Source organism: Oncorhynchus mykiss, chromosome 19, assembly GCF_057628025.1.
Source record: "Oncorhynchus mykiss isolate SJ-2025 chromosome 19, ASM5762802v1, whole genome shotgun sequence".
NCBI classification, from domain to species: domain Eukaryota; kingdom Metazoa; phylum Chordata; class Actinopteri; order Salmoniformes; family Salmonidae; genus Oncorhynchus; species Oncorhynchus mykiss.
In genome coordinates this window covers 66,963,439-67,251,796 of record NC_143040.1, presented here as the reverse complement: position 1 = coordinate 67,251,796, position 288,358 = coordinate 66,963,439, and the positions used below count along the sequence as shown (strand labels likewise).

At 42.5% G+C, this 288,358-nt stretch overlaps 11 protein-coding genes and 4 non-coding genes across 38 annotated transcripts; 6 read left to right on the top strand and 9 right to left on the bottom strand.

Moving 5' to 3' along the window:
• The first annotated feature begins 41,397 nt into the window (after positions 1-41,397).
• On the top strand, positions 41,398-47,442 carry lrr1 (leucine rich repeat protein 1). Of its 6 annotated transcripts, none has more exons than XM_021574810.3 (5): positions 41,398-41,730; positions 42,063-42,383; positions 43,313-43,411; positions 45,094-45,821; positions 45,930-47,442. In XM_021574810.3, exons 2-5 carry the CDS (start codon positions 42,201-42,203, stop codon positions 46,183-46,185), a joined length of 1,266 nt encoding a protein of 421 aa, XP_021430485.3. In that variant the 5' UTR covers positions 41,398-41,730; positions 42,063-42,200; the 3' UTR covers positions 46,186-47,442. The 6 variants fall into 6 exon arrangements, with proteins under 6 accessions (XP_021430485.3, XP_090067686.1, XP_090067687.1 ...); XM_090211560.1 differs by having other exon boundaries at positions 41,643-41,730; positions 42,161-42,383; XM_090211561.1 differs by having other exon boundaries at positions 41,643-41,730; positions 43,345-43,411.
• On the bottom strand, positions 47,360-52,076 carry dnaaf2 (dynein axonemal assembly factor 2). Its single transcript, XM_090211559.1, has 2 exons — positions 48,808-52,076; positions 47,360-48,642 (listed from the first exon to the last, which is right to left on the bottom strand). Exons 1-2 carry the CDS (start codon positions 50,707-50,709, stop codon positions 48,265-48,267), a joined length of 2,280 nt encoding a protein of 759 aa, XP_090067685.1. The 5' UTR covers positions 50,710-52,076; the 3' UTR covers positions 47,360-48,264.
• Positions 52,077-57,059: 4,983 nt separating this feature from the next.
• LOC110498189 (kelch domain-containing protein 1) lies at positions 57,060-62,802 on the bottom strand. 6 transcript variants are annotated; one of them, XR_016489064.1, is made up of 5 exons: positions 62,622-62,754; positions 59,577-59,694; positions 59,176-59,481; positions 58,864-58,948; positions 57,060-57,555 (listed from the first exon to the last, which is right to left on the bottom strand). XR_016489064.1 is itself a non-coding variant. In XM_090211565.1 (5 exons), exons 1-5 carry the CDS (start codon positions 62,762-62,764, stop codon positions 57,430-57,432), a joined length of 585 nt encoding a protein of 194 aa, XP_090067691.1. In that variant the 5' UTR covers positions 62,765-62,802; the 3' UTR covers positions 57,060-57,429. The 6 variants fall into 6 exon arrangements, 3 of the variants coding, with proteins under 3 accessions (XP_090067691.1, XP_090067692.1, XP_021430483.3); XM_090211565.1 differs by having other exon boundaries at positions 59,176-59,288; positions 62,622-62,802; XM_090211566.1 differs by lacking the exon at positions 58,864-58,948 and adding an exon at positions 57,763-57,822 and having other exon boundaries at positions 59,176-59,288; positions 62,622-62,802.
• On the top strand, positions 62,769-72,388 carry pole2 (polymerase (DNA directed), epsilon 2). Its single transcript, XM_021574807.3, has 19 exons — positions 62,769-62,887; positions 63,426-63,526; positions 63,865-63,940; positions 64,048-64,125; positions 64,398-64,491; positions 65,125-65,199; positions 65,311-65,394; positions 65,727-65,783; positions 65,928-65,976; positions 66,081-66,153; positions 66,486-66,658; positions 66,948-67,037; positions 67,168-67,222; positions 67,418-67,477; positions 67,584-67,661; positions 69,291-69,399; positions 71,624-71,800; positions 71,963-72,030; positions 72,204-72,388. The coding sequence occupies exons 1-19, from the start codon at positions 62,793-62,795 to the stop codon at positions 72,220-72,222; spliced, it is 1,611 nt and encodes a 536-aa protein (XP_021430482.2). The 5' UTR covers positions 62,769-62,792; the 3' UTR covers positions 72,223-72,388.
• A 105-nt stretch (positions 72,389-72,493) lies between these two features.
• On the top strand, positions 72,494-79,151 carry klhdc2 (kelch domain containing 2). Of its 6 annotated transcripts, none has more exons than XM_090211556.1 (14): positions 72,494-72,651; positions 73,334-73,582; positions 73,860-73,939; positions 74,058-74,175; positions 74,654-74,766; positions 75,756-75,837; positions 76,115-76,198; positions 76,320-76,400; positions 76,641-76,699; positions 77,448-77,557; positions 77,640-77,712; positions 77,876-77,963; positions 78,107-78,159; positions 78,381-79,151. In XM_090211556.1, the coding sequence occupies exons 2-14, from the start codon at positions 73,340-73,342 to the stop codon at positions 78,502-78,504; spliced, it is 1,308 nt and encodes a 435-aa protein (XP_090067682.1). In that variant the 5' UTR covers positions 72,494-72,651; positions 73,334-73,339; the 3' UTR covers positions 78,505-79,151. The 6 variants fall into 6 exon arrangements, 4 of the variants coding, with proteins under 4 accessions (XP_090067682.1, XP_090067680.1, XP_090067683.1 ...); XR_016489061.1 differs by having other exon boundaries at positions 72,516-72,651; positions 76,621-76,699; XR_016489062.1 differs by having other exon boundaries at positions 72,516-72,651; positions 76,621-76,699; positions 77,876-77,972.
• Positions 79,152-82,674: 3,523 nt separating this feature from the next.
• mok (MOK protein kinase) lies at positions 82,675-90,931 on the top strand. 3 transcript variants are annotated; one of them, XM_036955177.2, is made up of 12 exons: positions 82,675-82,870; positions 83,807-83,921; positions 84,334-84,423; positions 84,524-84,594; positions 84,721-84,799; positions 84,957-85,005; positions 85,142-85,320; positions 85,487-85,588; positions 85,697-85,870; positions 86,009-86,132; positions 86,334-86,525; positions 90,603-90,931. In XM_036955177.2, exons 1-12 carry the CDS (start codon positions 82,825-82,827, stop codon positions 90,678-90,680), a joined length of 1,299 nt encoding a protein of 432 aa, XP_036811072.1. In that variant the 5' UTR covers positions 82,675-82,824; the 3' UTR covers positions 90,681-90,931. The 3 variants fall into 3 exon arrangements, with proteins under 3 accessions (XP_036811072.1, XP_036811073.1, XP_036811074.1); XM_036955178.2 differs by having other exon boundaries at positions 82,842-83,604; XM_036955179.2 differs by having other exon boundaries at positions 82,853-83,175.
• Positions 90,932-92,540: 1,609 nt separating this feature from the next.
• wdr20a (WD repeat domain 20a) lies at positions 92,541-103,974 on the bottom strand. Of its 2 annotated transcripts, XR_016489060.1 has the most exons (5): positions 103,662-103,974; positions 99,384-99,566; positions 98,275-99,105; positions 97,813-98,191; positions 96,338-97,195 (listed from the first exon to the last, which is right to left on the bottom strand). XR_016489060.1 is itself a non-coding variant. In XM_021574798.3 (4 exons), exons 1-4 carry the CDS (start codon positions 103,929-103,931, stop codon positions 97,145-97,147), a joined length of 1,797 nt encoding a protein of 598 aa, XP_021430473.3. In that variant the 5' UTR covers positions 103,932-103,971; the 3' UTR covers positions 92,541-97,144. The 2 variants fall into 2 exon arrangements, 1 of the variants encoding a protein (XP_021430473.3); XM_021574798.3 differs by having other exon boundaries at positions 92,541-97,195; positions 97,813-99,105; positions 103,662-103,971.
• Positions 103,949-106,578, top strand: LOC110498184 (uncharacterized). Of its 2 annotated transcripts, XM_021574801.3 has the most exons (6): positions 103,949-104,011; positions 104,193-104,306; positions 104,603-104,670; positions 104,820-104,894; positions 105,445-105,540; positions 105,631-106,578. In XM_021574801.3, exons 2-6 carry the CDS (start codon positions 104,267-104,269, stop codon positions 106,195-106,197), a joined length of 846 nt encoding a protein of 281 aa, XP_021430476.3. In that variant the 5' UTR covers positions 103,949-104,011; positions 104,193-104,266; the 3' UTR covers positions 106,198-106,578. The 2 variants fall into 2 exon arrangements, with proteins under 2 accessions (XP_021430476.3, XP_021430478.3); XM_021574803.3 differs by lacking the exons at positions 103,949-104,011; positions 104,193-104,306 and adding an exon at positions 104,421-104,504 and having other exon boundaries at positions 105,631-106,286.
• Positions 106,579-106,895: 317 nt separating this feature from the next.
• On the bottom strand, positions 106,896-163,017 carry dync1h1 (dynein, cytoplasmic 1, heavy chain 1). The gene is made up of 75 exons (XM_036955170.2): positions 162,618-163,017; positions 152,445-152,532; positions 151,781-151,954; positions 151,404-151,659; positions 150,947-151,133; positions 150,427-150,698; positions 149,651-149,878; positions 148,336-149,412; positions 148,005-148,184; positions 147,622-147,771; positions 147,356-147,502; positions 146,981-147,121; positions 146,533-146,709; positions 146,291-146,401; positions 145,968-146,087; positions 145,341-145,580; positions 145,030-145,185; positions 144,656-144,769; positions 144,431-144,541; positions 143,980-144,189; positions 143,634-143,780; positions 143,187-143,353; positions 142,582-142,755; positions 141,076-141,430; positions 140,597-140,791; positions 140,110-140,392; positions 139,664-139,764; positions 139,376-139,535; positions 138,902-139,142; positions 138,542-138,725; positions 137,992-138,204; positions 137,280-137,518; positions 136,886-137,042; positions 136,226-136,453; positions 135,829-136,059; positions 135,243-135,383; positions 134,047-134,280; positions 133,211-133,417; positions 132,690-132,811; positions 132,227-132,392; positions 131,313-131,476; positions 130,910-131,039; positions 130,434-130,567; positions 130,192-130,306; positions 129,600-129,761; positions 128,589-128,803; positions 127,364-127,568; positions 126,780-126,953; positions 126,468-126,587; positions 126,155-126,275; positions 121,986-122,181; positions 120,238-120,355; positions 119,705-119,920; positions 119,179-119,391; positions 118,407-118,534; positions 117,918-118,071; positions 117,289-117,586; positions 116,838-117,091; positions 116,484-116,618; positions 116,215-116,309; positions 115,859-116,033; positions 115,572-115,647; positions 115,185-115,345; positions 114,875-114,986; positions 114,575-114,759; positions 114,125-114,238; positions 112,447-112,617; positions 111,920-112,137; positions 111,333-111,436; positions 109,271-109,485; positions 108,802-108,955; positions 108,435-108,577; positions 107,802-107,970; positions 107,499-107,623; positions 106,896-107,273 (listed from the first exon to the last, which is right to left on the bottom strand). Exons 1-75 carry the CDS (start codon positions 162,868-162,870, stop codon positions 107,145-107,147), a joined length of 13,935 nt encoding a protein of 4,644 aa, XP_036811065.2. The 5' UTR covers positions 162,871-163,017; the 3' UTR covers positions 106,896-107,144.
• On the bottom strand, positions 109,063-109,132 carry LOC118941556 (small nucleolar RNA SNORD50). The gene has a single exon (XR_005037853.1). It is a non-coding gene; the product is annotated as a small nucleolar RNA SNORD50 (small nucleolar RNA).
• On the bottom strand, positions 112,315-112,386 carry LOC118941559 (small nucleolar RNA SNORD50). The gene has a single exon (XR_005037856.1). It is a non-coding gene; the product is annotated as a small nucleolar RNA SNORD50 (small nucleolar RNA).
• Positions 116,711-116,782, bottom strand: LOC118941558 (small nucleolar RNA SNORD50). The gene has a single exon (XR_005037855.1). It is a non-coding gene; the product is annotated as a small nucleolar RNA SNORD50 (small nucleolar RNA).
• Positions 117,165-117,236, bottom strand: LOC118941557 (small nucleolar RNA SNORD50). The gene has a single exon (XR_005037854.1). It is a non-coding gene; the product is annotated as a small nucleolar RNA SNORD50 (small nucleolar RNA).
• Positions 163,010-214,456, top strand: ppp2r5ca (protein phosphatase 2, regulatory subunit B', gamma a). Of its 5 annotated transcripts, XM_036955173.2 has the most exons (16): positions 163,010-163,824; positions 166,911-166,979; positions 168,465-168,618; positions 191,818-192,017; positions 196,283-196,393; positions 196,899-196,991; positions 198,795-198,925; positions 199,092-199,151; positions 199,361-199,469; positions 200,580-200,633; positions 204,359-204,529; positions 206,440-206,567; positions 207,593-207,694; positions 208,080-208,152; positions 208,536-208,575; positions 211,502-214,456. In XM_036955173.2, the coding sequence occupies exons 1-15, from the start codon at positions 163,660-163,662 to the stop codon at positions 208,545-208,547; spliced, it is 1,632 nt and encodes a 543-aa protein (XP_036811068.1). In that variant the 5' UTR covers positions 163,010-163,659; the 3' UTR covers positions 208,548-208,575; positions 211,502-214,456. The 5 variants fall into 5 exon arrangements, with proteins under 5 accessions (XP_036811068.1, XP_036811067.1, XP_090067677.1 ...); XM_036955172.2 differs by lacking the exon at positions 208,536-208,575; XM_090211551.1 differs by lacking the exons at positions 163,010-163,824; positions 166,911-166,979; positions 168,465-168,618; positions 208,536-208,575 and adding exons at positions 180,000-180,267; positions 208,810-208,933 and having other exon boundaries at positions 211,515-214,456.
• Positions 214,457-248,740: 34,284 nt separating this feature from the next.
• On the bottom strand, positions 248,741-250,525 carry dio3a (iodothyronine deiodinase 3a). Its single transcript, XM_021574797.3, has one exon. The coding sequence runs from the start codon at positions 250,312-250,314 to the stop codon at positions 249,529-249,531; it is 786 nt and encodes a 261-aa protein (XP_021430472.3). The 5' UTR covers positions 250,315-250,525; the 3' UTR covers positions 248,741-249,528.
• Positions 250,526-288,358: the final 37,833 nt, after the last annotated feature.

The following is a 288,358-nucleotide window of genomic DNA, read 5'->3' as shown; positions in this document are numbered from 1 at the left end:
TGGGGGTACTGGAGGAGGGAGACACTGTTGGGGGTACTGGAGGAGGGAGACACTGTTGGGGGTACTGGAGTTGGGAGACACTGTTGGGGGTACTGGAGGAGGGAGACACTGTTGGGGGTACTGGAGGAGGGAGACACTGTTGGGGGTACTGAAGGAGGGAGACACTGTTGTGGGTACTGGAGGAGGGAGACACTGTTGGGGGTACTGGAGGAGGGAGACACTGTTGGGGGTACTGGAGGAGGGAGACACTGTTGGGGGTACTGTAGGAGGGAGACACTGTTGGGGGTACTGGAGGAGGGAAACACTGTTGTGGGTACTGGAGGAGGGAGACACTGTTGGGGGTACTGGAGGAGGGAGACACTGTTGGGGGTACTGAAGGAGGGAGACACTGTTGGGGGTACTGGAGGAGGGAGACACTGTTGGTGGAACTGGAGGACCAGAGTTGGGAAACACTGTTGGGGGTACTGGAGGAGGGAGACACTGTTGGGGGTACTGGAGGAGGGAGACACTGTTGGGGGTACTGGAGGAAGGAAACACTGTTGGGGGTACTGGAGGAGGGAGACACTGTTGGTGGAACTGGAGGACCAGAGTTGGGAAACACTGTTGGGGGTACTGGAGGAGGGAGACACTGTTGGTGGAACTGGAGGACCAGAGTTGGGAAACACTGTTGGGGGTACTGGAGGAGGGAGACACTGTTGGGGGTACTGGAGGAGGGAGACACTGTTGGGGGTACTGGAGGAGGGAAACACTGTTGGGGGTACTGAAGGAGGGAAACACTGTTGGGGGTACTGGAGGAAGGAAACACTGTTGGGGGTACTGGAGGAGGGAGACACTGTTGGGGGTACTGGAGGAGGGAGACACTGTTGGGGGTACTGGAGGAGGGAAACACTGTTGGGGGTACTGAAGGAGGGAAACACTGTTGGGGGTACTGGAGGAAGGAAACACTGTTGGGGGTACTGGAGGAGGGAGACACTGTTGGGGGTACTGGAGGAGGGAAACACTGTTGGGGGTACTGGAGGAGGGAAACACTGTTGGGGGTACTGGAGGAGAGAAACACTGTTGGGGGTACTGGAGGAGGGAAACACTGTTGGGGGTACTGGAGGAGGGAGACACTGTTGGGGGTACTGAAGGAGGGAGACACTGTTGGGGGTACTGGAGGAAGGAAACACTGTTGGGGGTACTGGAGGAGGGAGACACTGTTGGGGGAAATGGAGGACCAGAGTTGGGAAACACTGTTGGGGGTACTGGAGGAGGGAAACACTGTTGGGGGTACTGAAGGAGGGAAACACTGTTGGGGGTACTGGAGGAGGGAAACACTGTTGGGGGTACTGGAGGAGGGAGACACTGTTGGGGGTACTGGAGGAGGGAAACACTGTTGGGGGTACTGGAGGAGGGAAACACTGTTGGGGGTACTGGAGGAGGGAGACACTGTTGGGGGTACTGGAGGAGGGAGACACTGTTGAGGGTACTGGAGGAGGGAAACACTGTTGGGGGTACTGGAGGAGGGAAACACTGTTGAGGGTACTGGAGGAGAGAAACACTGTTGGGGGTACTGGAGGAGGGAGACACTGTTGGTGGAACTGGAGGAGGGAAACACTGTTGAGGGTACTGGAGGAGGGAGACACTGTTGGTGGAACTGGAGGAGGGAGACACTGTTGGTGGAACTGGAGGAGGGAAACACTGCACTAGAGAGGGATGCTGAGAAACATCAGAGGTGATGTTGAAGAAGTATTATGGCAAAGTCTTCCTCAAAATCTGATAAAATGAATCCCATCAGAGGAAAGTTTTTTTTCTCTCCTTGAGCAGGGTTGGAATGGATTAAAAGATATTTCCATCTTTGATAGCTGCTGCTGTATCTTCACAGACCAGAGGACTTTGCACCCCAACCAGCCCAGATTCAGCTGTACATTTACATCTATTATGTAACGCAAAAGTGATTTGCATATCTTCTCTTGCCCTCAACTTTGTAACATGGAGAAACACATAGATATATATTATTCAGAACTGAAATGTTTGCAATCGATAGATGACAGTGCAGAACAAAATATTAGATATAGTTACAAAGATTGTGGCTAAGCAGTTTTCCGTTCATCTACCAACCTACCTGTGAAGTCATGGTGTACACTCTACACTCTGCAGCCTACCTACACCTGTGAAGTCATGGTGTACACTCTGCAGCCTACCTACACCTGTGAAGTCATGGTGTACACTCTACAGCCTACCTACACATGTGAAGTCAATGTGTACACTCTACACTCTGCAGCCTACCTACACCTGTGAAGTCATGGTGTACACACTACACTCTGCAGCCTACCTACACCTGTGAAGTCAAGGTGTACACTCTACACTCTGCAGCCTACCTACACCTGTGAAGTCATGGTGTACACTCTACACTCTGCAGCCTACCTACACCTGTGAAGTCATGGTGTACACTCTACACTCTGCAGCCTACCTACACCTGTGAAGTCATGGTGTACACTCTCCACTCTACAGCCTACCTACACCTGTGAAGTCATGGTGTACACTCTGCAGCCTACCTACACCTGTGAAGTCATGGTGTACACTCTACAGCCTACCTACACATGTGAAGTCAAGGTGTACACTCTACACTCTGCAGCCTACCTACACCTGTGAAGTCATGGTGTACACTCTACACTCTGCAGCCTACCTACACCTGTGAAGTGAAGGTGTACACTCTACACTCTGCAGCCTACCTACACCTGTGAAGTCATGGTGTACACTCTACACTCTGCAGCCTACCTACACATATGAAGTCATGGTGTACACTCTACACTCTGCAGCCTACCTACACCTGTGAAGTCATGGTGTACACTCTACACTCTGCAACCTACCTACACCTGTGAAGTCATGGTGTACACTCTACACTCTGCAGCCTACCTACACCCGTGAAGTCAAGGTGTACACTCTACACTCTGCAGCCTACCTACACCTGTGAAGTCATGGTGTACACTCTACACTCTGCAACCTACCTACACCTGTGAAGTCATGGTGTACACTCTACACTCTGCAGCCTGACCCAGTGAAGTATCGAGAGGAGCAGTCCAACCTCCTATAGCTTGAAGAAGAAATTAGTCTGGGTTTTTTTCTACAGGGACAAGAGTTTTACAATGGAACCTTTTTTAATCCGAGAAGGTTCAAGAGTTCTTTAGGGGTTCTTTGTTGGCTGAAAACGTTCTACCTGTACCCAAGGGTTCTTCTCTAAAGGGACAAGAATAATTTATGGTGGTAGGTAGAACCTTTTTTTTTTTAAAGAGTGTACTCTTCGAAGGTGTCTTCGTAAATGTCAAACACGAGCAGCCTGTCCAACCCCATCATCATACAGTATGATAAACCATGTAACAATCCATTGGTCAGTGCAAGTATTGTGTCTGGCTACACTGTCAAGTCTGTGTGAGGAGAATAATAATTTAAGGAAATAACTAAGACATAACCATGAGGTAACTGGCCAGTCACATTAGACAAAACAGCAGCTTGTGATTACTAAAGTCTATCTCCAACTTGTCAGATAGACAGAGAGCAGGGAATTGTTTAGAGTCAGAGTGCACCAGACATTTCAGTTAGTTATTAATGGGGTCTGACTCTGAAATGTTTGGAAGATATAGTCTCGTTAGCAACATTGTGTTTATCTTGATGCCTTATTTTTGCTTCTGTTTCCTTTGATGTGTCACACATCTCAAAGAAACACTTCACTGACATCTGAGAGATTGTTGCTGGATAAACATTTATAGTTATTTGTGATCCAGAGAGGAATTTGATCAATTGTGCTACTTCTGCAAAAGGAAGACAGAGATGGCTGCCACCAGCTTCCATTCAGTAAAGCATTATGTTGTTGGGCACTTTTGGATCTTATTGCCCTCTGTCTACACCAGTGAACTACATCTCTAGAGCCAAATTGAATTCTATTAGGATGTAATGACCTTTGTCATGTTGTTGTGGAACAGTTGAGAACCTGGGCGGAGATGCCGAGTGTAGGAAATGGAGTGAAGAGTTCCAAGACTCAATCAGAATCACCTTTATGCACTAAGTATATTTACTTACACATAGAGTTCCAAGACCCAATCAGAATCACCTTTATGCACTAAGTATATTTACATACACATAGAGTTCCAAGACCCAATCAGAATCACCTTTATGCACTAAGTATATTTACATACACATAGAGTTCCAAGACCCAATCAGAATCACCTTTATGCACTAAGTATATTTACATACACATAGAGTTCCAAGACCCAATCAGAATCAGAATCATCTTTATGCACTAAGTATATTTACGGCATATGCAGTTATTATGTGCAGTTCAATGATGGTTGATGCAGCGGAGAGTGCATAGTCCTTTAGTCTCCATGGGCCAGATGGGTGGTTGGTGAGAGCCACAGCACGGGGGCGAACACTGAGGTCAACAATGAGACTCAGAAAGTCGTTACAGAGTAGCTGCTGCAGCTACACTGAAGACATTATAAAGCTGTGACGACACTAGTATCGCAATATTTTTTCCATGGCAAAAAAGAAAACACTAAGCAGACCAAGCTCTATGGTCCTTTAAAAACCTTCTGTATGTAAAATATTGTATGCTATAGCTTGACAAAAATACATGTATTTTACTCTGGATGTTTGTTTCCAACATTAGGGCTGTTTTCATAAAGAAGTTAAATCCGCTTTGTTTCCATGCCATACTAACGAGCATCGTGATACTGGTATCGTCCAGGCCTTATCATGGAGGAGATTAATGGATAAATGATTGAATGAATTTAGTTTTACAGCATCATGAAAGACATTTACTTTGATAAGGTAGGTGCTGGTAAACTGGGATTGAACCCCAGCTGGCTGTGACTGGGATTACCATAGGGCGGTGCACAATTGGCCCAGCGTTGTTTGGTTTATGGGGAGGGTTTGGCCTGTGGGGCTTTACTTGGCTCATCACACTCTAGTGACTCCTTGTGGTGGGCAGGGCACATTCAGACTGACTTCAATTGTCAGTTGAACAGTGTTTCCTTTGACATAATGGTGCAGATGGCTTCCGGGTTAGGCGAGTGGGTGTTAAAAATCACGGCTTGGTGGGTCATGTTTCAGAAGACGCATTACTTGACCTTTGCCTCTCCCTAGCCCAGTGCTGAGTTGCGGTGATGAGACAAAGGGGGTGAAAATTACAGACCAGTACCAGTCAAAGGTTTGGACACATCTACTCATTCCCAGGGTTTTTCTTTATATTTATTATTTTCTACATTATAGAATAATAGTGAAGACATCAAAACTATTAAATAACACATATTGAATCATGTAGTAACCAAAAAAGTGTTAAACAAATCCAAATATATTTTAGATTTTAGATTCTTCAAAGTAGCCACCCTTTGCACACTCTTCACATTCTCTCAACCAGCTTCACCTGGAATGCTTTTCCAACAGTCTTAAAGGAGTTCCCACATATGCTGAGCACTTGTTGGCTGCTTTTCCTTCACTCTGCAGTCCAACTCATCCCAAACCATCTCAATTGGGTTGAGGTTGGGTTATTGTGGAGGCCAGGTCATCTGATGCAGCACTCCATCACTCTCCTTCTTGGTCAAATAGCCCTTACACAGCCTGGAGGTGTGTTGGGTCATTGTCCTGTTGAAAAACAAATGATAGTCCCACTAAGCACAACCCAGATGAGATGACGTATCGCTGCATAATGCTGTGGTAGCCATGCTGGTTAAGTGTGCCTTGAATTCTAAATAAATCACTGACAATGTCACCAGCAAAGCACACCCACACCTTCACACCTCCTCCTCCTTGCTTCACAGTGGGAACCACACATGCACAGATCATCAGTTCACCTACTCTGTGTCTCACAAAGACACGCCGGTTGGAAAAAAAAATCTCAAATTTGGATAGATTTCCACTGGTCTAATGTCCAATGCTTGTGTTTCTTGTTATTGGTGTCCTTTAGTGGTGGTTTCTTTGCAGCAATTCGACCATGAAGGCCTGCTTCACACAGTCTCCTCTTGTTGATGTTGATGTGTGTGTTACTTGAACTCTGTGAAGCATTTATTTAGGCTGCAATTTCTGAGGCTGGAAACAAATGAACTTATCCTCTGCAGCCGAGGTAACTGTGGGTCTTCCTTTGCTGTCGCGGTCCTCATGAGAGCCAGTTTCATCATAGCGTTTGATGGTTTTTGCGACTGCACTTGAAGAAACTTTCAAAGTTCTTGAAATTCTTGAAATTTTCCGTATTGAATGACCTTCATGTTTTGAAGTAATGATGGACTGTGGTTCTTTTTGCTCATTCAAGCTGTTCTTGCCATAATACGGACTTGGTATTTTACCAAATAGGGCTATCTTCTGTATAGCACCCCTACCACGTCACAACACAACTGATTGGGACACTACTGCACTGTTGGAGCTAGGAGCACAAGCATTTCGCTACACCCGCAATATCATCTGCTAAATATGTGTATGTGACCAATGAAAGTTGATTTGATATGATTTGAACAACACAACTGATTGGCTCAAATGCATTAAGAAGGAAAGAAATTCCACAAATTAACTTTTAACAAGGCACACCTGTTAATTGAAATGCATTCCAGGTGACTACCTCACGAAGCTGGTTGAGAGAATGCAAAACTGTCATCAAGGCAAAGGGTGGTTACTTTGAAGAATCTCAAATTGAAAATATGATTCCATGTGTGTTATTATAGAGTTCCAAGATGGCGTAGCAGTCTTTTTGTCTTGTCTTGTCCCGTCCCGTGTAAATATTGTTTTCCTCTTTTTTTTCCTTTTTTTTCGTATATATTTCATCTCACTTTCTGTCTACAGACTGAATACACTCTCCTGCAACCCGCCTCACCCAATGTGGTACGGATCTGCTATTTTTATACTTAAGAACCGGAACCCCCATTAGCAGCTAGCCAGCTTTCTAGCTACTAGCTAGTAGTCAGTTGGCCACTGCTAGCGGTCTTCACCGTTAACTCAAACACCAGTCAGCCTCAGCTCAGTCTGCAACATATTATCAAATGCTGCAACCTCTATTACTAGCCTGTTCCTCCTCTCTTTCGCATCGTCTGAGATCCCTAAAGATTGGAAAACTGCCGCGGTCATCTCCCTCTTGAAAGGGGGAGACACTCTAGACCCAAACTGTTATAGACCTATATCCATGCTGCCCTGCCTTTCTAATATCTTCGAAAGCCAAGTTAAACAGATCAACGGCCATTTCGAATCCCACCTTACCTTCTCCGCTATGCAATCTAGTTTCCGAGCTGGTCATGGGTGCACCTCAGCCATGCTCAAGATCCTAAACAATGTCATAAACTCCATCGATAAATGACGGTACTGTGCAGCCGTCTTCATCGACATGGCCAAGGCTTTCGACTCTGTCAATCACCGCATTCTTATCGGCAGACTTAATAACCTTGGTTTCTCAAATGGCTGCCTCGCCTGGTTCACTAACTACTTCTCAGATAGAGTTCAGTGTGTCGAATCAGAGGGCCTGTTGTCCGGACCTCTGGCAGTCCGCATGGGGGTGCCACAGGGTTCAATTCTCGGGCCGACTCTTTCTCTATATATATCAATGATGTCGCTCTTGCTGCTGGTGATTCTCTGATCCACCTCTGCACAGACGAGACCATTCTGTATTCATCTGGCCCTTCTTTGGACAATGTGTTAACAAACCTCCAAACGAGCTTCAATGCCATACAACACGCCTTCCGTGGCCTCCAACTGCTTTTAAATGCTAGTAAAACTAAATGCATGCCCTTAACCGATTGCTGCCCGCACCCTTCCGCCCCACTAGCATCACTACTCTGGACTGTTCTGACTTAAAATATGTGGACAACTACAAATACCTGGGTGTCTGGTTAGACTGTAAACTCTCCTTCCAGACTCACATTAAGCTTCTCCAATCCAAAACTAAATCTAGAATGGGCTTATTATTTCGCAACAAAGCCTCCTTCACTCATGCTGCCAAACATACCCTCGTAAAACTGACTATCCTACAGATCCTTGACTTCGGCGATGTCATTTCCAAATAGCCTCCAACACTCTACTCCGCAAACTGGATGTAGTCTATCACAGTGCCATCCGTTTTGTCACAAAAGCCCCATATACTAACCTCCACTGCGACCTGTATGCTCTCGTTGGCTGGCCCTCGCTTCATATTCGTCGACAAACCCACTGGCTCCAGGTCATGTATAAGTCTTTGCTAGGTAAAGCCCTGCCTTATCTCAGCTCGCTGGTCATCATAGCAACACCCATCCGTAGCATGCGCTCCAGCAGGTATATTTCACTGGTCATCCTCAAAGCCAGCACTTCCTTTGGCCGCCCTTCCTTACAGTTCTCTGCTGCCAATGACTGGAACGAATTGCAAAAATCACTGAAGCTGGAGACTTATATCTCCCTCTCTAACTTTAAGCATCAGCTGTCAGAGCAGCTTAGTGATCGCTGTACCTGTACACAGCCAATCTGTAAATAGCCCAGCCAACTACCTCATCCCCATATTGTTATTTATCTTCTTGCTCTTTTGCACCCCAGCATCTCTACTTGCACATCATCATCTGCCCATCTATCACTCCAGTGTTATTGCTAAATTGTAATTATTTCGCCTCTATGGCCTATTTATTGCCTTACCTCCTTAATCTTCTACATCTGCACTCACTGTACATAGATGTTTCTATTGTGTTATTGACTGTACGTTTGTTTATGTGTAACTATGTGTTGTTGTTTTTGTTGCACTTCTTTGCTTTATCTTGGCCAGGTCGCAGTTGTAAATGAGAACTTGTTCTCAACTGGCCCACCTGGTTAAATAAAGGTGAAATAAATAAAACATGAAACATTTCATAGTTTTGATGTCTTCACTATTATTCTACAATGTAGAAAATAGTAAAAATAATGAAAAACCCTTGCATGAGCAGGTGTGTCCAAACTTTTGGCTGTTACAGTATATATAGCAATATTCGCATAAATCCATCTATTGTGCTTGACGTCATGTATAATGGCACTCTCTAGGAAGGCTTTGTCTTCTTAATGAAATTACCACGACAGGATTTTCACTGCAGCAGACTGATTCTTCGGGGCAGATAATAGCTCCTGTTTTATGGGAACAATGTGGCATTCACTGGCATAATCAATTGTAGCCCAACTCTTTGTATAGATCAGACACACGTCTGTTTTGTTTGGTAGGGAAATGGATTAAACCTCTGTCGCATTCCTTCTTGGAACCAAGTTCTCCTCTTTCCCTGAGCTTTGCCTCTAATTCCGTCTGAGAGCTAAACCAATCAGAAACTTATTGTTGTTGTTCCAACAGTCACATAGAGGACACTAGGCTGTTTTTGCATGTACTATGTTTATAAGTCATTTGTTTAAAGCATTGGGGGCTTTGAACAACAAAATAATGGCTTTGTTCCACCGATGAAATGTACGGCTTGGAACTTCAAACAGTGGACTTTTAATGTCGGAAGTCGTGGAACCGAAGGGAGGAACTAACAATTTATATGGAGAAACAAAGCTCTGTCTTTCAACTCGGTCTGAAATGTCTCTCTGAAACATCAGTAAGCGATTTTCTTCAGCCCTGCTAAAACGTGTTCGGATTTCCACTTCAAGCAGATGTGATACCTCACTTGAATTTTCCCTTTAAGATGGGAGCAACTAGGTAATGGTGTAAACAGAAGCTGTCCTGTTAGGGCATAGCTACTGCATGGCACTCACCACCTTCAGTTCTGCCTTCACTTCTCTGTCGTCTGCTGTAGGGAGGAGAGGCAGGAGAGGCCCGGGCAACAGCAGGGTAGCAGTGTGAATTCAATTTAAAGCAGTGCTCCCAGAGGCACCATGGAGACATTGTGATGGCTGGGGCAGCATCTCATTGAATTGGTAACTCAAGAAGACTGTCAATGAAGGGTACACTTTAACTTCAGTGAGTCACCCAGTGTTGCTGACTGTGCTTCCGTGGTCATGTTGAATTAAGTATTCTACAAACTGTTACACAGCAAAAAAGCTAACCGTCTGTAATAACTAAGAAGGGTTTTTCTACAATGGAGATCATGCTGAAATATTGCATTGTGCTGGTTCCTGATGTTTTCTGGAGAAATGATTTTATCTCTCAAACACTTACAGACAGTTCACAGACATGGATATAAGGCAATGGGTAATGTTTTGTGGATATTAGAGTACATTTCACAAATTTCCGCCAGGAAATGGTGTCTATAATATTGCTAATAAACTCACGTAGTTGTCGTCACAAACTCCACACAGTTCTTATTGACTAGTTGGATATCCGTTTCCAGCTGAGTAAACCATTTCTGTATTTACAGTATTCTTATGAATATTCTGTTTGATCATGTTATATTGATTTGCTGACCATTAGTCAATAATACTCATGAATGTAACTTTTTATGTCAAATCGTTTTTAAAATCAAATCAAATAGTTTTTCATTCTACTTGTCTTGAAAAGAAAATGGTACACACTTAATTGTATGAGGGCTGGACATTAAGATAAATGAAAGTAGTGAAAAAACACAGATTTTTGCTGGGATTCCGTGGGACTGTCCTCCACACGTCTCCATTAATTAGAAGTTACAGCATGTTCAAAATTCCTCAACTTTTAAAAACTGAACTATGTCATCAAATAAATGAAATACACACAAACTGCGAACAGTTGATACAATCCCTATGCATTGTAATGTTGTGCATCTGCAGGCAGTTTTGAAACACAACAAGTCTTTAGAGGAGACAGAGGAGAACAAAACAGACCTCTGAGCAAACTACAAAAGCTCCTGACCAACATACTGTAGCGGTAGGTAACTAAAACTAATATGATCATTCAATATTCTGAGTAAAAGGGGAATAACAGAACTTTTGCTTATCAAAATATATGCCTATACTTAGAAAAAAAAGGTTTCAAAAGGTATTTTTTGCTGTCCCCATAGGAGAACCCTTTTGGTTCCAGCTAGATCCATTTTGGGGTCCATGTAGAACTCTCGGTGTAAAGAATTCAACATGGAACACAAAAGGGTTCTATTTGGAACCAAAAGGGTTGTACCTGGAACCAACAAGAGTTATTCAAAGGGTTCTCCTACGGGGACAGCCAAAGAACCCTTTAGGTTCTAGATCCCTACTCAAAGGTTAGAAAAATATTTGATAAAAAACATTTTTTCCTTTCACTTTAGTTTGATCAATGAAGTGCCCACCCAGAGAGAAAAATGTGATATAAAAACAGGTTCCTATGTTATTTACTATTTTTGTCACGCTGAGTAATTATCCCATTATTATTAACATTCCATTGATCTATGTTCAATGAAGCAGGAAAATAAATGAACAAAAGAAAACACATTTTGTGGACTGCAAGCCCCCTTATGACCCACATATTACATTGTGAGAAAGATGGTATGATATTGCATCTGATGTTGTTATTATGAAGTTATACTTTTGGATCTTCGAAGCGTAAATAAATTAAACAATGTCCTCTAGATGAACCAATCAGGGTGAACGGCACAACTGTACCTTATCTTACAAACAATCCCTAACCTGTATAAATAAAATATATGGATCTAATATCAAAGGTCTACCAGAGGCAGAGACAAAGAACGTTGTTTATGCGTAATGAGATGGTTTTTGGGGTTGAGGATGTCTAATCAAGTGCCATTAGTTCTCATTAACTGTGACAACACTCCCCATTTAGTTAACGACAGCGTCAGTTCCCCTGAAATGGATACTATGTCCAGGTTAATAATATTGGACCCACACTAATTACATTGCTGTGAACAAATGGATTGTTTGAATTCCATAACTCTATTACCGTAAACCTCCAGAGAGTCAAAGTCAAGCACGCTATAATCAACCTACATGAGGGCAATTAAACCTGTGTGACAGCTACCAGACGTGAACTGAAATATTCAGTTAGCCCAACGGCGGTGAATTCCCTGGGGTTTGGAGAAAGGTTTCAGGCTATTCCATTGTGATGGGTTGAGGTCGTATAGTACGTTCGCATTGCAAGAAATATGACGGATAAAATATTGAAGTGTACAGTGGCTGAAATCTTTATTTCGATTCAAAATGTGTGTACTAATTAAGGTGATTACTGTATATATGTAAACTCATGTCTGATTTACATAGTTCTTAACCCAGTCTTTAGATCTAATTGGCTTCATTGTAGATGTATCCCCTCCTGTGCTTCCTTGACTTGCTGTCAGAAACATTTTGACGCGTCTTATTTGTCTTTTGTACTCACTCACGGAATGAAAACACATAATAAACACGACAGTGCCAGGGATTGACAGTCATGTTTGCTCTTTACGCCTGATTGGCTCCCGTAGATCTTGACTCAGCCTTGTGATGGTGATAAGGAACATTATGACACAGATAGGCCATGCAGGAACCACACAGATAGCTTGCTATTTTGACAGTGTGTTGCAGTAGTCAGACCTGGGTTCAAATAGTATTTGAAATCCTTCACGTACTGTAGGCCTATTTTAGCCGCTCTGATTGGTCTTGCCTGCCTGAATCGATGCAAACCCCACCCATCTGGCAGGCAGGTTCAATTAACCACTCAACGTATTCGACAGATTCCAAATACTATTTGAACGCAGGTCTGTATTCTTAAAGCGTCTCAGAGTGGAACTGCTGATCTCAGTTGGCCTCTTTAACCTCTTTGATCAGCTCCACCACTCTGAGACGCTTGATGGCTGTGGGCCCTGTTTGTTGTCTCTTCACTTGCAGTGGAAGTCCAGCATCATCACCCTGCAGGCAGCTACAGTGGCTACAACTGCATGCTATGGACGGTAGGGGCGGCAGGGTAGCCTAGTGGTTAGAGCGTTGGACTAGTAACCGGAAGGTTGTGAGTTCAAACCCCCGAGCTGACAAGGTACAAATCTGTCGTTCTGCCCCTGAACAGGCAGTTAACCCACTGTTCCCAGGCCGTCATTGAAAATAAGAATTTGTTCTTAACTGACTTGCCTGGTTAAATAAAGGTAAAATAAATAAAAAATAAAAATAATTGATAGAGGTAAGGGGCCGCTAGCTGGCAGCTGAGTGAAGGATGTTGACTTTATCAGAAACGGACTAAGCATTGGGCAATTCTGGCAAATGCCAGATGAGCTGGTCCATCTTTATCCCAGTGGGCCAGTATAAATGTGTGTTTTAGCTCATAATAATCATTATTTGGCTAATAGTGGGGGCTTTGAGGACAAACATGGGCCAGTGTGTTAAGTGCTTGCTAAGTGGCATGTATATAGTATTATATCATACTATACAGTATGGTAGACATAGAGACATGGCGATGAGCTAATGTTACGAGGTGAGTTCAGTTCGAACGGTTGATATTTTCCATTGAAAACAGGATAAAATGAGAACACAAAGAGTAATCAAAGAGATTTCAGTCTTTTTTGAGGTAAGTGCATGTACTGTACATACAGTGCCTTGCGAAAGTTTTCGGCCCCCTTGAACTTTGCGACCTTTTGCCACATTTCAGGCTTCAAACATAAAGATATAAAACTGTATTTTTTTGTGAAGAATCAACAACAAGTGGGACACAATCATGAAGTGGAACGACATTTATTGGATATTTCAAACTTTTTTAACAAATCAAAAACTGAAAAATTGGGCGTGCAAAATTATTCAGCCCCCTTAAGTTAATACTTTGTAGCGCCACCTTTTTCTGCGATTACAGCTGTAAGTCGCTTGGGGTATGTCTCTATCAGTTTTGCACATCGAGAGACTGAAATTTTTCCCATTCCTCCTTGCAAAACAGCTCGAACTCAGTGAGGTTGGATGGAGAGCATTTGTGAACAGCAGTTTTCAGTTCTTTCCACAGATTCTCGATTGGATTCAGGTCTGGACTTTGACTTGGCCATTCTAACACCTAGATATGTTTATTTTTGAACCATTCCATTGTAGATTTTGCTTTATGTTTTGGATCATTGTCATGTTGGAAGACAAATCTCCGTCCCAGTCTCAGGTCTTTTGCAGACTCCATCAGGTTTTCTTCCAGAATGGTCCTGTATTTGGCTCCATCCATCTTCCCATCAATTTTAACCATCTTCCCTGTCCCTGCTGAAGAAATGCAGGCCCAAACCATGATGCTGCCACCACCATGTTTGACAGTGGGGATGGTGTGTTCAGCTGTGTTGCTTTTACGCCAAACATAACGTTTTGCATTGTTGCCAAAAAGTTCAATTTTGGTTTAATCTGACCAGAGCACCTTCTTCCACATGTTTGGTGTGTCTCCCAGGTGGCTTGTGGCAAACTTTAAACGACACTTTTTATGGATATCTTTAAGAAATGGCTTTCTTCTTGCCACTCTTCCATAAAGGCCAGATTTGTGCAATATACGACTGATTGTTGTCCTATGGACAGTCTCCCACCTCAGCTGTAGATCTCTGCAGTTCATCCAGAGTGATCATGGGCCTCTTGGCTGCATCTCTGATCAGTCTTCTCCTTGTATGAGCTGAAAGTTTAGAGGGACGGCCAGGTCTTGGTAGATTTGCAGTGGTCTGATACTCCTTCCATTTCAATATTATCGCTTGCACAGTGCTCCTTGGGATGTTTAAAGCTTGGGAATTTTTTTTGTATCCAAATCCGGCTATAAACTTCTTCACAACAGTATCTCGGACCTGCCTGGTGTGTTCCTTGTTCTTCATGATGCTCTCTGTGCTTTTAACAGACGTCTGAGACTATCACAGTGCAGGTGCATTTATACGGAGACTTGATTACACACAGGTGGATTGTATTTATCATCATTAATCATTTAGGTCAACATTGGATCATTCAGAGATCCTCACTGAACTTCTGGAGAGAGTTTGCTGCACTGAAAGTAAAGGGGCTGAATAATTTTGCACGCCCAATTTTTCATTTTTTTGATTTGTTAAAAAAGTTTGAAATATCGAATAAATGTCGTTCCACTTCATGATTGTGTCCCACTTGTTTTTGATTCTTCACAAAAAAATACAGTTTTATATCTTTATGTTTGAAGCCTGAAATGTGGTAAAAGGTCGCAAAGTTCAAGGGGGCCGAATACTTTCGCAAGGCACTGTAGGTGGCTTCTTATTACCAGACAATTTAATGCAAAGCAACATAAATAGATTTGTTAAGTGTTTGAAACCTCTGCATGAGTCCTCATTAGGCCTTTTAGGGATTGGACCATATTATGATATTAGCAGAAAAAGTATACCTGTCCATACTTTAAAATCTTCAACCCAGCCGAGTGTGCCAAAGGATTACTAAGGTGTATTTGAAGAGCCCAAAACACTGGATAGTTCATAATTATACTTGGCTTTAAAGTAAATGTCCAGTGTTTCTAGATGTCTATGAAATATGTCCTATAATTAATTACAAGATGAGTGAAATAGTTTTCCTTCCAATTGTTTTAAAAATTAAGTATGTTAAAAAGCAGCGTTTCTGTGTTGGAATGGTGTGGGCGTATCTTAACAACAGAATGGTGTGGGCGTATCTTAACAACAGAATGGTGTGGGCATATCTTAACAACAGAATGGTGTGGGCATATCTTAACAACAGAATGGTGTGGGCATATCTTAACAACAGAATGGTGTGGGCGTATCTTAACAACAGAATGGTGTGGGTGTATCTTAACAACAGAATGTTGTGGGCGTATCTTAACAACAGAATGGTGTGGGCGTATCTTAACAACAGAATGGTGTGGGCGTATCTTAACAACAGAATGGTGTGGGCGTATCTTAACAACAGAATGGTGTGAGCGTATCTTAACAACAGAATGGTGTGGGCATATCTTAACAACAGAATGGTGTGGGCGTATCTTAACAACAGAATGGTGTGAGCGTATCTTAACAACAGAATGGTGTGGGCGTATCTTAACAACAGAATGGTGTGGGCGTATCTTAACAACAGAATGGTGTGGGCGTATCTTAACAACAGAATGGTGTGGGCGTATCTTAACAACAGAATGGTGTGAGCGTATCTTAACAACAGAATGGTGTGGACATATACTGGTCATAAAAAGTATTCATGAGAGGAGACCGCTGATTGGCCAGCTCATCGTCCTCAGGAGGATGCCATCATCCTCTATGAGGAAATAACAAGCATTTTTTATGAGGTGGGGTTTTTGTAGTGTTTTCTCTCATTTATGCTTTGGCCACAAATCCAAGCATAGGATGAGTCAACAACATTATTTGGATAGAGTTAACAGAATATTAACTTTTTAAAAGTGTGATTTTTCTACAAAGATGCAGTAAGTCATTGTTGGCCTTGGGGCCAATGTAATAAAACCGTTTTGATTGGCTTCCTGAAAGCGCCTTACAAAGCTAAGTATTGAGAGAAGCAATCTCTCTATTGTGCATTATTTGTTTGTTCTGTTTTCTCTTGGGATGGAGCTCATAATTGTACAGGTGGTGGTGAATGTATTTACATGTATCCTGGCAACTTCATGAATAAACACGGGAGTTGCCTGCTGTTAAATATTTTTAGGCAAATAAAATTTAAAAAGCATTTAAACACTGGCACCAAAACAAATGGGCAACTTCTTCCATGGTTAATTAGCATGCAGGTCATACAAATCGCTTCTCCAGATGGATTTAGTTGAAGTTTAATTTAAAAAAAGAGAGGGTTGTATACGTTGTTTATGTTCATTTCCATTAAGGTCAACAAAGTAATCTGCTGAAGGTGCTTATGCCAAGGTTGTTCTGTGCTCTATCCTATTCACAGTGCAGGTTTTCTATACCGGTGGTTGGATTTTTCATTTGAACACATTCAATGTACAGTAGCTAACACTTCTCCTAGATGATCCTGTAGATCTAAAACAGAAAGTTATCAATGTACATTTTTATGTAAAATTTTAAATTGTACTAAATTAAACCAGAATTGGAATTTTAGTTCAAAGTGGTGTGACTCACCACAATTAGGAGTGTCGAGAGTCAGGAGTTCAAAGAAGAATCAATTAGGAGTGTTGAGAGTCAGGAGTTCAAAGAAGAATCAATTAGGAGTGTCGAGAGTCAGGAGTTCAAAGAAGAATCAATTAGGAGTGTCGAGAGTCAGGAGTTCAAAGAAGAATCAATTAGGAGTGTCGAGAGTCAGGAGTTCAAAGAAGAATCAATTAGGAGTGTCGAGAGTCAGGAGTTCAAAGAAGAATCAATTAGGAGTGTCGAGAGTCAGGAGTTCAAAGAAGAATCAATTAGGAGTGTTGAGAGTCAGGAGTTCAAAGAAGAATCAATACTGATGAATCTGTATGAATGCGGGGGGAGGGGGGTCTAGTTTACACACAATAACAGTTGCACTGATTGGACGTCACTGTCACCATGTGTATATTATCGTCCGGTCGTTTTGCAACTCAGCAGGATGTTTCTGTTTTCTCACACACCACAGGTTACACACAGTGTTATTGCCTGCCTCTGGTACACTGGTGTAGGTGGACTTGATGCCAAATGTGAGGAGTTATAAATGTTTATTGGTCTTCGCCGCCGATCGCATTGAAGACTCATTGCCAAGAGAGACAGAGAGAGAGAGACTCACAGAGATTGCCTGCTCCGAGATAGAATATTGGATTTTCCAAATGTCAATGGAGGGGCCTGATCATTAAACTGAATATATTTTCTCTCCTTGAAGCAATTTTGGGTCGTGCTGGCTTCCCACTCACTTTGCCAGCAGCTTTTTTTCCTGCAATTATTCCCAGAGCTTCGTCTTTTGCTTTAAATAACATAGAGGGTTGTAAATAAGATGGGTTGGCAGTAGTACAAGTGGATTTTCAGTAGAAAATGGGCCAATAATTGCCCCCCCTGATCGAGATGGTGTTTGTTGATGTGTGTGTTTGTTCATTGTGAATAAATGCTGGGGATACTTGGAGTTATGGATCAATAAGGTTTATTTTTTTAAAGTCACTTTTGACATCTGCACACATATCTATAAAAATGTGCGAAGGTGACACCACTTTTATGGCTCTCATGGCACTGATAAAGAAGCTCTAAAGTGAACTAAGGTGTGTCTCAGACAGGTGACAGATGTTCCTTCAGTTAAAGATGGGTGATGTCATTGAGTGTAGGTGTCATCCCAGAAGTGATTGAAGTAGAGAAGTCAATGTAATCATTACAAAGGCATTGCTTGCCTAAGAGAGCCGCTTATCTATCAAACTAAAGAGTAATACAGTAACAACGTGGGTTTGGTAAATTAACGGTGTATTTTTCTGTTCAACACGCACTGTTATGTCTTTCAAAATAACGTCTGTAATATCACATAATAAATACCAGTATCCCATTTATCTCAATCAAATGGATCAAAATTCTGAACTCATTTTTAAAACTAGCATTATTTTTATGGGTGCATTTTTTTTATTCTTTTACCAGTGCCCGTGCCCTCGTCAATGAAACATGTTGGTCCCTAAAACACTACTTAATTCAAATCCAAAGCCAGCTCTCAGGGGAAATCAGGTAATATCAGAGCCATCCTGATACCAACTCATGTTTGACAGAGCCAATGGGCAAACTAGGGAAAGGTTAGTTTGATACAAGTGGATTTTTGCCAGGTACAAACAATATGAAAACTTCCCTCGCAGCTATTTCCAAATGTTAGAAACTAAATATTGTTTCTACAGTCAATAAATACTGAAGCACACTGAAAAACAGGCACAGTTTGGGCAAAACACTATTTTATTTACTGTTCTATCAAACATTTTTATGCAAGTAAAGTACATGTCGGATAACAAAATGTAATGACAGGCCTGATGGAAAAAACACATTTCTGTGTAAACTTTCCAAATGTGGACAAAAAAACAAAATACAGTAGACAAGGTGGGATCACTTTGTGTTGGTAAAATTCATTATGCGAGAAATGGCGCCTTTATGTGCAAATATTGATATAATACCCATATCTGCGGGAAGTGGGGGTGCTGAGGGTGCTGCATGTATATATATGTATATATGTTTTAGTTTTTCTAGAGAGATTATTTCACAACAGTAGTAGACTGGGTCTTTACTAGTCCTGTATTGGCGGACCGATACAGACATCTATAGCGCAGGCACAATAAAAATCACCATCTCCACTTCGGAAAAAAAGGTAGTTGTATAATAGGGGCCGTAGCTGCCGTTTAAAATGAGGGAGTATGATAACATATTTTTTAGGATCTTGGCCTTATTTCTATTACAGCATATTGGATGACTGTCATTCATATTCCATTCACCCAGCTCAATGTAACATCGATAGGTTTAGCCTACTACATGATACTTGAATTTTCCCTATATCGAGCATGAGGTTGCCACAACCTAGCCTATGAAATAGAGTTTACAACGTAGGTGCACAGGTCAAGAGAAATCTGAGTAATCAAAGTGACAGAAATTGACACATTCGAAACAAGAGTTTCTATTGGACAGTATGTACAGGTACAGTATGTTTATCTAATTTCGTTCAGTTTTATTCCATTTAAGAAACGTTTTTTTAACAGAATCGGCGGAATAAATACATCCCCGATCACACACAAACACAGTTCACTTTCATAGCAACCACATACAAACAGGATGATCCCTTTGATCGCTGGATAATTCCTTCTCGCATCTGCGTGCTCTCCTCCTCTCACCAGCTGTATGTGACCAGGCAAAAAAAAAACAAGCCAAACCTTCATATCATAACCGCTAACCTCTACACACAGCCTACATCGTTGTCACCATATTACCCAACATCAAGTCAACATAGCTACTAGGACTAACGCTTTAGTAAACCCACTACAATCATGCAGTACAGTGTACAGTCAGCAAGCAGTTTAGAAGTTCCACCAACGAGCCACGGTGGCAATAAATTAATAAAACCAAATGCTTACCTTGACTTGGAAGAGTTCCAGTGTTGGATAGCCATAGCCAGCTAGGTAACATAGTATCCCTCTCTGTTTGAATTGGGTGTTTGAGTAGGCTAAACTAGCTAGCTGCATTCGCTAGCTAAGTAAGTGAACGTGAACATTTTTGAAGATGTGTATTTTTTCTAGCTGGAAACAAGCTTTCCTCCGGCTACCCCATCCCATGATGCTACCCTACAGAGTGCTGTTGAGAATACCGTAGAACTTCATTGCAAACAGTGTGTTTTATACAATTATTCTGTGACGTGAATATATTTAGTATAGCTTTATCTAAAAAAGGATAACTTGTTTAAATGTTTCACTGTTTTATTTTTATGTAATTCAATGAGGAGGACAATCCTCCTCTTCCTCCTCTGAGGAGCCTCCACTGTTGTATAATTAAGAACAGTATCTTGCAGGATTCAATAGTTGGAATTGTAAGAGTTGTTGCTCTGTCCCTTTCTCTGTGATGTCATTCTAATGGATTCTAGAAAGAACAAAACCCTGTCCATTTCTCTGTGATGTCATTCTAATGGAATCCAGATAGAACAAAACCCTGTCCCTTTCTCTGTGATGTCATTCTAATGGAATCCAGATAGAACAAAACCCTGTCCATTTCTCTGTGATGTCATTCTAATGGAATCCAGATAGAACAAAACCCTGTCCCTTTCTCTGTGATGTCATTCTAATGGAATCCAGATAGAACAAAACCCTGTCCCTTTCTCTGTGATGTCATTCTAATGGAATCCAGATAGAACAAAACCCTGTCCCTTTCTCTGTGATGTCATTCTAATGGAATCCAGATAGAACAAAACCCTGTCCCTTTCTCTGTGATGTCATTCTAATGGAATCCAGATAGAACAAATCCCTGTCCCTTTCTCTGTGATGTCATTCTAATGGAATCCAGATAGAACAAAACCCTGTCCATTTCTCTGTGATGTCATCTCTAATGGAATCCAGAAAGAACAAAACCCTGTCCCTTTCTCTGTGATGTCATCTCTAATGGAATCCAGAAAGAACAAAACCCTGTCCATTTCTCTGTAATGTCATCTCTAATGGAATCCAGAAATAACAAAACCCTGTCCATTTCTCTGTGATGTCATCTCTAATGGAATCCAGAAAGAACAAAACCCTGTCCATTTCTCTGTGATGTCATTCTAATGGAATCCAAATAGAACAAAACCCTGTCCCTTTCTCTGTGATGTCATCTCTAATGGAATCCAGAAAGAACAAAACCCTGTCCCTTTCTCTGTGATGTCATCTCTAATGGAATCCAGAAAGAACAAAACCCTGTCCATTTCTCTGTAATGTCATCTCTAATGGAATCCAGAAATAACAAAACCCTGTCCATTTCTCTGTGATGTCATCTCTAATGGAATCCAGAAAGAACAAAACCCTGTCCATTTCTCTGTGATGTCATTCTAATGGAATCCAAATAGAACAAAACCCTGTCCCTTTCTCTGTGATGTCATTCTAATGGAATCCAGAAAAAACAAAACCCTGTCCCTTTCTCTGTGATGTCATTCTAATGGAATCCAGAAAGAACAAAACCCTGTCCCTTTCTCTGTGATGTCATTCTAATGGAATCCAGATAGAACACAACCCTGTCTCTTTCTCTGTGATGTCATCTCTAATGGAATCCAGATAGAACAAATCCCTGTCCCTTTCTCTGTGATGTCATTCTAATGGAATCCAAATAGAACAAAACCCTGTTCCTTTCTCTGTGATGTCATTCTAATGGAATCCAGAAAGAACAAAACCCTGTCCATTTCTCTGTTATGTCATTCTAATGGAATCCAGAAAGAACAAAACCCTGTCCATTTCTCTGTGATGTCATTCTAATGGAATCCAGAAAGAACAAAACCCTGGTCCTTTCTCTGTCATGTCATTCTAATGGAATCCAGAAAGAACAAAACCCTGGTTCTTTCTCTGTGATGTCATTCTAATGGAATCCAGAAAGAACAAAACCCTGTCCCTTTCTCTGTGATGTCATTCTAATGGAATCCAAATAGAACAAAACCCTGTCCCTTTCTCTGTGATGTCATTCTAATATAATCCAAATAGAACACAACCCTGTCTCTTTCTCTGTGATGTCATTCTAATAGAATCCAAATAGAACACAACCCTGTCTCTTTCTCTGTGATGTCACTCGAATGGAATCCAGACAGAACAAAACCCTGTCCATTTCTCTGTGATGTCATTCTAATGGAATCCAGATAGAACAAATCCCTGTCCCTTTCTCTGTGATGTCATTCTAATGGAATCCAGAAAGAACAAAACCCTGTCCCTTTCTCTGTGATGTCATTCTAATGGAATCCAGAAAGAACAAAACCCTGTCCCTTTCTCTGTGATGTCATTCTAATGGAATCCAGATAGAACAAAACCCTGTCTCTTTCTCTGTGATGTCATTCTAATGGAATCCAGATAGAACAAAACCCTGTCTCTTTCTCTGTGATGTCATTCTAATGGAATCCAGAAAGAACAAAACCCTGTCTCTTTCTCTGTGATGTCATTCTAATGGAATCCAGATAGAACAAAACCCTGTCTCTTTCTCTGTGATGTCATTCTAATGGAATCCAGATAGAACAAAACCCCGTCTCTTTCTCTGTGATGTCATTCTAATGGAATCCAGATAGAACAAAACCCCGTCCTCAAACATTTACATCAGAAGGTGCAAAGCTATGGGCAAGACACAGAACACCCACAATCACATTAAACGTTTTTTTATTGATCAGATATCACAGAAAACAACCACTTTTTGTGCAGTATTAATTTACCATCCTTACAAACCACTTAATGTAAATGTAGATTACTAAATTGTACATAGGGCTGATAATCTAGGCTTGTACCTGTAGACGTTCTATCACCATGAAGAACAACAATGACCAATACAGTAATAGAGTACATTGAGATATCAAGTGGTTGGTGATGCTATGATGTGATGATGTGGCTCAGTTGGTAGAGCATTGCTCTTGCAATGTTAGATTTGTGGGTTAAATTCCCATGGGGGACCAATATGAAAATGTATGCATTCCTGTCATTTCCTCTGGATACGTGTGTCTACTAAGTCTACTAAAGTGGAAAAGGAATGAATAGAACATTTTCAATTTTTACATATTAACAAGTTGCATTTGCAAGTATTTCAAGAAACTGGAAAACATATCAAGCAAGAATTGTTATATTCCACTAGTATTATCAAATTAACTGTTTTTTACAGATAATTATCAGACTCAAGTTACAAATGTAAAGACTTAAATAGAAATACATTTAGGTAAACAATAAAAATAAATAAAAAGAATAACAAATAAAAATCGCAGTACCCCCACCCCCAAACTACTTCCCGATCATATCGAAGTAAATTTGGGAGTCACACTATGACTTGTTGTGTAGTCTTACCACTACAACTCTGGAAAGCATGCAGTTTATTAGACTACAGATGCAATAAATTATGATGAACTTCACAGGATTGTGAAAGTGCAGGGTGATGAGCAGGGCCGGCCCTCCCATTAGGCATTTTGACACTTGGCTGCTGCTCTTCAGCGCCCCTGATCGGCTACAACACCACCTGCAGCACCCCAGCCACCAGCTCACAGCATTGCTGCAGTTCCCCACCCCATTCCCTCTTCTCCCGAAGTTCACTCACACTATCCTTGGTAGCTAAGGTGATGCGTGTGTTTATATGGGATTATCCAATTATGAAACATTAATCCAAATGAATCTGCCAAATAAATTATTGCATTTAGTTTTTTAGTTTGTGTGTGAGGAAGACAATAAGTGATTAACCTAGCCTGTTAACGTTAGCTAGCTAGTACTAGTGCATATAATTTTAGCTAAAGGTAATCTATAGAGATTTGCATAATGTACAAAAACTATCAGGAAGATAATATTTTAAAACAACAATAAGAAAAGAGGCCTAATTTCTAAACCAAAGAAATTCGCTGGTGAAATGTATCAGTGTGCAGCAATGTCCATCAGCCGGTGTGACAAGCCCACGAGGACAGGCCATTCATTAATCGACAACGACGAGCCCCTGTTCACTGATTCTAGCAGCAAAGAGTCCGAGCCATGCACTTCCACCGATGATGACATCTCTCTGGTTGGACAAGAACAGGTGGTCGCACCAGGCCTAGCCACACCTCCAAACAATGCCGGGGAAGACCCTACTATCCTGGACCCAGACTCAGATTTGTCGCTCCCCATCCCGGATGACAGTGGTGGTGCTGCTGCTAAATACGACTCCCAGACAAAAAAACATAAAAGATCCTGGTGAGTGACCAAAATATATGAATGGATCTTAACGGGATCTGTTAGTGCAGGCTGGGCCACATCAGGACAAGGAGGGACATTTCTCAAGAGATGAGGGGCAACGAAAGTTTTCGGTGGCCCACTACAATAGGAGGATGGCGAACCGGGAGAGACCAAGGCAACGATGCTACCTTCTGTTTTTGCTGCAAACTTTTTTCACAAGAGTGCAAATTTGCGCTGGCCAGGGATGGAAACAGGGACTGGAAGAATCAGTGCCACCTCCTCAGCTCACATGATAAGTCACATGACCACCTATATAGTTTCCAGAGGTGGAAGGAGCTGGAGATGAGGCTGGTGTCCAAGCAAACTCGGCTGATTTGATTTCAGGGGGTATGTTATTAATAAGAAACTAGTTTTCCTACTATAGGTAGTATGTTGCATAGTGATATCAACAATGTAACTCTCTGATGCAGGGGTTAAATAAAAATTCCCTTTTGCCTTGTAAGGGACCTCCTATATGTACACGAGTCCACCAAAAATGTTACCGGCATAAACACATAATTACATAGATAATTAGAGTTTATTTCTTCATTTTCCAAAAAACAAGTAGTAAGCATACCTGTTTGACATACACAATTATCCTATCCATAGATGTCGGTATAGCCAAATACTCCAATACTGTTGCATGCACTGATATAATACCTCCGTGTCTGGGAAGGGCTTGGTGTGTTTGACTAAAACCAGGGCTCCAATTGAGAGAGGGTGTCACATACCCTTTGTTAAAGAAAATGGCAAAAATGATATCTATTGTTTGCTTTATATTTTGGAATAAATACATTAAACGTATCAAGATTATATCAAGCGTTATATAACAATGCTTAACTCGGTGATGCCTTATGGTAGAAACAATTGAAGTTTACAGTTTTCTGCGTCAAGTAGAGCCTCTGTCTGGGTGGAAAGGTAACTTTTGAAAGTGCCATGTTAAGATTCATAAGGATGTCTAAAATGCCATTATTTTTTGTCTCGCCTAGGGCGTCAGAACGTCCAGGACATTGGTGATTTTATCAATGTACTCAGATCAATGTAATCCGCATCGAATAGCCCGCGCAATATGCACCTTTTCAGGGAAGTCAGGAACCAATATACACAGTCAGTTAGGAAAGCAAACAGAAATTTGCATCCTGTAGCATTAATTCCCCAAAAATTTCGGTCACTGTAAAGTCCATGGAGAATATCCAAGATGGCGTAGCATCGTGTGTTTGTCTTTTCAAATAGTGCTATTTGTATACCTTATAACTGGAACCTCCATCAGCAGCTAACTAGCTACTAGCTATGAGTCATGTTAGCTACTGCTAGCAGTCTTCACCTTTAGCTCGGACACCAGCCAACTCGGACAATACCTGCCAGTCTGCACAGCGCGATATCAACCCAGAGCATATCGGACTGCTTTTCTCTACCACATCACTGGATTCCTGCCGCAAGCTCTGGACCATTACAGCGGATCATCGCAGCTAGCTAGATGCAACCGAGTGGCTATTGTTGGCTAACGCCTCTATCCCGAAGAAAGCACCAGTTAGCCTTGAGCTAGCCTCGAGCTAGGCCTATCTCCTGGCTAGCCGATGAAGTATACCAGCTAATTCTTGGGCTACAATACCTCTTTTGCCAATTGGCCTGGACCCTTTATTGTTGACACCTAGCCCCGCCGATCCATCACGACTGGTCTGCCGATGTAATCGTCCGATGTGGTTTCAACAGGCTTTTCCGTTGCAATGTCGCCGAAGACCCCTCTGCTAGCCCATCCCACTTGCTTTCTGAACGCCATGTCTCCTGCTCACCTAGCCAAGTAGCGACTACTGAACGGCTCCTTGACTCACCTATTGCTGCTCATTGGACCCTATGATGTATCGGCTACACAGCTGATGCCTGCTGGACTGTTCACTAACACGGTACCTCATTTTGTTTATTTGTCGGCCCCAGCCTCGAACTCAGGTCCTGTGTGTACCTAACTGACCCTCTCTGCCCATTCATCGCCATTAACTCGTTGTTGTCTTAGCTCTCCCGATCCATACCTGTGATCGCTTTATGCCGCTCTCTAATGTCAATATTCCTTGTCTACTGCTGTTTCGGTTAGTTCTTATTCTTTTATTTCACTGAATTGCACCTAGTCCCGCTCAGCATGCCTTAAATAGCTCTTTTGCCCCACCCCCCACACATGCGGAGACCTCACCTGGCTTAACTCCGCCAACCCTGATGTCCTAGCCGTGTCTGAACCCTGGCTTAGGAAGGCCACCAAATGACATTTCCATCCCCAAATACAACATTTTCCGTCAAGAGGGAACTGCCAAAGGGGGCGAGTTGCAATCTACTGCAGAGATAGCCTGCAGAGTTCTGTCATACTATCCAGGTCTGTTCCCAAACAGTTCAAGCTTCTACTTTTACAAATCCACCTTTCCAGAAATAAGTCTCTCACTGTTGTTGCTTGTTATAGACCCCCCTCAGCCCCCAGCTGCGGCAACTTGCCCGAACCCCACCCCCGCTTCTCCTTCACCCAAATCCAGACAGCTGATGTTCTGAAAGAGCTGCAAAATCTGGACCCCTACAAATCAGCTGGACTAGACAATCTGGACCCTGTCTTTCTAAAATTATCTGCCGCAATTGTTGCAACCCCTATTACTAGTCTGTTCAACCTCTCTTTCTTATCATCTGAGATCCCTAAAGATTGGAAAGATGTCGCGGTCATCCCCCTCTTCAAAGGGGTGACACTCTAGACCCAAACTGTTACAGACCTATATCCATCCTGCCCTGCCTTTCTAAAGTCTTCGAAAGCCAAGTTAACAAACAGATCACCGGCCATTTCGAATCCCACCTTACCTTCTCCGCTATGCATTCTGGTTTCCGAGCTGGTCATGGGTGTACCTCAGCCACGCTCAAGGTCCAAAACGATATCATATCCGCCATCGATAAAAGACAGTACTGTGCAGCCATCTTCATCGACTTGGCCGAGGCTTTCGATTGTCAATCACGCATTCTTATCGGCAGACTCAATAACCTTGATTTCTCAAATGACTGCCTCGCCTGGTTCACCAACTACTTCTCAGATGGAGTTCAGTGTGTCAAATCGGAGGGCCTGTTGTCTGGACCTCTGGCAGTCTGTATGGGGGTGCCACAGGGTTCAATTCTCGGGCTGACTATATTCTCTGTATATATCAATGATGTCGCTCTTGCTACTGGTGATTCTCTGATCTACCTCTACGCAGACGACACCCTTCTGTATACATCTGGCCCTTCTTTGGACACTAGAGTTAAAAAACCTCCAAACGAGCTTCAATGCCATACAACACGTCTTCCGTGGCCCCCAACTGCTCGTAAATGCAAGTAAATGTAAATGCATGCTCTTCAACCGATTGCTGCCCGCACCTGCCCGCCGGACTAGCATCACTACTCTGGACAGTTTTGACTTAGAATATGTGGACAACTACAAATACCTTGGTGTCTGATTAGACTGTAAACTCTCCTTCGAGACTCACATTAAGCATCGCCAATCCAAAATTAAATCTAGAATGGGCTTCCTATTTCGCAAACAAGGCCTCCTTCACTCATGCTGCCAAACATACCCTCGTAAAACTGACTATCCTACCGATCCTTGACTTCGGCGATGTCATCTCCAAATAGCCTCCAACACTCTACTCAGCAAATTGGATGTAGTCTATCACAGTGCCATCCGTTTTGTCACCAAAGCCCCATATACTACCCACCACTGCGACCTGCATGCTCTCGTTGGCTGGCCCTCGCTACATATTCATTCGTCGCCAAACCCACTGGCACCAGGTCATGTATAAGTCTTTGCTAGGTAAAGCCCCGCCTTATCTCAGCTCACTGGTCACCATAGCAACACCCACCAGTAGCATGCGCTCCAGCAGGTATATTTCACTGGTCATCCCCAAAGCCAACACTTACTTTGGCAGCCTTTCCTTCCAGTTCTCTACTGCCAATGACTGGAACGAATTGCAAAAATCACTGAACCTGGAGACTTATATCTCCCTCACTAGCTTTAAGCATCAGCTGTCAGAGCAGCTTACCGGTCACTGCAACTGTACACAGCCCATCTGTAAATAGCCCATCTGTAAATAGCCCACCCAACTACCTCAGCCCCATATTGTTTGTTTTTTGTTGTTGCTCTATTACACCCCAGTATCTCTACTTGCACATCATCATCTGCACATCTATCACTCCAGTGTTAATGCTAAATTATAATTATGTCGCCACTATGGCCTAGTTATTGCCTTACCTTCCTAATCTTACTACATTTGCACACACTGTATAGTTTTCTATTGTGTTATTGACTGAACCTCTGTTTACCTTTTGTTTATTCCATGTGTAACTCTGTGTTGTTGTTTTTGTCGCACTGCTTTGCTTTATCTTGGCCAAGTCGCAGTTGTAAATGAGAACTTGTTCTCAACTAGCCTACCTGGTTAAATAAAGGTGAAATATATATATATATTTTTAATTAAAAGATTTAAAATATTATGCCATGTTATTGACATTGAACTGATTATATAGCCTACTAACCAGATGTGTTAATAATGGTGTATTGTTTGTAGCATAAGCCTGTTAATTGGGCTGATATTATGTTCTGTTCCTCCAAATTTTAGCTGAGAAAAAAATTGTCCCAAGGCCAAACATATTGGGGGGGCATGATGGTGATGAGCTTGATGCTCCTTTCCAATAAATATTGAGGGTCATAATATGGTGACATGATGATCAGGCTTGACCCATGTTGTAAAGTACTTTACTCCATACATATTCCCTGACACCCAAAAGTACTCATTACATTTCGAATGCTTAGTAGGAAAGGAAAATTGTCCAATTCATGCACTTATCAATAGAACATCACCTGGTCATCCCTACTGCCTCTGATCCGGCAGACTCACTTAACATAAGGATTGTGAAATTATTTATACTTTTACTTTTGATACTTAAGTATATTTTTGAAATTACATTTACTTTTGATACCTAAGTATTTTGAAAACCAAATACTTTAAGACTTTTAGTCAAATACTATTTTACTGGGTGACTTTCACTTTTACTTGAGTCATTTTCTTTTAAGGTATCTTTTACCCATGTATAACTATTGGGTGCTTTTTCCACCACTGCTTGACTGCCGTTGGGACAAATAGAGGTGTAGAGGTTTTAACAACAATAGTTTTTATGAAAAAAACTATCGGTAGAGTTGAAAATGTGACGGAAACACATTGAACTTGAGATTTTTATTCAGTACAAGAAAGTTAAGCAAAGAAGTACATTTTGTGTGAACTACATCATCACGCACTGATTTTTATCTGCAACAAGTCAATTTGGAGGAAACACACCACTAGTGGGGAAATTACCTTTGTGCAGATTTTAGAATATTCGCATGAAATCTGTCGCCAATTGGATGAAAACCTAGCTATTGAGATTCATTTAGCATTTGACAATTTGCTTTTAGTCTTTTGTGCATTATGAATGAGCTGACGAGCTTTCCAATTCGATTTTGTTTTACTTTGTGCCATCATAGAGTCCCTGATATTATATTAAGAAGCGTTCTTCTTAATTATCCTGGTAATAGAATTACCATGTAGCCTAAATGGAAATTGAAAATGTTATTCGTTTTGAGTGGTCATGAGGGATAAGGAGTGAAAGGAGTCATCCTAACAGAATAATTGGAAAAAAAAACAAGTAATTTCCTTTTGATGCTTGGAAATGTATTGAATGAGATAATTCCAGGATGTCTATACCCTTCCAGACCTATTTAGTCAAGTTCTCTTTTTGCTTACACCTTTTGGTCTCAACATTGATTGGCACATTGGGAATATGTCACATATCATTACAGCTCAATTAAGCACATATTTCAGATTAAACAAGGTTTTATCATGACCTCTCTGTTTGAGTGTTCTGCCCTTAAATTATTATATATATTTTTTTTAATGTCCCTGGTATCCTTAAATGAACCATGATGAATACCAATAACGGTCCAGTATTTTCTTCTCGAACAAATCAATGTGTAGAAATACAGTATAGTTCTCTGGAAAGATTTCCAGTATTCCTCATTATGTTCATCATTCCAAATCCCTGACTGCTGTCCCACGTTGAGTATTTACACACCACATTCAGTCTATTATCTGGCACTCAGACATGGCAAGGGCCCCTTATTTCTGAATTCAATGAAGCCAGAAATAGAGCGGTGGTTTCTATGTCTCTCACTGAGTGTCAGAGAGTTATTAAGATGAATTTGCTGGTATCAGTACAGCCACAGATGACGGTAGCCACCTGCCATCCACTTCCATAGGTCGATCGTTTTCTAGTTCTATAATGATGAAGGAAAAAAACCCAAAGGTTTCACATGCTCAAAATGGGCCCACAGGGTGCAGTCAATATAAAATGCTGAAGCAAGGACTAAACTAATGGCCAATCTCTTTTATTTTATTTTTGTATTATTGTTTTATTTTTTTATTTTCAGTCCAGGTAATAAACTTATACATACGAACAACAACTTACAGACGCACACAAACAATGACTACATCTCATCTGCCCAGACCTGCATGCTCACACCCACATCCCTAGTGCCTGCATGATTGTTTGTCACTTGGCCTTAAATAGTACCAATTAGTTTTTCTCGGTCGCCCAAGCTATAGCAATATTTCAAAAATAAATAATTAGATTTTTCCCATTGTGTTAATGATGGCGGATTTCCAATCAAAGACACATCTTTCATACTAGGCCTACACATAAGACTAAACTACCCATCTCTCCTGTAATTGATTATTCATTCCTATAGCCCAGTGAATGCCATACTCTTAGGCAGACAGACAGAGAGACGGACACTATCTGGCATGTGTCTGTCATAATAGTCAGGCAGGAATGTCACCCTTATGACCACTAAGTATCTGTCACCAACCAGCAGTGCTATTCAACCTACCTCTGACACCTAGCCAAGTTAGGGAATACAGGAAGCTGATTCCAGAACATCTCACACACACCAACTCAATAGAACACTGTTCTAAAAAGTCTAGAATCTTGCAGTAGCCTAAGTGTGGCTCCTTCTAAAGGCATTTTTGCATTTCAACCTGTCTCATCTATGGTAATAATTACACCCTGACAGAAACCAAAGCCACAGATCTTTTCTACCACCAAGTGGCCATTTTCTGAAATGTATTTCAGCCATTGCATAATGCACACTACCGTTCAAAAGTTTAGGGTCACTTAGAAATGTCCTTGTTTTTGAAAGAAAAGCAAATTTTTTGTCTATTAAAATAACATCAAATTGATCAGAAATACAGTGTAGACATTGTTAATGTTGTAAATGACTATTGTAGCTGGAAATGCTGTTTTTTAAAAATGGAATATAGGTGTACAGAGGCCCATTATCAGCAACCATCACTCCTGTGTTCCAATGGCACGTTGTGTTAGCTAATCCATGTTTATCATTTTAAAAAGATAATTGATCATCAGAAAACCCTTTTGCAATTATGTTAGCACAGCTGAAAACTGTTGTTCTGATTAAAGAAGCAATTAAACTGGCCTTCTTTAGACTAGTTGAGTATCTGGAGCATCAGCATTTGTGGGTTCAATTACAGGCTCAAATGGCCAGAAACAAACGACTTACTTCTGAAACTCGTCAGTCTATTTTTGTTCTGAGAAATGAAGGCTATTCCATGCAATAAATTGCCAAGAAACTGATGATCTTGTACAACGCTGCGTACTACTCCCTTCACAGAACTCTGGCTCTAACTAGAATAGAAAGAGGAGTGGGAGGCCCCAGTGCACAACTAAGCAAGAGGATAAGTACATTAGAGTCTAGTTTGAGAAACAGACGCCTCACAAGTCCATAGTACCCACAAAACACCAGTCTCAATGTCAACAGTGAAGAGGCGACTCCGGGATGTTGGCCTTCTAGGCAGAGTTCCTCTGTCCAGTGTCCGTATTCTTTTGCCCATCTTAATCTTTTCTTTTTATTGGCCAGTCTGAGATATGGCTTTTTCGTTGCAACTCTTGCCTAGAAGGCCAGCATCCTGGAGTAGCCTCTTTACTGTTGATGTTGAGATTGGTGTTTTGTGGGTACCAGTTAATGAAGCTGCCAGTTGAGGACTTGTGAGGCGTCTGTTTCTCAAACTAGACTCTAATGGGCCGGGCGCAGTGCACTCAGACACGGTAGCCAAGTGTACGGTGTTTCCTCCGACACATTGGTGCGGCTGGCTTCCGGGTTAAGTGGGCATTGTGTCAAGAAGCAGTGCGGCTTGGTTGGGTTGTGTTTCGGAGGACGCACGGCACTCAACCTTACTTCGCCTCTCCCGACCAGCGATGAGACAAGACTGTAACTACCAATTGGTTACCAGGAAATTGGGGAGAAAATTTAAATAAAACAAGGAAACGTCTAGGAGCAACAAGGGCTCAGCCTTGAAGTGGTAGGTCACACGAGCTCACAGATCGGGACCGCCGAGTGCCGAAGTGCATAGCGCGTAAAAATCCTTTGTCCTCGGTTGCAACACTCACTACCGAATTCCAAACTGCCTCTGGAAGCAATGTCAGCACAATAACTGTTCGTAGGGAACTTCATGAAATGGGTTTAGATTGCCAAGCAACCACACACAATCCTAAGATCACCATGCGCAGTGCCAAGCATCGGCTGGAGTGGTTTTAAGCTCGCCACCATTGGACGCTGGAGCAGTGGAAACCATCTGGCAGTCCGATAGACAAATCTGGGTTTGGCAGATACCAGAGAATGCTACCTGCTGTAAAGTCTGGTGGAGGAGGAATAATGGTCTGGGGCTGTTTTTCAGGGGTTAGGCCCCATAGTTCCAGTGAAGGGAAATCTTAACGCTACAGCATACAAGGACATTCTAGATGATTCTGTGCTTCTAACTTCGTGGCAACAGTTTGGGGAAGGCCCTTTATTGTTTCAGCATGACATTGCCCCCGTGCACAAAGCAAGGTCAATACAGAAATGATATGTTGAGATCAGTGTGGAAGAACTTGACTGGCCTGCACAGAGCCCTGACCTCAACTCCATCGAAAACCCTTGGGATGATTTGGAATGCAGACCGCAAGCCAGGCCTAATCGCCCAACATCAGTTCCCAACCTCACTAATGCTCTTGTGGCTGAATCGAAGCAAGTCCCCGCAGCAATGTTCCAACTTCATATTAATGCCCATGATTTTGGAACGAGATGTTCGACGAGCCGGTGTCCACATACTTTTGGTCATGTAGTGTAGCACTGCCCATCTTTTGCTATTCGCTTGGCTGCCTCTTGTACGGTGCGTGGTGACTTCCCATGGCCCGAAGATATCCAGGCCCACATAAGGGAACGTGGGTCTGTTTTGCAGGAGTTCATCAGGTAAGTCTGCTATTTGAAACTGTTCTATTCGTCCTCGTCGTTTTCGACAGGTCAGATCTGTGGGAGGGATCCTGAGTGGCGCAGTGATAGAGGCATCACTACAGACCCAGGTTCGATCCCGGGTTGTATCACAACCGGCCGTGATCGGGAGTCCTATAGGGCAGCGCACAATAGACCTAGTGTTGTCTGGGTAGGGGAGAGTTTGGCCGGGGTAGACCATCATTGTAAATAAGAATTTGTTCTAAATTGACTTGCCTAGTTAAATAAAGTGTCAGAGTTCAGTGACCAGCCAGAGGAAGATGACACGACAGCACCCTCCTCAGGGGATAGGTACCTGGGCCCACTAATTGCTTTGTGTCTTCCTCTATATAGGTGTGCCAGGAAAGGAGCTGGGGGAGAATTGGGAGTAGAGATTTTAGACCTGTGAGGATGTCAGATTGTCCTACCTCAGAGAATGCGTAGGAGTAGCCATTTGTTGTTTTGTTTTCCCTTTTTGGCCTTTAGGTCTGTTGTTTCTGTGTTTCTGCTGTTTCTGTGTTGGACATTACCCTGTACTCAAGTTATTTTGTCTGGTTAAAGAAGACCTGTTTTCTAAACAATCACAAGAAAAGGAATCACAACCACTGCCTCTGGTCTGTTCATTTTGTGCCTCCCGCCTGTGTCAGGGTGTTTCAGACAAGCTGATCTGTTCACAATAAGGTTAAATAAAAAATGAACACTGCTTCTGCACCTTTTTGTCCTCCAAACATCCATAAACCACTTGCCCGGATGGCACCCGCACTGAGGTGTCTTCCTTGGTGTTTTACCTTGTTGATTGTGGTGGACAAGCAGGATTGCCACATGGTGACGGCTTGGGATATTGAAAGGGTTGGTTTCACTCTTCTGAAACTTTTTGATTGGTTAATGCCTCCACCTACTTTTAGTAAGCCTTCACTGTCGATGACGGGGTGGTGATTACGGAGCGGATTGTTCGTAGGAAGGTCACGTTTTGAATTAATCGGACTAGACCTTGTGTTGAACACTTCTGATCACGATGTGCTTGGCATTGGAAAACTCCACCTCAGAGAAGCCTTTCTTGCATATGTGCCAGCCGACACAGTCACTGCTGTCTGAAGGGTGAGTGAAGCATTGGGAAGAAGGTGGGCCGTAGCCTTTGAGACATCTCCAGTCTGAGAAAGGCTCAAAGTACTTTGAGGCCACAGCTGGCTCTCTGAGACTTGGGTAGTGAAGGCCGCCGCTGTAGAATAGATCTCGGGATCAGACTCCGGATTGACATGGTCGAATGATTCTCGGTCTTCAGAGACTGAACTTTCTGGGTTGCTTAAGAAGGCTGGTCCAGACAGCCATGTTGTCCTTGTCACGTGAGCTGCTGGGACAGATGGAGAACCATGGTCTGCCGGGTTGAGTTCTGTAGGAACGTAAAGCCCACTGATATAGTTGAGTTGACTGCTTGATTTGCTGCACACGGTTATTCACGTGTATGTATTGTTACACAACTTTACTGTCAGTGTAGAATCTGATTGCGTCTAATTTCATGTCTACTTCTTCCACAGTGAGTTTGGCGATCTCCACGGCCAACACAGCCACACACACAGCTCCAGTCTTGGAATGGTGAGCTCTGGCTGGGGTGTTAGTCTGGCCTTACTAAGGACAAAGCCTACATCGCTGTGACAATCTTTGTCTGACTTTCAGGTAATCAACCGCTGCTATTTAAGTAATGATGGACTGTCGTTTCTCTTTGCTTATTTGAGCTGTTCTTGCCCTAATATGGACTTGGTCTTTTACCAAATAGGGTGTCATGACGTTGCCCTCTTTGGGTACAGCGAGCACCATCCCCCTCTCTCTGCACCATCCCCTTCTCTCTGCACCATCCCCTTCTCTCTATACTCTCTACACCAGGCTCTGTTAGGCAGGTCACAAATTCCTTGAGGAGTTCTCTCCTCATGGCCATAGTATAAGAGAGAGTGAGTTTTCATAGAGAGAACAAAGGAATTTCTTCCACCTCACAGAGCTTGAGAACCGAACAATATTAATGTTCTGGAGAATGTATAAATGGTCGGTGAAATAGCCAGCTACGAACTGGTCCGTTGGGTACAATTCTGTGAAACTCACGAGTCAATACAGCAACATTACCATAACCCTGTTAATACAAGAGTCTCAGTTATGAGGTCTGCATCTAATTGTTGTATAAAATGACTGAGTAAAGATGAAACTATTTGTGAAATGATGTGATGCTATATAATGATAATGTGAGGAATTGTATTTCTGTTTAAAGTTTCACTAAGTCATTGGCCCGCCCCCAGGGGCACAGACAGGACCCGGCGTCATGGGAACCAGCCCTTTTCTATGTTCCAAATAAAACCCCCACCTGGGTTTTCCCACTTCAGACCGAGCTTACCTCAATTACGAGAGGGCTAAGGGTTGAGACGAGACCAGTACCTCATCACAGAGGGCTAAGGGTTGAGACGAGACCAGTACCTCATCACAGAGGGCTAAGGTTTGAGACGAGACCAGTACCTCATCACAGAGGGCTAAGGGTTGAGACGAGACCAGTACCTCATCACAGAGGGCTAAGGGTTGAGACGAGACCAGTACCTCATCACAGAGGGCTAAGGTTTGAGCAGAGACCATATATTTCTCTTGCTGAATTCTTAACCATACCACGTGGTTAAACTCTTAGACTATCTAACCGATAGAATAAGAACAAATCTTTGATAGTAAATACTAGTCTGCAGCTAGGAATTCGGTATCATTGAACGCGAAGACCGACAACCGCCGAAACATCTATTCTATAACGACATTGCTGAATGTTACTCTGAACTATCCATTCTAACCACTGCAGAGAGAGAGAGAGAGAGAGAGAGAGAGGGCGGACAAACTCCAACAGAAACAAACTTTCCAACAGAGATCAGGACGACACACTGAGCGTAAATATATATATTGATTGCAATTATTCCCAAATGAGTGAGCGTTCATGTGCAAAGGATTATCATTTCAATTGTTATAATTATCAACTTTGTAGTGTCTTACCACAGTCGACCCCCACTTCCCTTTTGTCCACCAAGCCGCGATAACGGTTTAGCCCACTAGGGCACATCCGCTATCATTTCCTTGTAACTATATCTACTGTTTGTTTATGCATTTCAGTGATTTATTTAGTAAATAAATTATTTAAGACAATTGATGTATGGATCACTCATAGTGAAGACTGGGTTCGTGCAGATAACCAACAATTTACAACGTTTGGAATGTTAGGAAAATATTAGGAAAATTATTACTTTGTAATCTGAATATTTTCCTTGGTGCCCCCACTTCCTAGTTAATTACAGCTACCTTATTTAATTAATCACAATTACAGAGAATTGATTTGATAAACTAAAAATAAGTAACCAGTTTAATGATGCCAAAGACACGACAAGAGCTCTTCTGTTTACCACTCATACCTTGTTTACATTTTTGGGGGTTATTACATGATTCTATATGTGTTATTTCATAGTTTTGATGTCTTCACTATTCTACAATGTAGAAAAGAGTAAAAATAAAGAAATCTTAGGCTTGTGTGCGGATGCTCGGCCATGTAAACCGGTTTCATGAAGCTCCCGACAAACAGTTCTTGGAACTCTGTAGTGAGTGTTGCAACCGTTTTTTACGAGCTACGTGCTTCAGCACTCGGCGGACCTGTTCTGTGAGCTTGTGTGGCCTACCACTTTACGGCCGAGCCGTTGTGGCCCCTAGACGTTTCCACTTCACAATAACAGCACTAACAGTTGACTGGAACACCTGACATTTGACTGCCACGTTGAAAGTCACTGAGCTCTTCAGTATGGGCCATTCTACTGTCAATATTTGTCTATGGAGATTTCATGACCGTGTAGTCGATTTTATACACCTGTCAGCAACGGTTGTGACTGAAATAGCCGAATCCACTAATGGTGTCCACATGTTCGGCCATGTAGTGTGTGTGTGTGATATATCACACACACTGTGCTTGCTCTATGTGCACATCAGGTGACAGACGGTATGATATGTTCTGTTTACACAATGGGGAAGGGAAATATGCAGTCAGGAAGCACCACCACACAACCAATGGAAACACGAAGAACGTTTTGTGTATGTAAGTTTTTCAGGACTAAGAAGACTGTGCTTGCTTTATGTGCACCTCAGGTGACCGTAGTATGATGTTTTCTGTTCACACAATGCAATCACGACTTGTTTCTAAAAGCGTTTGCAGGTATGATATACCTATTAACAAACCATGCTTTTTTAAATATATATATATATATATATGAATCGGTTTATGCCAGCGTGAGTTTATTACGTTGAAAACAGTCTCCAAGATGGCCGACCACTGTCTCTAGTTCTTATTATAGCTCAGTGGTTAGGTCACGTGATAGCATCTTGACGCTGAGCGAGATTTATGCTGTTTGATTCTGCTCACTTAATAAATCATAATATTTTGATCAACTGTGAATGAAATAACTTCCTTTTATGTGTGTTTGTAATTGTCGATGTCTGATAAACAGTTTGTGAGCATGTCTCTCTGAGGGAGAGTGAGGTGTTCTCCATGGCTACGGTAGAGATGCTTTCTCTCACTGCGTTCTGTCTCGCTCTCTCGATTTGATGAAGATAAAATAAACTTGGATATGTTTAAACCTCAAGTTCTTAGTAACAATTTGATATGCAGCCATTGAGACTGCATTTAAACTTGCAGATGCGACTGATGTGCCTAGATGTCTTTATCAAGTCTGTGGGTGAGGGGAGAGAAACATTGCTTGGTGACTGTCTCTCTCGCTTACACACGAGAGAGAGGAAAGGAGAGAGGACTAATGGCTGACACATTCACTCAGCTTTTACTACCAGTGTACACACACACACACACACACACACACACACACACACACACACACACACACACACACACACACACACACACACACACGCACACTGTTGGAAGGGTAAAGGTTTGGTGAGTTCAGTATATGGGCATTGGAATGCATTGAATAGTATATTGCTATGGTTTTTAAAAAGTAGAAATAGTATCAAAAAGATCATGTAGTCTGAAGCCACCTGTAAGGTCATTTGGAGTCTCTAGCTCAAAGGGTTTAGAGCAGGGGTGGGCAGAAGAAAAATATGAAGACTATTTTCAGTCGAATTACATAAGTGTTTAACTGTTACAAGCACACTAAAACCCTGAAAGTATTACCGCTGGTTAGTTCAGTAGCATGTGTGCGACTAATTGAATTAGTAGTTCAAAAATAAATAACTTAGGTGGTTAAAGACTCATTTGTCAACCATTTACTGTGTACAACATGACATTTTTTTATACACAAAATATATGCAAATTCACTGATCATTACATATTTCATGTTGATAGGAACATCCTATCTTGATAATTGAGTTTCTGTTTGTTAATCTTAGTCTGCCTGTCGGGCTCGTGCAGTGGAGGCGATCTTCTTGGGCTATACTGAGCCTTGTCTCAGGGTAGTAAGTTGGTGGTCTGTTGTTATCCCTCTTGGTGTGAGTTTATACTCTGCCTGTTTGGCCCTGTCCTGGTTATCGTCAGACGGGGCCACAGTGTCCCCTAACCCCCCCCCCCCCCCCCCCCAGTATCTATGCAGCAAAAGTCTATGTGCCGGGGGCTTGGTTCAATCTGTTATCTGGTGTAATTATCCTGCCTTATCTGGTGTCCCGTTTGAATTTAAGTATGATCCTTCTAATTCTCTCTCTCCCCCTCTCCCTCCTCTCCCAGGGGACCTGAGTCCTGTCCTGAGGCATGGTCCTATCTGGGCTGATGACTCCTGGCTGTCCCCAGTCCACCTAGTCGTGCTGTTGCTCCAGTTCCAACTGTTCTGCCTGTGGCTATGGAACCCTGACCTGTTCTGGTCCTGCTGTTTTCAACTCTCTCTCTCTCTCTATCGCACCTGCTGTCTTGACCTCTGAATGCCCGGCTATGAAAAGCAAACTGACATTTACTCCTGACTATTATTTGACCCTGCTAGTCATCTATGAACATCTTGAAGAGCAATCTAGCCTTAATGGCCATGTAGACTCGCATCAAACATCTCCAATCCAAAGTTAAATCTAGAATTGGCTTCCTATTTCGCAACAAAGCATCCTTCACTCATGCTGCCAAACATACCCTTGTAAAACTGACCATCCTACCGATCCTCGACTTCGGCGATGTCATTTACAAAATAGCCTCCAAAACCCTACTCAATAAATTGGATGTAGTCTATCACAGTGCCATCCATTTTGTCACCAAAGCCCCATATACTACCCACCACTGCAACCTGTATGTTCTCGTTGGCTGGCCCTCACTTCATACTCGTCGCCAAACCCACTGGCTCCAGGTCATCTACAAGACCCTGCTAGGTAAAGTCCCCCCTTATCTCAGCTCGCTGGTCACCATAGCAACACCCACCTGTAGCACGTGCTCCAGCTCTCTGCTCACCCCCAAAGCCAATTCCTCCTTTGGCCACCACTCCTTCCAGTTCTCTGCTGCCAATGACTGGAACGAACTACAAAAATCTCAAACTGGAAACACTTATCTCCCTCACTAGCTTTAAGCACCAGCTGTCAGAGCAGCTCACAGATTACTGCACCTGTACATAGCCCATCTATAATTTATCCCAAACAACTACCTCTCCCCCTACTGTATTTATTTATTTTGCTCCTTTGCACTACATTATTTCTATCTCTACTTTGCACATTCTTCCACTGCAAATCTACCATTCCAGCGTTTTACTTGCTATATTGTATTTACTTCACCACCATGGCCTTTTTTTTGCCTTTACCTCCCTTATCTCACCTTATTTGCTCACATTGTATATAGACGTATTTTTCTACTGTATTATTGACTGTATGTTTGTTTTACTCCATGTATAACTGTTGTTGTATGTGTCGAACTACTTTGCTTTATCTTGGCCAGGTCGCAATTGTAAATGAGAACTTGTTCTCAACTTGCCTACCTGGTTAAATAAAGGTGTTCTCAACTAGCCTACCTGGTTAAATAAAGGTGTTCTCAACTTGCCTACCTGCTAAAATAAAGGTGAAATAAATAAATAAAAAAACCTGTCGCAAGATCCACTAGTTTATGCTTATTTACAAAACCATCTTAGGCCTCACTCCCCCCTATCTGAGATATCTACTGCAGCCCTCATCCTCCACATACAACACCTGTTCTGTCAGTCACATTCTGTTAAATGTCTCCAAAGCGCACACATCCCAGGGTCGCTCCTCTTTTCAGTTCGCTGTAGCTAGCGACTGGAACGGGCTGCAAAAAGCACTCACTGTCCAGTCTTATCTCCATCTCTTCGTTCAAAGATCCAATCATGGACACTCTTACTGACAGTTGTGGCGGCTTCACATGGTGTATTGTCTACCTTCTTGCCCTTTATGCTGTTGTCTGTTCCCGGTAATGTTTACCATGTTTTGTGCTGCTACCATGCTGTGTTATGAGTTGCTGCCATACTATGTTGTCTTAAGTGCCTCTTTATCTAGTGATGTGTGTTTTTGTCCTATATTTTTAATCCCAGACTCCGTCCCTGCAGGAGGCCTTTTGCCTTCTGGTAGACCGTCATTGTAAATAAGAATTTGTTATTAACTGACTTGCCTAGTGATATTTATTTAAACCTTAATTTTTTATTTTTTAAGTTAATGGTCAAGCCTACAGACATGAAACAGTGCACTGTGCTTCTGTTAGTCTGTATAATTTGGTATGCTCCGTTTATCTCTAAAAGCAATGTTTATTTACACACTAACACCCTAGTCAGTTTGAGAGAAACCCCTCTGGTGGGAAAATGCGGATTTGAGAATATTCACATAAAATCTGCCGAGAATTGGATGGAAATCTAGCTATTGAAAGCAATTGTGGTGTTATTTTCTACACAGAAGATCATACACAATTATTGTCTGGCCTGGTTGCATTTGAGACTTCAGTGTTAATCATCCGAAAGAAGCGCCATTCAACCAATTTAATGGCATCATCGGAGCTCATTACTTTTTATTTAGAAATTTCACAGAATGGTGAGAACCGGAGGTAGGTGCTAAGAAAAAATTGTCATGGCTAAAATGGTTCTAGGTTTTGTCAGATTTGACTTTGTAGCAGGTAAGGAGAATTAGATTACGGTTAAGAAAGGGGTTGGGTTAAAATCAAATTCACAACAACAACAAAAAATCGACTTTTTGACGTTAATAATTTGACAAAAGCTGCACCCTTCTTGCCACAACCAAAGAAAAGATTCTCAAACAAAATCACGTCTGCGCATGTGTACATTTATCAGTTCTCTTCGCGCGTTCGATCCTCTGGCTAGCTACGTTTCCTTGTTGTTCTTTGGGTCCATGTTGACAGGTTAGTTTGCATGCTAGAGAGAACTTGCATGCTTTTTTGTTCAACTCTTGTATTACATAACGGTCCGGTAAAGCGTTTGAACCATTTCGTTAGTTCTGTTGTCATAACTTTCAGTTTGCCAACGTAAGTGTATATTATGCTGTGCTACATTTTTTAGCAACTAACCTAGTCAGCTATCTAACTATGTTCGTTGTCTGTCTGAGTGTGTTAACAGATGTCCTTGTATTTGACTTAGCTACAAACTAGCTATAAAAACTCCTAAGGTTGAGACATCTTGCTAGCAAAGTAACTTAGTGGCGTGACATGGGCTAACGTTACCTTTTTTATGCCAGCAGGTTGTGTTAAACGAAAATCATACATGGGGTCAAACTGCCCGTTTGGTTTGGAAAAACTTTTTTGAACACATTCATTTATTGGGATATATTTACAGAACTAACACAGGTCACGCATTTATTTATACACCTCGAGCAATGAAGCTTCAGTGCGACGTCGAAGTCGTGAACCGGATGCTTCCCACGTATGGGATGAAAAACAGAGGAAAGGGCGCAAGGGCTGTGCTGTCTATTGGAAGACATGTGGACAAGACCACACAACGCCACAACATTTATCTAATGATCTGTACAGCAAAGGATAGGACAGGAACAAAATACAAGGTTAGTATCTAGCTATTTGTTTATTTAACTACTTGGCTAGTTGTCTAGCTATGTATTCTATGTTTTACAGGTATACCCCAAGTACACAGGATGAATCATCCAACTTCTTGACATTGTTAATTGGTATAGCTACCTTTTCAAATGTATGATGACTTCGTTGTGGAATGAATGAGTTGCATTTGATTGAAATCCATTATCTCAGATAACTTGGAGGAAAACTAACAAGGGTTGTGCTAAACTATTTGGGGTATTTTTTTTTCCCTTCGTCCACTGTTGATATTAGATCAGGAAATTGCCAGGGACCTCAAGATACGATATTATCACGATACTTTGGTGCCGAAATCACATGTATTGCCATTCGATATTGCTCACCATATGTCTGCTGCAGAGGGACAAGAGAGCCATGAGAATGAGTAATGATCAGTCATGGAAATAAAAGTGCTGAAAACGAATTAACTCCCTATTTAAAAAAAAAAAAAAAAAGAACAAGCTGGAGAACAAGCTATGAATGACAAATACTGGAGTTTTGGTACAGATACAACCAACTAGTGCAAAAGTAATATTGTGAAACAATATATTTTGACAAAAATAATATTGCGATATGTAATTGTATTTTTGTTTCACCCCCCCCATCACTAGTTGATACAGTCCTAAAATGTTTTCCATGTCAGCAGACACGTTTTTAGTATATTAGGCTTACAAGAACCAAAGTGTCACCGGCCACACCATCATGATGATGCAAAATCTGTAACGCGAACTAAAGATAAAAGGGCCTAAATATAGTTTGTGGATTTTCCCTTTTAATGTGGACATTAATAGTGTGTGGTCTTGCATGAACGAATCACCAGAAATGCTAGGTAACGAATCCACCATCACTTTGTTTTTTGTTCCACGTCTTACTCTAATGTGTGTACCTACTTCCTCTACAGCTAAAAGAAAACATTGAAACATTCTTCACCAGGTTTGTTGAGGAGGGCAAAGCCACTGTGAGACTGAAGGAGCCCGCTGTTGACATCTGCTTGAGCAAGGTATGGCTCTAGACATTTTTGTATGGCGGAATCTGATCTCCAATGAAAAAGGAGAATTAAAATAAAAAATAAAAATATATATATATATAATTTGGCCTTCAGGTTCACATGCTACTTACATTTCTGCTGGAAAAGTAGAGCGCTTACACTGAAATAAATCATTTTAGGGCATGCATATTAAATAGTTAACATGACCCAACATATAGAATGTTGCATTGCTGTATCCTCCCAGCCCTAATTACGATTTTCAATCATCTCCGATGCTTAAAAGAATCATTGCATAATACACTGAGTGTACAAAACATTAGGAACATCTTCCTAATATTGAGTTGCACCCCCTTTTGCCCCATAGAACGGCCTCAATTCGCCGGCCCATGGACTCCTCAAGGTGTCGAAAGCGTTCCACAGGGATGCTGGCCCATGTTGACTCCCAATGCTTTCCACACTTGTCAAGTTGGCTGGATGTCCTTTGCGTGGTGGCCTATTCTTGATACACACGAGAAACTGTTGAGTGTGAAAAACCCAACATCATTGCAGTTCTTGACACTCAAACTGGTGCGCCTGGCACTTACCCATCTCAAAGGCACTTAAATATTTTGTCTTGCCCACCCTCTGAATTGCACACATACACAATCTTGTCTCAAGGCTTTAAAAATAATTATTTAAAATGTCTCCTCCCCTTCATCTACATTGATTTAAGTGGATTTAACAAGTGACATCAATTCACAACTTTCGCCGTGTGTATCTTAGTCTGATATTTATGCATTAGCCAGACTTGTCTGAATGTGGGGAGCATGCTCTGTAAATGAGCAGCTGTTTCTTCCAAAGGGTGACAATGGCTCTAGGCTGTATTAGGGCAGTGTTGACCTTTCCCCTAGATCTTGAAACAAATTTTCAACCCATCACACACACAGACAGGCTGTGGTGCGTACAGCTATGGTGATACACAAATGGAACCAGGCTAGCATTGTGAGGACTCACTAGGCAATCCTTTGTGTGACTTATGTTAATAACATCTCATGTGTATTGTAATCTTTTTGTAATTAAATGTTTAATCTTGTGCTAGCACAACTAAGACCAAAGATATGTGTCATGGGAACAAATGTAGGCCTAATACAATATGATGAAATCCGTGGGTTGTTGGTTACATTATAAACTGGATGGTTCGAGCCCTGAATGCTGATTGGCTGACAGCCATGGTATATCAGACTGTATACCACGTGTATGACAAAAGCTATTTTTACTGCTCTAATTACATTGGTAACCAGTTTATAATAGCAATAAGGCTTGGCCTATAATAAGACAAGTAAAAATGCACGAGGGGTGTGGTATATGGCCAATATACCATGGCTAAGAGCTGTGTCCAGGCACTCCGTGATGTGTCATGCATAAGAACGGCCCTTAGCCGTGGTATATTGGCCATATACCACACCCCCTCATGCCTTATTGCTTAATTATGCATTTTACGTGTCTTATTATAGGCCAAGCACTTTTCCCACCATCGTGAATGTTTCTCACTCTGAAGGATAGATAGGAAATGTGTCAACTTGTTTGATATGGAGGGATTTATAAATAATGCAATCCCTCTCCTGTAACGCTCAAATTGTTTGATAGCAGGTACGATAAGGGCTGTTGTATTGACTGTTAACCACTAGTGACATCGGTCTTCTTTTGAGTTTCAGGCTGATGCTAACAGCTTGAAGAACTTCCTCTCGGCTGCTCGGTTGGCTCACAGAGGAAATGACATGGACAGCCTGCCTCTCTCTACACTGACGCCCGTCCGAGCCAGGGATGTGGAGAAGCCCAAGAAGAAGCTGACTATTGTATCCAAGAAGGACTATCCATTGACCTCCAATTTTCCCTACTCATTAGAGCAGCTCCAGGTGTCCTACTGCAAGCTCTCACGGGTGGACATGCGAATGCTCTCCCTCAAGGCACTGCGCAGACTGGACCTCAGTAATAACAACATAAAAAAACTTCCTGACACTATCGGTGACCTGGGCTGCCTGGCTGAGCTTATTCTCCACAACAACCACTTAGAGACCTTTAGTGAAGCCCTCTGCCTGTCCAGCCTCCAGCGTACACTTCAACACCTCGACCTGAGTCAGAACCGCCTGCAGGCCCTGCCGCCTCACTTCTGCCAGCTGCGAGAGCTGATCAACCTCAAGATGGACAACAACGGACTGGTGTGGCTGCCCTTTCGCATCAGCCATCTCTCCAAGCTGCGCTTTTTGTCAGCTGCACACAACCAGCTGGCCCTGCTGCCAGGGGACTTCCGAAAGTTAAATCTGGAGAACCTGGACCTGTTTGGTAATCCGTTCGCCCATCCCAACCCCCTGGACCACACCATCCAGCTCACCTTCCCCCTGACACTGCAGGAGATGGCCGCCAGGGCTGTGGCCAACCTCAGGTTAGTCCAATTATTCCTTTCAACATTTCACCCATTTACGTGCTTTTACCTTGTTTGTAAGTTTGCAATATTTGAGCCTAAGTTATGTTTTGTGTTCACGCCACATAGAATCCCGTACGGGCCTCATCTCATCCCTGCCCACCTTTGTCAAGACCTGGAGGTTGCCAAGACCTGTGACTGTGGCTGTACCTGTGTGAACTACTACATCAAAACAGCAGTCAGCATGAATCTGCATCTGGTGTCTCACACCGTGGTTTTGGTAGATGACATGGGAGGAACAGATGCACCGGTGCAGCATCACTTTTGCTCCCTATCATGTTACTCGGAGTTCCTAGACCAATGCCTTCAGCGAGGCCTGAGATGATTTAAGTCCCTCAACTGTTCCACGGCGATCAGTACCGTAGCTAGGTTTCCATCCAATTTGCGACAGATTTTCATTTAGAATATTCTTAAATCTGCATTTAAAACAAAAAAATGCTTATTTTCCCACCAGAGATGTTTCCATCAGACTTTTTTTTGCGGATAAATGCTGTGTGATGACGTAGTGCACGTAAACATAACTTTTAATTGTCAAATCCCATGTACAGAATGTGAAAACACAAGTTAAATGGGTTTCCATCGTATTGTCAAGTCTACTGATGGGTTTTGTCACAACTGTTGCGTTATACAGCAAATGTACCCACTCTGGTCTTGGCACGTGCTCTCTAGCCAACAGCTCACAGACACAGTGCAGGTAGGCTACCTACATGATGAGATTTTATTATGGAGCAGAGTGATATTATTTGTCAAATGGCAGCCAAGCATCGATCATCATGTCACCAGAATAAGACCGTCAATACTTCCAAGCTCAACACCGTGCTCTTTCACCACCCTGTGAAGTTCATAAGTTAGTTCATCTGTAGCTTAATAAATGCATGGTTTCCCGAGTTGTAGTGGGAGGAACACACAAAATATCATCACGTGACTCCCAAGTTTACTTCGATGTGATGGTTATTGTATCAATATTTGCACATAAAGGCGTTTCCACTGTCATTTCTCACATAATTAATTTTAGACACAAAAAGATCCCACCATGTCAAACAAATAATTGGTATTGGTATTTATAGAATTGTAACGGCATTTCCTGTTTCCATCAGCCCAGTTGTAACTTTTTTCCATGCATTAGGTAATTAATCCGCATGAAATGGTCGGATGGAAACGTGGTTAATGCTTTTGGTATTATTCTGAAGGCAATAGTGACCAGCCAGTGTAGGGCAATGGTGACCAGCCAGTGTAGGGCAATGGTGACCAGCCAGTGTAGGGCAATGGTGACCAGCCAGTGTAGACTGTAATGCAGAGGGCAGTATGAACTCTTTGGTCATTGGACCCAACACGCATCTCAGAACTTCTTATGTAACCACTGATTGGACATGTGCTGATGTTCAGACATTTTGTATTCAAGTGTGTTTCACCATCAGTGGTACAGATTGAGAAACCTAAAATGACAATTAGTAGTTTATATCTGTTTAAACAATGTGTGTTTGTGTATATAAACATTGTTTGTGGAATTAAAAAAATGTTGATTTATTTTTTACTGTATTGGTACAAGTTTGAAAGGAAATTAAAGAAACTATCCATATCTATCATTGTCTCAATTAGTTTCTGAAGGTTTAAAATGATATTTGTCATCTGTTTCCATTTTTTATTTTTTAAACCTTTATTTAACTAGGCAAGTCAGTTAAGAACAAATTATTATTTTCAATGATGGCCTAGGGGGGGTTAACTTCCTTGTTCAGGGGCAGAATGCCATTTTTTTTACCTTGTCAGCTCAGGGATTCTGGCTTACTAGTCCAACGCTCTAACCACTAGGCTACCTGCCTCCCCAGGTAGCTCCATCTTGTAGTAGTACACAATGTACCAAAACAATTGTTTAAAATGTTAGTATTTGTGGTGTGACTAATGCATCCTTTGATATGTCAAGCAGACTTGAACCTCGTGGCATGGTCTGAGTACAGCATTTTACAATTGTTGAAGTGTCGCTCAAATGGTGAGCTTCTCCACACCCTCAACATGTAGGCCTAATAGCAAAATGGTAAGTATAAAACTAATTATAAATTGTGGGTACAGTGGAGTGGGTACTCCACTGAATGCTGATTGGCATATACACCGGTATATGGGCTTTATTGCTTAAACATACTAAATGTAAACTTTCCCCCCTTTTGTAGAAAGAAGTATATGGGAAATAACTTATTCAAATTGTTTCAAAAGGAGATCTCTGAAATTGATACTGAAGACATGGGAGTCTTACTCATTCACTTATTCTGATAAACTTTTTAAATACTTTTTTCCCTATTGCCCTCAATTGGATAAAAGGATTTTAGGTTTTCACGCAAGACCTCAACGAATTGAATTAGCAACAAATTTCATGTATCTTTGTGACGGAGCAAGTTCCTTGACAGGAGACTCAGTCCAGGTCATAGATAAAGGAGTTTTGAAAAACGAAACCAGCAGATGTAGTATGATCACAAATGACCAACTCTTGTCCATCATGGTTGATTTCTGTCAGCAGTACTTGCTGTGGTCTCATATTACAGTCCTGAAAGGTCTGCTCAGCAGGCAGGTCATCTTCCTCCTGAGACTGAGCCACCTGCACATGCTCACTGAATTGCACAGTCTTCTGTTTATCCTTAGTTGGAGCTTGACTTTCAACTATCTCTTCGATCTTGGGGGATGAGCAGTCTTTGGCCTGGTCATTGTTGTCAAGATTGGATGGGATGACCATTGCTGCAGTGTTAGATGGGTCATCTATTCTCTCGCTCAGGGATGATGGGTCTGTTTCCACCTAAAAGAAAAGTAATTGTCACAGTGGATGTTGGGGTTAGTAACAGCACTGATGAACAGAAGCCTAACGGTTCAACAACAACAGGGTCAGCTTTTGCTAGACATACACTATAATAGTACATTTTTCTTCTACTGAATGAATGTTAACCTAAAGATGGTGGCTCACCTCATCATGTAAATTATTGTCATCTGACTGTCCCTCATTCTGGTCAGTGAACCCAGTCTTACCATCAAACTCAGTGGGCTTTGAAGCTTTAGCTTGGTGTGATTCACCACTTTTCAGTTTGTGTTGCTTGTCCTCCTCAATGTCACCAGACTGTTCAGAAAACTCTATCTTGTCTTCCAGGACTGAGATTAGTTGATTTTCAGACCGGAGTGATGTAGCATTTCCAGAGTGAACGTCTTCTGAGCTGTCCCCTTCATTGCAACCGCTGTGGTCGGGGGTATCTTCTTTGCCACGTCCGTTGTGGTCGGGGGTATCTTCTTTGCCACGTCCGTTGTGGTCGGGGGTATCTTCTTTGCCACGTCCGTTGTGGTCGGGGGTATCTTCTTTGCCACGTCCACTGTAGTAGGGGGTATCTTCTTTGACGTTGTGGTCGGGGGTATCTTCTTTGCCACGTCCGGTGTGGTCGGGGGTATCTTCTTTGCCACGTCCGTTGTGGTCGGGGGTATCTTCTTTGCCACGTCCGTTGTGGTCGGGGGTATCTTCTTTGCCACGTCCACTGTGGTAGGGGGTATCTTCTTTGCCGTTGTGGTCGGGGGTATCTTCTTTGCCACGTCCGGTGTGGTCGGGGGTATCTTCTTTGCCACGTCCGTTGTGGTCGGGGGTATCTACTTTGCCAAGTCCGTTGTGGTCAGGGGTATCTTCTTTGCCACGTGTTGCGTCTTCCGACTGCGCTGCGCTTACACAACTATTCTCAAAATCCTCTTCACCATCATCATTGACAAGCTGCCGGCCAGACACTTCAGCGACTGTTGGCTCCTTCAGAGGTAGAACAGGTAAAGTAACAACCAGTTGTTTCTTTTGCTTGTTGAACTTTGCCTCTCCCTTGTTTTCATCCACTGGATATGCCATTGGCACCTCTAGTCTGTAAGCTGGTTTCTTGGATTCCAAACTAACAAGTCTTTCAGTCACGTCTAGATCAGCATCCGCAACAGATCTAAGCAAAGGCAAATCAATAGTGATGACAATCTCTTTAGGGCGTGGGCTCTGAGCTGAATCTCTTGAACACCTGAAATCTTGCAAATCAATGAATGATCTGTATTTTAGAGTGTAATGTGGTTTCGTTGGCTTCTTGGGTGAATTTACATTTTGTTGTCTCTGGCTGATCTGGGTGTCGGACTGTATCTCGGCCTTCGGTATAGGGCTCTCCTTTTGATTTGTTGCCGTATCTGGTTGCTTTTCGTCGGGGTAGGGGAACGAGAGATGATTGTCAAGTGGTGAAGGTTTTTCCTTGGCAGGTTGACCAGGTAAGGGCTTGCGCATGACGGCAGCGTGTGGTGTCCCTTTGTATTTGATTTTCAAAACTCTTACATTGTTTTTGTCTAGCTTCACTTTGCCCCCATTCTCGACAGCCTCAACAGCAGTGTTGTCAACCATTTCCATAAATCTTGGGTTGTTTCCAGCCATGTGAATAGTGTCTGGATGAAACACAACATCATAGATTGTGTACTTATTCCCCTTTGCATCCCTGTCTGGCGTTCCAGGTGTCAAGCTGTGGGGTAGTGACCAATGCTGCCCTACTCTGCCAGCCTCGTCTACCCTCCTAAACTCAGGTTTACGAATCATGTCATTGCTGCAGATATTGATGAAGCACTTCTGCCTACCGTCCATACTCGTCTTCAGGGCTCGGTAAGGTTTGGGGTGGACAAATTGAATGTCCACGCCCCTCTCTTGTTCTAACAACTTGATTTCTTCCTCATATTTTTTCTTGTTCTCTGGCTTTGATATTTCCTCTGCGTATTCGTGCAGCATCTTTCTGAATTCCTCATTTTGAAAAGCCTTGGTAAAGCGGCCCATTTCATCCGGTGTCATATTCAGGTCCTTGAGTTTGGAACCGAACTCCATATTGATGCGAGAAGCTAACTTGGCTACTGTAGCCACAAAGTCTTTTCACTCTTGTAGCTAGCTTTGCTATCCCAGCACAAAACAACAACTTTACTACAATTATTTTAAGGTGTTACACGAAATATGAACAGATATTATACAGCAAATCATTCGCAACCTGACAAAAGTAAAGTTTCTCAGTACTTTTGAGTTGTTTGTAGACTAGGTTACCACGGAGTTGTGGCGTAAACGCAGGAGCAAGCTGCCGAGTGTCTTGTGTGTTGACGAAACCATGGCAACAAGGCAGCGCAGCAGCCAGGTACTGGAGAGGGCTCGTCCAATCGCGTGGCGTTTGTGTAATAGCCATAATACAACTTTAACGAATTCACATTTTTATGACTGTCTTCAAAAGTTTTTTATATAATATTGTTATTATAAAGTGGTGGCCAAAGCAAAGTTGTAGTTGTAAAAATTATGATATCAAACATTACAACAGTCTTGTTTGCAGGCAGAAAACACACCCATTCACAGTCATAATATAAAATAAACTGTAAAACATAAAAAATATATATGGATACATAATGATAATTAACTACAATCTTCTGGAGGATAAATCTTCCCACATACCCTGCAGGCCTTATCAACAGTAATACGTGGAACATAGAGTATGAACTCTGTATTATCAATTTACTGTAGTCTACTATTGATAATTTCCCACTAATATTTACATATGAAAATGCTATATTTTCCTAGATGTCCGAAAAAAGGACATTATCCTCTGTACAGCTGGCAGTAGTTTTGGGGGCATACGTGGAAGCTGTTTTTGAAGCAGCTTGCAGTTCTTCACATTCTTGGCTATGTAATCCTCACATATCCTGTGGGGGAAAAAATATGTTTTAAAGAACAGTGAAAGTGTCGGCTAAGAGGGCAGGGCACTGCATGCATTTGGAAGATGTAGCTTAGTATACTAATCTTTCACTACGTTATAGCATCCATGTAATGGCAAACAGTCAACATGATTTCCAAAATATCAAAGTGTGTTCTAGCTAAGACAGATTCTCCCTCATTGAACGAATGATCATAATTGATTAGTTACCGAAGGAGGTGGTAGGGCTGGATCTGGAAAACAAGTACATCATTGCAGTGACCCTGAAGAAAGGTGATTGTAAAAAAAAAACGTGAATTGTGTCTTAAATAATTATTGATTTACCTCACCACAACAGCTCATTGTAAAGGTGTTCCATAATTCATCATCCATATGTTCCATAATCCATATGTTCCAGAACTCATAATCTATATATTCCATAATTCATACTCCATATGTTCCATAATTCATAATCTATATGTTCCATAATTCATACTCCATATGTTCCATAATTCATGTTCCATAACTCATAATTCATATGTTCCATAATTCATAATCCATATGTTCCATAATTCATAATCTATATGTTCCATAATTCATGTTCCATAATTCATACTCCCCATATGTTCCATAATTCATAATCTATATGTTCCATAATTCATACTCCATATGTTCCATAATTCATGTTCCATAACTCATAATCCACATATTCCATAATTCATAATCCATATGTTCCATAACTCATAATCCATATGTTCCATAATTCATGTTCCATAATTCATCATCCATATGTTCCAGAACTCATAATCTATATGTTTCATAATTCATACTCCATATGTTCCATAATTCATGTTCCATAACTCATAATCCATATGTTCCATAATTCATAATCCATATGTTCCATAATTCATACTCCATATGTTCCATAATTCATGTTCCATAATTCATCATCCATATGTTCCAGAACTCATAATATATATGTTCCATAATTCATACTCCATATGTTCCATAATTCATAATATATATGTTCCATAATTCATAATCCATATGTTCCATAACTCATAATCCATATGTTCCATAATTCATGTTCCATAATTCATCATCCATATGTTCCAGAACTCATAATCTATATGTTTCATAATTCATACTCCATATGTTCCATAATTCATGTTCCATAACTCATAATCCATATGTTCCATAATTCATAATCCATATGTTCCATAATTCATACTCCATATGTTCCATAATTCATAATATATATGTTCCATAATTCATGTTCCATATGTTCCATAATTCATACTCCATATGTTCCATAATTCATAATCTATATGTTCCATAATTCATACTCCATATGTTCCATAATTCATGTTCCATAAACTCATAATCCACATATTCCATCATTCATAATCCATATGTTCCATAACTCATAATCCATATGTTCCATAATTCATAATCCATATGTTCCATAACTCATAATCCATATGTTCCATAATTCATAATCCATATGTTCCATAACTCATAATCCATATGTTCCATAATTCATCATAAATGAATGCTGTATGGACCCTTTCTGTTTATGAATTTGAATAATATATGCTTTAACATAATACCAGGCAATCTCCTTCCTGTCAGAAATGGTAAAATCATCCCAATGACGAAGGTGCATAAAGATGGAAGAATTCAGATACACTACATGACCAAAGGTATGTGGACACTTGCTCGTCAAACATCTCATTCCAAAATCATGGGCATTAAAATGGAGTTGGTTCCCTGCTTTGCTATAACAGCCTCCAGTCTTCTGGGAAGGCTTTACACTAGATGTTGGAGCATTGCAGCAGGGACTTGCTTCCATTCAGCCACAAGAGGATTACTGAGGTTGGGCACTGATGTTGGGCGATTAAGCCTGGCTCGCAGTCGGCCCAAAGGTGTTCGATGGGGTTGAGGTCAGGGCTCTGTGCAGGCCAGTCAAGTTCCTCCACACCGATCTCGACAAACCATTTCTGTATGGACCCCGCTTTGTGAACAAGGACATTGTCATGATGAAACAGCAAAGGCCCTTCCCCAAATTCTTGCCACAAAGTTGAAAGCACAGAATTGTCCAGAATTTCATTGTATGCTGTAGCATAAAGATTTCCCTTCGCTGGATCTAAGGGTCCTAGCCCAATCCATGGAAAACATCCCCAAACCATTATTCCTCCACCAAACTTTACAGTTAGCACTATGCATTGGGGCAGGTAGCGTTCTCCTGGCATCCGCAAAACCCTGATTTTTCTGTCGGACTGCCACATGGTGAAGCGTGACTCATCACTCCAGAGATCTCTTTTCCACTGCTCTTGAGTCCAACGGCGGCAAGCTTTACACCACTCCAGCCGACACTTGGCTTTGCGCATGGTGCCATTAGGCTTGTATGCAGCTGCTTGACCATGGAAACCCATTTCACGAAGCTTCCAATGAACAGTTTTTCTGCTGACGTTGCTTCCAGAACTCGGCAGTGAGTGTTGCAACCGAGGACAGGCGATTTTTAGGCGCTTCAGCACTCAGTGGTCCCGTTCTGGGAGCTTGTGTGTCCTATCACTTCGCGGCTGAGCCGTTGTTGCTTCTAGACATTTCCACTTGACAATAACTTCATATAAAGTTGACCAGAGCAGCTCTAGCAGGGCAGAAATTTGATGAACTGACTTGTTGGAAAGGTGGCATCCTATGACAGTGCAAAGTTGAAAGTCACTGAGCTCTTCAATAAGGCCATTCTACTGCCAATGTTTGTCTATGGAGATTGCATGGCTGTGTAAAAAAAAAAGAGTAACCGACAGCATTGTACAATATGGCGAACTTAGCAAACAAGGCATTTGTCGTAAGTACATGGGGGGCCGCAATCTTTATGCACCTTCACCATTGAATGATTAGATACGTTCCCTGTATTGTTTCCATACTACTTACTGTGTCTACAAGGAGGATGTAGTCGCAACTACCCCCAAACACAATGACATCAGAGTCCTTCCCTTGGCACGCTATGTGCCACAACCTGAGGGTCGAAAGTAAATAAGATGGAGATTTTAAGAGCCAGGTTAATCATTCAAATCTTCGTAGGAACATCGTTAAATCTCCGAGCTGTTTCCTAAAACCATCGTTATTAACATTGCACTTGAAAACGCTCGTAATCTAACGCCTGTAATCTGACGCCTGTCTCAGACCTTTCATAGTACAGCTAACGCTTCAAACACACTGACAGTGTTTTTGCATTTTGGTACACCAGAATTACATTAATTTCCAATGAAACGCTGTGTATGCCTTGCAGCACTGCGTTGCAGAGGCAGTTGCAGTGCGTTTGGTGTGGTGCATACGTTGGGTTTATCGAACATATGCGTCAAAAACTGTATGCGTAGATGGCTTGACAGAAATGGTAGCAGAAGGTGAATGTTGAACTTTTGTTACATACATTTCCAGATGATGCTGCATACTATTTTGCGCAATGACTGTCGGTATGTCCAAAGCGTTTTTTTTTGCCCTCCTGCGTCACTGTGTACACAGAGGATCTCTGCTAAACAGTGTTAATCCTCCTCTCCGTTGTCTTTGCAATTGTAACAACCAAGCAAAGGATGAATAAGAATATGCTTCAAATGAAAACTGCAGATGACTGCATTAAAATAAATGGCTTACTTACAGTATAGGCTATAGGCCTACAGTGCTTTCAGAAAGTATTCACACCCTTGGACCTTTTTCCACATTTTATTGTGTTACTGCATTTAAAATGGATTAAATGTAGAGTTTTTGTCACTGGCCTACACCCAATACCCCATAATATCAAAGTGGAATTATTTATTGGGATTTTTTTACTAATGAAAAATAATTTGAATCTGAAATGTCTTGAGTCAATAAGAATTCAACCCCTATGTTATGGCAAGCCTAAATAAGTTCAGGAGTAAACGTTTAATTAATTAACAAGTCACATTGTTTTTTTGAATGACTACTTCATCTCTGTACCCCACACATACAATTATCTGTAAGGTTCTTCAGTCGAGAAGTGAATTTCAAACACAGATTCAACCACAAACATCAGGGAGGTTTTTCAATGTTTTGGAAAGAAGGGCACCTATGTCTGCTTTAAAATAAAAAATATATAAAAAAATATCCATTATGAGCACGCCGAAGTTATTTATATATTTTACCGCCCCTTTTACCCCCCAAGTTCGATCATGTCTCATCGCTGCAACTCCCCAACGGGCTCGGGAGGCGAAGGTCGAGTAATGCGTCCTCCAAAACATGACTCGACAAACCACACTTCTTACCACCCGCTGGCTTAACCCAGAAGCCAGCCGCACCAATGTGTCAGAGTAAACACTGTTCAACTGACAATAAAGGTCAGTCTGCAGGTGCCCAGCCCGCTGCAAGGAGTCGCTAGAGCGCGATGAGACAAGTAAAGCCCACCCAGCCTGGATCAGTCGATGTGCAAAAGGTTTTTAACGGCCACGTTACTAGCGAAGGCTCTAGGAAACACTTTCACTACTAAAGACACATTGTAAGAATGTGAATCGTGAAAATGACACATCGTAAGAATGTGAATCGTAAGAATGTGAATCGTAAGAATGACACATCGTAAGAATGTGAATCGTAAGAATGACACATCGTAAGAATGTGAATCGTAAGAATGACACATCGTAAGAATGTGAATCGTAAGAATGACACTAACGCTATGAAAGCTCTGGGAAATGAGGCCCATATCATAGAATTACATATAGAGATCCTATAATTCAGACAAGGTGTTAACAGTTTTACCATTTGCACATTTTAGGTACATTCCTCAAATTGGAAAATGAAACACTTTCTGCTAACAACTAGCACATACACTACCTTGGTTTGTTCATGTATGGATGCTCAAGCTCTCTCCATTTCTTTGTCTCTACATCAAATGCCCAGCCATCGCCTAGAGATGCATAATTTGTTTTAGAAAACCAAATAATGCCATGTTTCCATGGAACATAAGGTACAGAGGTAGGATTGGGAACCTGAATGGGTAAATTACTGACTCATTGGTTCGCAGTCCATACCCAGTCCTCCAAATAGAAACAAAGCACTATCAGATATTGCGGTTAGGGTATGCCACGACCTTCCCATTGGCACAGTGGATACTGGTACTCTGGAAAACACATTTTGAAAGAACAGATTAAAAAAAAAATCAAGTGTGATGTGATAACAGTATAGTACAGAATAGTAACCATTTTAAGTTGAGCATTTGAAAGAGTGAATAGTAAATAAGTACATTTCGGACCATGTCCATGATTCTAGATCTAAACAATAAATGTCACTTGTCCTCGATTCCTAAAAGTGAAAACGGAAAAACAGAAGAGTTTATTCCAGACCAGCGCAAAAGAAACTTGAGTCAAAAGTCTTATGTTTCAATAATGTTCTGCAGAGAGACACAATCTCATGAATCATTGTGTCACGGTCATCCTCCTCTTCATCTGAAGAGGAGAGGCGAAAAGGATCAGAGGACCAATATGCGGCGTGGTAAGTGTCCATGGTAAATCTTTAATAAAGAAAGTAGTGAACACTGAAAACTATACAAAACCAGTAAACAAAATAACAACTGTGACGCTAATCATATGGACTGTGCTGAAACAAGCCATCAACATAGACAATCACCCACAAACAAACAGTGCAACCCAGGCTACCTAAGTATGATTCTCAATCAGAGACAACTAATGACACCTGCCTCTGATTGAGAACCATACTAGGCCGAAACATAGAAATGCCCCAAAACATAGAAAAACAAACATAGTCTGCCCACCCAACTCACGCCCTGACCATACTAAATAAATACAAAACAAAGGAAATAAAGGTCAGAACATGACACATTGTGACACTTTAGGTTGTCTGTGTCAATGCAACCACGGAGAGAGGTGTTGAGATACATTGTTTTTCACCCTTATTCTGCCTCCACATACGTATCCTTTGTTCCGAAGTGTTGCACTTGCATGGGCAGCTCTGGGGTCAGGGGCACAACACTGTAGACAAAAACAATATTTACAGTGTAGCTAGATATCCACAAAGAAACAATCATATTTTAAGTGTCTTGCCTTATATGCTACACTGTTAATCATATGCTATGACAACACCATGTTTTTGTATATTCACTAAATTAATTGCTTTATTATACAGTGGGGAGAACAAGTATTTGATACACTGCCGATTTTGCAGGTTTTCCCACTTACAAAGCATGTAGAGGTCTGTAATTTGTATCATATGTACACTTCAACTGTGAGAGACGGAATCTAAAACAAAAATCCAGAAAATCACATTGTATGATTAAGTAATTAACATAAGTATTTGATACATCAGAAAAGCAGAACTTAATAATTGGTACAGAAACCTTTGTTTGCAATAACAGAGATCATACACTTCCTGTAGTTCTTGACCAGGTTTGCACACATTGCAGCAGGGATTTTGGCCCACTCCTCCATACAGACCATCTCCAGATCCTTCAGGTTTCGGGACTGTCACTGGGCAATACTGACTTTCAGCTCCCTCCAAAGATTTTCTATTGGGTTCAGGTCTGGAGACTGGCTAGGCAACTCCAGGACCTTGAGATGCTTCTTACGGAGCCACCCCTTAGTTGCCCTGACTGTGTGTTTCGGGTCGTTGTCATGCTGGAAGACCCAGCCACGACCCATCTTCAATGCTCTTACTGAGGGAAGGAGGTTGTTAGCCCTGATGTCCTTACACAGCTCTCTGGTCTTGGCCATTGTGGAGAGGTTGGAGTCTGTTTGATTGAGTGTGTGGATAGGTGTCTTTTTTGACAGGTAACGAGTTCAAACAGGTGCAGTTAATACAGGTAATGAGCGAAGAACAGGAGGGCTTCTTAAAGACAAACAGGTCTGTGAGAGACGGAATTCTTACTGGTTGGTAGGTGATCAAATACTTATGTCATGCAATAAAATGCTAATTAATTATATAAAAATCATACAATGTGATTTTCTGGATTTTAGATTCCGTCTCTCACAGTTGAAGTGTACCTATGATAAAAATTACAGACCTCTACATGCTTTGTAAGTAGGAAAACCTGCAAAATTGGCAGTGTATCAAATACTTGTTCTCCCCACTGTATATGTAAACTCAATTTAACCTCTGTCTTACACTGGTTTGTCGTTCACTCCAACAGGCCCATGTTGGGTCAAACATATGAACTTCATTGTTCCATCCCCAATAGATGTCATCCACCTCCAAAGCACAATACTACTAATCCATACAATAAGTTCATAGTAAATTAATGTATACCTATGGACATAATTGCACACGAAAGCAAAAAAAAATACCCTTGATGCCTCATCCATAAGGAAGCTTCTATTGTTACTGATGTCATCAAGTTGCTTATAACCATATCCAGCGAAGTAGATGAGCCTACAGAAATACCAAAATATCTTCCAATCACAAGGGGTTTCTATTACTACAGAAAGACCAAAACATCTTCCAATCACAAGGGGTTCATATTACAGGGGAGCTAGGAACCCCCATAAGTGTAAGAAAGACTTTAGCTGGGCCAGCACACTATTTATTTAGACCACCTATAATAGTAAAGGTGTAATCAGAACCCTGACAATCTTTCTATTTACATAAAGAATGTTTACCTGCCATTGAAAACCCAACAAGTGCGCTTATCTCTGGGTGAGGGAGATGAGCCACTCTTATGGTTGACTTTTCTCCAGCTATATTTCCCATCCAGGAGGTTGACACAGTAAAGCTGCAAACACAGAGCAGTTCATCATGTAAATGTGAACAAAACAATATAAGGCTTTGTAAACTATTGAGGATTTTCACACTTCCCTGCCAATGTGTACTGTACCATCAGGGCTTGTTTTCATCAAGTGTCTCGGAGTAGGAGTGCTGAACTAGGATCAGGTCCACCCTGCCCATGTACTCTTATTCATTATGATCTAAAAGGAAAAAACAAATCATACATCCGTACTCCTACTCCGAGACACTTTGTGTATACATGCTCTGGGACCCTTTTTCTGTTGAATGAGTTTACCTGATTGGTCTGTCCGTTGTCATTGCATCCCCCAAATATGTACATGTCCCCATTCAAAGAGCAGCCACAGGTGCCTGACATTGGGGGTGGGACCTCTCCAGACATTTGACACGATTCCCTTCAGATTGGAGAACAAACAAACAATAAACAAACAGAACAGGGAAATGAAGGATTCCGTTCTGCAGCTAAATCATTCCAGAACACACATTGCACATAAAGCATACCATTAACCAGATGTATTTAGAGAGTTGAACCAATGGGGTTTCTGCATCATGATGCATTTACATGACACTTTAACGTTCGATGTTAGCCATGTTAGCTCCCATTAACATTACATGGGAAATGTTTTTAAATAATACAATAGAACTGAATGTCTAGAATTAGCATTATGATGCATTTACATGACACTACAAGACTATGTACAACATAGCAGCCATGTTAGTTCACCATTAACATTAGATGGGGAATATTTAAACCATGCTGTGTAATTGTATGTTCGTAAATTCACCCTAGCAACCTATTCCGATTTCAGAGTGCTCTAGTTTGAGTGCCAGAGCACAGAATAATTGAGGAATTTACGAACGCCCTAAACTTGGTTGTTGTGACAGGTGTAAGTAAACATCGATGAATTGTTTTAATTAAATTGTTGTCAGTAACTCAGTTACAGTCATTAATCCTCTTGATAACATGACACAACACTCAAGAAGCTATGCCAGCTCTGTCTGGGCGAGTAAAATGTTCAGAATTAGATGTTTTCTCATTTATGTCTGGAAGTAGCTACCTAGCACCATAGCCAACTCTTTATGCAGTTGGCGTGGGTGGGTTGACTGTCGGGTTTGTTCGTAAATTCAATCTGGAGTGCCAGAGTGTGCTCTGGGCGTTAGTAAATTCAGAGCGTTATCAGATTGTCCGTTCGTAAATTCAGAGCGCACAATGGACGCTCTGGCCGAGGAGTAATTAGGGTTGATCCGTGCGCTCTGACCTCACGACGGCAGTAAAGCACCCAAGCTATCTGCCTAACGTTGGCTAGCTTGCAAGCTACTTCCAGACATATGAGAGAACACCTCACTCTGACCATTTGACTCTTGCTCGCCCTAGCAGAGTTGGTTAGTGTTTTCATGTTATCACGAGGGTTAGTGACTCTAACTGTGTTATGGCAACAATTGAATTGTGTTTTTTGGGAGGGGCCGATGTTTGGTTCGCTGCCTGCACCTGCCCACCCGTCCAGCAGCATCACTACTCTGCACGGTTCTGACTTTGAATATGTGGACAGCTACAAATACATAAGTGTCTGGTTAGACTGTAAACTCTCCTTCCAGACTCACATTAAACATATCCAATCCAAAGTTAAATCTAGAATCGGCCTCCTATTTCACAACAAAGCATCCTTCACTCGTGCAGCCAAATATACCCTCGTCAAACTGACCATCTTACCGATCCTAGACTTCGGTGATGTCATTTACAAAATAGCCTCCAACACCCTACTCAACAAATTGGATGCAGTCTATCACAGTGCCATCCGTTTTGTCACCAAAGCCCCATATACTACCCACCACTGTGACCTGTACGCTCTCGTTGGCTGGCCCTCGCTTCATACTCGTCGCCAAACCCACTGGCTCCAGGTCATCTACAAGACCCTGCTAGGTAAAGTCCCGCCTTATCTCTGCTTGCTGGTCACCATAGCTGCACCCACCCGTAGCACGCGTTCCTGCAGGTATATCTCACTTGTCACCCCCAAAGCCAATTCCTCTTTTGGCCGCCTCTCCTTCCAGTTCTCTGCTGCCAATGACTGGAACAAACTACAAAAATCTCTGAAACTGGAAACACATCTCCCTCACTAGCTTTAAGCACCAGCTGTCAGAGCAGCTCACACATCGCTGCACCTGTACATAGCCAATCTATAAATAGCCCAAACAACTACCTCTTTCCCTACTGTATTTATTTAGCTCCTTTGCACCCCAGTATTTCTACTTTGCACACTCATCTACTGTTAAATCTACCATGCCAGTGTTTAATTGCTATATTTGATTTACTTTGCCACCATGGCCTATTTATTGCCTTTACTTCCCTTATCTCACCTCATTTGCTCACATTGTATATAGACTTATTTTTCTACTGTATTATTGACTGTATGTTTGTTTTACTCCATGTGTAACTCTGTGTTGTTATATGTGTCGAACTGCTTTGCTTTATCTTGGCCAGGTCGCAGTTGTAAATGAGAACTTGTTCTCAACTTGCCTACCTGGTTAAATAAAGGTGAAATAAAAAAAAATGTTATTCTGCACTCTGACACACACAGACGAGAGTGCTCTGAAATCGGAGTAGATATCTGACAACACTATGAATTTACGAATGCTCAGAGCGCACACTGGGTACACTGACACTACGGAGTGAATTTACAAACGCTCCCTAAATGTCTAGAATTTTAACACAATTCAAAAACTCTCTAAATACCAATATTCCACTGTGTCAATATAATAACATTTTAGTAACTATGTAGTAGGCCTAACACCTCTGACATGCGATGCAGAGTTTACAAATTATGACCTGTAGTGTTTACAAAGTCTGCCATCTAATGATATGTTGGTTTCAGTGCAATCTTTGAGTACATTTTTGCATATTATTTTTTTCATGGGTAGATTAGATTTATTTTTTTTATGTTTAGAATGTAGTTTTCCAAGGATCCAAACTTTTGTATTACATCAATTTATTAATTAATATTTATTTATTAATTAAGTTTCTCTCGTCCGTCGCTTAAGAGGATGTTTTCCAACAGCTTCTTGGAGAAAACAAGTTTTTCTTGCCCTGATAGGCTTCAGGGCAGGTTGTCTCATTGGACACTTATGACCTATCCTTCAACCTGACCTACTAAGAATTGTTGTTCTATTCTGTATTAGTTTTTACACCAATAAAATTACGTGCGGTAAACATTTTAGAATAATATTGCGATATGATAAATAAACATGTGACAAGACTGATATACATTAATAACCATGCCAATTGATCATGCAATGATAAGTAATAATCTGGGTAATAGCTACTTACATGTCTGGCTGCTTTATCCATGTGTTTTTGAGAATACCCACTGTTTTGAAAACCTCAGCTGACTTCAAACAGCAAATATCGGCAGAATCGTGCGGTAGTGAGGCTTGTGTAGAATCTTTGCTTTGAAGGAAGTGACGAAACATATAGGCGGAAGTTAGTATTTAGCGCCAAATGTTGATTGTTGAAGAAAGATTGAACATGGAGGTTCGCAGAGTGAAGACGAAAGTATCTGCTGGTTTCAAGATGAGGGGACTTATGCTTCGACCGTACGCTGTCATTTGTCAATCATGTTGTTCTTGACATAATATTTGGTTTACAGTAAATGTAATGGCTGTATTACTAGTTAGTAGCTAAATCTGTCTTGTTGTGTCAGTGATACCAAGAAAGAAACTAGGAGGCTAAGGTTAGCTTAGCTACAGTAAATTACATGGACAGCTAGCTAGACATTTTAGTAGTATGCTATGCATATTTAAGCAATTAATCTATAGAAACTAATGCAAATGTTGTATGTTTTTAATAGGAATGATGGGATTGATGTCTGGCAGTCAGAGGTATACTACAAAGCAGCATCAATGAGTTAGCCAGCAAACTTTGATAAACAACCAGAAATAACAATTGATTTGAAAGTTAGCTAAACATAGATATGTGTTTGGTTGTTAAGTCAATTAGACCATGCCCATTTCAAGCATATCTTAACTAAAACAGTTATTTCAGAATATTCAGACAAGTTAGCTGGCTAACTCCTTGATCCAGCTTTGTAGTATACCCCTCAGATGTGTTCGTTGTGTTGTTGTTGTCCTCCAGGGAAGCCAGCAGGTACCTAGTGGAGGTGTTGGAGTCTGTCGATGAGCTTGAACTGGATGATGTCATCGAGAGGGTCATGGATGCTGTGGAGAAGCAGCCATGTACGTCTTCTTCGATCATAACAAGCTACTAAAATGATGTACAAAACTCAAAACAGTCAGTTGTGTTGGCTATTTTTTTATGTGACCTTTTATTTAACTAGGCAAGTCAGTTAAGAACAAATTCTTATTTTCAATGACAGCCTAGGAACAGTATGTTAACTGCCTTGGTCAGAGGCAGAACGACAGATTTTTACCATGTCAGCTCGGGGATTCGATCTTGCAACCTTTCGGTTACTAGTCCAATGCTCTAACCACTAGGCTACCTGTTGCCTCAAAAAATGTATTTCAGAATATTCTATGCTTGTGAATGATGTAGCTATTCCTCTTCTCCTGGACAGTGTCCTCCAGTATGATTGAGCTGGCTGTGGTGGAGACTGCTGTGCAGGACTGCAGCCAGTCATGTGATGAAACCATGTAAGTTGAGGAAGGTGTCAGTCTCACAATAACCAATTTCATACACATTCTCTAGATAGTCATCCTCAAATTTGACTTATTCGTGTGAACTATTTAATTATTTTCAGAGATAATGTTTTCAACATAATTGGCGCTTTTGACGTGCCAAGATATATCTACAGCACAGAGAGGAAGAAGTTTGTACCGTAAGTATGAATGCATAAACCTTGACTTCCTGATGCTTTACTGTTTGTTTACTTGTTTAATTACTTGTATGTGCTGTGTACTTGATTCAGCTTTTAGCTGCCAAGTACTGGCAACATGCAAGGTAATAAAACTACTACTACTATAGGTTGACCACATCTAGTCTACATGGTTCACATGTTTTATCAGAAACACTCTAGAATAAATTATCTTTCTATTGAAACCAACATATGAAGAAACCCATCAGTGAAACCGTTGTTTGTTCTTCACCTAGCCTCAACATGACCACCCACTCTGTTCCAAGTCTCTGTGGCTCAGCCAGGGACAAGGCAGAGCTCTTTAGGGAACGCTACACACTCCTACAGCAGGTCAGTAGGCTACATTTCTTTTCCCTCTGAATCCATCATAGTTTGATGATCTTGCCATAGTTTGATGAGTTGCCTTAAAGCATCTGTACAGTGTTTCCAGACTTCTCTGACATAATATTACCTATATGTAATTACAATATGAGTGAAAAAGTTTTCCTTAAAAAAAAATGTAATTAAGAACAGTATGTTAAAAAGCATATTTTCTGTGTTGGAATGGTGTGGGGGTATAGTGGTCATTAAAAATGTTCACGAGAACAGACCGCTGATTGGCCAGCTCATCTTCCTCAGGAGGATGACATCATCATTTATGAGGAAATAGCAAGCAATTTTTTAAAGAGTCTGTTTGAGGTGCAAGTTTGAGGTGGGGTTTTTTAAGTGGTTTTTTTTCTCTCAAATTTATGCTTTGGCCACATATGAGTGTAGGAAGAGTCATCAACATTATTTGGGTATGGGTTAACAGAATATTAACTTTTAAAAATGATATTTAAAAATGTTTATTTCCTGAGACGCTGCTCTCTGTGAGGTCGTTGAAAAGAGAATGTGTTCCCAATCCACTTAAATAAATGAAAAGTTAAATCCGTGATAAATAAAGGTGTACCCTGATCCACATTGACAGTTACCCCGTTTCTGTAGCGTACACATCGGCACGAACTCTTCACCCCACCTGTAATAGGGGCAGCAGCAGAAGAAGGCAGAAACAAATTTCAGGTAATAACTCGGTCATAACCTAAAACACACTTAAACGTGTTTAATGGATTTGACATAAGCTAAGAGGATGTTCTCATGTTGACCCTGATCTTGCTCTGTTCTTGTTTTCAGCTTCAGACTGTTGAAGCACTTTTAGGTAGTACGGCTAAACTAGGAGAGGTCATTGTTTTGGGGATGGTCACACAGCTTAAAGAGGTGAGCAGCTAAAATTCATGTTAATTACTTTTAAATTGGAAAATATAGTAATATCTATAGATATACAGTGCCAGTCAAAAGTTTGGACACACCCACTCATTCCAGGGTTTTTCTTTATTTTTACTATTTTCTACATTGTAGAATATTTGTGAGGACATCAAAACTATGAAATAACACATAAGGAATCATGCAGTAAACAAAAAAGTGTTAAACAAATCTAAATATATTTGAGATTCTTCAAAGTAGCCACCTTTTGCCTTGATGACAGTTTTGCACACTCTTGGCCATCTCTCAACCAGCTTCACCTGGAATGTTTTTTTTTTTTTTTTCAGGGGAAATTCTATCTGGAAGACCCCAGTGGTACAGTACAGCTGAACCTCTCAAAGGCAATATCCTTTCACTGGTGGGGATGGTGATGGAGAGCGAATGCTACAAATGTTCTTACATAATTCAAGGGGCCAATTAAAATCTTGAATTTCGTCAATGTTGATTGTATTTCAGATCATGCATGTTTTCTTTAACCTTGTCCTCACCAGTTCCACAGTGGACTTTACACAGAGTCCTGCTTTGTTTTGGCAGAAGGTAAAATAATTTATCTTCTTCATCCACATTAATGGACATCGAAGGAGATGTACCTTATTGTGTTATGCAATGACTTAGTAGTCCGGTCCTCTTTCCCCCCATAGGCTGGTATGAGGACTCAGTCTTCCATGTCAACGCATTTGGATTCCCGCCGACTGAGCCATCATCCACCACAAGGTCAATAGATTACAATGTTGCTGACCTATCAGTGTTGTCTTCATTTAGAAATGCACATTACCTACATAATGTCTGCTCTTCTGAAAATCAGTAGGCCTACTGAGAAGGGCGAAAGTTATTTTAAATTCCAATGTATTGTTTTTAACTCTACAGTTGGCATTTAAACATATATTTTCCTTTCCCCTGTGTGTGTGTATGTGTGTGTGTGTATATATATATATATATATATATATATATATATATATATATATATATATATATATATATATATATATATATATATACAAATAAATGTAAAAAAACAGTGGATGAGCATGTACTCTGGTTTTTAGGGCCTACTACGGTAACGTGAACTTCTTCGGTGGGCCGTCCACCACGTCGGTGAAGGCCTCAGCCAAGCTAAAGCAGCTGGAGGAAGAGAACGAGGACGCCATGTTTGTGGTGGTCTCCGACGTGTGGCTGGACAGCGTGGAGGTGCTGGAGAAGATCCACCTTATGTTCTCAGGTTCGTTCCACCCATAACGTCACTGACAGAAGAGGAGCTCGTATTTACCAGGTTACTGTAAAGCACTTTGTGACAACTGTTTATGTAAAAAGGGCTTTCTAGATACAATTGGGTTCATTGATTGACTCGAGCATTTATGCAAGTCGTATTAATGTTGACATTGATGGTTATTGTCATGCGTTTCATGTCCATCTCTGACAGATTTTGAAGTCTCCATCAGTGTGCTCAATTTCTATCTCTACTGCTTAATAGTATGGTCTGAAACAACCTTAGCATGTTTCCATTGTAGGATACGCAGCCATGCCTCCTACCTGCTTCATCTTCTGCGGCAACTTCTCCTCGGCCCCCTATGGAAAAACACAAATCAAATCACTCAAAGGTAAGAAAGATTTTGAGTAATTATTATTAAAAAAAATGTAATGCCCTGCTTGTGAAGATACACTGACCTGGCAAATGGGTTATGACAGAAGCATTAGTACACACAATTGAAGTATTTTCTCCCCCCCCAGAGTCGTTGAAAGTTCTTGCCGATGCAATCTGTGAATATCCCAGCATCCACAACAGGTAACGTGTGAGGGAGGAAAACCACTTGGTTAACCTAAAAGTCTGATATTCCAGGAAACAATTTCAACAGTACTATATTGTTGCATCCAGGGCGACAAACTGTTTGGGAAATATTCACCATGCTGCATTGTGGGTCTTCTACGGGAAATTGTTGTGTTTACTTGTCTAACTGAATGCACCCTTTCAAAACTGCAGTAGTCGCTTCGTGTTCGTCCCCGGTCCTGAAGACCCTGGTCCGAGTACAATTCTACCCAGGTGAGAGTTGAAAAACAAGAGACCTGTTATTCCTCTGTTGTGTTGCTCATGATTTGACTGTAGTCCTCTGATGTACTGTACTTTATATAAATACTTGTGTCCTCAGGCCCCCATTGGCAGACCACATCACTGAGGAGTTCAGACAGAGGGTGCCATTCTCTGTGTTCACTACCAACCCATGCAGGTGACTGAAATATATGTATTTTTAAATGTATTTAACCTTTATTTAACTAGGCAGGTCAGTTAAGAACAAATTCTTACAATGACTCTTATTTACCATGGGCAAACCCAGACGATGCTAGGCCAATTGTGCGCCGCCCGAAGGGACTCCCAATCACGGCCGGTTGTGAATCAACTTGGAAATATAATATTTGTTGATTTATTATATTTTGAGGAATTTGTCTCTTGAGCTGTATTAAAGGGATGTCTCTTGAGCTGTATTAAAGGGATATACAGTGCATTCGGAAACTATTCAGACCCCTTGACTTTATCCACATTTTGTTACAGCCTTATTGTAAAATGGATTAAATAGTTTTTTTCCCTTATCAATATTCAAACAATGCCCCATAATGACAAAGTAAAACTGAGTTTTAGATTTTTTTGCAAATGTATATATATAAAATAAAAAAATTCGCATTTACATAAGTATTCAGACCCTTTACTCAGTGCTTTGTTGAAGCTACCCTTGGCAACGATTACAGACTTGCATGTTCTTGGGTATGACGCTAAAAGCTTGGCACACCTGTATTTGGGGAGTTTCTACCATTCTACCATTCTTCTCTAAAGATCCTCCCAAGCTCTGTTAGGTTGGAACTTGAGCATCGCTGTACAGCTATTTTCAGGTCTCTCCCTAGATGTTCGATTGGGTTCAAGTCCGGGCTCTGGCTGGGCCACAAGGACCTTCAGAGACTTTTCCCGAAGCCACTCCTGCGTTGTCTTGGTTGAGTGCTTAGGGTCGTTGTGCTGTTGGAAGGTGAACCTTCACCCCAGTCTGAGGTCCGGAGTGCTCTGGAGCAGGTTTTCATCAGGGATCTCTCTGTACTTTGCTCCGTTCATATTTCCCTCGATCCTGACTAGTCTCCCAGTCCCTGCCACTGAAAACATCCCCACAGCATGATGCTGCCACCACCATGCTTCACCGTAGGGCTGGTGCCAGGTTTCCTCCAGACCTGACACTTGGCATTCAGGCCAAAGAGTTCAATCTTGGTTTCATCAGGCCAGAGAATCTTGTTTCTCATGGTCAGAGTCCTTCAGGTGCCTTTTGGCGAATTCTTAAGTGGGCTGTCATGTGCCATTTACTGAGGAGTGGCTTCCATCTGGCCACTCTAGCCTAAAGGTCTCATTGGTGGAGTGCTGCAGAGATGGTTGTCCACCTGGAAGGTTCTCCCATCTCCGCATGTTTAAAATCAGAGAGACATAAAAATGGTATCCAGTTCATCTGACTCTGGGGAAGTGGATAAAAGTTTGGATTTTGGCAACGAAGCCCAACATTGTTGTCAAAAACATTTGGTTCCATTTGCTCATTATAACAAACAGTCAAGGCTGCTGAGGGGAGGACGGCTCATAATAATGTCTGGAACGGAGCAAATGGAATGGCATCGAACGCATTAAAACCATGTGTTTGATGTACTTAATACCATTCCAAATATTCTACCCCAGCCATTACCACAAGACCGTCCTCCACCGTTAAGGTGCCACCAACTTTCTGTGATAACAATTGGACCATTCTTTGACAGTTAGTTTTCACAGGTTTTGTCATTGCATGTAGTCTTTTAACATCTCACGACCTGTGAATCAAATGTTCCTATGTCAGAATCCAGTACTGCAGCCAGGAGATTGTTGTCATCAGAGAAGACCTGGTGAACAAGATGTGCAGAAATTGTGTCCGACTGCCTAGCAGCAACCTCGACATTCCAAACCATGTGAGTCTTAGCTTCTCAGTTATGACATACCCAACATATACTAGTACAATTACCTACAGTACCAGTCAAAGGTTTGGGTACAACTACTTATTCCAGGGATTTTCTTTATTTTTACTATTTTCTACATTGTAGAATAATAGTGAAGACATCAAAACTATGAAAGAACACATGGAATCATGTAGTAACCAAAAAAGTGTTTAACATATTTTATTTGAGATTCTTCAAAGTAGCCACCCTTTGCTTTGATGACAGCCTCGCACACTTGGCATTCTCTCAACCAGCTTCATGAGGTAGTCACCTGGAATGCATTTCAATTAACAGGTGTGTCTTGTTAATTTGTGAGATTTCTTTCCTCCTTAACTTCTTGACGCTACCCATCCCTTGAGCGGGATAATTGTCATCAGCAACCGCTGATTTGGATAGCGCCACAGTCAAATAATATGACAAAAACTATTCATGTTCATGAAATCACAAGTGAAATATTGCAAAACACACAGTCTTCACTTACGAGACTCCCAGTTACACAACAAATGTTCCTTTCGTTCCATAAAGATTATTTTTATATCCAAAATACCTCAGCTTGTTTGTCGCGTTATCTTCAGAAATCCACAGGAAAGAGAGGTCACGACAACGCAGACGAAAATTCCAAATAATATCCATAATGTCCACAGAAACATGTCAAACGTTTTTTATAATCATTCCTCAGGTTGTTTTTAAAATAGATATTCGATAATATATCAACCGGGAGTGTAGGTTTTTCAATAGGACAGGGAGAAACAATGGCTGCTTTACTCTGTTGTGCAAAACTCACTCTGAGAGCCCCCACCTATCCACTTACACAAAGTGATCTTTCTCGCTCATTTTTAAAATTAAAAGCCTGAAACTATGTCTAACGACTGTTGACACCTTCGGGAAGCCAGAGAAAAAGGAATCTGGTTGATATCCCTTTAAATGGAGGATAGGCATGCATAGGAACAGAAGGGTTTCAAAATAAGAGGCACTTCCTGATTGGATTTTCCTCAGGAATGCAATATCAGTTCTGTTATACTCACAGACAATATATTTTAAAAAAAAATAAAAAAAAAAAAAAAAGTTTAATATACATTTTTACCCCCTTTTTCTCCCCAATTTTGTGGTATCCAATTGTTAGTAGCTACTATCTTGTCTCATCGCTACAACTCCCGTACGGGCTCGGGAGAGACAAAGGTTGAAAGTCATGCGTCCTCCGATACCCAACCAAGCCGCACTGCTTCTTAACACAGCGCGCATCCAACCCGGAAGCCAGCCGCACCAATGTGTCGGAGGAAACACCATGCACCTGGCAACCTTGGTTAGCACGCACTGCGCCCGGCCCGCCACAGGAGTCGCTGGTGCGCGATGATATCCCTACCGGCCAAACCCTCCCTATCCCGGACGACGCTATGCCAATTGTGCGTCGCCCCACAGACCTCCGGGTCGCGGCCGGTTATCGACAGAGCCTGGGCGCGTACCCAGAGTCTCTGTTTGCACAGCTGGCGCTGCAGTACAGCCCCCTTCACCACTGCGCCACCCGGGAGGCTCACAGACAATATTTTGACAGTTTTGGAAACTTTAGAGTGTTTTCTTTCTAGGCTGTGTGAGGGCTATTTGACCAAGACGGAGAGTGATGGAGTGCTGCATCAGATGACCTGTCCTTCACAATCACCTGACCTCTACCCAATTGAGATGGTTTGGGATGAGTTGGACCTCAGAGTGAAGGAAAAGCAGCCAACAGGTGCTCCGCATATGTGGGAACTCCTTCAAGACTGTTGGAAAAGCATTCCCGGTGATGCTGGTTGAGAGAATGCCAAGAGTATGCAAATATGTCAAGGCAAAGGGTGGCTACTTTGAAGAATCTAAAATCTATTTAATTTAACACTTTTTGTTTACTACATGATTCCATATGTGTTATTTCATAGTGTTGATGTCTTCACTATTATTCTACAATGTAGAAAATAGTAAAAATCAAGCAAAGCTCTTGAATGAGTAGATTTGTCCAAAATGTTGACTGGTACTGTACATTATATAAACATAGCTAGTTAGTTTGGCCCGTATTCACAAAGCGGATCACCCCACACACACCTAGATCAGCAGTCCTACTCTGAGGCGCTTTGCGTGAATATTTGTCTTGTAGTTGAATTTATTATTCATGGATGATAATGACATGAAAATGTCTGACAATCACCAATAAACTCTCTTTCTCCAGTTTGTGAAGACCATCTTGTCTCAGGGCCACCTGACTCCCCTGCCGCTGTATGTCAGTCCAGTGTTCTGGGCCTATGACTATGCTTTACGGGTTTACCCCGTGCCTGATGTCATCATCTTTGCGGACAAATATGACCCTTTCAACATCTCCAACACAGACTGCCTCTGCATCAACCCGGTACGTTACGCTTATTCCTAGATTTCCACCATTTTGTTTTATTATGAGACTCGGTATGAGATGTTGGTCTTGGGTTTCGAACTATATTATGATGAGATCTTATATTCTTAATTTAAGATTTTAAAAATATTTTTTATATATATCGTCATTTTGTTCTTGCAGGGCTCTTTCCCAAAAAGTGGCTTCACTTTTAAGGTATATTACCCATCCAACAGGACCGTTGAGGACAGGTGAGAAATGTTTTTTACTCTTTGTTTATGCATGCTCTACACATAATTCACTTGGTGCTAATCATTGCTTTACTGGCAGTATGGTAACTATAGTATATTGAGAGTCAACTTGGTTTTCATGTCAGTCTTCATTTCTCTTTGCTGATCTAAATATTCTTTATTTTTCCTCACAGCAAACTTCAAAGCCTCTAAAGACCATAAGGATTATTTTGGACGGGGGGAATCGGCTGTTATGGTTGTGTAAAAAAAAAAATGTTTTTGTAAAATATGTCTAAAAATACTTTTGCTAAATCCCTTTTTATTTTATTTGTATGTACCTTTTGTATCATGGAGAATAAAGGTTCACTGTCATTGAATTGTCATCTTTGTGCTTTTTTACTTGACTGGTTAATGTTGGATAATAAAGCAAATAGGAATTGTGTTACTATTCTGTACTTGCATAAATCAAATGATTATATTTGACCTCACAAAGATGGCGGAAATAAGAAGTTATTGGTTAATTCCGGTCAGGCATCTTGTAATTGACGACTTCAACCAGATGTCGCATAATAATCACTAAACAAAAACATAACGTTTCTCACTGAAGGCCAAAGCAGCCGTGGACCATTTAAAGCAGACTACGTAAGTGGATTTTTTGTTGTTGTTGCTGCAAGGTTGCATAGTTCCCTTTTTCAAAGTTTAGGTGGCGTTACAACGCAGTTAAATTGGTTGATAGGGCGAACTGTAGTACGTTAGCTAGCTTGCAGACAGCTAAGTTTGCTAACGTTGGCTAGGTAGCTTTTGGTGTCACGTTGAGTCGGTGTAGGCAAAAAAAATATGCTTACTGCAAACAAGTATTTTTGCACAAGCTACGCATTTATATTGTCTTCATGATGGCAAGCAAGCCAACATCATGACTTGTGTTTCCATGTAAACCAACAGTCAGGGCGCCAACCATCAGCCATGGTGGTACGGAAACAGTTGCCAGCTGTTGATATTAACTTACTTAGCCGGCAACAACAATTCTAGTCCTACCCTGTAACAGCTAACGCTATATATTTGACTAAAAAGAGAAGACATTTTACAATCTGAATTACTTATAAACCTCTTAGAATTCATACTGTAAAACGTATTCTCTTTTTAGTCATACTAACCCTGTTCATAACAGCCCATTGTTGGCTGAGCTACCTGCTTAGCTATATCCTATAGCTGCATGTTGGGATGAGACTTGACGTGAATGTCTGTATTGTTCCAATACCCCTCATACTCCTCTACTCTGAATCCCTGTGTATGCAAAACTATGTAGCTCTCTTCTCCCATCCAGGTGATCATGGCAGAAATGGAGGAGGACATTCCTGACCCCTTGCCTGTTGAGGAAGATGAGGAGTTGGAGAGGGATGAAGAGGAGGGAGAATTTGACTGGGTGGTGGATGAGGCTGATGAACTCGATGATGAGGATGTAGTTGTTCTGGACACAGAAGCAGAGTCCTTTGAGTTGGAGCAGCCAGCTGAGCGGAGTGGCCACATAGCAGCAGTGGATGGACACTACATGTACGTTTGGGGAGGATATAAGGTAAGCAAGTATGACAGGTATTCTGAATAGACTTTTGTTTATATGATAGTGTATCTAAATTTAATTTGGAACTATACCATTTTAATCAATGATTGAAACAATGATCAATGAGTCTTCAATCAATTATAGTTTTTATTGGAAGATTTGCTGTCAACTTTGACCTATGAATACCATTTGCCACAGTCCACTTTGCCAGATATAACACAGCCGAACTCCCAGCCAACATGTTTACAGATTATGTAATTCCATTGACTTCCCTCGTTTGTCTTGTCATTAGAATTCCCAGACCACTGGCTTCTTTGACTTATACTTGCCAAGGAATGAAATCTGGATCTACAACATGGAGACAGAACGATGGTAATAATGATTTTTAAATATACTTTTGTTAGTGTCTAGCGTGTCTCAAATTATATGGCTCCCTATATAGTGCCCTACTTTTGACCAGAGCCCTTATATCTACTGTCTGTATTTGCAGGAAGAAGCAGATGACTGCGGGTAACCTGCATACCTCCATGTCTGGCAGCTGTGGAGTGTGTGTGGATGGCGTCCTCTATCTGTTTGGAGGCCACCATGCCAGGGGAAACACTGACCGGGTGAGAATATACCATGTGTGCATGTATGTGGACTCTGTTATGTCTTGTAGAATCTTGGCACCTACTAAGGTTGTGTCCAGTCCCTCCCTTTCCAGAAACTGTTATGTCTTGTAGAATCTTGGCACCTACTAAGGTTGTGTCCAGTCCCTCCCTTTCCAGAAACTGTTATGTCTTGTAGAATCTTGGCACCTACTAAGGTTGTGTCCAGTCCCTCCCTTTCCAGAAACTGTTTACAAAAATATTTTAGGTGCTGCATGCTAAGAACTATGTTTTCGATAATTTTTTGGTTAAAGTTCCCACTTTCAGCATCGGATGTTACTTCACCACGGCAGGATTTATTTATTTATCTACATCTCACCTCAGAAGCCTGTTTTCCAACAAACCATTTAAATGTTAATGTCCGTTACGAAACTTATGATGATGTATCTTTTTTTGATTTCATACCATCCCTGTCCCTGTTCTGCTCCGTGGCCTTCAGGTCTTCCGGCTCCCCCTCCGAACACCGGCCCTCTGCTGGGAGGAGATGAAGGATCTCAAGGGCCTGGCCCCGTCCTGCAAGGACAAACTAGGCTGCTGGGTCCACAAGAACAGGTGAGGTGGCCCATTGGCAGGCAGTGAGTTAGATTATAGAACCGGTGAGGTGGCCCATTGGCAGGCAGTGAGTTAGATTATAGAACCGGTGAGGTGGCCCATTGGCAGGCAGTGAGTTAGATTATAGAACAGGTGAGGTGGCCCATTGGCAGGCAGTGAGTTAGATTATAGAACCGGTGAGGTGGCCCATTGGCAGGCAGTGAGTTAGATTATAGAACCGGTGAGGTGGCCCATTGGCAGGCAGTGAGTTAGATTATAGAACCGGTGAGGTGGCCCATTGGCAGGCAGTGAGTTAGATTATAGAACAGGTGAGGTGGCCCATTGGCAGGCAGTGAGTTAGATTATAGAACAGGTGAGGTGGCCCATTGGCAGGCAGTGAGTTAGATTATAGAACCGGTGAGGTGGCCCATTGGCAGGCAGTGAGTTAGATTATAGAACAGGTGAGGTGGCCCATTGGCAGGCAGTGAGTTAGATTATAGAACAGGTGAGGTGGCCCATTGGCAGGCAGTGAGTTAGATTATAGAACAGGTGAGGTGGCCCATTGGCAGGCAGTGAGTTAGATTATAGAACCGGTGAGGTGGCCCATTGGCAGGCAGTGAGTTAGATTATAGAACAGGTGAGGTGGCCCATTGGCAGGCAGTGAGTTAGATTATAGAACCGGTGAGGTGGCCCATTGGCAGGCAGTGAGTTAGATTATAGAACCGGTGAGGTGGCCCATTGGCAGGCAGTGAGTTAGATTATAGAACCGGTGAGGTGGCCCATTGGCAGGCAGTGAGTTAGATTATAGAACAGGTGAGGTGGCCCATTGGCAGGCAGTGAGTTAGATTATAGAACCGGTGAGGTGGCCCATTGGCAGGCAGTGAGTTAGATTATAGGTCTAACTCATTGCGCCATTACATATTGTTGTTGCGCCATTACATATTGCCTCTAAAGAAAGAGATGTTTATTTTGATTAATGTTTCTCAATGAACTGCTCTGTGTGTCGACAGGCTAGTATTCTTCGGGGGCTACGGCTATATGGCACAAGGAGCTCACCGAGGGACATTTGAATATGATGAAACTTCATTCATGGTATGGTCAATTCATTCTACAACTCTGCAGCTGCTTTTTAATGGCAGTATGAAAACAATGGTCTGTTTAGTCTATTAGTCTGCAGCAAAGGGACTCGTCAGTAAGGGTAAATCCTTGGTCGTGTTCATTAGGCACCCAACGGAAGAAAATGGACTGAAACGGGGAGGGACAACCTGGACTTGTCCAAAAAAGAGTTGCCAATTTTAGTGTTTTGTAGAAAAATGTTTTCTGTTGCATGGCCTAATGAACACAACCCCTTCACTGTGTGTTGTAACAGGGAGATAATCCGGGGCGGGGCTGGAACAACCACATTCACATCTTAGACTTGGAGAAGTCCACTTGGAGCCAGCCAGTCACCAAGGTAACGCCGTTCCCATAAATCTGGTCACGTTACGACTTTGTGTTGGAAGCCATTTTGTACAGCTGTCTCAGTGGGAGCCCCATTTTAACCTCTCCTTTCCCTCCCTCTCTCCTGCCGAAAGGGCAACGCCCCCTCTCCCCGGGCAGCGCATGCCTGTGCCAAGGTGGGCAACCGAGGCTACGTGTTTGGGGGGCGTTACAGGGTAAGTAGGAATGTTCTTTGAAAATAGAGTTTACTCAAGTTCCTGCTGAGTTTATGATCATGCTGTCTAATGTAAAACAATATCACTGGCCTGTAGACAGAGATTTAGGTCTTCACGATGTTAATTTATATGATTTACATATTGTTATGCCTTGTTACATCATAGATTATAAAGGATATTGTGTTCTAAATGTTTGATGCTCTTCCTCCATATGAGTAAGGCTTGACTCTTTCGCAACAGGATTACCGCCTGAACGACATGTACTACATCGACATGGACTCCTGGGAGTGGCATGAAATGTACGCTATGGCAACTTATCCAAAATGTCTTCATGCATGTTATAGCGTTATACGCATCCATTTTTTTATGGGAGGATGTTGTGTTCTTACCCATGGATGTCCCTGTGTGTTCACCATGATGGTACTAACAACTCTCAACCCTCTCCCCCTCCCCATGCTCCCCTCCCCCTCCCCATGCTCCCCTCCACCTCCCCCGGTCCCATCTCCACCTCTCCCGGTCCCATCTCCACCTCCACCTCTCCCGGTCCCATCTCCACCTCTCCCGGTCCCATCTCCACCTCCACCTCTCCCGGTCCCATCTCCACCTCTCCCGGTCCCATCTCCACCTCTCCCGGTCCCATCTCCACCTCTCCCGGTCCCATCTCCACCTCTCCCGGTCCCATCTCCACCTCTCCCGGTCCCATCTCCACCTCTCCCGGTCCCATCTCCACCTCTCCCGGTCCCATCTCCACCTCTCCCGGTCCCATCTCCACCTCTCCCGGTCCCATCTCCACCTCTCCCGGTCCCATCTCCACCTCTCCCGGTCCCATCTCCACCTCTCCCGGTCCCATCTCCACCTCTCCCGGTCCCATCTCCACCTCTCCCGGTCCCATCTCCACCTCCACCTCTCCCGGTCCCATCTCCACCTCTCCCGGTCCCATCTCCACCTCCACCTCTCCCGGTCCCATCTCCACCTCTACCTCTCCCGGTCCCATCTCCACCTCCACCTCTCCCGGTCCCATCTCCACCTCTCCTTGGCCTTCTGCAGGAGTGTTCCTCAGCAGGGTCCTGTGGGACGCTCATGGCACTCCTTAACTCCTGTGTCACCTGACCACATATTCCTGTTCGGAGGCTTCACAACTTCCCGAGAGACGCTCAGTGAGTGAAGAATATTTTATTTTCCTTAGGAGTCCATGGCTCGACCACAATGAATTCCTCTATCTATTTGTCATGTATACAGGTGATGCTTGGCTGTACTGTGTCAGCAAGAACGAGTGGCAGCAGTTCAAGCACAATCACACAGAGAGCCCCAGGTAATATCTCCATAGAGATCAACGAGTCTATTAAAAACTATCTTCATGACAATATCACCAAATAAGTGGTTAGGAAAAGAAGCTGCTTGTCTCACTGTGTACATTGTTTGTGTTATGAGTCAGTGGTGATTTTACGTTGATTTTGTGTGTGTGTGTGTGTCAGGCTCTGGCACACGGCCTGTTCCGGTCCTGGCGGGGAGGTGTTTGTGTTCGGTGGCTGTGCCAACAACCTGCTGTCCCATCAGCGAGCGGTGAGGACGGTTCGAACAACACTCCGTCATAAACTACTAGACCTTTCTTGGTGTCACTTGAAATTAGAACAACAAAAAAGATTGATAACCAGTTTTACTACCAAGAATAGTCTGAATATGTTCTTCCATTTCCTTTTCAACAGGCTCACAGCAAAGAGTTGCTGGTTTTCACAGTTCAACCCAAGTCACTTGTTCGGTGAGTAGAAACAGAACCCAGACAATATGGCCCATACACCGAAATACTGTTTTTCACTGCATGCATTAATGAAAACAACCCAAAGTCCAGGTCCCTGTTTCAGTCAGTTTCCTCCTGCCTAATGAACACGTCAACTCTTGATACAATACATCTTGTGGTCAACCTAAAACTTACCTTCCCATGCGAACTGGGAAGTTAAATATTGCCTGATTTTGTTTTAGGTTCTGTATGGAAGCAGCGCTGCAGCACAGAGAGTTGCTATCTGGGTCCTGGGACTGCCTGCCTAAACATCTGCTGCACACTCTCAGACAGAGGATGGGAGGCATCAACGCCCTGGGCTCATAAGAGCCATATACCACCACGTTCTTTGGGGTGGTAGGGTTGAGTGTGTATGAGATGGTTGACTGCCACGGCCGTGCTGCTAGCTGAACGAAGAGGACAGCTCACCTGATCTTGTCACCAAGTGTCATGAGGAGTGGGTCGAGAAAAACAAAAGTAAATTAGTGTAAATCATTTAGAGAAATGGAGGCTTTTGTAGGGACTAGTGTTGGCAAATCCCTTAGGCCAGTCAATCAGCAAACATGGCAACGTTATTTATCCTAATTCTGAGTGCTTACTTTTATGATGTATATATTGTATTGTATTGCATATATATGTGTGGATTTGGTGTGCCTGTGTTTAAAAAAAAAAAAAAAATGTATATTTTTTTAAGTAAAAGTATCATGTATTCAATCCTGCTGGAGAGGTGGCATACCGTAGACCATGTTAGTCAGAAGAGGCTCGTGTAGCATTTTGTTTGTTTTAATCAGGTAATACCAGTTACATTGGAGCCACATTGCACTGAATTTCATTATCAAGAAGTTACTTGTTTGGTATTTTTCTTGTCTGATCTGCACAGCTTTCCCTTGACATTTTTATTATAAAATATATTGTAAAAAAACAAACATTTAAAATGTTTAATTTTGAATTAAGAAAATAAACCAGACAAATATGCCAGATCCGATTCTGATCTTTTACATACTCACACATTATCTTGAATGATAAATGTAAAAATCTGTGAAACAACTGAGGGAAATGTAGGCTTTTCCTGTCATCCATATATTCATTTGCATATTATCGGTCAATTGAAGGTATCAATTAAGTCAGCATCGTCTTATTAAGGGATGGGTTGACTCATTGTGTCTGGTTTTCCTTTGCGTCATGATTACTGTCCAGATGGGAAGAAATCCCATGACCAATTCATTCTATAGAGCCATTTATTATTTGGCTGCCAGCAGATTAGGTGCTGATACTTTAACATTGCCGTGGATGTTTCTAGATAAATCCATATCCTGAAACGAGCGATAAAAGGATGTGAAAACCAGAGCTCGCTTTTCACACTCATGGATGGTTAGTGATAAGTGACTAAGCAGTCATTCACATGGCCAAGGTGCTTGCTTAAATATTCCAGACTGCCAGAATAAGACCGAGGCAAATGTGTGATTTACTATATATATATATATATATATATATATATATATATATATATACAGTTGAAGTCGGAAGTTTACATGCAATTTAGCCAAATACATTTAAATCAGTTTTTCACAATTCCTGACATTTAATCCTAGTAAAATTCCCTGTTATAGGACAGTTAGGATCACCACTTTATTTTAATGTCAATGTCAGAATAAGAGTTGACTGATTTATTTTAACTTTTATTTCTTTCATCACATTCCCAGTGGGTCAGAAGTTTACATACACTCAATTAGTATTTGGTAGTATTGCCCTTAAAATGGTTTAACTTGGGTCAAACGTTTCGGATAGCCTTCCACAGGCTTACCACAATAAATTGGGTGAATTTTGGCCCATTCCTCCTGACAGCTGGTGTAACTGAGTCAGGTTTGTAGGCCTCCTTGCTCACACACGCTTTTTCAGTTCTGCCCACAAATTGTATATAGGATTGAGCTCAGGGCTTTGTGATGGCCATTCCAATACCTTGACTTTGTTGTCCTTAAGCCATTTTGCCACAACTTTGGAAGTATGATTGGGGTCATTGTTCATTTGGAAGACCCATTTGTGACCAAGCTTTAACTGATGTCTTGAGATGTTGCTTCAATATATAGAAACAGGACATGTTTGTCCTCTACACATAGACGACAAATTGTGCAAGCTACTTTTATGTCTGTTATAGATTATGGGGATATTATCTACATGCATGCTACGGCATCAACACTTAAACCGCTGGATGCTACTTATCATTGCGCACTCAGATTTATTACGGGTGTTAGCTACAGAACTCACCACTGTGTTTTATATCAAAATGTGGGTTGGACTTCGCTGTCCATGAGACGAGAGCAACATGCCCTCGTGTTTGTCTATAAAGCACTTCTGAATAAACTACCTTCTGATTTATCATCACTTCTCAACATTATAATTATAATTCATGAAAACAGGTCTCAAACATGGATTACACTTGAGGCCCATGCGATTTCCACAGAGTTGGGTATGGCTGTCTTTTCCTGTTATGCTCCTTGCCTATGGAATAGCCTGCAGACTAAACTTAAATTTGAGACTCTTGTCCCCCTGTTGCCCATTTTAAACATTTATTGGAGGATTTGTATTTTTCTATTGCTTGTAACTGTTTCGGGTAATGCAAGTTCTTGTGCTGTTAGGGGAATAACCTGTTAGGGGAATAACCTGTTAGGGGAATAACCTGTTAGGGAAATAACCTGTTAGAGGGATAACCTGTTAGGGGAATAACCTGTTAGGGGAATAACCTGTTAGAGGAATAACCTGTTAGGAGAATAACCTGTTAGGGGAATAACCTGTTAGGGGAATAACCTGTTAGAGGAATAACCTGTTAGGGGAATAACCTGTTAGGGGAATAACCTGTTAGGGGAATAACCTGTTAGAGGAATAACCTGTTAGGGGAATAACCTGTTAGGGGAATAACCTGTTAGGGGAATAACCTGTTAGGGGAATAACCTGTTAGGGGAATAACCTGTTAGAGGAATAACCTGTTAGGGGAATAACCTGTTAGGGGAATAACCTGTTAGGGGAATAACCTGTTAGAGGAATAACCTGTTAGGGGAATAACCTGTTAGGGGAATAACCTGTTAGGGGAATAACCTGTGTGTAAATGTAACAATCTGCTGCTGTATTGTTTGTGTTATCTGTGATGGTTTTGTCTTGTGTAGTTTCTTAATCATTGTACCTGAACTGTATGTGTAAACATGTATACGCAGGGCCCAGCTGTAAAAGAGACCTTGGTCTCAGTCTGTGTTCCTTGTTGAAATAAAGGTATGATAATCATATCCACATAATTTCTCTTCCTCATGATGGCATCCATTTTGTGAAGTGCACCAGTCCCCTCTACAGTAAAGCACCCCACAACATGATGCTACCACCCCGTGCTTCACGGTTGGGATGGTGTTCTTTGGCTTGCAAGCCCCCCCCCATCCCCCCATTTTCATCAGACCAGAGGACATTTCTCCAAAAAGTACAATCTTTGTCCCCATGTGCAGTTGCAAACCGTAGTCTGGCTTTTTAATGGCGGTTTTGGAGCAGTGGCTTCTTCCTTGCCGAGTGGCCTTTCAGTGATGTCGATATAGGACTCGTTTTACTGTGGATAAAGATACTTTTGTACCCGTTTCCTCCAGCATCTTCACAAAGTCCTTTGCTGTTGTTCTGCACTTTTCGCACCAAAGTACGTTCATCTCTAGGAGACAGAATGTGTCTCCATTCTGAGCGGAATGACGACTGCCTGGTCCCATGGTGTTTATACTTGCGTACTATTGTTTGTACAGATGAACGTGATACCTTCAGGCATTTGGAAATTGCTCCCAATGATGAACCAGATTTGTGGAAGTCTACACATTCTTTTCTGAGGTCTTGGCTGATTTCTTTTGATTTTCCCAAGATGTCAAGCAAAGAGGTACTGAGTTTGAAGGTAGACCTTGAAATACATCCACATCCACAATACCTCCAATTGACTCAAATTATATCAATTAGCCTATCAGAAGCTTCTAGAGCCATGACATCATTTTCTGGAATTTTCCAAGCTGTTTAAAGGCACAGTCAACTTAGTGTATGTAAACTTCTGACCCACTGGAATTGTAATACAGTGAATTATAAGTGAAATAATCTGCCTGCAACCTATTGTTGGAAAGATCACTTGTGTCATGCACACAGTAGATGTCCTAACCGACTTGCCAAAACTATAGTTTGTTAACAAGAAATGTGTGGAGTGGTTGAAAAACGAGTTTTAATGACTCCAACCTAAGTATATGTAAACTTCCGACTTCAACTGTGTATATATATATATATATACTAAACAAAAATATAAAATATGAATATAAACACAACATGTAACGTGTTGGTCCCATGTTTCATAAGCTGAAATAAAATAGCCCAGAATTAGCCCAAAAACTGATTAAACAGCATGATCATTACACAGGTGCACCTTGTGCTGGCGACAAAAGGCCACTAAAATGGTCAGTTTTGTCACACAATGCCACAGATGTCTTTAGTTTTGAGGGTGTGTGCAATTGTCATGCTGACTGCAGCAAGGTCCATCAGAGCTGTTGCCGGAGAATTTAATCTTTATTTTTATACCGTGAGCCACCTCTAACATTGTTTTAGAGAATTTGGCAGTATTTCCAACCGGCCTAACAACCACAGACCATGCCAGCCCAGGATCCACATCCGGCTTCTTCACCTGCGGGATCATGTGAGACCAGCCACGCAGACAGCTGTTGAAACCTATGAGTATTTATGTCTGTAATAAAGCCCTTATGTGGGGAAAAACGTTTTCTGATTGGCTGGGCCTGACTCTCCCGTTGTTCGGGCCTAGCTCCCAACTGTTGCAAATTGCGTTTATATTTTTGTTCTGCATAGATAGCCAGCCACTGTAACGCCTCAATCACATCGAGTGTGTCATTGCAATTTGGGACACCAGAAGTACATTAATTTCCAATGGAACGCTGCGTGTGCCTTGCACTATTGCGTTACAGAGGACGAATCTGTACGTTCTGTGTACGTTGGATTTATCTAACATATGCGTAGACGGTTTGACAAAGATGGTAGCAGAATGTTATTAATGTTGCACACATATCCAAATTGTGCCGCGTACCATTTTTTAAATTCACCCTGCAATGTCAGTGTGATCGAGGCGTAACCATTGTAACCAGACAAATGTATTGTTTTCAATCATCCACCTTTTAGGTCAGAGAGTTGAGGGTGCGGTGTGCCTGGTTACCAGCTAACATGGCTACCTAGAGCAGCGAGGCGGTTTTTTTCTTCTCTCTCTCCAGCCTTTCAATCTCGGGGGAGCTATCTCGATCAGCCAACTAGCAATCTTTCCACAACACGGCTGTTCCATGAAATTATCGCAATGTTTTATTTAAATATAGGACTAGTATGGATAATCTACTTCTGTGCAGTGAACACTTTGAAGAATGGATAGTACGTTACTAGCTATCGTTAGCTAACCTTACATTGGCTAGGAAATATCGTGGCATGTTAAATTCTGTTCCAGGCAACTTTTCATATTCTCATATTTATACAGCTAACGTTAGATAGCTGCTAGCTAGAGCTGCATTTTTAAAAAAATAATTATTACAAGAGTCACGTTAGCTACATGTCTAAACTCTGTTTTGTTATGCAGATTACAAGATAATCAACAAAATTGGAGAAGGGACATTTTCAGAAGTGGTGAAGGCTCAAAGCCTGAAAGATGGGAAATATTATGCGTGTAAAACGATGAAGCAGTCACTCAGCAGGTAACTAACTATCAGGTGTGCTGCCTTATAATTGTTCTGCCTGCTGTTTGCCTTGAGCTGCTCTACGTCCTCTGTGTGTATGGACCCTTGCCTTGAAACTTGAGCTAGCCTGCCTAACCCTGCCTATCCAACTGGAGGTCACTGTCAACATACCCTGACTGTGACCTTGCGAGGTTGAGTTCGGCTAGGGACAATGTTGCTTTTTAGAACAGATTTTTCTAAGCCTGTACATTAACGTTTATTAACCTGTATAGATAACTACTCTTAACTCTCAATTTTGTGAATCGTCTTTGAAAATAAGTCATGACACGATGATACATGTTCTCTACAATATAACACGTGTTGGTGGTTATCAGTCAGTTACAGAGTTAATAACAGGTTTCGCTACATGGTTTTATTGTTTGTTGCTCAGCCTGGAACAGGCCAACAACCTGCGAGAAGTCCAGGCCATGAAAAGACTGAACCCTCACCCAAACATCATTCAGCTGCATGAATTGATATTGTGAGTACAATGTTTGTCCCTGTCTTTTTAATTGTTTGTGCGAAGCCTCAACTGAACAATAACATGATCATTTTTGTCTGATTCATTCAATGTGTTACAGTGACAAAGAGTCAGGGACTCTGTCCTTGATATGTGAGCTGATGGAGATGAACATCTATGAGTTCATACGAGGTCAGACCCACAGTGAAACTGCTACTGTGAATGACATAAAACGTCTACCACAACTGTAACTACAGCACATCAAATTCTATTCCCCATTCAGTTATCTTGTGCATTCCTAACTTGTCTCACTTGCAGGGAGGCAGCAACCTTTGCCAGAAAGTAAAATAAGACACTACATGTACCAACTTTGCAAGTCACTCGATCATATGCATAGGTAAGAATGAAAATATGGAGACGGGATCTTGTCCGTGTATAAATACATTTCCTACAGACCTTTTCACTGGCACAGAGGGGGTTTTAAGGGTCTGTTTTTTGTTGTTGTTGCTTCCCCTAAAACTGAACAGTTGTACTGTGTTGTTATCTTGGTACAGCAACGGGATCTTTCACCGGGACGTTAAGCCAGAGAACATTCTAATCAAAGTAAGTAAACATTTTTATTTTGAATTTTTTAAAATTATGATGCTAAAAACCTTGCCTGCTGATTTGGTAAGTCAGAAGTGTTACTGTAACATTGTTTACCATATGTTGTCCATGACTTGGTTGGTTGCTTCCATAGCACGACGTGCTCAAACTTGGAGACTTTGGCTCGTGCAGGAGTTTGCACTCCAAACCTCCCCACACAGAGTACATCTCCACCCGTTGGTACAGAGCCCCAGAGTGCCTCCTCACAGACGGCTATTACTCACACAAGATGGACATGTGGAGTGTAGGATGTGTTTTCTACGAGATCATCAGGTACCTTTCATTTATCATCAAATCGGACACAGAACTGCTTATGTTCATTCTAGTAGGAGACTTTGGTTGTGGCCCTCTACGGTCGACGCCACAGACATTCGTGAACAGCTGCTGTCGCGTAAATAGCCTTGATGACATCACAGACGATCATGTTTGTGTATTTCAGTCTCAGCCCTCTGTTTCCGGGAAGCAACGAGTTGGATCAGGTGACCAAGATCCATGATGTTTTGGGTACACCTGACAACAGTCTCCTTCAAAAATTCCCTCAGTATGTTTGTTAGATACGCTTATCATGTAATGAAGACCAATGACTTACAGTATGTTCAGTGGAAACTATTGTCCTCAGTGACAGTGTTGTACATACATTTTTTGACAGGTCTAGGGCGATGCGTTTTGACTTCCCTCTGCGGAAAGGCAGTGGAATATCTCAGCTCATCCCAAACTGTTCGGCACCCAGTCTGTCGTTGCTCTACCAGATGCTGACCTACGACCCAGAGGAGCGCATTGGCGCAAGAGCGGCGCTACAGCACATCTTTTTTAGAGAGCTACGGTAAGCACACAAACTGTACTGTATAAAGACACATAGACATACTGTGCTTTATAATTGTAGTATGTGTAGTGTGAGAGAAAGTATTTAATTTAATTCATATGGTAAATGCTATCTTCCCTCCTCCTGTCCTTGTCTCAGGCTGGCGGAGAGGAGAGCTGATAGTCTGCGCAGGGCCATTGTGACTGTAGAGGGAGGAGAGAGCAGTGGGACCCCCAACTCTGTCGATCACCTGCGGCGCATGGCCAGACAGGGCAGGAGGCAGGTAAGAGACAGACACATCTCCTAAAATGGTTGACCCTACATCACATTTTATGAGTAATCAACCACATTACAAAAGGTAGGATAAAATGTCTTTATATGCTACATACTGGGAAAATGACAAAACATTCCATAATATGGATGTACTTTGCCCTACTATGATGGTAGGTCCCTTATGATGGAATAATATTATTCTGTTTTGCAGCACAACATAAAGCACGTTGCCGAGCCTCTGATCAGACGCAAAGCCCCACATGTGGAATTACCAAAGCTCAATGTGGTAGTGCCTGCACCCCAGATTACCTACCCTGTTAGCACAGTGCCAGTTCTCACCATCACTCACCGTGGGTCCCTCCCAGCCATCACATCAAAAAAGTGCCACTCCCGGTTGGCTAAGGTAAACACACTGTATTATGGTGTACATTTTAGGACATCCCTATGGGAAAGGGGGATACGTAGTCAGTTGTACAACTGAAATGTGTCTTTTGCATTTAACCCAACTCCTCTGAATCAGAGAGATGCGGGGGGCTGCCTTAATCGACATCCACGTCTTCGGCGCCCGGGGAACAGTGGGTTAACTGTCTTGCTCAAGGGCAGAACGACCGATTTAAAATAAAAATGTGTTACCTTGTCAGCTCGGGGATTCGATCCAGCAACCTTTCGGTTACTGGCCCCAACGCTCTAATCACTAGTATGTCTACTCCCTTCGACAAAATGTCCTGTACAGACATGACTTTATTGCCCATCTTAAATAACATCTGAGGCTGTATGTGTCAAGAATCTCAGAGTAGGAGTGCTGGTCTAGGATCAGACCCCATCCGTCCATGTAATCTTATTCATTATGATCTAAAAAGCTACACACATCCTAGATCAGCATTCCTACTCTGAGACCCTTGATTTACAGCCTCAGGACTCAATAGAATAGCGTGTTGTTCATATTTTTATTTATTTATTTCACCTTTATTTAATCAGGTAGGCAAGTTGAGAACAAGTTATCATTTACAATTGCGACCTGGCCAAGATAAAGCAAAGCAGTTCGACACATAAAACGACAGAGTTACACATGGAGTAAAACAAACATACAGTCAATAATACAGTATAAACAAGTCTATATACGATGTGAGCAAATGAGGTGAGATAAGGGAGGTAAAGGCAAAAAAGGCCATGGTGGCAAAGTAAATACAATATAGCAAGTAAAACACTGGAATGGTAGATTTGCAATGGGAGAATGTGCAAAGTAGAAATTAAAATAATGGGGTGCAAAGGAGCTAAATAAATCAATTAAATACAGTAGGGAAAGAGGTAGTTGTTTGGGCTAAATTATAGGTGGGCTATGTACAGGTGCAGTAATCTGTGAGCTGCTCTGACAGTTGGTGCTTAAAGCTAGTGAGGGAGATAAGTGTTTCCAGTTTCAGAGATGTTTGTAGTTCGTTCCAGTCATTGGCAGCAGAGAACTGGAAAGAGAGGCGGCCAACGAAGGAATTGGTTTTGGGGGTGACTAGAGAGATATACCTGCTGGAGCGTGTGCTACAGGTGGGAGATGCAATGGTGACCAGCGAGCTGAGATAAGGGGGGACTTTACCTAGCAGGGTCTTGTAGATGACATGGAGCCAGTGGGTTTGGCGACGAGTATGAAGCGAGGGCCAGCCAACGAGAGCGTACAGGTCGCAATGGTGGGTAGTATATGGGGCTTTGGTGACAAAACGGATTGCACTGTGATAGACTGCATCCAATTTGTTGAGTAGGGTATTGGAGGCTATTTTGTAAATGACATCGCCAAAGTCGAGGATTGGTAGGATGGTCAGTTTTACAAGGGTATGTTTGGCAGCATGAGTGAAGGATGCTTTGTTGCGAAATAGGAAGCCAATTCTAGATTTAACTTTGGATTGGAGATGTTTGATATGGGTCTGGAAGGAGAGTTTACAGTCTAACCAGACACCTAAGTATTTGTAGTTGTCCACGTATTCTAAGTCAGAGCCGTCCAGAGTAGTAATGTTGGACAGGCGGGTAGGTACAGGTAGCGATCGGTTGAAGAGCATGCATTTAGTTTTACTTGTATTTAAGAGCAATTGGAGGCCACGGAAGGAGAGTTGTATGGCATTGAAGCTTGCCTGGAGGGTTGTCAACACAGTGTCCAAAGAAGGGCCAGAAGTATACAGAATGGTGTCGTCTGCGTCGAGGTGGATCAGAGACTCACCAGCAGCAAGAGCGACCTCATTGATGTATACAGAGAAGAGAGTCGGTCCAAGAATTTAACCCTGTGGCACCCCCATAGACTGCCAGAGGTCCGGACAGCAGACCCTCCGATTTGACACACTGAACTCTATCAGAGAAGTAGTTGGTGAACCAGGCGAGGCAATCATTTGAGAAACCAAGGCTGTCGAGTCTGCCGATGAGGATGTGGTGATTGACAGAGTCGAAAGCCTTGGCCAGATCAATGAATACGGCTGCACAGTAATGTTTCTTATCGATGGCGGTTAAGATATCATTTAGGACCTTGAGCGTGGCTGAGGTGCACCCATGACCAGCTCTGAAACCAGATTGCATAGCAGAGAAGGTATGGTGAGATTCGAAATGGTCGGTAATCTGTTTGTTGACTTGGCTTTCGAAGACCTTAGAAAGGCATGGTAGGATAGATATAGGTCTGTATCAGTTTGGGTCAAGAGTGTCACCCCCTTTGAAGAGGGGGATGACCGCAGCTGCTTTCCAATCTTTGGGAATCTCAGACGACACGAAAGAGAGGTTGAACAGGCTAGTAATAGGGGTGGCAACAATTTCGGCAGATAATTTTAGAAAGAAAGGGTCCAGATTGTCTAGCCAGTGCCTTGCGAAAGTATTCGGCCCCCTTGAACTTTGCAACCTTTTGCCACATTTCAGGCTTCAAACATAAAGATATAAAACTGTATTTTTTTGTGAAGAATCAACAACAAGTGGGACACAATCATGAAGTGGAATGACATTTATTGGATATTTCAAACTTTTTTAACAAATCAAAAACTGAAGAATTGGGCGTGCAAAATGATTCAGCCTCCTTAAGTTAATACTTTGTAGCGCCACCTTTTGCTGCGATTACAGTTGTAAGTCGCTTGGGGTATGTCTATAAGTTTTGCACATCGAGAGACTGAAATTTTTTCCCATTCCTCCTTGCAAAACAGCTCGAGCTCAGTGAGGTTGGATGGAGAGCATTTGTGAACAGCAGTTTTCAGTTCTTTCCACAGATTCTCGATTGGATTCAGGTCTGGACTTTGACTTGGCCATTATAACACCTGGATATGTTTATTTTTGAACCATTCCATTGTAGATTTTGCTTTATGTTTTGGATCATTGTCTTGTTGGAAGACAAATCTCCGTCCCAGTCTCAGGTCTTTTGCAGACTCCATCAGGTTTTCTTCCAGAATGGTCCTGTATTTGGCTCCATCCATATTCCCATCAATTTTAACCATCTTCCCTGTCCCTGCTGAAGAAAAGCAGGCCCAAACCATGATGCTGCCACCACCATGTTTGACAGTGGGGATGGTGTGTTCAGCTGTGTTGCTTTTACGCCAAACATAACGTTTTGCATTGTTGCCAAAAAGTTCAATTTTGGTTTCATCTGACCAGAGTACCTGCTTCCACATGTTTGGTGTGTCTCCCAGGTGGCTTGTGGCAAATTTTAAACAATACTTTATGGATATCTTTAAGAAATGGCTTTCTTCTTGCCACTCTTCCATAAAGGACAGATTTGTGCAATATACGACTGATTGTTGTCCTATGGACAGAGTCTCCCACCTCAGCTGTAGATCTCTGCAGTTCATCCAGAGTGATCATGGGCCTCTTGGCTGCATCTCTGATCAGTCTTCTCCTTGTATGAGCTGAAAGTTTAGAGGGACGGCCAGGTCTTGGTAGATTTGCAGTGGTCTGATACTCCTTCCATTTCAATATTATCGCTTGCACAGTGCTCCTTGGGATGTTTAAAGCTTGGGAAATCTTTTTGTATCCAAATCCGGCTTTAAACTTCTTCACAACAGTATCTCGGACCTGCCTGGTGTGTTCCTTGTTCTTCATGATGCTCTCTGCGCTTTTAACGGACCTCTGAGACTATCACAGTGCAGGTGCATTTATACGGAGACTTGATTACACACAGGTGGATTGTATTTATCATCATTAGTCATTTAGGTCAACATTGGATCATTCAGAGATCCTCACTGAACTTCTGGAGAGAGTTTGCTGCACTGAAAGTAAAGGGGCTGAATAATTTTGCACGCCCAATTTTTCAGTTTTTGATTTGTTAAAAAAGTTTGAAATATCCAATAAATGTCATTCCACTTCATGATTGTGTCCCACTTGTTGTTGATTCTTCACAAAAAAATACAGTTTTATATCTTTATGTTTGAAGCCTGAAATGTGGCAAAAGGTTGCAAAGTTCAAGGGGGCCGAATACTTTCGCAAGGCACTGTATTTCTTTTAACCCCATTTTTTTCTCTTTACCCAACAGCCAAGGGATGAATCCCACTGCTCTGCTTTCAAGACCTACTACATGCCTCCTCTGGATAGGAAACCTGGTGGCTACTGAGAGCCCCAACTCTTAAGAACTGTTGGTGTTCAACAGACCTGTTGTACCTGCTGTACATACTCTGATCTGATTTTAAAAAAAAATGGTTAGACATCGTTGAACAAAGCTACTTAGTTACTTCAAAGCCTGCTGCTTTCTTGTGAGCAATGCTAACATGGTGTTGGACAAAGGAATGTCCCATAGCAATACTTACCAGGGTTAATTTGTATAAGTCATCATTCTGGCAGATGAAATACAACATGATCCACAAAGTATATTTGACTCTGTCATCAGTATTAGGCAAATGAGCGTTAATAACCCAACCGTTTCCTAACTAGTTGTGTCATGTTCTTAACGGTTGTTGATAAATTCGCTCAAAAGTGAGAAAATGACTACTCACATGCAAAGCAGAACTTCCAAGGACGAGCTCTGATATACTGAATGTACAAAACATTAGGAACACCTGCTCTTTCCATGACAGACTTACAATGTGAAAGCTATGATCCCTTATTGATCCACTTCAATCAGTGTAGATGAAGGGGAGGAGACAGGTTAAAGAAGGATTTTTAAGCCTTGAGACATGGATTGTGTATGTGTGCTATTCAGTGGGTGAAGGGACAAAAGAAAATATTTAAGTGGTTATGGTAGGTGCCAGGCGCACGCACCAGCTTGATTGTGTCAGGAACTGCAACAATGCTGGGTTTTTCCATGCTCAACAGTTTCCCCTGTGTATCAAGAATGGTCCACCACCCAATCCAACTTGACACAACTGTGGGAAGCATTAAAGTCAACATGGGACAGCATCCTTGCAAAACTTGAAATATGAGGCAAAAGCAACTCAATTTCTTCCTAATGTTTTTTTGGTTTTTTTTTTGACCCCTTTTTCTCCCCAATTTCGTGGTAATTGTTGTAGTAGCTACTATCTTGTCTCATCGCTACAACTCCCGTACGGGCTCGGGAGAGACGAAGGTTGAAAGTCATGCAACCCAATCAAGCCGCACTGCTTCTTAACACAGCACGCATTCAGCACAGTGCATTGAATCCCAGTGCTAGATCAAATCTGACTTTTGGAAATTCTATTTTTTTTGCTCACAGAGCATATCTTCATGATACAATCAAAATTGTAGATTTGCTAGACCACCTGAGACTTCCAAAGCAATAGTCAAGTACATGACAATTACAAAAGTAACCAACTCCATAAACTCTCAATGTTTTAGTATCGCCCCTGGGTCTGGAGGGCCACAGGCACCTCATGTTTTTGATTTAACCAACCCGGAAGACCAGGCGGGTTGAATATATCACTAAACTGATCAATTACCTCAGTTGATCAGGTATGGTGCCTAGTTGGAACAAAATCCTTCAGTTCCATCAGAAACAGGGTTGCCTACCCCTGTACGACTGCATTGCCATAAGAGTATAACATAAACTATTGAGAAAAAGCAACATATTTTGTAAGTTATGTGAATGTTTTGCCTTTTTGTTCTATGACATATTACATAAGATTTTCCAATACCGTGACAGACTGTTTAAGTCATTTGAGACGGAGGTATTATTGTACATATGCAATGACAAGGCATATACAGTGTACGTCCATACTTATCCCAGCACGTATTGTAAAACTAGAGAGCTGCAAAGTTTCTCTCTAGAAAGTGCTCTTTCCTACACGGGTGGGGGTAGGGTACATTTTTACATACCTTCTATGTTTTACTAAATAAGTATTAAGCTATTTTACTGTTATATTGAACAAGCAAAGTGGAAGTGTGTTTCATGATGTGTATCTTATCTTTACAACCCACACGTAAAAACATTTCACCAAGCACTTATAAAAATCAATCTGCACAATAAAATGGACAAACAATCAGTAACAATACAAGTGTAATAGAATATATACCTTTTTAATGAAGAATAAAAAAAAAAGTGTCAAATGTTAACCACAATCAAAAAATATATTCACTTCACCATTCGTTCCTTCTGTGGTTAGTGTGGGTGGAGTCACTTAACTCCTTAAATAGGTGTCACACGGAACAAGGTCCTACTGTGGGTCTTTTGGGACACATAGAAAAGCATTGCTGATGGTAAGCAAAATATATATTCTTTATCATAGTCTAAGACTTCCTGAGCTTCATAATATTTGTGAAGTTGACAGCAGCTTTGTCTGACTTCTGCACATTGTGATTATTCTAAGCGTTTATTTTGAGCATTTCATACATTAATCTAGTATATCAAAATACATCTGGATGAATTTTGTACTAGAGAAAAGAAAACTGCATTCTCAAGATTTTAATATAATTAATGTATATTTTTCTGCATTAGAAATATACCCATTTCCTTAAATGATTAGAACTTACACTACAGTAATAATTTGCTATTACCCCGATCACTCACTGAATTCCAATAATACGATAGAGCAGATTTAAATTAGAAATAATTACAATAAATGCTTAAAGGAAAACCCTACACAGGAAAAAATATCTTGGCATTTGTTTCATTAGTCCATTGTTGATATAGTCCAAAAATGTTTTACATGTTAAGATATACAGTACCAGTCAAAAGTTTGGACACACCTACTCAATCCAGGGTTTTTCAGATTTTTTAAAACTATTTTCTACATTGTAGAATAATAGTGAAGACATCAAAACTATGAAATAACACATATGGAATCATGTAGTAACCAAAAGTGTTAAACAAATCAACATTTATTTGAGATTCTTCAAAGTAGCCACTTTGCCTTTGACAGCTTTGCACACTCTTGGCATTCTCTCAGCCAGCTTCATGAGGTAGTCACCTGGAATGCATTTCAATTAACAGGTGTGCCTTGTTAAAAGTTAATTTGTGGAATTCTTTCCTTCTTAAGTTTGAGCCAATCAGTTGTGCTGTGACAAGGTAGAGGTGGTATACAGAAGATAGCCCTATTTGGGAAAACACCAAGTCTATATTATGGCAAGAACAGCTCAAATAAGCAAAGATCAAACATTACATCATTACTTTAAAGACATATAGTCTTACTTTAAGACATACGGAACATTTCAAGAACTTTGAACGTTTCTTCAAGTGCAGTCGCTAAAACAATCAAGCGCTATGATGAAACTGGCTCTCATGAGGACCGCCGCAGGAAAGGAAGACCCACAGTTACCTCTGCTGCAGAGGATAGGTTCATTAGAGTTCCCAGTTTTACTGTACCAGCCAAATAAATACTTCACGTAGTTCAAGTAACAGACATCAACATTAGGGAAAGGAGGATTGTAGTCTAGTCAGTTGTACAACAGAATGACTTCAACTGAAATGTGTCATCTGCATTTAACCCAAACCCTCTGAAATCAGAGAGGTGCGGGGGGCTGCCTTGAATTGGCATCCACGTTTTCTGCGCCTTCCTCAGGGGCAGAACGACAGATTTTTGTTTTTGGTCTACCATCTGCCACACTGATTTTTTACCTTGTCAGCTCGGGGATTTGGTTACTGGCCCAACGCTCTAACCACTAGGCTACCTGCCACCCCTTATTACAGGAATCAGGCCTTCATGGTCAAATTGCGGCAAAGAAACCACTACTAAAGTACACCAATAAGAAGAAGAGACTTGCTTGGGCCAAGAAACACGAGTAATGGACTTTAGACCAGTGGAAATTTGTCCTTTGGTCTGATGAGTCCATATTGGAGATTTTTGGTTTCAACCGCCGTGTCTTTGTGAGACGCAGAGTAGGTGAACGGTCTCTGAATGTGTGGTTCCCACCGTGAAGCACGGAGGAGGTGGTGTGATGGTGCTTTGTGGGTGACACTGATTTATTTAGAATTCAAGGCACACTTAACCAGCATGGCTACCACAGCGATATGCCATCCCAGCTGGTTTGTGCTTAGTGGGACTATCATTTGTTTTTCAACAGGACAATGACCCAACACACCTCCAGACTGTGTAAGGGCTATTCGACCAGTAAGGAAGGTGATGGAGTGCTGCATCAGATGACCGTGCCTCCACAATAACCCAACCTCAAACCAACTGAGATGGTTTGGGATAAGTTGGACCGCAGAGTGAAGAAAAAGCAGCCAACAAGTGCTCAGCATGTGGGAACTCCTTCAAGACTGTTGGAAAAGCATTCCCGGTGAAGCTGGTTGAGAGAATGCCAAGCATGTGCAAAGCTGTCATCAAGGTAAAGGGTGGCTACTTTGAAGTATCTCGGATATATTTTGATTTGTTTAACACTTTTTTAGTTACTATATGATTCCATGTGTGTTATGTAATCGTTTATGTCTTTACTATTATTCTACAATGAAGAAAATAGTAAAAATAAAGAAAAACCCTTGAATGAGTAGGTGTCTAAACCTTTGACTTGTACTGTATAACTTAAAAGTACAGAAATACAGCCGGTATATTTAATTTTGAAAGTTACACATCTTGAAAACTTGATTGCTGACATGCAAAACATTGGGACTATATCAACAACAAAAATACCAAAATATAGTTTTCGGGTAGAGTGTTCCTTTACTAGATATAAAAGGTTGTTAATAATTTCCCTTCCTAACAGCTGTCAGAGTTATTGCACTCCCAAAATGTAAAGCCATTTTCCTCTAATAACCTATTCTGAACAAAAATAAAACGTAACATGCTACAATTTAAGGATTTTACTGAGTTACAGTTCATAGAAGGAAATCAGTCAATTGAAATACATCCATTAGGCCCTAAACTATGGATTTCACATGACTGGATAGGGGCGCAGCCATGGGTGGGCATAGGCCCACCCACTTAGGAGCTAGGACCAGCCAATCAGAATACGTTTTCCCCAACAAAAGGGCTTTATTACAGACAGAGATACTTCTGAGAATCCCCCACCTTTCCTCAGATGATCCCACAGGTGAAGAAGCCGGATGTGGAGGTCCTGGGATGTTGTGATCACACATGGTCCGTGACCTACGGTCGTGAGGCCGGTTGGCTGTACTGCCAAATGCTCTAAAACCACGTTGGAGGCAGCTTATGGTAGAGAAATGAACATTACATTCTCTGGCAACAGCTCTGTTGGACATTTCTGCATGCCAATCGCACACTCCTTCAAAACTTGAGACATCAGTTGCATTGTGTTGTGTGACAAATCTGCACATTTTAAAGTGGCCTTTTACTGTCCACAGTACATGGTGCACCTGTGTAATGATCATGCTGTTAAATCAGCTTCTTGATATGCCACATCTGTCAGGTGGATTGATTATCTTGGCAAAGGAGAAATGCTCACTAACAGGGATGTAAACTAATATGCGCACAACATTTGAGAGAAATAAGCTTTTTGTGCATATGGAACATTTCTGGAATCTTTTATTTCAGCTCATTAAAAAATGGGACCAACATGTTGAGTTACTCACCAGACATGTCACCCATTGAGCATGTTCGGGATGCTCTGGATCAACAGCGTGTTCCAGTTCCCGCCAATATCCAGCAACTTCGCACAGCCATTGAGGGGCAACATTCCACAGGCCACAATCGACAGCCTGATCAACTCTATGTGAAGGAGATGTGTCACGCTGCATGAGGCAAATGGTGGTCACACCAGATACCGACTGGTTTTCTGATCCACGCCCCTACGTTTTTTGTTTGTTGGCATCTGACCAACAGATGCATGTCTGTATTCCTTATGAATTTATTTAAAATGGACTTATTTCCTTATATGAACTGTAACACATTAAAATCGTTGAAATCGTTTCATGTTGTATTTATATTTTTATTTAGTATTGACCGAGCTACAGACGATCACAGGTTTCGGTGTGCCTCGTCTTCCAGTCAGAAGACAGTCTGTCATCGTAGGTGTGGTTTTTGCAGTCACTGTAACAAAATCTGTGCAAAGTTCTCAATGGAGAGATTCTATAAAAATAAATAAAACACTTGTAAAGAATTTGGTTAGAGGCAAATCCTTGGATGCTAACGGAAGGCAAGGCACACCGAAACCTGTGATCGTCTGTAGCTCGGTTAAGAAAATAGTTGGGACTCTAGCAACTTAGATACCTTTTGACAGTGCACATCTTCAGAATCATAAAGGCTAAACAAATTGATTTTTTGTGTGCAGTTTTTAGACTATGGTTGGTGAGCAACTCATGGAACTCCATTACTTTACTGTAGCGGCTGGTGGCAGTCACTCCTGGTCCATAGACCACTTGCATAGGAATTATGAAATTTTCATTTTAAAACACAAGCATAATTTGATTGGTTTGCATCTAACTAAGCCAAGCTCAAAGTCCAGATGTGGGAGCGAAACGAGACAAAAACAAAAAAAACATTTTAAAAAATCCAGAAAATACATTAGAATCACTGTCCAAAATGTCTCCACACCCTTTCCATTTCTGCATTTGAATACTTCTACCATCTAGACCATGTGAATGATAACCAAAAAATAAAGAGAGAATAGAAAAAGTAACAAGAGAAAGGAAAAAACTTGCAATGCATTGTGGGGTGAAGAGCAGCACCAGGCTCTGGTGTAATGCAGGTTTCTTAGCAGCAGAAATAGTGTTGGCTATATTATCGTTCCACTGGGAGAGACTGCTTGCTTTTGGGATGACAAACCCTGGAAAGGAAAACAAGGAGATTTGACATTGGGGAAAGTTTTCAAAGCATCAAATGAATCAACACCCCCCCCCCCCCCATCTTCCTTCTCCTACTTTCCTGCATTCAAATGGCCTTTGCACAGCAGTTAGTGAGTGCATGATGCAGTGAATATAATGCATTAACGTAGAAAGCTGAAAGAATCGTGCAGAGGTCTTGCTTGGTTATGCTGCGGTGCAATGTGGGATGGTAATGAGTCAAAATGGGTGTTTTCGAGCCGATGCACACAAACACCCTCAGTTGTGATCAATGTCTTCTTTCCACTGATAAGGAGGGCTGCCTAAGTGCACTTACTTATCCACCAGGTGACTTGATTGTACATAATACAAGTGTCTAACCATTATTCATATTTTGAAAATGTATGGGCTTTGCATGGGGTGGCACACAAAACTTACACACATACAGACAGATTTGAGATGGGATCTCCTACACATGCAGTATGTCACAACACAACGCTGTCCAAAATGTTCACAAATATACAAAAGTTTTCAAAATGGATCCTTGCAGTGCCCAAACTAACCACAAAGACAAATGCATGGGTATTATGCAGAACTTAAATTCTATTCAAAAAGAACTTACCACTTTTCCAGGCCTCGCCCATGTCCAAATAAATCCCTCCTGACAAGCTGTCACTATACAGTCCTCAAGAAATATTAAGACAGTCAGTCTCTCATGTGCTATCTTTTTACAGATAAGAGGCTCTAGTAGGGGTAGGTCTTCCATGTGGGGACAGAGCGGTGTCCCCAGAGTCTTTGCAGGGTCTGTTCTGGATTTGGTGAGCATGTTGAGTTTGTCACTGCTCTTGCTGCTAATGTGACCCATGCTGTGGTTCCGTTTGTGGTCGGTCTCCTGGTGCTGCTCTTTGCGATCGTGAAGGGAGAGCGTTGCGAACTTGCTGACACCCGAGGCGATGGCACTGCTCTTGTTGTTGGCAGTCATAGCTGGCGAGTGCGGTAAGCTGTTGGAGCGTGGCAGGGGAGAGGAGAGGGAGTTACTGGGGGTGTTGGCGCTGCTATCGTTCGTGCTAGGGTTATTACTCACATTGTTCACTATGTCACCAGCGACTTCACCTCCCGCCGGGGGGCTGGTAGCGTTCATCACATTGGTGTGTGTTCTTGTCCGGGAAAGCGGGAGGTGGGGGAAAAGTATATCTTCTGTGAGGTCCCACAAGCACAGCTGAGTGTCCTGGCCCACTGAGCCAAACCTGTATGTGGTGTGTACTGTCCGACTGTCTGTGGAGTTGCGTTTGGAGAGCCGGGACTGCGTACTGTTGGCCCGGTCGCGACCAAAGTGGAGGCCCTGGAAGTCCTCGTCGCTGCCGTTAAACTCCATAGGGTCTGCATCCTCCACGCTGGTTGTGTAGTGATCAAACGCCACCACGCTGACCCATGATTTGTGTCCGTGACCGCGCGCGATAACCCGGCAGTCCACAAACGACCACACGGTCACCAGATCATCCTCACCCCCCGCGACAATATACTTTCCGTCCGGACTCCAGCACATGCACAGCAGACCCCCAAAGTAGCTTTTCATGGTCCCGTGCAGCTCCACCGCGTCAAAGTTGAAGACCCGAAGGAAGCCGTCCTGGCTGACACACGCCAGAAACTTCCCGTCGGGTGAAAAGGCAAACTCGTTGAGCGCTCCCTCGCCCACCGTCCATTTGAGCAAAGGGTTGCGTGTGGATTTGCTCTTACACGTGTGCACAGAGTAGTTCTTGCCCTGTTTGAGCAACTGGTAGTGAGGCGCCGTGGTGCCGCACGTGTTTTCTACGTTGTACAAGTACATGTTTCCACTGGAATGAGCGACTAGGAACAACCTTTCTAAGCCGGGCACCCATTTAACACAAGTCACTCTGGATTTGTCTATTAGTCTCTGGGGAAAGCATTTCGGGAGAGAAAGGGAGGAGGGAGAGAAAGGGAGGAGGGAGAGAAAGGGAGGAGGGAGAGAAAGGGAGGAGGGAGAGAAGGAACAAAACATGTTCAAATGCAAATGTAAGCAACACTGGCTTTCATTGAGTCATGTCAAAAAAATTACATTTGAAGTCAGTAACTAAACACCCTTTCTCTCTCTACCCCAATCTATGGTGGTTTTGGCCAATCACAGCTTTATGTGGCTTTACATTTCATTTGGAGACTTTCATGACAACTTACTTCCTCATTGAAGAGCTTGCTGGTCTCTCTCTTGATGGGGTCGATGAGCTGCACTTGGCCTGCCGAGAAGCCCACCAGCAGGGAGACGCTGTCCGCCGTGGCCGTCAGGTGGTTGAAGTCATGACATGTGGGCTGTGTTCCCTTGTATATCCTCTTGTCGATAGGCTTGCTCAAGTCAGCCGCCTGAAAGAAAAGAGTACAAAAAAAAAAAAAAAGTGAGATACGGTTACTGCCCTAATCTTTTCAGTGTTGTGTGTTTTCGGCTCCTGGTCAAATCGCAGATCAAAGCATCAAGGGTGGCATGCAAAAGCAACGAAGCCAACTTGAGTAGAGTGCTCATGACGACATAGAATTCTTTGAACATGACAGCAAACACAAAAGGCCTTTTGAAGTGGTAACTAGGTCTATGACGCAGCCTTTGAAGTCAATAGTTTAATTGCATTACAGTACAATCAATTGTAATAATCAGAGGACATCAAAAAGACATCCTTAAAAAAAGATCTTCCTGAAATAAAGGCCTAACATAACAATGTAGTGTCTCAGGGGGGGCTTGATGCGGTGTGTTACGAACAATACTGACATAAAGAATCAGACCAGGGCATGCAACTCTAGCCTTTTAAGTTTGTGCTTTATTCAAAATGCCTCAGGGGCACAGTGAGTTTACTAGCACAACAGTCACACTGGTGACAGCAGATCGGAAAGTTTTAGAGTGGAAAGTTTTCTTGTGTCTCCAGACAGCTCAGCTGTTTTTGCATAGGCCTATTCCAACCATAGGCCCATAAGGTATATTCCAGTTAGGGAATGTCAGAAAGGTACACGCTTTAGCATTTAAAAAAAATATTTTTACTTTATTTAACTAGGCAAGTCAGTTAAGAACAAATTCTTATTTACAATGAGGGCCTACCAAAAGGCCTCCTGCCGGGACGGGATCATTCTTTTTTAAATAATAAAATATAGGACAAAACACATATCACGACAAGAGAGACAACACTACATAAAGAGAGATCCAAGACAACGACATAGCAAGGCAGCAACACATGACAACACAACATGGTAGCAACACAACATGGCAGCAGCACAAAACATGGTACAAACATTATTGGGCACAGACAACAGCACAAAGGGCAAGAAGGTAGAGACAACAATACATCACGCAAAGCAGCCACAACTGTCAGTGAGAGTGTCCACGATTGAATCTTTGAATGAAGAGTTTCAGATAAAACTGTCCAGTTTGAGTGTTTCTTGCAGCTCGTTCCAGTCGCTAGCTGCAGCAAACTGAAAAGAGGAAGGACCCAGGGATGTGTGTGCTTTGCGGACATTTAACAGAATGTGACTGGCAGAACTGGTGGAGTTCTATGTGGAGGATGAGGGCTGCAATAGATATCTGATAGGGGGAGTGAAGCCTAAGAGGGTTTTATAAATAAGCATCAACCAGTGGGTCTTGCGACAGGTAAACAGAGATGACCAGTTAACAGAGGAGTATAGAGTGCAGTGAAGTGTCCTATAAGGAGCATTGGTGGCAAATCTGATGGCCGAATGGTAAAGAACATCAAGCCGCTCGAGAGCACCCTTACCTGCCGATCTATAAATTACATCTCCGTAATCTAGCATGGGTAGGATGGTCATCTGAATCAGGGTTAGTTTGGCAGCTGGGGTGAAAGAGGAGGGATTACAATAGAGGAAACCAAGTCTAGATGCAACCTTAGCCTGCAGCTTTGATATGTGCTGAGAGAAGGACAGTGTACGGTCTAGCCATACTCCCAAGTACTTGTATGAGGTGACTACTTCAAGCTCTAAACCCTCAGAGGTAGTAATCACACCAGTAGAGAGAGGGGCATTCTTCTTATCAAACCACAAGACCTTTGTTTTGGAGGTGTTCAAAACAAGGTTAAGGGTAGAGAAAGCTTGTTGGACACTAAGAAAGCTTTGTTGTAAAGCATTTAACACAAAATCCGGGGAGGGGCCAGCTGAGTATAAGACTATCATCTGCACATAAATGGATGAGAGAGCTTCCTACTGCCTGAGCTATGTTGTTGATGTAAATTGAGAAGAGCGTGGGGCCTAGGCCCAAGCCTTGGGGTACACCTGCTGTCTCAGCCACTGCCTATCACCAAGGATGTTCTGACTTTATACACTGCACTCTTTGAGGGATCTTTGGCTTGGTTTACTAACTACCTCTCTCAGAGACACTAACACTCCTTAGCCGGCCCACAAGAATGGAATGGTCGCCCGTATCAAATTCAATAAAAATAGCAGCACAACATTGCTTAGAATCAAGGGCAATGATGACATCATTAAGGGACCTTGTGAAGCTAGAGGGAAAAATTGCGGTCCCAAAGTAAACGGCCTATTTCTCAGGAACAGATTCTAGAATATGCATATAATTGACAGATTGGGATAGAAAACACTAAAGTTTCCAAAACTGTCAAAATTTTGTCTGAGTTAAACAGAACTGATATTGCAGGCTAAAACCTGAGGAAAATCCAATCAGGAAGTGCCCCTGTTTTTGAAGTCTCAGTTCTTATGCATCTCTATTGCGCATTTAAAGGGATATCAACCATATTGCTTTTTCTGTGGCTTCCCTAAGGTGTCAGTCTTTAGACATAGTTTCAGGCTTTTATTTAAAAAAATTAGCGTGAAGGATCACATTGCGTAAGTGGACAGGTGGGGGCTCTCAGAGTGAGTTGGTGCGCAATTGAGTAAGACGGCCATTGTTCCTCCCGCTGTTATGGAAAAAGCTACACACTCGGTTGATATATTATCGAATGTATATTTTAAAAACTACCTGAGGAATGATTATAAAAAAACGTTTGACATGTTTATGTGGACATTATGGAGACTATTTGGAATTTCCGTCTGCGTTGTCGTGACGCTCTTTCCTGTGGAATTCTGAATGTAACGCAACAAACAAACGGCGGTATTTTGGGTATAAAAATTATCTTTATGGAACAAAAGGAACATTTGCTGTGTAACTGGGAGTCTCGTGAGTGAAAACATCCAAAGATCATCAAAGGTAAACGGTTAATTTGATTGCTTTTCTGATTTTCGTGACCAAGCTTCCTGATGCTAAGTGTACATAATGCTATGCAAGGCTATCGATAAATTTACAAACGCTTGGATTGCTTTCGCTGTAAAGCATAATTTCAAAATCTGAGACGACAGGGTGATTAACCAAAAGGCTAAGCTGTGTTTTCCTATATTGCACTTGTGATTTCATGAACATGAATATTTTCTAGTAATATTATTTGACTGTTGCGCTATGCTATTCAGCGTTGCTGATGACAATTATCCCGGATCCGGGAGGGGTGGTTCAAAGAGGTTTTAAGGGACATTTAAGGTTGCAGTGACACAATCCATAACCTGAGCGGAAACCAGATTGCATACCAGAGAGAATACTATAGACATCAAGAAAGCCAGTCAGTTGATTGTTGACAAGTTTTGATAAACAGGGCAAAATAGAATTGATGCACCTGTATAGTCCTTGTGAATATTGTAGAAGTTTAGATCTCTTTACACACTTGGAAGAAATTAAAAACTATAGATTTGGTCTACTATCTGCCACACTGAGGAAAATAGGATCAAGCACCTGTAGTCCTGCATTATCAACTTGTCATGTCCAAAAGTTCACAGCAACTCACTCACTAAGATGCCCCTCTGTCTGACTGAACTCCAGGAAGCACTTCCTGTCACCACACCGACACATCATTGGAAGTTAATGGAAATCTTGTATGCAGATTTAGATTCGGGTTATATAACATCTTCATCTGTATGTAAATGTCAAGTAATTGTGCAAATTAATTCACAACAACACCTTGTTCTTGATGCCACAACTGTTGTTTAAGCAGTCATGTAGCTAGCTTAACACCTTTAAAGGCTAGATTTCCTAGGTCACATCAGACAGAACATCCGTGCACTGTAATTCACCACCCAAGTGGAAGTACAAATAGAGGTCACTCTTGTGATGTCACGAGCATGCATTCACTGCCAATATTGGGATTCTAGCCAAATGTCCACCATGTCCATGGTGCGTCGATAGATGTTACAACCTAACGGTGACTGTCAGATTAGAGTTAGCCAGTCTGCTAGCTGGCTCGCTGTGCATACCACAACACTTTTGGACGAGGTGGACTGTGCAGTGAGAACAGACTGGTGGTGCTATTAGGACAGAGTGCTGTGCATTAGTCATAAACCATGAAAATTGGACAACACTGACCTGTGGTCATCAATTAAGACACATCAATTATAAGCAAGCTGACATAATAATGTTTAGCTACCTACCTTTCTAACGCCTTTGTAGATGTAGAAGTACAGTTCCCGGCCCACATTAAAACATATTCTGTCGCCGTTACCAGACTGGTCATTGACGTTGACGAAGGAGACTTTGACGGGGTTTGAACCCTGGGAATTAAAAGGCACCCTGTTGGGGCGGCTATATTCGGAGTGAGTGAGGAGTTTATAGACGCCTTCCCGTGTATTGAACTGAGTTTTAATTTCGTTCAACTCCTTCCCTCCTCCCTCCGCCGCCATCTTTAAAATGAACAATAACATTCATCCTTCCTCGAGCCCGGATCTTACGCATGGAGCATGCGCATCACCGTTCATGGGTAGTTTGGGGTCGACTCGCGCAAGTGAGTGTGACCTATTCAAATGGACAGGGGTTGAACAGATGAGAACCATTAAAACATGTTTTTTGTTCCAATTGAAGTTTAATACTGGCAAACTCACGTTTATCTCCTTGGTAAACGAGGCATGAAGGTAAAATTACCTGTTTGAAATGAACCAATGAAAACTAATAAACTAGTCAATCAGTTCACAGCAGTCAGCTGAGATGCTGACAAGGCGCACCTGCCCAAATCTGTGAAGTTGGTGGTCAATCAAGGAGCATGGCGACAACTAACCGGCAGCAGCAACACTCACTTCCAGGTAATTTTGGATGAATTGAGTCTCAGTGTTTACAGATGGTAGTGAGCAATGTAAACCGAATGCATACAGACTTATGCACATTATATTTTCATCCGAATAGACGTGCGTTTCTATAGAAAAACCTTGTTTTTAAACGTGACGAGTTTAACCAATGTTTTTACAAAAACGTGGGTCTTTTATCACAGAAGGCCAATTGAGGTGACGTTATGAATTGTGATGACAGAAAAACATACTCTAATTAGGCCTACTGATGGTTTACCTTATAAAATATACATATGGATTTATTTTACTCGCAGGTTTTCCTGATGACAGTCTTGTTGAAAGTGGCCCCAGTAGTGTGGATAAGCTTGCATTCAAATACATGGTGAGGAAATTCAAAGATGCAGTTGTATGCACATTTTGTATATTCTAGACGGTTAGTCAACGCCTGTAGCATAGGTAAACATTATTGTGCCACAACTTTGAGGTGAGTAATATGCAATGGCTCTTCTTTCTTCCCTTATTTTATTGTAGGAGCTGTGTAAAGTGGAGTCCAGTACTGATTCCGAATCAGATGTCAGTCCAAGATGGTCTGATACCAGCACCATGGTAATAGTCTCATTGTATGTCCTTTTGACTGACAGTAAGTTATGGTAGGCAGTCTACAATAATTATGAGCATGCATGCTGTTAACTCTCAAACTCCACCCTTATGAAAGACTGCAGTTACACTGCCCTCTGACTGCAGTCTTTTTTTTTGGTATGGATAGGCAGCATTCATCCACGAAATTACTTCCGCTACACTTTGAGTTACGCTGACGCACAGGTGGTGGCCTCTTGTCTTTCGTAAACAAGCGCAATAACATGGAGATATGACCTTGTGGGAACACTAAACCTATCAATGTGTATCAATTCAACTTTTTTCTAACTGATATGAAAGTTAAGTTCCTTATGCTTCCAAAAACTTCCGCAAGTGACTCATGTCAATGTTCAGATTGAGCATCGTGCTCTTAAACGCCTTTGTGCAATGGAACTGAGTCATGACCAAGAACTAGCATGCCCTCACCTTTTGATACAAGTTAAAAAAACGTATTTATTTTATGTTACCAGACTACAATGTTACGCACTTTAACTAGTTTCTACAATGTTACTCTGATCAGGGATGTGGAAGTAGTGCGGCAGAGAGCAGACAACCCATTCAAAGGATGCTAACATGTTCACACAAGCCGGTGGGACGATATTCGTGGCTTTCTTTGGTAAGTAGGATTGCAATTCACAAGCATTGATGAGCAAATCACTTACATTCATACTATACTTAACAGTATAAAATACCTGTCTCGCTTCAGTCCTTGGACCCATATGACGGTAGCTCAGAAGATTCGGACGAGTCTATAGCTGGCCCCAGGCGACCGAGGCAGGGGAGCTGCAGGTATTGGGGCAGGAGCCAAAGGAGGAACAATCACACTCCCACTGTCATCCTCAAAGAAGTGATCAAAAGTGGTGGTCCAACAGAGCCTCATCTCATTGATGTCCAGATGAGGTCAGCAAGTGACTCTGAGCTATGGACATGCAGCCACATGGAGACCATGTCATCCTGCAGCCACAGCAAGGGGCGGGGCCCTGTGGCAGAGACATCTGCAGACTCAGGAGTGCTCACTAAATCTTCACCATGCACACCTGTGTTTCCCACTTTTGTGGGGGCAGCAACCTCGGTCCCCAAAGTCCAGATACCAGAGAAATCTCCCGACAGTACTATCCCCCTCAGGGGTGCCTTCAAAAGGAAGTTAAGTCTTCCAGGAGCAGAGGCACTACAAGATTGTTACCACAGGAAGAAGCAGTGTGTCACCAAAATGGAGGCTGGGGATTCTCCTCCTGAGGTGAGCTGGTCCATGACCAGAAACACCCCCCCCTAGCCTAGAGACACTATTGCTTATACCTGCTTTATCTACACAGGTGGCTAGGAGCGGTTTCTGGACAGGGTCATGACACTGGAAAAACGGGGACACTTTTGACCTTTCTCTGCAGAACAAGTAGACTAGGTGATTTGATGTTGAGGCTATTCACGTTAACTAGGAGAATGTGTCACATGTTATTTCTTCACTTAGATGCACTTTTTTTTTTTTTTTACACTAAATTGAATAACTTCATATTCATTTGCGTTGTTATATTGTTCATAAGGTGCTGTATATTTGGGGGGGACTGAATAAATCATGCATTTGCTAGTGCTATTGTATGGTAGTGGTAGACAGATTTGCTTCAGACTAATATTAAATAAAGCTGTACTACCAAATTGACTACATTTTTATGAGTCCTTAATTTATTACAAGGCATCTCTCCAGACAGCTCCCCTCAATGTCAATTCATTGGGTGCATTCCAAATGAGAATGGCAGACTACAAAGAATCATCTGTAGATATGAAAGGCTTGAACAATTATCCTATTGAGAAAAATCCACATTTACAAAGGGGCTAGTGTGCATGTCATTCAGCCTACAGAAAGCGGGAACTAAAATGCTCGGGTTTAGCCCCTCATATCTGAGAAGATGAATAAGCAGCAATATGGTTGCTGTGCTTTTTCTTGATCATGGACCATAGTCCAAAAACAAACTATACCCAGTCTGTTAGCCATGTTAAACCATTGATACTTTATTTTCCATGTCATTTACGCCATCATAACATACAGAATCCTTCATATAAAAATTGTTACCTCTTTCCAACTTCCCTTTCACAATCCAACTGACCACATTACTCAAGACTTTCTTCCACTTACCAATGACTTAATGTTACTTGACTACATTACCCCGTGGACTACACTAGGAATAAGTGATTAATAGGAATGAGGAATAAAATAATTTCCAGAGTCTACTCTGTGCAGAGCACTGCCACTCCACGCTCGTAGAAGTTGTGAGGGTCTTCCTTGGTGGCGATGTCAAAGTCCACGGTGAAGATGAGATCAGCTCTGGTGAAGTTCAGATACACGGGGAGGGTGACCTGTGGGATTGACGGATATACAAGCGAGTGGTTATTAACAGTGCGATGTTCATGGTGTTTGGAGAACGACAAACTCCCAACATTCTATGAAGCATCTATTGAAGGGAATTGAGAGAGGTCTGGTCTAGCATCTGGAGAAAATTTATATGTAATCTAGCAATACCCCCGAGGGGATATTGAAAGCATTGTGCTCACGCTTCACATTTGTATGTGGCTCAGACATACCATGTGCTTCTTCTCGGCGCTCAATTGCTTCACCCAACGCAGCTGAGTCAATGGCAACTCCGTGGAGATGTCATTGGAGAGAGACAGCTTGTTGTTGCCGTGGGTGGCTCCCTGCAGCTTCAGACCTGTCGGGGAGAAAAGGGATTCGTAAAGGTCACTTAGGTTGATCATGTATACTGGATGGATAAATAATCCAGGCCCTGGAGGATCCCAGCCAGACCATAACTATTAAAAGTAGCTTTGGTGTTAATTCTTGCTTTCTGGTACTGTATACTAATATAGATGAGTGACTGGTGAGCTGACCTTTGATGCCGAAGCTGCAGGCATCAAGCGCGGCCCCCTGGGCGGTGGTGACGTTGACCTCCAGACACAGCTCCTCCAGGGACCAGCTGTTGGCCTGGGCCACGTACTGACGAGTGGCCGTGATGTAGGCCTCGGGGACAAACAGGCTGCCTAGGCACACATGGATGTTCTGGACAGGAAAAGACACTGATTCAGAGTTGGTGGAGAGTTTTGGGTAACACTACTGCTTAGAGTCCAATCCCTTGTCAAGTTCCCGGGGTCAATTATGGTATAATTTCATTGCAAAGGACCCATTAATGGGATGGCTTTATTTTTAACTCTTAAAAAGTGACAACTTGTTCATGGACTTTACAGTAGTTTGTCATTCAGAATTAAATGAATAAAATCCAATGGGATGCTAACATTAGCAATATTCCAACCTAACGAATTAGGTAAACCGGCTGTCTATGTTCATGGAATCATTTTAAGGCAACACCAAATTTAAGGAAACACCAAATCCACTTAGGTCTTCCTATACCTTTGATATAGGATGTCAAATGAACAACCCCTTTAATATAGGAGGTCAGATGAACAACCCCTTTAATATAGGTCAGATGAACAACCCCTTTAATATAGGAGGTCAGATGAATGCACCTTGAGCTCCTTAGCGCCCCCGCTGGCGGCTCCCTGGGAGATGGCCTGCAGCTGTTTGACACGCTCGCTGAAGTCGGCCACCCACTGGATAACAGTCATGGACGCAGGCACGGTGTAGCGACACCAGCTACGAGGCAGGATACCTGGACGAGACATACCGTTAGCACTGGGAAGCCTTGTAGAAACTACATGCCAAATCCTAACTCGAGTTGCATGAGTATAACTTTTGACCATTAAGTAGAAACATCCATTGATGTCAATGGAAGACTTGTATAAAAACAACCAAGTACCACACATGGACATTAACTATTACTGTAATCCTCACACATTGTCACGATGTAACCATATTAGATAATGAGAGGAGAACCTTTGACGAGGTCGTTGATGAGGGTGCGCAGGTCGTTGGTCTGTTTCTTCTTGCCCTCGCACACCTGCACCACATCAGTCAGGTCCTGACGCACTTCCTGCAGCATGCGGGCGCCCATCTTCACCTCGCGCTCAAAGAAGCGGAACAGAGGATCCTGTGTGTGTGTGTGTGTGGGGGGGGGTTTAAATATATAGAAGTTGATTAAACAAGATATTTTCACCTGTATAGTCCTGGAAGAAACCCACACAGTGTTTGAATTGCATATCAGAAGTCAGATCCATATGAGATTCATTCACATGAAATCAGGTTTGGGATAGATTCATCACTTACTGCATAAAGGGAAAAAAGTAAATGTAAAAAAATGTAAGAGAGATTACAGTGTGTGTAGGTTGTGAATAAAAAAGGCATCAGAACGCTCATCAGATCCCAGGCGTCACACTGACCAGATGAGACGTTGCCGGGACGTTACCTTAATGTTCTCCACGGTGCGCTTCAGGTGGTTGACCACCTGCGGGATGAGCGTCAGCCAGTTGGTGGCGGTGGTGAGCAGCGTGCGCATCCATGCGGGCTGGGCTTCAGCCGAGGTGGACGCCGTGCGCTCGCGCTTAGTCTCCTTTTCGTAGGCCAGATCATCCTCATCCTCCAGCATCTGCATTTTCAGCATCTTACCCATCATGTCAGTGCCTGAAGCAGCCAGCAAGGGGAGCAGGAGAGGGGTAAGGGAGGAGAGAAGAGGGGAGAGGGGTGGAAGAGGAGGGGAGAGGGGTGGAAGAGGTGAGACAAGCCCGGGGGAGGAGTGTGGGAAGAAGATATCAACGGTGGACCAAGAACATAGCCTTGTACTGCCTCATCCTCATAGACGTGTTAATGAAAGGGTTGTTGTGTTTCACAATCAAAAAACAAAGGATTACAACATAAAGTCAAAGACGGACAGACAGTAAAACAACAAATCAACATCTGACATAAACAAGACAGTACCAACAAAATGGAGGGAGACCATGCAATATTTCTTTAAGGAGGACCTATAGAAGTGAAAACATTTTCTGGGGCTCTCTGAGGAAAAATCAGTTGTAACCAAAGGATGGATGAAGGGGATGAGTGAATGGATTGAGGGGTGGATGGGAGGGATGGATGCATCAACAGCTGGGAGTTGGAACTGGAAGCCAAGCGGGACACGATAAATGTGAAATACAGCTGCTGGAGGGTGAGAACACCCCTCTGCTGGACAGAACACTCCCATGGGTAAGGCTACCACACGGGGGCCTTCGGTTAGAACACTGGAACTGCTATGAGGAAAGGAACAAGGAGAGGAAAGGGGCCTACAACCACGTTACTGGAAGCAGTGAGAGAATATGCTCTGTATCAATGGTAGTCATCAGGGCATAAAATGAACACCTGTCAAATGCAGGTAGATCTAGGCGTTGGTGGGTAAGAATACCCATTTTACTAGCCACGTTGGCGGGTAGGAGCACTTGTGCTGGTTGTGATTTAACACACACTAAAAAAAGCTGCAGTAGCGGTTTTCAAAGTACTGCTGCCATTTTGTTTCATAGCTGCTAATCTCACCTATCAGAGCTGTGCGTTCTGAGGGAAGTGATGATAGATTCATTTTAGGAGGCACTGTGCACAGGCATCAACGTTTGTCTAATTTACTCTAAAGTCTACACGGTGAGACTTTGTCCTTGTGTTTCTTGGCTATTTCAATTGTTTTGTTCACAAGCTTGGATGTTTTTCAACGTTAGTTTGACTCTGCTGCTTCAACTGATAGCTTAAAGACGCCCTAGTCAGATCCCAAATCTCTCACGCACACAGACAACTCAGATGGTGGTTGACCAATGTGATGCTGTTAAACACAAAATACTAGGTATATATTCTGTCTCCTCTTTGTTAAAGGGGCAGCTGAATATTTTGTCTCATCTGATATTTTGGTTAAAAAAGTAATTACTTCTTACTAAAAACCTTATTTGTTTTAGAAACATGGTCATCAGTTTATTATTTTTTATGTCATTAAGGTGAAAAAATATTTGGGCTGGTAAAAAATACAATTGGCTGGTGGACCAAACCTGCCACGGTGGCTGGTGGACCAAAAAGTACATTTTAGGCCCTGGTAGTCCTTCCTGTAGTTCAGAGGAAGGCAACCCTGTTCCTGGAGTGCCACTGCAGGACTAGGATCCATACAATACCAATGGAGGTAATTAATCAGTGATTTCCTGAATTCAACACACCTGGTCTTCCAGGTCGGTTAAATCAAAAAACATGGTGCCTGCGGCCCCTCCAGGACCAGGGTTGCCTATCCTTGCCCAAGTTAGAATATGCTCTACACCAATGGTAGTCATTTCTCTAGTTAGATGAGAATGAGGCCTGTGGAAATAAGATGTGTTACAACAGATATGGAGAGAGGAGAAACCAAAGATGAGTGATGAGTTTCGGCAGTCTCCTTCGCTGCAGACAAAGGATCCCACAGACAAAACCGGACAAGCCGCTTGAGTGCAGCTGCAGCCGGGGCCAACCAGCTGTAGCCAATAGCATACCCTGAGTGGTGAGCAGGACCTTCTCAGCGTTGCTAGGCAGGCCCAGCCAGGACGGGGTCTGGGTGTCTGGCAGCATCTCCACCCAGTGCATGAACTCCTCACGCCTGGAACCAAAGACAGAACAGTGTTACTGAGAGAGGAGGGAGGAGAGAGAGAACAGCGTTACTGAGAGAGGAGGGAGGAGAAACAAAACAGTGTTACTGAGAGAGGAGGGAAGAGAGAGAACAGCGTTTACTGAGGGAGGATGTTAGAAAATCACCTGAAATGCCTAAATGTGTGAATTTCCCCTGAAATCCTGAATTTCATTTTACTGAGAATTGATCACAATATATAGTTTTTTTTGTATGTACTGTATACTACACCTTAGTTTTCAGCTGATACACACGAAAAACACAAACGCAACAATTTCAAAGATTTTAATGCACTACAGTTGGATCTATGGATTTCACATGACTGGGCAGGGAGCCAGGTCCAGTCAGAATGCATGTTACCCCACAAAAGGGCTTTCTGACAGAAATACTCCTGTTGCGTTTATATTTTTGTAATATCACTAAAGTAAAACTACCACCCCAACCCCAGCCACTGACCGGATGCCATCGGGCATCTTGATGTCCTTGTGACCGTCCACCTTGAAGGCCAGCTTGAACTCTGAGTCGAAGCTGCCCGTGGTGAAGATGCGATCCAGGAAGGTGTTGAGCAGGCGCTGGTCAAACTCGTTGTCGATGCGGCCGCCGTAGATGGACTGGGCCATCAGGGTCTTCAGGGCTGCCCAGGGGATCTTGTCTGGGGAGATGTTCTGACGGCCCTGGGGGTGTGGAGGAAGAGGAGAACGGAGGGTTACCACCACAGAAATACATAGTATACCTGTTCTATTGTCACCACACCCATCCAACTTAGAGACTAGTAATTTTTTAGTTTTTATTGAGTGACCTTCAACTTCATTCCTAATTGCAAGAATGTATATATTATGTGTGTGTATTGCATATCAGCAGTCAGATCCGTAGAAGAGTTTCATTCACATGAAATCAGGTTCGGGATAAATTCATCCTCTAATGCAAGAGACGTTCTGCATACAGAAAGAACCCAACGTAAGAGACAACAGCGTGTGACTGACCTTAGCGGTGTCGTCCAGCCAGGTGTCCACGGTGTCGCAGGCCGAGCGCAGGTCCGACTCTCCGAACTCGTACTTCTTGGACCAGCCCAGCGGGGCATAGCGCAGACGCTCCTGGATGACGGCGTGGAACCAGGCCAACAGGAAGTAGAGGCGGGCACGCTCGTTGGGTGCCTGCAGAGGATGACAGACAAGTAGAAGAGTTTGTTTTTATAGGGGCAATCTGAAGTTCAAACAAAGTAGCCACTCCACCAATGTTTTGGTAAATAGCTGAGGAATGGGTTTGGAGCTCTCAAATTCAGACAGAGCTATGCATGCAAGGACTGACCATCCACAATATTAAAATGATAGTTTTAACCATGTTGTTTCAAGGCGAGACAACGTTAGTTTTCAATTACATTGTTTACAAACAATGGAGTAAAACAAGCTTATATCTTGGGTTCTTGATGGGGTAGGACACTTAAACTAAGCTCAACAGGCCTTAGTTATATTCTTAAAGAACCTATGGGTATTTAATATAAAAAATATAATTAATTTAACCTGTTGAGTGTAGGGGGCAGTATTTTGATGTTTGGATGAAAAACGTACCCAAATGAAGCTGCCTATTTCTCAGGCCCAGAATATGCATATAATTGACAGATTAGGATAGAAAACACTAAAGTTTCCAAAACTGTCAAAATATTGTCTGTGAGTATAACAGAACTGATATTGCAGGTGAAAACCTGAGGAAAATTCAACCCGGAAGTGCTGTTATTCCTGAATGCTCTCTGTTTCATTGCCTGCCTTCGCTCCATTTAAAGGGATATCAACCAGATTCCTTTTCCTATGGCTTCCCCGTGGTGTGAACAGTCTAAACATCGTTTCAGGCTTTTATTTTGGAAAATGAGCGAGAAAGATCACATCTCGTCATTGTATGGCTGGGTGCCAGCAGCGTTTTGCATGCGCAACAGCTTGGAGCAGACATTACTTTCTCTCTCTCCTATTGAAGAAGCTACAGTCCCAGTTGTAATATTATCGATTATATATTGTAAAAACAACCTAAGGATTGATTATAAAAAACGTTTGACATGTTTCTACTAACTTTACGGATACTATTTGGAATTTTTGTCTGCGATGTCGTGACCGCTCCAGGCCTGTGGATTTCTGAACATTTAAACCAACCAAATGGTGGCATTTTGGATATAAAAATTATCTTCATGGAACATGTATTGTGTAACTGGGAGTCTCGTGAGTGCAAAAATCCGAAGATCAAAGGTAAGCGATTCATTTTATTGCTTTTCTGACCAATCTACTTGGCTGCTAGCTGTTTGTAATGTTTTGTCTACTGAGAGAGATGTCCTTACATAAACGCTTGGTATGCTTTCTCCAGGTGGATTAACAAGCTAAGCTGTGTTTTGCTATATTGCACTTGTGATTTTTAGTAATTTAATTTGAATTTGGCGCTCTGCAATTCAGCGGATGTTGATAAACCCGCTAACGGGATGGGTGCATCAAGAAGTTAAAAGTCCCCCCAAAAATAGTCACAATTACAGATTGACCCTTTAATAGTCAAAGGTAAAAATAAATCATTCATCCAAGTTTACGGAGAAAGAAGGTGTGAGACGAACAGAGGGGCAAAAAGTAACAGGAGAGAGAAAAGGAGCGAGAGAGTAATCAGTATTCATATAGTTGTGTTGGTCACCTTGCACATGCGAGCCACAGGGATGCTGCTGAAGGTCCTCAGCATGTTGGCCTTGACACCAGGAGGAGGTTCAAACACAAAGATACGTCCAGCACGCAGCAGGTTCACTGGCACCTGAGACGAACAGAGAAAACGCATTTAGATCTCTCAGTCAAGACATTCATAACTGTGCCACTTGGCGAGAAAAAGCTTGAGGTTAACCAATCACAGTGATAAGTTATACTCCCAAGTAACAACGTGGATATTTTTTTAAATCACTGTTTTTAAAAACATTTTATTTTATTTGTTATTATCAACAATTGAGTGAGCTTGAACTTTCTTCAAAAACCCCTTTCTAGCACTTTCCTTAAGTTTACTGTTATGTGTTTATAGTCCTCAATACAGAGTAAAACACTGTCATACTCGCTATCTTGTTTATTTTTTCTAAGGAAGTTGAAAGCAGAATGTGACCTTGGGGTTGATCTCCATGGTGAGGAAGAGACGGAAGCTGGCGTGGGGCTGCATGGAGTGGAGCTTCTTCTCCAGCTGCATCAGCCAACCAGGAGCCAGGTGCACGTTCTCCAGCATCACCCACCTGCCGGACTTGACAGCGGTGTTGATGTCGCGGTCGGCCTTGTTGAAGCCCTCAGCAGAACCTGAGAGAGAGAGAAGAGGAGGAACCAGGTTTCTAAGATGCCAGTAGACGTTTCATACTTCCTCCTGGGCTGTTTTCAAACTGAACTGACTAAAACCCTGCTGTAGGCTACCTACCAATGGAGATGGAGGTGATGTGTTTGTTTTCCTCAGCTGCCAGGTCCCGGACCAGGCCGCTGGCGTCGTACCCGGGTACGGAGCACATCAGAACAGGGGTACTGGGTTTCACCTAGGCGGGTAGGAGAACAAGTTTCACGAGGAGATGAGCGGTTGTAATACACAATGGAAGGTAGAACAGTGACCCTTAAACACACAGTACAAATAACACACTATATCTGAGATGACTGTCGATTCAGGGATGTCCAGACTTCTGTACCATAGATATGAAATGACTACGACGGTAGATTCTATTTCTATGCTCTGTTACCTCGCTCTCCACGATGTTGCCCAGGTCAAGGGGCTGCTCGATGATGGCCATGAAGGTGTCTCCCAGGACCTTAGATACAAAGATGTGGGCCATGGCCAGCATGCGGTCCGGACGGAAGGCTTGGATCAGGAGCAGCTGGTGCACTGCCTGACCGATGGAGGCTGTCGAGGACAGACAAAGTACATTTTTGATATGGACTGCACAGAATCCCCGTAGCACTCTACCACCACCACTGAACCACAAACTACTCATATTCTCTACATTAATTTAGTATTTTTAATGCAAATTCTATCAAGAGCATAATTGGGATCTCGACAATGCATAGCAGCCTCTGAACGTCATGGGTTTCTATGCTTCCCCCAAAGTAAATCGGATTGAAATACTCACTTGACTGTTTCTCCTCTGTCCACAGGTAGGGCACGGACAGCTCAGGGGAGTTGCTCTCAATCCACATGAAGAATTGCTTTAATGGTAAAAAAAAACATTAAAAAAAACACGTCAACCTCGACGACAACTTAAATGTTCCTTTCTTACTCTTTTCTTCTAAAAAATAATTGTAATGCTCTTCTGCTTAACAAACAGTTTAGTAAAGAGTCAGTTTAAAACGGTTTATTAAAGAGCTTCACATTGCTAAAGTAATTTTCTTCCCCTTCCTTCCCTCCCAAGTTTCTCACCTCATCAGCTTCCACCTTGGAGACCAGGTCCTTGAAGGCGGGGAGACGGCTGAGAATGATCATGGCCTCACACTGCTCCGTGGTCAGGCCCTTCACCTTGGGCACCGCTGTACCCTTCAGCACCATCTCTGCACCACGCAGGAAGTGCTGGAACTCCGCGTCGTAGGACGGCTCGCTGAGGGGCAACAGGAAATGGTTATCAATGACATGCAGGGGCAACGCCACACTGTCCACACTAGTATACCACTTAGAATGCATCCTCAATACATTGTGGTAGTGTAGATTTTGGAACTGAACCATGGACCTTATCCTTCACATTATAACCTGGAATGTGTAGAAAGTTCAAAGTTCAATACCTTGTCATGCCTTTCAGGTTGATCCTGGCTAAGAGCATGGCGAAGGTGATGTGATCCTGGTTACACATGCCTCTGGCCACTCTGTTGAACGCCCCCTGAAAACGAGAAAATGGGATTGGTGATTTTGCACTAGAAAACCTCTAAACAAAAACCCATAAACTTAATCCTTGAAGAAAAAACTCCAGCTCTAGATGTTCTAGAAGGTGTTCTAGATGTGAGGTTTTTTTAGACATTCTAGGTTCTAGTGGGTGTTTGAGATGTGCGCTTACCTGAAAGAGGTCCTTGGTGATGTGGGTGAGGCGCTGAGTGTGGTCGCTAACACTCTTGAGGTTAGCGTTCTCGTACAGCACCGTGTGGTAGATATCCAGGAAGAAGTGCAGCGAGTACTGGTACAGGAAGTGCATCTGGAGACGGACAGGTACAGTACTTTTTGGTTCACTACTAGAAGGTTTTTAAGAGGGTCATCACCATAGAAACAGAACTAGAAGAGACTTGCATATCAGAAGTCAGATCCGTATAAGAGTTTCATTCACATGAACTCAGGCTTGGGATATATTCATCATTTAATGCAAGACGCTGTCTGCACAAGGGATAATCTTTATAAGAGATAGCAGTGTGTGTACCTGGTTCAGGGCCTCCATGGTGAAGTAGATAGAGCTGCAGGCCGAAGAGAGGGACAGGTACTGCTGCGACACCGCCTCCACCTCAGCCATCACAATGTCAGTCTCCTCCACCTTCCTGGTCACCTCCGCCGCCTCCTTCTTCAGGTTCTCCAGGGTGGTGATGATGGTGTCGTCGTCCAGGATACGACCCTTGACCTCGTTCAGGGCCTGCAGCAGGGACTTCTCCAGTTGGCGCAGACGCACCTGGAACTCACCTGGTGGAGGGAGGGAGGGTTAATGGATAAAATAGGACTAAGAGTAGAGAGTAGATACTTTCGTGTGCATTGCATATCAGCAGTCAGATCCGTATGCGAGTTTCATTCACATGAAATCAGGTTCTGGATAGATTCATCATCTAAATGCAAGAGACTGTCGGCACACGGAACGAGAGTTGCGCAAGCAAGCGTCTCACCTTGCAGTTTGAGGAGGTCGGAACGCTTCTCGTCCACGTCGGGCCTCTCAGCCTTCAGCACCTCGTTGAGACACTGGCTCTGCAGACTGCTGCGTGTCACTGTGAAGTTGACAAAGGTCACACGAGAACACAGGTCTGGAGGGAACTCCACTGTGGGGTCGCGTGTGGAGAGGAAGATGACGAAGGATGGCGACAAGTCAATGTCCTGGTCGCCAAGGGTGATGAGCACGCGTCCGCCGGTCCTGCGCACCTCTCTGTTGAGCACCGGGTTCAGGATGGGGTCGTAGCTCTCTACATCCTGGGGGAGACATTGTTACATATTACCATTAGTTACATGGAAGCTAAATGGTTTTATCCAAATGAACCAAGGTTGGCTAGCCCAACAGTAATCTTGGAACCCAGAACCAAACGTTGCATTCGCTAGCTAGCTACTGGACCTAACATTTACGTTAAAGCTTATGTTAAATATAGTAACAATGTTACCAGTCTCAAGGGAGATTATATTTTGCGGCAGAAGCAGAGTACTACCTCCCAATGTATTCAGATGAATAGCATGTGTTACTAGCATGCTATTACAGAGGTACACATGGTCTGGAACATGCTGGATCGACCTAGAAGTCTGTTCTGACCTGCACAAGCAGAGGGTTTCCGAAACGCAGGGCGCTCTCCAGGTTCTTCCGGAAGGCGTCGTCCAGGAAGCTGGTCCTGGTGATCTTGCGGTCCTTGTACTCGTTCATGATGAACTCTGTGGCCTGGCCGGACGGGTCGATGATCAGTGGATACCTGGGAAAGGTTTCATTTTTTTGATGTATTAGAATCTCATTTAGCCCAAAGAAATGGACAGCTTTCCAGAAGTCTTAAAAAAATAATTTTAAAAAGTCTATCCATCACACTCTTGGATGCACCGTGGAACTAGGATAGGCATTCGTTATACAAACATTTCCATGGTAAAGTGTTGTATCTTCTGACAGGATCCACAGCGAAGTGTTTAGCTTTCTATAGAGGTTTATGATAGAACTATCATCCTCTACCACTCTGTGTTGGTCATTTAGAACACTTCCAACTCCTAGACGTGGAAAAAAAGTGGATGATATTGTGAATCGGATGGACACACTCACCTGTTGAACCTCTTGAGCATGATGGCGTTCTCGGTGCAGAGGTCGTCCGCCGGGAGGGAGTTAGCCTGCCAGCGCAGCCTCTCGTCCGCATTGGACAGGTACTCAGTCCTGGCGATGTCCGTACGGAACTAGTGGGAGAGACAGATCTGCTTAGCCATACAAAATGGGAGTCTAGAACATTACATAGAATAAGGCCTTGAGTTGCCAGAGTAGGCGTAAAAGTCTACGTTTCGAACTTGGGTTGTCCATGCGACTCAAAACAGTTAGCCGTCTGAACTAAAGCCTAGGAAATAGCCGTGGGAGCCAACCCACATCTCCGGCAAGGTCATTTATCTTTAAGGCCAGTATTTTTAATCCTCATCATCCCTCATTTGACATGGAAAAACTCATGACCCCTCCCCTACTCATGATGTCAACGAAAGCCTAGTGCTGAGAACTACCCCCATTACATGAGCCACTGAACAACCCACCCCCCCAGTACCCGGATGTTAGCCTGCTGCAGGTGACCTACACCCTCCCCCCCCCCCAGTACCAGGGTGTTAGCCTGCTGCAGATGACCTACACCCCCCCCCCCCCCCAGTACCAGGATGTTAGCCTGCTGCAGGTGACCTACACCCCCCCCCCCCCCCAGTACCAGGACGTTAGCCTGCTGCAGGTGACCTACACCCCCCCCCCAGTACCTGGATGTTAGCCTGCTGCAGGTGACCTACACCCCCCCCCCAGTACCTGGATGTTAGCCTGCTGCAGGTGACCCCCCCCCCGCCCCCAGTACCTGGATGTTAGCCTGCTGCAGATGGTGCGACCAGGTAGTGAAGAGGTTCTGCCTCATCTGCTGCTCGAAGTAGCCCGCGTAAGCGATGAAGGCTGCGGACAGCAGGCAGTCCCCGGCGATGGTAGCCATCTGGTTCTTGAACGTCTCGCTGGACTTCTCCCAGCGCTCGCTCTCGGCAGACAGGCTCTTGAGCAGGGCTGTGCTGCGGTTCACCTGCACTCACAGAAGACGGTCAAGGTCGGATTTAACAATGAGAACAACGATGGATTGGATTGATACAGCGCTTTTCCACCTAGTCTTCAATTGCATTGGAATGGAGTTTTAAACTGAACACTCATCCCATTGGGCAACATTCTATTGTCAAGTCTAGGGCATTGACTTTCAGAATGTTCATAGTTGAGATGCCACGCCCTTTTCTTTGAAAACACACTATTTGCTCTAAAACGCATTTCCTAAATCTCTTGCTAATTCCTAAGGTTATGGAGATGGTGAAATGGTTGTTTTATGGGTGGATGGACTTCCCTACCTTCGCCTCGACGGCGGCCAGATCTGCCTTAATGGCCTGGGCCTCAGAGATGAGCACGGCGTACTCCTCCTTGTAACGGGCGATGCTGGACTCCAGGTCGTGGATCATCTGCTCCACCTCCTCTGCCTTGGACTTGTTGTCCATGGCATCGTCCTCCAGCTTCTGCAGCTCGTTCCTCAGCGGCTCCACGCGCTTCAACATGTCAGCGTAGTTCAGCTAGAAGAGGGGGAAGAGATGGGTCAATATAATTGCAGGCTATAACTGCAGGTTATAAGTAAGGTACAGATTATTATAATTTTTACTCCTGGCACTCATTAGAATTTACTCCTGGCACTCATTAGACATTACATGAATCTCAAATACTTCCTCTCCAAATGCATTGGAAGATCCAAGAATCCTCCTCTATGACATTCTCCTCCAATGTGTTTTGAGAGGGAGACGAGGAGAGAGGATGCAAGGAATCGAGGAAAGACTTTAGATTCACCCTTAAACCGTTCCCATTATAAAAGGTCAGTGGGTGGTGGTTTCCTTACCTGAGCGATGGCCCATTTGACCATGGGGCCACAGGCCAGGGAGGCCCTGTTGACCATCTCGTAGTTGAAGTTGGGATTGGACATGTAATTCTTCTTCATCTTCTCACGGATTGACTCACTGCATTTACAATAGAGGTCACAGGGTTAGGACAGAGCAACAGGCAATTGTATAAAAATGTCAAATGAATTAAATTGAAAGCAGGGTATTCAGAAATGATTATGATGAAATTATGTACGAAGGGGGTGGCGTGCAAGGAAGCAAACATTTAAAAAAAGCCTTTTGGTTGTTACAGCTTTTAAAGGGAAATTTCACCAAAATATGACTTGGATCGTGTCTGAAACGCTTCTAGCACAGTGAGAAGCGTTTCACACATATTTGACCACAAAGGCAGCAGGTCTGGGTTTCACGTGCCGAACGATACACCCGATGACAACATCCGGTGTATTGATGTGATGGATGAGATCTAAAAAGGCATTTCACGAAGCCTCTATGTTATACCGACCACACCATACATCTGGGTTTAGATATGGTTGTCTTTGTTTGACAGAGCCATTAGACGTCTTTTCAGCGATGCTCCTATTGGCCGATTCACCGAAAGACTACAGCTTGGTGTGGAGTGGCGCTTCCTGCTCTGGCCCCGTCGTGCATCGTGCATTCGCTATGAATGCCGGAGTGGTGGTACACTTGGAGCAGACGAATACACAGGAAGTTTGATTCTACCGGTGAAATGAAAATGCACTTGTTGTAGCTTGTACTGGGGATATTTTTGATGGATAGATGACATAGTGGGTAGTAATGACTGACAGAGCTAGGGTGAAATTCCCCTTCAACTGGAAAATTGCATTCTATTTAGTATGAATAATTTTGAAATGTTTCATCCAAATGGATACAGATCGTAGTGACTGATTTCAGACTGTTTTTCTACCAACTACGGTCAGAAAACATATCTAGCCAACTGCTGGACATGCTAACTTGATTCAATGAGCATAATCATGCCAAGATTAGTCTACTATCAATAAATCAGTACATTACTCTTCTGATTTCTCAAGACAACCACTTGGCAATTAACAATAATACAGTGAATCACAACTGCGTGAGGAAGATTGCGATCAGAGTAATATAAAACGGATAAGCACAGTACCTCATGTCCTCTGAGACAAAGTTGACTATGTTGGTGATGAAATTGTCCCTGACAATAACTTGTCTGATCTTTTTCCAGTCATTAGTCTCCTCGCCCAGCAGTAAGCAGATAGACTCTAAGGCCAGCTTAACCGTGGGAGGGGGGTTGGTCATGGCACGCACTTCAACAAGATGGTGACGCTTAATAGAGCTGACGGCTGGGGAGGGATGGATGGGGGGAGGGAAAAAGAGGGGGGGCCACTCTTTAGGAACCATGCAGGACAGAAGGGGTGGGAGGAGGGGGGTTTGACAGCAGCAGGGTTGGAAGAGGGGGGCAAAGGGACTGTGTTTCAGGGCAGAGGTGTTTAGGTATTTGAACTCCATTGAAGAAAGAGGCCATTTTGGATCTCTTAAAACTTGCTAGCAGGAATGCGTCTTGCTCTAGATTTTACTGCAGAAGTGCCAAAACATGTCGGCAGTTCAAACCAAACCGCTCTGTAATTGGTTCAATCAAATGTCAAATCACACAACTCCTCTCTGCCATTGATCAATCACAGACACCCCTTCCCTCGGTCACGCAAACCCCACCGCCGCAATCTTCCCCCTCCAACAAAACACTCATGGTCACCTGATCTCATCGGCAGAAAAGTTAACAATGGTGGGGATGAAGTTCTCCCTCATTATGATGGAGCGGATCTGCTTCCAGTCTGTGGTGCTCTCCCCCAGGAGCAGGCAGATGGACTCCAGGGCCAGCTTGACCGCCCCCGGCGGGTTGGCCATGGAACGCACCTCCACCAGATGCTGCTTCTTAATGGACTTAACGGCTAACCCCGGCCAGAGGAGGGGGGGGGGGCACAAGAGGACGGAGGGGAGAATCAACAGCAAAGAGGGAAAGTGAGAAGAAAAGCAGAGAAGTTAGATTAAGAAGAGAGATATCCATCTCGTACCGGGAGACCGCGGGAGAGAGGACAATAAAGAACTTGGAAAGAAAAAGAAATCTGCTCAAAAAGAGCAATGTTGTTTCTATCAGCTGGGCATCTCATAATGTAAACTTGTTGTTTCTATCAGCTGGGCATCTCATAATGTAAACGTGTTGTTTCTATCAGCTGGGCATCTCATAATGTAAACGTGTTGTTTCTATCAGCTGGGCATCTCATAATGTAAACTTGTTGTTTCTATCAGCTGGGCATCTCATAATGTAAACGTGTTGTTTCTATCAGCTGGGCATCTCATAATGTAAACTTGTTGTTTCTATCAGCTGGGCATCTCATAATGTAAACGTGTTGTTTCTATCAGCTGGGCATCTCATAATGTAAACTTGTTGTTTCTATCAGCTGGGCATCTCATAATGTAAACTTGTTGTTTCTATCAGCTGGGCATCTCATAATGTAAACTTGTTGTTTCTATCAGCTGGGCATCTCATAATGTAAACGTGTTGTTTCTATCAGCTGGGCATCTCATAATGTAAACTTGTTGTTTCTATCAGCTGGGCATCTCATAATGTAAACGTGTTGTTTCTATCAGCTGGGCATCTCATAATGTAAACGTGTTGTTTCTATCAGCTGGGCATCTCATAATGTAAACTTGTTGTTTCTATCACCTGGGCATCTCATAATGTAAACTTGTTGTTTCTATCAGCTGGGCATCTCATAATGTAAACTTGTTGTTTCTATCAGCTGGGCATCTCATAATGTAAACGTGTTGTTTCTATCAGCTGGGCATCTCATAATGTAAATGTGTTGTTTCTATCAGCTGGGCATCTCATAATGTAAACGTGTTGTTTCTATCAGCTGGGCATCTCATAATGTAAACGTGTTGTTTCTATCAGCTGGGCATCTCATAATGTAAACGTGTTGTTTCTATCAGCTGGGCATCTCATAATGTAAACTTGTTGTTTCTATCAGCTGGGCATCTCATAATGTAAACGTGTTGTTTCTATCAGCTGGGCATCTCATAATGTAAACTTGTTGTTTCTATCAGCTGGGCATCTCATAATGTAAACTTGTTGTTTCTATCAGCTGGGCATCTCATAATGTAAACTTGTTGTTTCTATCAGCTGGGCATCTCATAATGTAAACTTGTTGTTTCTATCAGCTGGGCATCTCATAATGTAAACTTGTTGTTTCTATCAGCTGGGCATCTCATAATGTAAACTTGTTGTTTCTATCAGCTGGGCATCTCATAATGTAAACTTGTTGTTTCTATCAGCTGGGCATCTCATAATGTAAACTTGTTGTTTCTATCAGCTGGGCATCTCATAATGTAAACTTGTTGTTTCTATCAGCTGGGCATCTCATAATGTAAACTTGTTGTTTCTATCAGCTGGGCATCTCATAATGTAAACTTGTTGTTTCTATCAGCTGGGCATCTCATAATGTAAACTTGTTGTTTCTATCAGCTGGGCATCTCATAATGTAAACTTGTTGTTTCTATCAGCTGGGCATCTCATAATGTAAACGTGTTGTTTCTATCAGCTGGGCATCTCATAATGTAAACGTGTTGTTTCTATCAGCTGGGCATCTCATAATGTAAACTTGTTGTTTCTATCAGCTGGGCATCTCATAATGTAAACTTGTTGTTTCTATCAGCTGGGCATCTCATAATGTAAACGTGTTGTTTCTATCAGCTGGGCATCTCATAATGTAAACGTGTTGTTTCTATCAGCTGGGCATCTCATAATTTAAACTTGTTGTTTCTATCAGCTGGGCATCTCATAATGTAAACTTGTTGTTTCTATCAGCTGGGCATCTCATAATGTAAACTTGTTGTTTCTATCACCTGGGCATCTCATAATGTAAACTTGTTGTTTCTATCAGCTGGGCATCTCATAATGTAAACTTGTTGTTTCTATCAGCTGGGCATCTCATAATGTAAACGTGTTGTTTCTATCAGCTGGGCATCTCATAATGTAAACTTGTTGTTTCTATCAGCTGGGCATCTCATAATGTAAACTTGTTGTTTCTATCAGCTGGGCATCTCATAATGTAAACTTGTTGTTTCTATCAGCTGGGCATCTCATAATGTAAACGTGTTGTTTCTATCAGCTGGGCATCTCATAATGTAAACGTGTTGTTTCTATCAGCTGGGCATCTCATAATGTAAACTTGTTGTTTCTATCAGCTGGGCATCTCATAATGTAAACTTGTTGTTTCTATCAGCTGGGCATCTCATAATGTAAACTTGTTGTTTCTATCAGCTGGGCATCTCATAATGTAAACTTGTTGTTTCTATCAGCTGGGCATCTCATAATGTAAACGTGTTGTTTCTATCAGCTGGGCATCTCATAATGTAAACGTGTTGTTTCTATCAGCTGGGCATCTCATAATGTAAACTTGTTGTTTCTATCAGCTGGGCATCTCATAATGTAAACGTGTTGTTTCTATCAGCTGGGCATCTCATAATGTAAACGTGTTGTTTCTATCAGCTGGGCATCTCATAATTTAAACTTGTTGTTTCTATCAGCTGGGCATCTCATAATGTAAACTTGTTGTTTCTATCAGCTGGGCATCTCATAATGTAAACTTGTTGTTTCTATCACCTGGGCATCTCATAATGTAAACTTGTTGTTTCTATCAGCTGGGCATCTCATAATGTAAACTTGTTGTTTCTATCAGCTGGGCATCTCATAATGTAAACGTGTTGTTTCTATCAGCTGGGCATCTCATAATGTAAACTTGTTGTTTCTATCAGCTGGGCATCTCATAATGTAAACTTGTTGTTTCTATCAGCTGGGCATCTCATAATGTAAACTTGTTGTTTCTATCAGCTGGGCATCTCATAATGTAAACGTGTTGTTTCTATCAGCTGGGCATCTCATAATGTAAACGTGTTGTTTCTATCAGCTGGGCATCTCATAATGTAAACGTGTTGTTTCTATCAGCTGGGCATCTCATAATGTAAACGTGTTGTTTCTATCAGCTGGGCATCTCATAATGTAAACGTGTTGTTTCTATCAGCTGGGCATCTCATAATGTAAACGTGTTGTTTCTATCAGCTGGGCATCTCATAATGTAAACGTGTTGTTTCTATCAGCTGGGCATCTCATAATGTAAACTTGTTGTTTCTATCAGCTGGGCATCTCATAATGTAAACTTGTTGTTTCTATCAGCTGGGCATCTCATAATGTAAACTTGTTGTTTCTATCAGCTGGGCATCTCATAATGTAAACGTGTTGTTTCTATCAGCTGGGCATCTCATAATGTAAATGTGTTGTTTCTATCAGCTGGGCATCTCATAATGTAAACTTGTTGTTTCTATCAGCTGGGCATCTCATAATGTAAACTTGTTGTTTCTATCAGCTGGGCATCTCATAATGTAAACTTGTTGTTTCTATCAGCTGGGCATCTCATAATGTAAACTTGTTGTTTCTATCAGCTGGGCATCTCATAATGTAAACTTGTTGTTTCTATCAGCTGGGCATCTCATAATGTAAACGTGTTGTTTCTATCAGCTGGGCATCTCATAATGTAAACTTGTTGTTTCTATCAGCTGGGCATCTCATAATGTAAACTTGTTGTTTCTATCAGCTGGGCATCTCATAATGTAAACTTGTTGTTTCTATCAGCTGGGCATCTCATAATGTAAACGTGTTGTTTCTATCAGCTGGGCATCTCATAATGTAAACTTGGGGATGTAATCATTCAACAGCAGCAGTGACATTGTGATTATGAACGCTCCCAAAACACTGCTTGTTAAATAGATCAGCCTGCCTCTAAGCTGATTTTGCAACAATGTCTAAAGCAGTCATCAGAAGTGTAAGGAAATTAAATACAAAATAAAACAGAAAGGGAGACGTACCATTCTGGGCCTCAATAACAGCGGGCTCCACCTGATCCAGGTCTACCTTGACACTCAGCTGTTTGTCTTTGATCTTCTCCTGTTGCTTGTACACAGACTCCTGGATTTCCTGACTCATCACCTAGAAATCCCAATGGAAAACACACAGGTCTAATACAACCACCATCTACTTCCACAGAAGTTAGTATACAGCAGAGATCTGAAAGTCCCAGCCCGGGAGCCACATCAGGACCTGATCTGCTTATTTCTTGGCCCAGAGGGACGGTATTGTCAGACCACTGGTATACAGTGAAATAGTTCCTCTCTCTCTTACCTTCTTCTTCTCTGCCTCCTGCTGGTCCTTGACCATCTTTTTCAGCTTGTCGTTGGCATCCGCGTTCTTCACCTCCAGCTCCTGGCTCTTGATCCTCAGGTCGTGACGCAGCTCCTCCACCTATGGGTGAAGATCAAGATACAGACTGTGGTGACAAACAACTCGAACGGACAATAAAAATCCAAAACAGATCTACCATAATCTTGAAACACTGAGCCAAATTGTACGTCTGCAAGCTAGCTAGCTAGCTAGCTCTATCCACGTCTTAAGTTAATGTTTGTCAGGAAAGACCATTATGGAAGGAAGCGTCACCTGGTCCACGGTCTCCTTAATTTTCCTCAGGCCCACGTTGAGATGCATCTGCTGCTCCTCCAGCTCGCTGCGCTTCTCGTTGAACAGGTCGGCGTAGTGGTTGATGAAGTCCAGGTAGTGGCGCGGGGTGATAGCCATGGTGCGCCCGCCACGCTTGGACAGCCGGCTGTTAGCCTGAGGAGGAAGAACGCCATCGTAAGCAAACGTGAGTACCATTTTACCGTCATATGATCGACAGACCTGGTTTAAAATGTTGTCCCAGTCCCAAATCGTACCTCTAAGCCCACTTGTGGAGATCTGAGAGGAATTGACAGGTATAATCAAGTAGTTTCACTATATTGCTTACACCAATCAAATCCTCTCAGATCTCCACAAGTGCATAGGCCTGGTATTTCTATTATTTCAAATACTTTAAGGGTTTGTTTGAGCCTGCCTGGAGTGCCAGAAGGGCCGTGTTTTTGCACTTTTGGGACTATTCCATTGGTTCCATTGCACTAGGCGAGCTCAGCTGAGGTATTTGAAAAAATAATTAAAAAACAAACACAATTTGAACGCAGGTCTGATTACCAAAGCGTGAGTCTTACCTGGTGCAGTGTCTGGTGGACAAACACGCAGCCGTTGACGATGGCCTCGCGGTGAGATGGTGGCTGGGGCAGCTTGTCGTACACCACCGGCATGTAGTCAGGCACCTTGTAGTTGGGTTTCTCCAGGTCCAGTTTGATGGTGAACTCTTTGCCCACTTGGTAGAGGGCCTCAGTTGACCAGTCTCCAAACCAATTCAACACACACCTGTGGAAGGGAAGGGAGAAAGAGTTATGAGAGTACAACACAGATACTGCAGTGGAAGGCTACAATCATGACAGATCTGAAAACGACTGGGGGGGGGGGGGGGGGGGGGATTGAGTGCATTGTGTCTTGTCTATCCAAAAGGGATCCCAAAGAATCAATTCAACGAAAAAAAATATATGTTTTTTTCTAAGACTTCCGAATCAGCCACTACTCGGGACCAGTGACAGTGTAGTGTGCAAACCTGTTCAATGGAAATATTTGAGTGGGTTTAGAGTCAGCTACTAAGGTAATACCAGCGCCACTGTACTGTCGGCTGGGCATAACATTAGCACCTGCCAAATGCGGTAGATTTAGGTATTGGCAGGTAAGAAGGTGTATTTCATCAGCCACATAGGTGGTGGTAGGCTCTACAGAGAGAGCGTTACATTTGCAAATTTGCAAACATTTAGTACAAAAAGTCAAGTAGGAGCACATTTGCTAGTTGTGATTTATAAATGTTGCAGTAGCTGTTTTTCTGCTGTTTCATAGCTGCTAATCGCACAAAGAAATATAAAATCTATATCCCACCTCACGCAGTAACAAGGCCTGGCTGGGGAGCTTTGTGCTGATAGATTCATTTTTTGGAGGCTCTGAGTGATAGCGAAGGAGATGCGGGGTCTACTAGTCAGATCCAAAATCATGGCCACGTGACATGACTCGAGTGGCCCCGTTACCACGGTAACCTCCCGCCCTTAAAGTGGCAGCTGAATATTTTGTCTCATCTGATATTTTGGATAATAAAAATGTAACGAAATTGAGCAATTTATCACATGACTTCTTACTAATATTTTTTTTTTGCGTTAGAATCATTAAGCATGGTCATCTGTTTTTTATGTTTGTTAATTATGACAAAACATTTCGGCTGGTAAAAAAAAATCTAACTGGCTGGTAGATTTTTTCCATCTACCTGCCACAGTGGTTGGTGGAACAAAAAGTACATTTTAGGCCTTGACTGCAGGTGTGGATATAGGAGGCCCCCACCTGTTGAAGAGGGCAGGGGAGGTGGCGGCGCGGTCCTTCAGGCCCTCAGATGAGGGGTTCATGGTGAAGACCACATGTAGGTTTCTGATGACCTGGCTGGTAAACCACTTGTAGAGCTCCTCATGCGTGTCCAGCATCATGCCCTCCTTCTGGGCGCCCTCCTTACACTGGGTCATCAGGGCGGCGTACTCGTCACCCTCAAACAGACCTGGCACCTGGGCAGGGACACATGTTAGAGAATATACACACACACACAAAAAGTATGTGGACATAGTGCATTTGGCTATTTCAGCCACACCCGTTGCGGTCTGGTGTATAAAATTGAGCACACCGCCATGCAATCTCCATAAACAAACATTGGCAGTAGAATGACCTTACTGAAGAGTTCAGAGTGACTTTCAACTAGGCACCGTCATAGGATGCCACCTTTCCAACAAATCAAGTCATCAAATTTCTGCCCTGCTAGAGCATGAAACACATTTGGGATGAATTGGAAAGCCGACTGAAAGCCAGAACTTATCGCCCGACCTCACTAATGCTCGTGGCTGAATGGAAGCAAGTCCCTGCAGCAATGTTCCAACATCTAGTGGAAAGCCTTGTCAGAAGAGTGAAGGCTGTTATAGCAGCAACAAGGGGACCAACTCCATATTTATGACCATGACTTTGGAATGGGATGATGGACGAGCAGGTGTCCACATACCTTTGGTCATGTATATAGGAACTTGAGGGTATGGTATTTCCTAACAACAAGTTTCTCAATAGCAGTATCCAACAAGTTTCTCAATAGCAGTATCTAGGTAGGAACCAATGGAAGAGGCGACAAGGGATCTGTTTAAAGTGGCTACCTTCTCCTTGTCCCTTCTGCTCTGAGCTGACAAGATAGGTAAAAGCAATATGATCTTGATTTGGCCTTCACTCCATCCTGTCTCTTCAACGTCAGTGCAGACAGAGGAACGGAGACTGTTCTATTTTTTGAGTATTAAAGTATAAGCTTGGGTTGGCGGTCTCTACCTCTCCGTTGGCCAGCAGGGTGTTCATGCGCTCCAGGAAGCCAGAGTCCAGGACGTTGGACTCGTCCATGATGAAGGCGATCTTCTCGTTCTTGCAGCCGGAGCGACGCAGCACCGTCCGCAGGTCCTCGTCAAAGTCGTCTCCCGTGTATCTCCTGTGGACCTGGACACAGACATCACAATGCAGTCAGCACCTCATTCAACCACTCAACGCATTAGAACCTACATATCGACTTGTTCCATTTTTACATTGACTTGTTTATTGTTTACTCCATGTGTAACTCTGTGTTGTTGTCTGTTCACACTGCTATGCTTTATCTTGGCCAGGTCGCAGTTGTAAATGAGAACTTGTTCTCAACTGGCCTACCTGGTTAAATAAAGGTGAAATAAAAACATTTAATAAAACATCCGATGGATTCCACAGACTTAAAAAAAACACACAAAAAAACTTCTGAAACTCTACTTTTCCCAACCATAATATTTTGTCGTATTGTGTCGAGATGACGATTCAGATAGCTTTAAAAATGGTAATTAAAAAAGGAACAGAGTTAGATTTACAGTTAGCCATTACCACAGGACTTTTCTTTACTAACCTTGATCTGATAGACACTCAGGCCGTTCATCCAGGCCACAAAACGGGACAGGGTGGTCTTTCCTGCTCCACTGACTCCAATCAGGAGGAGATGACCCTGGGGTTGTCGGAAGATTCTGGAAAAGGACATGAATTGGCCGTTTTTAACAGTGTCAAGTAAGGAGTCATATAAAAAAAACTAAAGTGTATCCACGTGCTAAATTTCACAATGTTGAAGCAGAGAAGTATTTTTTTTTAATTTACCGGTCGATTCGGAGGACATGGTCCAGAACCTCGTTGAAGAGCACCAGGGGCACGTCCAGCTCCTCCTCGTAGAAGACCCTCAGACGGGCCTTGACGTAGTCTCGCAGCTCCTCCTGTTCCACTGGGATATAATCCTGAGGATGGGGACAGACAGCCATTAACACAAAAACATCTTTCATTCAACCGACACAAGCCATGATTGTCAATTTCTTGGCTCTACATTTACAGTGGGTAATGTCTATATGGTAGTTAGGTGATGCTGCAACATATGCTGATACACAGAATTAAACAGAACAATGTTATATTGCATCTCAAATCAAAATCACATTTTATTGGTCACATACACATGTTTAGCAGATGTTATTGCAGGTTTAGCGAAAGGGACAGTGCAGTGATATATGTATATAAAAAATTACTTATATTGCGTCTGTATAAACAGAAGCGTATTATATTGCTACTATGGGCAGGAAGCTCACCTTAGAGAGCCAGTTGCTGTAGAGGATAGGCCTGTTGAGGGCCTTTTCACGGTCAATGTTGGGGAAGTGCTTGAGGGCCACCATGTCAATGTTTTCGTCTGTCCAGCGCCTCTCCTCATCCTCCACCAATCTGTGCACGGGAGAGAATAGTTTTAACAGGTCAGTCAGGACCTTAGACAACAGCATTGAATCTCTTTGCATACTTTTGAACTCAATCAGGTCACACAATAAAGAAAACTCAGGGTTTTCCAGGTTACAGCCTGGAACAAGCACCTGGTGTTATTCCCGGCAAGGGAAAACTCCAAGCCATATTAATAACGCTAAACAATCTTTCCCCCAAAGACTCTACTAGGCTACTTTGGGGGAGTCTGTGTGTTCAGTCCTTAGGGAAGTAGCCGCACACCTGTCCTGGAAGAGGCGCAGGGCCTCATGGGCCCAGATGCGGATGAGACCCTCCACAGGGAGTGTCTCCAGGGGCCGCAGGGCCTCGAAGATGCCCCTCACCCAGCGGGACATCTCACGGGGAGAGTAGATGTAGTGGGGCTGGGTGTCTTGGGTGAAGCGTTCCTGTAGTGGACAGAGGGACATGCTCCATGAGGACAAAAAGGTCAGTTCCCCTACAGCACATCCAGTCTACCCTGGTCCCAGATCAGTTTGTGACGTTATATATATATATAAAATAAAAAATAGCCACTCAGTCAGGGTCTCAACTTACTGTTTAGAGTCAGAATAGTAGAATACACCATTTTAAAATTTGATTTTGCATCAGCAGTTTTTCTCTGGTTTTGTCAGTCACTGACAGGTAACCATTTTTAGATGAGCATGTTGGTCTACGCCAGCCATCTAAACTAATTGTCGTCGAATACGGACCGGGCACGCGCCCAGGGGCCCTGACCTCCAGGGGGCCCCCATTGATCTTGTTAGTCAGTCAGATATCAAAATAACATGGCGTAAGTCATGGCAAAACTCAAAATACTACTGTAAATACTTCTGCTACTGTAAATACCTCTACTACTGCAGATAACTGTAAATACCTCTACTACTGTAGATACCTCTACTACTGCAGATAACTGTAAATACCTCTACTACTGCAGATAACTGTAAATACCTCTACTACTGTAGATACCTCTACTACTGCAGATAACTGTAAATACCTCTACTACTGTAGATACTTCTACTACTGCAGATAACTGTAAATACCTCTACTACTGTAGATACTTCTACTACTGCAGATAACTGTAAATACCTCTACTACTGCAGATAACTGTAAATACCTCTACTACTTTATCCGTCTAGGTTTGATATGTAAGCTCTTACCTGAGACATGGTGTAGAACTCCACCATGGCGGCGGTGAGTGGCTCAGCGAAGGTACGCAGCGAGGGGATGAGACGCAGCATGGCCCGGTTGAAGGTGCCGTAGATCTGAGTGAGGGAGGCGGGGCCGGGGTAGTCCACGTACACCACTGGCACGTGGCGCAGGAACCTGGAATAAAAAATAAATAAATAAAAAAAATACCAACAGTTACCCATCATTCAAAACCGACCACAGTGAGTCGACTCCGGGGTCGTATTCATTAGGCACCAAACGGTAGAAAACTGACTGAAAACGGGTAGGGGACTACTTCACCTATACAAAACACTCCTTTTCCCGTTTCAAAACGTTTTGCTAGAGTTTGTCACATCGCTCCCTCGCTGTGTGCCATGTGAGTCGCTACTACTAAACAAGACCTAGGAAAAAGCTACATGGTCTCAAAATGGACATAGGTCATGTTGACAGTACCTGTGGGTGAGGGGCTTCCTGCCGGGGTCGGTGGGGGGGTTACAGGCTCCCACAAACTGGATCCTCTCCAGCTTGACCCAGGTCTGGTCTGAGGTACGGTAGAAGCCTCCATGCTCCACCATCTGCAGGGGAAAACACCAGAGGAAGGTGAGCTAATGCTCTCGCAGGAACTCAGCATAACATAGGCCTTAGTGCAGGGGTAGGAAACCCTGTTCCTGGAGTGCTGCAGGCAACACACCTGATCAACAGATAATTGATCAATTCAGTGATTTCCTAAATTCAACACAGGTCGGTTAAATAAAAAATAAAAAACATGAAGTGCCTGCGGTCCAGGACCAGGGTTGCCCATCCTTGCCTTTAACTTCAGAACACACCGGCCCATTCTCAAATGGCATCCTTCCTGGTCTCCTTTACTTCAGTACCACTGGTAGGTAGAAAGACCATTGAGGAAGCAGTCATGTTAAACCTATTGAGACACAGCCAGTACGTGTGTATGTATGTACACGCCGAAACCGCCTCACCTGTCTGAGGAAGGAGATGACCCTCTGGGTACCATATTTGTCCATGTCAGGCAAGTTGATCTCATCACAAAAGAGCACCAGCCACTTGCCCAGCTGCACGGGGGCCAGGACCACACCGTTGGGCGTGCGACGGTACTCGCAGTAGTGATCGAAGGTCTTTAGCAGGAGCTCCGGGGTGGTGGCACTGGAGAAGTTCAGACCCACAACCTGGGAGCAGAGGTGAAAGGGTTAATTTAGGCAGGAAGACCTATTATTCATTTGAAAGACTCATTGGCACACTTGAAGATGTAGCTTCTGGTCCAATGTCCACACTAGCATACTTATTGTGGAATTAGCAATGTATTGGGTTTTGCATTCCAAGTGGTATGCATTCTAAGTGGACATTGGAAGCTGACCTAAGTCCATCTCTATGGTGACCAGCTAAAGGGGTGCGCCTGCTTTTGTTCCAATTCAGCACAACAACAAAAAAATATGCATACTACCGTGTTCCGAGTGTTTTCTCAGAGGACGTTCTTGCACGGAGAACGCATAAAACATTACATTGATTTTAAATACATTGTGTAATTATTTTTTTTACGCGTTTGCCTCTTATTTCTTTGCATACTTCCAGTTGAAACCCACAACGATGCATGAGTGAAAATACGTACAAAGAGAGTACGCATTTGATAACTGAACTCATACTTTGATTTGGACTCGTACTCCGACCCTCGAGTGCTCAGAGCACGGTAGTATGCATTTTGAGAATCACCCCACGACAGTTTAGACTACAATTGAAACCCACAGGTCTAGCGCCATCTAACCCCAGTAAACAGCGTTCCTGATGGGACCACACTTACCTCCATGTCAGGCAGAGCTCGGAGGGCGCTGAACAAGGTCATGGTTTTACCCGAGCCGGGCGGGCCGCAGAGGACCAGGGGCTTGTGCTCAGCCAGCCAGGTGTAGAGCAGGGCTTCGTGGCGCACCGTGTCCAGGGTGGGTACCACAACATCCGGGCTAGCCACCTTGTGGGTCTCCACTTCGATCTGTGGCACCTTGCCCTGCCAAGACTGCCACTCGCCGGAGATGGTGACCTGACAGGAACAAAAACAATGAGGGTTGTGGTAAAATTCTAGGGACAAGAAGTTTTCCTAGTTAGCTCATATGGTCAGGAAAACAGGAAAAACTCAGGGCTCCTGTCAGGGTCTAACACGCGCCACATGCTGATACATTTTGGCATCGGCGGGTAAAAATTATATTCCACCAGCCACGTTAGCGGGTGGTCGGGGCTCCACAGTGCAAGTATTTCACTAGTCAAGTATGATCACATTTATAGTAATATCAATGCTGCAGTAGCAGTCTTAAAAGTATTTGTCGTTTTGTTTCATAGCTGGTAAATGAAATCGCAACAAAGAACTATGACTCCTCACACTGCCTCGCTTGTGAAGAGCTGAGTGAAAGATTCATTTTTAGAATGAAAAATCTACTGAAGTGAGACTTTGTCCTTGTGTTTCCCAGCTGTTTACATAGTTTGTTCACAAGCTAGGATGTTTTTCTATTTTTGAGTTTCAACAGAATCTCACGGGCACAAACATGACTTGTTACATTACCACGGTAACCCCCTGCCCTTAAAGGGGCAGGTGAACATTTGTCTCATCTGTGATATTTTGGTTAAAATACTCAAGGTCACAAAAAATGAAATTAAACATATCACACTACTTCTAACTAGTAATACATATGTTTTAGAAACATTACAAAGCATCCTCATCCATTTTTGTTTTGTTGGTGTAATTTTAGTGCCATTTTTTTTTTTACATTTGTCTGGTAAAAAACATGGCTGGTAGATTTTTTTTATATACCTGCCAGTGGTTGGTGGACCAAAAAGTTGATTCATTTAAAATGTAAAGTTAATGTTATGCCCTGGCTCCAGTTCTACCACAGGATAGGACAAAAAAAATAAATAAATAACCTTTTGAATTTTAATGAGAGTTAAATGGGTGAGCCACTTTGTTATTCAGCTTGATGATCTGAGATTCAAGAGCACGTCCATTCCTACCTCGTAGTCGATGATGGGCACGTTGGGCGCCGAAGGCAGGGGCACAGTGGTGATGCGGCGAATATATTCACCCAGCTCGCCACGTATCTTCAGCCGGCCGTCGCCTGAGAAGGACCACAGCACGGCGTAGATCAAGTACCTCTGTGGACACAAACGGCAGAAATAATGTTTAACATTTATAAAACCCATTCATTATTTTTTCTAATATATTTATTGTACAAAAATCAAGTTCACAATTAGTGCAGCATTGTTACAAACCCATGTAGTATTATTGTTTGGATTCTTGAAAAGCACTCAATAATAATAATAATGACGCTTAGTGCAATGTTCTCTGGATTCATCAGATTTAATTCTCTGGGGTAAGTTTCCAGTCTGACAGGATAGTTTCAACTCAATCAATCCACCAAGTAAATTGAAAAAAACATTTGAACCCCCCCCCCCCCCCCCCCTAACTACTCAATTCTTGAACTACAATTTCAATTAATCTTCTAAATTTAAATGAATTCAAATGGAATTGACACCAAGCCCTGAGGGACTCCATTTAGCCTCCCCACAAGCAGGAGGCGCTGTGGCACCGCTGACTGACCTGCATGTAGCGCTCCAGCTGGTCGTTGGGCATGGGGAAGTCTGAGTGGTTGTTGTTGTAGAGCGCCACGTTGCGGCAGGCCTGGTGTAGCATGGAGAACAGGGAACCCATACAACGCAGCCGCGTGAAATCCATGATGTGCTCCATCTTGGAGGCGTGCTCCAGGGTCTTGATCACCAGCCCAGTGGAGGTGAAGTAGGGCTGCAGGATGGCCGCTGTGTCCCTCTGGATCTGGAGAGGGGGAGAGAGAGGACAATGGGGGGGTGTTATAAGACTGTTAACGTAACGCTAGATGAGCCAGGGCTGTGTTCAATAGGGAGAAAATGTTTTCCAACAGAGTGAAACAAGTGTTTTGTTGCACCCTACTGAACAGGACCCGGGTAGCAACAGTACCAACCTGCAGCATGGGGGAGGCGGTCTCCTCGCCCTCGTCCTCGGTGCCCTTGTGCATGCGGAAAGCCTCATCTTCGCCCTCGTCCAATGGGATGCTGCGCAGACGCGCCAGGAAGTGGTTGAAGATCATGTCAGTGCTGAGCACGTCTTCGCTGAACCAGACCATGCCACAACGTGACACAGTGGCCAGGGTGGCATACTTCAGATCCTGCACCTCGAACATGATGCGCACCTACAGACACCACATTATGGAGAGGAATGCTGATGTCACAGATCCAAATGTAAATCGTTTTAATGGTAGTCCCCTTTGGACCAATAAAAAGCTGGAGCTGGAACACACCCAGATATAATTGTTTAGTGTGGTGGTGCTGACTAACAGTGAATAAACTGTAAACTATATAAATAAATAAATAAAAGAGTTGCACACAACTCTTTCTAGATCTTTTTTTTTTTGACTAAAAGATAATGACCAGTTTAATTCAATGGCGCAGTTTCACACTCAAATTAAACCTCCACCTGGACTAAAACTGAATCAGTATGTGCAAGTGTGTTTCAAAAGTGGACTTCACAGGGTGACCAATGGTATTACAGATGTAAAGCTTGTGTTATGGTTCTGGATTTTTTTTCATTAAAAAGGGATCTGGCTCGAGGGGACACGACATACGTTTGGCGGCAGGCTGAGACGCTCTCCGTTGGGCAAGGTGAGCAACTTGTTGTCGTCCAGCACAGAGTTGAGATTCTCTACCCACTCGGGGTCCACGTCACCATCAAAGATAATCCATTGCCGTTTCTGCAACTCGCCTCTCACGTTGTCAATGATCCTGGGATGAAAAATCCCCAAAACAATCGATTAATTAATTGACTGGATTTGGAATACAAAAAGAGAAAAACTTTTGGAGTGTCATCAACCCGACAATGACAAGAGACACCAAGAGGGCTTAGTTCGGAGCCCTGGGGGACACCAGTCGTGTCACGAGACCATGTGGTGCTTAAAATCAACACACTACATAGAATAGCTTGAACAACAATACATTACATTGAAGCCTGCTAATACTTACTTCCTGAGCACGTGCGTGAAGAGCCCATCGGTCCACTCACGGGTGTTGGGGTCTAGGGTTCCGTACAGGTGGTCCTTGCTGATGGCCTTGGGGTCGATGATGTGGGCCACACCCTCCATCCCCTCCAGGCGCTCCAGGGCTTTGAGCAGCACCCTCCAGGCCATGGTCTTGCCACTGCCAGAGGGTCCCACCATCATCAGGCCGTGGTTGATCTGGGTGATCTGGTACAGTTGGAGCACCTGGAATGATATGGTTTAACATTACAGACTTGACACTTAGCTGACATCTTGGGAGTGCAGACAAACTTGGTTTCAAATTCAGACATTTTAATCAATGTCGGCACCAAAGGTTCTAAGGGAATTACATTCAAGTTAGAGTTCAAAGTAGTAACAATACTGTCATAGAGAGTTTGGTTTTGCCAATCTACACTACAGGTCAAAAGTTTTAGAACACCTACTCATTCAAGGGTTTTTCTCTATTTTTACTATTTTCTACTTTGTAGAATAATAGTGAAGACATCAAAACTATGAACACATATGGAATCATGTCGTAACCACAAAAAAGTGCTAAACAGATCAAAATATATTTTATATTTGAGATTCTTCAAAATAGCCACCATTTGACTTAATGACAGCCTTGCACACCTAGATTGAGTAGGTGTATATTTCTGGGTGAAACCACACAGTGAATAATTGGGGACGACATTACGTACCTTCTCAACCCACATGCTGCCCACGTCATCTCCGTCTCCATAGGTGAGGAACATCTCGGCGCAGACCTTGCGGAGCTCTTCGCGCAGAGCCGTCATCTCGCCACGCATGTACTGCACGCCTGGGAAGACGTCCGACAGCAGGCTGAACAGCAGGGGGATGTCCTCAGCCACCAGCTTGGGTACCATGGTCTCACACACACTCTGGATCAGGATCTGAACACAGACAGAGACACACAGAGGTCGGTGACATCCCTTCTAGAGGTCCTATCACTTCCACAGGGACACAGAGGAAAGGGGACTTATCTTCTAGGTTAGGCGACAACCCCTTCTAGATAACAGAAAAGCCATGCCTTACATGCAATATTGGCAGGCCTTTTAATCTTTATACTTTGGGTGGCATGGTCTCCTAAACCAGTGTAAAAAAAAATATGGCTCATGGGATTAGCTGGTGGTCATAAAACTGGAAGTGTATTGTGACTGTAGTTTTAGTATGTTTTAATAATGCAGAAAACTGAAGAGAGAAAACCCAAAGATACTTCAGTTCCTTTACCTCCTGTTCGGGGAGGTTCTCCGCGATCTCGTTCTCGTCCACGTTCTCGCCGCGCTCACGCTTATCCTTCTTGATCCTCTGGATGCGCTCCCGCTTCACGTTGCCGGCGCTGACCAGCACGCTCTTGAGAGCTCGCAGGCCAAAGTCGTAGTGACTCTGGGATGAAAGCTGTTCGTCGCACAGCCTGCAGGTGCACAGAGAGAAAAATAGATTTTCAGTCAATGAGAAGGAACACAAAACCAATAGAGCTTTCAAGGGTAGTAGTGCTGGCATGCATGAAAGATTTCACATTATTTGATCTCTCAAACGTTGTTGGAAATATAGTACATACTACATAATAGTAGATAATATAGTACATACTTGAAGAAGGGCACGATCTTCTTGGCCAGGATCTCCGCGGTGCGGAAACCCTGTGAGTAGAGCATGACCTGGGCGATGAGTTGGCGGTCGGGCTTGGTCATGGCCAAGGAGCGGAACAGCTTCTTCAGATTGTCGGGCAGGTTTGAGCGGCCGGCGTAGCCGGGGTTCATGGTGATGAAGATGGCCATGTCGGGGCTCACCTTCACCTGCTTGTTGAGCAGCTCACAGGTGACAGGAGCACCTGGAGAAGGGGGAAACGGCAACATTGACTAACTTACATTCGTAAGTGCACCGCCATATGAAAACATGCGTGGTTTGAAATGAACAATGAAATAATTGTCAGCAGTCATTCAACATTTGATGTTTTTTTTTTTATATAACATCAGGCCTCTCGGACAACACATTTTCATGGACTAAAAAGCACTTTCAAATGAAATTCTAAGAAGCTTTTAATGAGTCTGTGGAGATACGTACTGCGGTCTCGGTTGGGGTTGCTGTGCTCCCTCAGGGCCACCTGGATGAACTGGACCTGCTGTGAGACGGCCGACAGCATCCTCTCCTCCAGACGATTGAACTCGTCAAAGCAGCCCCAGGCGCCTACCTGGCACAAGCCCACGAAGATACGACCCATCGCCTGGAGACAGATAAACAGATCTTCTTCATAAAAAAAATAAATAAAAGAAAGGCTTCTCTGATTCGGAAAATAACATTAATCCAAGATTAGCCTCTTTTAGTGTAAAGTATCAGTCAGTATTAGCGTACCTGGAAGTCGAAAGTCTCGTCACAGTTGAAGACCAGGACGAAGCGTCCCAGCTGGTGACCCAGAGCCTTCACAGACTCGGTCTTTCCAGTTCCAGCGGGCCCTGGAAATAAAGAGCGAAAAATCACCAGAGGATATGCTATAAAGTTACAACTCAGTTTGGCTTTCAGAATTTAAACTGTCTACTTTATTGGCTATGTAGAGTCGACAGCAGGCCTGGGCAATTCCAGTCCTCCCTCGGGGGCCTGATTGGTGTCAGACTTTCCCCCCCATCCCTAACAAACACACCTGATTTAAACTAATTACACGTTTAACTAAAGATCATGATTAGTTGATTATTGGAGTCCTGTGTGTTAGCTGGGGCAAAAGTGTGACACCAATCAGGCCCCTGAGGACTGGAGTTACCCAGGCCTTGTCTAGAGAGTGGCATGCAGTTCTTGGAGCGTACCAAAGGGCGCTCCACCGAACCTGGCCTCCAGGGCCTGGGTCATGGTCAGGTAGCAGCGGTCGGTCAGCGGGGTCTGGACCAGCTTGTCCTGGACTCCTAGATACTCAAAGCCATAGTTGAACTTGGCGTTGGCCATCTGGATGGACAGCTGCTGCAGCACGTCCGTCTGCTTGGGGTCAAAGTAGAAGCGCATCTGGCTGAGCCACTCAAACGACTTGGGGTTGTCGACCTTGTTTTTTATCAGTTGCCTGGTCACGTCCCTCTGGTGGACCAGCTCAGTGATCTATAGGAAAGGAGCACAAACAGTTTACTTTATCATCCGTTTGGATAGTGGGACTGACAGAGAAAAGCTTGATGCCAAAGTCTGTGCATTTAACAATTAATCATCTTTGAAATCCTACTTGGAGAAAGCTCTTCTCAAAAGCTACACCCATTCTTCCAAACCAACTTGTCCAGAATGTCTGCCGATGTGTCATCTCCCACTCACCAGGTGTTCCAGCTTCCTCCTGCGGAGTGGAGGCTGCTCCATCAGCACGGTGTCGGCCAGCACGTTCAGGGTGGCCTCCACATTGGTCAGCACGCTCGACATGGGCGACATGTCCCCGCCACCCGAGATGGTGGTCAGAGCGGCATCCACTTTCTCAGACCAGTCGATCTGAGCAGACAGCACTACCAGCTGAGCCTGGAGTTAGTAGAGGGAGAGATGTTTTTCAACATGTTTAAATTGGTTTCAAGATCTTTGTGGGCGTTACAGGTCAGACTACAATTTTCATGGATATTCTTTCGGGGCTACCAACCGGATTACTATCCGTTAACCACTTCGTGACAAATATTTTTGTGAAAAGGGCTATGTAAATAAAATTGATTGATTGTGGGTCGTGGCCAATTTCTGTTGTGTCATTGCCGACTCAACATGATCATGGCTGACTGCTGGATGAACAATAGCCCAACTGCGACGTTCCGTACCTGGTATCGGTCGATCCAATCGATGTATTTATCGAGTTCGATGGAGTTGCCCTTGTTGAACGCGCCCACCTCTGTGACCGACTCGGCCAGCAGCTTGGCCAGCGTGACCCGCATCTCCTTCTCCACCAGGGTCAGCCAGTCGTTGATCTTGGGGTGCTCGAGGAGGTCCACGGGGGTCTTGTAGAAGATCTCCTCGCCCTCACGGGATGAGATGCCCAGCACCACCGTGTTTTCCTCATTCAGCAGGATGCTGGAGACGCCGGCGAACATCTTCTTGAAGTGCTTCTGCAGCTTGGCAACGTTCTTGCTGTTTCCGATGATCTCCAGTAAGTCTTCATCACCAACGAAGTAGAACCTGGTAAACATAAATAAACATGGTCATCACATTCAGGATACACATCAGTCACTTTACAGTGTGTATACAGGACTAAATGACCATACTAAATGAACAGCAACTACTAATTTCTTCAACGGGGGGCTAAATATTACAGATTAAAAAGCTTAGCTTGCTGCTTAGCCTGCTAAGGCTATGTATATACTATCAAATAAATATATAATTTTATTTAAAAAACAGTAAGAGTCAACAATACTTCATAGCTATAATATAGCTAACGTTAGCCAGCTAATGACAAGCTGATCGCTGTTGGATGCTTTCATGTTTAGTTTGTCTGGGTTTGTTGCTTTTAGCTAGCATATGGACAAGCAGTACTGCAGTAGTCAGACATGACACAAATAACCAACACAAGTGGATCCGTCATTTATTTTTGCACTACACAAACATTTATAAGAACAGTCGGCCCTCAAACGCTAGCTAACGTTAGCTTGCAAATCAGAGTTGAAAAATGCTGGCTAGCAGATGTGAGATAGCTCACTAAAATCCCTGCTATCAAACCTGTCTGGTGTGTTTTGTTTGCCTGCTAGCTAGTAGCCAGTGACATGGGAAGCAAAGTTAAGAATTCAGCTAGTTAGCCTGTTATGTAGGCGAAGATGCTAACCGTTTAGCTAGCAAGCTAAACATTTGGCTAGCTGGCGTTGGGAGTATAAGGTAACTTTAGTTACAGTGTGGTGAGGGTTAATTTAATTATTTCTTCAACATTGCTAGCAAGTTTATTAAGCTAGTTGTTGCCAAAGGACTTTGCAAAATGTTTTAGTTTTCTAGCTAGCAACATTAGCAAAGCTAGCTGCACAGTCATATTGGCTAGCTAGCAACATTACATAATTTCTCTAACCAAGGTCGTGGAAACGCAATTTGAGCTAGCCCACCAAGGCCAGCCCAACCCAGGGTTGACTTTAAAGTGCGAAGCTTTAGATACGGCCCTGTTTTTTCAGAATTCCAACCAAGAGGTACGCTACAACAGGACTTGCTCTTGGTTTGAGCCATTTCTATTGAGAAAAGACCCTACACTTTAGACCGGATATAGGATTTCCCAGATTTTTCCCAAAAACGGAAATGAGAGACAGGCCTATGGCAGATGACACTATTAAGAGACATGGATAACATCTTACCTGGGGAATGAGGACCTCTCCCTCTCCAGGTACTCTCCAAGAGCCTTCTGGATCTTTCCCAGCAGGTCGGCCAGCCTCTCCAGAGACCTCTGCACCCCCTGGATGTTCAGCACGTCCATCACCAAAGGAGACTTGGTTACCTTTTTCATCAGAGCCAGGAACTCTGTGCTGATGCTATATGGGAGAGATAAATAAAAGGTTGAGCAATGTTATCTTGGGGTGGCAGGTAGCCTGGCGGGTAGGAGCGTTGGGCCAGTAACCGAAAGGTTGCTGGATCGAATCCCTGAGCTGACAAAGTAAAAATCTGTTGTTCGGCCCCAGAGCAAAGCGCAGTTGCCGATGAAGTGGATGTCAATTAAAGCAGCCCCACCGCACCTCTGATTCAGAGGGGTTGGGTTAAACGCAGAAGACACATTTCAGTTGAACTGACTAGGTATCCCCGAAAAGCTTACCAAGATCTTTACCAAGTCCTCCTTACCACAGACAAGGTTCTTTGGCCTATTCCCAATCTTAGGTGACAAGGGGGGGAACCTCAAATATTTCCTTGATTCCGTCACAAAATGTATCAGAGGAGAAGATCAGAAGAGAAGAACTACGGATCTTACCTCGAGAACCTCTGGGTCTCCACAGGCAGCAGGTGTTTGATGTCAGCACTGCCAGTGAAGATGCCTTCCAGGTAGACCCAGCGGCGCTGGACATCGATCCACACGTCAAACAAGGCCATGATCCGGTTCAGCTTGTCCTCCCAGCTCATAGCATCTTCCTCAAACACCTGATGGCACACAGAAGGAACCGTTAATGCCTCATGGAGACTAGGACCGTACCATGTAAACCATGTGTTCTTATACTATCCGACAAGAACCAGAGACTGAGTCAAGACAGGAACTCGAGATCCAGACCAAGACCAGCCCAGATCCCTTGAGATCCAGGCCCAACCTCTTAAGAAACCAGATCCCATCACGAGACCAAGACTGCATTTATATGATGTAAAGACCACAAGATCAAGAGTACATCTCTGGCAAGAACCCATTTGAATTTAAACGTCCACCGACCTTGTAGTAAGGTGACAGCTTCATGGCTGACACGCTGTTGATATGCTCCTTGACCTTGTTGAAGAGGTCGTCCCAGCCGCGGATCAGACGGCACTTGTTCTGGTAGTTGATCAGGTCCAGCTCGTAGGCGTTCCAGACCTCACGGATCTGTCCCGGACCAATGGAAAAATACATCAATATTGCCACTTACTGTCATAGACATGACTTGATCACCAATTGGTCGAAAGGTGCACTAATATTGCAGTCTCTATGGACATACTTGACTACCCAGATTTTAAATCCTTTATCATTTTTGTAATTGCGCTGCAGGGAACAAAGATTTGTTTAAGTGGAATGTTGTGGTTACCTGTTTGAGGAACTCCTCCAGGGCCATCTCTCCCTGGGCCACCAGCAGCACGTCTCTCACCACCATCTCGTTCCTCTGCAGGTCCACGTCCCAGATCTGACCCAGAGTCAGCTCCGACAGCACCCAGTTCACGTGCAGACGCTTCATCAACTGCTTCCAGTGGCGATCCTTCAGGGCCTCCGACTTCAGCTCGATCACCAGCATATTGATCTGAGTGACGAGACAAAAGGACCGTTTAGTGTTAGGATAGGAAACTTGATTCAGGTATATTGTAGACGTTAATATTGAATAACATCCTGATCACAAGTACAAAGTTTTTGTCCAAGCTTTTCCCATCCAAGAGGAATGTCAACCAGACATGGTTCAATCTTTTGTCTCAAGTAACTACTTTTCAATTGCAACAATGCAATGTCTAGTTTCGACTAGTACCGAGGGAAATACAGGGTCTTACCTTCATGTAACTCTTGAGAAGCCTCTGGACGTGCTCGTAGGACGCATACTGCCTCAGTCGAGCTGGGAAGTTCTTCAGCTCATTTAGCAGGCCGTCTAAACTCTGACGCAGCTACAAAAATCGGAAATACAGATACACATTACACTAACAGACTTGGCCCAATAGATGGGCCCTAAACAGACATGGTCCACAGTGTCCTTGAACACAAAGACAAATTAATCTTACCTTGCGTGGTTGAACAGAGACCCAGGGCTGCTCCTTGGCCTGGTCAATCTGCTCCCACACCTTGGACAGCTCTGACCACACCCCCTTCAGGTCCTGCAGCTCCTCCAGAGCCACCTACAGCACATAGAAACAGATCAAACTTTAGCACCACAGAGGAGCATGAGGACATCTTACTGTGAAGTGACATGTTTGTATCGACAGATATACCAAGACTCCAGGCACAATGAGGCAAGGGGAACAACGAGGTCATATGCCGAGTTGCTCTTACACGGACTAATGAACAGTCTAAAATGCAGTAGCGGCTGGCTGCAGATAGCATAGTGCTTAAAAGATAACACCTCTAGTTTAAAAAGACAGAGGTGTGACAATCATACCTGAACTCTCTCTTCGCTGCCGCTCAGCAGGCCAGTGTCGGTCAGCTCCAAGGCCTCTTTGGCTCGGGAACACTTATCCCGATCATCCTTCAGCCGGCCAAACTTTCCCTCGTAGATGGTGAGAGACTGGAGGGCCTCCTCTGGACGCAGGGCCCCCTATGGAACAACAGATCTAGGATCAGCTTATACCCTCACCAAAATTCCAAGTGCGAAACTCATATGAAAGATTTATGCAAAGATCAAATTAAATAAAAACCATCCTTTACATCAATCTTTCAAACAAAAATGTATCTTAAATGATTTTCTCTTACAGCCACCGGTTTGGTCTTCTCCCAGTCCGCAAGGAGATCGATGGTGCGACCCTCCACGGCTTTGTCTTCCTGGACGATCTTCATCTGCAAGTTGGCCACTTGCTGCTGGATGGCCGTGTCCTTGCGCTTCATGATGTCGCTGAAAGCACCCCACTCGCCCTCGATGTTGTCGATGTACAGCCACGATGGCGGGAACTGGAAGCGCTGCTTCTCGAGAAGCCGCTGACCGTTGCGGAAAAGCTGCGAAGAAAGAAGTCAGGATTTTAAAAATCCATCCATCTTTTCATATCAAAAAAATCAAAATCAAATGTACATCACATACAGTTAACAGCGGGGTAAAAAAAAGAGGGCAGTGAAATACTTGTGCTAGCGCCATCAACAATGCAGTACATTAATCAATACTTTCATTTAAAAAATGACAAGTATTAGAAGTAATAGAAGAGGGAGATGCGTAATAGTAATGGAATGTATTTAAAAAATAGAACGTGGGTAGTGGAATCAATAGTATATAAATCGAACAGCAGCATTGACTGTGCGCGTGCTTGTGTACGAGTTCTCACCCCATGACAACGATTTGAGGTCACAGCTTGTGAGGATCGTATGAAAAATCATTTCGACAGTACTTACATCCACGTTCTTCTCAAACTGCTTGATCTTGCGTTTGAGCGTCTGGACATAGGTGATGAAGGTCACAGCGTCCGAAGTGCTGGCGGTGTCCACCGAGTGCTGCTCCAGCTCTTGGCGGGACTGTGGTGGGACAGATGAAGGACAGGGGAGTTGAAATCAGATAGAGACAAATAGTCTGCTCCAACAGCCACACTAACATGCCACTTAAAATGAAGCAATGTATTGGGTGTGCATTCTAAGTTTCATGCTAGTTATGACAATGGAACATATTGCCAGTGACTACAATGAAACCAGTTTATCTTGGCAGAGAGGAGGGGGCTTACCTTGGAGATCTGGGAGTGGAAGTCCTGCATGTTGTTGCCCAGCATCTGGCCGAACCTGCTGAGAACCTCTTTGTGCCAGGAGTCATACTTCAGGTTCACCTTGGACTGGACCTGGAGTTGAACAAAGTATACAACCAATCCGCATCACCACATTTCTAGGCAACAATGCATCTCATCAGCGCACAACTGAACAGAACAGCAGAAATTGCTCTACTCTATTGCTGAATCGTCAGTCTCTTTACCTTGCCATAGTCAATGACCACGGGCCCAAACTCCTTCTTGGTCTCAGCGTTGTCGAAGGTCCCCCTGGCTTTGCGGATCTGGACCAACAGGGCTTGCCACTTGGTCAGATCCTCCCCCAGGCGGTTGTAGATGTTCTCTGCCTGCATGTCCCACAGGCATTGGTACTGCAGCCATACCTACACAACAGAGACACATGGGTGAGTGACAGAACCAATAGCTGAAGTGAACTCCATCTTGGGATTAATCTCAATAATCGTCATTTGCTTCTTGTGCTCAAAAATACATTGGAGGACAAGGTACATGGGGAGGAACCAAGGACACAAAAATAGACAATTGAGAAAAAGATCCAGTATAATTTATGGGTGTTTCAAATAGCTAGCTGGCTAAATCTGACACATATACAGAAATGTTAAGGACACCAATACATCAACACGATTGATTGCATACCTTGACGTACTGCTCCACCTCGTTGACGTTGTCCTTGACCGAGTTGTAAGCCTCCTCCAGGGCAGCTGGGCCGTCTGGCATTCTTGTCAGTGCGTTCCTGTAGAACTTCTCCTCCTCAGACAGCTCATAGTGGACGCCCACCTAGTGGCCAGGACACCAATACATCAACTATAGCAACCTATACCAAAACATCCCATGTACTGGTACCCAGCATGCTAGAGAGGCTAGCTTGATGATATCACTGAATTCAATACTAACTTGCTAAAGAAGCTAGCTAGGTGATAGCAATGAATTCAATACTAACTTGCTAAAGCAGTTAGCTAGGTGATGGCAATGAATTGAATATATAAAAGGTGCTCTGCATGGCCTCCAGACCTGGTATCTTTGGCTCTGGATCCTGGGCAGAGAGAGGATGACCATCTTCCAGGCAAACATCTCCTGGTAGAGCTTGTAGCGACAGTCTTCAATGGGCGGGTTTAGGTAGATCACTTGGTTGGTGATCCTCAGCTCATGTACAACGTTCTTTCACAAGTAGAAAAAAAAAAAAGTTTCATAAACTGCAATTTGTGCTTTTGGGAAGACATTTTATTCGTTATATTCTTATCAAATCAATCCTCCTCCTGCAGTCTTTACCCCCTTACCTTGATCTTGGGCTCTCCGCCAGGCTTGTGGCTGACTTGAGGGGCCTCTGTGTCCATGTCCACATCAGCCTTGTCCTCCATCTGACCCCGGAGAACCTGGGTCCAGGCCCTGAGCCCAGCCTGCAGACGCACCCCGAGGATCCTTTCAATCTACACAAAGGGAAAATACAATTTCTAATGAATATTGATTCAATAAAACACTTTTTTTTTTTTTTTACCAGAACAGGGACCAGCAGCAACAGAATAGGTGCTGGTATTTGTGGCCCCTACTGGTCATGTTCCAGGACAACTATAGGAATAGGAATTTCCTCAGGAATGTGAACAGTAGGCCCCAAAACAACACAGAAAGTACACTGGAGAGTGTTGTAAGGATTTGCACAGACCTCAATGTCCAGCTTGTTGACCCAGATGGGTAAGTTAGAATAGGAGTGCAGGTTGAGGTCATCCACAGCTTTCTGCACGCGGTTGAGGATCTCTGTGAAGGTCTTGTGTTCGTACATGCAGGTCTCGAGAGAGCGCACTTCAAGGTCGATCTTCTCCTCGATGAGCAGGAGGTCGTCCACCTGGAAAACAAAATACATGAATATCATACATTCATTCAGGGCAGAATCCGAACATACGATCTTCAAGTGCGGAATGCAAGTCTTGCAACTGCACACTTAAAATAAAAATTGCCAGGTGAGATCCAACCTTATGGTTACAAAAAACACTGACCTTCTCCTGGAAGTTGAAGACGGTCTCGGCCAGGCGCTGGACGTAGGGGTCCAGTTTGTAGGACTCCCAGACCAGGGCAATGCCCTCCGTGACCAGAGCCTGCACTTCCTTCTTGAGGCCAGCCACCAGCAGCGAGATGGAGATGCGCTCCTCCACCTTCTCGCAGGTGCGCTCGTACGTGCGCACGCTCTCGATCAGGGAGATGGCGAATGGATAGAGCTGGTTGGCCTGGTGTGCCTTGTTGACGATGGCAAGCGGCACACGGAAGCTCAGCCACTTGAGGTTGCGCACCTCCTTAGACAGCGTGATGATCTCGGGCAAGAAGTTGACCTTGAGCTTCAGCATGTTTCCTGTGCGACCGCGGGCCCGGCTGGTCTCAATGGTGAAGATGCGTCCCGACACGCCCAGGTTGCGCTGCTGCACCTTGCGTGCCCAATCGTCAAATATCTCCTGGGTGTTGAGCTTGGCGCGGAAGCTGTCGCCATCCTGCTTCAACTTGAGGCCCTCCACGTGGTTCTCCCAGCCTTTGCCCAGCACGTCTTCCACACGCTTCATGTAGGCGGTCAGCTGCCGGTCGATCTGCTTGGCCCAGATGATGGAGCCCGACACAGGTGGCAGGTCACGCACGTGGCTCATCTTGCATGATTGGCTCTGTGGGTACTGCACCTTGAACTTGTCGTGCAGTGACTCAATGTCATCTTTGACGCGCTGGATGAGCTGTGTCTGGTACTCGCGGATGGCGCCGCGGATGTGGGGGCGCACGAACAGCGCGTTGAAACGCGAGAAGATACGGAACATCTCGTTGGCATTCTTGGCCGTTCCCAGCTGGTCACGGAGGCGGGCAGTGATGCGGGTCTCCACGCGGTCAATGCGCTCGTCGTAACGCTTCATTGCCGCCTCCCAGGCCTCCATGCCCTCCTTGGACACATCCAAGCCGTCAACCTCCTTAACGTTCTCATAGGCCAGGTTCACCTCCTCAATAGCGTTGGCGTCCGCAGCGTCAAACAGCACCTCGGCCACCTTCATCTCAGTGGGCTCCACCGCCTCACCTGGGGTGTGCTGGGGCACCGCAGACACCTTGACAAGGCATAGAGAGAAAGAAAAACTTTTAGCAATGATGAATGATATTACCACTTAGAAACCAGCAAGGGCAACTCTTGACCAAAACTGCAAGTCATTGTGGGGGGGGGGGGGTGTATGCTCAATAGAGAAATCTCCATCAAAAGTGGTTAATCCAGATATAAACTTAATCTGGGCCCATAATACCAACCCCCAGGGGGCACTAACCATTGACTAATCTCTGTCTCTTTCTTACCTGAGGCCTGAGTACACGAACGATGACGGCCCTCAGCTGCTCGTGCTGCCTGCGGAAGCGCCTCATGTGGTCGAGGCGGGCCTGGAGCTTGCGGTGGGCTGGGCTCAGGCGCCACACCATCTTCAGGTTTTCCTCCCTCTTCCTCTTCACGATGTCTCTCAGCAAGACCTGGAGTTTCTCATATTCATCCTCCCAGGTCTGGAAGACCTCAAAGCACGCTACCATCACCTACAATGGGATAGAAATAAGTATCAACTAAATGCTACTATAAACTAATGCTACTATCAACTAAGTCATGTCAATACAACAATATAGAAGAGTATAGGAATGTATAGATGGGTTTGTTGACAACGACACATAAACCATATGCACCCATCCATGGGGCATAAGTCAGTGTGTTGTTGTGAATCTGGATGGCCAGATTGCTAGCAAGAACGACAAGAAACTGCTGTGTGGGGAATCATAAGTAGCTCATTTAATCGTGTTATTGGTACCATGTCTTGTTTTGACTGATGTCATTTCAATGCTAATATGGCTAAAATTCGCTTGCTAGCTAGCCAACCAACTACTAACAATGTATTTGAAAGACAAGTGGTCAATGTGCAAATGTATTCATGTTACCAAAAAACATTGGGAGACGAAATATAGCTTACATGTTGTCAACAATCTAAGCCAACTCTGTCCGTTTTACCCCATAGTTGCACACGTCTCGGTTTTCTTGCCAAACAACCAACTCGTCTATGGAGTATTTGTCGCAGCTGCCACTGTAGACTCACCTTTTCAAACTCCTCATAGGCCACGTGCATGAGCTTCCTGGTGCCCAGCACTTTGAGGAGCTGGGAGCTGAGGTCTCGGGAGATGGCCTCCACCAGCCGCAGGGCTCGCTGAATGGGGTACTTGGTGTTACGGATCTTCCTCAGGTGGGTGAAGATGGCCACCAGCGCCTGGCGGATCTTATCCAGCTCAGTGGCTGACAGCAGGTCGTTCAAGGGGAAGTCCTTCATCAGGGGGTTGTAGTCGTTGACCGTCTCCACTGCCTGCTTCAGACCTGGGAAACATATTCAAGTCATCAAGTCTAAAAACGATGGCACGTTCTAAACATAGAATTAGGAATCAGAATACAATAGGATCTCCATGGTTCTAAAGTAGTGATGTCAATCACAAAAGTGGAAAATGTATATTGACCGGAGGTTTAAGTGTCCTCAAACAAACAAACAAATAAATAAATAAAAGGTTCCTTGTAATATCTAATTCATAAAGAGGTATTTGGGGCTTGTTCCATCGAACAAAACTCACCGGTGTCAGTGTCAAAGCTGACGGTGGCGTGGAAGCGCTTGCCGTGCTTTAGGATGTCCAGAGTGAGCAGCACTTCGGGGCTCTCCCTCTTCTCCTGGATGCGGTTCAGGGCGCGCTCCAGGTTCAGCCAGAAACTGATCTCCTGCAGGGCCGTCCCAGAGGCCGGGTCACGGTCCAGCTTGGTCACCTGACAGGAAGAGGAGAGTTTTCAAAAAACAACCATTCAGACTAGCCGGAGAACACAAAAAAAAAAAACACAGTAAGAGATGCCAAATGCAACCAGCAAGCCATGGTCATGTTCAGTCGGTGGCAAGCATTTCAAAATGGAGTGAAGCGGGGGAGGTACTAACTTAACGTGTTCAATATAAACGTTATTTTTCTTTGTAAAATGTTTTGCTTGTATGGCCTGCTACTGAACACTACCTGGCACCCAATTTCTCATTGTTTCTACCCTCACCTTCTGGATTTCCCGGATCCAACGGTTGACCCCCGACTGCAGCTGGTTGAGGAAGGTCGGGTCCTCCACCTTGTCGCCAAAGTCAGTGACCTTGGGCTTCTCACCACGTTCGTAGCACGCCTTGGCGATGTTGAGGATGATGGGGTGGATGATAAGGCTGATCTCTGGGATCTCGATGTTCTGCTGCAGGTGTAGCAGGCCCATCTCCAGCTCTGCAATCTTCTTCTCCACAGAGGGAGCCATCTTGTCGCCATCCCTGGACCAGGACAAAATGGAGCCATTATTAACCCACTGGGTATAAACGAGATGCGCAAAATATGAAAACAAAGAACAGTTTTACAAATCTATCATGATAGTCCACTTAGTTCCTGGTTTACCTGTCTGCCTTGCCAGATTCACGGATGTAGGACTTGAAGAAGGGAGCAACAGCATTGCTGATGAAAGAGTGCAGGGTCTCGTAGGGAGAATCCTCACTCAGAGTCAACACGCGCACCTGGGTCGATATGGGCTTGTCAGCGTCAATCACTCCAGTCCTCTTGATGAAAGCCAGGCTGAAAAACAAAGTTGTAAAATGTCACAATCCACATGTGAATAAACAGGGATATAGGCTAGTTGATGTAGTATTATGCAATGTTAGGAACTGTTTCACCACAGTTTGATACAGAAAGGTAACATGTAGGGCAGGCCTATCTAACTGGTAAAATAATCAGTCTAACTATCCCTAGGCCCGTCTTAAAATGGAAATCATATGCCATCACAATCTCAAAATGGATATCACTTGATGATCTTGCGGTCAAGGATGACTCGGGGCTTAAAACAGACTCAGAGACATGACATTGCCACAAGCGGCTGGGTGAACCAAAGATATTGCAGACTGCAAGACAACGCACTCACAGAGCGCATGTGCACGCTTCACTCTCCTACAATATGATAGCTTTCCAACAACTGGGAGGGGGGAGATTAGGTTCTCGCTTCACACTCCGTTGTTGCGTAATTCTCCCTGATACTGCCATTTACTTCCTGTATCATAAAAGTTCTTGCCTGTTGGACTTAAGCCCATAGTGGATGTCAATGTTGATGTTGTAAGAGATGCACTCCTTCTCTTCCTCTCCTTCATCCCCAACATCCTCTGAGGAGAGAAAAACAAGAATACCAGTCAGTGAAAGCACAGAAGCATTAAAAAAAAGGGTGTATGGATTCAGCCTGCTTTACCTAAAGAACAATATGTAACATCCCGAAGAGGAAAGCCCAGTCTAAGATATTAAAATACAATTAGAATATGATTCAAATGAAACAGCGGCATAAATGTTTTAATGATATACAAATACTTTAAGCTAGCTACCCCAGAAGTTGCGGTAGAACAAATAATGCTTTATTACCAACGCAGTATTGTAAACACATCGTTTGTGGCCGGTGTTTGCAAACTTTTTTGTTGAGCTTTGACAGTGCTACGGATAGTAGTGGTGGCGCTTGGCTTGCACGTGCAAATTCAGAACACACAACATTCTATAATAGAACTATTATTTGACGTGTATCTTTAACACACAAAGACCCAAAACGGCGTTCCATAGTATGTCGTGAAGCTAATGACAGTGACGCTGTGTAACTCCGGTAGGGCAACATCTGAACAATAGCGCACTTGGTAACGTTTGTGTGTACCGGGGCTCGACCAGTCGCAAAAGCCAACATCACCCACGACAGAGAACGGTTGATTGTCAAGGGCAGTGAATTCCATTATCTTGGTGTTAATGGATTTCGCCTTCAAGTTGTCTCGCTGAAATTGTTACTCTTTAAAATGACTGCTCGACTTCACTGCTTGATCCACACAGCAGACATTGTGGGCTAGGTTAGGAATGCTGTGTTGCAGGTGTAGCGCAACATTTTACGTAGCGTCATGTAGGTATGCACGTCAGCTTTGACGTCCGTGTTAAACTAGACATTGGGCCAAAACTGATGTTCACCGACATACCGCGCATCCCTAAAAAGCAGCCAACAAGTGCTTAGCATACGTAGGAACTCCTTCAAGACGGTTGGAAAAGCATTCCAGGTGAAGCTGGTTGAGAGAATGCCAAGAGTGTGCAAAGCTGTCATCAAGGCAAAGGGTGGCTACTTTGAAGAATCTCAAATACAAAACACTTTTTTGGTTACTACATGATTCCATGTGTTATTTCATAGTTTTGATGTCTTCACTATTATTCTACAACGTAGAAAATAATAAAAATAAAAACCCTTGAATGAGTAGGCGTCCAAACTTTTGACTGGTTTATATACCTGTCTATATAAGGTCCCACAGTTGACAGTGCATGTCAGAGCGAAAACCAGGCCATGAGGCCGAAGGAATTGTCCATAGAGCTCAAAGACCGGATTATGTCGAGGCACAGATCTGGGGATGGGTCCCAAAAAATGTATGCAGCATTGAATGTCCCCAAGAACACAGTGGCCTCCATCATTCTTAAGTGGAAAAAGTTTGGAACCACAAGACTCTTCCTAGAGCTGGCCGCTAGCCAAACTGAGCAATCGGGGGAGAAGGGCCTTGGTCAGGGAGTTGACCAAGAACCCGATGGTCACTGACAGTGCTCTAGAGTTCCTCTGTGGAGAAGGGAGAACCTTGCAGAAGCACTCTACCAATCAGTCCATTATGGTAGAGTAGCCAAACAGGAGCCACTCCTCAGCAAAGAGCACATGACAGCCCGCTTGGGAGTTCGCGAAAAGGCACCTAAAGGACTCTCAGACCATGAAACAAGCTTCTCTGGTCTGATGAAACCAAGATTGAACTATTTGGCCTGAATGTCAAGCGTCACGTCCGGAGGAAACCTGGCACCATCCCTATGGTGAAGCATGGTTGTGGTAGCGTGCTGTTGGAATGTTTTTTAGCGTCAGGGACTGGGAGACTAGTCAGCATCAATAGAAAGGTTTAACAGGGCAAAGTACAAAGAGATCCTTGATGAAAACCAGACGGGGCAAAGGTTCACCTTCCAACAGATCAACGACCCTACGCACACAGCAAAGAGAAAACAGGAGTAGCTTCGTGGCAAGTCTTTGAGTGGCCCTGCCAGAGGCCGGTCTTGAACCCAATCGAAAATCTCTGGAGAGGCCTGAAAATAGCTGTGCAGCGACGCTCCCCATCCAACCTGACAAAGCTTGAAAGGATGTGCAGTGAAAAATGGGAGACTCCCGAAATACAGGTGTGCCAAGCATGTGTCATACTCAGGAAGACTCAAGTCTAATCTCTGTCAAAGGTGCTTCAACAAAGTACTGAGAAAAGGGTCTGAATACTTATGTAAATGTGATATTTCAGTCATTTTTTTGTGGAAATGTCTAAACCTGTTTTTGCTTTGTCATTATGGGGTATTCTGTGTAGGCTTGAGGCGATTTAATCATTTTTAGGATAAGGCTGTAACGTAACAATGTGAAAAAAGTAAAGGTGTCTGAATACTTTCCAAATAAACTGTATTAGAGGTCGACAGATTATGATTTTTCAACACCGATACCGATTATTGGAGGACCAAAAAGCCGCTACAGATTAAAATCGGCCGATTTTTAATTAATTAATTTGTAATAATGACAATTACAACAATACTGAATGAACACTTATTTTAACTTAATATAATACATCAATAAAATCAATTTAGCCTCAAGTAAATAATGAAACATGTTCAATTTGGTTTAAATAATGCAAAAACAAAGTGTTGGAGAAGAAAGTAAAAGTGCAATATGTGCTATGTAAGAAAGCTAACGTTTCAGTTCCTTGCTCAGAACATGAGAACATATGGAAGCTGGTGGTTCCTTTTAACATGTCTTCAAGATTCCCAGGTAAGAAGTTTTAGGTTGTAGTTATTATAGGAATTACAGGACTATTTTCCTCTATACCATTTATATTTCATTGACCTTTGACTATTGGATGTTCTTATAGGCACTTTAGTATTGCCAGTGTAACAGTATAGCTTCCGTCCCTCTCCTTGCTCCTCCCTGGGCTCGAACCAGGAACACAACGACAACAGCCACCATCGAAGCAGCGTTACCCATGCGGAGCATGGGGAACAACCACTAGAAGGCTCAGAGCGAGTGACTTTTGAAACTCTATTAGCGCGCTAACTAGCCATTTCACTTCGGTTACACCAGCCTCATCTCAGGAGTTGATAGGCTTGAAGTCATAAACAGCACAATGCTTGACGCACAACGAAGAGCTGCTGGCAAAACGCACGAAAGCGCTGTTTGAATGAATGTTTACGCGCCTGCTTCTGCCTACCACCGCTCAGTCAGATTATATGCAACGCAGGACACACTAGATAATATTTAGTAATATCATCAACCATGTGTAGTTAACTAGTGATTATGATTGATTGTTTTTTATAAGATAAGTTTAATGCTAGCTAGCAACTTACCTTGGCTTACTGCATTCGCGTAACAGGCAGTCTCCTTGCGGAGTGCAACGAGAGAGAGGCAGGTCGTTATTGCGTTGGACTAGTTAACTGTAAGGTTGCAAGATTGAATCCCCCGAGCTGACAAGGTGAAAATCTGTCGTTCTGCCCCTGAACAAGGCAGTTAAACCCAGCGTTCCTAGGCCATCATTGAAAATATGAATTTGTTCTTAACTGACGTGCCTAGTTAAATAAAGGTATATAAAAAAAAAATGGGCGCCCAAAAATACCGATTTCCTATTGTTATGAAAACCTGAAATCGGCCCTAATTAAATCGGCCATTCCGATTAGTCGGTCGACCTCTACACTGTATATGTATCTGTTGGTCCCAGATACCTTAAAAAAATTAGGTAGGGGTGTGGATCACTAAACCAGTCAGTATCTGGGTAACCACATGCAGGGCAACACATCTCCTTCGTGTAGAGTTGATCAGGCTGCTGATTGTGGCCTGTGGAATGTTGTCCCACTCTTCAATGACTGTGCGAAGTTGCTGGATATTGGTGGGAACTGGAACACTCTGTCGTACACGTTGATCCAGGGCATCCCAAACAAACACGTCTGTTTGGCACACACAATACTCACGCAGCAATTGCTCCTTTTCTCCAGTAGTTTACACTATTCTACATTACCATGTAATGCTGCATTTGCATGGCACTAGTTTCATACAATACATGGAGATCCTGTCTTTTTTACTTAGTGTAACTTGTATATTTTGGTCAGCAGTCATGCCTGTTCTAGTGTTAATTGTTTTTGTTTTTATAACAATGTATTTTAGTTAATGTACTTTTCTTTGATATCTTGTATAATGCCTTGTTAGGGTGGGTGGAAGAGGTGGATGGATGGGGGAATTTGGGGTTGTTGGTACTGTGTTTCTGTTATATGTGTATGTATGTATGTACAGTGGGGAGAACAAGTATTTGATGCACTGCCGATTTTGCAGGTTTTCCTACTTACAAAGCATGTGGAGGTCTGTCATTTTTATCATAGGTACACCTCAACTGTGAGAGACGGAATCTAAAACAAAAATTCAGAAAATCACATTGTATGATTTAAGTAATTCATTTGCATTTTATTGCATGACATAAGTATTTGATACATCAGAAAAGCAGAACTTAATATTTGGTACAGAAACCTTTGTTTGCAATTACAGAGATCATACGTTTCCCGTAGTTCTTGACCAGGTTTGCACACATTGCAGCAGGGATTTTGGCCTACTCCTCCATACAGACTTTCTCCAGAACCATCAGCTTTCGGGGCTGTCGCTGGGTAATACAGACTTTCAGCTCCCTCCAAAGATTTTCTATTGGGTTCAGGTCTGGACACTGGCTAGGCCACTCCAGGACCTTGAGATGCTTCTTACGCAGCCACTCCTTAGTTGCCCTGGCTGTGTGTTTTGGGTCGCTGTCATGCTGGAAGACCCAGCCACGACCCATATTCAATTCTCTTACTGAGGGAAGGAGGTTGTTGGCCAAGATCTCGCGATACATGGCCCCATCCATCCTCCCCTCAATACGGTGCAGTCGTCCTGTCCCCTTTGCAGAAAAGCATCCCCAAAGAACAATGTTTCCACCTCCATGCTTCACGGTTAGGATGGTGTTCTTGGGGTTGTACTCATCCTTCTTCTTCCTCCAAACACGGCGAGTGGAGTTTAGACCAAAAAGCTCTATTTTTGTCAGACCACATGACCTCTCCCATTCCTCCTCTGGATCATCCAGATGCTCATTGGCAAACTTCAGACGGGCCTGGACATGCGCTGGCTTGAGCAGGGGGACCTTGCGTGCGCTGCAGGATTTTAATCCATGACGGCATAATGTGTTACTAATGGTTTTCTTTGAGACTGTGGTCCCAGCTCTCTTCAGGTCATTGACCAGGTCCTGCCGTGTAGTTCTGGCCTGATCCCTCACCTTCCTCATGATCATTGATGCCCCACGAGGTGAGATCTTGCATGGAGCCCCAGACCGAGAGTGATTGACCCTCATCTTGAACTTCCTCCATTTTCTAATAATTGCGCCAACAGTTGTCACCTTTCCACCAAGCTGCTTGCCTACTGTCCTGTAGCCCATCCCAGCCTTGTGCAGGTCTATCATTTTATCCCTGATGTCCTTACACAGCTCTCTGGTCTTGGCCATTGTGGAGAGGTTGGAGTCTGTTTGATTGAGTGTGTGGACAGGTGTCTTTTATACAGGTAACGAGTGGAGAACAGGAGGGCTTCTTAAAGAAAAACGAACAGGTCTGTGAGAGCCGGAATTCTTACTGGTTGGTAGGTGATCAAATACTTGTCATGCAATAAAATGCAAATGAATTACTTAAAAATTATACAATGTGATTTCCTGGATTTTTGTTTTAGATTCAGTCTCTCACAGTTGAAGTGTACCTATGATAAAAATTACAGACCTCTACATTCTTTTTATGTAGGAAAACCTGCAAAATCAGCAGTGTTTCAAATACTTGTTCTCCCCACTGTATGTATGTATGTATCAGATATAACAGAAAAACAGTACCAACAACCCCAAATTCCCCACATCCATCCACCTCTTCCATTATATATATATATATATATATATATATATATATAAACAGAGCTTCCATATATATAACGTTTAGCCTACTGCAACTTTTATTGGATTGACAGTAGCCTATATGCCCAGTCAGAATGAGATAGAACATCACAGCCCCACCCACCTGAGGGGTAAAACAACATGTGGTTATCGAGGTTACCCCATTGGCTCACAGCAAAAAACTTGACCTTTTTCAAATGCAATTTTCTTGTTGTCTGCTTGTTTTAGTTAACAAAACGTCATTTAAGGAATGTACAGCATTTCTAAAGATCAATTTTCAACATTTCCCGCTCCCGAGTGTTCTCACTACTTTTAAAAAAAGAAAGTATGAAAATCCCTTTTCATCACAGTGCTGGGCAGCCACGTGAGTGAGTGATGGCTAGCTTAATGTTCCGGTAACTAGCTAAGACCACCAACACAAACGGACTATACAGATACAAGTAGTGAGTGGCATTACAAACGGACAATACTAAACAAGTATTTTAAATGTTGTCAGTCAGTTAACTCTTTTGGGATAGGGGGCAGCATTTTCACTTTTGGATGAATAGCATGCCCAGAGTGAACTGCCTCCTACTCTGTCCCAGATGCTAATATATGCATATTATTATTATCGTCTATAGAAACTTGAATGAGGATTCTACAATAAAGGAGGGGCTCATGAGACCTCAGTCAGTGGTCTGGCAGAGTGCCTTGGTCTCATGACGCGCGCTCCCGACAGAGTTACCTCTCTTTCCAGTGCTTTTCTTCAGACAAAGGAATTCTCCCGTTGGAACATTATTTATGTTTTATGTTAAAAACATCCTAAAGATTGATTCCATACATCTGAACTTTTCGAGTTTGTCTGGACAAAGTGCCTGCGCCTCATGAAGATGGATTACTGGGCTGAACACGCTAACAACAAGTGGCTATTTGGACATAAATTATGGAACTTTATGGAACAAATCAGTCATTTGTCATCGAACTGGGATTCCTGGGAGTGCCTTCAGATGAAGATCAAAGGTAAGTGAATATTTATGGTGTTATTTCCAGCTTCTCTTGACTCCAAAATGGCAGATAATCCTCTGGCTGTTTTGGGCTCTGGGCGCCGTTCTCAGATTATGCTTTTTCCGTAAAGTGTTTTTTGAAATCTGACACGGCGGTTGCATTAAGGAGAAGTCTATCTTTAATTCTGTGAATAACAGTGGTATCTTTTATCATGGTTTATCATGAGTACTTCTGCAAAATCACCGGATGTTTTGGAATCAAAACATTACTGCACGCAACGTGCCAATGTAAACAGATTTTTGGATGTAAATATGCACATTATCAAACAAAACATACATGTATTGTGTAACATGATGTCCTATGAGTGTCATCTGATGAAGATCAAAGGTTAGTAATTAATTTTATCTATATTTCTGCTTTTTGTGACTCCTATCTTTGGCTGGAAAAATGGCTGTGTGTTTTTTAGACTTGGCTATGACCTAACATAATCATGTGTTGTGCTTTAGCTGTAAAGCATTATTTATTTATTTTTTAATTGGACACGATGGGTAGATTAACAAGATGTTTATCTTTCATTTGCTGTATTGGACTTGTTCATGTGTGAAAGTTACATAAAAACATTTTTTTTAAAGGTTTTGAATTTCTCGCGCTGCCTTTGCAGCAGAATGTTGTGGAGGGGTTCCGCTAGCAGAACGCCTGCCCTAGAAAAGGTTCATAACAAATTCTTATTTACAATGACAGCCTACCCCGGACGACGCTGGGCCAAATTGTGCTCCACCGAATCACGGCCAGTTGTGATACAGCCTTACACGGAACCCAAACAGGCTGCGCACGTGAGCCATTGTGCATACATTTATTTTGTCCTCCCACACCAAACGTGACCACGGCACGCAGGTTAAAATATCAAAACACTCTGAACCAATTATATTAACTTGGGGACAGGTCGAAAAGCATTAAACATATGGCAATTTAGCTTGCACTTGCTAGCTAATTTGTCCTATTTAGCTAGCTTGCTGGCGCTAGCTAATTTGTCCTGGGATATAAACATTGAGCTGTTATTTTACCTGAAATGCACAAGGTCCTCTACTCCTTCAATTAATCCACACTTAAAATGGTCAACCAAATTGTTTCTAGTCATCTCTTCCTTCCAGGCCTTTTATTCTCTTGACTTTATATTGGGATTGGCAACTTTCATAAATTAGGTGCATTATCGCCACTGACCTCGTTCGTCTTTCAGTCACCCACGAGGGTATAACCAATGAGGAAATGGCCCGTGGGTACCTGCTTCTATTAACCAATGAGTAGATGGGAGAGGCAGGACTTGCAGCGCAATCTGCATCAGAAATATAACTGATTTCTATTTTTATCCCTTGGCAAAGCAGACGCTCGTTGGCACGCGCGAGCAGTGTGGGTGCAACAATAGAATAACAAAGATTTCTGAATTTATTTTTGCAACGCTCGCGCACGCGACACGAGCAGTGTTGTCAGCCTATTACCGGTGGTGAAATGTTTTCCATACACATAGCTTCGTTAAGCCTACTTGGACGCTGGGTCCTCACATCTCCCCTACTCTCCCACACCTAATAACCTGAAGCCACAGCACAGGGTTCTTCTCGCAAGGTCTTTTTCCTTACATGGGAGCATTGTGAATTGTAGGTTTATGTTTTTTGTTTTACCTGGTTACATGTACATTGAACACAGCAGATTTTCAGCATGCTTTGCGATTTCTGTATAACAAAAAAACAACATTACAAAACAAAAATGTTGACAATTGGGGTCAATGGGAAAGAATGTCCCCCCAATTTGTTGGCGTGGTCGAGGCAAATTCCTTCTGATCAGGTCTATATGGACTAAGGGTATGCGTAGGCCTATAGCCTATTATTTCCCGTTTGGTTTGACATTTTCTGACTGCACAAATAATTTTGCATACACTCTGGTCAAGTAAAGCAGAAACGTATAAAGTTTGTTTAAACTTCCAATTTTATTAGTCCATATTGCAATTGTTTGTTGTTGATCATGAAAGATTTGGCTATGCCTAGGCCAACAAGTCACATTCAATGGCGATTAAGGAGAAATTAATATTGTAAAACAATAACCAAGACAACGAAGTTGAAAAGGCCCATGATCATCCGACATTGGGGGGGGGGGGGGGGGGCATGTCAGGCGCTGACATTTTGCCCTCTCCGCTCTCTTTACAATATTTTTTTATTTTATTTAACTATTTAAGTCACGGTTCTCTTGATTTATGCTAGTAGTCTAACTACCACACACATGTGGTGCTCTGCCAGACTTCGGAGGTGTAGTCAAGTTCAAATATGTTGATGACATCACGATGTTTTCACCATCGACGATGGCTGTCAAACGTAGTCGATAGATGACGCATTCGTAAAATTGCCTATCGACGATGGCTGTCAAACCTAGTCGATAGGCAATTTTACGAATGCGTCATCTATCGACGATGGCTGTCAAACCTAGTCGATAGATGATACATTCGTAAAATCGCCCAACCCTACTGAGCGCATGACACTGCTTTCAGAGATGACTCAAATCTTTTGTGCTCCCCTCCCTGCAATATGAGGTCACTCACTGCTGCTAGAGATAAAAATCTGCATTGCAGCATTCATATAAATATTCACTTTCTGTCTGTGCATCCCAACCAAGCCTACAGAAAACAATCAAAGTCCATTACTCGAATGGAGACATTTCTACTCCTCGTCACTGTAGCCAGATAGTTATCTGTGCTGATCATATAGTTATCTAATTTCCTTAGTTAAGTGTGCCACGCCTAGATGATAAAAGGAATATAGACGTGCGTGTGTGACTGAAATGGCATTTCTATCTGGCACAGTGGTCTAGGACTAACAGGAGCCTGATTTTCACATGATCCTATAGCTGAGGGCAAAACTATATAACAACGGAGCCGTTCATTGCACCGCGCATCCACTGTAAACGTTATCTGCTTTTGGCAGTCAAGACTGCCTTGTATTTTCTATAAGATTGTACCTCTGACATTTTAACTTAGCTACGTAAACCGCCAGTAAATGTTTGGGTGAGAGGAATCCTCTGACGGACGCTGCAGCGGCATGAGTACATTTCATTTGACTGGTTAGATAACGTTAAGATGTAGCCTACGAAGGTGCAGTCTATTAGCTAGCAATTTTTGTATTTATTTTTTTTAAACAATTAGCTAGCAATTTCTTAAACTAACTAGCTAGTTAGTTAACTAACTACCTTAGTTGAATCAGACTGACCTTTGAGTGTGCTTCTCTCAACCAGAATGGTGTGAATTTGGGGGTCCGAAAGAAACTTCCTCATTTGCTCTATGGAGCTCTTCTCTTCTAGGGCGGTTTCCAAGGAGGCCGGAGCATCGCCGCCATCTTCCAGGAGCAGAGGGACAAGTTTACGAATATGCTTCTGCAGCACCGCGGCATCAGCAACCGTTTGTACGGCAGTAGACACCTCCATGGTGCCGGAGCTATCGTCGCCCCCGCCACCGTCCGACATTTTCCGAAATAACGACCAACAGTCGGTCGTAGACTGAACAAAGAAACGCCTGGTCAAACCACATCAACTGGTAACGTGTCAATGCGGCGGTACATTTGCTACCCTTCAGATGTCTTCATGCAGTGCATGCTGGTATTTGTAGTACCAGATGACGAATTTGAAGCTTTCAGTCGATGGAAATGTCCCATAAAACTACTACGCTACCCACAATGCAATTCAGACCGGTCTCAACTTTTGTCTGAAGGGGGGGAAATGGGAGTTGGCTGATAAACTCATATTGTTTTACTGCCTGAAAACTAATATTAACCTAAACTACAGTATTGCCCAACCTTTGTGGTATATTTTTAACAAGAAACAATCAGATTTTCGCGAAAATTCATATGTCTCTGTGATAAAACAATCTTTGAACAAATGCGGGTTCAGAAAGAGCATTTACAAGCTAATTGTACCACTAGGGGGCGGTATTGCTATTCAAGAATGTGTCAGTCACGGAAAACATTTCAATTAAACTCTTTTAGACAGGTTTATATTTATCTAGGCACCTACTAAATCAAATGTCCTTTCTCTTACCTTCTATTAATATATTTTGATGTGAATAAACTGAAATCCCTGTCGTTTTATGACATATTACAAATTTAGTACGGACTAGCTTGATATTATAGCCTATCACAGTCTGTCTGACACCCCTATTGAGTTGGCACAAGGTCGTTAAGGATTATGACAGTGCAGTAACCATAGGCAGTGACGGTAAATGAAGTGGAGAGCTGTGTGGATGGATTTTAAAGTCACATGACCGAAGTCAACGACTCAAACCTCTATGGACGAAAACAGAGGTGTGGGCTACTTTTGTCACACGGAGGGATCAGAGGCATTGAGGGAGCGAACGGAGTTTTCAGAAGGACGGGGGGCTCCGACCCTCGCCTAAAAATGCCGAATAAAGGGAAAAAATATAAGGTGAGTAGGCTAGATGTAAAGATATTATTGAATAACAAAACTGTTAGGATTCATAGGTGAAATAGCCTAATTGGTTATTGAATGAGTCTCTCTCAATTCAATTCAATTCAAAGGGATCTTTATTAGCATGGGAAACATATTGCCAAAGCAAGTGAAATAGATAACAAACTAAAGTTAAATAAACAATCACAAATGAACAGTATAGACATTTAAATGTCATGTTATGGCTATATGCAGTGTTGTAACGATGTGGAAATAGTTAAAGTACAAAAGGGAAAATAAATACATATAAATATGGGTTGTATTTACAATGGTGTGTTCTTCACTGGTTGTTAGTGGTGGAAAAAGTACCTAATAAACTCAGAAAAAAATTAACATCCCTTTTTCAGGACCCTGTCTTTCAAATATAATTCTTAAAAATCCAAATAACTTCACAGATATTTATTGTAAAAGGTTTAAACACTGTTTCCCATGCTTGTTCAATGAACCATAAACAATTAATGAACATGCACCTGTGGACCGGTCGTTAAGACACTAACAGCTTATAGACAGTAGGCAATTAAGGTCACAGTTATGAAAACGTAGGACACTAAAGAGGCCTTTCTACTGACTCTGAAAAACACCAAAAGAAAGATGCCCAGGGTCCCTGCTCATCTGCGTGAACGTGTCTTAGGCATGCTGCAAGTGTAACAGTATAGCTTCCGTCCCTCTCCTTGCCCCTACCTGGGCTTGAACCAGGGACCTTCTACACATATCAACAACTGCCTCCCACGAAGCATCGTTACCCATCGCTCCACAAAACCCACGGCCCTCGCAGAGCAAGGGGAGCAACTACTTCAGGTCTCGGAGCGAGTGACGTCACCCGATTGAAATGCTATTAGCGCACACCACCGCTAACTAGCTAGCCATTTCACATCGGTTACACCCCCCCCCCCCCTTTTGACTTCCTTTTCCGCAGCAACCAGCAATCCGGGTCAACAGCATCAATATAGCCCCTACCTGGGCTCGGACCAGGGACCTTCTGCACACATCGACAACTGACACCCATCAAGCATCGTTACCCATCGCGCCACAAACGCTATTAGCGCGCACACCGCTAACTAGCTAGCCATTTCACATTGGTTACACAAGGAGGCATGAGGACTGCAGATGTGGCCAGGGCAATAAATTGCAATGTCCGTACTGTGAGACCCCTAAGACAGTGCTACAGGGAGACAGGACGGACAGCTGATCGTCCTCACAATGGCAGCCCATGTATAACACCTGCACAGGATCGGTACATCCGAACATCACACCTGTGAGACAGATCCAGGATGGCAACAACAACTGCCCGAGTTACACCAGGAATCCACAATCCCTCCATCAGTGCTCAGACTGTCCGCAATAGGCTGAGAGAGGTTGGACTGAGGGCTTGTAGGCCTGTTGTAAGGCAGGTCCTCACCAGACATCACCGGCAACAACGTTGCCTATGGGCACAAACCCACTGTCACTGGACCAGACAGGACTGGCAAAAAGTGCTCTTCACTGACAAGTCGCCGTTTTGTCTCACCAGGGGTGATGGTCGGATTTGTGTTTATCGTCGAAGGAATGAGCGTTACACCGAGGCCTGTACTCTGGATTGGGATCGATTTGGAGGTGGAGGGTCCGTCATGGTCTGGGGCAGTGTGTTACAGCATCATCCGACTTAACTTGTTGTCATTGCAGGCAATATCAATGCTGTGCGTTACAGGGAAGACATCCTCCCTCATGTGGTACACTTCCTGTAGGCTCATCCTGACATGACCCTCCAGCATGACAATGCCACCAGCCATACTGCTCGTTCTGTGTGTGATTTCCGGCAAGACAGGAATGTCAGTGTTCTGCCATGGCCAGCGAAGAGCCTGGATCTCAATCCCATTGAGCACGTCTGGGACCTGTTGGATCGGAGGGTGAGGGCTAGGGCCATTCCCCCCAGAAATGTCCGGGAACTTGCAGGTGCCTTGGTGGAAGGATGCGGTAACATCTCACAGCAAGAACTGGCAAATCTGGTGCAGTCCATGAGGAGGAGATGCACTGCAGTACTTAGTGCAGCTGGTGGCCACACCAGATACTGACTGTTACTTTTGATTTTGACCCCCCCCCCGCCCCCCTTTGTTCAGGGACACATGTCTGTGGAAATGTTCAGTTTATGTCTCAGTTGTTGAATCTTATGTTCATACAAATATTTACACATGTTAAGTTTGCTGAGAATAAACGCAGTTGACAGTGCTGAGTTTAGTATTACTTGAGTAAAAGTAAAGATACCTTGATAGAAAATTACTCAAGTAAAAGTGAAAGTCCCCCTGTGACATACTACTTCAGTAAAAGTGTAAAAGTATTTTGATCAGATGCAGTAGGGATTACCAGAGTTGCTCTCTTGATAAGTGTGTGAATGTGACTATTTTCCTGTCCTGCTAAGCATTCAAATGTAACGAGTACTTTTGAATGTCAGGGAAAATATATGGAATGCACAGATACCCCCCCCAAAAACAAGTTAAGAAGTACTTGAAAGTATTTTTACTTAAGTACTTTACACCACTGCTGGTTGCCCTTATCTTGTGGCAACAGGTCACAAATGTTGCTACTGTGATGGCACACTGTGGTATTTCACCCAATAAATATGGGAGTTTATCAAAATTGGATTTGTTTTCAAATTCTTTGTGGGACTGTGTAATCTCATACATTGGGCAGGAGGTTGGGAAGTGCAGCTCAGTTTCCACCTTGTTTTTTTGGACAGTGTTCACATAGCCTGTCTTCTCTTGAGAGCCAGGTCTGCCAACAGCAGCCTCTCTCAATAGCAAGGCTATTTTCTGGATTTTGATCATTAGTGGGAATTGGCCTAATTCTGCTCTGCATGCATTATTTGGTGTTTTACATTGTACACTGTTTTTGGTGTTTGTCCCATTTTGTGAATTATTGGTTGGTGAGTGGACCCCAGATCTCACAACCATAAAGGGCAATGTGTTCTCTAACTGATTCAAGTACTTTTTGCCAGATCTATCTATCTATCTATCTGTTTATCTAACCTGGGCCTACTGTCACTCACACAGTTTGTCTGTCTTATGTAGGAATCTTCCAAGCCTGTGAAATCAAGCAAACCTGGATGCAAAAATGGACATTCCAACTCTGACCATGAGGTAGGAAGCAGTCCAACCTGTATTTTCTTAGTTTTGCCACCATACTTCAAAGAAATCTAAAAAAAAGTTGGAAAGTACTGATGAACAATGATACTGATGAACCTTTTGATTTGAAAACAGAGTTGGACCCATCTTTGTTTTGTTCTGTTATATTCTATCTACACCCATCAAGTACTTATCAAGCAAGGTGAAAATCAATATACTTTTACACTCATGTGTGAAACAAACTGCATGGATTCTTCTAAAATAGGCAAAGGAAGGTGTCTTCTCGGGAAGCTGTACAAGTACTCAATGAGCCAAGGAATATATGACTTTATCTGGGGTTAATTGGGGTTAGTGGAAAGAACAAACCGGTCTAATGAGAGATGTCATGAATCCTCTTTCACCTTTTTAGAGCCTTTCTAGCTTCAGACTTCTGGCTCTATAAATACACTGTCAGTGTTTCCAAAATGGTACCCTATTCCCTATCTAGTGCACAGGGGCATATAAGGCTCTGACCAAAAGTAGTGCACTAAATAGGGAAAAGGTGCCATTTGGAACAAAGCCTCAGGGTTCCTCTGGCATGCAGAGTTCTTAGAAAACCTACTAATCAATATTAGTGTTATGCATTGTAAGTGTTTTTTTAATACACTGTCAGTTTATCGACTGTTAGGTACTGACTAGAACTAGACAGTCACATCTGGCTGTCTACAGTCTATCCGTATGGTCCTACAGTATGGTACTGTAGTATTTATTTAGACTTAAAACATATGTATATCTGATAAGTCCCTTGACCAAGAGGCTATTGTGCTGTATAATTACCACACCAGTGTGAACATGAATACTGATTAGAAGAGAATCGTAGCAGCAAGCCTATTGACTGTTATTACTTTTTATCTGTAGTCACAATGAAGTGATACGATATTGATAACACACAGTTGTCACTGTTAAACAAATATTATTGTGTATCATATAGCATTTATTGCATAGTAATACTGTTTTTTATCTGGGGTGTGTTTTGTGGTTATCATTACCTGGAAAATACACCCAGGATATTGCAGAGGGTGAGATGAGAACAACTCTGTCCATATTCGTAATTTACACTTCCAGACAACTTTTGAACCTTGAGAAGACAGGCAGGCAGGCAGGCAGACAGACAGACAGACAGACAGACAGTCAGACAGACAGACAGCATGATGCCACTATCACTGCCTGTACAGCTCTATCAGTTATCTGTCTCTGTGGGACTCCATTACACACCCTGTGTCAACAGAGACCGTATACATACACACACACACACACACACACACACAGCACCTCTGATCAGGTTCCCTCCCAGGGAAACATCTGATTTGGAAGAGGAACATGACCCTTAACCACAACTCCACATCATCACTGACTCCTCCCTGTGGAAACAATTTGGGTAATTGTGATCCCTGGCTTCCTTGGGCAGGAAACTGCTGGCCAGTAACGGGAACCCTCGCGTTGCGACTCTTGTTTCCACAGGGTTCCAATAAGAAGAGCGCGCAGCCGCCTAACACCCAGCTGCTGAGGGTGAAACCTGGCTCAAACTCAGCAGTCAATAGGGAGCGGAGGCTGAGTGCGTCTGTCTTCCCCATCAGCACCAATAGGAAGCTGCAGACGCTGCCTGCTATTAAAGGTACTCTTGAGATGCACATATACAGTACACGTGACAGACTCGGGTGGTTCAAACTCAAGTCTCCGAGTTAACAAGACTGTGTTAGCCCACTGAGCTAAAGCCTAGGTATTAGCTCAGGGAGCCAATGTAAGTCTTCAGGTCTCAGGCAAGGTTACTTATCACAAGAGTGTGGTTCCAAACAAACACTCTCTCACTTCCAATATGGCCTCAAAGATGACGTTTTAGAATCGGAGTAGGACAAGAAGTTAGTGACTCCTCTTAAATATTCACTGTTCTCAGTTTATCATTGTACAGTTGAGTTCAATATGTCTCAAGGGCTCACACATTCTGTGTTTACCGGTAATCACATGCATGACATTAGCGTAGCACCGTTAGTTCTGACCTATTAGGATCAGGGGAGGTTATATTAACAATTCATAGGCTCCTAGGATTCTCATAACCAGCTTTTTAACCTTCAGGACTTAGCGTGCTACATTATTTAGACCATAGCGGATGGCAGTTCATGTCTATCGCCAATGCTAATCATCTGCACTCAACTGTATCTCAAGTCTTATCTTGAAGAAACAGATAGTCCCTAGAGACGGACTGCACATCATGTCTAGGGTAACAGTGATTCAAATGGAGTCTTGAGACAAAGATCGGTCATTAGTGGGATTGGTGCCACTATGGAATCGGCACAGTTAAGGTAAGAGTGTTGACCATGGTTGCTTCTGTGGATCACTCTAGATGGGTCTGTTAGATGACTGAATGTAATATAATCTTGAGCGGCTTCACTGCAGGTAGATTTGTATGTTTTAATATTCAATAAAATTAAACAAATTACAAAATAGAGTGCTGATCTAGTATCAGCTGCCCTCTTGTTTATATAATGTTATTCGTTAATATTAGTTTTGCTATTCAGATCATATCTCAGCACACATATGGGCCCAGGGCCCATATTCACAAAGTGTCTCTGAGTAGGAGTGCTGATCTAGGATCAGTTTAGCTTTTTCAGATAAAAATGAATAGATCCACAATCCTACTCTGAGATGCTTTCGGTATAGGGCCCTGTATTGCTTCTTGGAAATAATTAACCTGAGAAATAGACTCTCCGCAAATCTAGATAAAAATCCTTTATTTCCACTGTTTTGTTTCCATTTATTGTTTTTAATTAAAAAAATAAAATAATTTAAGTATAGATTGTTATGTAATATTCGAGGGAGCAGAGTGACATGATGTACCATTCGACATGCTGCCCACCAACAGTGATTGAAAGGACTGACTGAGTGATTTTATATTTTATACAGATACTTGGCAGTTGTTGTTTGGTCTTACCTGTGTGATGCACTCGATGAGATATAGGGGGTTGAGGTTTACACCTTTACATGACTCAGTTGTTTACACAGAGCATTACAGACAAGATCGTTTGCTTTCAGAAAAGTATCCTACAGTGCGCTCCCCATTGGGGCCAAACAAATTGGTTAAATCAATGTTGTTTCCACGTCATTTCAGACCAAAAAGTATATGTGATGACGTTGAATGGTAAACTGATTGGATATGGTGACACGGCATCAACGTAAGGGAATTTTGTATTTTTGTTTTCATCTGAGCCCAGTGGGTCTCTTCTTCTTACCCGCAGAAGAAAGACATTGATTGGTTGAATGACTGATTGATTGACAACAAAGAACCACAAACAGAGGTATTACTTTTCTATAGAGGAATTATGTTGATTGTACACAATCAACCAGGCACGTTCAAAGCTTAAACCGTGTTTAAACAGTGCTTGGTTCTGTGCCAATATCCATACAATAGCATACTACATAGAATGCAGTGTATTGGCATTGCATTCCAAGTTGTAGCCGATGCTAATAAGGATATCAGAGCACAACATGTTTTGTCCCCCCAGACCACAAACACAACTCTCCTTCCTACTGATCCAACATTACTAGCATATCTTACTACGTACAGAGAAGCAGTGTATTGGCCGTGCATTCTACACTTAGACGCCAGTATGGATATTGTTTTTCTCTACCAGACAACACAAAGGCATTGGTGTTATCCTTGGTTTGTTTTGCAGTAACCACTCTAAGCAAAGGTGGGAGCAACCGGAGCATGTCTGAGCAAGCCAAACCTTTTAATGTCATCACACAAATCACACCTGACATGTTTAAGGACTGCACTGTGGCTGTACAGGACTGCCCCCCCCCCCCCCCCCCCCCCGCGCATCACTATGTATTGTTGACAGTCCACTATTCCCTGGCAAATAGCTAATGACATACATATAAATTATAAGTTATTTGCTAACTAACTGCATCTGATAGGCGAGCAGGGAGCTTCTCTCAAAACATTTGAATACCTACATACCTACAAATGTAAAGTTACAGTATGTCAGACTACAATGGTTTATGTGTTCTTACTTGTTGCAGTACATTCACCCACTTGGCAGGCACCAATAACCCCACTAAACAGATAGGCGTCATAAATCTCTAAATGTTATTCACCTGTGTCTGACGACTTAGAAGTCATATAAACATTTGGAAGCTGTAATCGGGAGACTTGGATGAATGGTAAATTAATGGTAAATGCCTATTTTTAAAGTCTAGTCCTAAAATGAATCTTTTATGCTCCAGGCCTTTGGCATAGATTGGAACGTACATATGCATTAGGAAAGACACCTTGAGAAATAAGGAACAAGATGGTATTCTGTTAGCATATACCGTCTCATGAGTTTCCCTATTGGAGAGGCTTCTCTTATGGTGGTAGAATATCAGCCAATCAGGGCTGGGGTCAATTTCATTTGGATTTATGTTAATTAAATTCTCCTTAGTTACATTTCTGAAATGTCAGTTTACTTCCTGAATTGACTGAACAGCAATGGAATTGACCCCAACCCAGTTTCCAATGGAGCTCACACCCTGTACTGTGTTTCCTCTATTGTAGCTGGTAGGCTGCCCTCCTCTATTGCGGCAGGTAGGCTGCCCTCCTCTATTTCAGCAGGTAGGCTGTCCTCTTCTATTGTGGCAGGTAGGCTGCCCTCTTCTATTTTAGCAGGTAGGCTGCCCTCTTCTATTGTGGCAGGTAGGCTGCCCTCCTCTATTGTGGCAGGTAGGCTGCCCTCTTATATTGTGGCAGGTAGGCTGCCCTCTTCTATTGTAGCAGGTAGGCTGCCCTCTTCTATTGGGGCAGGTAGGCTGCCCTCCTCTATTGTGGCAGGTAGGCTGCCCTCTTCTATTGCGGCAGGTAGGCTGCCCTCTTCTATTGCGGCAGGTAGGCTGCCCTCCTCTATTGCGGCAGGTAGGCTGCCCTCCTCTATTGCGGCAGGTAGGCTGCCCTCCTCTATTGCGGCAGGTAGGCTGCCCTCCTCTATTGCGGCAGGTAGGCTGCCCTCCTCTATTGCGGCAGGTAGGCTGCCCTCTTCTATTGCGGCAGGTAGGCTGCCCTCTTCTATTGCGGCAGGTAGGCTGCCCTCTTCTATTGCGGCAGGTAGGCTGCCCTCCTCTATTGCGGCAGGTAGGCTGCCCTCCTCTATTGCGGCAGGTAGGCTGCCCTCCTCTATTGCGGCAGGTAGGCTGCCCTCCTCTATTGCGGCAGGTAGGCTGCCCTCCTCTATTGGGGCAGGTAGGCTGCCCTCCTCTATTGGGGCAGGTAGGCTGCCCTCCTCTATTGGGGCAGGTAGGCTGCCCTCCTTTAATAACCTTAAGCCTGGCTCGTAGATTATAATTAGAAAGAGGTGCAGACCGTTAAGTTCTCTCTTCAGAGATCCATGTGATCCGCAATTATGCTAATTGTCGTTACTCAGCCCTATTCTTGCCATCTCAGCGCTGCAATCTATGGGTTTTGATTAACAGGTGTATTAGTGCTTGGCTACTCATGAAATGTCAGCACTTTAACCTTTTTGGCAAGATAAAACACAGTCCATAAAAACACATCGGACTGTCTTTTCCAGATCAGAAGCAAACAAGACAACACACTGAAAGCATAATGTGCAGGTTGAGGAGGAAAAGTGTTAGTAGGCTGGAACAAGGACGTGATGGAGGCTGAAACAAGGACGTGATGGGTCCTGAAACAAGGACGTGATGGGTCCTGAAACAAGGACGTGATGGGTCCTGAAACAAGGACGTGATGGATCCTGAAACAAGGACGTGATGGATCCTGAAACAAGGACGTGATGGATCCTGAAACAAGGACGTGATGGATCCTGAAACAAGGACGTGATGGATCCTGAAACAAGGACGTGATGGATCCTGAAACAAGGACGTGATGGAGACTGAAACAAGAACATGATAGAGAATGAAACAAGGACAACGATAATTTACTCTTGTCTAGTTACCCTCTCCAACTTCAATGGTCAGTTGGCATTTAATGCCCTGCATGTGAGTTCTCTGCTACTGAAGTTTTCCCACTACTCTTTTCACTTGTGTAGAGAAGACAATATTTTTTGTGCAGACTAAATTGGGTTTTCTAAAACATATAATGCACCGACAAATAATTTCCATGTTTCACAAGTTATTATTCACTGTCAAACTGTCCTGAGGATAACACTTCTGACAGCTGAGCTACATAAAATTGTCAGACTCCAGCCACCCATGTCATAGACTGTTATCTCTGCTACTGCACGGCAAGCAGTACTGATGCACCAAATCTGGAACCAACAGGACCCTGAACAGCTTCTTCCCCCAAGCTGTAAGACTGCTAAATAGTTAACCAATAGCTACCCGGAATATCTGCAAATACCCTTTTTGCACTAATCTCTTTTGACTCATCAGATACGCTGTTACTGTTTATTATCTATCCCGTTGCCAAAGCAGCAGCTACACTTCCTGGGGTCCAACAAAATGAAGGCAGTTTATACAATTGTGTGCCCTCAGGCCCCTACTCCCCCACTAGCACATATCTATAGTAGTGTCTGTGTGTGTTTATGTTGCTTCACAGTCCCCGCTGTACCGTAAGGTGTTTTTTCAATCTGTTTTTCAATCTAATTTTACTGCTTGCGTCAGTTACCTGATGTGAAATTGAGTTCTATGTAGTCATGGCTCTATGTAGTACTGTGTGCCTCCCATAGTCTGTTGGACTATGGGAAGACTTGGGGACTGTGAAGAGACCTCTTGCGGGGTATGCATGGGTGTCCGAGCTGTGTGCCAGTAGTTTAGACTGACAGCTCGGTGCATTCATGTCAATACCTCTCATAAATATAAGTAGCGATGAAGTCAATCGCTCCTCCACTTTCAGCCAGGAGAGATTGACAAGCCTGTTATTAACATTAGCTCTCTGTGTACATCCAAGGCCCAGCCGTGCTGCCCTGTTCTGAGGGCCAGCCGTGCTGCCCTGTTCTGAGCCAAATGCAATTTTCCTAAGTCTCTTTTTTTGTGGCACCTGACCACACGACTGAACAGTAGTCAAGTTGAGACAAAACTAGGGCCTGTAGGACCTGCCTTGTTGATAGTGTTGCTAAGAAGGTAGAAACTAGGGCTTGTAGGACCTGCCTTGTTGATAGTGTTGTTAAAAAGGCAGAGCATTGCTTTATTATAGACAGACTTCTCTCCATCTCAGCTACTAGTGCATCAATATGTTTTGACCATGACAGTTTACAATCTAGTGTTGATCCAAGCAGTTTAGTCATCTCACCTTGCTCAATTTCCACGTTATTCATTACAAGATTTAGTTGGGGTTTAGGGTTTAGTGAGTGTTTTGTTCCAAATATAATGCTTTTAGTTTTAGAATTATTTAGGGTTAACTTATTCCTTGCCACCCACTCTGAAACTAACTGCAGCTCTTTGTTGAGTGTTGCAGTCATTTCAGTCGCTGTAGTAGCTGACGTGTATAGTGTTGAGTCATTACTCAGTCAGTGGTATGTCGTTAGTAAAAATTCCTGATTCTGATTTCTTGATTCTAACTGGACTATATTTGAGAGACTTCCATTAAAGAACACCCTCTGTGTTCTGTTAGACAAGTAACTCTTTAGCCACATTATAGCAGGGAGTGTAAAGCCATAACAGATGTTTTTCCAGCAGTAGACTATGATCAATAATGTCAAAAGCTGCACTGAAGTCTAACAAGACAGCCCCCACAATCATTCTATCATCAATTTCTCTCAGCCAATCATCAATATCGTCTGCTATAATCCTCAGTAATTTTCCATCCAGATTGTCAGACCCCGGTGGCTTGTCATTGTTGATAGACAACAATTAATCTTTTCACCTTTTCCACACTGACTTTACAGAATTCAAAAGTACAATTCTTGTCTTTCATAATTTGGTCCGATAGACTTGGATGTGTAGTGTCAGCGTTTGTTGCTGGCATGTCATCCCCAAGTTTGCATATCTTGCCAAAGAAAAGTCATTAAAGTATTTTGCAATATCAGTGGGCTTTGTGATGAATGAGCCATCTGATTCAATGAATGAAGGAGCCGAGTTGGCTTCCCCCCCCCCCAAAATTTCATTTAAGGTGCCCCAAAGCTGTTTACTATCATTCTTAATATAATTTATCTTTGTTTCATAGTGTAGTTTCATTTTCTTTAGTTTAGTCACATGATTCCTTAATTTGCAGTACGTTTGCCAGTTGGGCTGCCAGACTTAATTGCCATACCTTTTGCCACATCCATCTCAACCATACAATTTTAAAATTCCTCATCAATCCAAGGGGATTTAACAGTTTTTACAGTCATTTTCTTAATGTCTGCGTGCTCATTAATAACTGGAATAAGTAATTTCATAAATGTGTCAAGTGCAGCGTCTGGTTGCTCCTCATTACACACCACAGACCAGCAAATATTCTTTACATAATCAACATATGAATCACTACAAAACGTATTGTATGACCTCTTATACACTATATTAGGCCCAGCCTGTCCTCTTATACACTATATTAGGCCCAGCCTGTCCTCTTATACACTATATTAGGCCCAGCCTGTCCTCTTATACACTATATTAGGCCCAGCCTGTCCTCTTATACACTATATTAGGCCCAGCCTGTCCTCTTATACACTATATTAGGCCCAGCCTGACCTCTTATACACTATATTAGGCCCAGCCTGTCCTCTTATACACTATATTAGGCCCAGCCTGTCCTCTTATACACTATATTAGGCCCAGCCTGTCCTCTTATACACTATATTAGGCCCAGCCTGACCTCTTATACACTATATTAGGCCCAGCCTGTCCTCTTATACACTATATTAGGCCCAGCCTGTCCTCTTATACACTATATTAGGCCCAGCCTGTCCTCTTATACACTATATTAGGCCCAGCCTGACCTCTTATACACTATATTAGGCCCAGCCTGACCTCTTATACACTATATTAGGCCCAGCCTGTCCTCTTATACACTATATTAGGCCCAGCCTGTCCTCTTATACACTATATTAGGCCCAGCCTGTCCTCTTATACACTATATTAGGCCCAGCCTGTCCTCTTATACACTATATTAGGCCCAGCCTGTCCTCTTATACACTATATTAGGCCCAGCCTGTCCTCTTATACACTATATTAGGCCCAGCCTGTCCTCTTATACACTATATTAGGCCCAGCCTGTCCTCTTATACACTATATTAGGCCCAGCCTCTGGAACTTTGGTTTTCCTAGATATGGCTACTTATATTGTGATCACTACATCCTATGGATTTGGATGCTGCTTTAAAGCAAATATCTGCAGCGTCAGTAAAAAACGTGATCAATACATGTCTATGATTTAATTCCTGTGCTGTTTGTAACTACTCTGGTAGGTTGACTGACAACCTGATCCAGGTTGCAGGCACTGGTTACAGTTTGAAGTTTTTTCCTGAGTGGGCAGCTTGATGATAGCCAGTCAATATTTAAATGACCCAGAAAATATATTTCTCTGTTGATATCACATGCATTTCACACACATTATCCAGATACTGACTGTTAGCACTTGGTGGTCTATAGCAGCTTCCAACAAGAATGGGGCTTTAGGTGAGGCAGATGAACCTGTAGCCATATTATTTCAATAATATTTAACATAAAATTGTCTCTAAGCTTTACAGGAATGTGGTTCTGAATATAGACAGCAATACCGCCTCTGTTGGCATTTCTGTCTTTTCGGTAGATGTTATAACCATGTATTACTACTAGAGGTCGACCGATTATGATTTTTCAACGCCGGTACCGATTATTGGAGGACAAAAAAAAGCTGATACTGATTAATCGGCCGATGTAAAAACGTTTATTTTTTTAAATTTTAAATGTATTTGTAATAATGACAATTAGAACAATACTGAATGAAGATTTTAACTTAATATAATACATCAATACAATCAATTTAGCCTTAAATAAATAATGAAACATGTTCAATTTGGTTTAAATAATGCAAAAACAAAGTGTTGGAGAAGAAAGTAAAAGTGCAATATGTGCCATGTAAGAAAGCTAACGTGTAAGCTAACGTGTCAGTTCCTTGCTCAGAACATGAGAACAGGTAAGAAGTTTTAGGTTGTAGTTATTATAGGAATTATAGGACTATTTCTCTCTCTACGATTTGTATTTCATTAACCTTTGGCTTTTGGATGTTCTTATAGGCACTTTAGTATTGCCAGTGTAACAGTATAGCTTCCATCGCGCACCCTGCTAACTAGCTAGGCATTTCACATCGGTTACACCAGCCTAATCTCGGGAGTTGATAGGCTTGAAGCCATAAACAGCGCAATGCTTGAAGCATTGCGAAGAGCTGCTGGCAAAAGGCATGAAAGTGCTGTTTGAATGAATGCTTACGAGCCTGCTGGTGCCTACCATCGCTCAGCCAGACTGCTCTCTCAAATCATAGACTTAACTATAACATAATAACACACAGAAATACGAGCCTTAGGTCATTAATATGGTCGAATCCGGAAACTATCATCTCGAAAACAAAACGTTTATTCTTTCAGTGAAATACGGAACCGTTCCGTATTTTATCTAACGGGTGGCATCCCTAAGTCTAAATATTCTTGTTACATTGTACAACCTTCAATGTTATGTCATAATTATGTAAAATTCTGGCAAATTAGTTTGCAAAGAGCCAGGCGGCCCAAACTGTTGCATATACCCTGACCCTATGTGCAATGAACGCAAGAGAAGTGACACAATTTCACCTGGTTAATATTGCCTGCTAACCTGGATTTCTTTTAGCTAAATATGCAGGTTTAAAAATATATACTTCTGTGTATTGATTTTAAGAAAGGCATTGATGTTTATGGTTAGGTACACGTTGGAGCAACGACGGTCCTTTTTCGCAAATGCGCACCGAATCGATTATATGCAACGCAAGACACGCTAGTTAAACTAGTAATATCATCAACCATGTGTAGTTATAACTAGTGATTATGATTGATTTATTGTTTTTTATGAGAAGTTTAATGCTAGCTAGCAACTTACATTGGCTTCTTACTGCATTCGCATAACAGGCAGGCTCCTTGTGAGACAGGTGGTTAGAGCGTTGGACTAGTTAACTGTAAGGTTACAAGATTGAATCCCTAGGCTGACAAAGGTAAAAATCTGTCGTTCTGCCCCTGAACAAGGCAGTTAACCCACCGTTCCTAGGCCGTCATTGAAAATAAGAATGTGTTCTTAACTGACTTGCCTAGTTAAATAAAGGTGTTAAAATAAATAAATTAAAAAATTAATCTTCAAAATCAGAGTCGAAAAAAACAAATTTTCGATTGTTATGAAAACTTGAAATCGGCCCTAATTAATCGGCCATTCAGATTAATCGGTCGACCTCTAATTGCTACCACTGTATCATCAAAGGTATTGTCTAAGTGAGTTTCATAGCTAGTCGGAATGTGAATGTCATCGCTTACAAGCAAGTTATGGACTTTGTTTCTCACAGTTGTGAGTCTGTCAAGGTAAGTCCCACACCTGGATTGTGCAACATTTGCCCATTATTATTTTCAGAATTCTTCAAGCTCTGTCAAGTTGTTTGTTGATCATTGCTAGCCAACCATTTTCAGGTCTTGCCATAGATTTTCCAAGTAGATTTAAGCTAAAACTATGCGTCGGCCACTCAGGAAAATTCACTGTCTTCTTGATAAGCAACTCCAGTGTAGATTTGGGCTTGTGTTTTAGGTTATTGTCCTACTAAAAGGTGAATTAATCTCCCAATGTCAGGTGGAAAGCAGACTGAACCAGGTTTTCCTCTCGGATTATGCCTGTGCGTAGCTCCATTCCATTTTTTTTTTATCCTGAAAAACTCCCCAGTCCTTAACGATTACAAGCATACTCATAATATGATGCAGCCACCACCGTGCTTGAAAATATGTGGAGTGGTACTCAGTGATATGTTGTTGGATTTGCCCCAAACATAACGCATTGTAATCAGGACAAAAGGTGAATTGCTTTGCCACATTTGTCAGTATTAATTTAGTGCCTTGTTCCAAACAGGATGCATGTTTTGGAATATTTTAATTATTTACAGGCTTCCTTCTTTTCACTCTGTCAATTAGGTTAATAATGTGGAGTAACTACAATGTTGTTGATTCATCCTCAGTTTGATCCATCCTCAGTTTTCTCCTATCACAGCCATTCAACTCTGTAACTGTTTTAAAGTCCCCATTGGCCTCAAGGTGAAATCCCCAAGCACTTTCCTTCCTATCAGGCAACTGAGTTAGGAATGATGCCTGTATCTTTGAAGTAACTGGGTGTATTGATACACCATCCAAAGTGCAATTAATGACGTCACCATGCTCAAACGGATATTCAATGTCTGCTTTTTATATTTTCACACATCTACCAATAGGTGCCCCTCTTTGACAGGCATTGGAAAACCTTCCTGGTCTTTGTGGTTGAATCTGTAGTTGAAATTCACTGCTCAACTGAGGGACCTTACAATTATCTGTATGTGTGCGGTACAGAGATGAGATAGTCATTCAAAAATCATGTTAAACAATATTATTGGTGCTTACCTATGGAACAGCAAGAGGAACTTCCCCTCCTCCCTACCTTCAGGCTATGCTCAAACCCTACACCTCAACCCGAGCAGTCTGTTCTGCCACCTCTGGTCTCATGGCCCTCCCACCCCTACAGGAATGCAGCTCCTGCTCAGCCCAGTCAAAAGCTATTCTCTGTCCTGGCTCACCAATGATGGAATCAGCTTCCCCCTGAAGCTAGGACAGCATAGTATCTGCCCATCTTCTGAAAACATCTGAAACCCTACTTCTAACAGTATCTTAAAAAATCCATAATGTATGTACCTTTTGTCATTCAAATTGAGAATTTTACCAACCATTAGGCACTTGGAGTCATATTCAGTAATGTCTGGAATAGAATACAGTGAATTTGTAGAGCTCCTAGTCCTTAAAGAAGGCAGGGCCAAGCTCAAAACGGTTCTGAACAATCACAGACCAATATATTGTCTCTGCAAGTCCTGCCCCCTACTCTCTGTTTACCAATCAACATCCGCTTCCCGAGCTGCCTGCTCACGTCACTTTATGTGGCTGGGCTCAGCCAACCGGCTTGCTCCTTACCGCTGACGTCACTAACTAGACAGTTCCCTCCAGCAGCAGAACGCTTCATTTTCTCATCTGCTTTTGTGCTAAAATGGAGGCTGGCCCCTTACCTTAAGTGGATTGCCTTCCTGGTCGAGTTTAGATGTTGACATGCAATAAAGCTGGAATCAGGATGGTTGTGGATGCACCTAATTCCAATGGGCCTTTCCAGCCGGTGGCTCTTATGCACTTCAGAGGTACGTAGCAGCATTGTTACATTTTGTCCTCGAGAACAGAGACAGCATTTCTCTATCTGTTCCCCTCCGTTGGTTATTGGCTGATTTGTTACCAAGATGGGAAGATAAGCTTTAAGGGTCTTTGTTTCAGAAGGATAGCCGTTTGGAAAGGGTTTTATTGTTTCCTTATAGGGGATCAGGGGATGGTTTTCTTAGGGATTGCAGGCAGAGCTACATGAAAAGATTGAGAAAAAGCTGGTTTTTCTACTCCCTCTGCCCATCCCCCGCACAGCCCAGTGAGGTCATAGCCTAGGGAAGGTTTTCATTATGTTTCCCTCTGTGTTTTGAGAGTGTGATTTGTATGTTTTTATATCTTTGTAAGAGTTTTAAGAGGTTGTACGGCAGACTCGGCCTGTGTTCGTTACCTCTTTTTTTCTGGCCCATGGTTTGTCACACTCCAGTTAATCTGGGCACAAATTGGCCAGAGGTGTGTAGATTACTGCCTCCGCAGCAGTAGCCCCTTTTCTGCTTCTGCTGCCTCCCCGCCCTTATCTGTCTTCCTTCCTCTTCCCAACGGAGGAGAGGTCGCCACCGCCAAAGAAGGGCAAAAGCCTGGTATTTCCCTCCCCTGAAACAACAAACCTTTGAGAGTCACAGTTAGTAGGCTAATAGGCTAGCAGTAGGCTAATAGGCTAGCAGTAGGCTAATAGGCTAGCAGTAGGCTAATAGGCTAGCAGTAGGCTAATAGGCTAGCTGCTAGCGCATTTACTAAGCTCTGGGCTAGCCAGCACACTGAGTCAATAGCACGCAGACATGGCCTGTTCTGGAAAGGTGGGCCAATGCCCCCAACTGTTCTGTGAAAGCCAATGGAGTTGGTGGTGTTGAATAAGATCCATTATGCCGTGGGGAGTTTATTGATTTGGTTCAGAATTGGAGTCGACCAACACCCCTACATTGAATGACATTCATTTGTTTTGAACAATCAAGTGGTCTCTCTCCCTCTTATCCCCAGTGTCCTTGTAAGACATCGGAGGCTCCCTCTTGCTAATATACTAGGGGAAAAGGCAGTAGAAAGGCCTTAGGTGTATTATTCAGAAAGAAAGGTACAATGAAAATGTGGAGAATGCGATGGGTGCATTGTGTTTTGCTTATGAGGCATGCTTGACCTATTCAGAGCCCATGTCTTTGCCAGTGACCTGTCAAAGTAATACAAAAAGTAATTTTCACTGGTCCTTTGTGGCTGTTGGTAAAGCATGGTACTTGCAACGTCAGGGTCATGGGTTTGATTCCCGTTGGGGCCACCCATATGAGAAGAAAAAAAATGCATGCATGCATGCATGGCTGTAAATTGCTTTGGACTAAAGTTTCTACTAAATGACATTATAAACCGGGTAGTTTGAGTCCTAGATGCTGATTGGCCGAATGAAAGCCGTTGTATATTTAAGCAATAAGGCACGAGGGGGTGTGGTATATGGCCAATATACCACAGCTAAGGGCTGTTCTTATGCGCAACACGGAGTGCCTGGATACAGCCCTTAGCCCTGGTATTTTGGCCATATACCACAAACCCCTGAGGTGCCTTATTGATATTAAAAACTAGTTACCAACGTAATTAGCAGTAAAAGTAAATATTTTGTCATACCCGTGGTATTGCACAGCCAGTCAGTATTTAAGGCTCGAACCACTCCGTTTATAACAGACCTTATGTCACATTGGCGCTCCTTGCTAAACTCGTTTTAAAGGTTGTAATACCGCTATCTTGAAATACACAACCAAAATGTTTGCCTGGAAAGTTTTTCACAACTTAAAGTAGCCCCTACTGAAACAGATTGCGATTTTTTTTTTTTTTTTTGTTAACTATTATGTTATTATGACCTACGGAGATGTCACTCTTAATCCAACGTGACTCCCATTACTGCTGTTATTATAGTCACGTAAAGATGATCAAAGCTGCCTCTGTGACACTATTGTGTCCTATAGTAATGGGGGTTACATCAGGGTTAATGTAGATGCTTTTATCTCTCTCTTGCACATCCCATTAGAGGGTATTTTAGGCACATGTACAGAAACTTTATCAGCAAGTGTTTTTGTAATTGGAGTAGTCTGCACATGACATAGGCAAGGTATGGGTGCATGCAGGGCTGGTGATTTTAACTGACTGTGGCACTGTTAGATTACTTTAGAATGCATTATTGATCCTTCATTCTGTCCCTTGTTTCCTTGCGATTTAACACAAATCTTTAAGTGATTGGATGGCTGAAAGAAATGTCACACTGCCTTATTACTTTTCCCAATCCAAACAATGTGGATATGTGAGTCCTTTCTGATGTATTCGAACTGAGTCTTTGCCCAGTGTCAAATACCCACCAGTAGAAATGGAATGCCGTTTGAATCTTTGCGTGTCAAATAACTTGTTGACCAATCAAGACCTTAATGACTGCACGTCACAATCATTTAACACATTCATAAAAAAATTTAACGTAGTTATTACTCATTTATTACAATCACTTGTATTTCATATGTCTCAACGACACGCATGCTAAGAGCCCCCCAAGCTCTGGACAGTGCTGGTCATAAAGCTAGCAAAATGACAATCTGTTTCAGTAGCTATAGTTAGCAAGCAAACTATCTAGCAAGGTGTAATCATTTGAAATACCCCTAATTTTATAAGACCGTTCTTATTTGATTAATGGTGGTCGGACCCACCTATGTGAAAGCTAGCCACAATAGTGGAATTTGCAGTTTGCCTTCAAAAATAAGTCTCTCTATGGAAGTGATGCACTTTAATACAAATAGTGGAATAGATTGTGCAAAACGATATAAAAACAAACAGACAAATTGTTGACATATCTGTTTAAATCACACTGGAAGTATTATACTTTAGAATTGCATTGGGGACATACTTATTTCACTGTACAGCCTTAACCTATGGACGGTGGATCAATGACATGGGGTATCAGTCGACTCCGTGCCACCCAGAGAACATTAGCATCGTAGCTCTTATTGCGGGACTCTGAAACAACTTTGAATTGAGGCGCATTTATTGTACCAGTCAACCTACTATGTGTATTGAACACTATTCCAGAGGAAAAACAATATAAGTAAGGCTCTCTGACATCTGCTGATGTATTTATAAAGCCCTTTTTACGTTTGATTGACAATGTATGTTTTGGTGCCTGATAACTCCGAGGAGTGCTTTGGGGGGAAGAAAGCAATTGGGTACCGAGAAGACCCATTTCATTGATCTCCAATCCTTAGGTAAGTCTGTACAGTGCAATATGAATGTCAATATGCACAATAGGCTGACTGGGGAGATGATTTCCCACAGTCAAAGTCCCGCAATAAGAGCTACGATGCTAATCTGGGTGTCACCGAGTAGACTGATACCCCATTTCACTGCTCCACATTCCAATAGTCCAACCTTGTTTAATATTATCTAGTCTAAATATGGAATGATTCCACCAATTTGTGACCTTCGGCATCACTTTCTGATAGAGGTTGACCGATTTTATACATTTTTTTTATTTTTTTTAAATGTATTTGTAATAATGACAATTACAACACTACTGAAAGAACACTTATTTTAACTTAATATAATACATCATTAAAAATCCATTTGGCCTCAAATAAATAATGAAGCTTGTTCAATTTGGTTTAAATAATGCAAAAACAAAGTGTTGGAGAAGTAAAAGTGCAATATGTGCCATGTAAAAAAGCTAACGTTTGAGTTCCTGGCTCAGAACATAAGAACTTATGAAAGTTGGTGGTTCCTTTTTAACATGAGACTTCAATATTCCAAGGTAAGAGGTTTTAGGTTGTAGTTAATATAGTATTTATAGGACTATTTCTCTCTATACCATTTGTATTTCATATACCTTTTGACTATTGCATGTTATAGGCACTTTAGTATTGCCAGTGTAACAGTATAGCTTCCGCCCCTCTCCTCGCCCCTACCTGGGCTCGAACCAGGAACACATCGACAACAGCCACACTCGAAGCAGCGTTACCCACCGCTCCACAAAAGCTATGGCCCTTACACAGCAAGGGGAATAACTACTCCAAGTCTGAGAGCGAGTGACGTTTGAAACGCTATTAGCGCACACCCAGCTAACTAGCTAGCCATTTCACCTCAGTTACACCAGCCATTAGGCTGATAGGCTTGAAGTCATAAACAGCGCAATGTTTGAAGCACAAGGAAGAGCTGCTGGCAAAATGCACTAAAGTGCTGTTTGAATGAATGCTTACGAGCCTCCTGCTGCCTACCATCGCTCAGTCAGACTGCTCTATCAAATATCAAATCATAGACTTAATTATAACATTAATAACACACAAATATGAGCCTTTGGTCATTAATATGGTCGAATCCGGAAACTCATTTCGAAAACAAAATGTTTATTTCGATGAAATACGGAACCGTTTGGTATATTACCTAACGGGTGGCATCCCTAAGTCTAAATATTGTTGTTACATTGCACAACCTTTGATGTTATGTCATAATTATGTCAAATTCGGGCAATTTAGTTTAGCAATGAGCCAGGCTGCCCAAACTGTTGCATATACCCTGACTCTGCATGCAATGAACGCAAGAGAAATGACAATTTTACCTGGCTGCTAATTTCACCTGCCTGCTAACCTGAATTTCTTTAAGCTAAATATGCAGGTTTAAAAATATATACTTGTGTATTGATTTTAAGGCATTGGTGTTTATGGTTGGGTACAGTCGTCCAGTGATAGTTTTTTTGTTTGTTTAGGTAGCCTAGTGGTTAGAGCGTTGGACTAGTAACCGGAAGGTTGCAAGTTCAAATCCCTGAGCTGACAAGGTACAAATCTGTCGTTCTGCCCCTGAACAGGCAGTTAACCCACCGTTCCTAGGCCGTCATTGAAAATAAAAATGTGTTGTTAACTGACTTTCCTAGTTAAATAAAGGTATAAACATTTTTTTTTTAATCGGCGCCCAAAAATACAGATTTCCGATTTATTATGAAAACTTGAAATCGGCCCTAATTAATCGACCATTCCGATTAATCGGTCGACCTCTACTTTCTAAGAGTGATTTATTTTGAATGGCGAAATGCAAATTCCACTATTGTCTAATCCTTATTGTGGCTAGTTTCACAACACACAACCCGGTCTGGTCAAGCCACACTAGCTAGATGGCTGCGTGTGACGCTAGTTTTGGGCAACAAGGCTAAGTAGCTAGCTAGCTAGTTATTTCAATAGAAAAACAAGTGGCTACCAAGCTAATACTTACTCACATGGATTCCTAAATCATTGCAAAGAATATTGACAATGACAGCCGTTTCTACTGGTTTTTGTTTTCAGGCTGGTTGTATTGGTGCTAGCTAGGTACCCAAGAAGTTGCTAATATCATCTGTATCAAAGTTATTTGCAAACATTTTTGATCCTTGTCATTTTGGTCCTGATCTAATTTCAAATGCTCACACAGTTGAACAAATAATGCCTTATTAGCAACACAGTATTGTACAGCTTTGACAGTGACGGTAATGGTGGTGCTGGGCTTGCACATGCAAATTCGACACACACAACATTCTATAATAGAACAGTGTTTGACGTATCTTTTTTGACACGCGATGACCCATACGGCGTTCCATAGCTTTAAACACACACCGCCTTCACCTGCAAGGCCCGCTTTAAACCAGGGGTTGGCTCAACATTTTAAATGGCCTGAATATAACCGTACGTTTTGCGACTGACTGCCACTTTGTTTATATAACCTACATTACTCATTTCATATGTATATACTGTACTCGATACCATCTACTGCATCTTGCCTATGCCGTTCTGTACCATCACTCATTCATATCTTTATGTACATGTTCTTTATCCCTTTACACGTGTGTGTGTATAAGGTAGTAGTTGTGGAATTGTTAATTACTCGTTGGTTATTACTGCATTGTCGGAACTAGAAACACAAGCATTTCGCTACACTCGCATTAACATCTGCTAAACATGTGTATGTGACAAATTACATTTGATTTGAAGGCACCCTTCTAGCTAGAAGACCACCGATTTTCATTGCAGTTTATGCAAGTTAGGTTTTGAGAGTTTTCAAAAAAGTTTATATGTATATGCTGTTTATTGTAAAATGTGTCTGCGCTACAGACCACAATTTAATATCCTACTTTTTACCTACATTATTCATACTCATGTGTTCGTATTAAACGTATCTACTTAACATAAGATTAGTCTAAAACAAATGAGACATTATTTGGTTTCCACACTGAAGATGAAGAAGACGGGGTTGAAGGACCATTCTTAAGTCTACAGGAGGGCGCACCAGGCTACGCAGTGAAAAGTTGACAGGCATTATTTTTCTTCTGGTTGGCTAGCCAACTATCTAGTAAGCACGTTGGATACGAGGCTGGTGACCTGTAAAAATTATTATTATAATATTTTTTTTAACAACATCAATCGGATATGTCTTGTAATTGAACAAAATAGTAAGGTGGCCAATAACTGGGGACCGTATGCCGTTAATGTGGGACCTATTTTAAAAAATAAATAAATAAATAAATGTTAATAAAAAATAAAAAAACGCTTATCAAAAAGCTGATAGGAGTATTTCCACTGAAATGTCAAACATGCTAATTGCTAACCCGGCTAACATTTTTTACGACACCAATAATCACAAAATATTGATGGTTTGATCTCAAGATAACATCGTTGAAGGTAATATTTCTTAAACGCTGTTGAATATGCCGATAATACGGGGTGCTACACTACCTACGGAGGAGCGGCTTCTATGAAGGGCTTTTGTCTTTGAACTTCTGAGAGTTGGCTTAACGTTGGACCGGAGCTACCTAGCTAACAAGTTTGTGTGTGCAGAGTGGCACCACATTTAAGAATTCTTAATTTTTTGTAGTTTAATAAATCCAATGTGAAACTTTTATTTATATATATATATATATCATTGTGAATCCATTCTTCTGTAATTTAAAAATCTATCCCTAATTTCTGAATCACACTTGTAACATCAGTAGGCTATAACCTAGCGTTTCCCAAACACGGTGCACGTTTTGGTTATTGCCCAAACACTACACAGCTGACTCAAATTATCAAAGCTTGTTGATTTATTTGAATCAGCTGTGAAGTGCTAGGGCAAAAACCAAACATTATTAAAGTGACCACTGTTCAATGACAATGTACATAGGATTGCAGTCTAAGGGGCATGGTTGCATACCGGGTGGTAGCCGGCAAGTAACAGTGACTAAAGTTCAGGGCAGGGTACTGGGCGGATGCTGGCTAGTGGTGACTACAGTGCATTTGGAAAGTATTCAGACCCCTTGACCTTTTCCACATTTTGTTACTTTACAGCCTTATTCTAGAATGGATAAAATCAAAAAAAAAAAAAAATGCTAATCAATCTACAGTACCCCATAATGACAAAGGGAAAACAGTTATTTATTATAACCCCCCCCCCCCCCCCCCCCCATACACACCTTATTTACATAAGTATACAGGCCCTTTGCTATGAGACTCGAAATTGAGCTCAGGTGCATCTTGTTTCTGAATTTCTTCAGCTTCCTGAGGTTGAAAGAGGCGCAGTTGCGCCTTCCCCACGCTGTCTGTGTGGATGGAACATTTCAGGTTGTCAGGGATGTGCACAGCGAGGAACTGTGGATGGGGGCGTGCTCCTTCTGCTGTTTCCTGAAGTCCACACTCGGCTTCTTCGTTTTTGTTGAGGAAGAGGTTATTTTCCTGGAATCACTCCGCCAGATCTCTCTTCTCCTGCCTGTAGGCTGTCATGTCATTGTTGGTAATCAGGCCTAATCATTAGCCTTCATCAAGACCGTTTACAGCCTATAGAAAGTAATTGTGTACTCGCTTGGTAAGAATACATTGCGCTGTGTCGTAAAAACGTAGGCCTAATCAATAGTGGAGCGTTGCATGCCCGGGCACCACTGAGCGTAGCCTGGAGGAACAGACAGATATGCCATTTCATAATCTGTTTACTGTTTTTTGTGCACTTTGACTGGTAAATATTTGGCCTTTAGCCCTAATATTTAGCTTTTTACTTTGGCTACACACATCACTGACCTCTCTTCTAGCTGTTCCCATGCGCAATAGGCTACGTAAGCCTCCACTATAGGCCATTCCTCTTATTGTGAAATGCCAGGTAAAGTGACTATGCATAGATTATAAACAGTGAGTAGCTGCAGTGTTTGAACAAAGGGGGGGGGGGGGGGGGGGTCGTCAATGTAAATAGTCCAGGTGGCCATTCGATTACTTTTTCAGCAGTTTCAGGGCTTGGGGGTAGAAGCTTTTTAAGGAGCCTTTTGGACCTAGACTTGGCGCTCCGGTACCGCTTGCCATACGGTAGCAGAGAGAACAGCCTGACTTGGGTGACTAGAGTCTTTGACAATGTTTTGGGCCTTCCTCTGACACCGCCTAGTGTCTGACACTGGCCATTTTGAGCCTGTAATCGAACCCACAAATGCTGATGCTCCAGATACTCAACTAGTCTAAAGAAGGCCAGTTTTATTGCTTCTTTAATCAGAACAACAGTTTTCAACTCTGCTAACATAATTGCAAAATTGTTTTCTAATGATCAATTAGCCTTTTTAAAATCATAAACTTGGATTAGCTAACACAACGTGCCATTGGAACACAGGAGTGATGGTTGCTGATAATGGGCCTATGTAGATTTTCCATTAAAAAAATCAGCCGTTTCCAGCTACAATAGTCATTTACAACATTAACAATGTCTACACTGTATTTCTGATCAATTTGATGCTATTTTAATGGACCCATTTTTTTTTTTTTGCTTTTCTTTCAAAAACAAGGACATTTCTAAGTGACCCCAAACTTTTGAACGGCAGTGTAGGTCCTGGATGTCAGGAAGCTTGGCCCCAGTGATGTAGTGGGCTTTATGCACTACCCTCTAGCACCTTACAGTCGGATTCCGAGAAGTTGCCATATCAGGCGGTGATGCAACCGGTCAGGATGCAACAGGTCAGAAAGCACTGAAGGGTCTTGTGTTACCACCTTATTAATAGGCAGCGTGCAGTAGGATGCGTTGATCAGTTGATTGACAGGTGTAGGACTGTAGAGCACTGGTTACCAACCTTTTTCGGTTACTGTACCACCAACTGAATTTTGTTTTGACCGGAGTACCCCCTCGTGTGTGTGTGTGTGTGTGTGTATACATATCAGTAGGCCTATGATCTCATTAGACTTCTCAAGTTCCCTCCCCCCACCAATACATTAAATAATGTGCTGTGGAATGTGCCCCAAGTTGTGTATGTGTTAGCATGTTCTACTGACATTATCTCTAGGGCTGGGCCATATGGCCTAAATCAGATCTCCATTTATTATTTTGTGTAACTGATGGACAATTTGCAGCATCTCGATCTTTAAAATGACAAAACTACATTTCTCAAAGCTGTGTTGTACAAGAGGTCAAATACTTTTTGGAAATGCAGTGTAAGAAAAAAAAAATCAGGTGAAATTATTCCTAAATTAAGCTTTCCACAACCATAAGGCCTGCTAATTATGTCATTATTTTTATCTAAATAGTTTAACCTCCCTTTCTTTGCAATACTTACTGATCTGTCTTTGAAGATATTTTTGTTCAGTTTAACCAGAACCATGCATAATGCACATTCCCTTCTCGTAGCAGGCACCATCGAAAAGTAACACAGGTCTCAAGCACAAGCCCACGTGCTAGTGATAGGCCAGCTAACAAGACAGAACAGTTGGATTGTTATAAACACACCCTTCTATCCATCTCCAACTGTTTGAACAGCATGTTAGCCTGTCCACTTTGTTAAGATGTTGAAATCAAGTGGCCTGCCTTATTTCTCAGAATGAGAACGAGTCTCCAATTCCTTTTATATAATTGTGATTTTATGCTTATTGCACACTTTGTAAAAAAAATAAAGAAGACGAGAAGACGAGTCTAAAATGCTACTAGCAGCATGTGGTACCGAAATGCCACGTGACACAACCTAAGCATACATTTCCCATCATCAATGTTAATTGATACTCCTTTTTCAGAAGTGTCTACTCTGCAATTTGATGAGTTGAGACATAAAAAGGATATCGTTAGGAAAGTGACCTTATCCTATTACAGTAAAAATAATGTCTCAATGTGTTTTGGTGTCCATATGACTGATTTTCTGTTGGAATCAAACTTCAAATGGATGTAGCGAGTTGAAACCACTTGTCAGGGAGGAAGGAGTGATCTGTCATCGTTGTTGTGTGTGAGATGGGGGAGGGGCTTGGCATGTGTTCGTGTTAATGGAGAGGTGCCCACCCCACACAAGGAGAGACAGAAATGTGACCAAAAAGATTTTTAGAACAAATGTACATAAATGATACAAAATACTTGTTTTATTGTGATACAGGCATTTGGAATATCGCTCACAAACATACATTGGAATTAATCAAATCAGTGTATTGCCCAGCCCTAGTTCTCTGTCATGCTGACTGCCTACCACCCTGCCATGGCAAATGGGGGATTAGTGATGGCATATGTGCTTATTTGCTTGCTGTCTTTGTTGTTTACAATAGCAGTGTTGTTATTGGTGACTTTGGGACATGGTGCAGGCTGTGCAGCAAGAGTGTATGTTCTGAGCATTTTGGTTACCACGGTGGAAACAATGTTCTTAACTCTGTATTGTACATACAGGAAGTGATGCCTTTTCAGTTGTGTATTTGACCAAATGAAGTGACCTGACTGCGCATTTGTAGGCTCTCACATATTGCCACCCTCTCTACACATCTGTTGGCTTTTATATTGGAGGTCGACCGATTTAATCGGATTGGCCGAAAGATCAAACAGTTTTCATAACAATCGAAAATCGGTATTTTTGGGCGCTGATGTGCTGATTTTTTTTCTATTTATTTATTTTTTATTTTTTAATACCTTTTATTTCACTAGGCAAGTCAGTTAAGAGCACATTCTTATTTTCAATGACGGCCTAGGAACGGTGGGTTAACTGCCTGTTCAGGGGCAGAAAGACAGATTTCTACCATGTCAGCCCTGGGGATCCAATCTTGCAACCTTACAGTTAACTAGTCCAACGCAATAACGACCTGCCTCTCTCGGTGCACTCCACAAGGAGACTGCCTGTTACGCGAACGCAGTAAGCCAAGGTAAAAAATTGTCCTGTTTAATCGGTATCGGCTTTTTTAGTCCTCCAATAATCGGTATCGGCGTTGAAAAATCATAATCGGTCGACCTCTATTTTATATATTGCTCCCCCCAAATCATCTTCTTTTGTGGGAACAGGCAAAGATGGCTTTTTATCTGAGTAGGGGACATAACATTAAGTCCGGTCAAGCAGGGATTTGAACTAGAATTTTCAGCAATAATTTAACTTAAGCGTTTCAAATTCTAATGAAGGACCTCCCCAGCTGTAAGACCATATGGGGTTATAAGGAAGTTGACTCAAGTTAACAGGGTAAAAACTGGAATGTGTTCTTCAGTTGAGTGTGTTTTGTTTGACTTTTTTTCTGTATGTAGTTTGTTGCATGCAGCGAGCACTTTATTACGTTGAAAATGACTTTTTCACAATATTTTAAACACTATTTTCTCTCTCCCCTCAGACTGTGCTCCGGCAGAGCAGGAGAAGCTCTTTGTGCAGAAGCTGCGCCAGTGCTGCGTGCTCTTTGACTTCCTGTCAGACCCACTAAGTGACCTGAAATGGAAGGAGGTGAAGCGGGCGGCGCTGAGCGAGATGGTGGAGTACATCACGCACAACCGGAATGTCATCACAGAGCCCATCTACCCAGAGGTGGTGCACGTGGTGAGTGTCAGCAGACTGAGGAGAGGAGACACCCCTAAGGCCAGCTCGATCGGGGTGTCTCTATGCCTGGTGCTATGATCATCTCTGCTACTGCCCAGAAAGTGCTACTTTCTGACAGTCTGTGCTGTCCATCTATTGTGCTGTCCATCTAAAGTGCTACTATTGTGTCTCTACTGTTCAGAATTTAATACAAAGGGTAGGGTAGCACACATTTCAATATTACCAAATGTGCTACCATAATCTCTCATCTCTATTGGGGGTCGCACATTCAGAGCGGGTAGGACAAACAACCTTCTGACAATCTGACTTACTGTTCAGGATGTGCTACCCCCAATTATTGAAAGCAATGGCAGTGAGAAAGAGCCGAAGCGAGATGTTTTACTCCACCCCAAAATCCGTCCATGAAAATCCGAATTTAGGATATTTTGTATGGAGGTCAATGAGTGTTGAATTTGGTCAACAAAAAAAATGCAATTGCTAAAATCCTACATGAGGCTTATTTGATCAAATAGATAATTCATAACGGTTAGGTTGTTATGAATGCACTGATGTAAGTGGACACATGGAATTTCGTCAACTTTAGAAAAATATGTACTTCATAACGGCGCTGTTCCTGTGTTCATAGAGATGAATAGAGGACCTATAATGGATAACCTCGGTATACTGGATATAACCTGTTTTTAGCATGGGCGTTTCCATTGAGGGCTTCCACCATTTTAAAGTAATCAACTGGGTGGGGATTCCTATGAGTTGGGAGCAATCAGCCAATGAATAAAATGGCCACAATGGCGCTGCCCATTTAGGTTTGGCCAGTATACCGAGGTTATTTCAAAATGCCGACGATATGAGTTTAGCCATTGCTTATAAGTTAAGTATAACTATAAGAAATCTAACGTGTCAAATTATATCAAGCTCAGGGCCCCACGCATTTGGTTTTCTGACTTGCTAGCTTGATGCCAAGATCAAGCTTCTTGGTGACCGCAGAGACGTTCAATCCCCTCCTGGATCAATATCCCTGTTGCCTAAATTGTTTTGTGCACCAAAAGAATAATGCAATAGAGTATGTGTGTATACAGTTGAAGTCGGGAGTTTACAAACATTTAAACTCAGTTTTTCACAATTCCTGACATTTAATCCTGGTAAAAATTCCCTGTCTTATGTCAGTTAGGATCAGCACTTTATTTTAAAATGTGAAATGGCAGAATAATAGAGAATGATTTGTTTCAGCTTTTTATTTCTTTCATCACATTCCCAGTGGGTCAGATGTTTACATACACTCAATTAGTATTTGGTAGCATTGCCTTTAAATTGTTTAACTTGGGTCAAATGTTACGGGTAGCCTTCCACAAGCTTACCACAATAAGTTCCTCCTGACAGAGCTGGTGTAATTGAGTCAGGTTTGTAAGGCCTCCTTGCTCGTGCACGCTTTTTCAGTTCTGCCCACAAATCTTCCTTGGGATTGAGGTCAGGGCTTTGAGATGGCCACTCCAATACCTTGACTTTGTTGTCCTTAAGCCATTTTGCCACAACTTTGGAAGTATGCTTGGGGTCATTGTTCATTTGGAAGACCCATTTGTGACCAAGCTTTAACTTCCATGCAGCGAGCACTTTATTACAAGACTGATGTCTTGAGATGTTGCTTCATTAAATCCACATAATTTTCCTACCTCATGATGCCATCTATTTTGTGAAGCGCACCAGTCCCTCCTGCAGCAAAGCACCCCCACAGCATGATGCCGCCACTCCCGTGCTTCACGGTTGGGATGGTGTTCTTCGGCTTGCGAGCATCCCCCTTTTTCCTCCAAACATAACGATGGCTAAACAGTTCTGTTTGTTTCATCAGACCAGAGTACATTTCTCCAAAAAGTATGATCTTTGTTCCCATGTGCAGTTGCAAACTGTAGTCTGGTGTTTAATGGTAGTTTTGGAGCTGTGGCTTCTTCCTTGCTGAGTGGTCAGGTTATGTCGATATAGGACGCGTTTTACTGTGGATATAGATCATTTTGTACCGGTTTCCTCCAGCATCTTCACAAGGTCCTTTGCAGTTGTTCCGGCACTTTGCACTTTTTGCATCAAAGTACGTTCGTCTCTAGGAGACAGAACACGTCTCCTTCCTGAGCAGTATGACGGCTACATGGTCCCATGGTGTTTATATTTGCGTACTATTGTTTGTACAGGTGAACGTGGTACCTACAGGCATTTGGAAATTGCTCCCAAGGATGAACCAAACTTGTGGAGGTCTACAAATGTTTTTATTTCTGTGTCTTTGCTGATTTCTTTTGATTTTCCCATGATGTCAAGCAAAGAGGCACTGAGTTTGAAGGTAGGGGCCTTGAAATACATCCACAGGTACACCTCCAATTGACTCAAATGATGTCAATTAGCCTACCAGAAGCTTCAATATAGTACAATGTTAATTGACTTCCAGAATTGACATGAACCCTGGTTACGACTCGCATACAAATAGAGAAGTAGCTATGGATGTCAAAGCCGCAAAGAATAATAATTGAAATATGGAGAGCGACGCAATACCCTGCATGCGTGCCGCCCATCGTGGTTTTTAATGTGAAATGTCATTATGACTCGGCATAAGGCTTTCATGAATAAGTGTAAATGCAGCAAGCCTTTTCATGTGTCAAAATCTTCCGTTTAGTCCTGATTTTAAAAAAATATATAAATATATATATATTGTCATAATTCTTTGCCCTGGATTCCTAATCTCCTACTCTACTCTTCCTTGTATGTCTGACGTCATCACCCATGTCCAGTCTGAAATGTTTCTCTATTATAGATCTAAGCTTCCATATGTAGCTGGGCAGCAAATGAGAGTTATTATAATAGTTTGACGGTGCTTCAAGAAAACGTCCCTCTTTTGAATGAATGGATCTTCAGATCCGGAGAACTTTGAAATATCTTCAAAAGGCAGTTCATTATTCGAATTACATACAGACAAGATGACATATTAAAATGTAAAACACATCTCTCTTTTCTTTTTTTTTCAAAGCTAAATCTAGGCTTGAACATAGCGTACCTAGCGATCAGCCCAACAGAAATAGCAGTGTTCTATTCCTCAAGCCAACTGCACTGTCTCATGATCTGTCTTCACTGCCAGAAGCAGTTATAGCTCCCCACACGCAGAGTCAGTTGATGTTCAGAGACAAATGGTAACCCGCTTGGGTCAAAGGATTGAACAGTGTTAGACTTTGCCAAGTGGATACTAACTAGGGGCGTGTTTGGAATACTTCAGACATCCCCCCCCCCTCCCTTCCTTGGTCCCTTGAGGTAAACACAGATCTAGAAGTGATTTTAGATGGGATAACGTGCTCTCCTCTATCACTTTCACTAATTCAGATCTGTGATTAGTTTAGGGCTATGCAACTGGCTGTCCGCAGGCCAAATCCAGACTGTTTTAATTGATTTAGACTGGCCCTTTGATCAATTCTGATCATTATAAAATATCTCATCCAGACTTTCAGTGCCAAAATGACAAGTACTATAGTAGATTGTCGTAGTCTGGGTTTTTAGCAGTTTCAAGCGCCTATGTTGACTATTTTATTTATTTTGAATTTGGCTCTCTCGTTTTGAATGGTTTCAGCTACAAAATATTTCTGAAAGCCATGACTCTTAAGGAACACGTTCGTGCCTTTTTGTTTCCCCCTCTGACGCTCACAAGGACTTGTTTGAAGGGAGTGAGACAAACGATGCACAAAATGACTGAGGGGAAATGAATTCAAAGCATACTTCCTTCAGACTGGAATTTGGCATTACCTGATTTGACATATTTTAGTTTATTGAGATGCTTAGTTAAAAAAAAAAAAAAAGATTACCTAAAGTTTTAGGAAGCTTTTAATAGTTTAAATAAATAAAAAATAACAATGGTTGCTTTTCCTTTTCAATTATGATCTAATTGTTGGGTTGCGACCATCTTTCTAAATTACTTTTAGCAACGTTTAAGACGACTCCTTTTATTGGTGTGCCGCTTTAAAAAATTTTTTTTTAAAATGTTTTATACAGTTCTTCAGAATAATCACGTAGGACATTTTTTTATTATTATTATTATTTTATTTTTTTTACATCTAGCCCCAGTAAGAATATAGTTGAATAGCCCTTGTTTAAGGTATGACGGAAAGGTCAAGTATGTGTTCTTGGCAATCCTGTTACATTCAATGTAGAACAACAGCCACTGAAGCAATTTGACTCCATACTGGCCTTCATCACTGTGGTCTACTGACTCTGAATATACTCTTTTTGCCCCCCCCCCTTAGTTTGCGGTGAACATGTTCCGAACGCTGCCTCCATCGTCCAACCCCACAGGAGCAGAGTTCGACCCCGAGGAGGACGAGCCTACACTTGAGGCTGCATGGCCACATCTCCAGGTACCTAGGGATATTTACTAACACAGTTCACATGGCCTGGGTCGTGTTAATTACGCATCAAAATGAAGAAAACAGACTTAAAACCGAAGGTACTATCTGGACTTTTAGCCGGCTATTTTTTTGTTTTCTGTTGCGTGTCCTAATGAACACACGAACCTGCTGTTTGAGTAGGAATGAAGTGTTGCAGACCTTACATTCTCTCAAGTACAGTGCTGTATAATTAAAGTATCTAATCAGCATAAACCATCGTTGGACCTTCCTTACCTCTCGGCTTGGACAAAAAGAGCACGGCTGTTTTTATTATGGATCATTATGATACGATGTTATATACACATTTTACCCACCAAATTACTGACGCTGTTATGTGATCTAATGAAATTTAGGTTGTCTAATTATGTGCTCTAATGAAACATATTTTAAGATTTTTACCAAGCATTTTTGTAAGGAAGGGCACTCTTGCTATGCATTCTGCAAATTATGCATTTTAAAAATGTTTTCTTTCCAGCTCGTCTACGAATTTTTCCTTCGGTTTTTAGAATCTCCTGACTTTCAACCGAACATAGCGAAGAAGTACATCGACCAGAAGTTTGTGATGCAGGTAAGAGCTGAAAGAAACACATAGATTATACATTTTAAATTGTCCGAATGGGCAAGGTAAACAAAATCACTCAAATCACTATATCAAACAATTAGAATTCTCCGATCAGAGTCTTCCTTCCGGATGCGATGTTTTGCTCAGTGTCCTCCAAATCTCTGCAGAGTGCATCGGAGTATAATTAATATAGGCCTACATTGACCAGCACGAAGGTTTTTTTTAATCATGCTGTCGTGAGATGTGTTTTTGAGACAAAGCGAGCCTAGCTGTGTTTGCACATTTGTTGATAATAATTACTAGTGTGGGGGCCTCCCGAGTGGCGCAGCGGTCTAAGGCACTGTATCGCAGTGCTTGAGGCGTCACTACAGACCCGGGTTCGATCCCAGGCTGTGTCACAACCGGCTGTGACCGGGAGTCCCATAGGGTGGCGCACAATTCTCCCGGCATCGTCCGGATTACGGTAGGGTTAAACAGGGGGGGCTTTACTCGGCTCATCACGCTTCAGTGACTCCATGTGGCGGGTCGGGTTCCTGCAGGCTGATTTCGGTCGTCTGTTGAACAGTGTTTCCTTCGACACATTGGTGCTTCCGGGTTAAGCGGGTGGGTGTTGAGCGCGGTTTGGTGGGCCATGTTTCGGAGGACGCATGACTCAACCTTCGCCTCTCCCGAGCCTGTTGGTTCGAGTTGCTGCGAGGAGGCAAGATCCAATTGCGATCCAATTACCATATCATGAAATTAAGAGAAAAGGGGGGTCAAATAAAATAAACTTTTTTTTCCCAATGAAAATCCTATAAAAATAATGGTGTGTGCAACCTGCAACAGCAACCTGCTGTTGCCAGAGGGGGGAGGGACATTTGCCCAGCAGGTAAAATAAAGATAACTACATGGCCAATTCAAAATATTGTATATTGTGTAGTTAACTATTTAGCTATTAGCATGTATTAATTTTAAAATAACTTTCCACCGGCACTCATGTAGAACCGCACATGCCCGACACCCATTTGGTACAGGTGCTCGTGTGGAACCACAATTCCCGAATACTCCAATTTGTAAAACCTTCTCAAGCTCTTAAAATTGGCCAGGATTCGCCTCCTAACATACACTGACCATGTAATTCTGTCAAAGTTACTAATTGACAAGTAACTCCTATGACCTATGCTGTCAATATTTCCCCTGAATATTTTAACCTTTACAAAAGATGGACATCTTTGTTCGCTACCTCATCCTCCTTAGCCATTTGCTCCTTGGTTCACCGAATGAGGGAATTATTTTATAAAGACAAAGTATTTGGTTGTAATTGTAATGTTGCAGGGAGACCAACCCTCCTCCTCGAGTGTCCAGGAGAGCTCCGGGGTATGCAGGCATTTGCTCCAGACCTGCTCAACCACAGCTCATTTAGTTAAAAAAAAAAAATCACCTGCTCAACAGGACCTTGATAAGCCAACTCTTGTGTTTGAGCAGGGTTGGATCAAAGGCCTGCTCTCCAGGTGGGTGGGGCTTGACAGACCACGTGTTTTATACTGTAGCCTATCAGTGCAATATTTAACTTTGGGGAGGGTTAAGTGCCTTGCTCATGGCACAACGGCAAGAGATGCACTTACATGGGATCAGAGACCAGCAGTCTTCCATTGTCAACACCAGTGGTACTAATGAAGGATATTTTTATTCAAGCGTTTCCTTGCATCGCACAACACAATTTTCAGTCACATTTTTGGCACATGGTGTTAGGAACCATTTTATTTACTAAAGAAATCTGTTCTAAAATAAGTTAATGTTAAGCGCTGGAGGGATGTCATGTGTCCACAGCTTTTAGACCTGTTTGACAGTGAAGACCCACGGGAGAGGGACTTCCTCAAAACCACCCTCCACAGGATATATGGGAAATTCCTGGGACTACGGGCCTACATCAGAAAACACATCAATAATATATTTTATAGGTAAGTTTAATCTTAGCCGCTTTCGTTTTTATGTCAGATAGTTTATTAACACATCAAATCAATTGCTAAAGATTCAATGGTGACTTGTGGTTGTTTTTAGTTTCATACAACTAAGAAATTGAGTTTTGGTTGTGTAACTAAAATGTAACATCTGTGTTTTTGACAGGTTTATCTATGAGACTGAGCACCATAATGGAATAGCAGAATTACTGGAGATACTTGGAAGGTACACCTTAAGCTGTAACTCGGCGTGTATTGCAGTACAGTTAGTTATTTTGGACTTTGATCCAGTCTCACAATGTCTTCTGGACTGCAGATAGGATCTCTAACCATTGCTCTGCTGCTGTTTTATCTGTTTCATATTCATTACTATTTTGAGTTCAGTTGAAGTGATTTATATTAGAATCATTCTAATTGTTTCTCTCTCTTTCACAGTATAATCAATGGGTTTGCCTTACCACTAAAAGAGGAGCACAAGATATTCCTTTTAAAGGTCCTGTTGCCTTTGCACAAAGTCAAATCACTTAGTGTCTACCATCCGCAGGTAAGCTCTTGTCTGTTTAGGGTCTGGGTCGTGTTCATTGGGTACAAAATGAAAGAAAACAGACTGGAACGGGGAGGAACTTCCTGGTCCAATAAGAAACGTGTGTTTTCGTTTTCCGTTGAAAGATTTGAATTCATCTCAATTAGCTCAGGCCAGTGGCGACAGCTAGTCTTACTGGGTTCTGACCATAACAAAAAGAAAATGACAAAATACTTTACAATTGACATACATTTAACGTGTAGTGTGTGTGGACATTTTAAAACGTTTTCCATTGTGTGACCGTAATGAACACGACACAGCTCTGATTGTTCTATCAGCCATGGGCTCATTTCAAGAGGGTGCGACGTTACAGAATGTTCACACAGAAATAGAGTGTATACAACAGACATGATTCTCTGCCAACAGTAATAGGGAGTTTCAGCTCTATTTAATCTCTTTCTATCTGCCACATTCTGATTGTCCTGCCCCTTTTGCCCTACTGAATGCACACTATGGAAATGACTGATATTAGGTGTAGGTGGGGCTTATTTCCAGTGGGCCTGGCCTGTTCAGGTGAGGGCAGTAGCCTGGCTGCTACAAGCTAGCTGGAATCAGATATCTGCTACTCACAATCCAGAATTACTATGAAGACAAAGGTCCTTGTCAGGGGCCTCTCCCTCTTTCCGGGCCAGCTTCTCGCTCGCTGTGTTTCTCTTGGTGTCTGCCGGACTGTTTCACTAGATAGAGATATCTCTATCTCTCGCATATATATATATATAGTGAAACTGCTGTGCTATACATTGCTCTATGTACCATGGCATAATATCTACATTACAGCTTGATCAACTGTGTTAGAGCTAGCCTAATGCAAAATGAGAACACCTCACAAAAAGTAATTTTGTTACATTGCAGTTATACTACAAGTATTACAGTTACTGCAACTTCATGACTGCAAGTATTTGTCAGTGACTATTGTCGTTGATAATGTCAACACAATTAGGCTGACGGGACCAGCCAGTGTCACCAGTAATTGTGTCCTATCGTTGTGAATGTCAACACAATTAGTCTGATTTTTAGGATCAGACAGTAATTGTGTTCCATTGTCTTTTTCTTCCCCCCCCCCCCCCCTAGTTGGCATACTGTGTGGTGCAGTTTCTAGAGAAGGACAGCACTCTCACTGAACCAGTAAGTTGTGAAATTTCTGCTCACGAGTAAGGTGTATTGATTACCCCTTCAGTGACGTTGTATTCCGTCTCTATTAAATAATAAAGCATGTTCAATTTGGTTTAAATAATGCAAACTCAGTGTTGGAGAAGTAAAAGTGCAATATGTGCCATCTAAAAAAAGCTAACGTTTAAGTTCCTTGCTCAGAACATGAGAACATATGAAAGCTGGTGGTTCCTTTTAACATGAGTCTTCAATATTCCCAGGTAAGAAGATTTAGGTTGTAGTTATTATAGGAATTATAGGACTATTTCTCTCTAAACCATTTGTATTTCATATACCTTTGACTATTGGATGTTCATATAGGCACTAGAGTATTTCCAGCCTAATCTCGGGAGTTGATAGGCTTGAAGTCATGAACAGCTCTGTGATTCAAGCGTTGCGAAGAGCTGCTGGCAAACGCAGGAAAAGTGCTGTTTGAATGAATGGTTACGAGCATGCTGCTGCCTTCCACCACTCAGTCAGACTGCTCTATCAAATCATAGACTTATAATACAAACAGAAATACGAGCCTTAGGTCTTTTCATATGGTCAAATCCGGAAACTATCATTTCGAAAACAAAAAGTTTATTCTTTCAGTGAAATACATAACCATTCCGTATTTTAACGAACGGGTGGCGTCCATACGTCTAAATATTGCTGTTATATCGCACAACCTTCAATGTTATGTCATAATTATGTAAAATTCTGGCAAATGAATTATGGTCTTTGTTAGGAAGAAATAGTCTTCACACTGTTCAACGAGCCCAAATTGCTGCATATACCCTGACTCTGTTTGCATTGAACGCAAGAGAAGTGACAATTTCCCTAGTTAATATTGCCTGCAAACATGAATTTCTTAACTAAATATGCAGTTTAAAAAATATATATATATATACTTGTTTATTAATTTTAAGGAAGGCATTGATGTTTATGGTTAGGTAAATTGGTGCAACAACAGTGCTTTTGTTTTCTTCACGAATGCGCTTGTTAAATCATCACCCGTTTGGCAAAGTAGGCTGTGATTCGATGATAAATGAACAGGCACCGCAATGATTATTTGCAACGCAGGACAAGCTAGTTAAACTAGTAATATCATCAACCATGTGTAGTTAACTAGTGATTATGTTAAGATTGATTGTTTTTTTTCTAAGATATGTTTAATGCTAGCTAGAAACTTACCGTGGCTCTTTGCAGCCACCAGGTCCTTTTGATGTTGTACTCGCATAACAGGTGGTCAGTCTGCCACGCAGTCTCCTCGTGGAGTGCAATATAATTGGTGTCCAAAAATGCCGATAACCGATTGTTATAAATTGATTGTTATAAACTTGAAATCTGCCCTAATTAATCGGCCATGACGATTTAATCGGTCGACCTCTAGTCCAAACACAGCAAGACAGTTGTGAAGAGGGCACAACCCAACACCTATTCCCCCTCAGGAGACTCAAGATTTGTCATTGGTCCCCAGAACCTCAAAAGGTTCTACAGCTGCACTATCGAGAGCAGGTTGTATCACCACCTGGTATGGCAACGGCTCAGCATCCGACCATAAGGCTCTATAGAGGGGAGTGTGTACGGCCCAGTACATCACTGGGGGCAAGCTTCCTACCACCCCCCCCCCCCCCCCCCCCTTTGTTTTTACTGCTCTTACTTGCTGTTTATCTAGGCATAGGCAATTTTACCCCTACCTACAGTATCAGTCAAAAGTTTGGACACAACTACTCATTCAAGGGTTTTCCTTTTATTTATTTTTTACTATTTTCTACATTATAGAATAATAGTGTAGACATTAAAAATATGAAATAACACACATGGAATCATGTCGTAACCAAAAATGTGTTAAACAAATCAAAGTATATTTGAGATTCTTCAAAGTTTACCTTGACAGTTTTGCACACTCTTAACCAGCTTCATGAGGTAGTCACCTGGAATGCATTTTAATTAACAGGTGTGCCTTGTTAAAAGTGAATTTGTGGAATTTCTTTCCTTAATGCGTTTGAGCCATACAGTTGTGTTGTGACAAGGTAGGGTTGGTATTCAGGCGCTATTTACTTACTTACTGACTACACATTTAAAATGGTGTTGAAATACAAAACAAGATTGACAATGCAACTTTCATAACAGTTATGCACCAATAAAACTAATAATAGTAAGAAATAAGAAATAACTTTTTTTTTTTAAATAAGAAAAGACTAGCCTGCTGGCCTTACGGGGGTCAATGGGAACATTCACCCGAGCAATTTAGGAGGGATATCACACCTGGCACAAATTGTCTCGTTCTGTTTTTCCTGCTGAGGGGTGCCCTATACCTGCGCCCAGAGGGGAGTAATTCAAAGTCCAGGTACAGCGGGGTGGCTTGGGTCTAAAATGATTTTGTGAGCCATACGGGTATGTGTCATGCCAAATCACCTGACCTCAACCCAATTGAGATGGTTTGGGATGAGTTGGACCGCAGAGTGAAGGAAAAGCAGCCAACAAGTGCTCAACATATGTGGGAACTCCTTTAAGACTGTTGGAAAAGCATTCCAGGTAAAGCTGGTAGAGAGAATGCCAAGAGTGTGCAAAGCTGTCAAGGCAAAGAGTGGCCTCTTTGAAGAATCTCAAATATATTTTGATTTGTTTTAACTTTTTTTTGTGGTTACTACGTGATTCCATATGTGTTATTTCATAGTTTGTCTTAACTATTATTCTACAATGTATGAAATAGTGAAATTAAAGAAAAACCCTAGAATAAGTAGGTGTGTCCAAAAGTAAAGAGAACCCCTAGAATAAGTAGGTGTGTCCAAACGTAAAGTGAACCCCTAGAATGAGTAGGTGTGTCCAAAAGTAAAGAGAACCCCTAGAATGAGTAGGTGTGTTCAAAAGTAAAGAGAACCCCTAGAATAAGTAGGTGTGTCCAAACGTAAAGAGAACCCCTAGAATGAGTAGGTGTGTCCAAAAGTAAAGAGAACCCCTAGAATAAGTAGGTGTGTCCAAACGTAAAGAGAACCCCTAGAATAAGTAGGTGTGTCCAAAAGTAAAGAGAACCCCTAGAATGAGTAGGTGTGTCCAAAAGTAAAGAGAACCCCTAGAATAAGTAGGTGTGTCCAAACGTTTTGACTGGTGCTGTACATGTACGAATGACCTCGACTAACCTGTATCCCCGTACATTGACTTGGTACCGATACCAAGCCTTGTTATTTACATTTTTTAACTAGGCTAGTCAGTTGAAATTCATATTTACAATGACGGCATACCCAAGCCAAACCCGGATGCCCCCGGGCCAATTGTGCACTGCCCTATGAGACTCCCAATCATGGTCAGATGTGATACAGGCTGGATTCGAACCAGGGACTGTAGTTTTGTCTCTTGCACTAAGATGCAGTGCCTTAGACTGCTGCACCACTCGAGAGCTTTTATTGTTACTTTAAAAAAAACTTTAGTATATTTAGTAAATATTTTCTTAACTGTTTTAAGGGCTTTTAAGTAAGCATTTCATGGTAACTTGTTGCACTTGTTGTATTCGGCGCATGTGACAAATAATTTATTTAGACTTTAATGAACAGTAATGTGTGTAAATGCTCTTTGCATGTTAACATATTATTTTATAAAAAGTTAAATTTAAAGTTAAAGTAATGTTTTTGCTTATTCACGAACGTTATTGTATATGTTACTCACTGATCTGTTGGTCAATATCCACTCCACTCCCTGCTCAATGCGTCTCCCAGGTGGTCATGGCCCTTCTGAAATACTGGCCCAAGACTCACTCCCCCAAAGAGGTGATGTTCCTTAACGAGCTGGAGGAGATTCTAGACGTCATCGAGCCATCCGAGTTCGTCAAGGTCATGGAGCCACTGTTCAGGCAGCTGGCCAAGTGTGTGTCCAGCCCACACTTCCAGGTGACTGACCCCATGCCATGGGAACCCTGTTATTGGTGTCCTTTTAACTTTTAGTCATTACGGTTATGTGGGAAAGTGAATTTGAGTAGTGAAATGTTTCTAGTTGGTTCCTAGAACTAAGCAGTCCACTGAAACCGAACAGGATCCAGGATGTAATGAACGTACCGCCTGGTTCGACCTTGTAGTGGAAACCAACATGAGGGGTTCTAGAGATATGTTGGAACAGTTATTTGTAGGCTTAATGGAAGGATGTTTCACCAATCAAGTGTGCTTCTCTATCTCTCAACAGTCGTGGCCAAAAGTTTTAAATGACACAAATTTTAATTTTCACTAAGTCTGCTGCCTCAGTTTGTATGATGGCAATTTGCATATACTCCAGAATGTTATGAAGATTGATCAGATGAATAACAATTAATTGCAAAGTCCCTCTTTGCCATGCAAATGAACTGAATCCCCCAAAAACTTTTCCACTGCATTTCAGAACTGCCACAAAAGGACCAACTTACATCATGTCAGTGACTCTCTCGTTAACACAGGTGTGAGTGTTGACGAGGACAAGGCTGGAGATCACTCTGTCATGCTGATTGAATTCAAATAACAGACTTGAAGCTTCAAAAGGAGGGTGGTGCTTGGAATCATTGTGCTTCCTCTGTCGACCATGGTTACCTGCAAGGAAACACGTGCCGTCATCATTGCTTTGCACAAAAAGGGCTTCACAGGCAAGGATATTGCTGCCAGTAAGATTGCACCTAAATCAACCATTTATCAGATCATCAAGAACTTCAAGGAGAACGGTTAAATTGTTGTGAAGAAGGCTTCAGGGCACCCAAGAAAGTCCAGCAAGAGCCAGAACCGTCTCCTAAAGTTGATTCAGCTGCGGGATCAGGGCACCACCAGTACAGAGCTTGCTCAGGAATGGCAGCAGGCAGGTGTGAGTGCATCTGCATGCACAGTGAGGCGAAGACTTTGAGGATGGCCTGGTGTCAAGAAGGGCAGCAAAGAAGCCACTTCTTTCCTGGAAAAACATCAGGGACAGACTGACATTCTGCAAAAGGTACAGGGATTGGACTGCTGAGGACTGGGATAAAGTCATTTTCTCTGAATCCCCTTTCCGATTGTTTGGGGCATCCGGAAAAAAGCTTGTCCGGAGAAGACAAGGTGAGCGCTACCATCAGTCCTGTGTCATGCCAACAGTAAAGCATCCTAAGACCATTCATGTGTAGGCTTCTCAGCCAAGGGAGTGGGCTCACTCACAATTTTGCCTAAGAACACAGTCATGAATAAAGAATGGTATCAACACATCCTTCGAGAGCAACATCTCCCAACCGTCCAGGAACAGTTTGGTGACGAACAATGCCTTTTCCAGCATGATGGAGCACCTTGTCATAAGGCAAAAATGATAACTAAGTAGCTCGGGGAACAAAACATTGATATTTTGGGTCCATGGCCAGGAAACCCCCATACCTTAATCCCATTGAGAACTTGTGTTCAATCCTCAAGAGGCAGGTGTACAAACAAAAACCCACAAATTCTGACAAACTCCAAGCATTGATTATGCAAGAATGGGCTGCCATCAGTCAGCATGTGGCCCAGAAGTTAATTGACAGCATGCCAGGGCGGATTGCAGAGGTCTTGAAAAATAAGTGTTGACACTGCTAATATTGACTCTTTGCATCAACTTCATGTAATTGTCAATAAAAGCATTTGACACTTATGAAATGCTTGTAATTATACTTCAGTATTCCATAGTAACATCTGACAAAAATATCTAAAGACACTGGAGCAGCAAACTTTGTTGAAATTAATGTGTCATTCTCAAAACTTTTGGCCATATATTGCGCCTCCTGCCATCACCATTATGAGTGAGCTGTCCTCATCGATGGTGCTGTGTGCTTTGGGTCATTGTGCAGGTAGCAGAGAGAGCTCTGTACTACTGGAACAACGAGTACATCATGAGTCTGATCAGCGACAACGCAGCCAAGATCCTGCCCATCATGTTCCCGGCGCTCTACCGCAACTCCAAGACCCACTGGAACAAGTAAGTAGCCCCTCCTCAAAAAAGAGCCGTGTTCATTAGGCACCAAAAGAAAGACCACAAACTAAGATATGGAGGGTCCAGGAAGACATTCCTGGTCCAGGAAGACATTTTTCATTTTCCGCTGTGACGCCTAATAACAGTGACCTTGATCTGCCCTCATAGGCCACTCACTCCAAGATCTCAGAGCATGTAGTGTTAGCAAGACCTGGGTTTAAATACTATAAACTTTTTATTGATTGAGCTTGCCTGGCTTTTTTTTTTTGTGAGCTTGCCTGGCTTTTTTTTGTGAGCTTGCCTGGCTTTTTTTTTGTGAGCTTGCCTGGCTTTTTTTTGTGAGCTTGCCTGGCTTTTTTTTTGTGAGTTTGCCTGGCTTTTTTTTTGTGAGTTTGCCTGGCTTTTTTTTTGTGAGTTTGCCTGGCTTTTTTTTGTGAGCTTGCCTGGCTTTTTTTTTGTGAGTTTGCCTGGCTTTTTTTTTGTGAGCTTGCCTGGCTTTTTTTTGTGAGCTTGCCTGGCTTTTTTTTGTGAGCTTGCCTGGCTTTTTTTTTGTGAGTTTGCCTGGCTTTTTTTTTGTGAGTTTGCCTGGCTTTTTTTTGTGAGCTTGCCTGGCTTTTTTTTTGTGAGTTTGCCTGGCTTTTTTTTTTGTGAGCTTGCCTGGCGCAAAATAACCAGTGGCAAAAGTACACAGCCATCTGGCATTACAGGCAGGTTATATCAAACAGATGACCAATAAAACACATTCTGTTCCTTGGAGGCATATTTAATTAACAAACAACAAAAACAATGTATGATTAGAAAGTTCAACACCTTACCAAACTGTACGTGGAACGAGACTTCTTTTAATATTAAGCTGCTCTGAAAGTGCTAGTGTCGACTGCAGGGAGCTCAACAGTGGTTCAGACTTACTTTAGTCATTCACTGGAATCTAATTTTTGGTTTGGGCTGGAGGACAGGGCTACCCTTATAGACATGACGGGCAGACTGACTCTCGCTGCTGTCTTTGCCCGTGTGTCTGTCTCTCTGTGCAGGACCATCCATGGCCTCATCTACAACGCTCTCAAACTCTTCATGGAGATGAACCAGAAGTTGTTTGATGACTGCACACAGCAGTTCAGAGCAGAGAAAAACAAGTATGTCATTTGCTAATCCGAAATGAGAATATTGAATGTCTCAAATCTCGACTACAGATTGTAGTTAAGACTAGAATATGATATACTCATGTGAATGATAATATTACATTTCAAATGTGGAACCTGTTCAGTAAATATTCTCATTCAGATTAGCATGTATCAAATCTTATATAACTAACTATATATTGTAATGGTAAATAGATTATGATAATATATTTTCTTCCAGATTAGCATGCCTCAAAGTTTAGACAGTAGTGTAATGATTATTACATATGCAAATCTGAATGATAATATATCATATATACATTGTAGTGACTGTAGAGGGGGGGTTACTGTAGGGGGGGGGGCTGAGGTTATGATTGTAGATGTTTGTTTCCTCCTATAGAGAGAAGGCCAAGTCAAAAGACCGGGAAGAGGCTTGGATCAAGATTGAGAACCTTGCCAAATCCAACCCACAGGTGAGTGTGTGTGTGTGAGGGACACACAGCAGTGTGTGCATGCGTGGCATCTAAAGAGCTGAAGTAGTTTCCTCTCCGTCTTCGCTCTGAGGACTGTTTGCTGTGCAGAGCATGACCAGTCTTTTCTACCACATGCTCTGCATCACCCTTTCCTGGTTAAGATCAGGCGGTTGATCAGGAGATTGGTTGGTTGCTGAATGATATATTGGCATACGATCTCCGTAGCCAACCCTGTACTAAGTCAAGTGAAATGCCAGTTGACTGAATGGTCTTCCTAAACTGCATTCCTATTTTAAATGGCTTCATTTCTGGTCTCAGTAAATACAAACTAAGGTGGACGTACCTACTGTGAACTGCATTCCCAATGTCTTGTTTTATTATAGGTAGTCTTCTAGGGTGGATGTTGAACAGTCCTAGTATAAGGTAAAAATCTACTCTTGATGACCTTACTAACGATCAGTTGAATTAGTCTGTCTGCACCGCATCATTTTCTACTCTCACCAGATCACTAATAGAAGCCATGACTCCAGCATCCAATTTCAAAACTTTTCTGTTTATCTAAACTCTCTCTCTCTGAATCATTCGTCTTTGCATGCGACTTAAGTCTCTTTCTCCCATTTTTTTTCTTTTTGTGTGTTCGTTTCCTGTTAACATTAGTCTCTTATCCGTGTTGATTCCACTGGCCTCAACGGTCCAGTAGCAATGGCGTCTGATGGTCCATTAACCTATGAAGAAGTTCACAGGTTAAAAAAGACTAACGGAAGAAGTCGCTCAGGTAACTGTCCGTCTTCGGTCTGTCCGTCAGTGCTGATCTTGGATCAGGTCCCCCCCCTGCACCTGTCATCTTAATCATTATGATCTACTCGGAGACATGTTATGACATTGGGCCCTGATCACTGATCACTTTTCAAAATGTGTCCTGGACTGTTTCTCCTATAGAGGAGGGATGACTCATCAACTGTTTCTCCTATAGAGGAGGGATGACTCATCAACTGTTTCTCCTATAGAGGAGGGATGACTCATCAACTGTTTCTCCTATAGAGGAGGGATGACTCATCAACTGTTTCTCCTATAGAGGAGGGATGACTCATCAACTGTTTCTCCTATAGAGGAGGGATGACTCATCAACTGTTTCTCCTATAGAGGAGGGATGACTCATCAACTGTTTCTCCTATAGAGGAGGGATGACTCATCAACTGTTTCTCCTATAGAGGAGGGATGACTCATCAACTGTTTCTCCTATAGAGGAGGGATGACTCATCAACTGTTTCTCCTATAGAGGAGAGATGACTCATCAACTGTTTCTCCTATAGAGGAGAGATGACTCATCAACTGTTTCTCCTATAGAGGAGGGATGACTCATCAACTGTTTCTCCTATAGAGGAGGGATGACTCATCAACTGTTTCTCCTATAGAGGAGGGATGACTCATCAACTGTTTCTCCTATAGAGGAGGGATGACTCATCAACTGTTTCTCCTATAGAGGAGGGATGACTCATCAACTGTTTCTCCTATAGAGGAGGGATGACTCATCAACTGTTTCTCCTATAGAGGAGGGATGACTCATCAACTGTTTCTCCTATAGAGGAGGGATGACTCATCAACTGTTTCTCCTATAGAGGAGGGATGACTCATCAACTGTTTCTCCTATAGAGGAGGGATGACTCATCAACTGTTTCTCCTATAGAGGAGGGATGACTCATCAACTGTTTCTCCTATAGAGGAGGGATGACTCATCAACTGTTTCTCCTATAGAGGAGGGATGACTCATCAACTGTTTCTCCTATAGAGGAGGGATGACTCATCAACTGTTTCTCCTATAGAGGAGGGATGACTCATCGACTGTTTCTCCTATAGAGGAGGGATGACTCATCGACTGTTTCGCCTATAGAGGAGGGGTGACTCATCGACTGTTTCTCCTATAGAGGAGGGGTGACTCCGACTGTTTCGCCTATAGAGGAGGGGTGACTCATCGACTGTTTCTCCTATAGAGGAGGGGTGACTCATCGACTGTTTCTCCTATAGAGGAGGGGTGACTCATCGACTGTTTCTCCTATAGAGGAGGGGTGACTCATCGACTGTTTCTCCTATAGAGGAGGGATGACTCATCGACTGTTTCTCCTATTAGAGGAGGGATGACTCATCGACTGTTTCTCCTATAAGAGGAGGGATGACTCATCGACTGTTTCTCCTATAAGAGGAGGGATGACTCATCGACTGTTTCTCCTATAAGAGGAGGGATGACTCATCCACTGTTTCTCCTATAAGAGGAGGGATGACTCATCCACTGTTTCTCCTATAAGAGGAGGGATGACTCATCCACTGTTTCTCCTATAAGAGGAGGGATGACTCATCCACTGTTTCTCCTATAAGAGGAGGGATGACTCATCCACTGTTTCTCCTATAAGAGGAGGGATGACTCATCCACTGTTTCTCCTATAAGAGGAGGGATGACTCATCCACTGTTTCTCCTATAAGAGGAGGGATGACTCATCCACTGTTTCTCCTATAAGAGGAGGGATGACTCATCCACTGTTTCTCCTATAAGAGGAGGGATGACTCATCCACTGTTTCTCCTATAAGAGGAGGGATGACTCATCCACTGTTTCTCCTATAAGAGGAGGGATGACTCATCCACTGTTTCTCCTATAAGAGGAGGGATGACTCATCCACTGTTTCTCCTATAAGAGGAGGGATGACTCATCCACTGTTTCTCCTATAAGAGGAGGGATGACTCATCCACTGTTTCTCCTATAAGAGGAGGGATGACTCATCCACTGTTTCTCCTATAAGAGGAGGGATGACTCATCCACTGTTTCTCCTATAAGAGGAGGGATGACTCATCCACTGTTTCTCCTATAAGAGGAGGGATGACTCATTGACTGTTTCTCCTATAAGAGGAGGGATGACTCATCAACTGTTTCTCCTATAAGAGGAGGGATGACTCATCAGACCATGGACTGAACACTGGAATCAACTACTTTTGTTGTTGTCTGTTCTCTCTTCGACTCTCACCTTTCCTTCCTTCCTTCCTTCCTTCCCTTCTGTCTTTCTTTTTCTTTCTGTTAAATGTCATGAGGGTAGTCCTGGTAGCTAACATTTCACCAACTCTTTTCTCATGTCCTGTTTGGTGCATGGCTGCCTTAGTTCATTAGCATGACGCATGGTGAGCGGTTTTCTGTCAGTTGGTGATTGTCTCTAAACATGACTTTGTAACGTGAAAAATAGAGTGGTACTTGTGACAAAAACGTAGTAGACCATACCCAGGAGGATACTGTAGTTACAAGCAAAGCATTTTAATTCCATTGGACCGAACTCTCTCTAACACTCTCCCCTTCCCCGGTTGCAGTTACGAACGAGAGACCAGAGGAAAGACCGGCCTATGATGCGGCGTAAGTCTGATCTCCCTCAGGACATCTACACCGCAAAAGCCTTGGAGACCCGTCGCCGAGCCGACGTCATGATCACTACCCGCGATGGGCTCTAGGTCTGCCCCTCTCTCTCTAGTTTCCAGTCCCATCTTCTCTCTTTCCTCTAGTGTCCAGTCCCCTCTTCTCTCCACCCTCATCCACACAGCACATTCAGATTACTGGCCCAGTTTCCTCATCATCGCCAGTACACAACACCCCCCCCCCCCCCCCCCCCTGGATTTCTGCTTTCTCAGGTGTTTCTTTTTGGGAGGGGTGGGGCCGCAACTTTCTTTTTTAGTCTTGCCGTCAACTTTTTTTTGCTTAATCGTGCATAACAGTATCGGCTCATCCCTCCAGGCTCTTACTGTACAAATGAAAAGGGGAGGAAGTTCCACTAGCAACATGACAAGCTCCTATGTTCCCTCATTGAGCGCAGTTGGTAGAGAGCAGAAACAGAATGGGGGAGGCTCCTCTCGTTTCCTCATGTCAGTTTCTGTTAAGGGGAAACAAAACTAAGAACAGCCATTGTTGGATGGTGGGGGGGGTGACTGTTGGATCAACTTTTCAGAAGTTTTGTTTCTTCTCTAGTTTCTTTCTTTTCTTTTTTGTAATCCCAGGGACATTTGCCAGTGCCAAGACTGTTTGTTCTTTCTGTGTCTGTGTTTTTCTGTGTGAGAGAAACCAGGATGACTATCTAGGTAGACAGCCTGCGTCGTTTGCCTTCGTTTTTTGGAGCCTCAGATGATTCAAATGTTTTTTTTTTTTTTTTAATAAGCTGAAGAGCAACAGGACTTTCTGAAGTGACTGATCCATCTGTTCTGATGAAGTCACTTTGTGACTAGGATGGAGGGAGGACGGGAGGTTCTCTGTGGACACTGGACTCTTTACACCCTACACTTTGTGCCATGCACATTCTTTCGTTGGATTGATTTCCCTTCTGTTGAAGTCCATTGGCAATATGTGAGCCAGATCACAATGAAATATTGACAGTTCAAACAATGGTACGTATTTCATACGGAGAAACACATTGGGTGGTTGTTAGTCTGCACCCAGTTTGTCATATTCAAAAGCCCTTCTTAAACATGTCAGTCTCCTTAATTCATACATAATGCATGTCCCCAGTTCTTACTGCTATTGGGAAGCTTCATTTAACTCTCAATGGCCAGCTAGGAAGTGTTTGGTTTGACACAGTCCATCAAGACACCTGTAGCCACACACACTGTAATGCTACGTTATGCAGAAACATTCCACAAACGTTCCAACTGAAATTACATTATGACACTTTACCTGGGGGTGTCAGTTTGAGGAAGGCGAGGTGCAGAATTACTCATCTCGATCACATAATACGTTATTTGGGATGTAAGGTGATGTTGTAGAACTGTGATTCTGCACAGCCCGACTGTAATGAAGTCCTTCTCAAAAGCACACCGTGTCCTCCGATGCAGGCTTTTCAGAAGCCCTGGCGCTGCTTGCTAGTCAAGCATGTTCCAGAGGTACACATGGTATCACATGCCCTGAAGCCCCCCCCTCTCACGTTTCTCCGTGTGGGTTTTTACCGGTGCCCTCCTCCCCAGAAGTGCTTTGCTGTGGAGCTGAAAGGACTGTTACTTGTCTTGTTGTGAAGTACTGAACAAATGGGGATCAGAGAGCCGTTTATCGAATGGCGGAATGTTACACGATGAGAACAGCAACACTGTTTGGATGACAACCATTTCATGTGACCGTTGAATGAGCATAGGAAGAGGTGATTTCAAACCTGAATACCTCTTTGGATGATATCTGTAACCATCAAGAATAAGTCCATTGAAAAAGCACTTCCTGAAACTTGAAAGATGTGGCATGTTTGTGTATCTTCAATGAAGCGCTCTTCAGTGTCCCGTTGAGTCTATATGTACAGTCTGTTCTGCTTTCTCCAGTTCAGGAAGCTGTCCATTTCCTGGACTGGACAAGGAAAGGACCCATAAGTAAGCATTTCAGTGTTAGTCCACGCCTGTTGTTTACGAAGCATGTGACGAATACAATTTTAATTTGATTGGGGCCCCATTGTAAATGTTAGTCTTTCTCTGGTACCATTGTTTGAACTTGCAAATCTAGTACGTGTATCCAATCTGTATTGTCTTTTCTGTTTCTAGTCTCTGGCAACTGGTAGCCTGGATGCTGGTTTTTGCATTGTAGCTGGAAAAGGCCAATGTTGAAAGACTGACATCCAGGCTTGGCTTGGTAACTGCATTATTAATACTTAAATGCAAAAAGGTGTTAATTTAACTACCATGTATCTTTTGTCCTGGACGAATGGCACTCACCAAAACAATTTGACCCCCCCCCCCCCCCCCGCCCTGCCCAAATCTTCACTTTTATATAACAGTACCATTTGGAAAGATGTTTGATCAGTTTGCTTTTTATTTGTGTTCAAACTGTTTTTTTTTAAGACACATCAATTACTCGTATGGCAAGTTAGACAACAAATGTTTTCCGGAATTCTTTGCTTGGCCTCTGCAGGTTTTTAGTTAGAACATGTACTTTCCAGAATATAATAACTTGACAAGTGTCCTTTTGTCTGTGATCTGTACTACGTGGCTTCATTTAATATTGTACATATGATTTACTTTGTTTTATGTAGTGTTATATCTAGATTAATTTTGTATAAAATTGTCCTCTGTACAGAATAAAACATCGATAGCAATGACAAAGAAGTCAATGTGGCACACAACTTCTCTCTCTCTCCCCTGTAACTTTCTGCATTTTTAGAAATAACACGTCTAATATTTTCTTTAATTCCCTCTTCCAATTATCCGTGACCGGATTTCAGTCTGTAGCCTTTTGTGTGCTTTTATCACAATCTCAAGTGGTGTTCATCTGTAATAGAATGAAATAAAGAGAATATTTTAATTTTATATTTTCAACCATACATCAATTCTGGAGGCATTTTACTTCACAGAAGTCTCAAAACGCAGTCCGTTATTATACATATTGACAGTTAAGTGTATATGATTTGATCTGAGGGAAAATGGATACGGCTAAAAATGATTTTTTCCCCTCATCACTTACTGTATATACACCCCTTTTGGGTGGTGGACCATTATTGACACACACAGCCAGCAGTGTTGCCGTTCTTGATACAAACCGATGCGCCTGGCACCTACTAGCATACCCCGTTAAAACATTTAAATCTTGCCCATTCACCCTCTGAATGGCACCGTTTTTTAAAATGTTTATTTTATTTCACCTTGCATTTAATTTAACCAGGTAAGCTAGTTGAGAACAAGTTCTCATTTACAACTACGACCTGGCCAAGATAAAGCAAAGCAGTGCGACACAAACAACAACACAGAGTTACACATGGAATAAACAAGCGTACAGTCAATAATACAATAGAAAAATAAATGTCTATATACAGTGTGTGCAAATGGCGTGAGGAGGTATGGCAATAAATAGGCCATAGTAGCAAAGTAATTACAATTTAGCAGATTAACACTGGAGTGTTAGATGAGCACGTGGTGTGTACGTAGTGGTATTGGTGTGCAAAAGAGCAGCAAAGTAAAAAAACAAACAATATGGGGATGAGGTAGGTAGATGGGCTATTTACAGATGGACTATGTACAGCTGCAGCGATCGGTTAGCTGCTCAGATAGCTGGTGTTTAAAGTTAGTGAGGGAAATAAGTCTTCAGCTTTTTATTTTTTAATACATTTATTTATTTAGGCAATTTGTTCCAGTCATTGGCAGCAGAGAACTGGAAGGAAAGGCGGCCAAAGGTGGTGTTGGCTTTGGGGATGACCAGTGATCTATATATACCTGCAGGAGCGCGGGCTACGTGTTATCGTGAGCTGAGTGAAGGCGGAGCTTTACCTAGCATAGACTTGTTGATGACCTGGAGCCAGTGGGTCTGGCGACGATTATGTAGTGAGGGCCAGCCGACTAGAGCATACAGGCCGCAGTGGTTGGTGATATAAGGCTCTTTGGTAACAAAACGGATGGCACTGTGATAGACTGCATCCAATTTGCTGAGTAGAGTATTAGAAGCTATTTTGTAGATGGCATTGCCGAAGTCTAGGATCAATAGGATAGTCCGTTTTACTCTGGTAAGTTTGGCGGCGTGAGTGAAGATTTGTTGCGAAATAGGAAGCCGATTCTAGATTTAATTTTGGATTGGAGATGTTTGATGAGTCTGGAAGGAGAGTTTACAGTCTAGCCAGACACCTAGGTAGTTGTCCACGTATTCTAGGTCAGAACCGTCCAGAGTAGTGATGCTAGTTGGGCGGGTGTGTGTGGGCAGCGAATGGTTGAAAAGCATTTATTTGGTTTTGCTATTGTTTAAGAGCAGTTGGAGGCCACGGAAGGAGTGTTGTATGGCATTGAAGCTCGTTTGGAGGTTAACACAGTGTCCAAAGAAGGGCCAGATGTATACAGAATGGTGTCGTCTGCGAAGAGGTGGATCAGGGAATCACCCGCAGCAACCTCAACATCGTTGATATATACAGAGAAAAGAGAATCGGCCCGAGAATTGAACCCTGTGGCACCCCCATTAGACTAGGTCTGGACAACAGGCCCTCTGATTTTACACACTGAACTCGATCTGCTGTTGGTGAACCAGGCGAGGCAGTCATTTGAGATTCCAAGGCTATTGAGTCTGCCAATAAGAATCCGTTGATTGACAGAGTCGAGCCTTGGCCAGGTCGATGAAGACTGCTGCACAGTACTGTCTTTTATCGATCGGTTATAATATCGTTTAGTACCTTGAGCGTGGCTGAGGTACACCTGTGACCAGCTCGGAAACCGGATTGCACAGCGGAGAAGGTACTGTGGGAATCAAAATGGTCAGTGATCTGTTTATTAACTTGGCTTTCAAAGACTTTAGAAAGGCAGGGGAGGATGGATATAGGTCTGTAACAGTTTGGGTCACTCCCTTTGAAGAGGGGGATGACCGCGGCAGCTTTCCAATCATTAGGGATCTTGGATGAAATGAGAGGTTGAACAGACTGGTAATAGGTGTTGCAACAATGGCGGCAGATCATTTTAGAAAGAGAGGGTCCAGATTGTCTAGTCCAGCGGATTTGTACGGGTCCAGGTTTTGCTGCTCTTTCAGAACATCTGCGATCTGGATTTGGGTGAAGGAGAAGCTGAGGAGGCTCGGCAAGTAGCTGCGAGGGGTGCGGAGCGGGGTTGGCGTAGCCAGGAGGAAAGTATGGCCAGCCGTAGAGATGCTTTTTTAAAGTTTTTGATTATCATGGATTTACCGGTGGTGACCGTGTTGCCTATCCTCAGTGCAGTGGGCAGCTGGAAGGAGGTGCTCTTGTTCTCCATGGACTTTAGTGTCCAAAAACCTGAGTTAGAGCTACAGGATGCAAATTTCTGTTTGAAAAAACTAGGCTTTGCTTTCCTGACTTCCCTGAACAGTTGCATATCGCAGGGGCTATTCGATGCTAATGCAGTCTGCCACAGGATGTTTTTTGTGCTGGTCAAAGGCAGTCAGGTCTGGATTGAACCAAGGGCTATATCTGTTCTTAGTTCTACATTTTTGAAAGGGGCATGCTTATTTAAGATGGTGAGGAAATTACTTTTAAAGAACGACCAGGCATCCTCGACTGACGGGATGAGGTCAATATCCTTCCAGGGTTCCCGGGCCAGGTCGAATAGAAAGGCCTGCTCGCAGAAGTGTTTGACAGTGATGAGGGGTGGTCGTTTGACCGCAGACCCATAGCGGATGCAGGCAATGATCGCTGAGATCCTGATTGAAAACAGCAGAGGTGTATTTGGAGGGCAAGTTGGTCAGGATAATATCTATGAGGGTGCCCATGTTTACGAATATAGGGTTGTACCTGGTGGTTTCCTTTAATTTGTGTGTGATTGAGGGCATCTAGCTTACATTGTAGGACTGCTGAGGTGTTAAGCATATCCCAGTTTAGGTCACCTAACAGAAGGAACTCTGAAGATAGATGGGAGGCAATCAATCCATGTCTCAATTTGTCTCTAGGCTTAATTGTTTAACCAGTGTTGTCCCCTTCATCTACACAGATTTTTGAAGTGGGATTTAAGAAGTGACACAGCTTTCACCTGGATTCACATGGTCAGTCTGTCATGGAAAGGGCAGATGTTCTAAATGTTTTTTAAACTCCGTGTAGAAGTCAATGTACAGCTAACTGCCAAAATAAAGGAAATGTCAACAGTGTCATAATAGGGTTTTGAGCCAGAACAGTTTCAATGTGCCTTGGCATAGATTCTACAAGTGTCTGGAACTCTATTGGAGGGATGCGACAATTCTTTCATGAGAAATTCCGTATTTGGTGTTATGTTGATGGTGATGGAAAACAGTCTCAGGTGCTCCTCCTGAATCTCCCATAAGTGTTCAATTGGGTTGAGATCTAGTGACTGACACACACACACACACACTCTTTTAAAACCCTTATGATAATTTTGAGACCCCTCTCTAAGTCACATCTCTTCTAGCCATGGTAGCCAAAATAAATCGGCAACTGGGCAATTTTATACCTGACCCTAAGCATGATGGGATGTTATTTGCTTAATTTAACTCAGGAATCACACCTGTGTGGACTTTTACCACATTGTTACTTTTTTTTTAATTTTTTATCCCTCAATCTACACACACTACCCCATAATGACAAAGCAAAAACAGGGTTAGAAATGTTTGCAAATGTATAAAATAAAACCATTTAGGTAAAAATTCAGACCATTACTTTGTTGAAGCATCTTTTTTGTTTGGAGAGTTTCTCCCATTATTCTCTGCAGATCCTCTCAAGCGCTCAGGTTCGATGAGAAACGTCGCTGCACAGCTGTTTTCAGGTCTCCAGAGATGTTCAATCAAGTCCGGCCTCTGGCTGGGCCACTCAAGGACATTTGGAAACTTGTCCCAAAGCCTGTGTTGTCTTGTATGTGTGCAAGTCATTGTCCTGTTAGACTGGGGCGAAGATTCACCTTCCGAGGTCCTGAGCGCTCTGGAGCAGGTTTTCATCAAGGAGCTCTCTACTTTGCCCCGTTCATCTTTCCCTCAATCTGGACTAGTCTCTCAGTCCCTGTTGCTGAAAAACATCCACAAAGCATGATGCTGCCACCACCATGCTTCACCTTAGGGATGGTGCCAGGTTTCCTCCAGACACCTTAGGGATGGTGCCATGTTTCCTCCAATCTTGGTTTAATCAGACCAGAGAATCTTGTTTCTCATGGTCAGAGTCCTTTTAGGTGCCTTTTGGCAAACCCCCGAGTGGGCTGTCATGTTCCTTTTACTGAGGTGTGGCATCTGTCTGGCCACTCTTACCATAAATGTCTGATTGGTGGAGTGCTGTAGAAATGGTTGTCCTTCTGGAAGGTTCTCCCATCTCCACAGAGGGACTCTGGAGGTCTGTCAGAATTACCATTGGGTTCTTGGTCACCTCCCTGACTAAGGCCCTTCTCCCCCGATTGCTCAGTTTGGCTGGGTGGCCAGCTCTAGGAAGAGTCTTGGTGGTTCCAAGCTTCTTCCATTTAAGAATGAAGGAGGCCACTGTGTTCTTGGGGACCTTCAATGCTGCAGAAATGTTTTGATACCCTTCCCAGATCCTTCGACACAATCCGATCTTAGAGCTCCAAGGTCAATTCCTTCGACCTCATGGCTTGCTTTTCACTCTGACATGCACTGTCAACTGTGGGACCTTTATATAGACAGGTGAGTGCCTTTCCAAATCATGTCCAATCATTTGAATTTATCATAGGTGGACTCCAAGTTGTTGAAACATCTCAAGGATGCTCAATGGAAACAGGATGCACCTGAGTTCAATTTTGAGTCTCATAGCAAAGGGTCTGAATACTTATGTAAATAAGGTGTTTCTGTTTTTAATAAATTGGGAAAAATGTCTACAAACCTGCACCTCAATGTTAGGAAGGTGTTCTTAATGTTCTGTACAGTGTATTATACAGTCTGCAAAAAAAGTTAGTGTGCGGACAGCACCTTTCCTGTGACTACCTTTGTACAACTGACCATGATTTTCTTAGATTAAAGATGTTTAAGTCAATTTGCATATACTGTCCGTAATACAAATGTAATGATTAACCCAATTACACAATCTCCCTTTCGAGCTGAGCTTGCTACTGAAATTGACCTCTAAGAACTCATTGTAGGTAGCATCATTGACCACAAGAGGGCCCCAAATAACCTCTTTTGCGGTCTGACTGAATGAATTGTTTTTTGCTTCAGGCATGAACTACAACGTAGTGTCATTTTTTTTTTTTTCTCAGGGTCATTTCTGCCTTGTGGTGCGTTTTGGACCTAACTTTTGTAAATGTATTCTATCATAAGAATGACGTTTTAACTTTCAGAAAAACAAATTGATCAAGCTCAGCCACTTGTTTTTTTAGGTGCATTTTCCAACCTGTTAGGTGCATAATCCTAACAGGGTGGATATTTTGAGCCTAAATTGTCCTTAGCTCTGTGAGCAAGCAAGATTGAGCTAGCATAATTTTGAACACTTGAACAGGATTTTAACTTCTCCATCAAACATATTTTTGTATTTGGTAAAACATTTTTTTAAATTTAGCCGGGTTGTAGGTTACGTATAGGACATATAAACTAACAACATGGAACATTGGTCAAACTGAAATTCTGACACTTCCTGTGTCCTTGTCAGAAGAGGTTGTTTTCTTAAATGGCGATTTACAACCAGCTAACAGGACGGTAAGGGACACAAATCTTAAATAAAATAAATACAAATCATGAGAAAAAAAACGTTATTAATGAGAGAGAATTTAACTACAATGATTAACACCTGGGGACATGGCAAAAACGTTATTGATGAGAGCGAATTTAACTAGGAAGTTGATTAATAACGCCTGGGGACATGGCAAAAACGCCTACATCCACTGAAAGAAAGTGTGAAAAATGCGTAAAATTCCTCTTTCAAGATCCAAATTTTGTTTTTAAGGCAAAGAACACTTCTTTTTACTGACTTTATATTTAAATATTTTTGGAATCCCCATTTTACACTAAGTTAGATTTCCTGGGGACAGAAAAGGTACCGCATAATAGCAATGAACCACCTAACTGCCTGACCATGTAGTGGTTATGGACCCAAAGCCAACACCTAACTGCCTGACCATGTAGTGGTGATGGACTCAAAGCCAACACCTAACTGCCTGCCCATGTAGTGGTTATGGACCCAAAGCCAACACCTAACTGCCTGCCCATGTAGTGGTTATGGACCCAAAGCCAACACCTAACTGCCTGCCCATGTAGTGGTTATGGACCCAAAGCCAACACCTAACTGCCTGCCCATGTAGTGGTTATGGACTCAAAGCCAACACCTAACTGCCTGCCCATGTAGTGGTTATGGACCCAAAGCCAACACCTAACTGCCTGCCCATGTAGTGGTTATGGACTCAAAGCCAACACCTAACTGCCTGCCCATGTAGTGGTTATGGACTCAAAGCCAACACCTAACTGCCTGCCCATGTAGTGGTTATGGACTCAACGCCAACACCTAACTGCCTGCCCATGTAGTGGTTATGGACCCAAAGCCAACACCTAACTACCTGCCCATGTAGTGGTTATGGACTCAAAGCCAACACCTAACTGCCTGCCCATGTAGTGGTTATGGACCCAAAGCCAACACCTAACTGCCTGCCCATGTAGTGGTTATGGACTCAAAGCCAACACCTAACTGCCTGCCCATGTAGTGGTTATGGACCCAAAGCCAACACCTAACTGCCTGCCCATGTAGTGGTTATGGACTCAAAGCCAACACCTAACTGCCTGCCCATGTAGTGGTTATGGACCCAAAGCCAACACCTAACTGCCTGCCCATGTAGTGGTTATGGACCCAAAGCCAACACCTAACTGCCTGCCCATGTAGTGGTTATGGACCCAAAGCCAACACCTAACTGCCTGCCCATGTAGTGGTTATGGACCCAAAGCCAACACCTAACTGCCTGCCCATGTAGTGGTTATGGACCCAAAGCCAACACCTAACTGCCTGCCCATGTAGTGGTTATGGACCCAAAGCCAACACCTAACTGCCTGCCCATGTAGTGGTTATGGACCCAAAGCCAACACCTAACTACCTGCCCATGTAGTGGTTATGGACTCAAAGCCAACACCTAACTGCCAGGTCACAGTGAAAGGAAGGTTCATTTGTTATATTTGGAAAAAAATATACATATCAGTCATTTAAAGTGCAAACTCCTCTACTAATGTACCTTGTCATTGTTATTCTATGCTCTAGACCAGCTCTACAAATTAGGAAACATAATTAGATGTGTGTTCCTAGATCCTTTGCATATGTTTTTATTCATATACAATTAATGGTGCCTTCTTTTAAGGAGTATAAACCTATTCAGGGCCCCATAACCAAAACGTTAGCATGTGGAAATGGTGCCAGGGAAACTAAACCGAAGAATGGATTGCTGTCATACCTTGTCCCTAGACTCCTTTCTGGGTAAGGAAACCAATGTGTCATTTTGACATTTGGGCCTTTACTATCCCTTTAACAGTTTTCTAAGTGTTATGTGAGAATCACAGCACCTATTTTGTCATACTGGATCTCAGGTTTGTTAGGTAAAGTTGGTGTACTAAAAACTGTTATATTTACAGTGACATGGTTTTGTAGCTACAGCTCCTATATCATGAAATCTTTTTTGCAGTATTTAATTTCTTGGACACATCTTATCAGATTCAACCATACACTAACTAGTGCTTCACCGGCACAGGAAGAGCCAAGCAATCAGCAGGAAAAGTAGTTTCACGGAAACACATTTTCCACCACGCCCACTTGCACTTTGCCACACCAGGCCAAATAGGATATTTCATAATTGCTCTGCATTTTCTGGATTGGATTTGACTGACAAATGTCAGTATTGACACCAGTCTGCATCCACATGCTTGATGGATTACATCCTATATCATACATATCCTATATTACATCCTATATTGATGGATTCCACCCTATATCATATATATATATATCCTATGTTACATCCTATATTGATGGATTACATCCTATATCATATATATCCTATATCCTATATTACATCCTATATCACTACTAAGGACTTCGAATGAGAGTGGTTTTGAACTGTAGGCTACAGCTTATCTATTTTCTCAGTAGAGTATTAATTACTGCACATTTTTAAGGTCAAGTTTGAGAAGTACATCTACATCTACAGAACCAGTCTAAAGTTTGGACCCACCTACTAATTCAAGGGTTTTTCTTTTTTTTACTATTTTCTACATTGAAGAATAATAGTGACAAAAGACAAAAACAAATTAAATAACACATATGGAATCATGTAGTAACCAAAAAAGTGTTAAACAAATCTAAATATATTTTGACATTTTTATTTCAGGAACTTTGAAAGTGTAGTGGCAAATGCCAAACGTCCTGCACGGTGTTGGGCTATAAGCACAACCCCCACCTGTGGACGTCGGGTCCTCATACCTGTTTCTGACCGTTTGAGCAGACACATGCACATTTGTGGCCTGCTGGAGGTCATTTTGCAGGGCTCTGGCAGTGCTCCTCCTGTTCATCCTTGCACAAAGGCGGAGGTAGCGGTCCTGCTGCTGGTTTGTTGCCCTCCTATGGCCTCCTCCACGTCTCCTGATGTACTAGCCTGTCTCCTGGTAGCGCCTCCATGCTCTGGACCACATATGTCAGAGTCAAGGCCCGCGGGCCACATCCGGCCCGCAAGAAGGTTTTTTACGGCCCCTGGGATGATCTTGATTTATTATTAGAACCGGCCCGCAGCAAGCCGGCAGCCCGCAGATCTTTTACACGCACCAATACTACATTTCCCACAATGCAAAGGTGACGCACCGAGCAGTAGGCTGCTTCATTTCAATATTTATTGGCACAGCAGTCGTCAGCATCACAGTAAAATTAACTTTCAGATACCCATCAAAAATGGCAAAACGGAAGGTGGATACTGAGAACCGGGGGTTTCAAACAAGGTGGGAGTCAGAGTATATGTTCACGAAGGTAGCTGGAAAACCTGTGTGTCTTCTGTGTGGAGAAAGTGTGGCGGTACTGAAAGAGTATAATCTGAGACGACATTATGAAACGAAACACGCGGACAAAAACAAGAATATGGACATGGAACAAAGGCTACAAAAGGCAGAGGAATTAAAACGAGGCCTCAAATCTCGACAGGCTCTGTTCAAAAAAGCCAAATCACAAGGCCAGGCTGCTGTCAAGGCCAGTTTTATTTTGGCAGAAGAGATCGCTAAATCAGCCCGGCCATTTACGGAGGGGGATTTCATCAAAAACTGCATGATTAAAGTTTGTGACGAAGTTTGCCCAGAAAAAAGGCAACTCTTTTTAAATGTGAGTCTGAGCAGAAACACCATTGCCGAGAGAGTAGACCAGTTGTCCATCAATCTAAAAGAGCAGCTTGTGAAAAAGGGAAAAGATTTTATTGCATATTCCTTGGCTGTGGATGAGAGCACCGACATTTCTGACATTGCCCAGTTGTCAATTTTCATCCGCGGAGTGGACTCCAACCTAAGCGTGACAGAGGAGTTTTTGGCTTTACGTCCTATGCATGGCACAACTACGGGGCATGATTTGTATGAAGAGGTGTCAAGATGTGTAAATGAGATGGAGCTGCCTTGGGAAAAACTCGTGGGTTTGACAACCGACGGAGCACCTGCGATGTGTGGACACAGGAGCGGACTGGTGGCGAAGATACGGGAAAAGATGCAAGAGGAAAACGCGACAAGTGAGCTGACAGCTTATCATTGTATCATACACCAGGAAGCGTTGTGCGGTAAAGCCTTGAAAATGGAGCATGTAATGAGCATCATCACGCGCACAGTTAACTTTATCAGAGCCAAAGGTTTGAATCACCGCCAGTTCAAGGCATTTCTGACGGAGTTAGAAACGGAGCATGGTGATTTGCCTTATCACACAGAGGTGCGATGGCTAAGCCAGTGAAAGGTGCTTCAAAGATGTTTCGAGCTTCGTGAGGAGATTTGTCTGTTCTTGGACAGCAAAGGGAAAGACACAACACAACTCCGAGACGAAATGTTTCTGTGTGAAATGGCTTTTCTGTGTGACATTACGAGTCATCTGAATGCAATAAACTTGCAGCTGCAGGGTCGGGATCGTGTCATCTCTGATATGTACAGTACAGTGAAGGCATTTAAAACCAAACTGACTCTGTGGGAGACGCAGATGCGGAAAGAAAATTTGAGCCACTTTCCCAGCTGCCAGACCATGAAAGAGAAGCTCTCTACCAGTGCGTTCCCGAGCACACAGTTGGCTGATAAAATAGGTATGCTTGCCGCTGACTTTCGACGCCGATTTGCTGACTTTGAAGCACAAAAAAGCAGGTTGGAACTGCTCGGTAACCCATTTGCTGTTGACGTGGAAAGCTCACCACCAAACCTCCAAATGGAGTTGATTGACCTCCAATGCAATGATGCACTGAGGGCAAAATATGCGGCAGTGGGTGCTGCGGAGTTCGCCCGTTTCCTCCCCGGCACAATGCCCCAGCTGCGCATCCAGGCTGCTCAAACGTTGTCTATGTTTGGCAGCACATACCTGTGTGAACAACTGTTTTCTTTGATGAACCTGAACAAAACATCACACAGAAGTCGACTTACTGCTGAACACCTCCACTCAATTCTGAGGATTTCTTCAGCTCAGAGCCTTACCCCGAACATTGATGAACTTGTGGAAAAGATGGGACACCACCAAGTATCACCCTCAACCTCAAACAAGTGAACATTACTGTGCAATCACATATTTAGAGTTTTTACTCAGTTCAAGTTTAAAAGTTAAAATTTAATATTTGTTTTCACTGCATGTTACTTCTCCTTAAACAAAGTGTTGTTTTTGATTAATAGATTTTTGCACTTTATTTTTTTGTATTTCAATCCAATTATATTTTAAAAATATTTCAGTTGAGTGGATGATAGAAAATTGCTATTATTGTTTTTTCTTTGAAGTAAATTTAGCCCACTTTTGCTAAAATAGAAAATATAGTCTACTGATGGTGCCTTGAATACCGGTTTCTTTCATTTAATGTTCATGTTATGGGGATATTTATATAAAGGAAATTTGTCTTTTGTGTCTGTTGAAAATTAAAGATTACTGACAGAGCCATAAGAAAATATTGCTTTATTTATCTGATCATATTGTAATATATTTGTTAGGTTTTCAGTAGGTTCAATTAGGTTCACTAGACTATATGCGTCATTTAAAAATTTTTCAATGAACATTCGAACAGTCCGGCCCTCGTCTTGTAGCTGATTTTTTTATTTGGCCCTCCGTCCATTTGACTTTGACACCCCTGCTCTGGACACTACGCTGACAGACACAGCAAACCTTCTTGCCACAGCTCGCATTGATGAACTGCACTACCTGAGCCACTTGTGTGGGTTGTAGACTCCGTCTCATGCTACCCCTAGAGTGAAAGCACCGCCAGCATTCAAAAGTGACCAAAACATCACAGGAAGCATAGGAACTGAGAAGTGGTCTGTGGTCACCCACTGCCGAACCACTCCTTTATTGGGGGTGTCTTGCTAATTGCCTATAATTTCCACCTGCTGTCTATTCCATTTGCACAACAGCATGTGAAATTTATTGTCAACCACTGTTGCTTCCTAAGTGGACAGTTTGATTTCACAGAAGTGTGATTGACTTGGAGTTACATTGTGTTGTTTAAGTGTTCCCTTTATTTTTTTGAGCAGTGTGTGTGTGTATATACAGTGCCTTGCGAAAGTATTCGGCCCCCTTGAACTTTGCGACCTTTTGCCACATTTCAGGCTTCAAACATAAAGATATAAAACTGTATTTTTTTGTGAAGAATCAACAACTAGTGGGACACAATCATGAAGTGGAACGACATTTATTGGATATTTCAAACTTTTTTAACAAATCAAAAACTGAAAGATTGGGCGTGCAAAATTATTCACCCCCCTTAAGTTAATACTTTGTAGCGCCACCCTTTGCTGCGATTACAGCTGTAAGTCGCTTGGGGTATGTCTCTATCAGTTTTGCACATCGAGAGACTGACATTTTTTTCCCATTCCTCCTTGCAAAACAGCTCGAGCTCAGTGAGGTTGGATGGAGAGCATTTGTGAACAGCAGTTGTCAGTTCTTTCCACAGATTCTCGGATTCAGGTCTGGACTTTGACTTGGCCATTCTAACACCTGGATATGTTTATTTTTGAACCATTCCATTGTAGATTTTGCTTTATGTTTTGGATCGTTGTCTTGTTGGAAGACAAATCTCCGTCCCAGTCTCAGGTCTTTTGCAGACTCCATCAGGTTTTCTTCCAGAATGGTCCTGTATTTGGCTCCATCCATCTTCCCATCAATTTGAACCATCTTCCCTGTCCCTGCTGAAGAAAAGCAGGCCCAAACCATGATGCTGCCACCACCATGTTTGACAGTGGGGATGGTGTGTTCAGCTGTGTTGCTTTTACGCCAAACATAACATTTTGCATTGTTGCCAAAAAGTTCAATTTTGGTTTCATCTGACCAGAGCACCTTCTTCCACATGTTTGGTGTGTCTCCCAGGTGGCTTGTGGCAAACTTTAAACAACACCTTTTATGGATATCTTTAAGAAATGGCTTTCTTCTTGCCACTCTTCCATAAAGGCCAGATTTGTGCAATATACGACTGATTGTTGTCCTATGGACAGAGACTCCCACCTCAGCTGTAGATCTCTGCAGTTCATCCAGAGTGATCATGGGCCTCTTGGCTGCATCTCTGATCAGTCTTCTCCTTGTATGAGCTGAAAGTTTAGAGGGACGGCCAGGTCTTGGTAGATTTGCAGTGGTCTGATACTCCTTCCATTTCAATATTATCGCTTGCACAGTGCTCCTTGGGATGTTTAAAGCTTGGGAAATCTTTTTGTATCCAAATCCGGCTTTAAACTTCTTCACAACAGTATCTCGGAACTGCCTGATCTGTTCCTTGTTCTTCATGATGCTCTCTGCGCTTTTAACAGACCTCTGAGACTATCACAGTGCAGGTGCATTTATACGGAGACTTGATTACACACAGGTGGATTGTATTTATCATCATTAGTCATTTAGGTCAACATTGGATCATTCAGAGATCCTCACTGAACTTCTGGAGAGAGTTTGCTGCACTGAAAGTAAAGGGGCTGAATAATTTTGCACGCCCAATATTTCAGTTTTTGATTTGTTAAAAAAGTTTGAAATATCCAATAAATGTCGTTCCACTTCATGATTGTGTCCCACTTGTTGTTGATTCTTCACAAAAAAATACAGTTTTCTATCTTTATGTTTGAAGCCTGAAATGTGGCAAAAGGTCGCAAAGTTCAAGGGGGCCGAATACTTTCGCAAGGCACTGTATATATATATTAATTAGTGCATTTAAAGTGAGTCCCAACACACTTAAGAAAAGAGGTGAAAAAGAAGAATATAATCATCAACAACGTTAAAATCAAAAGCATATGACAAGCTTGACGGGAGCAGCGTGGTACTACACTTTGGTTCTGGTGATCGGGTATTTGGCACGTGAAGGCCCCCCAAGACGGAAAAAAAGCTTAGGGTTATTCAAGTTTACCAGGATCTTTACCAGTGCTTTGAGAGACTAGTCAAGGATCATATCACCTCCACCCTACCTGACACCCTAGACCCACTCTAATATGCTTACCACCCCAATAGGTCCACAGACGACGCAATCACACTGAACACTGCCCTAACCCATCTGGGCAAGTGGCATACCTATGTAAGAATACTGTTCATCGAGTACAGCTCAGCATTTAACACCATATTACCCTCCAAACTCGTCATTAAACTCGAGACCCTGGGTCTCGACCCCCACCCTGTGCAACTAGGTCCTGGACTTTTCTGACAGGATGCCCCCATGTGGTGAGGGTAGGAAACGACCTCTCCATCCCACTGATCCTCAACACTGGGCCCCCACAAGGGTGCGTTCTCAGTCCTCTCCTGTACTCCCTGTTCACCCATGACTGCGTGGCCATGCACGCCTCCAACTCAATCATCAAGTTTGCACACGACACTACAGCTTGATTACGGACAACGACGAGATGGCCTACAGGGAGGAGGTGAGGGCCCTCGGAGTGTGGTGTCAGGAAAATAACCTCACACTCAACATCAACAAAACAAAGGAGATGATTGTGGACTTCAGGAAACAGCAGAGGGCCCACTCCCCAATCCACATCGACGGGACAGTAGTGGAGAAGGTGGAAAGTTTTAAGTTCCTCGGCGTACACATCACGGACAAACTGAAATGGTCCACCCATACAGACAGCGTGGTGAAGAAGGCGCAACAGCGCCTCTTCAACCTCAGGAGGCTGAAGAAATGAGTTAGATTACTTGTTAGATATTACTGCACGGTCGGAACTAGAAGCACAAGCATTTCGCTACACTCACATTAACATCTGCTAACCATGTGTATGTGACCAATAAAATATAATTTGATTGGATCCCATTCGGGCTTTTCCTTGCCCGAGCAACATTCCAACCGCTAATGCACCGCTGTCTGGGGTTGCTGAGCAAATCAATAAATCTCTATTGATATAAAGTGAGGCTCCAAAAGTATTGGGACAGTGACACATTTGTTGTTGTTTTGGCTCTGTGCTCCAGCTCTTTGGATTTGAAATTATACAATGACTATGAGGTTAAAGTGCAGACTGTCAGCTTTCATTTGAGGGTGAACTGTTTAGAAATGACAGTACATCGCCCCCCCCATTTTAGGAGACCAAAAGTATTTGAACAAATTCACTTACAGTATATGTGTGTTAAAGTAGTACAAAATCTTGTATTTTGTCCCATTGTATGCAATGACTACATCAAGGTTGTGATTCTATACATTTTTTGGATGCATTTTCTGTTTGTTTTGTTTGTGTTTCAGATTATTTTGTGCCCAATAGAAATTAAATTATGTATTTTGTCATTTGATTAACTTTAATTGTAAAAAATAATGTTTCTAAACACTTCTACAATAATGTGGATGCTGATCATTGTGATTGCTGATCATTCTGAATGAATAATGGTGAGTGAGAAAGTTAGACGCACAAATATCATACCCTCAAGACATGCTAACCTCTCACCATTACAATAACAGGTGAAGTTAGCATTTTTGGGAGGGGAGGGGGGTGATATTTGTGCGTCTAACTTTTTGTTAATTTACATTTTTTTTCACCTTTATTTAACCAGGTAGGCCAGTTGAGAACACCTTTATTTAACCAGGTAGGCCAGTTGAGAACACCTTTATTTAACCAGGTAGGCTAGTTGAGAACACCTTTATTTAACCAGGTAGGCTAGTTGAGAACAAGTTCTCATTTACAACTGCGACCTGGCCAAGATAAAGCAAAGCAGTGCGACACAAACAACGACAGAGTTACACATGGAATAAACAAGAGTACAGTCAATAACACAATAGAAAAAAGTCTAAATACAGTGTATGCAAATGGCGTGAGGAGGTAAGACAATAAATAGGCCATAGTAGCGGAGTAATTACAATTTAGCAAATTAACACTGGAGTGATAGATGAACAGATGATGATGATGTGCAAGTAGAAATACTGGTTTGCAAAAGAGCAGAAAAGTAAATAAAAACAATATGGGGATGAGGTAGGTAGATTGGGTGGGCTATTTACAGATGGGCTATGTACAGCTGCAGTGATCGGTTAGCTGCTCAGGTAGCTGATGTTTAAAGTTGGTGAGGGAAATATAATTCTCCAGCTTCAGCCATTTTTGCAATTCGTTCCAGTCATTGGCAGCAGAGAACTGGAAGGAAAGGCGGCCAAAGTAGGTGTTGCCTTTGGGGATGACCGTTGAGATATACCTGCAGGAGCGCCTGCTTCGGGTGGGTGTTGTTATTGTGACCAGTGAGCTGAGATAAGGCGGAGCTTTACCTAACTTCCTCACTTGTTATGGGTATGCTTTTAATCATTAAGGACTGGGGAGTTTTTCTGAATAAACAATAAATGGAATGGACCTAAAGCACAGGCAAAATCCTAGAGGAAAACCTGATTCAGTCTGCTTTCCAACAGACACTAAGTGATTAATTCACCTTTCAGCAGGACAATAACTTAAAACACAAGGCCAAATCTACACTGGAGTTGCTTACCAAGAAGACAGTGAATGTCCCTGAGCAGCTGAGTTACAGTTTTGACTTAAATCTTCTTGATAATCTGTCAATACCTGAAAATGGTTGTCTAGCAACCAACATTTTAACAGGGCTTGAAGAATTTTGAAAAGAATAATGGGCAAATGTTGCACAGTCTAGGTGTGGAAAGCTCTTAGAGACTTATCCAGAAAGACTGTAAAACTGTAATCGCTGCCAAAGGTGCTTCTACAAAGTATTGACTCAGGGGTGTGAATACTTATGCGAATTAGATATTTCTGTATTTCATTTTCAATACATTTGCAAACATTTCAAAAAACATGTTTTAACTAGGTCACTAAGGCTACAATGCGTCTCTACACTTGATCATGGTTTTGGACGAGTCACTCCAGTGCCTTTAGGGTCAGCTGTGGTGAACACGTAGAAAAACACCAAAAGGGATAACTTGTTTCTACACTAATCTGTGATTTTTACTATCACCGGGGCAGGGACGCATTGAGACACGCACTCCACATAGAGCGGATCAGCACCACCGCTTCTCTTCCCAGCTCAAAGTAACATAAGGAACACTCAGCAAATAGCAAACAAACCAAGCATTTCATCTGTTAATATCCCAAAGCAGAGTATCCCTCATTGTCCAAATGTCATCATGTTAGAGTAATGCCACCGGAAAATCCCTAGTCTAGCTTCTAATCTCATATTTGACTGTAGTCTTTCCAAGATTTGCCAGAGTGAACACAGATTAGGATTAAATAACAGGAAATGGACCATATTTATGCGCTTTATAATTTATTCTGTTTTTTGCTTTTTAAATTTTGCTGTCCCAATGTGAACCTTTGATTTACATTGGGCTAGCGGGATTGTATCAATGTATGTTGCATATTGCAACATTAATTAGTCATGGTAAAATGCTATACAATTTCCTGGGGCATAAATTAGTACCCATAATGAACCACAAAATGATTGTTCTGGGGTGGTAACGAATATCATGTCCTGGGAAGATGCTATTCTTGTTTGCCATACATTAAAAGGCAGGTCACCAAGCCTTTTGAAATTGAATTTACCCTTTCCACTCTTCGCTTTGCAGAAGGCTTCTGGGGCTACAACTTCACATCATAGTACCACAGTTTCTGAAAAACATTCTCTAAATGCTGTAGGTGGGTCTCAAAATCTGATGAATAGACAATTCCATAATTACCCATGACCACCTCTGAAGAATAATTTTGTGGTTTATTATGGATACTCATTTATACCCAGGAAATTGGATAGCATTTTACCATTATTTGTGAACTAATTGATGTTGCAATATATAACCTTCCAATCCCACTAGCCCAATGAAAATTCAAGGTTCACATTGGGACAACAGAATGTAAGATAAATAAATTATAAAGCGCATAAATATGGTCAATTTCCTGTGATTTAATCCTAATCTGTGTTCACTCTGGCAAATCTAGGAAAGACTAGAGTCAAATATGAGATTAGAAGCTAGACTAGTGGGGATTTTCCGGTGGCATTACTCTAACATGATGACATTTGGACAATGAGGGATACTCTGCTTTGGGATATTAACAGATGAAATGCTTGGTTTGTTTGCTATTTGCTGAGTGTTCCTTATGTTACTTTGAGCTGGGAAGAGAAGCGGTGGTGCTGATCCGCTCTATGTGGAGTGCGTGTCTCAATGCGTCCCTGCCCCGGTGATAGTAAAAATCACAGATTAGTGTAGAAACAAGTTATCCCTTTTGGTGTTTTTCTACGTGTTCACCACAGCTGACCCTAAAGGCACTGGAGTGACTCGTCCAAAACCATGATCAAGTGTAGAGACGCATTGTAGCCTTCAACAAACTGCAGTAGCACTACTACGTACACTGCCTTCAGAAAGTAGTCATACCTCTTGACATATTCCACATGTTGATGTGTTACAGCCATCTACACACAATACCCCATAGTGACAAAGTTAAAACATGTTTTTTGAAATGTTTGCAAATGTATTGAAAATGAAATACAGAAATATCTCATTCGCATAAGTATTCACACCCCTGAGTCAATACTTTGTAGAGGCACCATTGGCAGCAATTACAGCTGTGCGTCTTTCTGGGTAAGTCTCTAAGAGATTTCCACACCTGGATTATGCAACTTTTGCTCATTATTCTTTTCAAACCTCTTCAAAGTCTGTCAAATTGGTTGTTGATCGTTGCTAGACAAACTTTTTTATTTCTGGCCATAGTTTTTCAAGTAGACCTAAGTCAAAACTGTAACTCGGCCACTCAGGAACATCAAATCAAACTTTATTTGTCACATGCGCCAAATACAACAGGTGTAGCTTACAGTTAAATGCTTACAAGCCCTTAACCAACAATGCAGTTTAATAAAATGTAAAAAATACCTACAAAAATTTGGAATATTAAATAAAAGTAACAAATGATTAAAGAGCAGCAATAAAATAACAACAGCGAGGCTATATACAGGGTATTACGGTATAGAGTCAATGTGGAGACTATATACAGGGTATTACGGTACAGAGTCAATGTGGAGGCTATATACAGGGTATTACGGTACAGAGTCAATGTGGAGGCTATATACAGGGGGTACCGGTACTGAGGCAATGTGGAGGCTATATACAGGAGGTACCGGTACAGAGTCAATGTGGAGGCTATATACAGGAGGTACCGGTACAGAGTCAATGTGGAGGCTATATACAGGGGGTACTGGTATAGAGTCAATGTGGAGGCTATATACAGGAGGTACCGGTACAGAGTCAATGTGGAGGCTATATACAGGAGGTACCGGTACAGAGTCAATGTGGAGGCTATATACAGGAGGTACCGGTACAGAGTCAATGTGGAGGCTATATACAGGGGGTACCGGTACAGAGTCAATGTGGAGGCTATATACAGGGGGTACCGGTACAGAGTCAATGTGGAGGCTATATACAGGAGGTACCGGTACAGAGTCAATGTGGAGGCTATATACAGGGGGTACTGGTATAGAGTCAATGTGGAGGCTATATACAGGGGGTACTGGTATAGAGTCAATGTGGAGGCTATATACAGGGGGTACCGGTACAGAGTCAATGTGCGGGGGCACCGGTTCGTCGAGGTAATTGAGGTAATACAGTGCCTTGCGAAAGTATTCGGCCCCCTTGAACTTTGCGACCTTTTGCCACATTTCAGGCTTCAAACATAAAGAGAAGAGAAGAATCAACAACAAGGGGGACACAATCATGAAGTGGAACGACATTTATTGGATATTTCAAACTTTTTTAACAAATCAAAAACTGAAAAATTGGGCGTGCAAAATTATTTAGCCCCCTTAAGTTAATACTTTGTAGCGCCACCTTTTGCTGCGATTACAACTGTAAGTCGCTTGGGGTATGTCTCTATCAGTTTTGCACATCGAGAGACTGAAATTTTTTCCCATTCCTCCTTGCAAAACAGCTCGAGCTCAGTGAGGTTGGATGGAGAGCATTTGTGAACAGCAGTTTTCAGTTCTTTCCACAGATTCTCGATTGGGTTCAGGTCTGGACTTTGACTTGGCCATTCTAACACCTGGATATGTTTATTTTTGAACCATTCCATTGTAGATTTTGCTGTATGTTTTGGATCATTGTCTTGTTGGAAGACAAATCTCCGTCCCAGTCTCAGGTCTTTTGCAGACTCCATCAGGTTTTCTTCCAGAATGGTCCTGTATTTGGCTCCATCCATCTTCCCATCAATTTTAACCATCTTCCCTGTCCCTGCTGAAGAAAAGCAGGCCCAAACCATGATGCTGCCACGACCATGTTTGACAGTGGGGATGGTGTGTTCAGCTGTGTTGCTTTTACGCCAAACATAACGTTTTGCATTGTTGCCAAAAAGTTCAATTTTGGTTTCATCTGACCAGAGCACCTTCTTCCACATGTTTGGTGTGTCTCCCAGGTGGCTTGTGGCAAACTTTAAACAACACTTTTTATGGATATCTTTAAGAAATGGCTTTCTTCTTGCCACTCTTCCATAAAGGCCAGATTTGTGCAATATAGGACTGATTGTTGTCCAATGGACAGAGTCTCCCACCTCAGCTGTAGATCTCTGCAGTTCATCCAGAGTGATCATGGGCCTCTTGGCTGCATCTCTGATCAGTCTTCTCCTTGTATGAGCTGAAAGTTTAGAGGGACGGCCAGGTCTTGGTAGATTTGCAGTGGTCTGATACTCCTTCCATTTCAATATTATCGCTTGCACAGTGCTCCTTGGGATGTTTAAAGCTTGGGAAATCTTTTTGTATCCAAATCCGGCTTTAAACTTCTTCACAACAGTATCTCGGACCTGCCTGGTGTGTTCCTTGTTCTTCATGATGCTCTCTGCGCTTTTAACGGACCTCTGAGACTATCACAGTGCAGGTGCATTTATACGGAGACTTGATTACACACAGGTGGATTGTATTTATCATCATTAGTCATTTAGGTCAACATTGGATCATTCAGAGATCCTCACTGAACTTCTGGAGAGAGTTTGCTGCACTGAAAGTAAAGGGGCTGAATAATTTTGCACGCCCAATTTTTCAGTTTTTGATTTGTTAAAAAAGTTTGAAATATCCAATAAATGTCGTTCCACTTCATGATTGTGTCCCACTTGTTGTTGATTCTTCACAAAAAAATACAGTTTTATATCTTTATGTTTTGAAGCCTGAAATGTGGCAAAAGGTCGCAAAGTTCAAGGGGGCCGAATACTTTCGCAAGGCACTGTATGTACTTATATGTAGAGTTATTAAAGTGACTATGCATAGACAATAACAGAGAGTAGCAGCAGTGTAAGCAACACTAGTGTAGATTTGGCCTTGTGTTTCAGGTTATTATCCTGCTGAAAGGTGAATTTATCCCCCAGTGTCTGGTGGAAAGCAGACTGAACCAGGTTGTCCTCTCGGATTTTGCCTGTGCTTATTTTGTAGCTCTATTCCGTTTCTTTTTTATCCTGAAAAACTACGCAGTCCTTAACGATTAAAAGCATACCCATAACATGATGCAGCCACTACCATGCTTGAACATTTGGAGAGTGGTACTCAGTAATGTGTTGTATTGGATTTGCCCCAAACATAACACTTTGTATTCAGAACAGAAAGTCAATTGCTTTGCCACATTTGTTTGGAGTATTACTTTACTGCCCTGTTGCAAACAGGATGCGTGTTTTGGAATATTTTTATTCTGTACAGGCTTCCTTCTTTTTGCTCTGTCATTTAGGTCGGTATTGTGGAGTAACAACAATGTTGTTGATCCATCCTCAGTTTTCTCCTATCACACCCATTACACTCCGTAACTGTTTTAAAGTCACCATTGGCCTCATGGTGAAATCCCTGAGCAGTATCCGTCCTCTCCGGCAACGGAGTTAGCATCTCTGTAGTGACTGGGTGTATTGATACACCATCCAAAATGTAATTAATAACTTCACCATGCTCCAAGGGATATTCAATGTCTGCTTTTTTTAAATTTACGCATCTACCAATAGGTACCCTTCTTTGCGAGGTATTGGAAAACCTCCCCGGGATTTGTGGTTAAATCTGTGTTTGAAATTCACTGGTCGACTGAGGGACCTTACAGATAATTGTACTGTATGTGTGAGGTACAGAGGTGAGGTAGTCAATCCAAAATCATGTTAAACACTATTATTGCACAATAAATGAGTCCATGCAATTTATGCGACTTGTTGAGCAAACTTTTACTCCTGAACTAATTTAGTCTTGCCATAAAAAAAGGGGTTTGAATAATTATTGACTCAAGACATTTCAGCACTTAATTTGTTATTATTTTGTAAAAATGTTGAAAAACCAAAAAATTCAATTTTAAATTCAGGCTGTAACACAACAAAATGTGAAAAAAGTCTAGGGGTGTGAATACGTTCTGAAGGCTCTGTAAATCATCCATATCAAGTGCTTGAGTTGCTCTTTGGATTGGAAATACCCCTGAACTATATCCATTATCAAGTAACTCAACAAACCAAATTCTCTAGCTGACGTGAACGTCATGTTTCTAACATTCTCAGAATGTCTGTGGGATAACGTTTTGACAAATCCGTATAGGGGACCCAACCAGAAAGTCCTTAAGGCCTCTGTCCTAGTACCCTTGGACTGTACATCAAAGAAACGTATCACAGGAATCCTGTATAAGGTGCAGTTGTGAAGTCCACTCAGTGTGGCTTTCTAGTACAGAGTGTGGTAGTCAGAAGGATTTAGAAGTGAGGGACAATGCCCTGCCTGTGCAGATGGAGTCAGTACCTGCCAATTTGTGAAAGCTGAGAGCCTTCAGGATGTTGGTTGAGGAGTGTCGTCACTCTCCGGCATGTAGTATCCTCTTGCAGGGTTCACAGGCGTTTGGGTGATCTTGGGTATAATCACAATCCAGGTGAATGCCAAAGGGCTGAGACTGGTGGAGACCCTGAAGAGCCTCTTTCAAACTCCAAGTAAAAGGCACAACAACAGGCTCCTCAACACTTAATGCTGGTTTATACTTGGTCTACTGACCTCTGTTTAAATTCTAATGGTATACAGACTGATTTAAGATTGTTTAAATTAAATGGTCTACAGACTGATTCAAGATTGTTTAAATTGTAAATCAGTTTGTTTAAATTCCAATGGTACACAAACTGATTTACAATTTAAACCATCTTAAATCAGTTTGTAGACCATTAGAATGTAAATTGTTTATTGGTGTTAAAAGAGAGCAGGTATGCTATTTGGACCGCAAGGCTGCTAATGTCATGCAGAATGTCATATTTGTGCTTATACTTTTGGCAATCCTTATTTTACAGCTTGGTAATTACTACCTAGTAACCAGGTAAATACCTATCAAAAAGTAAACGCTTGGTAACTATTCAGTCCCAAACTTAATTACTAGGAACCAAGCAAGTAAGTACTACATACATACTTAGTAAAATGTAATGAAATAGTATATTTTTGTCCCAAAGGTTAGTATTGAGGACTTTATAAGTACATACCTAGTCACAACATCTATGTGATATTTTATTTAGTTATTACCATGTACTTAAATATAGATACACTACTGTTCAAAAGTTTGAGGTCACTAAGAAATGTCCTTGTTTTTGAAAGAAAAACACTTTTTCTGTCCATTAAATTAACATCAAATTGATTAGAAATATAGTGTAGACATTAACAATGTTGTTCATCATATATGCATAGTCACTTTAACCATATCTACATGTACATACTACCTCAATCAGCCTGACTAACCGGTGTCTGCATGTAGCCTCGCTACTTTTATAACCTCGCTACTGTATATAGCCTGTCTTTTTACTGTTGTTTTATTTCTTACTTACCTAACACCTTTTTTGCACCATTGGTTAGAGCCTGTAAAGTAAGCATTTCACTCTAAGGTTGTATTCGGCGCACGTGACAAATACACTTTGATTTGATTTGAAATTACTATTGTGGCTGTAATCGGCAAATTTTTATTGGCCAGTCTGATATATGGTGTTTCCTTTATTTTGGCAGTTACCTGTAGCCTCCATACTGTCCCCAGTCTTCCTGGTGCTGAGGCTGAACCGACCAGGAGAAACGGTTCCCTTGACAAGTTCCAGCTATACCATGGACTATGTAGCTCTGTATTGGAAAACATACATTTTAAGTTGAGGCAACAAAAAACATTGTGCTGTGCGAACTCATTTAGCATGTGTTGAGTATACATTGCATGTATGTATTACTCAGTTCTTACATAGATTGACAGATGTGATTCACCCAGATAAAAATGATTTGCATTATTTGTTTTACAGTGCCTTGTTCTGTGGTGATACAAACAAGCCATCCACGTTCCTAGCAACGTCGCTGCCTTGCCTTGTGAATCTGAATGTGCATAGACTAACAAAAAGTTCCAGTTTTTCAAAAGGCCTCATTGTGTTGCATAACAATTGGACTGACACTGGAGTTGTTCTCTCGTCATTCCCGGGGGGGGGGGGGTGAGATTCCCATCAGCAGCCACTAATGAGACACTAGTTCGGATAGAAGTTGATAGACGTGGGTGTTGTCCAGAGGAGCTACGTCGGAACTCTCAGAGCTCTCCATAATGAGCCGTGTTTTGCTGTAAGTCTACTAGTATCTCCAGGCTACAGCTTGTCCCGCTGCAGCCTGTCCTTGTGTGCCCCACCTGAGCTGGTAACCTGCCAAGAGAGACAGCCTGTGGGAGGCGAACCTGTCATCTCTTTAGAACACAGGCCTTGGGTAACAAAAATGGCCAGCTGCCATCCAGACAGACAGACAGGCAGCCAGACAGGCATTTCCTCCTGTGATTATCTTAATGCAGTGATAGTGTTCATGATTTGAATTCATCAATTTTGTGTCAGGTTGACTCCATAACAAACTGTGACTCCAGGCAAAGAACGATGTCTATTGTATTTTATGTGGATAGTGATATCTAAACGATCTTTACTTCAATGTCCAGTCCACTCTTCTTCCCTTATAATAACAGAGGACAGCGAATAACAACTTAACCTGGTTGGTTATATCTTGGTCCAAGTTGTCATCTGCAATAATCCCATGGTTCAATGTGGACAAAGTACTACATGAACTCAGTGCATCCCAGTACGTTTCTCGCACTCTCTGAACTCTATGAGGTTTCCTGAGGCTTCCTCTGTACTGGGCTTCAGGCCATATGCGGTTCACCTCTGACCTATCAAACTCACTGCCCCCGACCGCTCCTGGTTAATTGACTTGACTGGATTTTCTGAATTAAATAAAGTGGATCTAACTTAATTGGAAAGCACTTCCAAAATGTTTCAGAACTAAGTGGCCCTGCAGAAAAGATCTGATTATCTCGCCATGCAACATTCACATCTGCCAAATCCCACACACAAAGGAAGTTTGTGCATTTTAGAAAAACAAATTAGAACGATTGTAAGGCTATTGGGTTAAACTATTAATCAGATGTGATTTTTATGCTTCAAAGTTTGTCCATCCCAATATTACACTTTCTATACATTACAGAAGACTGAAATATAATAAAACCACTTGACAAAGAAACACTGGATTTTCGACAACAACAACAACAACAACAACAACAACAACAACAACAAAACGTTCCACCCATGAGGCCACTAGGATATTTGACTGCAGGAAAAGGGCTCCCCCAGATTTCTTGACACCATTGCAAGTAGTGGCTCCTTGATTTAAAAAAATGTATGTACATGTAGTTGTAAGCATTTTAGCCACAACTGTTGCCAATCAATAGATTTTTTCTCTGAATTACACAGCATCACACAATTTAGATTTGCAGTCTTATAAAGAATCTCTTAGGCAGATAGCCCAATAGTAAACCTCTACCCTGTATGTCACACATGGTAAAAGGTCAAGTGGTACATCATGGTGATGACCTTTATTTCTGCAGCATGACATCACTACTTAGCAGATATGAGGTCTGAAAAAATGACTGTCGGTGGAATTCATGGAACTGTGTTAGAACATCCACTCAAATGAGAAAAAGTTTAGTCTACCAACGTTTTCACTGACAACAAACTTCTGTGTGATGTCATTTGTGTAATGTCGGCCTTTTGACGTACTTCCAATTACTTTTATATTGACGTTGATTGCTTGGCAAAATTGGTCAACCAAATAGCATTTGGAAATACTTAGAAGTCTCTGCCAAGGCAAACTAGTTGAAATCATTTAGGGAATTTCAAGTTGAGGCCTTCATTAACAGGACCAAAGGATGCCTCAAATGTCCTCAACCCTCACCCCCGTGCCTCAAATGTCCTCATCCCTCACCCCGTGCCTCAAATGTCCTCATCCCTCACCCCTGTGCCTCAAATGTCCTCCTCCCTCACCCCCAGGCTTCAAATGTCCCCATCCCTCACCCCCAGGGTTCAAATGTCCTCCTCCCTCACCTCCAGGCTTCAAATGTCCTCATCCCTCACCCCCAGGCTTCAAATGTCCTCATCCCTCACCCCCAGGTTTCAAATGTCCCCATCCCTCACCCCCAGGCTTCAAAATTCCCGGCGGCATCAGCCATGCCCCTTGTGTGGCCCTAAAAAAATCCATGCCTTGCGGCCAAAGTTGCCGTTATGCCCTAAATATTATAATTCCCTTCTCCCGGCTGCCAATAGTCGTGCTCCAAAGCACCTCTCACACACGTAGCTCTCTCAGATATCAGAATTCTTATTAGCCAATGCCTGTTACATGATTGGGTCCTTCTCACATGCATTGCAGCTCCGAAGTAGGCTACAAGTGAAGACAGACACATCGGGGACGCAGCGGAGCGTCTCCTTCTTATCGAATTCCGAGGCGCACATTGAAGATGTTAAAATAACTGTCCACCTTTACTTTTTCTCAGCCAAATAGAGGAGTAACAAACAGCAAAATCACTAGCCAATGCCGATCTCAGTAGAGGCTGGTGGGAGGAGCTATAGGAGGTAATGTAGTATATGGAATTTCCATATGTTTGATGGGTTTGATACCGTTCCATATATTCCATTCCAGGCGTTACAATGAGTCCATCCTCCTATAGCTCCTCCCACTAATCTTCTCTGGTCAATCTATTATCCCCCCATAGTATAACATTTTGCCTACATATTCTATTGGTCAGCTTGTCATTCTGTGCCATAAAGAAATTCCAAACAGACTCTGGGACAGTTGTGGGACGATAGATCACAAATTCATACAACCACTCTCAATTTTTTTTAAATGTAAAAGAAATAAGGCTGGCGCAAGTGGTTTCATGTGACAGATGAAAATATCATTTTGAAATTTTGAAAAAATAAGATCTAAAGATGCAACAACTAGCATTGGTTGCTAATATAACTAGGATTGTGTCCATCGCTGTTGGGCAATGAAAAAAAGTTCATTTGAAAACCAGTAGAAATATCCTATTGGTTTCAAGGGCATATGAGGAAGTGCTGAGAAAATGATTCCCTCAACATTACTATGGTCTGAATTTGGCTAGGCTACTTTAAACAAGGTAAGACATGCCTTTTAAAATGAAATATTTTTAAAAATCCAGGTTTTAAACCATTGCGTTTATGGTTAAATAGTTTCAAAATGTTGACTGCCTCCGCTCAGATTACAGACAATGGCCTTCCTGTCCTTTCCTAGCGAACGAACAGTGATTCCAGTATGCCAACAGAATCAAGCTTTTAGATGTTAATATGAATTATCCTGCATTGTATTTATCAAACATGACTGGCGTTTAGTCTATATATACAGTACCAGTCAAAAGTTTGGAATTTCTATTTATTTTGGAATATTTTCTACATTGTAGAATAATAGTGAAGACATCAAAACTATGACATAACACATATGGAATCATGTAGTAACCCAAAAAAAGTGTTAAACAAATCAAAAAATATTTGAGATTCTTCAAAGTAGCCACCCTTTGCCTTGATGACAACTTGGCATTCTTGAATGAGTAGGTGTGTTCAAACGTTTGACTGGCTACATGTTCTGGGTCCTCCATCATGTCAGCATCGGTGTAGACATGAGAGGCTATAGCCAATATGACAGGCTATCCCCTACACTCCGACATGTAGGCTAGTCTTGTATGTACATTTACATACACTTAGGTTTTTCAGATTAGCTTGTGTTTTTTGGTTTTCAAATCTATTTAAATGGGCTATTCTGGTTAATGGCCTTGGTGCCCTGGCAAATGGCCTTGGTACCCTGGCAGATGGCTTTGGTGCCCTGGCAGATGGCCCTGGTAGATTGGGCACCTCTAGAATGCCAAATAGCCTTGACCCTAAAATCAAGACATTCCAGGCCTGCTCATCCCCTACCCCACCAACCCCCACTGACCACTGTCCCCGTTTGATCTGAGCCCCAGAAAGGCTACCAAAAAGTACTCGTGGAAGCCTTCCCCCTTCCCCCCCACTCCTCTTCTCTGAACTCTGTGGTCCATACATGAAGCTCTGTGCACCAGATGCATGAGTTCTGACCGGTTGGCCACGCCTTCCCTCCGGGGTTCAGCCCATTACGTCCCAACAGGAGTAAGCTAAAGTCACAGAGCCTCAGCTCACACTGGCTGTTGTTCAGCTGGTTCTGAGGAAAAGCCATCCTTCAGCCAGACATCCATTCAGACAGGGGAATCCCTCTCCTCTCCTCCTCTCAGCCTGTGCAACTTCCAGTCCATGCAGCTCCAAATGTTTGTCTGGTTGCTGGTGCTTGCCATGTGGACAGTGGTAGTGGTGATATTCTTGTGGAGCCAGCACATTGAAGACTCAGAGAGAGGGCCTGTAGGGGGAGGTATTGCTCTACTGGAGAGAGAGGTAGAGAGAGCCAGGGAGGGAGGGGGAGGGGGAGGAGGGAAGCGAGGGAGGGAGGATATGACTGAGGAGTAGAGTGCAGTTGAGGTGAGCGACGGGGAGGCAGGCTTAAGCCCAGGCACAGTAATCTAAGCAGCTGCCGCAGAACAAGTCCGTCACCAAAGCACGTCTTTCTGTCTGACTCTCTCTCTCTCCCTCCCCATCTCTCTCTCTCTCTGTCACGGTCGCGCACGATGATTGGGGATTTTCAGTCTCCCCGTTTGACATAAGCAAGTTTTATTTTACCTGAGAATACATTTTATGATATGAGCAAAATGAACAGTAAGCTGTTTAGTTTTTTGTTGTTGTTATTTCTGGTTTTCCATGGAAAGGAGGGTTTGTCTGATACCTTGTTGTGTTGGACAGATTTAACAAGATTTGTCTGAACACTTCTGTCTGATTGTTGTGTTTAAAATCCACCATGTAGCCAGAACCTTCTTGCTGTTTGTCCTGTAGGCATCAATGTCATGCCACAAATTATACAAGTCTCACAGAGTTATCAGAGACTGAGTTCTACGGTGAACAAAATAAATGCTCAACAGTGTGTTCAAATACAGTTATAGCAATGGAATTAATAACAACTAACAAGCATCTTGATTTGTCAGAATAAGACAGACTTTTAAAAACAGATAAAACGACAGACCCACAAAGCTAAACACAACTTGGTTGAGACGGAAGGGAATCAGATTATGGGAACATTTGGCATCAAAAGGGAAGTCATCTGTACAATCATTATCAAAGTGCGTTCCAATTGTTGTTTCCAGAAAAAAAAAGGTTGTTTATTAATGCGTCACTCCCAATGACGCCAATGGGTCGTGGCTTAGCCTTGATGCTAATTCTCATTTCAAAACCACGTCATGGGAATAATGTTTTTTCCAACATTGAACTGAGTTCCCTGACAACTGTCACTGCAAGCAAGTGGCAACGCAGAACGTTCTAATTCAACAACTACGCACGAACCACATAGTGCCCAAGTATCTCCCAGATGGCATTTTCCGTAACAACTGAACATACTGGGACATTTATCCCACTCTGAAATGAAAGGTTATACATGCATTTTATGCCAGAAGTATTGATTTAAAACATTAATTCCAAATGAGTACAGATATCAACTGATTTTCAGTATACTGTGCATTGTGTCCCTTTTTTTCCCCAACATACTTGCCAATGTCAATCAATGCGTTATTTGTATGGTTTCAATAAGGGTTTCGTTTTCAGTTCTACATGAGCCATTGCCATTTGAGTTAACCAAAGCTAGTGTTTTAGGACATTACCTCAACGTTACACAAACATATTAGTCATTAAACAAAATGATTAGATACAGGAAACAAACCCTGTTTTAAATACATACATTAGGCACATTCTACTCTTTTGTAAACACAAAGCAAACAGTGGGGGGCATCGCAATACTCATCGCGTCTCCTTTACCTACATTTGCACAGAGGTGAAGTAACTTGACTGGGGTGAGAGCTAATTTCTGGTGAGATCCATTACGTTATTTTCTATGTTGCGTTCTCGGAACCATGCAGATGAAGGAAACGAGACAAGGTGCAGACAAAGGAGAGGAGACGAGGAGCAGACAAAGGAGAGGAGGCCAGTTAATAGTATTGGAGATGCACCGAGTAAGTTGATCTGAACCGTTGTCCACGACACTAGGTATATGTACACATTTTGGGCCCTGGTGTACAGCACCTAATGCTTATAATGTCGTATCACATTTGGATGGAGCTCACGAAGCGTCATCCACGACACGATGACCTCAAAGATTTGGTCGTTTTTGGATTGGTTGCCTTGGTAACGTAAGTGTAGATGACTCTCTGAGAGAGGAGAGAATGAATCAGATCTTGACTCAGACCAGTCAGATTTAGACTCACACCAGTCAGATCTAGACTCAGACCAGTCAGATCTAGACTCAGACCAGTCAGATTTAGACTCACACCAGTCAGATCTAGACTCAGACCAATCAGATTTAGACTCAGACCAGTCAGATCTAGACTCAGACCAGTCAGATCTAGATTCAGACCAATCAGATTTAAAAGATAATCAATGCTTAGTATATTATTAAGCACTACATAGACAGTTATAGAGACATTATTCACTCTCACCTTTACAAATGAGTTTACACCTATAAGCATTTGGCTGCCCGTTAAGGCATTACAACACTTTGCATCATAAGGTTGTATGCTGCCTGCTTATAAGACGTTATAGATGTTCATGAGCAGGTATTAGTGCATAGGTGTTATGTTGAATTATGCATAACTCATAGGGCATTATAAATGTGCTTATTATGCATTATGAAGAGAGTAGTCAAGGAAATGTTACCAATGTATGCAGTATATAAAATGTACATTAGTATGAAGTAACAACAGTTCTTTATTTTACACAGATACCATTTGATTTTATTGATCCTTTAGTCAATTAAGAACAAATTCCTATTTACAATGATGGCTGGGCAAGAGGCAAATGGCCCCCTGTGGAGATGGGGGCTGGGTTAAAAAACAAACACAAAAACGACAACAATGAAAGACAAAATGGACAACACAGACAGAAGACACTGGCAACAGCACAACTACAACAGCAAACACACAGTGGAGGTGTGTGTAAAGTAAAACCTCATGCTCCCTTACGTAAAGACAACGCAAACTAGTGACAACTACACGTCTCAACAATCTGTTCATGTATTTGTCCTTTGAACTCATCCAGGGACACCGGGTCCTGTAAGTTGTAGGTTGGCTTGGAGGCAATTCCAAGACCAGTGGGCTGAGTAATGAAAGAACCTTCTTCCACGCTCTGTTATAACATTTGGGACTCTTCATTTAAAACAAGTTGGAGATCTGTACAGCACGTTGAGATATCAGCTGATATAAGAAGGGCTATATAAATCTATTTGATTTGATTTGAGCTTGTACAGTTTATCAATTTCCAGCTAGAAGACAGGATGACTAAAATGGCAGTTAGAAATGATAACGTACCAGTGTTTGAGCCTGCGTGTTGCTAGTGATGTCCACTCGAGAGCACTGTAGAGATCACAACGGTGAGTTAGACGTCTCTGGTTGGTGACAAAATGAAGGGCTGCGTGACACACAGACAAGATCCTTCAGTGTAGAGCTTGAGGCTTGCGCATAAATAGTACCACCATAGTCTAACAGAGAGGAAAGAACAACGAATCAACTCCTTTCTGGCGGCAGAGAAAAAAAACTATCTTTGTGACGGTAATAAAAACCTGGCACAAATGCAAACACACGTTCTCCCAGTAGAAGACATTTTACATTTTATTGTTAACTTGGAAACCTGTTAACTGGTTAAGACTGAAAAAGGCACTGTATCTTATATAATCAGTGACATGCATTGAATTGTGAGTGACAAAGAAATCTGCATATCTGGGTCTAAACTCAATAACCTTTGACACTGATAAGGGTGATATTACAAGTATAATTGTATTGATGTTTGGATGAAATAATTGGTAATCTGTTATAAAACATTTGGTGGGTTGAGTTGTTGGTGAGGAGCTGGCAAGGAGAACCCATTCTGTTGTGATTCTCTGTCTAGGTCTTGTCAACCTATGAAAAAACAGTAACCAAGCAACAGGGGGAAAAAACTTGTGCAGTGTCAGACTATTCTGTTTGATTTATATGTGATCTTCCAGGCTCACACTAATTGATATCATAGTCGTGAAAAGGGACACGTTTTGTTCTATAAGTGCACTTGTTCGTATGGAGAAAGGAGTCTGTGAGACCTGTATAATGTATCATTGAAAGGACACTTGCACAACGGGATTGGTTTTGGTGGAAATACATTTTGCCAAGGTTTTGCACAAACTCAAAATGAAAGCTCTTGTAGGGACAGAATGGTTTGATTACAGGATATGAGCTTGTCTAGCCAGGGGTGTCTTGTGCTGTGAAAAAAACAGGATCACATTTGGAAAGAATGTGCATGAGTTTGAAGCTGTTGCAGAGACTGTTTTAGCCCAAAGAACTGGATAACACATACATAAACAATGCATTATATTGTCCCTACAGGAGCCCAAACTCTGGTCGCCATAACTGAAGGCAGCAACCATAACCTGTGCGACAAGAAAGTTACATCTTTGTTACAATATATTATTAATCATTCATAGAGAATTGTATTCACAATACATCTTCTTAGGACATTCTGGTTTCATTACATGATATCTGGTGATTGAACCAGTGTTGTGTTTTTTCTCTCTCTCAATGATACAAAGCAGAGAAAAGCAGATCGTTTTTTATGAAGTATGAAGACTGAAACGCTGTGGAACCACCCATGTTGGTCATAACTTCACGACCGCTCAATTGTGTTATAAATGCAACATAGTGTAACCACAGCAGTGCTAGTGTTGTTCAAGTGCAGTCAAAATGGCGTATTTTATATGATGGTTCCTCAAGGCAGGAATACACGCACTCTTAGAAAAAAGGGTTCCAAAAAGGTTTCTTTGGCTGTCCCCATAGGAGAACCCTTTTTGGTTCCAGATAGAACCCTTTTTGATTCCAGGTAGAACCCTTTTGGGTTCCATGTTGAATCCTCTCTGGAAAGGGTTTTTACATGGAACCCAAAAGGGTTCTTCAAAGTGTTCTCCTATGGGGACAGCCAAATAACCCTTTTAGGTTCTAGATAGCACCTTTTTTTTAAATCTAAGTGTAGATACTTTTGAGTATTCCTTTTTACACAGAAAGTTTGATCAGACAGAAGCGCTCCTCTCAGTGTTTTATCTAAGTGATCATCTGAATGACTTTTAATGAGAACACGGTCCTCAGAACAGTGAGCCTAACAGGGGTACTGAAGTCTTTGTGTAACAATGAAAAAAAGTAACTTCTCTTATTATTGTTACTTTGATTTGATATTTGAGAATTTAACCCATAAGTCATGGGCTTTACTGTGATATTTGATATTATTGAACACAGATAATTGAACACTACACAGGCAGCCCAATTCTAATCTTTTTCCCACTCTCTGGTATTTTCACCAATCACATCAGATATTTTTTTAGAGCTGATCTCTTGGGTCATAAGAACAATTAGTGGAAAGAAAGATCAAAATTGGGGTACTCGTGTAGATGTACCCATAGATTATTGAGCACAAAGATTATTAAACACACATAGCTTGGGCTCTACTTTGATTTGAGATAATTAAACACGTTTGACCATCAGCTTCAGTGTAAATTTGTTCATATGACATGGGAGCAAACAGCATACTCTTAGAATGAAGTCAAATGTTGATATGCTCTCTCTGATATCAATGAATAGTTTCTGAGAGAGGGAGAGCGTGAGCACCGAAAATTGATATTCACTTTGATGCCAATAGTTTGGGTTCCTGACTGAAGTTTATAAAAAAAAACAGCATGCACAGGTTACTGTACACTGAATGTACAAAACATGAACACCTGGTCTTTCCATGACATAGACTAACAAGGTGAAAACAGGTGAAAGCTATGATCCCTTTTTAATGTCACTTGTTAAATCCATTTCAAATCAGTGTAGACAAACGGGAGGAGACAGGTTAAAGAAGGATTTTGAAGATTTGAGACAATTGAGATATGGCTTGTGTACGTGTGCCATTCAGAGTGTGAATGGAAAAGACAAAAGATTGACGTGCCTTTGAACAGGGTATGTATGGTAGTACGTGCCAGGCGCACCGGTTTGTGTCAAGAACTGCAAGGCTGCTTGGTTTTTAACGCTCAACAGTTTCCCGTGTCCACCACCCAAAGGACAACCAACTTACTTGACAACTATGGAATGCATTCGAGTCAACATGGGCCAGCATCCCTGTGGAACGCTTTCGACACCTTCTAGAGTCCATGGGCCGGCGAATTGAAGCTGTTCTGAGGGGAAAACAACTCAATATTAGGAAGGTGTTCTTAATGTTTTTATCAAAGAAATGTGTGGTTTACCCAGTAACCGCGTTTTCCACAGTCTATTGCGCACAAGGGAGGAAGCCTGTTGCTAGAGGCTCTAGGCTATCTACTCAGTAATTACCGTACCATCATTTTAAATGTGACTTTAGTTAACAAAAGTTATTCCATGCAGATAAAGCATGCTAAATGAATACCCTACACATCATCCTAAATGAATTCACCTTCAGCAATGAGCGAAATGTTTTACATTGTTATTTTCCAGAGTATAGAATAAGACATTTTATTATAAAAGTATCTCCATAAAAAGTTAACCATATTTACAAAACCAAAAATACAAGTAAAAAGATATTGCACACAATCATTATCATCAGCATTAAAACATCAGTATCGGTTTTCTGGTGAGGTACCTTTTAAAAACCGAACTTCACAAAAATACTGGCAATAAATTGGTCATGGCAAACCCTACTTTACTCACACTTTCCACACAAACATTCGCATAAAGAGAACATGACAAATATGGGAACACAGAACAAATAAACCCTTGCAGGCGATCGTCTATAGACGTAATATGTTGAGATGTCCACGGTCAAAATAATAACTAGAACTAAAACAGGCAATTCTGCAACCTTTGGGATAGGCCTACACATACATCACTAGTAAACAACACAAGTGAAAATGCTTGTGTGTCCCTGTGACACGTTATTGGAGCCGCAACTCTTGAAAAGTTGTGTGAAATGTGTAGAGACATAACTTATTTAATGGTGACGCCTAACATGTTATAAAACTCTAGACATGAATAACGACATTTCTTGAATTTCCAACACTTTGTCTGTATTGATCTAGCCAGTCTCTCAGCTCAGAGATGCGGTATCCCTCCGGCCCTCTACCTCCTTGGTAGACAATCTTTCCGTCTTGAAGTATGTAAAGTCTATCGAAATATGCTCCATATGCGGCGTTGGACGAGTTATCCATGCTGTCTGCGACAACAAGGCACCCAGGGACCTCACGGTTCATTATTTGAGCGGCACTGAGTCTGTCCTCGAGACAGCGGTGTTTGGGAATTTGGTAGGGAGCGTCAGAGCTCATCCATCCGTCCGACGGGTGCGCTTCCTCTATGTACACAACGACAAAGTCTGAGATATCAGCGTATTGCTGCACAACACGCTGGAACGCCTTCAAGCGTGTCATGAACGGTGGTCAGGTGCAGCTGCCAAAGTTTAGAATGAGCGGTCTCTTCTCTTTGGCATAGTCAAGAATCCGGTTGCATCTCTGGTCGCGGAGCTGCACAACTTCAGTGTTGGGCGCTACATTTCCAAGATGCGCCGATTTTAAGAAGTCCAGTTTATGGCCATGCCAAACGGCTTTGATTGACTCCCAGCTGAACATTCGATTAGACTCGGAAATACATACTGGGGGGTCGACAATATTTCCTTCTTGTTCCTTCATTTTGGGGAAGACCCTCTTTCTTACGCAATGAAAATCGAGAAACCACAGCATTATCGCTGCCAAGAAGAAGCGAGGCAGTAAAATAAGACAGACAATTGCATTTTTCATAGCCTTGACTGTATTCATGCCGACTAATAATCGCAGACCAGCTAATATCTTTAGGCTATAGCTTCTAAAACTTAAGACAGACCGCGTTACTCTTGCGCTACGATCCTTTGCTAAAGTTGCGCTCTACTTGTAACTTCCCTTTTTATAGCACAGGCAGTGGATTTGAATGAAAAACACCCCGCCTCCAAACCGTGGCCGACTCCTCACATGGCGGGGATTACCTTCTATTAATTTAGGCTACTGATGATAGGAGAGGCAGAGAGCGAGATGTGTGTGTGTGTGTGTGTGTGTGAGGAAGAAAACGAGATGGCTGTGTGCGACAGAGATTGAATTCTGCCTCCTCCTCATAAGTAGACTAAATGTCTTTCTCGTCCAATACACCTAACCGTGTATGCACATGCAAGGATTGACCAAAACGTCATCTGTTTTTCCATAACATCACAAGCCAATTTCTTCCGATACCCAGCGTCAGGTGTATGTTGCCTGGTGGAGCTTTCAGCTTTGCACAATATGAAACCACCCCACGACGCTGGTGTTTGACTGTATTGCTTTAACTGAGTCTGTTTATACATTTCATTATCAATCATTGGATAAGAGAGGGGTCAAATGCTCTAGTATACTTCATTCAAATAAACGGCACTTGACAATATTTATTGAACAAGGGAACTTTATTTTAAACGTTCCATAACACAGCCAAAACACCTATTCCGGTTTCAAGATGTCTATTATGTATAATTGGGTAACATTTCGTTTTAAAGTGTTGTAGCGCACAATAACGGAATAAACTATGAAAAAAAAACGGTGACACAAGTTTGTCTGAAAATCCCAATAGAACAACGATTCACAATTTTGATTTAGTAGCCTACATTGTAATTGCTAAACAGTGTGTAACTAACTATTCGTTTAGAGTTCACATCGACCCGTGTTAAAGATTATTAATGAATGGGGAGGAAAAGGCCACGGATTATTTTTTGTTTGTTCACTCATCATCTGAATTAAATTAATTATGACAAAGTGAGTTTAATAACGATACGAATTAGAAAATGATATCCACCACATTGCAGTTAAACCATCAAACTCCTGTAGGTGCGTAATTACGCACAAGGAACTCATCGACACTCCCACTAAATTACAATAGGTATACAAATAATATGCATAATCAATCTGCAAATGTTAGTGCAAACAGCTAGGCTATAAACGCAACATGTAAAGTGTTGGTCACATGTTTCATGAGCTGAAATGAAAGATCCCAGACATTTTCCATACACACAAGAAGCGTATTTCTTTAAAATGTTGTGCACAAATTTGTTTACATTCCTATTAGTGAGCATTTCTCCTTTGCCAAGATAATCCACCCACCTGACAGGTGTGGCATATCAAGAAGCTGATTAAGCGGCATGATCATTACACAGGTACACCTTGTGTTGGGGACAATAAAAGGCCACTCCAAAATGTGCAGTTCTGTCACACAGCACAATGCCACATTTGTCTCAAGTTTTGAGGGAGCGTGTAATTGGCATGCTGACTGCAGCAATATCCACCAGACCTGTTACCAGATTTCTCTACCATAAATCACCTCCAACGTCATTTTAGAGAATTTAGCGGTACCTCCAATTGCCTCACAACCGCAGACCACGTGTAACCACACCAGACCAGGACCTCCACATCACACCAGTTCTTCCATGGCCTGCGTACTCACCAGACATGTCACCCATTGAGCATGGTTGTTGTGTTTTGGATCGACGTGTACGACAGCGTGTTCCAGTTCCTGCCAATATCCAGCAATTTAGCACAGCCATTGAAGAGGAGTGGGACAACATTCCACAGGCCACAATCAGCAGCCTGATCAACTATATGCGAAGAAAATGTGTCCTTCCCAGTCATGTGAAATCCATAGATTAGTGCCTAATGAATGTGTTTTAAATTGACTGACGTCCATAAATGAACTGTTAAATCTTGAAATTGTTGAATGTTGCGTTTATATTCTTGTTCAGTGTGGCTAGAGAAGACTAACTTGTTCAATGCTAGTTAAGGATACCATAGGCCTAGTTATCACGTTTCACATTGGATTTATTAACTACCAAAAGGGAAGATGTTTGTTATTGATCTGGTGTCGCTCTGCGCACACAGTCTTGCTTGCTAGTTTAAAGGGCATTCAAAGTTCCTCCATAGAAACCGCTCCTCCTAGGTATAATTTTGTGGACTTAATTCACATAATGCATGTCATAACAAGATGACCAGCAGCTGTAAGCATTCTCCTCAACCCTCTTTCACTCTCTTCCCACCCGCAAAATTTCAGTCACATCTTGCTCCATACTTGTCTGTCCATCACACATGTAAACAACTAGTTTGCCTGCTCTTTCCTCACTGATTGGTGAAGTAATTTAATTAACTAAATTTAAAAAATGGTTGGTTTCACAGGTTAAAAAAAGGAACAGAAATGAACCTTATAAAACGTTACTTTGTTTTGGTTAGAACTGGTTCTGAACTTTATTTTGCTGGTCCGAACAGTGGAACGGTTTTTGGTTTGGTTCAGAACGAAATGATTAGGATGTCACGCCCTGATCTGTTTCACTTGTCCTTGTGATTGTCTCCACCCCCTCCAGGTGCTGCTTCTTTTCCCCAGTATATTTATCCTTGTGTTTCCTGTCTCTCTGTGCCAGTGTATTTATCCCTGTGTTTCCTGTCTCTCTGTGCCAGTGTATTTATCCCTGTGTTTCCTGTCTCTCTGTGCCAGTGTATTTATCCCTGTGTTTCCAGTCTCTCTGTGCCAGTGTATTTATCCTTGTGTTTCCTGTCTCTCTGTGCCAGTGTATTTATCCCTGTGTTTCCTGTCTCTCTGTGCCAGTGTATTTATCTCTGTGTTTCCTGTCTCTCTGTGCCAGTGTATTTATCCCTGTGTTTCCAGTCTCTCTGTGCCAGTGTATTTATCCCTGTGTTTCCTGTCTCTCTGTGCCAGTGTATTTATCCCTGTGTTTCCTGTCTCTCTGTGCCAGTGTATTTATCCCTGTGTTTCCTGTCTCTCTGTGCCAGTGTATTTATCTCTGTGTTTCCAGTCTCTCTGTGCCAGTGTATTTATCCTTGTGTTTCCTGTTTCTCTGTGCCAGTTCGTCTTGTATGCTTCCAAGTCAATCAGCAGTTTTCCGTTCTCCTGCTTATTGCATTCTCCTTTTCTAGTCCTCCCGGCTATGACCCTTGCCTGTTTCTGTACTTTGTACCTGCCTGCCTGACATTCTGCCTGCCTTGACCTCGAGTCTGACTAACCACACTGTACCTCCTGGACTCTGATCTGGTTTTGACCTTTTTGCCTGTCCACGACCATTCTCTTGCCTACCCCTTTGGATGAATAAATATTGTAAGACTCCAACCATCTGCCTCCTGTGTCTGCATTTGGGTCTCGCCTTGTGCTTTGATATGAGGAAATAATTTAGGTCCCAACCCCTGCTGAGAAGGTTGCTGCGTTTTGGGTTAGTTCCAGCCATTAGCGATTTTAGAATGTAAATCTTGGTTGGGCAAAAAAAATAAAAGAAAGTGGGATGCATGCCAGCAAAACCTCTACAAAACAAAACATTAAACCGTACATTAATTCCACTGTAATGGTGACAAACGGTGCCCACAAACTGTTAGGGCCTACATAAAGCTGTCCCAACAGCAGTCCAAACATCTTACCACTGCTACACCTGGCTATCAGCGGAGCATTATCTCGCAGTAAAACAGTTCATTCAGCCTCATTTACTGCCTTTAAAAAAACCTAGCTGATATGGCTGACTTGTTTAAACAAATGTGGTTTCTAATGACAATTGAGATGTACAAACTATGGCATAAGGGGACGACAAGCAGATAAGAGGCAATCCGTAATTTTGATTGAGACATTAATGAGCGAGCTCGGACGAACATACAGTAGTCAATAACTATTTGTTTAGCACTTTTGAAATGTACAGCGACAGAATTCAGAACATGGGCCGTTCTTACAGTGTTCTCCCTGTACACCAAGTCAGAACTGTAGGATAAACAAAAAGGGCATATAAGCAGATAATGAAAGCTCTTACAATATTTGATGATTACACTTCTCTAAAACAGGATATAGGCTACATGTACACCACCAAGTCAGAACAGTAGGCGAAATTAAGAAGGCTAAATAGACCAAATTATTAGGGTGAGGCACATGGGCTACTAACATCTTACTACACAACATACACCTAGTATTACTTTCTTAGCTACAGTATACATATCTCTCTGGCATATTAAAAAATGTATGCAGCAGCATTCAATACATTTTGACTTACATTATTGTGCAGTGCTCTCTTGAACAGGAAGGTGGCGCGGCGTTCCTTTGAGGACAAATTTGTTATCGAAGTCTGGCATTCTCTGGATTTATTGTGCTTTCAAAACAGCTGGGAACTCAGAAAAAACAAGGTTGAATCATGATGACGTCATTGATCTTCAGGTCTTAGCTCTAGAAAGAGGCCGGATTTACAAATCCGAGTTGGATGACTGTTCAAAACATATTTTCCCAGTCGGAGCTTGTTTACTCCCGACTTCCCAGTTGTCTTGAACTCACTGAAGTCAAGTTCTCTCAGTTCTGAGTTAACAGTTGTTTTGAGCACGGCATATTATGCTTCATTGACAGCATGGCCAATGTTGAATGTTTATAATTTTAAACTTGGAAAAGAGCCCTTTAATCCCAGATTTGGGACAACACAGCCACCCCACTGAATAGCAGGCTAGTGATTGCTTTGCAATGCTTGCAGCACTGTCACTGATTCCTTCCAAACCAGTCATTGTTGAATTTGCGATTTCCAATTTGTTGTGTTATGTTTATGTCCAATGGCTGATGAGTACCGATACGTTTTTTCTATAATTTCTCTTCAAATGACAAGAATTAAAAAGGATTTTCCAGTAGATTGTCAACTTGATTCACAATGATGATTGCTAGCTAAGATTTTGAAAGTATGATGTTGACATGATCAGTCCAATCAGAGCTACTGTACATATAATGTGATTTGACACCATTTTATCTGTGGCCAATGACCTTGAGGTTTCTTGGATGGGCACTTCTAATGTAACTCTATAGCAGCATCCAAGGAGGCAGAATTTTTTTTGCTCTTCCACAAGCTTCCCACAATAAGTTGGGTGAATTTTGGCCCATTCCTCGTGACAGAGCTGGTGTAACTGAGTCAGGTTTGTAGGCCTCCTTGCTCGCACATGCTTTTTCAGTTCTGCCCACACAATTTCTATAGGATTGAGGTCAGGGCTTTGTGATGGCCACTCCAATACCTTGACTTTGTTGTCCTTAAGCCATTTTGCCACAACTTTGGAAGTATGCTTTGGGTCATTATCCATTTGGAAGACCCATTTGCGACCAAGCTTCAACTTCCTGACTGATGTCTTGAGATATTGCTTCAATATATCCACATCATTTTCCTGCCTCATGATGCCATCTATTTTGTGACGTGCACCAGTCCCTCCTGCAGCAAAGCACCCGCACAACATGATGCTGCCACCCCCGTGCTTCACGGTTGGGATGGTGTTCTTCGGCTTGCAAGCATTGTCCTTTTTCCGCCAAACATAACGATGGTCATTATGGCCAAACAGTTATTTTTTTGTTTCATCAGACCAGAGGACATTTTCCCAAAAAGCACAAGCTTTGTTCCCATGTGCAGTTGCAAACCGTAGTCTGGCATTTTTATGGCGGTTTTGGAGTGGTATGAAGGCTACATGGTCCCATGGTGTTTATACTTGTATATTTTTTGTACAGATGAACATGGTATCTTCAGGCATTTGGAAATTGCTCCCAAGGATGAACTAGACTTGTGGAGGTCTACAATGGGAGGTCTTGACTGATTTCTTTTGATTTTCCCATGATATCAAGCAAAGAGGCACTGAGTTTGAAGTTAGGCCTTGAAATACATCCACAGGTACACCTCCAATTGACTCAAATTATGTCAATTAGCCTATCATAAGCTTCTAAAGCCAGGACATCATTTTCTGGAATTTTCCAAGCTGTTTATAGGCATAGTCAACTTAGTGTATGTAAACTTCTGACCCACTGGAATGAATCTGAATTAATTTGTCTGTAAACAATTGTTGGACAAATGACTTGTGTCATGCACAAAGTAGACGTCCTTGCAACTTGCAACCAACTTGCAATAACTACAGTTTGTCAACAAGAAATTTGTGGAGTGGTTGAAAAACGAGTTAATGACTCCAACCTAAGTGTACGGAAACTTCCGACTTCAACTGTGTATATTTTTTTTCATTGTTTGCAAACTGGTGTGACACGTAATAATGCCAAAATAACATTCAAAACAGACAAGCTCCCCCAATATATTTTTTATTTACATTTCTTGCCAAAACATGTGAGGCTCGAAATGACGGGTCTCCACAACATTCTGTCAATACAATGGATCTTGAATTCTCACGTATTAAAATATCACACAAATCCCCCCAAAAAATATGTAAACCTATAGGGCTAAGATTTGCAGGAAAGTGAGAGGTATTTATTCACTCTTAGCGCATATAGTTAGGAGTCGACCCAATAAGGCCCTATGTTGTCCTTTTTCCTTTAGCACATTGAGCAAACTGTCAAAATTAGGCTATCAGTTAATATATCTCATAACCCACTGGTTGAATCAATGTTGTTTACACAATTTCAACAAAATGACCTTCAACCAATGTGGAATAGACGTTGAATTGACGTCTGTGCCCAGTGGGAACTCCCAGGTGCCGGCTATCAGTAATTGTGTGTAGGCTATGTTTTTGAAGTAAACAAAAATGAATGAAATGAAATTACACTTCTAATAATTGACATAATCGCATCATCTCCATCCCGTGGTAGACCTATTCAGTGGAGTAGGTTAGTGTGTAACGGTGCGGCGAGCCACACACAGCAGGCTCTGTCTTTGATAGCAGTTATACAAACTGTGACTACATGTGTCACATGAAACTTAACTTCGTTCTTCTCTCAAGCTATTTGAACAGAAAATGGCCCTTCGCAGCAAAATGTTGTTCTGACCTTTCAGAGTTCAATAGCTGATCTATCGTATCTTGATCATTGGAAAGGAGCTACACGCAGTGTTTATGGACCATTTATCTTTTAGATAACTGTGACCTGTGCAATGATCATTATCATTCCATATTGATAACGTATTGATAACTGACCTTTGATGTCAGTTATTTTCAGCCTTCTCCCTTCGTAAACAACCACACGCTCTCGAGGGCAGCGAACCACTCAAGGAAAGCCTTTCAAAGTGTGTGGTGACTCTTCAACCCAAATCACATGACACAGTTTTGCGAGCATGTGACTCGTTGCCATGAACCCTTAACATTTGAGAAATTGTCACCTATCTTTGTGTCTTGTTTAGTACTTTAAAGTAATGTTTTAAAAAAATATATTTTTATTTAATTGAACTTTTATCTAACTAGGCAAGTCAGTTAAAAAAAAATTCTTATTTACAATGACAGCCTACCAAAAGGCCTCCTGCGGGGACAGGGATTAAACATATAGGACAAAACACACAAGAGACAACATAGCATGGCAGAAATACATGCCAACACAGCATGGTAGCAACACAACATGACAACATGATAGCAACACAACATGACAACATGATCGCAACACATGGCAGCAACACAGAGCTTTTCTCATTTTTATCCTCCAGTCAACAGTTATAAATTACACTTCCTTCCCCCTCTATCCAAGATGGGTATTTGATAGTCAGCCAATATCTAAATCAGATGACATAAAATGTTGCTCCACATTTGGCTGAATGCAGTGAAACAAAACAGAAATACAGTTCTGTATTGATGTTATTGACCTAGTCCATGTAGTCCTTTCCACCCAGTCTAAGCAGTTTACATTATCTCATCCTCTTGCAATGTGGAACACCCACCTGGAAATGTATATCTACTGGGATAGCACACCCCCTGCAGAAACCCTTTCAGCCTCATGGCAAAATGTGTAAAAAAGCAGGATATTAGCTCAGAGATTCTTTTAAAAAACCAGGAGAATCCTTGTCCTGCAGGGAAACTTTATTTCTATAGTAATAAAATATATTTTAAAAGGATTTTGTTGCATTATTTGAACAAAAATGTTACATTTAGGGGAATTTTACAAGGGAAAATATATTTTCTGAAATTTCTAAATACTTTCAATATTATTCATTTGCATGTCAGCTCTTTGCCTGGAAATGCCCTTGTCAGGAGCAAAGAATCACAACTTCAAACTCTCCAAAAATGTGTATAAAACTCTAAAAACTGTCAATGGATATTAACTGAAAAATATTCTATCCCCCTGATTTTAAATAATATTTCTCTCAAAACTTTGATTCCTTGTCTCGTTGGCATGAAGGATCGGGGGACAGACGCAGGAATGCGTTATAGTTTTTTTTATTAAGCCCAAATTACAGTGTGACGTGTAAAATGAAGACCAAACAAACACGTAACAAAACACAGGATAGAAACCCAAAACAAAAGAGCGAGGAGTACCTCAAATAAATAACGATTAACACACGGGACGAGACCCGTAATCATCTGCGCAACCCACAATGGCAAGGTAAAGCCAAAACACACAGCACAGGTACTCACACGCTGTCACAATCTGAATGAATGGACCAAGGCGCAGCGTACTTAGATTTCCACATATTTAATATGAAACTCACCAAAAACAATCCTGACGCCAACAAAACGTGATGTTGTGTGCTGCTCACACACATGTTGTGTGCTGCTCACACACATGTTGTGTGCTGCTCACAAACAAAATCCCACAAACAACAGGTGGGAAAAGGCTGCCTAAATAAGATCCCCAATCAGAGACAACGATAGACAGCTGCCTCTGATTGGGAACCAAACCAGGCCAACAAAGAAATAGAAAACATAGATTGCCAACCCTAGTCACACTCTGACCTAACCAAATAGAGAATTAAAAGGATCTCTAAGGTCAGGGCGTGACACACGCACAAACGGACATAGTAACAATAATCGACAAGACCATGGTGAACAAAGTGCACAAAAATAATCAGTGGGAATAGGGGCCAAGTGTGTGTAATGAAAGTTCTGGAGCGATCCCTGACATTCCTAAAATATGTATAATAAAATGGTGGTCTGATAGTCCAGGATTATGAGGAAAAACGTTAAGATCCACAATATTTATTCCATGGGACAAAACTAGGTCCAGCTTATGATTGTGGCAGTGAGTAGGTCTGGTCACATTTTGGACAAAACCCACTGAGTCGATGATAGCTCCGAAAGCCTTTTGGAGTGGGTCTGTGGAATTTTCCATGTGAATATTAAAGTCACCAAAAATGTGAATATTACCTGCCATGACTACAAGATTCGATAGGACTTCAGGGAACTCAGTGAAGAATGCTGTATACGGGCCAGGAGCACTGTAAACAGTAGCTATAAAAAGTGATTGAATTAGGCTGCATATATTTCATGACTAGAAGCTCAAAAGACAAAAACACAGAAATTGACATTTGCTATCATAAATGTTAGCAACAACTCCTTCTTTGCAGGATGTGTGGGGGATATGGTCACTAGTGTAACCAGGAGGAGAGGCCTTATTTAACACAGTAAATTCCTCAGGCTTAAGCCATGTTTCAGTCAGGCCAATCACATTAAGATTATGATCAGTGATTAGTTCATTGCTTGTAACTGCCTTGGAAGTGAGGCATCTAACATTATGTAGCCCTATTTTGAGATGTGAGATATCACAATCTCTTTCAATAATGGCAGGAATGGAGGAGGTCTTTAATCCAGTGAGAATGTTAAAGCGAGCACCGCCATGTTTAGTTATGACCAACCTAGATCGAGGCACAGACACGGTCTCAATGGGGATAGCTGAGCTGACTACACTGACTATGCTAGTGGCAGACTTCACTAAGTCTGACAGCCTGCTGCCTGGCCTGCACCCTATCTCATTGTGGAGCTAGAGGAGTTAGAGCCCTGTCTATGTTCATAGATAAGATGAGAGCACCCCTCCAGCTAGGATGGAGTCTGTCACTCCTCAGCAGGGCAGGCTTGGTCCTGTTTGTGGATGAGTCCCAGAAAGAGGGCCAATTATCTACAAATTCTATCTTTTGGGAGGGGCAGAAAACAGTTTGCAACCAGCGATTGAGTTGTGAGAGACTGCTGGAGAGCTCATCATTCCCCCTAACTGGGAGGGGGACAGAGACAACTACTCGATGTGACATGTCTTTCTAGCTAATTTACACGCTGAAGCTATGTTGTGCTTGGTGACCTCTGACTGTTTCATCCGAGCATCATTGGTGCTGACGTGGATAACAATATCCCTATACTCTCTACACTCGCCAGTTTTAGCCTTAGCCAGCACTCTCTTCAGACTAGCCTTTATGTCGGTACCCCCTGGCAAACAGTGTATGATTGCTGGATGATTATTTTTAAGTCTAATACTGGGCACAATGGAGTTGCCAATGACTAGGGTTTTCAATTTGTCAGAGCCAATGGTGGGAGGCTTCGGCGGCTCAGACCCGGTAACGGGTGGAGGAGAGACCAGAGAAGGCTCAGCCTCTGACTCTGACTAGTTGCGTAATGGGGAGAAGTGGTTTCTGTCGGCTGAATGAGCGACACCGGTTGAGCATTTCCTTCCATGCCTTGAGAATATTGTCTGGCTGCGGGGACTGTACACAGATGCTGTTTCATCCTTTCCTACACTTAAATTACCCTTGCCTACTGATTGCATCTGAAGCTGGGCTTGCAGCATGGCTATCCTCAGCATAAGGTGATAGTTTTCCTGCATATTATGAGTACAGCGACTGCAATTAGATGGCATAGTGTTAATGTTACTACTTAGCTTAGGATAGTGGAGGTCCTGTTGAACCATGTTCAGATAAAGCGTCCCGGGTGAAAAATTTGAATGAATGAAGTTGAGCAAGGAAAAAAACTTAAATGTGTGAAATTAAGATTTTGATTAAACAGTTATTAAAAATGTTAAAGTAAAAACTGTACATTTGGCAGGTAGCCAAGTAGAAACAAAGTAGCAACAAACAGCACAGCAGCACTGAGACTATTTGCTTAGAATGATTTGTAGCTACAGTGGCTTGCATAAGTATTCACCCCCTTAGCATTTTTTCTATTTTGTTGCCTTACAACCTGGAATTAAAATAGATTTTTTGGGGGGTTTGTATCATTTGATTTACACAACATGCCTATCACTTTGAAGATGCAAAATCTTTTTTTCTAGTGAAACAAACAAGAAATAAGACAAAAAAATAGAAAACTGAGTGTGCCTAACTATTCACCCCCCCAAAGTCAATACATTGGACCTTTTGCAGCAATTACAGCTGCAAGTCTCTTGGGGTATCTCTTTAAGCTTGGCACGTCTAGACACGGAGATTTTTGCCCATTCTTCAAGGCAAAGCTGCTCCAGCTCCTTCAAGTTGGATGGGTTCGGCTGGTGTACAGCAATCTTTAAGTCATACCACAGATTCTCAGTTGGATTGAGGTCTGGGCTTTGACTAGGCCATTCCAAGACATTTAAATGTTTCCCCTTAAACCACTCAAGTGTTGCTTCAGCAGTATACTTAGGGTCATTGTCCTGCTGGAAGGTGAACCTCCGTCCCAGTCTCAAATTTCGGGAAGACTGAAACAGGTTACCCTCAAGAATTTCCCTGTATTTAGCGGCATCCATCCTTCCTTCAATTCTGGGGAGTTTCCCACATGCCTTTTGGTGAACACCAAACGTGTTTGCTTATTCTTTTCTTTAAGCAATGGCTTTTTTTTCTGTCCACTCTTCTGTAAAGCCCAGCTCTGTGGAGTGTATGGCTTAAAGTGCTCCTATGACAGATACTCCAATCTCCGTTGTGGAGCTTTGTAGCTCCTTCAGGGTAATCTTTGGTCTCATTGTTGCCTCTCTGATGAATGCCGTCCTTGCCTGGTTCGTGAGTTTTGGTGGGCGACCCTCTCTTGGCAGGTTTGTTGTGGTGCCATATTCTTTCAATTTCTTAATAATGGATTTAATGGTTCTCCGTGGGATGTTCAAAGTTTCGTATATTTTTTGATCTGTACTTCTCCACAACTTTGTCCATGACCTGTTTGGAGGGCTCCTTGGTCTTCATGGTGCCGCTTGCTTGGTGGTGCCCATTGCTTGGTGGTGTTGCAGACTCTGGGGCCTTTCAGAACAGGTGTATATATACTGAGATCAAGTGACATATCATGTGACACTTAGATTGCACACAGGTGGACTTAATATAACTAATTATGTGACTTCTGAAGGCAATTGGTTGCGCCCGATCTTATTTAGGGGCTTCACAGCAAAGGGGGTGAATACATATGCACACACCACTTTTTAAATTTTTAATTTTTTTTTGAAATAAGTTATGTTTTTTATTTCACTTCAAATTTGGACCATTTTGTGTATGTCCATTACATGAAATCCAAATAAAAATCAATTTAAATGACAGGCTGTAATGCAACAAAATAGGAAAAATGCCAAGGGGATCAATACTTTTGCAAGGCACTGTATCATCTATCTGTACATGACAGCATTACCCTCTGTAGCGCCTTGCGGTCAGAGGCCTAGCAGTTGTCATACCAGGCAGTGATGCAACCAGGATGCTCTCGATGGTGCAGCTGTATAACTTTTTGAGGATCTGAGGACCCATTCCAAGTCTTTTCAGTCTCCTGAGGGGGAGAAGGTCTTCCTATGACACCGCCTAGTAGGTCCTGGATGTCAGGAAGCTTGGCCCCAGTGATGTACTCGGCCGTACGCACTACCCTCTGTAGCGCCTTATGGTCAGATGCCGAGCAGTTGCCATACCAGGATGCTCTCGATTATGCAGCTGTATAATTTTTTGAGGATCTGGGGACCCATGCCAAATCTTTTCAGTCTCCTGAGGGGGAAAATATGTCGTTGTGTCCTCTTCACAACTGTCTTGGTGTGTTTGGACCATGATAGTTTGTTGGTGATGTGGACACCAAGGAACTTGAAACTCTCGAACTGCTCCACTTCAGTCATGGTCCAAACACACCAGGACAGTTGTGAAGAGGGCACGACAATGCCTATTCCCCCTTATGTTTTTTACACTGCTGCTACTCGCTGTTTATTAACTATGGATAGTCACTTTACAAATTACTTCGACTTACCTGTACCCCTGCACATTGACTCGGTACCGGTAGCCCCTGTATCTAGCCTCATTATTGTTATATACATTTATTTCTTGAACTGCATTGTTGGTTAAGGGCTTGTAAGTAAGCATTTCCCGTTAAGGTCTACACCCATTGTATTTGGCCCATGTGACAAATCAAATTTGATTTGATTTGATATAGCCTTTGATTTGCTGCCGTCGGGTGTTCGCCAAATAAAAATGAAATTCACATTTTCAAACAGTACATTTGTATTTTCTAACGGGAATATACATTTGGGTGAGTTTTTTTCTCTCGCCTGAGTAGCTTCATTTCACTGCCAAAAATAAAATTAAACCATCTAGTCAAATTATTTAATTTACCTTTATTTAACTGGGCAAGTCAGTTAAGAACAAATTCTTATTTTCAATGACAGCCTAGGAACAGTGGGTTAAATGCCTTGTTCAGGGGCAGAACGACAGATTTTTACCTTGTCAGCTTGGGGATTTGATCTTTCAACCTTTCGGTTACTAGTCCAACGCTCTAACCACTTGCCGAAATAACAGCACAATGTCAAATACAGGTAGCCTAGTCAAATAATTAGCATCCAATCACATTAACCATTACTCTCTCGCAGGAAACCTTCACATGACAATTGAATCAAGATTACTTTTGAGTAGTAAGACATGTATGAAAGCAACAGATACCATTAATAAGAAGGGGCTAGAAGCATCTTATATGGTGAGCTACAGAGTGGCTAGTACAGGCAAGCCCCATACTATTGTGGAGGACTTCATTCTTCCTGCTGCCGCGGATATGGCTGGGACAATGCTGGGGGAAAAGGCCCAAAAAAACAATACAGACAATGTCTTCATCAAACAACACTGTTTCCCGACACATCAGTGACATGGCAGGAGATGTTTTGAAACAATTACTGCTTTGCGTACACGCCAGTGATTTATATGCATTGCAGCTGGATGAGTCAACAGACGTGGCGGACCTAGCACAGCTCCCGGTGAGTGTCCGTTACGTTTATGGGGGGTCAATTAAGGAAGACATCCTCTTCTGCAAACCACTGGAAATCAGGACAACATGAGAGGATATTTTTTAAAGTACTGGTCATCTTTGTGACATCAAAATGGACTTTGGTATCTGTACTGATGGCGTAAAAAGCCATTACAGGGAGACATAGTGGAGTGGTAACGCGTGTGCAAGCAGTTGCTCCCGACGCCACTTGGGTACACTGCAGCATCCACCTAGAGGCTCTTGCTGCCAAGGGAATACCTGACAGCTTGAAATACGTTTTGGACACTACAGTGAACATTTTTAACTTTGTTAAAGCAAGGCCCCTGAACTCTTGAGTATTTTATGTATTGTACAATGATATGGGCAGCGACCATGTAACTCTTTTACAACATACACAAGTGTGCTGATTATCAAGGGGCAAAGTATTGACGCATTTTTTTTAAAATTGAGAGATGAGCTTAAAGTTTTCTTTACTGACCATAATTTTCACTTGTCTGACCGCTTGCGTGATGACGAGTTTCTCACACGACTGGCCTATCTGGGTGATGTTTTGTCTCACCTGAATGATCTGAATCTAGGATTACAGAGACTCTCCGCAACTATATTTAATGTGCGGGACAAAATTGAGGCGATGATTAAGAAGTTGGAGCTCTTTTCTGTCTGCATTAACAAGGACAACACACAGGTCTTTCCACCATTGTATGATTTTTTTGTGTGCAAATTAACTCAAGCTTACGGACAATGTCAAATGTGATATAGCGAAGCACCTGAGTGAGCTGGGTGAGCAATTACGCAGGTACTTTCCTGAAATGGACAACACAAACAACTGGATTCGTTATCCCTTTCATGCCCTGCCTCCAGTCCACTTACCGATATCTGAACAAGACAGCCTCATCGAAATTGCAACAAGCGGTTCTGTGAATATTGAATTTAATCAGAAGCCACTGCCACATTTCTGGATAGGGCTGCGCTCAGAGTTTCTTGCCTTGGCAAATCGCGCTGTTTAAGACACTGATGCACTTTGCAACCACGTTCCCATGTGAGAGTGGATTCTCGGCCCTCACTAGCATGAATACAGGCACAGACTGTGTGTGGAAAATGATTTAAAACTGAGACTCTCTCCAATACAACCCAACATTGCAGAGTTATGTTTATCCTTTCAAGCACACACATAAGGTTTTATATGTAAGACGGCTAAATAAAGAGCAAAATGATTGATTATTATAATATTATTATTTTTGCCCTGGTCCTACAAGAGCTCTTTGTCACTTCCCACGAGCCGGGTTGTAACAAAAAGTCACTCTCATTCTTATGTTTAGTAAATGTATCATATAGTGTGTGTGTGGCGGGCTTACAATGATGGCAAAAAGCAACATTTGAGAGTGCGCTGACCATGGCGCTACAGGGGATACGCAGCTGGAGGTTGAATGGTTGAAGGGATAATGGGACTATAAAAAGTTTGGTAACCACTGCTCTAGAGGTATGTCATGTATGGTATGACAACCAATGACAACAGGTAACCAGGCTAGCAAAAAAATAAATGTATTTTTTAATTGCTTAGTGAATCTTTTCACCATCCAAGTGTGTGGGAATTCCCCATTTGAACCCCTGACATTTTAAAAAGTTTTATTTAACCAGGTAGGTCAGTTAAGAACAAATTATTTTTTACAATGACGGCCTACACCGGCTAAACTCAGACGACCCTGGCAAAATTGTGCGCTGCACTATGGGACTCCCAATCAACGGCCGGTTGTGATACAACCCGGATTAGAATCAGGGTGTCTATAGTGATGCCTCAAGCACTGAAATTCAGTGCCTTAGACTGCTGCGCCACTCGGAAGGGATATGATTGATGGAAAAGGAGAAGTAGTTTTCCCTCGTTGTGAGTTTTGACCAAGATCCTACGATACTTAGCAGTGTGATACACTACATGTCCAAAAGTATGTGGACACCTGCTCGTTGAACATCTCATTCCAAAATCATGTGCTTTAATATGGAGTTGGTCCCCTCTTTCCTGCTATAACAGCCTCCACTCTTCTGGGAAGGAATTCCACTAGATGTCGGAACATTGCTGTGGGGTCTTGTTTCCATTCAGCCACAAGAGCATTAGTGAGGTCAGGCATTGATGTTGGGCGATTAGGCCTGGCTCGCAGTCAGCGTTCCAATTCATCCCAAAGGTGTTCGAATGGGTTGAGGTCAGGGCTCTGTGCAGGCCAGTCAAGTTCTTCCACACCGATCTCGACAAACCATTTCTGTATGGACCTCGCTTGTGCACGGGGGCATTTGTCATTCTGAAACAGGAAAGATTTCCCTTTACTGGAACTAAGGCCCGAATCATAAAAAACAGCCTCAGACCATTATTCCTCCTACACTAAACTTTACAGTTGGCACTATGCATTGGTGCAGATAGCGTTTCCCTGGCATCCGCAAACCCAGATTTGTTTGTCGGACTGCCAGATGGTAAAGCGTGATTTATCACTCCAGAGAACGTGTTTCCACTGCTCCAGAGCTTTACACCACTCCAGCCGACGCTTGGCATTGCACATGGTGATCTTAGGCTCTGTGCGACTACTCGGCCATGGAAACCCAGTTCATGACGCTCTTGACGAACAGTTATTGTGCTGACGTTGCTTCCGGAGGCAGTTTGGAACTGTGGAGTGAGTGTTTCAACCCAGGACAGACGATTTTTACTCGCTACGTGCTTCAGCATTCAGCGGCCCCTTTCTGTGAACTTGTGTGGCCTACCAATTCACGGCTGAGCCGTTGTTGCTCCTAGACGTTCTCCTTCACAATAACAGCACTTACAGTTGACTGACTTGTTGGAAAGGTGGCATCCTATGACGGTGCCATGTTGAAAGTCACTGAGCACTTTCAGTAAGGCCATTCTACTTCCAATGTTTGGAGATTGCATGGATGTGTGCTGGATTTTATACACCTATCAGCAACGGATGTGGCTCAAATAGCCGAATCCACAAATTTTAAAGGGTGTCCACATGCTTTTGTATATATAGTGTATGTTGGCCTGATAACTTCTGCTCATGAACAATGTTTGTGCTTCAACAGAGCCAGGCCCAGTTAATGGGACCTGTTGACTGATGGCCAGTTTGAGTCCCTGCTGAGATCACCAGATTCTCAGACTTTTTACTCAGTATCTGCTCTCTGAATGCAGTAGGACGTCCTGGCCTTGCTTCGTACTGCAACAAGCCATTGTTTATAGATGGCTCGTTGTTGTGGAAGCTTCTGTAACCTGGCCTCCTAGATCAATCAAACATAAACTTTGGTTGATCAAGCATTTAAAACACGTTTTTATCCAGGGTCTCACATTTTACGCCTGTAGAAGTGGAAGATTACGTGGTAGCTTACTCTCGCGTGACTGCAATGGCAGCCCACCTGCGGAAAATGGGATACCCCTGGATAATAATGTGTTTTCAAAGCTTATTTGATAGCGAAGGACTCGTTTAACTCGACGAATCATAAATATTGTTCCAAGAGATACTGAATTTGCCTCTGACTGTCAACTTAATTTTGCTGAAACAGAATAGTTTAGGATTGGTTGATCAAGGACGGCAGGCTATAGAAGGTTCCACAATTAGCCATCTGTCAATAATGGACGTAAAGTTTCAATATACTATGTCAATCTGTGGTCTTGGCTATCATTCTGAGGACTTGTAACCAGTACTGAAGCACAGTCTGAGAGCAAGATCACACACCGATACAGAAACAGAAAGAAAAGCAACACTGCAGTGTTCGGTTTCATTTCTGCAGTGATATATTTCCTATGGAGATGGATAGAGTTGCAATTCTGCTTCATACTGCCTCTGACTATTGCTTATAATCTACCTAGCTGTTCCAGATGACTATTATTTACAGTCTACCTACGACCTAGTCGTTCTCTTACTATTATTTATCTGCATCTTTTGCAGAGATTGACTCGTATGTGATTCGTGCCCCCCATTCCTCAACAAATGCATTCTAGGCCTGCGAAACACATGCAGGTAGTTACTGAATAAAATTTTAACCAGCGGTTACTGTAAACAAAAGGGCACTATCTGACCTCGGACATAACAGCTGTAAACCAGGCATGAAGACCCCTGTGGATACAAGTTGTAGTCCATGTGTCATAGATACTGTAACTTTCAAATTATTATCACTCTTTAAGGAAATGTCTCTGAAGTTTGATTTAGTAATCCAGACATGCATTGAACTTTCCTCCATTCCATATATCTGATTTAGCCTATTTTAATTGACATGGACAAGTCTTCTGTTCCAGACATTTCAATTCTATTCCGATGCCATGGATAAAGCCCAGTGTTACAATTTATGTCGACATAAGATAACCATGAGCCGTGCCAATGATGGAGTCAAGTCAGCGGGCAAACTACAACACGGTCTCTGTTGAATCACCCTGCCTGGACTGGACCAGACTAGACCAGCACTAACTTAAGCCAATGCAACAAGAGCTGTGCCCATGACACCGCCTTCTCTCTATGCAAGAAATTCTCACTGTTGCCTTGAGCATGTACCAAAATGCATCTGTTTTTGTGTTCCCTCTGTCCACACCAATAATGTCCTTTCAGTGTGAAAATTAGGATCTTGCCTGCAGATTGGAATTTTCCTTATTCTACCTTGTTTTAAGGGCATCTCTGGGGGGGGGGGGGGGGTGACGTTCCCATTAGGTCCCTTGAGGGTTTCGGACGACATTATCCCACTAGTGTTCTCTTGGGACCATGACGTTCCCTTGGGATCATCATGCAACGTCCTAAGGACTAGTAAAATTAATGTCCTAAATGGTCCTCAGTGACGTTCTGGGAACTTACAGGGAACCTAGACAAAGGTCCCCATGAGAACGTTCCCTTGAGACCATCACGTGACATTCTTAGAACATTCTCAGAACGTCAGAGGGATAATATCACGCCAAAACCCTTAAGGGACCTAATGGGAACATCGTCGACTGTCCTCAGGACGTCCCCTGTTTGCTGGGTTTCCACCACACAGGACTCCTCATTACCTCGCCGTCATAATGCCCTCCCTCCTTCCCCACCCTCCCCATACCTGCTTTGTGTATCACCTAAATCTTTCCCCACTTTCCCACAGAGGCTGAATAAAAGTGTATTGAAAGAAAAAAAAAACCTTACCTCTTTTGCCATAGGAAGGTTTTTTTGTTGTAGAAAAAAAGTTGGCTTTTTTTTTTTCTTACCTTCTATAAACTGTGCAGGATTCTTGGCAGCCTCACGTGGTTCATCTGAGGACAATGCCGAACTGGAAAAACAGCCAGTGCCTCCCGCATACTGAGACAGAAGTGATTCAGAAACCACAACTGACAGAATATCATAAGGAAAGTCACTATAACCATCAATGCTGGCTTCCTTTCCCCGTGTAGATTCATTCCCCTGATAACTCCCTCATACTGTATTAAATAAAAAATGGTGTCTCTTCCCCACTCTGAATCAAAGAGGAGCAGTGTTCCTCTTCAACTTGAATGAACTACCCAGTGGGCTCCACGTAGCTCGGGCAACCGGCAGCCAGTCAAGTCACTGAGGATTAACAAGTTATTTTAATCTTTCTCATCTCGTTAAATAAGACATTCTCATCTCATTGGTCAAAAGACACAGGATGGTGTGCTGTTTCTTCATGTTTATGGTTGAGAGTACATCTTCTCTCATTATCTTCACAAACACATACATCAGAGATGGAAGTAAACAGTTTTAATTGGCAACACATTGTTTTAATGCTATTGTACTGTAGGAAAATTGGACATTTCACTACATCCTGGCACTACTCTACTAACAGTTACAGACAGGTATATAAACTGTAATCAACAATGTGGGTGGTACCAGTACAGTTTGTTGTTAAATAACTAGGACAAAAAAGGACTGATATCTCTTACCAGGATATAACAGGGATGAGTTAACAATCTTTTCTCTCTTTAACTTTATGGTTTGCTCATTGTCCTAAAACTATTCAAAATTGTTACCTGAATGCTCAAAATCGTTAGAACGTCTTATAAACAACTGTAGCAGTTGATGTCATGACGACATCCCAGACTATATCTGAAGCGACCGTGTTTTCGCCGAAACAAAATGTAAGAAAACAAACGACTGTGATGTACCTGAATGCGGCCTGAAGGACACAACCACTGTACCTACAGTACAACTCACAGTGGTACGGTAGTAGTGTATGTCCATTTGATTTAAGTTTTAAATGATATACCAGACTCAAAGTAGTCTAGGAGCATCAATGGACAGATTATCCCAGCATGGTTTTTGATGGTAGATATAAAATGAACGAATTAACGTTTTGTCATGTACGTTTAATTCATGAGCAGTGTCCAGGGCCCAGCAACTTCCCAAATCCAGCTACAATTATTTAATTGAGTTGCAGTCTGTTGTCTGAATAATTTACTAAAGAGCATTTTAGGTCAAGAGGATGCTTATAAAAAACACAACCTATTCAAGGTGTTATGCCATTTTGGTGCAGAATAGAGTATCACTGTGCCATTAAATGAACTAGGTTATATTGTTTCAATTCAATAGGAGAATTTGATCATCCGAAAGGAAGTCTTGTGAAACCAAAGAAACCTAAAGAAAGGTTAAAATATGTCCTTTTTGTATGATCTACTCAAGGTAAGCCACAATGCAAAATTAGTACCTCTCCAACAATGAGGAAACTTTCAGCTCTGCGCTCACTTGCCCAAGGTGACTTGCAGGCAACAATAGCTGACACAATAAATCTCATTCAAGGTTGAAGAAAAGAGGGACAGGCTTTCTTGTAATCAGATGAGTAATAAATCACAAAGACAAACTATACTTCTAAAAATAGATATTTGTGTAACTTTTTTATATGGGTAAATCTGATGAATGAACAAATCCACATTATGGTAGGAAAAAAATCAACATTTTTTTTGCCCGAGTACATTACAGTACTGAGTACAAAGTCATTGCAATGAGTCATATCTTTACTCCAAGACATTATGTAAATCAATACAATTGTAGATTGCATTCCGTCATTGAAGAATCCTTAGTGGCAATCTATAGTTCAAACAATAATGAAGAGAAAAATGTAAGCAATTTCAAATTCATAGACAGAGCTATGAATGCAAGAACTGGCCATTCATGATATCAACATTATAGTTTTAACCGTGTTATGAGTCTATAGAGTGTTTGCTTGCAATTACATTATTTACAAACATTGGAACAAAACAAGCTTGTACAATGCTTTTCAGAAAATATTCAGACCCCTTGACTTTTTCCACATTTTGTTATGTTACAGCCTTAAAAATAAAAAGGAGAAGTACCTTATTCACGTAAGCTTTCAGACCCTTTGCTATGAGACTCGAAAAAGAGCTCAGCAGCATCCTGTTTCCATTGATTGTCCTTGAGATGTTTTGTATATTGCCGACAGGTTTAGCACTCATCACTGCATTCTCTACCAGAACATTGGTTGGCCTGCTTTGATGTGTCATGTTGGTTGATACATTGCTATGTTTTCATTTATAAAGCCCTTTTACAAAAAGTCCCACTGTACTTAACATCTTTACTAAAATTTAGACATACCAGTTACCAGTTACACCACCTGAGATTGTGTGTGTGTGTGTGTGTGTGTGTGCGCGCACAAGTAAAATATATATTTTTTTTATCTTACACTGCTTGTAGACTAGTTGAACGCCATGTCATCCTCCTCACTTTCATGTTGGCAAAACAGCCTATGGATCTGTCATACAGTACACTTTTTAAGTTTTTGCTGTCATAGGCTACCTAGCTAAAATGCTTGGTAGCCTAACTTCCTCGCAAGGGCAACAAGGAACCAACTAAGCTAGCTAGCTAGTTAATGTGAGCCTACATCTAGGCTACATATTGAACTTCAGTCGTCTCAGGCCGGTGGCCCAATATAGGGTTAGATCAGAATCGCTTTCGAACCAGGGTCTGTAGTGACGCCGCTAGCACTGTGATACAGTGCCATAGACGGCTGCGCCACTCGGCAGCCCTGAGAAACATGGGCTGCACATACTGGGCTACACATACTGGGCTACATATACTGGGCTACACATACTGGGCTACACATACTGGGCTACACATACTGGGCTACACATACTGGGCTACACATACTGGGCTACACATACTGGGCTACACATACTGAGACAGAGGGGCACTGCTTTCTGTCTCTCAGATGATTTCTCCGGTGACATTCAGCAACTTGCAAAAAATTAGTTTGTACATTTTTTTTATTTTATTGGTCAAATATTTGGGGAAGCCTGGCATCCATTAATACATGCCACTGGGTGGTAGTCCTGATCACCGACGATGATGAGATGGCCTAATGGAAGGAAGTCAGAGACCTGGCAGCAAGACTAAAGAGCTGATCGTGGACTACGCCCCTGTCCACATCGATGGGGCTGGGGTGGGGCAGGTCGAGAGCTGCAAGTTCCTTTGTGTCCACATCACTAAGGAATTATCATGGTCCACATACACCAACACAGTTATGAAGAGGGCACAACAACACCTCTTCCCCCTCAGGAGGCTGAAAAGACTTGTCATGGGCCCTCAGATCCACAAAAAGTTCTACAGCTGCACCAAAGAAAGCATCTTGACTACCTGCATCAGCGCCTGATATAACAACTGCTTGGCATCCGATCGCAAGTCGCTACAGTGGGTAGTGCGTATGGCCTAGTACATCACTGGGGCCAAGCTCCCTGCCATCCAGGACATCTATACCAGGCGGTCAGAGGAAGGCCCTAAACATTGTCAAAGAGTCCAACCACTCAAGTCATAGACTGCTCTCTCTGCTACTGCATGGCAAGCGGTACCGACGCACTAAGTCTGGAACCAACAGCTTCTGAACAGCTTCTACCTCCAAGCTATAAGACTGCTAAATAGTTAGTCAAGGTAGCTATTGCTTAACTATTTAACTATCTGCACTGACCCTTTTTACACTAACTCTATTGACTCATCACATACAGTGCTGTGTTTATTATCTATCCTGTTGCCTAGTTACTTTACCCCTACCTATACGTCGACTTGGTTCTGCTACCCCGTGTATATAGCCAAGTTGTCGTTACTCATTGTGTATTTTTTTCTTGTGTTATTTTTCTATTTGTCTATTTGTATCTCTGCATTGTTGGAAAGGCCCCTTAAGTATTTTTGACTGTACAGCACAACAAGGAGTCCAAAAATGTGCTGCTGCATAAATGATGTAATATGCCAGGGAGATATGTATGCGGGAGCTAAGAAAGAAATACTAAGTGTATGTTGTGTAGCAAGTTGTTAGTAGCCCATGTGCCTCACCCTAATCATTTGGTCCCTTTCCCCCTCATAACTTAGCCTACTGCTCTGACTTTGTGGTGCACATGTAGCCTATAGCCTCTTTTAAAGAAATGTCATCATCAAATATTGTAAGAGCTTTCATTTTCTGCTTATATGCCCCCTTTATTTATCCTACGGTTCTGACTTGGTTTACAGGGAGAATACTGAATTATGTTGCTGTACATTTCGAAAGTGCTGAACAAATAGTTATATTGACTATGTCTGTCTTAGCTCACTCATTATCTTATTTGAAATTACAGATTGCCTCTTATCTGCTCACAGTTCCTTTATGCCATAGCTTGTACATCTCAATTGTCATTAGAAACCACATTTGTTTAAGCAAGTCAGACATATCAGCTATGTTTAAAAAAAGGCAGTAAATGAGGCTGTCAGACAAGTCTCTGCTGATAGCCAGGTGTAGCGGTGGTAAGGATTCCCTCCATGTGTCACACTCCGATCTGTTTCAACTGTCTTTGTGCTTGTCTTCACCCCCCTCCAGATGTCACCCATCTCCCCCATTATCCCCTGTGTACTTATTCCTGTGTTCTCTGTTTGTCTGTTGCCAGTTCGCTTTTTTCCTGAAACCTACCAGCATTTGTTCCCCTACTCCTGCCTGTTTCTTGCTCCTGTTTTTTTTTGTCCTTCCCAGTTTTGACTGTCCAGCCTGCCCTGACCCTGAGACTGCTGTTCTGTACCTTACCCTACCATACTGGATTATTGACCCCGGCTAACCCTGACCCTGAGCCTGCTGTTCTGTACCTTACCCTACCATACTGGATTATTGACCCCGGCGAACCCTGACCCTGAGACTGCTGTTCTGTACCTTACACTACCATACTGGATTATTGCCCCCGGCTAACCCTGACCCTGAGACTGCTGTTCTGTACCTTACCCTACCATACTGGATTATTGACCCCGGCTAACCCTGACCCTTAGACTGCTGTTCTGTACCTTACCCTACCATACTGGATTATTGACCCCGGCTAACCCTGACCCTGAGACTGCTGTTCTGTACCTTACCCTACCATACTGGATTATTGACCCCGGCGAACGCTGACCCTGAGCCTGCTGTTCTGTACCTTACCCTACCATACTGGATTATGGACCCCGGCTAACCCTGACCCTGAGACTGCTGTTCTGTACCTTACCCTACCATACTGGATTATTGACCCCGGTGAACCCTGACCCTGAGCCTGCTGTTCTGTACCTTACCCTACCATACTGGATTATTGACCCCGGCGAACCCTGACCCTGAGACTGCTGTTCTGTACCTTACCCTACCATACTGGATTATTGACCCCGGCGAACCCTGACCCTGAGACTGCTGTTCTGTACCTTACCCTACCATACTGGATTATTGACCCCGGCTAACCCTGACCCTGAGCCTGCTGTTCTGTACCTTACCCTACCATACTGGATTATTGACCCCGGCGAACCCTGACCCTGAGACTGCCTGCCGTTCTGAACCCTTTTACACCCTCTTTGGATTATTGACCCCTGCCTGCCTTTGACCTGTCATTAGCCTGCCCCTGTTTCAGAAATAAACGTTTGTTTCCTCGACACTGTCTCCATCGGGGTCATATCTGAAACGTGATAATAATAATAATAATAATAGTAAACAGTATGGCAGCAACATAAGTGGTGGGTGTGTGTGGTGATGAGCGGGGTATATCAGTGTAAGTGTGTTAGTGTGAGTGTGTGTGTAAGAGTGTCAGTGTGATAGGTGAATATACATGTAAGCAGGGCTGACAAGTGACTGGTAGCAGGAATATATAAATACTGATGGTAATATACTAGTAGTAATACTGTATATACATGTAAACAGGGCTGACTGGTAGCAGGAATATATAAATACTGATGGTAATATACTAGTAGTAATACTGTATATACATGTAAACAGGGCTGACAAGTGACTGTTAGCAGGAATATATACATACTGATGGTAATATACTAGTAGTAATACTGTATATACATATAAACAGGGCTGACTGGTAGCAGGAATATATACATACTGATGGTAATATACTAGTAGTAATACTGTATATACATGTAAACAGGGCTGACAAGTGACTGGTAGCAGGAATATATACATACTGATGGTAATATACTAGTAGTAATACTGTATATACATATAAACAGGGCTGACTGGTAGCAGGAATATATACATACTGATGGTAATATACTAGTAGTAATACTGTATATACATGTAAACAGGGCTGACTGGTAGCAGGAATATATACATACTGATGGTAATATACTAGTAGTAATACTGTATATACATGTAAACAAGGCTGACAAGTGACTGGTAGCAGGAATATATACATACTGATGGGAATATACTAGTAGTAATACTGTATATACATGTAAACAGGGCTGACTGGTAGCAGGAATATATACATACTGATGGGAATATACTAGTAGTAATACTGTATATACATGTAAACAGGGCTGACAAGTGACTGGTAGCAGGAATATATACATACTGATGGGAATATACTAGTAGTAATACTGTATATACATGTAAACAGGGCTGACTGGTAGCAGGAATATATACATACTGATGGGAATATACTAGTAGTAATACTGTATATACATGTAAACAGGGCTGACAAGTGACTGGTAGCAGGAATATATACATACTGATGGGAATATACTAGTAGTAATACTGTATATACATGTAAACAAGGCTGACTGGTAGCAGGAATATATACATACTGATGGGAATATACTAGTAGTAATACTGTATATACATGTAAACAGGGCTGACTGGTAGCAGCAATATATAAATACTGATGGTAATATACTAGTAGTAATACTGTATATACATGTAAACAGGGCTGACTGGTAGCAGCAATATATACATACTGATGGGAATATATAAAGCGCTGTGCGCTATGATAAACTGCATCTAAGGTCTTTAATGAAGTGGCCGATGCGTTCATATAGAGGATGTTGCCATAGTCTAGGACCGATAGTGTCACGCCCTGATCTGTTTCACTTGTCCTTGTGATTGTCTCCACCCCCTCCAGGTGTCGCTGATTTTCCCCAGTGTATTTATTCTTGTGTTTCCTGTCTCTCTGTGCCAGTGTATTTATCCCTGTGTTTCCTGTCTCTCTGTGCCAGTGTATTTATCTCTGTGTTTCCTGTCTCTCTGTGCCAGTGTATTTATCCCTGTGTTTCCTGTCTCTCTGTGCCAGTGTATTTATCCCTGTGTTTCCTGTCTCTCTGTGCCAGTGTATTTATCTCTGTGTTTCCTGTCTCTCTGTGCCAGTGTATTTATCTCTGTGTTTCCTGTCTCTCTGTGCCAGTGTATTTATTCTTGTGTTTCCTGTCTCTCTGTGCCAGTTCGTCTTGTATTTTTCCAAGTCAACTACCGTTTTTCCCGTTCTCCTGCTTTTTGCATTCTCCTTTTTCTAGTCCTCCTGGTTTTGACCTTTGCCTGTTTCTGGACTTTGTACCCGCCTGCCTGACCATTCTGCCTGCCTTGACCTCGAGTCTGACTAACCACACTGTACCTCCTGGACTCTGATCTGGTTTTGACCTTTTTGCCTGTCCATGACCATTCTCTTGCCTACCCCTTTTGATTAATAAACATTGTAAGACTCCAACCATCTGCATCCAGTGTCTGCATCTGGGTTTCACCTTGTGCCTTGATAGATAGGAACGTTGACTGAATAACCTGCTTTCTACGATTTAGCGAGAGGCAGGACCTATTTAAAAAAAAATAGAAACTCTTTTTTATTCTCAGCTTCTTAACTAACTCATCAATTTTCTTTTTAAAAGACAACTTGTCATCGTTCCAGATGCCCAGATATTTATAAGCAGGGGCACAATCAATACGGACACCATTCAAAGTACATATGCTTAAATCAGAGTTATTTTTATGTGCTCTAGAGCACAAAATATACTTACTTTTTTACCTACATTCAATATTAATTTCAGGTTAATAAAGTTTTTCTTGACTACAATGAATGCAGACTGTAGTTCTGATAGAGCCTGGTCAACTGTGGGGGCAATAGCATACACAACAGTATCATAGGCATACAAGTGCAGGTTACAATTTTTTACAGACAAGTAAATATTGTTAATGTAAACTGTAAAAAATACCGGACCCAGAATTTACCACTGCTGTGGACACCTTTCGTAATACCTTTTTTGTGTGTGCTTGATCTTGTTTATTCTAAACTATGTAACTCTTATCTATTTTCTCATCATTTCCCCATAATCTCCCAGATGTCTTCTTTCCAAATATACAAAGTATTTGTGAATGTCCGAATCATGTAATTACACATGAAAGAGCAGTTACTTTTGAGTATGTCCATTTAGATGGAAATCTACATTTTGCCATTACATTTATTAAGCGGTTTTAAGCAAAGCATCTAGCAATATCATAAATGTGTGCTAGTAAATTGATGAAATGAAAACAAAGATTCAGTAAAGGTCGACGGGTTAAATGTTGAGTCAGCTTGAGGCTGACAGAGGGAAGGGTCCAGGGTAAATTCAACCACAAATAAAAAACGTGCCACGATAAAATGGTGATTGAAAGCATCACTTAGCCCGTTCTTCTCAGTTATGATGCCAGTCTGGCCCGATTTCTCATCTGAATGAGCTCAGATAGCCCCGAAGAAAACCAAGGGTTAGATCTATCTTTGACTCTGAATTGTTTAAAAGGGGTGTGTTTATCTGCCAAAGGAATACACATGAAGGAGAAATGTTCTAGAGCCAACTAAGGGTCAGGAATACAGGAGATAGTGGCTAAATCAGAGTATCGCTCTTGTAATTTCTTTGGTCTGGTCAGAATGAGCTGCCAAGGGCTGCTTGAATGCAGAGGGGAGTCAATATTGTGTTGTTGTTTCTTTGCGTTTTTTCTCTTCCTCCGGTATACTGAGGCAATGTCTGTGTAAATGTGTCAACATATTTGAGGTATTGGCAGTTGCATAAGCTTTTGTTGTCCTGTTGTGTTCTTCTGCTCTCATGTCTGGTGATGCGCTTCCTGTTTCAACTTGTAGGTGTTTTGTTGGTGCTGGTTCTTCTCAGTGAAGTAGACAGTCTGTATCTCTGGAGAGTACTGTGGTTCTGTTGAGGAGAGTGCTGTGGTTCTGGTCAGGAGAGTGCTGTGGTTCTGTGAGGAGAGTGCTGTGGTTCTGGTCAGGAGAGTGCTGTGGTTCTATTGAGGAGAGTGCTGTGGTTCTGGACAGGAGAGTGCTGTGGTTCTGGTCAGGAGAGTGCTGTGGTTCTGTTGAGGAGAGTGCTGTGGTTCTGGACAGGAGAGTGCTGTGGTTCTATTGAGGAGAGTGCTGTGGTTCTGGTCAGTAGAGTGCTGTGGTTCTGGTCAGGAGAGTGCTGTGGTTCTGGTCAGTATAGTGCTGTGGTTCTGGTCAGTAGAGTGCTGTGGTTCTGGTCAGGAGAGTGCTGTGGTTCTATTGAGGAGAGTGCTGTGGTTCTGGTCAGGAGAGTGCTGTGGTTCTATTGAGGAGAGTGCTGTGGTTCTGGACAGGAGAGTGCTGTGGTTCTATTGAGGAGAGTGCTGTGGTTCTGGTAACCGTTTTCCGCAACTCTCTGTCCATCGCCGTTATAATCTTTTAGGAAGCCAAAATGTTCCCAAACTGGAGATTTAAACGATCAAATTCTGGTTTATCGACCCCACTACTTGCCGTAGTACAGAACTAGTTCCCCGGCTGCGCCTCACAAAATGACAGTTTGAAATGCTCCAGTCCAGATTTAAATTTTGATTACAACGAGCTCTAGTTGTTTTAACTGAATAGCCTGAAATGTTGTTTTTTTCAGCTCAGATTTACTTCAAATCCACTTTTATTGGTCACATATATGTGATTAGCAGACGTTATTGGTCACATACATGTGATTAGCAGATGTTATTGGTCACATACATGTGATTAGCAGATGTTATTGGTCACATATACGTGATTAGCAGATGTTATTGGTCACATACATGTGATTAGCAGATGTTATTGGTCACATATACGTGATTAGCAGATGTTATTGGTCACATATACGTGATTAGCAGATGTTATTAGTCACATACATGTGATTAGCAGATGTTATTGGTCACAGACATATGATTAGCAGATGTTATTGGTCACAGACATATGATTAGCAGATGTTATTGCGGGTGTAGCGAAATGCTTGTGCTTCTAGCTCCGACAGTGCAGTAATATCTAACAAGTAATATCTAACAAATTACCCAACATATACCCAATACACATAAATCTAAGTAGGAATGAATTAAGACTATATACATATTATATGGACAAACAATGTCAGAGTGGAACGGACTAAGATACCATAGAATAGTATGGAATACAGTATATACATATGAGATAAGTAATGCAAGATATGTAAACATTATTAAGTGAATGAGATACTGTAGAATAGTATAGAAAACAGTATATACATCAGTCTGATGGCCTTGAGACAGTGGCTCGGGTGGTTGATGTCCTTGATGATCTTTTTGTCCTTCCTGTGACATCGGGTGCTGTAAGTGTCCTGGAGTACAGGTAGTTTGCCCCCGGTAATGCATTGGGCAGACCGCACCACCCTCTAGAGAGCCTTGCGGTTGCAATTGTGCATCTGTAAAAGTTTGTGAGGGTTTTAGGTGACAAGCCACATTTCTTTAGGCTCCTGAGGTTGAAGAGACTCTGTTGTGCCTTCTTCACCACTCTGTCTGTGTGGGTGGTTCATTTCAGTTTGTCAGTGATGTGTACACCAAGGAACTTGAAGCTTTCCACCTTCTCCACTGCGGTTCCGTCAATGTAGATAGGGGGTGCACCCTCTGCTGTTTCCCGAAGTCCACAATCATCTCCTTTGTTTTGTTGACGTTGAGTGAGAGGTTGTTTTCAAGGCACCACACTCCCAGAGCCCACAACTCGTCTCTGTAGGCTATCTCGTCATCATTGGTAACCATGCCTACTACTGTTTTGTTGTCTGCAAACTTGATGATTGAGTTGGAGGTGTGCTTGGCCACGCAGTCATGGGTGAACAGGAAGTACAGGAGGGTACAGGAGGGTACTGAGCAGACACCCTTGTGACCCACTGGAATTGTGATACAATGAATTTTAAGTGAAATAATCTGTCTGTAAACAATTGTTGGAAAAATTACTTATGTCATGCACAAAGAAGATGTCCTAACCGACTTGCAAAAACTACAGTTTGTTAACAAGACATTTGTGGAGTGGCTGAAAAACGAGTTTTAATGACTCCAACCTAAGTGTATGTAAACTTCCGACTTCAACTGTAACCATAACAGCTAGAAGAGAAATGGGAAATCTCTCACCTTCGTATCCATTTCACAGCAACTAGTTGAAGAACTTCTCAGTTTCTCTGACAGTAGCCAGTTAACTAGCTAGGAAACTTTAGCAAGCGGAATCCTTATGTTCAACTATATCTCAGTTTGCTAACAAAAATAGCAAATACAACTTATTCCTGTCTGTAGATAGCCACCAGCTAGTTAGGTATCTTTTGTTAGTTGTCAAATTGACAAATTCACTATTGCAATACAGAAACTACCAGCGTCGGTTAGCCTACTCTCCATGTCAAGGTAGTTGATGCAAACTAACCATTTGTGAATTGCAGTCATTAAAAACAACATCTGTGATCTTCATCTTGTTAGCTACTAGTTTGTGTCCGAAGATTGTTTAGGCTAAGGCAATTTGCGAAAAAGGCAGTGATGTCAGAAAGCTGGAACTTCCTACACATGTCCCATTTCCGACATCTACTCATCTACTCTGAAACGTTGGCAGAAGGTGTACAGACTTCTTAAACTGAAGTTTTCAAAGATTGCAGAAGTAAGCCCTGGAGTGACTAGGCCTCATCTGACCACTGTTCTGTCCTTCACTGCATATTAGTGGTCAGTTGTCCATCTGTGCATCCACGGATGCCAATATTTGCCAAGAGCATCAACCCAGGACAGATGGCACATGGCACCAAGAGGGGGTGGGAGAAACAAATGAGTGCAGATCAGCCTCTTTGCCTTTCATTGCGGCTCCTCAACTTCACCAACATCTCTATTCATGTGTCCAAAATGCCTTTAAGGGGAAATCTGTGATTCAAAAAGACAACAAAGCGGCCACCCTGGCACTTGTTTTGGTAAGCAGCTGATGGATTGGGCTGGAGAAATGGAACAAATCTCTAATTCATGGACAGAGCTATGGGTCCAAGGACTGACCATCCACGAGATCTCAATTACCATGTTCTGAAGCTATACAGTGTTTGTTTACAATGTAATTGTTTACAAACAATCAAGTAAAACAAGCCCATATTTTGGGTTCTTATGGGATTAGACAGTTGAACTAAGCTCATGACAAGGCATTTATCAATTACAATCTTCAGTAATCAATGGCTATATCATTCATTTGAACATCCAAACATTTTGTTACCAATCCCAGTTTCCCCATTAAATGTTTTTTTTCTTCTTGTATTTGAAGAGCTATTCTAACATGTATTGGCAATGCAGTTTACTTAATGTCATTTTTTGTCAAGTAACACTTCTCACTTGAATGTCGAATGCAAAAGGTGTTGTAGTTCACACACTGAGCACCTACAGCTTTTATATACAATTCAGTGCTTGCTTAGTTGACCATCTCTAACAAATAACTGGTTGTCATCATTTCATCAGCAACAGGAGGACTAATGAAGACAAAACAGATGGTAGTTCACTATTCTCGTACATTTACACTTGCAGCTGAGATTTGCTGGCTGTAATGTTAACTATGTTTGACGTTGATCGAAGGCATGCTTCAGTGATATGTGATCAATGCAAAAAACTGTGTAAACACTTCTCAGTTGGGTGAAGAACTGATACAGCACGGAGAACTGGTACAGCACGGAGAACTGATACAGCACGGAGAACTGGTACAGCACGGAGAACTGGTACAGCACGGAGAACTGGTACAGCACGGAGAACTGGTACAGCACGGAGAACTGGTACAGCACGGAGAACTGGTACAGCACGGAGAACTGATACAGCACGGAGAACTGATACAGCACGGAGAACTGATACAGCACGGAGAACTGATACAGCACGGAGAACTGACACAGCACGGAGAGCTGATACAGCACGGAGAACTGGTACAGCACGGAGAACTGACACAGCACGGAGAACTGACACAGCACGGAGAACTGATACAGCACGGATAACTGGTACAGCACGGAGAACTGATACAGCACGGAGAACTGATACAGCACGGAGAACTGATACAGCACGGAGAACTGATACAGCACGGAGAGCTGGTACAGCACGGAGAGCTGATACAGCACGGAGAACTGATACAGCACGGAGAGCTGATACAGCACGGAGAACTGATACAGCACGGAGAGCTGATACAGCACAGAGAGCTGATACAGCACGGAGAGCTGATACAGCACAGAGAACTGATACAGCACGGAGAACTGGTACAGCACGGAGAGCTGGTACAGCACGGAGAGCTGATACAGCACGGAGAACTGATACAGCACGGAGAACTGGTACAGCACGGAGAGCTGAGACAGCACAGACAACTGATACAGCACACTGCAAGTGATAGAAGCAAAATCTTGTTTGACTTCACATGAGTAAATCATAGGTCATTTACAGATGTATGGCTGTTGATTTTAACACCGTGGCTGTTGATTTTAACACTGTGGTTTTTGGTTTTAACACTGTGGCTGTTGATTTTAACACTGTGACTGTTGATTTTAACACTGTGACTGTTGGTTTTAACACTGTGGCTGTTGATTTTAACACCGTGGCTGTTGATTTTAACACTGTGGCTGTTGATTTTAACACTGTGGCTGTTGGTTTTAACAGTGTGGCTGTTGATTTTAACACCGTGGCTGTTGGTTTTAACACTGTGGCTGTTGGTTTTAACACTGTGGCTGTTGATTTTAACACTGTGGCTGTTGGTTTTAACACTGTGGCTGTTGATTTTAACACCGTGGCTGTTGGTTTTAACACTGTGGCTGTTGATTTTAACACTGTGGCTGTTGGTTTTAACACTGTGGCTGTTGGTTTTAACACTGTGGCTGTTGATTTTAACACCGTGGCTGTTGGTTTTAACACTGTGACTTTCGATTTCAACTCTGGCTGTTGATTTTAATACTTTGGATGTTGATTTCAACTCTGGATGTTGATTTCAAGACTGGGTGTCACGCCCTGATCTGTTTCACCTGTCCTTGTGCTTGTCTCCACCCCCCTCCAGGTGTCGCCCATCTTCACCACTTATCCCCTGGGTATTTATACCTGTGTTTTTTCTGTCTGTCTGGGCCAGTTTGTCTTGTTTTTTAAGTCAACCAGCGTTTTTTGTCTCAGCTCCTGCTTTTCCCCAGTCTCTTTTTTTCTCGACCTCCTGGTTTTGACCCTTAACTGCTTGCCTGACCACTCTGCCTGACCACTCTGCCTGACCACTCTGCCTGACCCTGAGCCTGCCTGCCTGCCGCCCGGTACCCTTGCCCCGCTTCTCTGGATTATTGACCTCTGCCTGTCTTGACCTGTCGTTTGCCTGCCCCTGTTGATGTAATAAACACTGTTACTTCAACACAGTCTGCATTTGGGTCTTACCTGAAACCTGATAGTACGAACTGGCCCTGACTGACCCAGCAGACTTGGACCAGCTCTGCAATGCCATCTCCTCCCAAGGAGCCCTCATTGGTAGACACGTAGACTTGCTTCGTGGTCTGATGGAAGGACGTGGCCGAACGTCACAACCTACAGTGGTTGCTCCACTAAAAGTTTTGCGATTATGCTGCGGGATTTAGAAATCATTTGTGGTTTAGTACGGTACCCTGCGTCACCACTTCATTGCTCCAGACCACCACAAGGGGGAGTTAAAGCACTGATTATGCTTTTGGGTCCTACTGTGTCTCTGACAATGAATGGGCGACATAAACCTAAATAAAAAGTGATAATTGTGCACGACTTCAGTATTACTTACTAAAACTGTTGTTACACTAAGGTTTTTATTTCATTTTGTTAGGATTATTTGGGTCTTACTGTAGTACTGTAGGCCACTCTGGACCAGTCACATTATACAGCGCCTGAGTGGCGCAACGGTCTAAGACACTGCATAGCTGTGTTCCTACAGATGCTGGTTCAACACCTGTGCTCCCTTTAACTGGGAGACCCATGAGATGGTTGTAGGTTTTTGGTTTCTCTCCCTCTAAAAACAGAAACAAATCATTCTAAATAACAAACTGGCTTTATTTACTAATTAGTAACAATGTCTCCCCCCATGTTCAAGAATGGCCTTTTTCTCGTGCATTTTACGTTATTTGAAGACAAAATCTCCAAAATACCCCCAACCTGCCACACTGGCAACACTTTAAGGGGCATTGCACTAATAAAGACGCTGACTAGGGAAACGTTCCCGTTGTTCTTAGTGCCAGTCTGCACGTTCAAACTAAAACAATGTAACTAATAATGGCATCTTTATGCTTTCGTTAATAAAATAATAATAAAATACTCTTTTAAAATGTCGATGTTTATTTAGTTATGGATCCATAATGAATTACTATGGGAATAAATATCACTGAATTACAGAAATATCCTCCAATCCTCTATATGTAATTATTGGCGGAGAGTCACGTTATATTTTCCGATATACTGTAGGCCTGCCGTAGGCGACATGAGTCTCACTAGTGTTGAGTAACGTGCTGTTAAAAGTGGTGTAGGTCTTATTTATTTAAAGAGCATATTGAAGTTAGAAGCCAATGGATTTGAAGCAATAGCCTACAACTATTTCAGCACAGTTTCACGCTGCTCTGAGACAAGCATGGGGAATGGTCTTAATAAATCAATTAGATTTTTATTTTCCTCCAAGAGCCTCTGAAAACAGCCAATTTTCTGAACTGGTATGCAGACTTAACACCCAGAGTTGTCTGTATTGGGGTACTGCCGGTCATTATGTGGTTACCTGTCCCTATAAGAGACCTAGCTCATTGGTATGAATGCGTACTCTGTTGGGTCTTAAGGATAATTATGCTTCTCCCCTTACTCACCCCTCTCTCCATGCCACCCTGCGGTGGGGGGACCAGTCCAAGCCTCTCCAGATACTCATCGACTTGGAGGCCGATATGAGTCTTATGGACGTTACCCTGGCGTCCGAGCTGGGCATCCCCACTCAACCTCTCTCCATTCCCATGGATGTTAGAGCTCTGGATGGGCGCTCTATAGGACGGGTTACCCACCATACCACCCCCATCAACCTATGATTGTCAGGGAACCACAGCAAGACAATCCAATTCCTGCTAATTGATTCTCCGCAGATTCCTGTGGTATTGGGATTCTCTTGGCTCCAACGAAAAAATCCCTCGATTGACTGGTCTACTGGTGCCATCATGGGCTGGAGCCCGTTCTGCCACGCTCATTGCCTGAAATCAGCTCTGCCTGCCCCGGGAAATCTTCCTGGGGTTTGGATATTGCCCCGAACCTCTCCGCCATTCCTGCAGAGTACCAGGACCTCCGGGAGGGGTTCAGTACCGCCCGGGCCACTTCGCTTCTGTATCACCTATTGGTACCCAAGGATGTTAAGCCGGAAGCGCTGGCACGCCACTATAGCCCCGCAGCAACACCCCCAGAAGCCAAGACCTTCCCACGGCTCCAAAATCATTAGCTCCTCTGCTGTTCGTCCTCTGTTGCCTCTGTATACTTCCTACTTTTCATGTGTCTAGATGTAAATCCATGTCTCACAGCCCTTTGTCTCCTGTGGCTGTTAATTTGATCCCTGGCTGTTGATTTTAACACCGTGGCTGTTGATTTTAACACCGTGGCTGTTGATTTTAACACTGTGGCTGTTGATTTTAACACCGTGGCTGTTGATTTTAACACCCTGGCTGTTGATTTTAACACCCTGGCTGTTGATTTTAACACCGTGGCTGTTGATTTTAACACCGTGGCTGTTGATTTTAACACTGTGGCTGTTGATTTTAACACCGTGGCTGTTGATTTTAACACCCTGGCTGTTGATTTTAACACCGTGGCTGTTGATTTTAACACCAGGTGTTGATGTTCTTCTACACCTGCATTGCTTGCTGTTTGGGGTTTTAGGCTGGGTTTCTGTACAGCACTTTGTGGCATCAGCTGATGTAAGAAAGGCTATATAAATACATTTGATTGGTTGATTTGATTTGATTGATATTAACACTGTGGCTGTTGATTTTAACACTGTGGCTGTTGATTTTAACACTGTGGCTGTTGATTTTAACACTGTGGCTGTTGATTTTAACACTGTGGCTGAAAGTGTGCCTTGCCAATCAGTTCATATTTGCCTATCAATATGTACCTGTTTTCTTCTATTTCCTTAATGTACAGGTCATTATGTTGGGTATAATCAGCCAAATAATCAGTTGTCCTCATAAGGTCATGGAGGACAGTGTTAATTGGATAAGTGCTTGGCTCATTGTGACCTTAGTGGGGGGGAGCTAAACATGTGGTGACCCGGTGACCCGGATAATAAGGTGAAATACTACTTGGATTTGCAGGTCATACAAGTCAGTACATGTTGTGATTCAGGAAAGGCTATCCGAGTTTGACACAAAAGACCAATGGTGTGTCTACGCACAAAATAAACCAATTGATGGGTTCAGATGTAGTTGACTAATCCAGTATGTGTTATTATAGGCCTAATTTGGTGGCAGGTAGCCTAGCGGTTTAGAGAAAATTTGCTGGTTCGCAAGTTTGCTGTTTCGCTGGTTTGAGTTTGCTGGTTCGAATCCCAGAGTCGACTAAAAATCTGTCAATGTCCCCTTGAGCAAGGCAGTAAATATAAATGACATATTTAAATTGACATACTGTATATTTTAACATATCATAGCATCATAATTACATTGAGAGATATCTACAGCAAATACAAAAGTCTTGTTTCCTGTAAACTTTCAGGGATTGGCTTTAGTCCCGTGTCAATTTTTTTCAAAGGGTTTTGCAATAATTAGATGTGACATCAGGACAAGAGGCTGTGGTTTGATACATTACCTTTGGCAAATACCCCCCAAAATGACGCTGTGAGCGTTGGCATTTGTTTTATGCTCATTTTAAGTTAGCCTACAGCACTTTATAACATAAACATCTAATTATAGGATTTGACATTCTCCATTCAACCTGGCAATAATTTACAAATACATTTTTCTTCACTTTGAGAGTGAAATCGAGTCTTTAAAAATGGCTGTCGCAACCTTCTCCTCAAGATTCAGAAATTCCCTGTATGAGGTAATACATAGTCAAATCAAATGCGTAGCATGAAAGGAATATACATACATCTCTTTTCTATCATTGATAGTTCCTATTCATGTCAGTTTCTGCATTGTGCCATGTGGTGAAGGACCCCCCCCCCCCCCCCCCATGCATTATTAACCAACTTGCCCTCTAAAGACACCTCTGCTGTTTTCAACCAAGATCTCAGCGATCACTGCCTCATTGCCTGCATCCGTAATGGGTCAGCGGTCAAACGACCTCCACTCATCACTGTAAAACGCTCCCTGAAACACTTCAGCGAGCAGGCCTTTCTAATCGACCTGGCCGGGGTATCCTGGAAGGATATTGATCTCATCCCGTCAGTAGAGGATGCCTGGATATTTTTTTTAAATGCCTTCCTAACCATCTTAAATAAACATGCCCCATTCAAGAAATTTAGAACCAGGAACAGATATAGCCCTTGGTTCTCCCCAGA

Bases quoted from the DNA above. Each gene is read 5' to 3' on its own strand.
- lrr1 (XM_090211564.1), top strand. From the start codon at position 41,741: ATGCTAGAGAGAACTTGCATGCTTTTTTGTTCAACTCTTGTATTACAT. The intron at 41,854-42,160 runs GTAAGTGTATAT...ATATATTTACAG, and splicing joins ATAACTTTCAGTTTGCCAAC to AACTAACACAGGTCACGCAT. The intron at 42,384-43,312 runs GTTAGTATCTAG...CTTCCTCTACAG, and splicing joins GGACAGGAACAAAATACAAG to CTAAAAGAAAACATTGAAAC.
- dnaaf2 (XM_090211559.1), bottom strand. From the start codon at position 50,709: ATGGAGTTCGGTTCCAAACTCAAGGACCTGAATATGACACCGGATGAA. The intron at 48,643-48,807 runs GTGAGCCACCAT...CTTTTCTTTTAG, and splicing joins ACAATAATTTACATGATGAG to GTGGAAACAGACCCATCATC.
- LOC110498189 (XM_090211565.1), bottom strand. From the start codon at position 62,764: ATGTTTCGTCACTTCCTTCAAAGCAAAGATTCTACACAAGCCTCACTA. The intron at 59,289-59,576 runs GTAAACTCATTC...CTGTGTTTGCAG, and splicing joins ACAACGGACAGACCAATCAG to CTTTACTGTGTCAACCTCCT. The intron at 57,556-58,863 runs GTATTTTTTTTT...TTTTGTCTACAG, and splicing joins TTATGGATGAGGCATCAAGG to TGTTGTGCCCCTGACCCCAG.
- pole2 (XM_021574807.3), top strand. From the start codon at position 62,793: ATGTTGATTGTTGAAGAAAGATTGAACATGGAGGTTCGCAGAGTGAAG. The intron at 63,941-64,047 runs GTAAGTTGAGGA...AATTATTTTCAG, and splicing joins CAGTCATGTGATGAAACCAT to AGATAATGTTTTCAACATAA. The intron at 67,223-67,417 runs GTAACGTGTGAG...TCAAAACTGCAG, and splicing joins TATCCCAGCATCCACAACAG to TAGTCGCTTCGTGTTCGTCC.
- klhdc2 (XM_090211554.1), top strand. From the start codon at position 73,340: ATGGCAGAAATGGAGGAGGACATTCCTGACCCCTTGCCTGTTGAGGAA. The intron at 74,176-74,653 runs GTGAGAATATAC...CGTGGCCTTCAG, and splicing joins CCAGGGGAAACACTGACCGG to GTCTTCCGGCTCCCCCTCCG. The intron at 77,713-77,875 runs GTAATATCTCCA...TGTGTGTGTCAG, and splicing joins AATCACACAGAGAGCCCCAG to GCTCTGGCACACGGCCTGTT.
- mok (XM_036955177.2), top strand. From the start codon at position 82,825: ATGCCAGCCCAGGATCCACATCCGGCTTCTTCACCTGCGGGATCAT. The intron at 82,871-83,806 runs GTGAGACCAGCC...TTTGTTATGCAG, and splicing joins TTCTTCACCTGCGGGATCAT to ATTACAAGATAATCAACAAA. The intron at 84,595-84,720 runs GTCAGACCCACA...TCTCACTTGCAG, and splicing joins CATCTATGAGTTCATACGAG to GGAGGCAGCAACCTTTGCCA.
- wdr20a (XM_021574798.3), bottom strand. From the start codon at position 103,931: ATGTTATTGTTCATTTTAAAGATGGCGGCGGAGGGAGGAGGGAAGGAG. The intron at 99,567-103,661 runs GTAGGTAGCTAA...CTTTTCTTTCAG, and splicing joins TCTACAAAGGCGTTAGAAAG to GCGGCTGACTTGAGCAAGCC. The intron at 97,196-97,812 runs GTAAGTTCTTTT...TTTCCTTTCCAG, and splicing joins GGGCGAGGCCTGGAAAAGTG to GGTTTGTCATCCCAAAAGCA.
- LOC110498184 (XM_021574801.3), top strand. From the start codon at position 104,267: ATGGCGACAACTAACCGGCAGCAGCAACACTCACTTCCAG. The intron at 104,307-104,602 runs GTAATTTTGGAT...TTTTACTCGCAG, and splicing joins GCAGCAACACTCACTTCCAG to GTTTTCCTGATGACAGTCTT. The intron at 104,671-104,819 runs GTGAGGAAATTC...ATTTTATTGTAG, and splicing joins AGCTTGCATTCAAATACATG to GAGCTGTGTAAAGTGGAGTC.
- dync1h1 (XM_036955170.2), bottom strand. From the start codon at position 162,870: ATGTCGGACGGTGGCGGGGGCGACGATAGCTCCGGCACCATGGAGGTG. The intron at 152,533-162,617 runs GTCAGTCTGATT...TTCTCTCCTCAG, and splicing joins TGAGAGAAGCACACTCAAAG to AGGATGTTGGGGATGAAGGA. The intron at 122,182-126,154 runs GTACGTCTCCCT...GGCCGGGGTTAG, and splicing joins TGTTATTGAGGCCCAGAATG to CCGTTAAGTCCATTAAGAAG.
- ppp2r5ca (XM_036955172.2), top strand. From the start codon at position 163,660: ATGACCGAAGTCAACGACTCAAACCTCTATGGACGAAAACAGAGGTGT. The intron at 168,619-191,817 runs GTACTCTTGAGA...CTCTCCCCTCAG, and splicing joins GACGCTGCCTGCTATTAAAG to ACTGTGCTCCGGCAGAGCAG. The intron at 196,394-196,898 runs GTACCTAGGGAT...TTTTCTTTCCAG, and splicing joins CTGCATGGCCACATCTCCAG to CTCGTCTACGAATTTTTCCT.